General features: G+C 41.6%; 2 protein-coding genes across 3 annotated transcripts; both read right to left on the bottom strand.

Moving 5' to 3' along the window:
- Window positions 1-38,713: 38,713 nt before the first annotated feature.
- On the bottom strand, window positions 38,714-96,291 carry LOC124789986 (venom carboxylesterase-6-like). Its single transcript, XM_047257529.1, has 10 exons — window positions 95,561-96,291; window positions 88,554-88,697; window positions 79,980-80,124; window positions 77,988-78,173; window positions 75,093-75,286; window positions 62,387-62,543; window positions 56,776-56,942; window positions 52,766-52,910; window positions 49,221-49,356; window positions 38,714-38,980 (listed from the first exon to the last, which is right to left on the bottom strand). The coding sequence occupies exons 1-10, from the start codon at window positions 95,810-95,812 to the stop codon at window positions 38,794-38,796; spliced, it is 1,713 nt and encodes a 570-aa protein (XP_047113485.1). The 5' UTR covers window positions 95,813-96,291; the 3' UTR covers window positions 38,714-38,793.
- A 27,501-nt stretch (window positions 96,292-123,792) lies between these two features.
- Window positions 123,793-238,098, bottom strand: LOC124789344 (juvenile hormone esterase-like). 2 transcript variants are annotated; one of them, XM_047256668.1, is made up of 10 exons: window positions 237,846-238,097; window positions 214,712-214,855; window positions 196,387-196,531; window positions 192,974-193,159; window positions 181,514-181,707; window positions 176,103-176,259; window positions 143,307-143,473; window positions 141,436-141,580; window positions 129,878-130,013; window positions 123,793-124,271 (listed from the first exon to the last, which is right to left on the bottom strand). In XM_047256668.1, the coding sequence occupies exons 1-10, from the start codon at window positions 238,068-238,070 to the stop codon at window positions 124,085-124,087; spliced, it is 1,686 nt and encodes a 561-aa protein (XP_047112624.1). In that variant the 5' UTR covers window positions 238,071-238,097; the 3' UTR covers window positions 123,793-124,084. The 2 variants fall into 2 exon arrangements, with proteins under 2 accessions (XP_047112624.1, XP_047112625.1); XM_047256669.1 differs by having other exon boundaries at window positions 124,136-124,271; window positions 129,874-130,013; window positions 237,846-238,098.
- Between the last annotated feature and the right edge of the window lie 41,084 nt (window positions 238,099-279,182).

Raw genomic sequence — 279,182 nt, 5'->3', positions numbered from 1 at the left:
GACCAGTTTGTTGATACCGTCAGTGTACAATGTTTCACAATCTCACCTTTACTTGCACCACTTCATCACTATCAAAGTGAAGCCCCTAGTAGGCAGTCGGCTGCAAATATGTAGACATGAAGAATAAAGACGTATAATGTTAATAAAAAAGTTTTAAGAGTTTACACATAAAAAATACGGAGCCATTACTTTCCAGCATGTCTTAGCACTTCAAAGCCCAACCACACCTATGGCCTAGATCATGACGAGAGAAGTTCGTGAATAAAGGACTTAAAACCTTCTGCCACATATAGCACGACAGATTTCTACATCTACGTCCATGCGCGGCATGCGACCTTACGATGTGCGGCGGAAGGTTCTTTGTGTTCTATAGATTACGGAGCGTCGACGTAGGATCCAAAGAGTAGGTTCCGTCCGACCCGACTCACCCTGAAGCGCAGCGGCCCCACGGGCGGCTTGGCGTACGGTATGCGGTAGAAGGCGTGGAAGGGCCGGCCCTCGCTGGACACGCGGCTGGTGGCCCTCAGCGCGCCCTGCCTGGTGCGCACCACCTCGCCGGCTGCCGCTACGCCGCTCAGAGAAGCCGCCACCACCGCCAACACCAGGCATTGCTGCAGAAGAAGCGCTCCACACTCCAGCCATGATCTGCTGTGAGCCGGCGGCCGTAGCTTGCTCCGCATTTTGATGGATGCCACACTGCAAAGTCACTGTCCTTGACAATGCTTTGCTGCTTATCGCGTACTCTACCCATGACCAACCACGGCCGCAACATGCAACTTACCTAGCGTTTTGCAATGCAAAGGATTCTCCACGTAACTGGTTATCTGAAATGTGTTGTCAGCGCCGTTGGTAACCAAATATACCAGACATGAACTGGGGATCTGAATGAATGTGGTAGTGAATGGTATTGACGATCCTAAGAAATTTAGCACCCACTCTATTAAAATATAAGAAATAAATTTGTCACTAAAGTCGACATAACCGTCCTGAGGGATTCAGCAATTGTTTAGATAATTAGGATAACTCTTATTTATTGTCGCATCTAAGTTGCACATTAGACTACATGTTTCGATCACTCTCGATCATCTTCAGATGTAAAACAAAGTAAAACTAAATAAGTCTCATTTAATATATTACAATACATAGAAAAGACAAGAAGTGTACATATTCGCAACTAAGCAGAAGCAAATGCAATTATCCGTAATTTTCCCACACTGTTCTCTATAACTTCAGTTGCTGCGCATGGTTTCGCTTTTGTAATTCATTGTCTTTGATTTTTAACGTCTTTACACTTTTAGTGTTTTCAAAATTCCTAATTATGACACTTCATGCAACTCTAGGTTCTCAACATTATCCCACTTCCGTTCGTTTAGGATCTTAATGATTTCACTATTTATACGTCCATTGTACCAGGTCTATAATTTTTGCTTCCTTAAGGAAATAATTTATGCGATTTTATTTTTCTAGTTTGATAGTACTCACTTATGACTTCATTCTTTCAAAGTTTCACTCTTTGAAAAGCTGCAGATATTAATTAAGTTTTCACTACTTTATTTCCACTTTTATAATCAATTATATTACCCCCTTTTACAGTTTTACACATCCATTCTGGTATCTTAATAGAAGGGTTTTTACATTATTGACTTTTTGCAGTTCCCGTATAAGATCATAATACTATCCCTCCCTCACTCCCTCTCCCTTCCCTTCCTCGCCCGCTCTCAATCCCCCTTCGCTCTGTTTTATAATTTCATTGTTTTATGCCGTTTGCATTTAACATACCCATTGTCCTATACTATTAGTGTTTCGACGAGAATTTATACAAAGTTATACTTTCTATAATTTTAGTACGACATCGCGTGTTAAACTCATGACATCCACATCATCCCCTCCCGGCTTCCATTCACGTCTCCCAATCAGTCTCCCTCCATTCCTCTCCCCTTCCTCCACCTGCTTCCTACGTAGACTTATTTAAAACACTGATCCCAGTTGGAAAACACAGTACTCTGATATGTTGGTCTGTGTAGACAGGACTGGTTGCTCACTCAACTACTTAGGTAAACTTTACGTTTAACAACAATTCTTGTCTTTTCGAGTTTTTGTAAAATATTAGATGGTACATACAGTATTTAGCTTTACTTTGTTTTAAATCAGAAGATGATGGATAGCGATCAAAACATGTTGTCTATTTACAAATGTGCAACGCAAATGGAACAATAAATGAGAATTGTCTTAAATAATTTGTTGTCACACGCTGAAATTTTAAGACTGATGTAACGGATAATTTGTTTTCCAATTGTTGAGAAAATAATTGCCATAGAAAGATGAAAAGTTTCAGCCTCACAGAAAGAGGGCATTGATATTGTTAGAATTGTCTTTTGCGATGTTGTTGGATGTTTGATAGTAAAGCAAATCAAGTCTCAATATGATCTGTAGCATAGTTATGTTTAGCAGGCCGTTTGGAGTCAGGAGTCAATACGAGAGCCATTCGGAAAGTAAGGTCAGATCGATCGCAAAATGGAAACGACAGTGAAAATGCGATTAAGCTTTGCACAGATTTGTCGGGCAGCGTCTCTAGTAACCCGTTGATCGCCACAAGTCGCTCTTTTCAGTTTTGAGAGCACATAAACATGCCTACAAAAAATTGTCTCCCGCTAAGTGTGAGGGTCTGGTGAGAGATTTCGCCTGAAGCTATACAGCCCACATAACATGACTGTCATGCGAATCCTTCCTCATGACAATTCTCGCCCAAACTTTGCAGGGGAAACGAAGATGGTCCTGCAACGTTTTGGATGGGAAGTGTTTGATTGCCTATAATACAGCCTGAAATTGGCTTCCACTAAGTTTCTGCTCACATGAACCGTTGGCTATGAAGACAACATTTTGGTCCAGAGAAAGAGCTGTAGAGCAGCTTAGAGATTTGAGATTTGGTGGAATGCACAGGTGGCTGCCTTCTATGGTCGACTGGGTAGAGAAGTAGATGGAATGTCTAGCTAACTGTTTCAAGTAAAATATTTTTGAATTTCTTAGTGGTTTCCATTTCGCGACCGATCGGACGCTACTTTACGAATGGCCCTCGTATATCTCGGTCGAGTGCCTACACGTCCGGCCATCTGCACAACAGATCCGTAAAGCGGGTTGCGGACGGAGCAGGGGCTATCCTGTAGACCGCCGAACAGAGGCCAAGTCACACCGGCAGTGACCAAGGCCGTCAGACACGCAGATAGAGGTCGTGGTGTACACGGACTAGTTTATTGCGCATAGAAACGTGATTCAAAATAACTTGCAGAGTATTCTGCTGCGGCCAGCTCATTTAAGGCTGCTCACAGACCACAGAAGGGGTCTTCACCGCGTAAGCCGCCTGACTACTTAGTGGAGGTATTAACTGTTGTTCTATTACAATTGCACTTCTGTCAAGAGTTATTTTGTTGTCTGGGCATTTAACCAGAAGAAAGTTGATCAACTTCTGTCTATCAACTGATGTGCTGGTAAACCGCCGCATTAAAAGATCTTGAATTCTTCGTGCTCTGCAGTTCGTGGAAATTTCTTAGTGATGCGACCTGCATTCAAAATGTGTAATAGTCAATCTGGTATTTGCTAGTACAACCCAAAGTCAGTGTCACATATATGTTCAGTAACATTAATGTGGCCATCTGTCAAAAGCCTCAATATCCAATCATTGCAGACCGCTGCGGGATGTGCAGTAAGAGAGCCAGTGAGGTTCTGGAAGGTAGCAACAAGGCTGTAAATCCAAGCTCACTCCCGTGGCGTGGCCAGGTGCGATTGTTTTCTCCAATGAAGTTCCATGAAGCGAGCAACCTGATCGAGATGGTCCCACCGATTCTCGATTGGGTTTAAATCCAGGAAGTTTGGCGGCCAGGGAAGTACGATAATCTCATCCTGGTGTCTTCGAACCATGCGTGTACACTACGAGCTACGTGACACTTTGCATTATCCTGCTGGTAGATGTCATCGTGCCGAGGAAAAACAAACTGCGTCTCCTCAAGGATGCGTACTTGGATTTCTCGATTTTGGCTTCCAGAACAACGAGATCATTCAGGGAATGCTACGAAAACATTCCTCAGATCATAACCGACTTCCTGGATGCAGAGTGTTTGCTTTCAGAGGTTTCACGCCGTAAAGACCAACAGCCATCTGCCAGAAGGAGCATAAAACTTGATTCATCTGAAAAGGGCACTCAGTGGACGTCCAGTTACTATGCTGGCGTGCGGATTCCAGCCTTTGTCGCTGGTGAGCAGCATTCAGCATGGGGCATGAGCAAGGCGCCTGTTGTAGAGGCCCACAGGGAGCAACGTTCACTGAACGGTCGTTGGTATCTCCTTGGTTCACTTGTGTAATTAGTTGATCATTTGTTACACGTCTATTCGCCCTTATGCATTTACACAGCTGAGGTTTACCCTTGAATGTAGTGCACCACTGTTTCCTTGGCGTCGGTTTTGTAAAGCACCATTTTGCTATGCATGGAATACTTTAACCACAGCCGTTTCAGAGATGCTTCCACCCTTGGTCCGAAAGTCAATGATCATGCCAGTTTTGACGACAGATAAGTCGCTCCGTTTCCGCTGTACGACAACGACTGCACAGTTTCCCGCATCCCCAACACACTTCACATCCACTGCTGGCAACGTATTTAGCAGCGGGCTTATTCAATGAAGGAAATTCATCCCTTCTGATGGTCTTGAACGAGGCAGGAATTGTAGTAGACACGCAAAACTTCAGGTATGCCGAACAAATGGATAACCAGTGCGTCAGCCGGCAGAATCGACGTAGTTCGTTGGAATCTAAAGAAGGTCAGAAAGAACGGAAAGCACTACTGCAAGCGCAAAACGAAGCCTGTGTGGAAGAAGGATTACTATATGGTGCTGGAATCGCAGATTAAACGGTAAGCATTTTACATTATTGTTAACTTCCTTGAATCTCTAATTTCCGAGAATTTATTTTTCAAACGCGTTTATCTCGAAATGACTTTTTTCGTATTTGCGCGCAGTCAAACTCCAAAATTATGGAAAATTGAAAAAAATTGATAGTATGATTCTTTATAATATTAGGAATTATATGAACCAATTTGTGAGATTATATAATGATTTTAAGGGTATTTTTCTTTGCATAATCAGAGAAAAAATCATGAATATCGAAGTAAATTGTTCTAACGCCTGCAAAATTTTTGATTTTCGTTATTTTCATATGCATTGAGTTCATATTCTTAGAAAAGAAGTTACTAATGTAAAATCAAAACCTTTTTGATTTCAGATGAAAATCGAAATGGCTACACTGCACGCAAACGGAGAAGTATACTCACAACTTTAAGCGGGCATCACAGCGTAACTTTGTCATTTTTGGTTAAAGTTATTCAAAAAACTTTTAAAAAACTGTTGGAAGCATGAATGAAATGATATCAAAATTTGAAAAAATTCTAATTAATTCCTCCCCATCCCCCAAAAAGAAAATCCCAAAAAAATCAGTGTCAAACAGCCTCCTAATGTGGTTTTCCCCATTAATAAGAATAGACCGTGTATTTTCTATCTTTATCTTGCAATGTGGGCATGTCATTCTGATTTTTGTATGTTATCGACGTGCACGTCAGACAGAGAGGGGAAGTTACTTCACTGTCAAACAACCTTTGGTCTTGTCGTGCCACAGTTTTTGGCTCTGCGCAGACTGATAGGTTCTTAGTTGAAGTGTGTTAGATGATGGACTATTTTGTAGTGCTGTGTGATCTTGTGATTGCATATATTAGATAAAGAAAGGACGGCAAGGATGAGTATGATGAGTGCTTTGAAACATGAAAGAAATATAAATTTTGCATACTGCATTGTTCTTGAAGAGAAGGAGTTTGAGGTAAGACTGCAGCACTGCACAGCTGGGAATGATTATCGTCAGGTAGTTAACTTGCTCAGGGCTGAAAGAAAGACCAGCCCACTTTCCTCAGTCATGGATTTGTATGTTAATTGATTGAGCTGTTTTATTTTTATAGAAATTCTCTGTTAAGTGTGTACCCTTTCTTAAATCATTGTTCACTTGGTTAAACATAGTATTGTTCAGAACCATGTTATGCATGAAGATCACGCGAAGTTGCATTCTGTCTTTTTGAATATGTATAAGGGGCGTTCAAAAAGAAACGAGCCAGAGGCATAATCACAGAAGCCAGTACCTGTACGTTAGAAGTATTGACCCTCGCTGGTGAGACACTTGTCCCACTGTGACACAAGGCGGTGAATGGCTGTCTCATAAAATTTCCGGGGCAGCGATGTTAACCAGTTATGCACGTTCAGGAGGACGTTGTCATCCGAAGTGAATTGTTCGGCCCTAAGAGCCATTTTAAGGGGACCAAAAATGGCGTAATCACAGGGAGAGAGGTCCGGACTGTATGGAGGGTGGTCGAAAACCCCCCATTTGAATTTCTGCAAGAGTGCCGCGGTTGTGTTGGTCGTATGAGACTTTGCATTGTCGTGGAGCAGAATGACCCCACGGGTAAAATTGCCTGGTCATACTGATTTGATAGCTTGGCGAAGGTTGGTCAAGGTTTGCGAGTAACGCTGGGCATTCACTGTTGTCCCGTGCTTCAGGAAGTGAATCAGAAGGAGGCCATCTTGGTCAAAGTAGAACGTTAGCTCTGAGGGGCAAACGGTTCACCTCAGGCCACGACGTACAGCTGCAAGTGCGGAGCTAGTTAACATCGCAGCCCCGGGAATTTTATGAGGCAGCCACTTACCGCCTTGTGTCATAGTGGGACAAATGTCTCAACAGCCAGTGTCAATACTTCTAACAAACAGGTACTGGTATTTGTAATTCTGCCTCCACCTCTTTTCTTTTTGAACGCCCCTTATATTTTGTTCTAAAATCGTTGAATTGGAATAACATTTCGTAGGAATATTTACTTTTGCCCCCTCACTGTTTATCATTACGCATTACTACGTGCAACATCTTGATTATGAGGAGTAACTTTCCAAACCCCATTAGTCCATAAGTAAAAATTTTATAGGAGAAGCAAAAAACTAATATTAGGCTAAGCTGTTGAGTAAATTAGATTTCTATATGAGACTTTATTAAGCTTCAAGAAGTTAGAAGAATGGAATGAGTGAGATAAATCTCACTCTTTATTTAAAGGCAGTGTTACCAACTGAATTTCTGAAATACATGGACCTTTCTCGTTTTGCAACAGCTGAACGGACATAATGGGTTTTGAAACACATTTACATAATAAAAATACAAGAATCAAACGTTTGTCTTTTATTTACACCAATAAGACACAGTACAAATGAAACAGGAATAAGTGTCCAGTTGTTGTTGAAAGAAAACACTCAAAATTAGTCACTTATTTGAATGGTTGCTTACGGTAACTCTTTACATACTGTCTTTTGTAACAAATTTATAAATGCTGTATTCTTTATCACTCACTCAAAATTAAAATTAAGCATGCCATTTTCAAACATTGTTAAAGGATACAGCGACAATTTTTATCGAACCTACAAATTATACGCTGTTTTTCTCAAAATTATCTAAAACATTTGTAACCAGTTAAACTGAAATTATTAAAAATTCTTTTCACACCGTAGTTAATTTATTATTTCAAAATAATTTTAGAACTTATTTTAACGAAATATTGAAAAGAAAATCATATTTTGGACATCAGTATCAAAAACATCATTTCAGTTTCCCCACGTTTTAATTAGAAAGTGTTCAGAATGTACTGGGAATTATTCTTTCAAACTTTCTCCAAAGTTTTGACATCCTAGTTCCTCCTCCAAGCAATGACACTCTTTATAAAGTTGTTCTGCAAGCTACTTACGGTGTTTCTTTACATAATCTGCTGCTTCCCTCCTTGCTAGCAATGGTTAGTGTCAACAGGCTTTGTTTCACAGCAGTTTTTGGCGTTCAGAACAGGCATAAACGCTGTGGCAGTGCAGAACGAAAAACAGTTTAAGAAAGTAAATTGTAAATAGTGCAGCGTAAGTAGCTTAGAGACCAACGTTATAAAGAAGATGCTGTCTTCGCCTAAAACAATCAAAAAATGTACAAACATATGTACCCAGTTTACAGAACAACCACTAAAGATGCTTTATAAATAAAAGCGAAACGCGTCTGGTGTAATTTTTTTAAATTAGATTGCACTCAGCTCAAGACGGATATCCTGTAGTAACAGATAAAGACAAGCTATTGAGCAGTGTACCTTTCATAACTTTGTAGAACTGTTCAGCTCTCATTTTATGAGGAGCAAGCTCTGTTCGCGCCCTTTGTTTTTTTTATTAGTTTTATTTCATGTTTAATTCTAAGCAGTAACTACAAACATCTACTGCAGGATCACCAAGCCACAAATCAAATTATTTTAAGAATATGTTGCTGAAGAACCACTTTTTTGCTTTTAATGAATCAGGGAAACTTTCATTAGACATTTTAAAAAGTTTTGTGATATTTAAGTCTGTTATAGTGACTTTCTCTAGCCTTCAGATTTGCGATGAATTATATCACACTATCGTTTTTTGCAAAGTTTTGTTTTGTTCTGCGATCCCCACCTCTTTTTTCACAAGTGAAATTACCAGCATGCCATTAAGTCGAGTTTTCCATATACCAAACAGATCTCTCAAAAACTTGGAACACACAGGAACTCTCATGCTGTCTACTCTCACCTGAAACTTGTAGATCGGGTCTTCAGTTTTCCATCCTCGTCGTTTTCGACTGGAGGCAACCATAAATGAAGACAGAATCATGTCCTGCTGCAGTTTGTTTAAGTGTCTGTAGACTTTCATCCTATTTCTGATTAGATGGTTTACAGAGTTGGTGCAGCATTTGAATTTTCCTTCTCTGTATCTACAAGGATGCTCAAACTCCAGCATTTCAAGGTCCTTATCTGAAAGAGCTAAACAGTACACGTTTAAGTGGATTCCTATTCAAAAATTAAAGCGAAACACGTAGTTAGTATGTGTAGTAAAATCAATTTAGGAGACAATCTCACAAAAACATTGTCTTTTAAAACATCTTGCATCTTCATCTGCTCAATCTTTATTTTCACTTCGCCCTTCTGCCGCTTCGTAGATCCAGAGGAGTGGTCCCCTACACGTACAACTCCTTCTACATCAGTCATATTTTTCACGAATAGCAAGCTCCCACATAAACAAGATGCTGGCCAACCAATCTGGCTACAACAATGAGTGGTACGGGTTTACCACAGATACATTGTAGTGAAGTTTTAAAATGTATTCTGTAAAATTTCGTTATCAAGCGGCAGTAAATTGGCTTATCACGATTTGAACCAATTTCGCTGATGGATTTATTGTACATTGAACCGAAAGTCAAATTTACATCTGATTTAAATAGTTAAAAATATCATTATTGAATGAAAACAACACCATAGCTTGATGTTAGCACACCTTCTGGAGCAGAAATTCACTTCAGCTTAGTTTTTGACCGTGAGTGGACTTATCACGTTTTGAAACGTCACTCCTCATTGTATTCAGAAACGAAAATGTAGCTTAGCCGCTACCTTCTTGCTGTTTCTTGTTGCGCTTGCGAGAAAGCTGCAACAACATTGTCAAGACGCGAGGTATGTGCAAATTTTGATTAGGGCCAAATAATTGTTTTACTTCTGTTGCATATTCAATACAAAATTACAGTTCAGTTCAAATTTGGTTCTGTTTAGTCAGAGGTTGTCATACGAGTGTAAGTCGAATAACAGTTTGTGAATACAAATTTTTGGTAATAGGTAGACGTTCATAGAGGTACTTTTACAGAGGTAAAGTTGGACTAAATTTCGTATAGTTACAAATAAAGAGTGGCGAGGTTACATATGTCGACCTTTCTGCCTGGTAGTACATTCTTTTGGTAATACATAGTCAGATATTGTTGGATTTCTCGGAATCAAAAATAAGGCTGCGCTAATTTTTCTAATATTGTACCTCTTCTTCCGGCAAGTTATTTAAAATTCTGTGTTCAGTTTGTGAAATTTAGTGTTGTATGGCGATTATCGATTACTTTCTTGCGTAAGCAGTTGACATAACAGTACAGGTCGTGTGAACATTTCTTTCTTTGTTCAGTATTTGCGTGCGCGATAGTACAATTTTGTTTGCTTGGTCCTTGTAACAATTCTGTTTCTCCAAGAAACAATGTTTCATCATGATTGGTACAACAGAAAACAATATGAAAGTTCGTGGTAGCACAAGACAACACAGAGTGTTGCAAAATAACGAGTCGGCACAGGATGAGACAAACAAGCTTAAGCAATTAACAAATACCAGTAGTTTACATGAAATTGCGCGGATCTACAATTATTAACCAATTTAGCGAACAATAATGAAACTGAACAAACGATGGGTAACGAATACGCACATTCTGAAGTTCAGTCGATCGGCAATAAGTTGCCATAGTCAAGTGAAAGCTCACAAATGTCGCCAGAGTGGTGGGAAAGTTTGCAACGACTGGTAACAGAATCAGATTTTGTGTCAGTGCCTTTTCAACGAACGCAAGACACATATCACCTTCAGTGAACAGTCATGTAGAACCACACTTCGCGAATCTGACAAATTATCTAGAATCAGCTCATCATACGCTTAAAGAAACAATAGGTAAGAATTGACTAGCGCGCGCATAGAACAGAAAATAAAAGGAAGAAATGATATTAAAACACACAAAATTTATCAGTTTAGATTAGGGAAGAAATTAAAAATGACCTTGAACCAACAATTAACAGTTTTGCAACTACAATACATGACCTTGAAACAAAACATGGAAACTTGAAGACAAATCGGCGTAAAGAGAAGGACGAATTGTTAGCTAAAATCAACACTGAAGTTCCGAGTGCTATAGTTACACGTATAAAAGAACGGAACGAACATCTTAACACAACGGTAAAAGATATTAGCAAACTAGTGGAAACTTTGACACTAAATTCTCAAGAACACGAAGAACAATTTTGTGCGCTAACAAACAACACAACATTAGCCGACAGGAGCTGAAACAGTGACACAAATCCGTGCACTGACAAAGTAGAAAAACTATCCAAAGAAAACAATGTAATACCCTGTATCGCTGCAACTCATGGTGAAAAAGAAATCCAACGTCTGGCTGTCCCAACCTTTGAAAAACACGAACAAAGAGCATAGGCCGAAACTCAGAAAACATTTCACTAGTTTGTTCTTCACGTATAGCAAAACTTCAAGCTTTGAAACAGCATACAGACGGTCATGTAAGACTTCTGGAACAACTGCTTACAAGTAGTGAAAGAAAATGCAAGTACGATGATCTTGGTCATTCTCATTCATATTTTGGCGTTTGAGGTATCTGTATGTGTTCACGGAATTTATGTGACTTTTCAAGAGAACACAATTTCTTTCGCAGTCGAAACAGTGAACAGCCTTGGCGGCATACCAACAGAGATTTGTGGATACAGAAAGCTTACTGCTAAATTCACAAATATTTTGGTAAAGACAAAAAAAATGGTTCAAATGGCTCTGAGCACTATGGGACTCAACTGCTGAGGTCATTAGTCCCCTAGAACTTAGAACTAGTTAAACCTAACTAACCTAAGGACATCACAAACATCCATGCCCGAGGCAGGATTCGAACCTGCGACCGTAGCGGTCTTGCGGTTCCAGACTGCAGCGCCTTTAACCGCACGGCCACTTCGGCCGGCTGGTAAAGACAGTTTAGGCGATTGTTTTCTTATAAAAATGCACTTACACGCAAGACACTGAACAATTCGAGCGCAATTCTACCGAGCACTGGAACAAAATAACTACGAAAAAGTGACGATCTGAATTCCATGCATTTTATTACGTTCAAATGTCGGTATGGGGATCCATTGCACTTTTCTGGATACATCTATTGGCGATGATGCCTCCCCGAACTGGGTGTCAACTATTCTTCAAGTTCTTAGTACACTCGTCTTCTCTTACTATCCTTTTGGTCGATAAGTACAAGGAACTTTTTTCTACTACCCTAATGTAAATATGTTGAAAGTAATTTTTAGTGATTTGAGAGCTACGACCGTCCCAGGAATTCTGCTCTCAGTAAACATTTTCTAATACGAAATTTTTGGAAGTGAAACACAAGTGGGGAAACAAATACAACTTTTACAGATAGCAGTAATAGTCGTGAGTTATAAAATGAGATATTTAGCACCAGTTCTGATGAGATTTGCAGATTAATGAGATAGTAGTTTCATTCTCTAAATGGAAAGTCTGTTTTGCAAGTAATAGTCGTACTGATGAATTGCAAGTATATGAAGGATTTTCTGTCAGTTCAAGGAATAATTATAGGTTTTTACAGATAGGATTGTGTTGTCTGAATGAAATTGTCAGTGCCCGAGGTAATATGTATTTTGGTAGGGCTTTCTTTTTGTGATTAGTTGTTTGCTCGGTAGTGTTATTTATGAAGTGTGAGTGTAGACTGTTCCACGTGTAAGTATTGATTAATGAAACAGAGCAGGGAGTATTTACTATTCATTATTTACGAGATACGAGGATATTACAAGATGTGAGGTTATTGTGATGATGATACAGCAGAGATCAATAAGTTGAAGGTCTTACTGATTATTAATGATGATGATTATGAGGGTAATGACGATAACATAGCATCAAGATGCTATGGTTAAGAATTATGACGTATTATGGGGAATGTGTGGGTAATGGTTAGGGCATATGTTAGGGACTCTGTTTCTGTTGAAATTGATTTTTCTTTGCATAGATATATTTCGTTAGCTTGCATATAGTAAAGGGAGGGTGATAAACGGTAAAGTGGTTAATAGGAAAACGGAGTAAGTAACGCTTGTGTAGTTAAAGGCATCAGAATTATTTTTTCATGTGGTGGTACCCATATAATAGAACTACCTGTCACTGCAAGCTTCTGTCTTTCAATTCCAATCAAGACTTTAATAAAAATGGCAAAGGTAACGTTAATTAGAACACTGGGAGGAGCTGTGATCTAAATAACAATTGATTTATTCATTCTTAACATCATATGACAAAATATGGCTAAAGAAACAGCACATTACATTTTTTATTTGACAAACGCTTTCAGTGATATGGGGTGTATGGTGAACAAAGTGGTCAGCTGTGGATCAACACACGACACTAACCAGAACTACTAGCCTTACCTGACTTCATACATGTGAATCCGTGGTATGGACCAAAAACTAAGCTATTATCAAGCATGTATATTGTACTATTTCATAAAGAAAAATATGGTTCCAAAGAACAGGCTGCCGAGAAGCATATATTGGAGCCCTACACCTTAGCAGCGAATACGTTACCCTTCTGCTGCATAGGACGGCACACCACGATGCTCTCTGATGCTGCAGTTATGGACACTGACAATCTGTTATTAAAAGCACTTGCCTGGAAGAATGCAAATACGCGTTATAGCGGTTGGCTAATTTGGGATTCAGGTACTTCCCTGTGAGCCTATGAAACCCCAGTGGATTCCAGTGTGCAGGTGGATCCACTTGCTGGTCTGTCGAACCAGTCTGGCTCTGTGCCATGACTATGCATGATGGCGTCAAATTTCTAGACAGCTGACTCAAAGCAAATAAGTACACCCGCACATCGCTCGTTGTGTGCGTGATGCAAGGAGCAGTATCTTTTGACAGTTCAGATAGTGACTGACACAGGATATAAGTGGCACACTAGCAAAGGACACAAACCTCTCCATTTAGGTAAAGACCTGCCATTCTTTATTAGCAAAGCGACAGTACAAGTGAGAGCACTTCTCTTTCTCTCAGCTTTCTTCGTCAGCTCGGTAGCGTTTACATCTTAGACTACTCCCACTTTAGCACAAGCCAATCACGAGCTGGGTCGTGGCATTTGAAGCTGGGAGACCACCTCCTGCACGGAATACACAGATCTGACCAGCCAGTGACTTTAAAAAATAATTGGGAGGAAAGGAAAAATGATTCAGCTTTGCGGCCTCTTTCCCACGCATTTATGCCGTGTCTTTGCTAACAGCCTGACATTGATGAAACCACAGCCCTCCATAAAAAGATCGTTATCTCCCCTGTTGCGTCAATTTCAAACATTCCAAAGAAAGGCCATAAACCTGCTAAAAGCCTCGTCCCTTCACAAATATGTTTTGTAGCACAGTCTGGACGCCTGGGCACCACTGACCTGTCCCACGGAAAATCGCACGAACTCACAGTCGTCTCATCGGCTTCCCACCTAGCAAAGGCTCATCCTCTGCTTTATTGCCGGTCATAAATGTTCTGCCCATAGCTCCAACGATTCCTTGCCGCTAGTCAGCGTACCTGAGCACGGCCAGCGAGCGACCGGTGCCATCCAATGTGTCTGCACAATGAGACCGAGAGACTGGGCAGTCCACAAACGTTGTCACCTCGGCCCTCAGGCATTGCATGCTTTTACTGCAGTCAGTTAACTTGGCACCCTGTTCTTTGAACGCAGGTAAAGCTCACCACTATTCCTTCGCTAAAGCACACAAGCAAGAGCGTTAACTACTGCAAACCATTTCATCAAAGCAGCATGACACCGTATCAAAAGTGAGAGTGCCTTGCAATCTCTCAATCTGTTTCGAAAATATTCATTGCGTTACAGTGCACAGCAACTGCTATTGCACCACATGCGAGAACAACTCCAGTCGTCCGGCACATAACTGTTGACAAGAACTGGGCGAATATCGTCGCGCAACAAACTTCATTTATTGCACAACAACTCGAGCGATTTGCTGCCATGATGCGAACGCTAAACAAACTGCTCGAGAAGTGTATATTTTTGTTTCCATTTGTGCACGAAAAATGTTTTTGTGAAGATATGGTTCAGCATTGATTGCTACTCTGTACTCTGTCACAGTATTTTAGTATATGACATTTCATTGACCTTTTTGTTATTTGTCTTTGTGTTGAACTTTTTGTGATTTGTCTTTGTGGTAGTGTCTATTTTCTTCTTGATACTGATGAATGTCACTGTTTTCTCTGATTCGAATACAGCTACAAGCACTCAAGATTTATCTTCCACTGAATTCTGTAGAACTAATCTAGCTTTCCTTTGTCTAACAGATAAGCTTTACATATGTATGAAACGATGTTATAACAGAATAGGTGTGCAGAAAATTTTAAATTCTTGGGAACTGAAGATGCAACTTACGACTCACAAGGTGTGACGTGGATAGAAAGTACACTTAATAAGAGACAGGAGATACAGAAATTATGTAGGATACTAATGATGATGTTTTTATTACTTTTCAGCTTTACGTGATGGTTTCTTTTTAACTTTTAGCTTTAATTCTTTTTCCATGGCATTGTGTAAGATTATTTTATACAAGTGTGATATTGCATACTGTCTTCTTGTATTTACACATGATGTAACGTAATAACATACATTGCTTTAACTTTAGGAATCTTCAGCTTGTATTTGTCTCTTGCAGTTATGTCATTTGCTGAGTTGTGATTTCTGAAATTTTCCCGGCGTATTTCTTCTCCTAGAAATTTTCGGGTTTGCAGCCGAATCCCGTCAACATTCTGCCACGATATTTCGGCTAGGAGATGCCTGGCCATCCTCAGGTGGATAGACGAAGTATTGAAGAGACCTGATGCAGTCATAGTATTTATAGCGAATTCCGCGCATGCGAATCGTAATGGCGGCTTACGGTGCATGCATTACGAGGTGACATGCGTAAGGCAGCCAAGTTGTGTGTGCTGCCCTCAGTGATGAAGTAATAACAAATTAATCGCTAAGTATCGACTGAGCATGTCGATTCAGTTGTGACCACATCATTTTAATAATAAGATTCCAATTTTTATGGAGCTGAAAGCCGTTGTCACGATTCATTTGATTATCAGCGAGACGTATTTCCTTGGATTCTTGAAATAGATTCACAGAAGTTGGAAACCGGTGCTAAAATTTTGGTATTATTGCATTCCATTGAATGTCCCAAGGAAATGCAATCTGTCACAGCTTATTTTATAGGTGTGTTCTACGCAGCGTTCCTGAACCGCTCGTGTGGTCTGGCCTATATATGCAGAGTCCCACCCACAGGGAATTTTATAAACACCAGCCTTCCTCAATTTTAAATCGTCTTTAACGGATCCAACTAAGGCCCTGCTCTTTGCTGGTGGACTGAAGATGACATTAATGTTATTCTTTCAAAGCAATCTGCCTAATTTGCAAGACATATGGAAGGAACGCAGTTGATTTGCCTTTAATTACGTTCTGAACCCCAGTCGACTTGCCACTCATAACGTCAATTAATGTTTCAATTTCTTTCACAATACTCTCAGCTATAGTATGAGCATTTTGACTTTCCGGATTAACAAAGTTCCAAACTCCTTCAACAGATTTTCCCTCAACAACATAACGCAAAACAACTGAAATTCGCAAGACAGATCTGTGGTCTCATCCGCGATTATTGCCACATAATCGGCACTTTTTATTTCTTTATGAACTTCATCATGGTACACTTCCAACACGTATTACAGTAGTTTATTCTGGACAGTCTTAGAAATACCTTTAAACACTGATGCTTGACTGAGATGAACGTGAAGATCTTCACCCAGTTCCGCACTGAACTGAATTAGCTCATGAGAAACCCCTTTTTTGAGAGGCATTAGATTCATCATTGCCCCTGAGAGCCAGTTTCAAGGCACCACAGAATCAAATACAGTTTACAACCAACTTCAATATATATATATCTATTCTTTTCTACACATTTGTTGTGGCTGTTAATTGCTTGTCTATATTGCGAATATAATGTCTGCTGGTTTCGCCGTGAAAGACTAAACACATTGTTCATGTGTCGCTTTGACATTTCAAAACGCCCAATATCAGTTATTCTGGGCTTACACCAACGAACATCTCCCCCAAATAACACACAAGAAAATCGAAAAACAGCATTGTTTTCTTCACAGCCACAAATCTATTTGTTCTTTTGGTAAATTTCTGGATCGAAGTGATGGCATCGATCTTTTGCTTGTTGCTGCAGATTCAGATTCAGGAGTGGCCCACCCTGTGTTTTTATCCGGATTTTTTCTCTGAGAGTCCCGTCGCTAAATGGCGTTTTTAATAAGTCAGTTATTTTGTCCATGTTTGCTATTTTCACAGTCAACTGAGTTTTCCCTTGCAGATAACACTGCACACACAGCTATATACAGTCAGTTACCTGATCTCACAACAACTGCAACGTTTTTGTAAAGAATTGTATAATGCAAAAGTAATGAGTATAAACAGAAATACTTCATTGTTGTTTGGAGAGTAGATGCTCAACAGGTGGTGTATACGTTAGTTTTTTATTCTGTACTAATAGCCCTTCTGTTGTGAAATATACCAATATTGAAATAATGCCTCTTTGTTCCAAAATCTAAGGGCACAATTATATTTATAACGATATTTAAGTGTATTATTTCTATATTCGATTTTACAAGCATTAATTTGTGTTTACAAATGTATTAGCATTAACTTGCAGAAAGAGTGTAAGATTGGATTACAAGAAGTTTGTGCCTCGATGCATTGTAACATGATCGCTAGAAGGCAAAGCGTGCCTCTATAGGTTCTGCACTTTACTGCTCTCTGCCGGAATGAACGTAAAGCTCTGAGTCAGACCAGCTGTGGCTCCATCTCCGCTATAAGAAGTAGAGATGGGCAAAACTGTTCTTTTCAGAGATTGGATCAGAACTGTTCACTCCCTGAAATGAATTAGCTCTTTTTCATGACTCACCACTCATTTACAATAGAAAATAAATGGAAGGCACATTGTCCTTTAAACTTGGTTTATTCCAGTACTACACCTGTATTTTGATCTTATTTGATCCTATTTTTAAGTAACACAGATAATGAGTAAGAATTTTGTATTGTTTATTGAAATTTCCACGATATGACAAAGTTTTTGATTATTGATTTATTTTGCACTATCGTGGTTTTTTGGGTGATCGGAAAATGTTGCAACTTGAGATTTACATTAACAATATATTTGGCTATAATCTATTAACATTTCATTAACCTCGTACAAATACATCGCAAGCCATATATTTTTAAAGTGAACGTTTCCTTCCGAAGACGCCTAAAATCGCAAAATCCGTACCAGAATAGAAAAAAAATATATAAATTTGACTGTAAAACGAAAGTGCTGCATATAGCCTTACGCAGAATAAAACAAGGAAAATATTGGTGTATCACATTTTGCGATACGTTTATCGGTTCGCTCGTAATTAAAGCGTAAATTCGAGTGTCCATAATAAAAATCCTATAGTAAGAGGAGTCATCAGGAACCTAATCTAATCAGTTTAAACAAATAAAAATAAAATAAAAACAATTGATGTATACATAACATAATAATGTAATATACATAGCGGTATTACTACGAAGAACAATATCCAGTAGGGACGAACTCCGATGCAGAGGCGCTGAGTCGAGCGGGTCGAGCCGCGAGCTGTATTACTGCGTGAGCTGAGACCGCAGAGACCAGAGTGACACCTGAGTCGCTTTGCTCAACGCTCTGGCTAGAGTCGAGACGGTGGGGTGAGCGTTGAGCGGGTGAGTTCCGAGGGTGGGGGGAGCGGTGAACTCACCCGCTCCGAAACAAATCGTCCGTTCCCTTGCGAGCAGGTTGTTGCAAGTAGTTCCTATGTTATCCGCTAGGTGGCTCTCTGTCCTGTTGCTCGCATCAACTGCCCAGAGGGCAGGACGTGCGACTGAAACGATCGCCGACAGAGTGCGATGCGAAGTTAAGCTGCGCCAGACACTGCGCGCGGCAGACGACGCACATGGACGGCACGGCATATGTGAAACACACAATCCAATGGGGCACTGCACAATGCAGGCAGCCAAGGTAGAAGCAGGGCAGAGGCCGGCGGTGGCTGTGTTGTGTGGCGTGCACTGTGCTCTGACCAGCAGAGGCGCTGCTGATATGCTCCGTCTCTCTCTCTCTGCCGTGGGAAACGTTTGGAGCTACCGTTCTTTTTTTCTGAATCACTGATTGTTCACTGCTTTGAAAGATTCAACTCTATGAATTAGTTCAAGAGCGCATCCCCCATCTCTAATAAGAAGTGTGCAGGAACCGACAGCCGAGCCTTTCACACAGTGATTATGGGGGCACATGGGGCCAGTCTGCAGTTGGCTCCAAGCTTCAGAAAACTACCGCAAGAGTGCATGCGGCGAAATGCGCCTCTTCAAATCAGAAAATACTTACTCCGAAACAATGTTTTATGTGCAATTCGCATAGATTTCTCTCTCTTTCTTTTTCATACAAGTGGTGCCATGGCACAGTGGCACTTCTTTAGAAACCGCCCCTTTTGTATGCCTTAGACAAAGAAAGGACAGCAAGGATGAATATGATGAGTACATTGAAGGGTGAAAGGAGTATAAATTTTGAATAATGTCGCCATTTTTTAAGAGAAGAAGTTTGAGGTAAGACTGCAGCACAGCACAGCTACGAATGATTATTGTCAGCTTGGAGGGCTGTACCAAAAGTAAGGTTCCCAATGACGTACAGCCTCGAGGGAAGGTGCTAGGCTAAATCCGACAACAGTGCCATGTACAGTGGTTGCCCACTCTTGATTCCACCAATCCGTGATTTGCTAAGTCGCTCAGTGCACGGGAGTGCAAATGCGGCCTCCCACTCTTTTCTCCGCCATGATGAATTTTGAGCAGTGACGTCACCTGGCAGCTACTGCAGTTTGTTTACAACGGTGTCGCTCAGTGTTTCTATCGAAGGCGTTGATGTGAGTTCGTGTTACATGTTAGCTTGTGTATATTTCTTGTCCTGCCGTGTGTTCAGTTGGAAAGGAGTTTGTTTCGTGAGTCTTGTAGCTTCGTTTTTGGAATTATGTCTACAAATACGACGTACTGTGCAGTTACTGAATGCAGTAATAGCGGACGTAAGACTGAAGGCGTAATTTATCATCGTTTTCCAAAAAATGTTGAACTACAGCGTAAGTGGATCGCTCGTTGTAAAAGGGAGGACAAAATTAATGTTAATAAAAAATGGTTCAAATGGCTCTGAGCACTATGGGACTTAACTTCTGAGTCATCAGTCCCCTAGAACTTAGAGTTATTTAAACCTAACTAACTTAAGGACATCTCACACATCCATGCTCGAGGCAGGATTCGAACCTGCGACCGTAGCGGTCGCGCCATTCCAGACTGTAGCGCCTAGAACCGCTCGGCCACTACGGCCGGCCAATTAATGTTAATAGTACACGAATTTGTTCTGAACGTTTTTGTGAAAGCCATTACAAACGAGACTTGCAGAATGAATTGTTAGGTCTACCTACACGGAAATTGCTACAGGATAATGCTGTTCCGTCTCAAAAAATACCAAACTGGCACGGAAATATATTCAAAGTTCCAGGTCCTAGCACCGCGAATGTCACCGGTAGCGTTCTGACAGAGAGAGAACGTCGCTGTGATACTAGAACAGTAAAAAAAAAGAGCTCTCTCAACGTTGAAAACTTAAACTTCGAAGAAAAGTAAGCTAGACAATTCCAGCAACACAGACATTTTTACTGATCCGCTAATTTCACTTAAAGACCAGGAAATTCAAGAACAGAAGAAAGACTTGGTTAGGTTGCAGATTAAAAATGTTCGACTGGAACAAAGAATTAAGTCCATGAAAGAAATTATAAAGCAAGCTACATCTATAAAACGTAATGTGTCTCACACTAAGAAGCACAAATGTGTATGCTCGGATGTGAGAAGTCCACTTTCTCAGTGTTTCACACAAGGACAAATTCGCTGTCTGTTAAAGAAGAGGAAGCAAGTAAAGTGCTCTGAGGACACTGCAAATGCTCTCACGTTGAGAGCTTTATCTCTTAAAGCATATGCGTATCTGAGAAGGAAGAATTATCCTTTTTCCTGCACTCCAGACATGGTTGAAACAGTTCAAGTGCCAATCAGGTATTTTGAAACCAGTTTTAGAGTTAATTAAAGGTAGGTCAGAAATGTGCACATCATTAGAGGCGGCTGGTTGGTTGGTTGGTTTGGGGAAGGAGACCAGACAGCGTGGTCATCGGTCTCATCGGATTTAGGGAAGGATTGAGAAGGAAGTCGGCCGTGCCCTTTCAGAGGAACCATCCCGGCATTTGCCTGGAGTGAAGAGGCGACTGGTGTCCTAAGCTTCGATGAGATGAGCATTGACGGTCGTGTGACTGACGATTCGTCCGACGATGTAGTACTCGGACCACACAACGATGTCCAAGTTGTCATGGTTCGCAGCTTGTTTTCAAAGTGGAAGCAGCCAGTGTATTATGTTCAAAAATGTTCAAATGTGTGTGGAATCTTATAGGACTTCATTGCTAAGGTCATCAGTCCCTAAGGTTACACACTACTTAACCTAAATTATCCTAAGGACAAACACACACACCCATGCCCGAGGGAGGACACGAAACCCCGCCGGGACCAGCCGCACAGTCAATGACTGCAGCGCCTAAGACCGCTCGGCTAATCCCGCGCGGCAGTGTATTGTGACTCCGATGTTTCAGTGTCTAATGATTTGTTGCAGAATGTCATAAAAGAAATTGAAACAGCAGGAATCCTTATCGTAGCTGCTACGTGTGACATGGTGCCAAAAAATGTATGGAAGCAACTTGGTGTGTCTACATCCAAGACTTTTTTTTTCAAACCCTGTTGATCATAGCAGAAAGGTCTGGGTTATTTTTGATGTTCCATATTTGCTTAAATTATTAATAAATCCTTTTCTTGATGATGGAATCACTTTAAAAGATTGTTATAAAAGATCTTCTTCGACATCAGAAAGGCGATCTTTCTATTAATCGTCACATATCGGAGGTTCATCTTAACGTTAGTGGACTTGATCATTAGAATGTCCGAAGTGCTGCGCAGTTATTTTCACGTGGCACTGCCCAAGCTGTGAGACATGTTCTGCATAAAGATCGCGAAGGAAGCTTCATTGATCTGGTTAACGATGTTTTCGATGTGCTGAACTCGAGATATCCTCAAGATGAGAAAGCTCCCCTTAGAAATGGTTACAGGTTTAATATCAGAAGTCAGGAAAACTCTCTAAAAAGATTTCTTGAAATGTGTTCTAATATACGAATATGAAAAAGAAACAGTCTTCTCTCGTTTCAGAAGGGATTTATTATAACAATAAATTCACTTTTTGGACTTTACAATGATATGAAAAATTCCGGAGCTACTTATATATTGACAGCCAGACTTAACCAAGATTATATGGAAAATTTCTTTTCCAGAATTCGTGGCCTTGGTGTCTTCTACAACAATCCTACACCTTTCGAGGTGAAAAACAGAATTCGTTTATTGATACTGACTGGAAGCGCAAGCGAAATACCATTTTCTTCAGGTGTTTCGACTTCAGAGGACAGAAATGAGAATTCTGCTTCTGAAAACCACCCGACACTTGCTGAGGAAACTGATGAAGATTTTGCGCGTTTCCTCTCAAGTGATTTATGTATCATAATAACTGATAAATCATTTGACGTCGCTACAGACGACGAGAACTTGCTCTTAGATTTCGAGCTCAGTGATTCAGTGTGTACCAGTGAAGACGTGAATGATGATACTTTAAAATATTTAGCAGGATACATAGCATTCAAGTGAAAAACGTTGACAGTTCTCTGGGAAATACAGCAGGGCAGTGTGTTGTTGATACAGTAGTCTGAAGCAAGACTGAATTACTATTACTTCAAAAGGAGGCCTCATTTCTCCCTCTACTGACTGGTTTGCTAAAATACGCGAGTTATAAATTATATTTGCCGCTTTCATGGATCAAATATTTCTCATTGTAGTAGAGTGATGGCAACCTTAGCGGATCAAATACGTGCGAAATTTCCCGAACTTGATAGCAAAATAGTTCAAATTTTATGTCAGAACAAGAACTTTTATACGGATTAGGCATTTAAACAAAAACGCCAAATTGATGCAATGAAACGGAATTCGGCAAGGAAGAATCGGCTCTAGTCAGCGTCGCCCTCTGCATCTTCGACGTAGCTTCTGCATCAGCTTTTTAAGATAAGTTTGGAGATTATTATCTTTTTATTTACAAAAAAAGTGTACAATAGGCAGTACCCAACTGTAAAATATTTACCGTAGTCACATGCCTAAAACACAAGCACGAATGCGGATGCGAACATCGGCCACTAGTTCTGCGCGCATTTCTTTCAGAAAACCTTGTATATAATATTAACATGAAGTGTGTTCAACCCTGTGAGCGCGAAACTTTAAGTTATATGAGAAGAGAAGAGACGTGAAAACAATTATTGTGCAATCTACCATTCTCTAATAATCGGAGACTTCTGCCGTCTGGCTGCCGGGTGACGTAACAAGTCGCTGACCAATGAAAGAGCACTAATCCAATCTGGTATACCTTTTTTATTCTATGTTCCTTGGCTCAGTGTTGGCATGGCAGCCGTCAGAGGTTGAAGTGTTGATCGCTGCTCCCGCCAAGTGCGAGGTTCGAGCAGTAATCCGGTTTCTCCATACGAGGTAATTACTGCCCATGGAGATTCATCAGTTAATGCCTGAGATTTACGGTGAAGAGTGCACATCCGTTCAAATCGTCCGCAAATGGTGCAGGGCTTTTGCTGAGGGTTGCACAGAAGTTCACGATGAAGAACGTAGAGGAAGACCGCCGGTTTCCAGAAGATCAATGGTGAGCTGCTCAATGATCGGAGGGTCATTGTCTGTGAACTTGTTGAACGCATTCCTGAAGCTTCCCACAGCACAATTGAAAGAACTTTAACAGGAACATTGGGTTATCGCAAGGTGGTGCTTGCTGGGTCCCCAGACGCTGACTGACTGACTGTGCTCACAAGTTTCTTCAACAGTGTTAGGGGTGAGACAACAAGGGAAAGCTGTTGGACTCTATCGTCATAGGAGATGAAACGTGGGTGTTTCATTACACTCCTGAAAGAAAACAACAATCTCGTCAGTGGTATCACTCCGGTTCAGCGTCACAAAAAAGTACGAACACAGTTATCAGGAAAGGTTATGGCAACTGTGTTTTGGGATCGGAAGTGGTTACTCCTCATCCTGGGGCGACAATAAACTCAGACAGATATTGTGAAACATTGACCAAACTCCGGCGAGCGATCCAGAATCGCCGGAGAGCAGAGGTCACATGCTTCCTCAACAGGTTGGCGGGACACTTCTTTGACTATAAGGTGGAGCACCATCTTCAAAAGTGTGACGCAAAAATGGAGACTACGTTGGAAAATAGACAAAAGTGTGAGCTTTCTAACGATGTATAAATTAATAACACTAAACAATTTTTTCTATTTGTTAAAATATATGGGGACCTTACTTTTGGTACAACTTGCTGAGAGAAAGACCAGTCCACTTCCTTGAGCCATGGATTTGCACATTAATTGATTAATCTGTTTGACTTTTATAGAAATTCTTTGTTAACTTTGTAACCTTCTTAAATCATTTTTCACTTGTTAAGCATAGTATTTTTCAGACTCATGTTATGTCTATAGATCATGCCAAGTTACATCCTGTCTTTTTTAATATGTATTTCATTCTAAAATCGTTGTCTTGGAACATCATTTCACAGGAGTAGTTACTCACCACACCCCACAGTTTCTCATTATGAATTACGACATGCAGCAGTTTGAATATGTATGCTTGCTGTTTGCTATTGTGCTTCCGATAAATCTGCAACACGCAAGGTAAGTGGAAATTTCGCTTAGGGTTGTTTTACTTCAGTTGCACGTTTAATACAATGTCAAGCTGCATTCAGATCGGTTACAGTTCAGTTCATATTAGGCTCTATTTCGCAAAGTTTGTCATAAGAGTGTACGTTGAGTAACAGTCCGCGGATACGAAGTCTTGGTAGTGGATAGACTTTTATAGAGTGGGAGGTAAGTTGAGCTACATTTTAGACAGAAACAAATAAAGACAGAAATTTACAATACCGATGACATGCATGTTAATTATATGATTTCCTTGCTGTGTTCAAATCGATGTTCATCTCACAGTGCACATGTTATCGTCTATGGAACTGTTGTCAAGATTTAAACGGTGACGTTTCTTTTTCGCTCTGTTCCTACAAGTCACGTAATGTAAGCGAGGAACTATCAAACTAAGCGAAGGTTGCTCTTCATCGATAATAGAACTAACTTCAGAGGAGAACGCAGAAAGTATTAGGTTGAATAGCCTGTCTTACAGTTCCCTGTTTATATTACATGACAACTGTGTCCATTGTGACCAAGAAATGTCACTATCTGACAGCACCCATGCACGCCATAACTTTTATGCTGTGAGATACCCATCGACTTGACTATCACAAAGATGCACAATTAACACACATGTCTTGATGTGGAGATACGTAATACACTGCTTGGCAATTGTCAGGGAAAAGTTGTCACTTGCTAAGGAACAACTGCCATTAGCTATGGAACATTCGGAAACGGCAACGAAATACCCGAACCATGATAGTAAAAGGAGATGTCGAGTGTGGGATGTGTTAACAGCAGCAAAGCCTGCGTGTGATCGCGCTGTATGCATTCAACAGTTCAGGCAGTACGGTGTTTGACAGAGGTTGCTTTGGATCCGATCAGTGCGACATTCCACATGTTACGGCAACGTGTCCGCAAAACATCTTTTGAGTGCTTACGATGGTGGGCGAGCAGTAGAACGGCTCGAAGGCGGTCAAAGTGACGTTATTATGGCTACAGCAGTATGTGCATCAGAAAGCTGCCGGTACACGTGTCTCTGCCACAACCATTTTGCAGCAGTTAGTATCCCACTGGTTTGTACGCTTGGAAAACTGTTAAATGCACCCCACTTCAACCACGTCATCATCGGGAAAGAATTCGTTAGTGTAGGGAGCATGTTGGTTGGGGTCAGTAAGAGGAGCTCTGAGTGATATTCTCCGACGAATCCCGCTAAAGGGTGTAAGTGATTTTGGCCACCATTTAGTGTGGAGAGAGAGAGAGAGAGGAACGCATTACATGCGACAGAATGTTCATGAACGTCATCGGTGTGGCCTAGGCGTTATAGTGTGGACAGGCATTATGCACCGTGGCCGAACACCGGCGCATATCTTTGTGTGAGGTGCCGTTACAGTACAGTGGTAGATTGCGCTGGATCATGTCCGTCTCTTTAGAAGTTCTGTTGGACCTGACTTTATGGACAACACTGGTCGATCTCACAGGACACTTGAAGTGTCTTACACACTTGAAAATGAAGATATTGAGCGTACCGTATAGAATGACCTGCGTGCTGACCGGACATGAACCCTACAGGGTGCACCCAGGAGATTCTAGCTCACGAGTTTCTCAATGTTGGTCAATGAACATCCCCTCCCCATATCGTGCAAGAACCGAACACTGCCTTGAGAGGAGCGGTACAATATCCTCCAAAGATTCCTCGACAGTTTGGAAGTCAGCGTGAACAACAGGTGTAATATGTTAATGTCCAAGGAGAGTATATTCCTTATTGAAAGTCTGATATCGCATTTATGCTGGGAGTCTAGCCCGTGTCAATCACGAACGTAATTATGCCTATTCCCGTGCTTTCCCAAGTGGTGAAATCTGTATAATTTTTCGATATACCACATCACCTCGGTTACGTATGTACTGTTTTTCATGTTGTCGATCATAATCTGTGAATATTGCTATCCAACAATGTCTCTGTTCCTTAGCATTTGTCAGGCAGTGTACATGTGGCTGACAATGGGCTTTGCAACCAAATAACGGTTTGACTATTCCACTTTAAAATGTAGCTCATTTTGTTTACAATGTGTCCTTTAACAAACCGCAACAGCTCACGTATTAGTATTTATTACGAGTTCTTCTTTTTAGATGCCTACATCTTCTGATTCCGTTGCCGTGGTGGAAACACATTAAATGACTAAAGCTTTGATCGGCTCCATGATTATCACGCGTAAATTTAGAATGAATTTTCACTCTGCAGCGGAGTCTATCCTGATTTGAAACTTCATGGTCAATTAATACTGTGTACCGGACTGGTACTCGAAACTGAGACATTTGTCTTTAGTGGGCAGATACTCTACTAACTGAGCTATACAAGCACATCTCACAGTATGCATCAAAGTTCCACTTCACCCAATGCCTCATCTCCTGAGTGTTTCGACAGCTAATTCAGTACAGAAGTTGCTTTCGAAAGGCAGAAACCCTATGTTAGAGTTCCAGTCGAGAACACACTTTTAATTTACCAACAAGTTTCAAATCGTACAGATTCACTGTGTGAGACTGAGTATCTTTCTACACTGTACTAGAGAGTCACAGTTAAAATGGACATCTAGAGAGTTGATAACTAGTCTTCTTGATGGCAGTGGAATTATTGCTACTTTAGTGGTAGACTATCGTCCAGACTAAACGTTGTTCTGTAACTGTTGGAGTAGTTTCGTCTGTCTGGACTCAGTGGTCTGTCAACTCAACGTTCTGTGACTAAGATGCCTGAAGTAAGTCACATCTAAGTACAACATTGTGACTGCAGTCTGCTGAAGTGACAAATTTCAAGGGTTGTGTTCTCTCACTGGTATTTATTTTCTCAACACGTATTCTTGGTGGTACGATGTACAATCTAAGACAAAAGAAACTACAAATGACAAAGGAATTATTCTAATTTGGCAGATATTGGTATATGTGGTGTACACATAAGGAAAAACAAATGCTTAAAATTAAAAAAAAAAAAAAATTAGATGATTTATTCAGGAGATAGAGCTTCACAAATTGAGTAAGTCAATGTTGCGTTGATCCACTTATGGTCCTTGTTGGGATTGACACTGATTGATAGAGTTGTTGGATGTCCCCCTGAATTCTGTCTAATTCGCGCGCTAGGTCGCCCAGAACTGATTGTAGGGCCCAGTCCATAATGAACAATGCATCCAGTTTTTCTGAAAATATAATGATTGGTTTGTCTGTACAATCTATCGATTCCTACTCCTCCCTCCCCCCCCCCCCCCATACGGATAATTCTTTCTTGGTGCGTTTTTTAAATTATTTTCTTCTCTCTTACAGAGTATTTTGCCTCTCGCAACCTACAGAGCAATGGTCCTAGAATCTCGGAACTTCTGTCTTGGCTGTCGGTGATGCACGTACAGGAAAAGACGTCCAGAATCTGTAAGAGTCACGACAGATTGGTCATTCATGATTAAGTCGAGCGATTTCTAATATTTTCGCAATTGCATGAGATTTTTGAACTGAAGACAGACAGCATCGGCATCCTTACACGATATCTCGACTGACGATTCAGCCATATTCAGCGTGAAGGTGGTCGAATGCTTATCATCCGTTGATCACGCCACATAGCATCTTCAACGCTTCGATTCTAAACTTTCAAGTTTGCACACCGTCCATGATGTACTTCCATATAATGCAGTGTTGTAAACGTTTATTGTCAGAAATTTCGTCCTCAAACTGAGACATACGTTTGATAGACTACTAGGAGACTTCCTTTGGTGAGGAATGTTGTCTTTGCCTGTAATATTCTGTTTTTTATGTCATTTGTTTGACCAGCGTGGGCAATTTTTCTTACTAGGTAGCAAAATTCCCGCACTTCATCTACGTCGTGTTCCAAATATTGGTACTGAGTTTATCGCTAGTCTCATTTCTGTTACTCCTCATTACTTGCTACTCTATGCATTTAAAAACTGCTTCATGTCGGCAGCTTATTGGCAACAGAAGATCATTAAATATTAGTCAAGGTTTGTGAATCGGCTCCTTCACTTTCGATTTAGGACTGACTGGCTGAATTCAGACAGGGATACTTCTCATGAAAATGATCCATGTGAACAACATTCCAAAATTGCAACCATAGCTTAAATCAACGACAAAATGCGCAATATGGTACTGGATGATGTGCGAAATAGCTGATGGAGTTGGAAAATCGGAAAAAGTATTGCTACAAACAAGTTTCGTGTCGTATATACTAATGACTTAAAAGCTAATTTCTCAACAAGGTTACAATAAAGAAAAAGGTCAACTTGGTTTCATTAAGATGATAATAAGAGGGTTGGAACTAAAATAGTGGCAACTATTTATTCACAACCGATACAAAAGAGTTACATGTTTGTACCTGTTATTGGCCTTCAAGGTAGTCACCAGCGTTGTGTAGAACCCGTTGCCAGCGATGTGAAAGGCGTAGTATACCGTTAGCAGAGCCTGTTCTGATGATGGTGTGAATGGAGCGGTCTATTGCCTGTCAAATCTCTGAACAGTTCTGTAATGAATGCCACGAAGCCAAAACTGAAACGCCAATCCAACGAATGGCGTCATTATGGGTCGCCGCGAAAGTCGAAAATGCGTCAGAGCTCCTGTATGATGAAAGTGATGGTGATTCTCGTGTACGATTGTGATCGTGTTATCCTAACACATTACGTTCCTCCACAGGAGACTGTCAATGCACAGTATTACTGTTCGCTTTTAGACCATCACCTGCGACCATCTTTGCCAAAGAAGCGCCGACACTTTCTGCGCAACCTGCTCGTCATTTTGCACGAGAATGCGCGGGCGCATACAGCAAAAGCTGTGGCTGCTCTGCTCGGTCGATGGGCCTGGGAAATACTGCAACCTCCACCATGCTCCCCGGACTTAAGTCCTTGTGACTTTGATTTGATTCTGAAGATGAAAGAACCACTTCGCGCCATTCGCTTCAGAATTGTTCCAGAAATTCGACAGGCAGTAGACCGCTCCAATCGCACCATCAACAGAACAGGCTCTGCTAACGGTATACTACGCCATCCACACTGCTGGCAACGGGTTCTACACAACGCTGGTGACTACTTTGAAGGACAGTTACAGTTGCAAACATGTAACTCTTTTGTATCGGTTGTGTATAAATAATTGCTACTATTTAAGTTCCAACCCTCGTGAGCCATGCGCGGCTCATGTTCATCCCACTTATTGTTTGTCATCTTTTCTTACGGTACTGCCGCCTCGTTTTCTTATTCCTTTTACTGGAGTGATTAACTTCCTGCCTTAACTGCCTGTGAGTGGCAGCAGCAGCGCTTATCGATAAGTGCACTCTCATGCCATCTCTGGAGCGACCGATAGTATTTCCAGATCGTCGTGTGTCGGGAGTTTAGTCGGCACACAGCAGCAGTGAAGGCGGGGATGGAGCGCCGGCGACGCGCGGACAGTCAATGCTTGCCCACCGCTGGCGACACACATGAACTGTCCGAAGGAAGGAGATTGGGGCAAGACGACCGTTGGTTGGTCGTCTCATCGGGCGACGTGTATTTGGTCCTTTGACCGTTTCCAGGCCTAGGCAGTCAGTCGGTTGGGGCAGAGCAGCGAGGAAGTCTCCGTGGCGCACATTCACGCCGGCGCCTCTGGCGGCGTGCACGCTTGGTTGGAATCGTGAGACGCTTCTTGTGGGGTTACGAAGTTCGTCGGCCACCGATCCTGGACACTGAAATTGAGTGCTCACTTAACCAACTATCAAACCTCAACTGGTATCACATCTCTTCGTTTGATCCTGGTTGTCGCCTTCTGGAAAATTCCCACAAGCAACAACATGTGTGCTTTGAAGTCGGTTAGAATTGCAGCCATCTGCCGGTGTAGTGTTTAACTTAATCAAAATTATTCCTTCATTAATGAAGTATTCCAATGGTATTTTCTGCTTTATGGCCGTTGACGTTCCGGTTACCTGCCCTGGTCGTTGACATAGTTTTAGGCAGTGTAATTTCCTCGTCGTGTTTATGCTATCCAGCACGGCGTGTAGTTCGACAGCTGAGATGTTGTTGGTAGTTTTGGGCGTTTATTCTGCCTTGGCCGGATTGGGCACCAGTAACCAGAACGTTGTGCTATGGACATATTGTTGTCGTTTTGCTGGTCAGGTGGAGCTTGGTTGGTTTGTCGGGTGGCTTTTGGTTGCCTTCCGATGGAGACGTTGTCAGTCTGGTTGCCTGTCTCACCTAAACGTGCATTAGTGTTACCTTCCAAGGCCGCCCCTTGGAAACGTCTGAGCGCTGCTCCTTGTGTTTTACATAGTGATTTCTGTTTTAGTCTAAAGTACTCTTTGTGGCCTTCAGTCGAGTTTTAGCTTATTTAAATTGCAATGCTTTTCTTATTAGGCCTTAAACCATTAAAAAAAGTTTCTTGTTTAGTATGCGGCCTTTGACCGAGTTTCAGCCTTTAAAAATTAAAACTGAAAATTCCTTATGTTTAGACTTTAAGCCGTAAATTTGTTTCGAGTTGGTATGTGGCCTTCAGTCGTGTTTTCAGCATTTTCAAATCAAAAGTTGAAAAATTTGTCTAGGCCTTAAGCTGTAAGAAATATTTTCTAGTTTTTATGTCCTGCCTTCAGCCGAGATTTCCAGCTTAAATTAAAGATTTGAAATTTCTTTGTCTGGGCTTTAAGCCATGAGATTGTGTTTCTTACGTGGCCTTCAGCTGAGTTTTATGTGGAGCATTTTAGCCTATTTTAGTTGAAATTTAGAAGCTCTTTCCTTTAGGCCTTAAGCCGTAAAATTGTTTTCTGCATGGTGTGTGGCCTTCAGCCGAGTTTTAATTCCTCTTAAATTAAAAATTCAAAATCGTTGTCTTGCCCTTAACTCATAAGATTGTTATTCTTTGGGCCTTCAGCCGAGTTTTCAAATTGAAAGCTCTTCTTCCTAGGCCTTAAGCCGTTAAATCGTTTTCAACCTACTTAGATTAAATAATGAAAATGTTTGTCTCGGCCTTAAGCCATAATACTGTTCTTGATTAATATGTGGCCTTGACCCGAGTTCAATGGGAAAAATTCAAGCTAAAGCTTTCAGCCTATTTATATTGAAGATAATTTTTTTTTTTAAGAGGTGAAACCTCCAGAAGAACTCCTGTACCTCAATTCTTTGCTTAGGCCTTGTGCCTTGGATTTTCGATGTGGCGTTCAGCCGATTTACATTAAATCAAAGGATTTAAAACTTTGCGAGTGTTTGATTCTTGCTTGTGTGATTGTGTCTTTTAACAAATAAAGTTTATATGTTGAGTCCAACTGACAGTAACTTATTTTGGCCCCTTTCCACAAAAAGAACCTCATCCGCTCTTTCCTGCTAGCCCAGGGATTTCATCTCGTATTATAACCAGTTATATGAATAATTATACTTCATTTATGTAATATTTAGATATGCAATTTTTATTTTGGCGTACGCCTTAGCTTAAATGTACTCAGCAGTGTATTCAGTGAAAATATGAGCTGATGTTGAAATCCGTCGCCGACGGGGGCTGAGTTGATCGGCAGCCATGCTTCGCCGTCGCGGCCAGGGCGGCCCGCTAAGAAATTGTCCATGTCGGCCAAACCTGTCGAGAGGATTCTGTCGTGTGTTCTCAGTTCCTGCGTGGCGATCAGCAAGTGAAGACGGCAGAGAATCTATAACCGATTCTCCATCCAGGGTATGATGACGGGAAATGAGCCTGCTCTGTTTCTCTTGTCTATATGCAATGTTTGGCCTTCTGAAAAGTTGTACAGTGGCAACCTGCACTGGGTTTCTGACGCTGCTGGTTAATGATACGAGGAGAACGTGTAAATTACTCAGTGTGCCCACCTGTCGGCAGTTGACGTTAGGAGACTTGCGTTATCTTCTCTCGCCGGTTGCGCACCCGTCACAGTTCTTTAATCCAAGAAAAATCAGAAGCGGCACTTGCTCCTAAGATAGTTTTTCATGCGTATATATTTTGTGGCGCCCTTTTACTGAAGTTCTGTCACACACAAACACTTAGGTATTTAAACTATATGAGAGTGTTAGGTACTATTATTGTTTTACAGGAGTGTGGGCGTAAGGTTATTTATTTAATTATGTTATTGCCTTTACCTTATTTAATAAATTTTGATAGTATTACGCAACTTCCTAAGTAATGGTAATTTGTACTGTTTAAATTACTGTAAATTTTGAGGGTCGTCGTATATGGTCATTATAAAATTCCTAAGGGTTATCTTAAATGACTATACATTTTTGGGGTAATGTTATATACTCATTGAAAACTGTAATTCCGTGTGTTATTTTAAATGATTATACATTTTTGGGGGTAATGTTATATCCTCATTGAAAATTGTAATACCGTGTGTTGTTTTAAATGATTATACATTTTGGAGGTTATTTTATATGCTCACTGTAAAACAATGATTCTGTGGCCCACTCTTGGTTGAGTATTCACTTTAATGCTTGGCTTTTTGAGTAACAATTAGTTGTTTCTAAAATGTGGTTACGCACACCTCTAGAACCTGGCACCATACTCCATGTACTGTACATGTTAACGTTTTTGGGACGGAACGACATCTGTAAACACAGTTTTTAGATATTCCTAGGTCATATCTGAAAAGAACTTAGGAAACATAATTTATGTTTTTCACACACACACACACACACACACACACACACACACACACAAGTGGCTAATGTTACCTGGAAACAGAGGCATTCATCATATTGCGTACGTTGCGAAGGTAAACAACTGGTAAACCATACACTAGGCTTCTGAGCCAGCTTACCGTAACAATATTTGCCACACATCGTATACTGCAAAAACCAGAATGCAAGCGAAATGTATCTATCCACGAAAGAACTTGGGTGAAGGGAAAACTGATGTTCAGGAGGTGTGAGGTATGGCAATATCCCCATTATCACAAATTTCCCACTCTCATAGTCCCAAAATCCCATTATCTGAAAGAAATTAATTCCTGTAATAAATTTCAAATTTTAATGACACATAGGGTCTACTGTTTACCACCACAAACATTTCTTGCCTTTTGTTACATTGTATTATTACCGTTGTGCGTTGGAAATATGATTCCTGTTGCGATCAATGTGCTCTTTAGAATTTTTATATTTTAATTACAGAGTGCGTCGGAAATTAAAAGATTCAGCTCATGATTTTGTTGGTTCCTCACGTTTCTTCTGGTTAGTATTCTGGAATGATGGCATATGCACCATCTCTCAGCCAATCAGCGACCTGTCGCTTATGAAGTACGTACATCATCGCTAAAAACGTTTTTAACAGTGACTTAGAATTAGTTCAAAACATATTTACAGTTTCTGTGTTGGTCTAGTCTTCAGCCCGAAGACTTGTTTGACGCAGTTGATCTCGCAAGTATCCTATGGAAGCCTCTTCTCCTCTGCATCACTGCTGCAATCTTAATAAACTTTATCCTGAGTACTAGACTCAAGTCTTGTACCCTCTCTACAAGTTTTATCCCACACACTACTGTCCATTAATAAACCGAAGGTTCATTGATGTCCCAGGACGTGTAATATCAAGCAAAACTTTCTTTTCGCTTAATCGTACACAAATTTCTTTGTTCTCCAATTGATTCAGTAGCCTCTCTTCGGTTATTCGTTCTACTACCACACTTTTCAACAGTCTTCTCTAGCACCACATTGCAAAAGCCTGTATTCTCTTCTCGTTGAGCTATTTATCGTTCAAATTTCACTTCCATACAAGGTACACTCCAGACAAATGCCTTAAGTAAAGACCTCCTAACACGTAAGATTATATTAGATGTTAACAAATTTCCCTTTTTCAGTTATGTTTTTTCTTGCTGTTGCAAGTCTTTGTCTTATCATTCTCTCTACTACGGCCACCGTCAGCTACTTTGCCACCCGAAAAGCAGTTACGACGTCGGCGGCAAAATTTAGAATTTTTTTTATCGCTAGGCTCATGTATACATTTTTAATAATATAAGAACTGTGCAAGTGCAAGTGAGTACTTTATTGTCTACATTACAGTTGGGGTACAATGTAAATTAATCTCATTTAGCAAGTATCGATGGTTTATTGCACACAGTGGCCAGATGTGCCGCATGCAGCATGCTGTAGTAGCTCGCGTCGATGGTTGTCGTGCTTCGAGTCAGCAGTTCAAACACGACCAAAAGCGATTACTTATTATTTAGTATCCATCGTCTCTGGAAGTTTCTTGACGTATGTTCGTAACGTTTGTGTATTCTCTAAAATTCTATGTATGTATAAATATCTGCTCTCTCCGTCCAGGAGGTCTGTTCCGTTCTGGTTGTACTTCTGTTTCAATAACAAAAGTGCTTTCAGTACCAGTGAACTTTATCTATGGCCTTCCATTCGGATTTGGATTTGACTGTCATTTAAACGTAACATTATGACAAAGGACATTACACCTTTGTTAAATAGGCCCCACCTATTACAAAGAAATATTTGTGACATTACTAGCTGACATACCCGTCATTGCCTGGTATTCATTTTGCCAGCTCTATATTGGAAACGAAAAGAAAAAAAATGAACTCTGTTTGTAGTGCAATATCTAAAAATTTCTTTTCTATGCATTTTAGGAAACACGTTTGAAATTGTGCAGTAGACTTGATGTGAGATGATCACGGACAGTTTCTGTACTGTGCGCTGGGCGCAATTGCTCCGTTTGTCAACAGTGCGATTTTGTAAACTAACCAAGAAACGAATGACCAAAAGTACCACGTCATCTCTGGTCTGAGCGTTAGCTAAGTATTTTGCAATCCATGGTGGGTTGTGACACACCGTTTTTGCCTGCGATTTCTATTGAACTGAGCTACCAAGAGAACTTCCTTACAACGCTTCAGTCAGTAAATCAGCTTATCGCTCGCGAGAAACTATACCGTATATAGCCTTGTCTAGTCGAATTTCAGCGAGAAGTACAGTCACTCCCGCAGTTCCACCCACTGCCTCTAAATTACTCGCCGTATTTCTAGTGGTAAGAGCTGTGTAACTGTTTCTGCGCTTTCCCTTTATAGCATCCACTTCATTGCCTCCCGTCTCTAGTCTATGATGTGTAGCTGATAATTATGCCTCGAGGGAAAAAATCCAATTCCTTATTATTTAAGACAGCGTTTGCTTCGGAAAATTCAGTGTGATAGTCTGTTTACGTGCTCAGTTTTACTCCATTCGTGTATTCTTTCAGCTGATACAAGCTACAATTTTTATCTTATACTTTTTGGACATGCAGATCATTATGTTCATCCCTCTGGCCTCCTTATCATTATTTCTTAGGTGCGTGGTGTTGATCAGCGTATTTTTTTTAACAAAAATGGGAATTCCATGTGACACAATGACAGCTACGGTGAAGTCTTAGCTGCTCATGATCTTTGTTTAGACTGTGGCTGTACATTATCTGATTGCCAGCAATTCAGAACGCACAGGGCCTACTGTGAGCGATAAAATTAAGTCACACTTGTTCAAACAGGAACAGTTTCTTTGACCTAAAAAACATGTATGTAACGTACTAGCCCGTTCACAAAGTAAACATTAGTAGTACACTTACACAAAATGTTATTATGCAACGTGAATGGTAATGTTCTGCTGACAGGAAACAAGTAACTAGACGTTCTTTCCTATGCTCCTTTTGGATGACCTTCTTTTACACTTGAATCCTTTCTGATAGTAAGTACTTTGCCATTTTGTACTCACGTACTTCAGGCACTGATGTGTTTTAATAACTTGTCTCTGAACTGCCTTTTATGTGTATATAAATAAATGAAAAATGAACTTCAAGATATGTGAACCATACATCCAGATTATAAAAGCATGTTAACAATCTAGGTAATATTTTGTGAAAATGACTGGTTAACAAAAAAAATTAAATAAAATGACTTGGGCAGAGAATCTGTAAATATGAAAGCCTATTTTAAGTAAGAAACCTCACGCAAAAGTACCTAAACCAAACTAATGGTGTGTATATATGACAACACAGTGACCAACAGTAGGCAGTGGGATGAGATTAAGTTCATTGTGTGTAATCCCAGTCCCTAACGGGATGTTAAAGAGACGTTAGCACAAATAAGCAGCAATTTTGCTGGATACAAAGATATACACTTAGCTTGTGAGAAAACTGAAGCTGCTTCCTCCAAGAGGATGTGATACCGAAAGGGTGCCGGTGGATTCGACTGCAGAGGAACTCAAAACCCGTCTCCAACGCCAGTCCTCGCTGAAAGAACTTCACATGACATGAGGCTGGAGGGAAATGAACTTTTAGCTTTCTCTGAAACCGGCAATATCCAAGTCCATCCAGTTAAATGAAACCAAATAAAAAGGAATAATTTCTGTTGTACACAGTATTGACGTTCTGAGCTCATATTACTATTTGTCAAAACAAAGAAATTTAAACTTTTTATTGTATATTTATTTATCTACGTATTTCAACTATCTACGCTCGTAGTAGTGGATGTTTTTCAAGAGCCTAGTATCGTGGTAGGAATGTTTCTTGAATCCCAGACCTTCAGCACTGCTGCATGAATGTGAGCCGACACTGGCGTCAAGCAATGAGACAGCGATGTATTCGTGGACCGCAGACCGTGCTGAGGAAGATCGCATTGACTGGCGTGTCGCCGCCTGATGACGTCTTGCAGCTCACATCTAACGTCACTCCTCTAGACCTACGAGGTATATTGCGTCACGCACACAAAGCAACAAGAATCCAGAGAACAATAGTGTTGCTCACATGCCGTGCTGACACGGACATATGGACAAGCCTTTGCCAGGAACTCGATAACTAATCAAAATAAAACAAACACTGTCCAAACAGGTCTTTAATGCCTAGCGGTACCGACTGGCCGCCGTATCATCCTCAGCCCTTAGGCGACACCGGATGCGGATACGGAGGAGCATGTCAGCACGCCACTCTTCCGGCCGTTGTTTTTCGGGACCGCGATAACTTATCAATCATTCATTTATTGCACTGTTTTCGTCAAACATGTAAAAATTTGTATATTTTTTCTTTTCTTCTGTTCAGTGACTACGCTCAATATCATTTTTTCGTAGGCGTTCAGCGGGATACTGTAATATCATTTTCTTTTTAAATTTTTTTTGTGTGTAAAATTTTGTGTCACGATCCCTGATGAGTCTATATGTTAGCATTTACATTATCTGTACTAAAAACGAGGGCGCGGCCTTCAGTTTGTTTCGAAAGCAGCTAGGTAGTTCCTGAATGTGTGCTTTTGTCTTTTGCCATCGTGATTTTGCCTCCCTTTTTTGTCAGAGAAGCAATATTTCGAAGTGGCACTGATCAGCCATTGGCGTCACTTTGTTATAAATTTCCAATGTCTCTTTTTCGGTTATTGTACAACCTGAACCTGGAGTCGTTCGAAGAAGAATTCCGAGAATTTTAACTACTTACAGAGTACAGAGCGATTACCAGATTATGATATGAAATTTACATTTGAAAAATTCCATCGCTCCACAACCCAACACCAATCTGGGACAGTTACTAAAAAGCTTCGGCACTTTTATTATAAGCGGAGGCGGAAGCCAACTCACAAGGGGGGAGGGGGAGAGGACGGAGGAAGGAAACGGAGCTGCGCTTATCACGTGATGACGTCATAGGGTTTCGTTCAAATGGCTCTAAGCCCTAGGGGACTTAACATCTGAGGTCATGAGTCCCCTAGATTTAGAACTACTAAAACCTAACTAATCCAAGGACATCACATACAGTGATGCCCGAGGCAGGCTTCGAACCTGCGAGCGTAGCAGCAGTGCGGTTCTGGACTGAAGACCCTAGAACCGCTCGGCCACAACGGCCGGCTAGGGTTTCGTTACAAATGGAAATGAAGTGGGCCAGAGTCGTCATCATCAATACTAATCACACTTACTGGACATAAGCTGTTACGTCTTTCAAATGTTTTAGTAAACTTATAAACTGACAGCTTCGAAACTGTATTTGTCTTTCGGTAAAAAACCACAACAAACTTTTCATAGCTAAAAAGCAATATACACAGTACCATCTGCAGTGAGAGTTGAGCGTAATACGTAAAAACAGTGCAAAAACTGGACACACTATTCTATGAAAATTTTCGCTCAGTAGTAAACGTTTTTTAGAAAGTAATTCCATTAACGACAGCTGAAAATCATATTTCGTATTATGTGAACCGAAATGTTTTGTATTTTCTTAAATAACGAAGCATTAATACATAATTCTCATTTGAATCAACTTTAGAGTTCTTCCTTGGTAGCGCTGCATCGCTTTGTTTGCCGGAGAGGTAGCGACCTCCAGAAATCCACTCGCTCTTGGAAGAGACCTTTCTTCGTTTCCAGCTGTTTTCCTATATCCAGGTACTCCAAATCACCATCTGATGTTACCCTGGGCCAATGCACAGGGTCGTTGTCTGGTGTGGGATTTCTGAAATGTATGAAAAGCTTTATTGGCAAATAACGTTATAATAATGGATGGTTTGAAGCTATATCACGTAACTGTAGTGAAATGAATCTAAAATCAATAGGAAGAGTTGCACGCAACTACATTAGTGTCAAAACTACAATTCGTCTATGAAATTTTGGAAAATGTCTTCTTTGGTTTCCTCTGCAGTATGATACGTATTCATCGTCACAGAAATCTAGATACTAAGGGCGGACTCTTGATATTTTTAACCCTCTCTCATTAAGTCTTACTTCCATGTGCTTTGACTCAACATGGAAACTTAATGATTTCAGAAGGGTGAAGATTTTCTTGATAAATATCACGAATGCTATCAGGTTATTTAATCAAGTAACAGAGTCGTATTTAAGCAACGTCTCATCAGGCTAGAGGTCCGATTAGTGCAACAAGTGACCCTTAATCGAGTCTGAACCACGCTTCTCCGTTTCCGAAGGAGAAACGTGTGAACCATTCGTATTACTTTGGAATACAGCGTATTAATAAATAAGATATCGTTCAGTAGTGGGGGGCTCCCAGCATTGCGTCCTTCAGATACTTCAGAACATTGTCATCATTGCCTGCCTAGACCTTAGCAGGGAGCGACCTAACGAATTTCTGTTGACGTATCACACCATATAGATTTTGTTGGCAATAAATGACGTGGTTGATATTATTTTCTGTTACTTTTATTTGCACTACCTCTGATTACAGACTTCCATCATCCACTGACATGGCACAGAAGTTTTTTTCTGTTCAGAGCCATACATGTATACTGAGAGCAACAAGGTACCGAACAGAATTGTTTCTACAGCCTGCAGCCCCTACAAACGCATTTCTCTACGCGAAGTTTATTAAGACCGACACTGATAATTTGTAAAGCATCACATTATAACAGTAGGTGACGTTTCAGCCGAGGTTGACGAACAGGAAATTTCTTAAAATGATTCATCATGACGAAACTGCCATTCGGTTAAGGGGAGGTGTATGTAAAATAGGCCAAAGATGTTGAAATTTTGGTTCCCACCAGTACGTTTTTAGCGTGTTAGAAATATTGTTTCCAGTTTTCAGAGTTTAATCCGTGCTGCAAATGATTAAAATCCATCTTGTTTAAACCAATGTAAAGAGCCAACCCCCCTTTTCAACCTGACTCTGTCCTCGTCTGGCATATTATGTTTATTTATTGCCATCAGAGGAGACATCTGTAGAATATAAAAGACTGTGAACCCATTTGCGAAGCGATTCATTACGATTTATAAAGTAAATGCACAGCTGGTTGAACACAAGACACGAACGAAAGCTTTAATAACATCATTCAGAAGAGATTCCCGAGGACAACGTATTGTCCATCTACTGTTTTTAATACGAGTATTTTCTCCTATGTTGCACATGTTGTATTCAATAACGTTAACTCTGGAAGAATCAGGACCTCTTTATGACACTAGAATTTTAGGTAGTTCCATTCGCTGAAAAACTACTGAAGGAGACTGTTGATGTGCACATTGCTGGTTCGGAAATGGCACTGAAGGATACGGACAAAAAGGCACTTCAATACGATCAGACCAACCTGAATACCAAAAAGAGAAAAATGTACGGCCATGGCCAACAGTAAGGTACTTGTTTCTGGCATAAATACTAATAAAATCTTTTTTCTCCTTTCCTGCAACACCCATTTTTGAGTGTATAAGGAAAAGTACGTCTAAAGTAATGCACATAAAGATGTGTAATTTACTACAGACTTCGTATATTCTATAACACAGCTTCCTGTGGTACGGAATGTTTCAAAGTGTATTACTGAGAAGTTTATTTAAATTTTGCTGAAATACAAACTGCTATGTATCACACGACCAGTGCGAGAATTATCGCTCAGTCAGATTAACAGCTCATGCATCCAAGTTGCTGACAAGAATAATTTACAGAGGAATCAAAAAGAACGTTTAGGACGTGTTGGATGACCGTCAGTTTGGCTTCAGGAAAGGTAAAGGCACGAGAGAGGCAGTCCTGACGCTGCAGTTAATAATGGAAACAAGACTAAAGAAAAATCAACACACGTTCATAGGATTTGTCGACCTGGAAAAAACGTTAGACAATATAAAATGGTGCAAGATGTTCGAAATTCTGAGAAAAATAGGGGATAAGCTATAGGAAAAAAACGTAAGTTATGCAATATGTACAAGAACCAAGAGAGAACAATAAGAGTGGAAGACCAAGAACGAAGTGATCGGATTAAGAAGGGTGTAAGTGAGTGATGTAGGTTTCGTCCCCTAGTGATGAATCTGTACATCGAAGAAGCAATTACAGTAATGAAAGGAAAAATTCAGGGTGACAGAATACCAATATTAAGATGAGCTGATGACACTGTTATCTTCAGTGAAAGTGGATAAGATTTACAGAATTTGCTGAATAGAATGCACTGTCTAATAAGTAAAAAATATGGTTTGAGAATAAACCGAAGAAAGACGAAAGTAGTGATAAATAGCAAAAATGAGAACACCGAGAAACCTAACTCACAATTGGTTATCACCGAGAATATGAAGTTAAGAATTCTGTTATCTAGGCAAGGAGAACTTCAAAAGCAGACTATCACTGAAAAAAGGGGATTCATGACCAAGAGAAGTCCAATAGTATCAAACATAGGTCTTAATTTGAAGAAGAAATTTCTGAGACCGTACGTTTGTAGCACAGCATTGTATGGTAGTGAAACATGGACTGTGAGATAACGGAAAAGATGATAATCGGAGAATTTGAGACGTGATGCTACAGAATAACGTTGAAAGTGTGGTAAGTGGTAAGGTAAGGAATGAGGAGCTTCTCTGGAGAGTCGGCGGGTAAAAGAATTCATGGAAAACACTGATAAGAAGAAGAAACATGATAATAGGACATCTGTTAACACATCATGGAATAGCCTCCTTTCGTACTATAGGAAGCTGTAGATGGTAAAAACTGTAGAGGAAGACGGAGACTGGAATACACACAGCAAATAATTGGGCTGCAAGTGCTTCTCAGAGATGAGAAGACTGACAAGAAGAGGAATTCGTGGCAGGCAAAATCACACCAGATAGCAAAGTAATGTGTTGGAGAAGTATCCTGCAACGTCCTGATCAAATTAGTTGACAAAAACGTTGAAGAAGGTCCAGATTATAGCCAATAACATAATTACAATATGCAAAACATTTGGTTCATTTGTCATTCAAACTGTAAAATTTACATTAGCTTATACGTACCCGTGTATTTTCCCATACTTCCTCCTTCAATAATCACAGAAATATCGACAGAATAAGAACTTTTTCGAAAGCGTGAATAATAAATCAGATTGTCATATTGCAAGAATTATCCTCGCATCATCTGAAAAGATTCAGAGAACATTATAGAAAGTGTTTGATCAAGAATACAATGCTTTGCTTTCTCACTCGTTAGGAATATTTGGTCCAGCAAAACATTATCTCCCCTCCCCCCCTCTCCGACACGTCACACCACCCCTTTCTTCCCCAAGAACCACGGACTTTCCCGCTGTGCGAGTGGGATGGCTTGCATGCGTTAACAATATAGATAGCGGCCAGCTAATTTAAACGGTTTGTAAAGTAGATCAGTAGCCTTTACAGTTGTTACTTTAACAACAGTATGGATAAGTGACCTTATAACATAAGCCTTGCTATGTTCAAATTGCGGACGACTTAAAGCAGCGGAGAAATATAGTCGGTATATTTCTCGAACGCGTACAGCTCTATTGCACGGTGTAATGATGATGGCATCCGCCTGAATAATATATGCTCGGATGTCAAATAGCCTCCCTCTGCCAAACGCGGACTTTTTGAGTGTTTTAGTTAGTGAGAAACAAAGTTTACGTATTCTGAATAAGGAATGTTACAACTTTTAAACGGATATGTTGGTTAACGAGCTCGAACACGGAGAGAGAAAGGGAGATGTTGAACTTACATACCATAGTAGTCAGTAAAGTTTGGTGGCTGTAATTCCAGGATTTCTGATAAGGAAATACCCGATTATCAAAACAAAACGAAATATTTTTAATACAGAAGCAGGTCTCATTGTGAGCATTTTAATAATTGCTAACAGGCTGAGAGTCAAGAAGGAAGGTATATGTGGAAGAAACGTGGAGTCACCGGAAGATTTAAGATGGATTATTTAACGATAAGGCAGAGATTTAGAAGTAACATTATAAACTGCAGAACATTCCAAGAGCAAATGTTGACAGTGTTCATAATTTATTATTTATGAAATTTAATTAAAACTGAAGAAACTGCGAAACGATTTGAGACTAGAATAAAGTGGAAAAACGTACACGCTCTTGTCAGTTTCAGAGTGAGCAGTAGCCAACGATTGACTGAAACAGGGGAAAAGAACAGATTACAAAACGAATAGGTGAGAGATGAAATAGCCAAGGTAGCGGAGGAAAATGTAGACCACAGGGCGATGCCCAAAGAAATGCTTGGAAAACATACGAAATATGTTATTGACATAAGGAGAAAATACAAAAATTCTTCAAATGATGGAGGCATAAGGTAATACACATATCTAAATAACAAATTGACAGGAAGTACAAAATAGCCTCACCATGTCTAGAGGAAAATATAAAGGAACGTATGTGTGTATGACTGTCGGAAAGGTAGATACTGTGAGTAGGAGAACTGAAGAAACTTTCTTGCATGTACGACTATCTACAAGTTCTGCAATCAATCGTACAGTGCATGGTGGAGTGTACCACATACCACTACAAGTGATTTTCTTGTTACAATCGCAAACGGAAAAAGGGAAATAAGATTGTGTCTAAGCCTCCGTACGCGCTCTAGAACATCTCATTTCATCTTTGTGGTCCTTTAGCGGAATAAACTTTGGCAGCAGTAGAGTTGTTCTGCAACTGGCATCAAATGCCAGTATTCTAAGTTTCCCCCATGGTGTCTAGCGAAAAGAACGTAGTGTTTCTACAGGGGTTCCCAATTGAGTTCACGAAGTAGCTCTGTAATGCTTCGATACCGATCGAACCTACAGTGACAAACCAAGCAGCACGCCTCTGGACTGCTTCGTTGTCTTGATTTAGTCGGGACTGATGGGGATCTCAAATTCTCGAGCAGTATTCAGGGATGGGTTATTTATTGTTCTTTAAGTCGCTTCCTTCACAGATGAACTACACCTTCTCCAGATTCGCCCTCGCTACTACCAACCTGCCGTCCTTGTTTCATTTTATATTGCTCTGCACATTACACCTAGATATGTAATCTATGTGGCTCTCATGCAGCACACTGCTAATAATGTATACGAAGTTTGAAGGATTGTTTCTCCTGCTCATCTGGATTAACTTACATTGTTATACATTTAGAGCAACTAGGAATGCAGTTTGTCATCCTTTATCCTCCTACAATTACTGTACGACGTCACGTTCTTGTACAACACAGCATCATCAGCAAACAGACGTAAATTGCTACTCACACTGTCCGTCAGGTTATTTATGTATGCAGAGAATAATACGAGTCCTATCACACTTGCCTGGGGCACTCCTGCGATACCCACGTTTCTGATAAACAACTCCTTTTAGGACAACGTACTGTGTTATAGCCACGAGCGACTGGCGAGCGGTGCGCAGGAGAGAATAGAGACGTGAAGCTGCCAGTAGGGGGTGCCGCTGGAGTATCGCTAACAATGAACAGACAGGACAAACGAACAAGTGGAGGACGACAGGCACTACAACCGACCAGGACATAACACGGAGAGTGGCGCACTCCATGGCTAGACTCGCGGAGCAGATGGTAAAGCTGAAAAGTGTAATACATAGAGAAGGGGTGGGCAAGGAAAGGTACTTTATGAAAATATTATGCAAAAGGAAGAGGAAATAGACAAGGAAGAGAGAAAAATTAGACACTGCATGAAAGCCAACGTCAAATAAGCCATATAGAACAGACAACTTGCTGCTAAAATTACTGAAATCCTTGGAAAAAACAACGATGACAATAACATCCGTTTTGATATGAAAGGCATATAGATGTTCAAAATGCCAGCAGACTTCAAGAAGAATGTAAGAATTCACTCGCAAACAAGGCAGATCACTAAATTATCACTCTAATAAATCACAGATTCTAAATAAAAACACGAATTACAAAAAGAAAGAATGAACTACTTTTAGAAACCAACCTGGTGGAAGATCTGTTGGAACTTTAGAGAAATGAAGAAATACCCGAAACTCTTGCCAATAGAATTACAACAACGTTTGACCATTTTCAACGCTATATAGGCCTTGAAATTCAGGAAGTGTTGCGGATAGTATACACGGAAAGAAAGATTAACTACTACTTATGCACAAATCATATGGGTCGAAGAGCGTGTGAAGGAGCCAGTAACTGAGAAGCGAGTGACACGGAAAGGTAGTCTGTCGCCCTGTTACTCACTAGTAAAGGAAGCCAAGAGGTATTGAATCATGAATCGAAATTCAGGTAAAGGAAATGAAAACAATAAGACTAGCCGCTGACATTGTCTTTCTGCCAGAGTTGGAAAGAACCTGGCAGATTAGTGTAACGGAATGGCTAGCGGTTTAGAAAAGACATTATAAGGCAAAGATCTATTAAAGTGAAACAAGGGAAGTGGATTTTAGCGGAATTAAATTGAGTCACAGTACGGGAATTAGTTTGGGAAATCGGACGGTAAACGCAGAATCGAGTTTTGCTATTTGGCCAGCAAAATGAGATGTCCAAAGCAAAGTAAATATAAAATACAGACAGGCCGTAGCAAGAAAACATTCCAGGAAAAATGAATTTGTTGGGACAAAATATAAGTTTAAGTTTCAGGGCGTCTTTTCTGAAAGTTTTTGTCAACAGTGTATGCTTATTTGAAAGTGAAACGTTGATGGTAAATCGCACTTACAAAAGGAAAATAGAAGACTTAGATAGTAGATGTTATGGAAGTGTTGAATAGTAATAGGAAAACTTACTGGTTCTTACTTTCATTTCATAAACGTGTAAGGGCAGCTTACGAGTACACCAGCGAATGTAGTGGCCGCTATTGGTGTGCAATGCACAACCCAATTTGTTGGCTTGCCTCGTTGTGATAGGTGTGGGATCGGTTGGACACCCTCGCCTTAACGTCCACACATTTAACAAAGACCCAATTTTTAAACCATGTTTATTAAATGAAGAAATCAGCGAAAAAGGATTGGGTAAAACCTGAAGTATTAATGAGATACGCGGAACTAGATATTTATAGGTTAAATCACTAATCGCTGCTAAACGTATTTGAAAAGTTTCGTAAGACAGGTCTAGAGACTTGTAAGTATCCATTCGAGTTCATAGACGTAAGTTTTTCACGTACGAGAACGATGACGTCACATGAATTGCAAATTCAAACGAAAAACAGTTTTAAAAAATTAGTGAGATAGTAGTGTATGTAGGGCGTCGAATACCAAAAAATGTGAGAGCGAAGTTCATTTAACAGTACATTAATTCACGAAGTCAAAAGCAAATGTTCTAAGTCGAAACCGGCAGTTTCCACTGTCAGTGGCGAAATAAACTAAGGTTCGTTGCTTAGAGTAACCATTGCGAAAAATATGCAATTTGTCCATTATACATGAAAATAAATCTCAACTGCAGCAAATAATTACAGTTCACAGCTATCTTTAGTCCTGTGAAGCAAACGTCCTTAAAGTCTCGCAAAGTCGACCACCGAAAACACAGGAACATAGAGTAATTTTAGATTCGTAACTTTCACTGATGTAATTTTTCGAAGTCCAGAGAAATGTTAAAGGCTTTTACTTACACGTGGCCGCTTGGCTGCACAGCCTCCTGACAAAAACATTCTAACAACTACAAAAGCGAACCAACGAAAAATCTTATGCACCTACTGCTTGCCCATAAATACTTTCTGCAACGGCATGCACCACTGAATCCAAGACAGATACTTTAATAGTGGCCTCCATTCAAATATAAAGCTAATTACATGAACACAAACTACAAAAGTTTACAGACACTACTACTGTGGTCTTTGAGGATTGTCATTAAAATATCAACGCACTATTGAGCTACGAGGGTGTGCTGAATAGTAATGCGTTCGAATTTTTTACGTGAAAACTTTTGAAGCTTTTTAAATAAAACAATCTTCATTGCCATCTGCATCTTTATTACTTTTACCTACATATTTTTTTGATAACACAGTCATTCTGGTGATGAACACATCTCTCCCAACTAGAGACCAGTTTGTTAATGCTGTCGCTGAAGAATTTTTGACTTCGTTGACTGAGGCACATCACCTCTGCTTTTACCGCTTCAACAGTATCAAAATGAAGTCCTTTAAGGTGTTCTTTAAGTTCTGGAAAGAGATGAAAATCTGATGGGACCAAGTCGGGACTATGGAGGATGATCGATGACAGTGAATCCAAGGCCTCGGATTGTTGCAGGTGTCGCAGCACCCGTATGTGGTCTGGCATTGTCTTGCTCAAAGAGGGGTGTTCAGTGTGTGGACGACCTTTACGAATTCGTCCTTTCAGTTTTATGAGGGTCTCGCTGTTCTGAAAAGATGAGCTGTACACTCTCACGTAATATGCCATACTTACCTCAGAGCTGTTTCGGCCCGATGATTTTGTCTCATGAGTTCATCAACGCGATTCCCATGGATGCCATCGGCCGCCGTAAGCGGTAGCTCATTCCGAGCGTTGTCACACACGCTAAGATTAACACCATCGTTTTCATCATTACTCGCAGGCCCCTAGCGGCACAGGGTTGTACCTTGAGTCAGCGAAGCGGAAAAGTCGACCGAGTTGTATGAATGACATGTAATACTTCAACCGATAATGAGAATATTGAGAACGGAATAAAAAATTCGGATTCATTACTTTTCAGCATTTCCTCGTAGTTACTAATAAAGTTGATGCCAACATCTACTCTTGCTACGCAAGATAACTTTACTTAATTTTATACGAGTAAATAAATATCTAGTCATAAATTGCAGTTACTCATCCACTAGGAAAATTAGTGAAGGATCTGGAGAACTCATACTACCTTCATATTAGGTGTAACCGTGCAGAGCCTCTACTAATGGTATGCTCGCATATCATCTTTTAATAAACTCGTCTGCAGTTCTTCATATACATGCCTAATTGAAACTGTTTGATGTGGCGTTTATCGTGCAGGGCTTAATTTCGGTCGGAAGGTGCCAGAACGGCGTGGGGCTAGTGTGTGTGTGTGTGTGTGTGTGTGTGTGTGTGTGTGTGTGTTTGTGTGTGTGCGCGCACAATACACCAAGGTTTTTTGTGGCTGGGAAGAAGGGATTGTGTGGTTCAAGACGTCCGTTCTGGTACTTACAATTTTAGAAATTAAGCCCTGTTTACAGAAGTTATGTTACATAGTGATGTGTAATACTCGTAATATGTACTGCTATACAAAGGCATCGAGGCAAAACCTGTGCTGCGGATGTACGGCGCACTTGTCACAACTAAAAGTTTTTGAAATGTTTCATGCGACAGGTTTAGGGAGTTGTAAAATAGCTATACGAGTTCATGAACATAAGCTACCCATAGTAGACTGACGATCTCTAACCCTGAATTATTGTGTGTTGTTTACAACTCTGTAAATTTTTGAATGAGTGCAGGGATCAGTCAGGTGTTGCACACGCTGCATTTAAACCTATGAAAATAAACAATATATTATCAGACAGTAGCCATACTGTATTGAAGAATTTCTTTCCATCAACCATCTCATGCCCACCATTAAATCAATTTCCAGGAAACAGCAAATCAGCAATAAAGCAATACCACTGGTGTGTTAGGTCCCCGTGGATGATGACACAGCCAACTAGATTTAAACTCGGACACACATTTGTAATAGGCATTTTTATGTTCAGCGGTACATATTACCGAAAGCTGCATTGGGCAAATGTCAAACATTGTTTTTGCATTTGAATTCACAAAAGTTATCAGCAAACGTTCCAAGTCCAAACGAGCAGAACCTCACTGCCAGTGCCGACGTAAACTGAAATTCATTACCCTTAATAACCACTGTAAAAACTGTGCTACATGTCCATTACATACAATCAATTCTGACAGTTAATTTCTTGGTGAAGTACACTCTGCTTCACCAAAATATCTTTTTGACAAATTGGCCTATTTATTAAATACTCACCAGGTTTTAGTGAAGTCTGCACAGAGGTTGGTAATGGTTTTAACGTCTTCACAGTTTTTCTCGGACATTTCACCAAATGTTGGTCTTATTTATTAAGTCTAATACATACTCACCCAGTTTTAGCGAAGTCTGTCCAGAGCTTGGTTATGGTTTTAACGACTTCGTAGTCCTCCTCGGGCATGTCACCAGATGTTGGATAGTAAGGATTATTAGAAAATAAGTAAAACAGATCGTCCCCATGGGCCACTCCTGTAACACAGAAGGTCACTCTATCACAGAAGATCTACAATTCAATTTTTCAGCCTGAAATTGCATTCTGACTTGTCCACTAGTGTTGGAAGAACTTACGATAACACTGATGAAAATTGTGCGCACTAGACACCGATAGAGCCCTATGGATTGTAACTCTGGCAGATGTCGTTTGTGGGAGGGGGGGGGGGGTTCAGACTTGCTCAAAACTGTACAGATCATCCGATTTCCAACTAGTCTTTCTTAAATATGAAAAACGGACATCACTGATCGAAAACTGGTTGTATTTCGTTCGGAATCATTGTAATTTTGTATGTATTTTGATTTATTCACCACCTTTATCATTGTGTTGCTTTACATAACAGAACACACATGCTGTTCCATTAATCTGGTCTCTCTTCTGACGACAACTAACTCAGCTGCAGTCACCCGCTCACTACATCTTCTCTCTACAACCTTCGCTTCCCGTTCAGCCTCGATCATTGTGGACGGAGCGAAATGGCTCGGTGGTTAGCACACTTGAGTCGCATTCTGGTCAAAGTCGCGACAGGACATTCACATTCACTTACGTTTCCAGTTAGTTCCCTAAATCACTCCACGCAAAGGCCAGTATGATTCATTCGAAAGGGCACAGTCGAGTTCCTTCCCCATTCTTGGCACAATTCGAGCTTGTGCTGCGTCTCTAATGACCTCGATGTCGACGGGACATTACAGCCAATTTTCCTTCCTTCCATCCTTCAATCGTTGTGCTACGGATTATTATTGTTCATTATCACTAATCAAGGCGATGCATGGGTTACGTATCAGCAAGATATCAAACACTGCGGAAGCATTGCGACACCTTACATAGTGCTTCTGAATAGTTTAGAATGGTCGAAAGAGTAAAACTCAAAAACAAGCGATCACTTTAAATTAGCAAAAACTTAAACTACGCAACGAATGCGTGCGTAATTACACTGCTGGCCATTAAAACTGCTACACCACGAAGATGACGTGCTACAGACGCGAAATTTAACCGACAGGAAGAAGATGCTGTGATATGAAAATGATTACCTTTTCAGAACATTCACATAATGTTGGCGCCGGTGGCGACACCTACAACGTGCTGACATGAGAAAAGTTTCCAATCGATTTCTCATACACAAACAGCAGTTGACCGGCGTTGTCTGGTGAAACGTTGTTGTGGTGCCTCGCGTAAGAAGGAGAATTGCGTACCATCACGTTTCCGACTTGGATAAAGGTCGGATTGTAGCCTATCGCGATTGCGGTTTATCGTATCGCAACATTGCTCCTCGCGTTGGTCGAGATCCAATGAGTGTTAGCAGAATATGGAATCAGTGGGTTCAAGAGGGTAATATGGAACGTCGTGCTGGATCCCAAAGGCCTCGTACCACTAGCAGTCGAGATGACAGGTATCTTATCCGCATGGCTGTAACCGATCGTGCAGCCACGTCTCGATCCCTGAGTTAACAGATGGGGACGTTTGCAAGACAACAACCAGCGGCACGAACAGTTCGACGATGATTTCAGCAGCATGGACTATCAGCTCGGAGACCATGGCTGCGGTTATCCTTGACGCTGCATCACACACAGGAGCGTCTGTGATGGTGTACTCGACGACGAACTTGGGTGCGCGAATGGCAAAACGTCATTTTTTCGGATGACTCCAGGTTCTGTTTACAGAATCACAATGGTCGCATCCATGTTTGGCGACATCGCGGTGAAGGCACATTGGAAGCGTGTATTCGTCATCGCCATACTGGCGTATCCGCCGGCGTGATGGTATGGGGTGCCACTGGTTACACATCTCGGTCACCTCTTGTTCGCATTGACGGCACTTTGAACAGAAAATGTTCCACTGCTGCCATGGCCAGCACATTCTCTAGATCTCTCACCAATAGAAAACGTCTGGTCAATGGTGGCCGAGCAGCTGGCTCGTCACAATATGCCAGTCACCGTTATTATGGCCACAGGTAGTTGTTCTGCGTACTGATTTCTCAGGATTTACGCACCCAAATTGTGTGAAAATGAAATCACATGTCAGTTCTAGTACAAATATTTGTCCAATGAATACCCGTTTATCATCTGCATTTCTTCTTGGTGTAGCAATTTTAATGGCCAGTAGTGTATTATACTGAGAAGAGTGAATTGCACCCACAATGTACCAAGTTAGCCTTAATATCGGTGCATTGTTTAGCAATCACGAACTCGCGCATGTTATAATCGTTAGTTTCTAATTCTTTCTTTTCCTTTACTTCAACAACAGTTTTGTGCCAGCGTACCCATGTAGAAGTCTATCGTTGTGCTACGGGATAGTACTGATCATTATCTCTAATAACGGCGATGCATTATTTAAGTATCAGCAAGAAGTCGCACATGTGGAAAGCATTGGAACACCTTACGTAGTGCTTCTGAAGAGTTTACAATTGTCATTAAGAGGATAAAACAAAAAAAGAAAAACTTTCGCTTTATAATTAGCCAAAGCGTAAATTATGCATCAAATAAGCGCGTAATTATTATACAGAGAAGAGTGAGTTGCACACGCAATGTACCAAGTTAGCCTTAACGTCGGTGCATTGTTTAGCAATCACAAACTCTTGCCTCTTATAATGGTTAGTTTCTTATTTGTGCTAATCATTTACTTCAACAACAATTTCCAACCAGCGTACCCTATGTAGCAGATAATAACAGTACAAACATAGCAAATATTTCATGGTTCTCTATTTAATAACACTATTGAGAAGATATCTGATTATCAAAGATTGCAAATTTCGAAAATCTCACTGTCGCTGCCATACATTTCAAGATTTACGTTTTGCTTTCCATTGTAAAACTATCACTCGTATGTTGATGATGGTGGTTATGCACCTTTATTGTAGAGTTAGTTAAAATATAAATAATGAATTATGCGCCTCAGTGCACCATGAACAGGTCTATGATAACAGTTAAAATTCTGAGACAGGCTGAGCTGATTAAAAAAAAAAACGAGAGAACCGGTTTTGGCACTCCCTCACGTTTCATAAAATCATAAGTTTTCCCTTGTATTTTATTTTATCTGGCATTCGGTATGATTAATGGCCATAAACAAACAAATTGTTTTTAATAAATACATCTGTGATTTGAGGTAAATTCTGTACATTATTTTTAATTCTCAGAATATCTATTTCTACATACCTATGATACTGTTCCTCCAATCACGAATTTTGCATTAATTCTTTCTCGTGAAGAGCACAAATTCCTAGTTCTTTAGAAAAAAAATCGTTTTGCGCAAATTACGGGTCTAACCATTGAGGAAGAAATAAAAATATACTTTTAGACTCTACAAAGCACTTCAGAAAAGTAAATGAGACCTCTAACGACTATTTACTTTACTCATTTCACTTTCGAAAAATTTTCACAGAACTCTTACCCAGATCCAGATCAGCACCTCCCAAGTATTTTGTCATTCGGTATTTTCCCCTGTATGAAAGAACGTAGTAGTACACAGGCGCCGTATCCTTGTACTTCCTGACAGCCTCATCCGCGTTCCAGATAAACAATCCATCAGTGTATAACTAGAAAGAGAAAAGTGGAAACTATTTGTATGGCAGATCATTCCATAAAATTCAATAGCGAAAGAAAAAAAAATACTTTTACAGAACAATGTCGGTCACTTTTATTCACACATGCATTAGTACAAAAATTTGATAGGGCAAGCGAGTAAAATCACACAATAAAAACATGAGGCATTTAGTCTTGTAGTGACAGTAACTTATGGTAGTATTACATGTATCCATTAGTTTAGAGTTGCTTCATAAAATACAATCCATATCTATATCTACATGATCACTCTGCAATTCACAGTTAAGTGCCTGGCAGAGGGTTCATCGAACCACCTCGAAGCTATTTCTCTACCTTTCCACTCTCAGACAGCGACTGGGAAAAGTGAGCGCCAAAATTTTCCGTGCGAGCTCTGATTTCCTTTATTTTATTATGATGATCATTTCTCTCTATGCAGGTGGGCGCCAACAAAATATTTTCACACTCTCAGGAGAAAGTAGGTGATTGAAATATCAAGAGAAGATCCCCCCCGCAGCGAAAACGGCCTTCGATTTAATGACTGCCACCCAAATTCGTGTATCATATCCGTAGCACTACCCCCTCCCCCTCCTTATTTCGCGATAATACAAAACGAGCTGCCATTCTTTTAACTTTTCCAACGTTCTCCGTCAATCCTATCTAATGCGTTTCCCACACCGCACAGTAACACTCCAGAAGAGGGCGGACAAGCGTAGTGTAAGCAGTCTCTTTAGTAAACCTTCTACATTTTATAAGTTTTGTGCCAATAAATAGCAGTCTTTGGTTTCCTTACCCCGCAACATTACCTATGCAATTGTTCCATTTAAGTTATTCTGTCACTGTAATTCCTAAGTATTTAGCTCAATTTACAGCATTTAGATTTGTGTGCTTTATCGTATGAACGAATTTAGTAGACTGTTTTTAGTGGTCATGTGGATGACTTGACGCTTTTCATGATTTAGAGTCAATTGCCACTTTTTGCACCGTACAGATATCTTGTCTTTATCTGTACGCAGCTTGTTTTGATCGTCTTGACGACATTAAATGACGGTAAATGGCAACATCACCTGTAAACCATCTCAGAGAGCGTCTCTGATTGTCTCCTTAATCGTTTGTATAGATCAGAAACAACAGAGGCCCTATAACACTTCATTGACGAACGGTGGATATTACTTCTGTTTCACTCGATGACTTTCCGTCAGTTATTACGAACTGTGACCATTCTGACACGAAATCACAATCCTATCATACAAATGAGGCGACACTCTATAGACACGCAATATAATTAGAAGTTCCTTTTGAGAAACGGTGTCAAAAGTATCCTAGAAATCTATAAATATGGTATCAATCTGACGTCCACTGTCGATAGCACTCATTACTTCGTGAGAATAAAGGGCTTGTTGTGTTTCGAAAGAACGATAATTTTTGCATCCGTATTGGTTATTTGTCAGTAACTCGTTTTCCTCAAGGTGATTCATAATGTGGAGCACAGCATATGTTGCAGAATCCTACTGTAAAGCGACGTTAGTGATATGGGTCTGCAACTCACCCGATTACTACTGTTTCCTTTCTTGGGTATTGGTGTGACTTGTGCAACTTTACAGTCCTTTGGTACGGATCTTTCTACGAGCGAGCGGCTGTATATGATTGCTAAATACGAAGCTATTGTATCAACATACTCTGAAAGGAACCTGACTGGTAAACAATGACGATCGGACGCCTTGTCGTTCTTAAGTGTTTTAAGCTGCTTCGCTATACCAAAGATATTTACTTCTAAGTTACTCATGTTCGACACTTATTGTTGATTCGAATTTTGGAACATTTATTGTGTCTTCTTTTGTGAAGGAAGAGTGTTTAGTAACTCTGCTTTAGTGGCATTGCCACAAATAACATCACCATTGTTATTGCGCAGTGAAGGTATTGACTATATATTGCCACCGGCGTACTTTATATACGACCAGAATTTGTTTGTGTTTCCTGCGAGACTTCGAGATAGGGTTTCATTGTGGAAACTATTACGAGTTTTCGCTAAATATCAAGCTTGTGTAAAACTTCGCCAATCTTCGAGATCTTGCGTTCTTTTTAATTTGACATGCTTCTTTCGTTGCTTTTGCAATAGTATTCGGACCTGTTTTTTGCACCATGGTGGATCAGTACCACATCTTATTAATTTATTTGGTATATCTCTCAACTGCCATAGCTACAACTTCTTCGAATTTAAACCACATCTGTTCTACGCTTATACAGTCACACAGAAAGGGTTGGAGTCCGTCTCTCAAGAAAGGTGCCAGGCGCATTTTTGTCTCGTTTCTTAAATAGATAAATTTTGCGTATACTTGTGGTAGGATTGGATGGTAAAGTGGTCAGTCGAGCTACAACAGCCTTGTGGTCACTAATCCCTGTATGTGTCACGATGCTGCTTATTTGGTCAGGAGTATTTGTTGCTGAGAGGTCAAGTTTATTTTCTCAAGCATTTACACTCCTGAAACAGTTGTTCAAAACAATTTTCTGACAAGGCAGTTAAGATTTCAGACGACGTTTTGTGCCTACCTCCGACTTTAAACCTATATTTTCGCTAATATATCGATGACATATTGAAATCACCACCAACTTTAATTGTATATATGAGGTACCTATTTGAAATGATACTCAAGTTTTCTTCGAACTGGTGAGGAACTCTATCATTTGAGTCGGGAAGTCGGTAAAAGGGACCAGTTATTAATTTATTCCGACTTTCAAGCATACCCTCTACCCTTACTAAATCACAGGAACTAGCAATTTTAGTTTCACTGCAAGGTAAACTGCTTCTGACAGCAATAAATACTCCACCACCAACTGTATTTCATCTATCCTTACTGAACACGGGTAGGTCCTTCGTAAAAATTTCGGCTAAACTTATTCCCGTCTGAAGCCAGCTTCCCGTAAGTATATATAGAAAGAAAGAGCTTTGTGACTTAACGAACTATGAAGTGAACTAGATTGTTATTGCACCCAATTAGGAAACGATCTGTTTTCGTTCTTACTGACAACACGAAATAGTTGTTTCTTGGGATGGTATCCATTAGTACCAAACTGTACATGAGGGAAAGATTAAACCTCGAAGTTTACAGTCAAAAGGCTGTAAATATAAGTGAAACGCTGTCTATAACAGTGGCGCCTGAGTGCGATATACTTAATCCAATGTAAATGTCTCATTAAGTGAAATGTATCATTGGTCCGTATCCGTCAACGTTTTTGATTCGTGATTATGGCTGTTGTTCTAAGGGGAACATTTTAGCGTTCTTTTCTAGACACTGCATGGCTTCTTAGTGATCGTGCTATCTAAATTTCGTTCACAATCCCATACACGGAAATATTTGGGCCTGTGGATAGTAATAAGACTTAATATTCACCCACAGTCAGCTGTCGAGGTAGATGCATTGGACTCCTGTAAGTAGTGGACATTTCTGTGGTCCATTTCAGGATTCCAGGTAGGATTAACTCTTCAGTCGTGCCTTTCATTGACAGTAATATATTGACACAATCAAAAGCAAATCTCCGTGTTCCGCCCCTGATTTGCCAGTCGGGACAGCCGTGTCACACTCTGCCAGCGGTGGCTGGTGGTTGTGGTGTGGAGGGGCGGGGCATGACGTCAGCACACCACACTGCCGGCCATTATTTTATTTTTCCCTGGCAATACTCGGTATTGAACCTAGGTCTTCCACGTGGGAGTCAGATATGCTGACCAATAATCTACAGAGGCGGACTAATGTAGTGGGTAGCATGTTATACACCTAAGTGATAGAGAAAATAAGAGATTCTTAATCTTAAATTTCATTTTAGTCGGAATACAAACAGTACATTCAGTTTGAGAATATTTACTTCACTGAGTTTGCTGACAGAAACTTCACCGTTTGAGAAGTAGAAGTCCTTAATCTTCTTAGTGACGAAATCAGCCTCTGGCTCTCCGTCATACGATAAAGACAAGGGAAACAGCCTTTCTCCATCCTGTGTCAAATCTTCCAGTAGCTGTTCATTTGCTATGAAAGCTGAAATGTAGAGCAATTTTTGATGAAACGTTATTCAATGGACGTATATCATACATTCGTCAATATTTGCAGGGAATCATAAGGCTACGTCATTTCGCTAGTGACATATGAAAATTTTCTCTACTTTAACTGTGTACAGTACTGATGTACTATACTTATGACCACTTAATTTAGAGACAGATACTTAGTAGCGTGTTGCAATTAGTTTCTCCTCCATGGTACCTGCTTTCAGTCGTGCCACGGGTTCCACTATACTGCTCAAGCTTTGCTCTTACCAGCTGAGTTAACCAAGCCTAGGTAGCTCAGATGGGGAGAGCAATTTCTACGAAAATCGGGATCGAGGTTGAAATCACTGTCCGACGCATAGTTTTAATCTGCTCGGAACTTTAAATCTGCTTTTTCTTTTTCTGGTGATATTTTACCGTTTACTCTAATGATGACAGAGATCTAAATGGAAAAGAAAAACTTAAGTGTTAAAATATTGAAGTGTTAGAATTTTTAAAAAAATAATATAAAAACCAGGAAATATTACCAATGAAGTCTTAGTGCTATTTCTATTTGGTGGGTTATGTTTCCAGTACGGATGAGATCAGAAAACATGGATTCGTACAGTTGAAAAAGGCAACGAATCATGAAATAGTATTCAGAGCGGTCAAATTAGATAAAGACACACTATGTGGTTACTGAATTTATTGTCATCATATTACAGACGGAGCAAATATTTCGTAAACAGAGAGAAAACGAAATTAAAAGTCTGAAAATATTGCAGATATCAGTATATTTCCAACCAAAAACAAACATCATGAAGTACACTCGTGAGCCAAAACATTATGACGACTGTCCACCACGAGAACAAGCGCCAGCTGGTGGCGCGGTAAGTATTGTGTTCAAGCGTAGCAGAGACACTATGTGATCAAAAGTATCCGGACACCCCCAAAAACATACGTGTTCATATTAGGTGCATTGCATTGTGCTGCCACCTGCTGCCAGGTACTCCATATCAACGACGTCAGTAATCATTAGACATCGTAAGAAAGCAGAATAAGGGGTTTCGCGAAATTCACGGGCATCGAACGTGGTCAGACGATTTGGTGTTTGCGACATACGTCTGCACGCGAGATTTCCACACGCCTGAACATTCCTAGGTCCATTGTTTCCGATGTGGTAGTGAAGTGGAAACGTGAAAGGACACGTAAAGCACAGAAGCGTACAGGCCGACCTCATCTGTTGACTGACAGAGATCGGCAACAGTTGAAGAGGGTCGTAATATGTAATAGGCAGACATCTCTCCAGACCATCACACAGGAATTCCAAACTGCATCAGGATCCACTGCAAGTACTATGACAGTTCAGCGAGTGGTGAAAAAACTTGGATTACATGGTCGAGCGGCTGCTCATAAGCCACAGTTCACGTCGGTAAATGGCAAACGACATGTCGCTTGGTGTAAGTAGCGTAAACATTTTACAATTGAACAATGGGAAAACGTTGTGTGGAGTAACGAATCACGGTAAACAATGTGACGATCCGAGTGGCAGGATGTCGGAATGACGAATGCCCGGTGAATGTCATCTGCCAGCGTGTGTAGCGCCAATAGTAAAATTCGGAGGCGATGGTGTTATGGCGCGGTCGTGATTTTCAAGGAGGGAGCTTGCACCCCTTGTTTTGCGTGGCGCTATCACTGCATAGGCCTACATTAATGTTTTAAGCACCTCCTCGCTCCCCACTGTTGAAGAGCAATTTGGGGATGGCGGTTGCATCTTTCAACACGATCGAGCACCTGTTCATAGTGCACGGCCTGTGGTGGAGAGGTTACAAGACAATAACATTCCTGGAATGTACTGGCGCGCACAGAGTCCTGACCTGAATCCTATAGAACACCTTTGGGGTGTTTTGGGGCGTCAACTTTGTGCCATGCCTCACCGACCGACATCGAAATCTCTCCTCAGTGCAGCACTCCGTGAAGAATGGGCTACCATTCCCCAAGAAAGCTTCCTGCACCTGATTGCACGTATGCCTGCGAGAGCGGAAGCTGTATCAAGGCTAAGGGTGGGCCAACACCATACTGAATTCCAACATTACCAATGGAGGGCGCCACGAAATTGTAAGACATTTTCAGCCAGGTGTCTGGGTGCTTTTGATCACATAGTTTATCATTCTAGTGATGACGTGGGCCGCAAAGGGGAAAAGTATCTGCCACTTTGACAAAGGGGAGATAGTTATGGCCCGGCTCCCGGGAAACGGCGAAGTTTATCTACTGTTCGTGAACTACTGTCGTGAGCATCCTCGAGGTGTGTGATAAAAGTAATGAGAGTACAACACTGCGAGCGGTGTTACTCTACTTGTGCAGACATGTGTGTTCATTCCTTCCAGATGTTCATTCCAAGTTTTAGTTCGTACAGACATTCGTGGCTCTTTACAGCGCCGCCAGTGAAGTTGTGTTTGTGTTTGTGTGTGTGTGTGTGTGTGTGTGTGTGTGTGTGTGTGTGTATCTGTGAATGTAGCAAAAAAGAAATAGCGAGACTTAGAGCTAAGTTAAGCAATCAAGTTTTGTGTTACTCTTGGGGAATCTGCGACCTACACCTTTGAAAAGCTGGAACAGGCCTACGGGGAACATTCCTTATCAAGAGCAAAAATTTCTGGAAGGCCGAGAATACGCTAAAGACGAACGTCGCTCAGGAAGGTCTTTATCTTCAAAAACCGACGAAAACGTGATCTTGCTCTTGTGAGATCAGGCCGACGTTTAACAATAAGGATGATGGGTGACCTGTAAAACTTCAACACTTTCAGCGTACATAAAATTTTGAAAGAAGATTTGCACGTGCGAAAGGCTTATGCGAAAGTGATGCTGAAAACCCTCAAAACAGCAGAAGAACAGTGGAAGAAGTATGTGCGTTGAAATTTTTGAGAGGACTGCAAATGACCACTGGTGACGATTCCTTGAGTTTTGAGTACGATCTTGAGACAAAGTGGGAAAGTCAGGAGTGGCACATCCACACATCTCCTCGACCGAAATAGCTCGAATGAGCAAATAAAAGATGAAAATTTGCTTTTTTAACTGTAGAACGGTTTGTTCATCTAGGACAAACTGTCAACCAAGAGTTTAAAGATGTCCGTGAAAGGCTCAGGGAAAGGGTGAATCGACGCGCGCGGTAGCCTTGCTGTCTGAGGCGGCGTGTCACGGTTCGCGCGGCTCCACCCGTCGGATGTTCGAGTCCTCCCTCGGGAATGGATGTGTGTGTTGTCCTTAGCATAGGTTAGTTTAAGTTAGATTAAGTAGTGTGTAAGCCTAGGTAACGATGACCTCAGCAGTTTGATCCCATAGTACTTTCCACAATTTCCCAAAGGCTGACTCGAGTGAAACTGGACATTGCAGAAAAGTTTGTGCTGTCTCATGCCAACACCCAGTGTCCCCATGTCACAAGGCCACTTCCATCACGGAATTTTTGACCTCTAAAGGCATTCCTATTGTTCCACAGCCCCTCGTATTCAAGTGACCTGAGTCCTTGTGATTTCTTTCTATTCCCGAAACTGAAACCGAGCGAGGTGGCGCAGTGGTTAGCACACTGGACTCGCATTCGGGAGGACGACGGTTCAATCCCGTCTCCGGCCATCCTGATTTAGGTTTTCCGTGATTTCCCTAAATCGCTTCAGGCAAATGCCGGGATGGTTCCTTTGAAAGGGCACGGCCGATTTCCTTCCAAATCCTTCCCTAACCCGAGCTTGCGCTCCGTCTCTAATGACCTCGTTGTCGACGGGACGTTAAACACTAATCTCCTCCTCCCCCGAAACTGAAAAAGTCTTTTGGAAGTCTCGAGAACTTTCAAAGGAACGCGACCGACATACCAAAGGCTCTGTCAGATGAAGCGTTTCAGCGCTGCTACCAGGACTGGGAAAAACGAACGACTCCGTGTGTGAATGCGTGCCTTAGAGAATTACCTTGGAGGTAGTAATGTTGTAGAGGTCAGAGACTTGCCCAGTCCTTGAAAGCAGGATAGGCAACAATCAGTGGCAGATATAACAGCAGAGTACAATGCTGATGCAACCTAAAGCGTTTTTGAGTATACAGTTAAGTGGACATTGTTGAATATACGCCTCCGTAGTAGATGACTCCTATTTGTTTCCACGTTAACTCAACAGTCACTACAATTATGACTGCAATGACACGGTATCATCGACATTGCACCGTGGATCAATGAAAACGTGTCCCCTGGTCGGATATTACACCAGGTCAGTTGTCATCTCCGGATACACCACCATCATAACGAACGGCTGTTCGAAACATACATCGTGCCATGTATCGACAGTGACGGGTTTGACAGTGTTATGCCATGAGGACATTTATGTGCGATCCCATGGGAGTTGGTGTAATAATCGAAGGCAACATGACAGCTTTGAATGACAAGAAATTTTGTCACAGTCCAGATGGTCCAAATGGATCTGAACACTATGGGACTTAACATCTGAGATCATGAGTCCCCTAGAACTTAGAACTACTTAAACCTAAGTAACCTAAGGACATCACACACATCCATGCCCGAGGCAGGATTCGAACCTGCGACCGTACCGGTCGCGCGGTTCCAGACTATAGCGCCTACAGCCGCTCGGCCACTCCGACCGGCTGTCACAGTCCACTTGCATCCTATGATACTTGGTTTCTTTCACGATGGCGACAGCATCTTCCGGCAGGTTAACTGTCTGTGCTACAGTGGTTTGCGAAGCATGATAGTGTATCAACATTGATGTCTTAGCCATCCAGTTTGCCTGATGTCAATCTGATAGATCAAGTCAGAGACGCTGGCGGACGCTTGGTGCGTGGCACGGACCGCCAGTCCGCAGTTTACGGGAATTGGGTGATCTGTACGTAGATACCTCGTATCACACAGCTCTGGAAAACTACCAACGACGCTTTCGATTCCATGAAATTCAGAATCACTGATTCACTTTGTTGCATAAGCGTACCAACACACTATTAAACGAGTGATCATAACTGTGTGGCTCATCAGTGAATAACAAAAGGCAGTACGTTCTCACATCTTATTATGAAATGGGGTGTGCAGTTCGAGGATTTTCTTGCAAATAACACAATGTTCCACTGACCCCTTAAGTTTGAAAACATATGCTAGTTTTTGTGCTACAGGAAATGAGACATTAAACCGTCTTCTAACGTTAAGTTGCTAAATTTTCAGCTACCGAAAATATGAAAAAACAAAAAGTAACGTGCCGAAATGAGTGAGTAATAAAGGTTTCATTTTTATGCTCATCACTACTATTTCTTCTTTTCGGCAATTCATAACGTTTCCGATGTCGGTGTAAGCAAAATAGCTTGTATGGTATCTGCATTGAAGGAGCTACCAAAATATTTACCTCGACGCAACTATTAGTATTCCATACCGTAAGCCTTCGAGAATCATCAGCGAGTCAACCTGTAAAACCGAAACCTTACCCGCTGCTAACAGGTACCCTTCGTCCTGAGTGGCACCTGTCATCCATGGAATTGCTGTATGAGGCTCCAGTTCAAGTGGATGTTTGGGTAGAAACGAATCTTCTCCTTCACCTTCTATAGCTGGTCGGAAAGGTATGAGTGGGCTGAAGAACCATTCCTACAACAAAGAAACTAACGTTATTTAGGTTTGCATAATCTAGAGTTTTCTCGAAACTGTAAAAGAAATTCAGATGCAATAATAAGTGACCTGCTTTGCTATTTTGATCCTGCAGCCATTGTGACATGTAGCTGCCAGTGGGCATTGATTCACGTAATGCTGTTACGGCAATCGGTGAAACGCCACGAGTAATGAGTAGGGGCACTACATCAGTACTGTGCGGATAAGATGAGAATTTTGGTATGACGGGAGATATGCTAGGACATTCCGTGCAGTTGCGATCGCCATTTTGTCTGGATGGCTCAGTGGTCAGTCGGCTTTTGGCGGCCGTGGTGAGTGGACCTCCGGCGTGTGCTTTGCGCTGCGGTCTGCTGCGTTCCGGTCGGTAAGTCAAGCGTCTGATGCAGTAGTTAGCTGCGTTATTTCAGACTCTTGATGGATTTGTATTAGAAGGAGAGATGAATCAGCTTAATATGCTACTGGACATTAAAATTGCTACACCACGAAGACGACGTGCTACAGACGCGAAATTAACCGACAGGAAGAAAATGGTGTGATATGCAAATGATTAGCGTTTCAGAGCATTCACACAAGGTTGGCGCCGGTGGCAACACCTACAACGTGCTGACATGAGGAAAGTTTCCAACCGATTTCTCATACACAAACAACAGTTGACCGGCGTTGCCTGGTGAAACGTTTTTGTGATGCCTCGTGTAAGGAGGAGAAATGCGTACCATCACGTTTCCGACTTTGGTGAAGGTCGGATTGTAGCCTATCGCGATTGCGGTTTATCGTATCGCGACATTGCTACTCGTATCGGTCGAGATCCAATGACTCTTAGTAGAATATGGAATCGGTGGGTTCAGGTGGGTAATACGGAACGCCGTGCTGGGTCCCAGCGGCCTCGTATCACTATCAGTCGTGATGACAGGAATCCTATCTGCATGGCTGTAACGGATCGTGCAACCACGTCTCGATCCCTGAGTCAACAGACGGGGACATTTGCAAGACAACAACCATCTGCACAACAGTTCGACGACGTTTGCAGCGGCATGGACTATCAGCTCGGAGACCATGGCTTTGGTTACCCTTGACGTTGCATCACAGACAGGAGCGCCTGCGATGGTGTACTCAACAACGAACCTGGGTGCACGAATGCAAAAAGTTATTTTTTCCGATGAATCCAGGTTCTGTTTACAGCATCATGATGGTCGCATCCGTGTTTGGCGACGTCGCCGTAAACGCACATTGGGAGCGTGTATTCGTCATCGCCATACTGGCGTATCACCCAGCATGATGGTATGGGGTGCCACTGGTTACACGTCTCGGTCACCTCTTGTTCACATTGGCGGCACTTTGAACAGTGGACGTTGCATTTCGGATGTGTTACGACATGTGGCTCTACTCTTCATTCGATCCCTGCGAAACTCTACATTTCAGCACGACCGCATGTTGCAGGTCCTGTACCATCATTTCTGGATACAGAAAATGTTCGACTGCTGCCCTGGCCAGCACATTCTCCAGATCTCTCACCAACTGAAAACGTCTGGTCAATGGTGGCCGAGCAACTGGCTCGTCAAAATGCGCCAGTCACTACTCTTGATGAACTGTGGTATCGTGTTGAAGCTGCATGGACAGCTGTACCTGTACACGTCATACAATCTCTGTTCGACTCAATTCCCAGGCGTATCAAGGCCGTTATTACGGTCAGAGGTGGGTGTTCTGGGTACTGATTTCTCAGGATCTATGGACCCAAACTGCATGAAAATGTAATCACATGTCAGTTCTAGTATAATATATTAGTCAAATGAATATCCGTTCATAATCTGCATTTCCTCTTGGTGTAGCAATTTTAACGATCAGTAATGTGAAAGAGACACGTTGAAATTTGTGTCTGATCAGAAAGTTCAGAGACCGAATTCATTCGAAATTGAGACATGTCTAGAGAAAGTTGTGAAAATTTCGTTTGAGGATATCGTAGGTATTCGCCTTCCAATTGTGAGCAGGATCAAGTACGTAAAGCTTAAAAACACAGAATCGTGTGAGAAAATTGTGGAATCTAGTGGCGGAACATTTAAGTATTAACATCATGATGGCAATATTAGTGAAGTTTGTGTTACGCATGCTGGTTTGGATTAAGGACTGTCCGTTTCTTGGAACTGCCATTTGAAATCACCGCTGAGCACATTAATTCGGTGATAGCTCCTCATGGGAGAATAGTGAGTAATTCTGCAGAAATGTGGTCTGCTGCTTACTAGTTCCCCGTCTTGAATGGTATTAGGCAATTGCGAGTTGATTTACGCAGGCACATACCCTCGTATATAAATGTTTGTGTGATTATCATGCTATAGTAACATATGGTGGGCAGACAAGAACCTGCGCGTCGTTCGGCGGTACAGGCCATGTCCGCTCGCAGCCGACACAACGCCGAGTGGCCCGGCCCAGATACCTGCGGGCGAAGCTTGAGACCCCCTGCTACTGTATGTCAATGTTGCTTTTAACTTATACACGGCAGCCGCTGGACAGCTCCATACGCGACACGCTCCTGGCGCTACCCAGGATGACGCTGCTCGCGTCAATGAATTGATAACGGACGATAACGACTCGACAGCGACAGCACAAACAAAGCGTCAAGAAAGAGAACCTAATATCACTGTTGAAGTATGACAAACCCCGGAACCGACTGAAGTCTTTCAGAAGGAGCAGACTCCAGAAAACAACAAGGAAACCGAGCCACCACCAGCCAGCGAACGGGACCGAGTGCAAGAAACATACGAGGCAATGGAAAACGCTGAAATCTCCCCAAGAGGCAGTCCTACAAGAAGGCATAAAAAAGGGGGACTAGCTCACAGGGGTGCTGAAGAACTGGCACCGCCCTTACGAGAAAAAGCAAAGCAGATTAGCAACAAACTACATGAAGAACCACATAGTAATCCGGTTCTGAGTATGCATGCATCTGACCCATCACAAACCAAATCAAGTACACCATGTCACATGTCAACGGACCATTTTTCACACGAAAGATTGAAGCTGATAGCAAAATGTGATACAGAGAAGGTTCTCGCTGAGACTAGAAATGCAGAAAAGACACATCTAGAGATAATCAACACAAAAATGGGGCTGAGGAATCGGACGAAATGAACCAAGACGAAGAAATGAATGAAACTGGAGGAACGGGACAGATTCCTGCCCGGCAAGATGAACCGAACACGATGGATAAAACATTGACGGAACATAATGTGAAATAGGATATAAGTCCGACAGCACTTCTTAAGACGAACACTGACTTCGATAATGAATAAGACAATATGATCGCTGCACAAGCCTTCAAAATCGCCACGTTGAACGTTAATAAGAAACGTTCCTCCTTACATTTGCAACATCTCCAAGACTTCCTATAAGCAGCTGACGTTGATGTACTACTGTTGCAGAAAGTAACAGATATTAAATTAGAAAAGATACTTGGGTACAACGCCATAACTAACCCTGGTATCGGTGCAGAACTGGGAACCGCCATTCTTACGAAAGAAGGCATCCGTGACACACAAACAGTAAAGCTTGCAAACAGTAGAGGAACTGCAGTGACTGTTAATAAAGTCCGCATCATCAACGTTTAGGCACCATCTGGCAACAATAACAGGCATGCTAGAGCGGATTTTTTAAAAAGTTAAATCGTTCATTTATTCTGTACACATCAAGATTATGTAATCCTAGCCGACGATTTTAATTCTGCCCTTAGCCTGAAAGACCAGACACCGAATTTCAAGTCCTTAGAGTGGTTCAAATGGCTCTGAGCACAATGGGACTTAATATCTGTGGTAATCAGTCGCCTAGAACTTAGAACTATTTAAAACTAACTAACCTAAGGACATCACACACATCCATGCTCTAGGCAGGATTCGAACCTGCGACCAGAGCGGTCACGTGGTTCCAGACTAACAAGTCCTTAGAACTTGCAGTTAGCCGACACCTGGGAACATACACATGGCGCACAGCCCGGTTTTACATATTTTACCAGCCACTCAGCGAGCAGGCTGGTCAGGATTTACGTGTCGTCCAACCTAAAGAACCATGTACTCCCGTCTGAGGCCTGGCCCACTATGTTTTCTGACCATGCCGCGTATATCAGCACAATAAATTTACAAAAACGAGAGACTTACCGAGCGAGGGGCTTAAAAAAACTCAACGTTACACATCTACAAGATGAGGAATGTCATGTGGCATTTACTAATGTATGAAAGGAATGCGAAAAACTATTCCCGTTATACAGTTCTACCAAAGCTTGGTGACTATAATGTGCTAAGCCTAAAATAAGAAGAATGTTGAAGGACAACTCACGACAGAAAAGCTGCTGGATTAAATAGATGACTGAGTTTTATTTTAGCTGCCTTAGAGACCTATACACCCTGGACACATGATTAATAGAGTAGTATACACGGATTCAGAAAAAGCTAAACTCTTAGCACTGAAGCGGCGACGGTCAGAAGGTTTCAAAATCAGAGCAAGGATACGAAACACTGTAGAAGTGGAAGAAATTGCTATGTATCATGTAATGGGTAAGAATAAGAGAGGAAATAGAAAAATATTGACAGAAGTTAAGTTACCTGATGGGACTAGTCTCACAAAACAGAGTGAAATTCAAGGGGCAGTGCATAAATATATCTCAGACATCATGTCCAACAAACGTACGAACGACGGGGCGCGGCGAGACCTTGTTAGGAACGTCTTCAGGCAGAATTATCACAGAGTAAGTAGGAAACCTCACGGCTGAAATAGAGGAGGACGAACTGTAAGATGTAATAGCAGAGTCCCAAAATATAAATCGCCAGGATCTGATTTGTTCTGGCCACAAATAAAAGCAAGCTATGCATGTTCAACGCACTCATGAACGGACATTTCCAAAAAATTTCCTGAAGGGAGTATAGTTCTAAAGCCTAAAATCTCACTTAGCAAAGGAATAGGAAACCTTCGTCCAGTAACATTACTCAACAGTGATTACAAAATTATGGCCCGCTTAACAGCAAGAAGATAAAATGGTTATTAACTCTATAACTGGCCCGTACCAAACATTTTTAGGCAAAGACAGAAACACCTATCAGAATTTATGCGAATATAGGGATATAATATCAACCGCAAATGTCTGCCGAATAAAATGTGCTTTAGTGTCATTAGACTTCGAGAAGGCGTTTGACGGAGATCATAAGTATCTCCTCGGAATCATGGAACTGAAGATTATTCAGCAAATATAAAAAAAAAACTGTGTAGCACGAATACTGATGAACGGACAACTAAGCACAGAGATTGAGATGACTGGATCCGTACGACAAGGTTGCCCAAAGTCAATGGCCCTTTTCGCAATAGCAATAGAACCTCTCCTCGCGACACTCACGCATCATCTACAAGGATTGCATATCAACCGCAGAGAAAATAGTGTGTAACGTTTATGCGGATGATGTGGGCGTCCTGGTCTTAGATGAAAATGAGGTGGCAAAAGCTCTTCAGATTGTACACACATATGAACTTCCCTCTGGCGCCAAACTAAATAAGGAAGGCGGGCATCATGAACGTAGGCATAGGAATACGCATTCAGGGACAGTTGACGGAAGTACAACCTGAAATGTTTGGGTATTGAATTTAGGAGCAACATGCAACACACCATTACCATCAATTACAAAAAAATACTTGCGAGCATACGAGCATCTGTACAGGGGAACGGTATGAGGCAACTCGACGAGATACAATGCTCCCCACAAGGAAAGGAGGCTTAAATCTCGTTGATGCCAGTTACAGGTCACGAGCGTTATACGTGTGTTGAATGTACAAGCCATGGAAGCAGCTGCTGGACAGCTTAACGGCCCACTTGCTGAATGAAATTGCTCCTGCAAGCATGCAGCCGCCAACAGATGTGCAGCATTTACCAACTAGTCTTTGCAACCTAAAAGCTTTTCTCGTTGAAGACAGTCATATCTCATCGATGCTCTCAGAACAGCAATTGACGAAAGTAAAGGACATCTATACATATTTGATGAAAGCTAAGGAAGGAAATATCATTAAAAGAAAATACCCTAACAACGACTGGTCAGCAATTTGTAAAAAACATCTACGATCGGAACTTTCCCTCTAAAGTGAAACCAACTTGGTATAATGCAGTCAGCAAGGAAATATGAACTAATTCCACACTGCATGCTATACATCTCAGAAATTCGCCCATGAGCGCGTCATACAACCTTCTTGATACTGAAGAACACAGATTTGTGTGTGAAAAAGTCAGAGAAATTTGGGATATAGTTAAGCAAAAGTTAGCGACTGTCAACAGAACATCTCCAATCATCTTCACCGCAGCAGATTTTCTGACTCCAGACGCAGTGCCATATCCTATTGCGAAAAGAAACGCTGTTAACTGGCTAAAAAATAAATTAAGCACGCTTCTTAAATAGAATCACGGAATAAAATTCTACAGAGAACAATAATAGATAAAGATTGGTATGGACTTCTGACTTGATAGTGTTGCATGATTACAGATAACTGGCACAACAATGTGGTAGATCCTTTCACGAGACATTCCAGAAAAGATATAAAGTCCGTGGCAAGAAGCACAGGACTAAATACTCATGAAAAAAATTAGTCGAAACATTTCTTTTATTTTAGTTTTTAATCACCTTATGCGTTATGAAGAGAAGTTGTATGTTCTAAAAAAGCTTTAACTTCAAGGGGATACCAGATTTTTTTTTTCCTATGAAGATGAGAGAATTCACGTTCATTTTAATTTAATATACTTGTCTTTCCGTTCTCAAGAGCAAGATTAATTTCATTTAATTAATATTAAGGAGAAATATTTATCTCCTTTATGTTAGCAACAGTGGTTAAGGCTGTGAGGTAACGGGCGAGTTGTGGTGCCCTGGAAATATTGTTTGTTCGGAGTTGGGCGGCCGCTCAGACAGCCGGGGCGTTAGCCGGACGAGAGGGGTAGGTAGCCCCAGCGCATGGTCCAGCCGCGTGGCTGCGACTTCCGCTGTGACGAGGACGGTGCTTTGTGTCGATGAAAGAGACTTGTATGCCGAGAGCGCCGAAGATGGCGGACTTTGTGAAACCATCATGGTAGACATTTCACAGTTCGTATAAAAATTAATAATCGCCAGATGAATCACGGTACCTCAAAAAGAAACATAAACATTACTATTATTTGCACGACGATTCAGATGGTTGTCATCAGGTTTTCAATATCTTTATTAGTTTAAAGTTTAGTATCTGACTGTAAATTAGACAAGCAACCCCCAGCAACGAATTTCCAAAATGTAAAAGCTTCGTCCGATTTCGTCGATCGATGTGCCTTTAGAAAGCTATTAGTGTAAACCTAAATTAGTATGAATTACAGGCATGTAACTTGAATAGTTCATGAGTTATTGGAGGTCAAAGTGGCCTATTACTATTGATCGCGTGAAGCCATAAGTACTCCACAGTTACTCGAGAAAACGGTAGCAGCATGCTTCTTGTTGTTGTGGTCTTCAGTCCTGAGACTGGTTTGATGCAGATCTCCATGATACTCTATCCTGTGCAAGCTTCTTCATCTCCCAGTACCTACTGCAACCTACAGCCTTCTGAATCTGCTTAGTGTATACAGCTCTTGGTCTCCCTCTACGATTTTTACCCTCCACGCTGCCCTCCAACACTAAATTGGTGATCTCTTGATGCCTCAGAACATGTCCTACCAACCGATCCTTTCTTCTAGTCAAGTTGTGCCACAAACTCCTCTTCTCCCCAACCCTATTCAGTACTTCCTCATTAGTTATGTGATCTACCCATCTAATCTTCAGCATTCTTCTGTAGCACCACGTTTCGAAAGCTACTATTCTCTTCTTGTCTAAACTATTTAACGTCCATGGTTCACTTCCATACATGGCTACACTCCATACAAATACTTTCAGAAACGACTTCCTGACACTTATATCTATACTCGATGTTAACAAATTTCTCTTCTTCAGAAACGCTTTCCTTGCCATTGCCAGTCTACATTTTATATCCTCTCTACTTCAACCATCATCAGTTATTTTGCTCCCCAAATAGCAAAACTCCGTTACTACTTTAAGTGTCTCATTTCCTAATCTAATTCCCTCAGCATCACCCGACTTAATTCGACTATGTTCCATTATCCTCGTTTTGCTTTTGGTGATGTTCATCTTATACCCTCCTTTCAAGACACTGTCCATTACGTTCAACTGCTCTTCCAAGACCTTTGCTGTCTCTGACAGAATTACAATGTCATCGGCGAACCTCAAAGTTTTTATTTCTTCTCCATGGATTTTAATACCTACTCCGAACTTTTCTTTCGTTTCCTTTACTGCTTGCTCAATATACAGATTGAATAGCATCGGGGAGAGGCTACAAGCCTGTCTCACTCCCTTCCCAACAACTGCTTCCCTTTCATGTCCCTCGACTGTTATAACTGCCATCTGCTTTCAGTACAAATTGTAAATAGCCTTTCGCTCCCTGTATTTTACTCCTGCCACCTTCAGTATTTGAAAGAGAGTATTCCAGTCAACATTGTCAAAAGCTTTCTCTAAGTCTACAAATGCTAGAAACGTAGGTTTGCCTTTCCTTAATCTTTCTTCTAAGATAAGTCATAGGGTCAGTATTGCCTCACGTGTTCCAACATTTCTACGGAATCCAAACTGATCTTCCCCGAGGTCAGCTTCTACCAGTTTTTCCATTCGTCTGTAAAGAATTTGCGTTAGTATTTTGCAGCCTTGAGTTATTAAATTGATAGTTCGGTAATTTTCACATCTGTCAACACCTGCTTTCTTTGGGATTGGAATTATTATATTCTTCTTGAAGTCTGAGGGTATTTCGCCTGTTTCATACATCTTGCTCACCAGATGGTAGAGTTTTGTCAGGACTGGCTCTGCCACGGCCGTCAGTAGTTCCTATGGAATATTGTCTACTCCGGGGGCCTTGTTTCGACTTAGGTCTTTCAGTGCTGTGTCAAACACTTCACGCAGTATAATATCTCCCATTTCATCTTCATCTACCTCCTCTTCCATTTCCATAATATTGTCCTCAAGAACATCGCCCCTGTATAGACCCTCTATATACTCCTTCCACCTTCCTGGTTTCCCTTTTTTGCTTAGAACTGGGTTTCCATCTGAGCTCTTGATATTCATGCAAGTGGTTCTCTTTTCTCCAAAGGTCTCTAATTTTCCTGTAGGCAGTATCTCTCTTACCCCTCGTGAGACAAGCCTCTACATCCTTACATTTGTCCTCTAGCCATCCCTGCTTAGCCATTTGGCACTTCTTGTCGATCTCATTTTTGAGACGTTTGTATTCCTTTTTGCCTGCTTCATTTACTGCATTTTTATATTTTCTCCTTTCATCAATTAAATTCAGTGTCTCTTCTGTTACCCAAGGATTTCTACTAGTCCTCGTCTTTTTACCTACTTGATCCTCTGCTGCCTTCACTATTTCATTCCTCAAAGCTAGCCAATCTTCTTCTACTATATTGTGGCCGTGCGGTTCTGGCGCTGCAGTCTGGAACCGAGCGACCGCTACGGTCGCAGGTTCGAATCCTGCCTCGGGCATGGATGTGTGTGATGTCCTTAGGTTAGTTAGGTTTAATTAGTTCTAAGTTCTAGGCGACTGATGACCTCAGAAGTTGAGTCGCATAGTGCTCAGAGCCATTTGAACCATTTTTTCTACTGTATTTCTTTCCCCCATTCCTGTCAATTGTTCCTTTATGCTCTCCCTGAAACTCTGTACAACATCTAGTTCTTTCAGTTTATCCAGGTCCCATCTCCTTAAATTCCCACCTTTTTCCAGCTTCTTCAGTTTTAATCTACGGTTCATAACCAATAGATTGTGGTCAGAATCCACATCTGCCCCTGCATGCTTACAAAAAAATATATTTATTCATCTATGTCTTTGTTTGTATCAGATATATACTATTCATGAAGAAATTGTTTAAATATTACTGTGTTTTAGAAAGCACAGAGACATTAGGCTACTGTCTTACTTTTGCCTTGTATTTCTTTGATATATGTTTATTTAATTTGTTTATGTATTTAATAATGTATGTTAGAGCGTGTTTATGGTCCAGCCATAGGAACATGTATTTAATGTCAAGTTATTTAAATGTAACTCCAGTATTTCGTATGTGTTTCAATATGTTTGTGTGGATACGTTGTCTTGGAGACATGGAGGAAGCGCTGTAGCCAATCACAGCACTCATTACTAAGAGAGGCGTATTGTGGTTGGGGAGGAGCATCGTTTCTGGAGAGGACACGTGGTAGTTCGGAACAGTGCTGTGGGAGGGGGAGTATGGCACAGGGCACGGGAGTGAGTGCTGGACTCGGACAGTACAGCACGACGGAAGTTGTTAAGCAGTAGCTATTTTTAAACTTTCAGGAAATAGTCTGTGTGAAGCTGCCAGTGTGATTAGAAACCTGGCGATATATGTAATTGGGAAATATCCAGTCATTTCTCAAGAGGTCATCACAATGTGTTCTACGACCAGAACCTTCCTTCGAATAAGACACCTCAACACATCAGCAAAGGCACAGAGGACCAAATAACAGCAGAAGAAAACAGCACGCAGGTGGAGAGCTTTTGCGGTTCATTTCAGATCCGATTAAAGTATATAAATTCTTCTTCAAATGGCTAAAAATGGGGCGATTAATCGTCTACCTTCCGTATCATCATGCGTAGTAATGTGACAAGTAACTGGACTCATAGCGTTTCCTTACTATTTAACATCAGCATGAGAAAAGTTTCATACACTATTTCCGACTGTGACGCAAAAACATGTTTACTAAACTGGAGGCTGTTGTGATTGTTGCGTTTACATACGATTGAAAATTGTGTAATATTTGGAAACGGACTAAAGGATACCAGGTTTTGAGTTATCTAATAGAAAATATTAAATAACAGAATATACGTGTTAAGGGGGCACAATCAATAGTTTTTTCATTACAAGAAAGACAACAAAAGAGTTTCGTAGTCTTAGTAAGTAGTTACATTCAGTCCCTGTATAGGTAAACTTCTATCGAACCCATTACTGGTTACATTGCCATTCAGTTTTAGTAAATTAACGTTGGTATGCGAGGAATGGCATCATACGCGAACGTGAGAATACGTCTCGCGCTGCTGACGTTTCTCGACAGTGACGTCACGCGGAAGCGCACTACCGCCGCCGAACGCACTGGACGAACCCTCTATGTAGGAATCTTGGGCAGAACTGACGAACGGTGAGTCATCTCGACTCAGCTGTCATCGCGACTGCAGGAACCGCCCTAGCACGCCTCCCGTCAGACCCAAATTCTCAACTTAGCCACACACTACCAACGCGGGGCGCCTCGCCCACTATCCTCATTACTGACGGCGTTTCGAGAATTCCCGTAAAAGTTCGGGCCTGGTTGCAACCGCACTGATGAGATCTTTGGTCATCCTTGCCTTAATTGTATACCCCGGTCCAGTGCCAATTTTCAACATTCGCCATTAATTTAAAACAATCACCACACGCAGCCGATGTCTGTAGTTCCTTTGTGTCACAGTGGCTACTGGATCAAAAAGTCCGAAAGAACAGACATGACACATATTTTCAAACCATTTGGTTGGTGTTTCAAGATAGATTTTGTACTGAATTGAATTCATTTATAATTTTAAAGAGGTCTGGGTCATTACACCTCTGAAAATATGCACATGTGGGTTTAGTACCTCGTACCCGTAGTTTTGTTTGTTAACTGAAGCTACTTTGTGCTGTGGAGAGAGCGTTTCTCCATCTATTAGTCGTTCAGTTTCGAAGCTAGAGACTCCATAAAGACAATCAGTCTAAATTGCTGGGCATTGCAAAATAGCCTAATTACAGTGACCATCTGATACACATTTCATTTAAAAACTGTAATTTGTGGTTAGTTAATGTTGTCGTGCCGTTAAGGCCTTATATTGCTATTGTTGTGGACCTGAGAGACTTTGTATTGGTCTCACACAAACTTTTCCAGTGCCTAGCAATAGCACACTAAGTGCACAGGCACACAAAGTATTGGCGTTACGTGCTTTTTATATACTAGGAGTAGAGGTTCATTGCCAGTATGGGTAGTCCAACACTAATTTCTGTGGTAGGAAAATCTCGGTTGTATCTGCCTACCTTGCCTCACTTTTCCTTTTTGGGGATTCTGCTTCACTTTTGACGTTAGCACAGTAGTGAAAGCGTCCTTGCACACATGTCAGTATTGTCCCTGAACCTGCATTGAATTTTAACAGGAGTTGAAGTAGTTGAAACAAAACAATGTCATCAATTCTTTCGTGTTAAAGCCAGTAGTCACAGAAATAGCTAGTGTACAAAGATTCGCATAGTTGCGTTGACAGTTCCATTAAAGCAAAATACCATTGTTCTTAGGTTTTTCGCAATATAGGACCATCTGATTCATTGCCCTAATGGTCAATTATTTCTAGTAGTGCTATAAGAATGTGTTTAATAGCATTGCTCGTAAGAACTAAATGGAAAATGTGGCTGCGATGAGCTATTTGAAAACTATGAGGAAGAACAGTAATGGCACTAACAGTAAAGTGGTGTGTCGTGTTGACGATCTTGTAGTCGTCCACGCTCCTCAGGCAGTCGACTAGGGCGGCGCTGGGCTCTGTGGGGCATCCCACCAGGGCTGCCACCTTCTGCGCCTTCTGCAGGCCTCCAGGCAGTGGTACGCCCCAAGGCGTCACGGAAACGCCACTCTGCGAGATCGCCCGGTGGAAAAGACCTGATGGATAAACAGCACACACAAGTCATTGCAGCAGCTTCCGATGACAAATGAATATAGACTGTCTTAGCAATTCCTCTCACCCATTAGTTTATTCTGTGAAAACACCCAAAATTTAATTAACTGGTCGAGATACTGCTAACAACCGACATTGTTGTGTGCTCAATATTTACAAACTGAGACACTGAGATTGAAATTTTGCTTTGAATTTGAGTAACGATATTCGACAGTCCTCGAAAGCAGGAATGTAGTGTGAAATATGTCTTTTTAAGATTTGTAGTAACACTCTGCAATAAAAAATACTGGCAAGACGTCAGTTGCTGGAATTCCATGTCTTTCGACAATCTTTTAATTTTAAGTCTAAAGTCAGATAACAAACGACAGAATATATATTTTATTTTCGTCTGCTGTAGTTACAAATTAACAATTGTCGGATTTTTTTATTGATTTTTGCTGCGAAAACTTGCTTCTTGCCATTATTCGTGACACTAGGTCAACGGGGAGTACCCTACAAGTTTTCATGAGTGAATTTGCGAGTAATAGAATATGTGACTTAAATGGCCACATTTTTTAAGGCTTCTACGTAGAATCTTAGGTGTTAACAGAATCTTCTTTCAGTTCTTGGTAGAACAACATTATAATAAATGAAAAGCACCAGTTTGCATTTGTTCTACAATATTACTTTCATTGTTAAACGGTTTTCGGCTTACAAGGCCATCTTCAGATATTTACTGAGTATTATCACCAAATAAGTTACAATGTTTGCATTTAACATTGGAAGAGAAGTAACACGTCTAGACTGAAGTAGAAACATACAGTAAGTAATATCTTTGACAGTGTGGTGGTAATGCAACGAAAAAGTAAAATTTGAACAGTACATAAATAACAGTGGAGTAGTACTCCACTGTTAATTATGTACTATTCAACAAAGGAAATGCAAGGGCGAATTACTGTAGCCAACATTATTAAGGGGTGTGTAATAGATGACAAAAGGCAGAGATCCCACAAAAGTGATCAGGGAATAATTAGAACAGTCAATAATGAATTAGATGAAGAAAAATCACAAATTCTCAATGTAGACAAAGTCAGTTTTCCTGTTACCCTTACTAAAGACGAGTGCATAGAGAAAACAGAAAGGTTTTTAGAAGATAATCAAATATTCTATATTCCTAAGGATCCCTCCTGATAAATATCAGGACTAAACTAAAGAAGCTGTTCACAAATATTTTTCTATATTTTCCGATTTTCGAAAGAAAGAATGTATAGTCATGAAACAAGTGCTTCTAAGCTTCGAATTCAACCCAATCATTTAAGTAAAAAACTGATTCAGATCACAACAGAAATCTAATCATTTATAAACAGCCATGTGCTAAAAATACAACGGAACTAGAACTGCTTATCCGAGACACTGGAGTCTCAGTTGAGGCCAAAGTGCTGTCATTAATTGTGACTAATATATATACAAATTTACTAGTTGAGGAAAAAATTAAAATTTAAAAAAAAAACTCTAATGACATACAATAAATTGAATAGTCACCAACTTGTGAAGCTGTGTGATCTTCTTAATACAGTTTCCTCTCGAAATTATTTTTCATGCAATTGGGTACAATGGTTCAAATGGCTCTGAGGATTATGGGATTTAAGATCTGAGGTCATCCGTCCTCCAGAACATAGAACTACTTAACCCTAACTAACCTAACGACATTACGCACATCCATACCCGACACAGGATTCGAACCTGCGACCGTAGCGGTCGCGCGGTCCCAGACTGAAGCGCCTAGAACCGCTCGGCCACGCCGGCTGACATGCAATTGGGTCTTCTATAAACAACCCTTTGGCTTAATAATGCATAACTGCCTAGTGAGAACTCTAGGAAACATTTCCATTGATGATCTTAGGAAAAAAAGTGTCCACTGAGTTACAGGCACTGAGTAGTAACATCATCTATTACAAAGAAATATGTCGATGACACACTTACACTGTTCAGCAGTCAGTCAAAGTTTACATGACAAGTTTAATGAACTGCGTCCTAATATCAGTTTCACAATTGAAATATAAAAGAGAAACACTACCAGTTTTCTTTGTATGAGGATAACCAGACTTAACAGGAAGCATTAACAAAACATATTAGAAAACCTACTACTACAGATGTTGTCATATGTGAGTCTTCATGTCATACATTTTCCATGCCATGCTCCATACGTTGTTTAGATCTTCCATGTCTAAGAAGCACATAGAGAACTCAACATCTTACAGCATGTGGCTACTAGCAGTGGGTATGAATCTACAGTAATGGATAAACTACTCAAGAAAACAAGGAGACCCGATGACAGTCTGATGATACACTGAAACTGATCATCACCAATAAAAATTACTGATACAGCCGTCCATTTCATAGTGTAATTTATAAAACAATTACAGTGGAGTGTAGTCGAACTAAATCAGGTGATGTCAAGGGAATAGAGATTTGGAGAAGAGACAGTAAAAGTAGTAGATGAGATTTACTACTTGAGTAGTAAAATAAATGATGAAGGCATAAACTGTGAGGTTGTAAACTGGGGCTGTAATAGTACGAATATAATTAAAGTCAAGAAATAATTCGCTAAACTACCACACACGAGTTGAATCCCGATGGTTCTTCATGTTTACTGTGGCGATGGCATCCTGGTTCTCCATTCTGGTTCCGTGTTTGGAGACTCACCTCTGGAGAGTGGGGACAGCATGTGGTAGTGTACGCTGGCGCCACCTGCACTCTCGCCAAAGATGGTCACACTGCCGGGGTCGCCGCCAAACGCCTCGATGTTCTCTCTGACCCACCTGAGAGCCGCCACCTGGTCCTTCAGGCCAAAATTTCCTGGGGATGCAGCGTCTTCTGTACTCAGGAAACCTTCGAAATAAAACGATCCTTTTCAGTTAGAGTTACCACAACGCTATTTACCAGAATGAATTTATAGAAGAAACAATCATTTATTCTATTTAAGACACTGTTAAGTGCAATTCATTGTTTCCCAGAAAACGCAACTGTTTTTGAGTTACCACAAGAATACATGGTCATATTTCCCAGTAAATTATCTGTGTAATGCATGATGTCTTCATAAACTCGAGTCGACTGACCTAAAACCTAACTATCCAGAACTGTTATTTTTTCTGTTGTGTCGTGATTCCAACAATAAAAACCCACTTGTGTGTAATATTTATCCTTATTTTCCCTGTTACTGTTGTGTAGTGTCAAATGCAGTTGTGAAAGATCTCTGGACGTAGAGCTGCTTCACTATTCGAATAATTCAGTATTTTGATTTATATAACTTAGTCATCAATGTGCTCTTATAACCTTAAATTTTTGTGTATTGGTCTGTGCAAAGCGTTTCAGTGAGTTTTTCTATGCCGGTTGAGTACTGTACCGATCTGACTCGTCTTCGGTTTGTTTTTCTAAAGGTTACAGATGTTTTTTCCCACACACTTACGCCTTCTAAACAATGCGACATTTAGATAAAATAATAATCTCAGGAAAAGGAGCAATAATTTAGTATTATGTTACCTGTAATGTATAAATTCGATGAAAACGTATGTGATTCCATCTCTCAAACACAAAAATTTACTAGGGAGCAGTTGCAAATAAATGTGGGAAAATAATTTATGGATAGTGTCGCACATTAAAGACACACTGTTCTTCCTGAAACTAAACTTGTCCACTCTGAATCTATTATCAGTTTTCTCTTCTATTTATTTGCAATATCTTCTTGTGTAGAATGTAATCCGGGGCAAAACTGTTACTTTTAAGATAAAATCTCAGTATCTTACAAACAGAAACCATTTTTAGGTGGAAGATACATGAGAACCAGGTTTGTAAGGTGACTTCCCTATACAACATGCAGTTAAACTCGTTCGTGAAGTGTACGGATCAGGGACATGGCGAACTACTGCGCAAGACCTAGAAAAGTTTTACTTGTTTGTGATGGACGGAAGGGATAGAGCTTATTGCGTTGTCTCACTAGCTGAACGGGATGAGTGCATATTTTAAACATATTTCCAGCATTCACTTGATGTGATTTTACTCAAACAGGGGAAAGCAAAATCATAATGGCCAGAAAAGGATTGGAACGATATTGCCACTTGAGATGAATATCGTTCTTAAACCTCAGTGTTACCTTTTTCATTATGTTTAATTTAGCTGTTACAGCACCAGGGAATATGTGTGAGATTTGTTTGAGAGTGATTGGTGGACACGTTCTCACAAGAAGATTGGACCTCTGGATTGTCCGACCCGGTACAAGGAGCGGAGCCAGAATTTTTTCCAGCTGACATCAGGGGATCTATGGGTTGCGGAAATAATGAGATCAGGTTCTTATCTATCACAGACGCATAAAGTTTACGAAATCTTGACATGACGTCTTTCACCAACATTTTCCATTGCCTTCAGGCTTTGATTGTAGTGTTACCTAATGTCATGTAGCATGGAAGATTATGACTGTAGGGCTCCGAGCTCAAAGTATCTATCGTGTAAGACTAACTGAACATCGTTGTTTGTTGGGACAGTGTAACATGCAACGTCGTTCACATGCTTCCGAAGAATGGAGCAGTGATAATACTGACTTAAATATAATTAACCATGGAATATTACGTTCCATTTCTTGTAACTGCTTTTTGTCAGGTAGAAAATACTATGAATCTACTGCTCCTTGCTTTTACTTACCCAGAGCACCAAGACGGTAGTTAATAGTGACAAGAACGATGTCGTGGTTCATTAGGAAGTCTGGCTCATAACCGATTCCACTACCATCAATCCAGCCACCTCCGTGAATCCAGAACATGACTGGAAGCGGCTCCGCATGTTTCAGCTGAAAGAAAAATGATAATGCTATACTACATCTGTATACCTCGTAAACACGATACATAGACCTAATCCTTCGGAAAAATATTAGTTATGAGACCGAAACCACGTTGTTTTTTAAATGACCTAAATAGATGATTAAATAAACTATTTCATAATAAATAACTACTATGAAAACATTAAAACCTATGAAATGAAAACAGTAAAATCTAGCAAAGGTTTTATTGTGAGTGTAGATTTCTGGAAGTAATCAGTTAGTCAAATAAAGAAATAAGAGTCTTCATTATACTTTAAAAACTTCCCTTCGTTATTTGCCGCTACGCAGTTTTAATTTTTAATTAATTCTTCATAAAATTTCTCTGCTTACATTTCAGATAGCGTAGAGAATTCAAAATTCTGCAGTGAGAACTTTAAACGCATCATAATTACGTGAAAATCACTTTTTCATGAGGTGCTTTTTTTAGACATTAATGCCAAGTAAATTACGAAAGAAGGCAGATTACAGTTTAAAGTTCCGACTACGAAGAGGTTCTGAGGATTGTCCTGTTACTCATATTGACGTTTCCCATAGTTTGTTGTGTCGTGTCAAAACGCGCGGGTTACGTTCGCCCTTACTAGTGCTGAGCATCCTACACGATAACTTAATAATAACACCTGGTGGTTACTTTAAATGTACGTGTACGATGTATTAAGACAAAAAATATGTTGCAGATGAGCCGCAAACGTCGACGAAAAGCAGGTGGTGAGCGCGCGCGACTTCAGCGATGCAACAACTCGCCTTCGCTGGGTCCAGAGATGCTGCCTGAGCGACGCGCAGTAGCCGACCGCTGTCGTAGAGAACCGACAGCAGCAACGAATAATAATTAACTGTCAAAAGTTGGCGTGGCGCTGCGTGTTTGATCGTTTTAAATGGTTCCTATGTCATGACATAAAGAGCTGGTTAGTTCCCATGTAGACCTCCCACCGACTACGTGGATATATCGGTGTTCGTCTAGGTCTGGTACTAGAGCGTCCCACTGCGTGGTGTAGTGAGGAACCGCAGCTGGCGGTTAAGGCTTGGGAGAGGGAAAGGAGTTTTGATTGGTAGTACCAGTACTTTAATTTGGGTACAGTCCGAGGAGGCAGCGTGGCTATTTAGTCTGTTAGGCCCTTGCTCATATACGTGGCTGTGACGGTTGTTTCCTCCCAACGCTGAGCAACGAAATATACAGAGATTCTGTGGGATTTTCTGAATAGTCGCTGGTGATACACCGGTTTTGGAGAATTTAGGTGCACGAGCTATCAATTGATTGTTGTCTTGTGGACAGTTTCGGTCGTAAAGTTTGCTGTGGTAAATCCAGCGTGAGCCTGGTTAGAGAGAGAAGTAGATTTGTAGGTGCTGAGTTTTTGGGAATCGGTGGAACCGATATCCTGTCCGTGTTGTACGATTGGTGGTCGGGACTAGCCCAGAGGTAATTGGATTGTTAAGCGTTTTATTGAAGTGGTTTGGTAGTGGTTGATGTGTGTGTGTGTGTGTGTGTGTGTGTGTGTGTGTGTGTGTGTGTGTGTGGAGAAGGGAAAGCCTGGAACACATACATGTTTGTAGTTGTTGTTTAAATACTATCTTACATCGGACAGAGAATTGGCTCGAATAAATTCGAACTGTTTCACTATATTGTGATAGAGTGCACCAGTAGTTGAGTGGATAAGCGACGAGAAAATAAAGGAACCATTTTACAAGCAGCAGACAGCTAATCAAAAACTTGATTAGCCAAAGTGACGAGAGAGAAATTCAAGTAGGCAACTTAGCGGGTCGCGTATTGTCAACGCCTGAAGAGGTTCAGAATTGTTTTAAATTGTCACTTAAGGTTAGATTTAAAATGGCGGTGGCACTTAGGGTTTTTGTTTAATTTTTTTTATTACTAAATTTCGGTGTTGTGGGGTGTAATCTTTGATGGCACTCGCTCACTTACGTGAATGAGATTGTATTGAAATACCTAGAGAAATAAATTTAAGTTTTCTTCGATTGACATAAACCTTACGTGTATTTAATTAGTATCTGGTGTGTGTATATATATTCTGCGGGAAAAGAGAAGGGTGAATTCCAGAGATCTTAATACCGCGTTGCAGGACACAAGTATACTCTGGTATTTGTAAGTTTGCACAACTCATTGATTGAGTGGAACCACGACAAACCTACGGAGGGTAGATATTCTATACAGTTAAAACGATTTCATATATAGAAAGCGTGTCCTCAGTAAATGCAATCAGAATTGAAGTTGTCGCAATTTATTACGAAAAAAGAGGTTCAAATGGCTCCGAGTACTATGGGACTTAACATCTGTGGTCATCAGTCCCCCAGAACTTAAAACTACTTAAACCTAACTAACCTAAGGACATCACACACATCCATGCCCGGGGCAGGATTCGAACCTGCGACCGTAGCAGCAGCGCGGTTCCGGACTGAAGCGCCTAGAACCGCTCGGCCACAGCGGCCGGCTATTACAGAACAGTCAACGATTATACCTATAACAAAGATTGATAAATCGGTGGAGTACGTGACGCCGTGTTATTTACGTGGCAACGCTGTGCTAAGCGGAAAGAGATTTAGTGGAAATATAAACTATTTTAATCCATATAAATGTCGGTAAAAGCGTCTTAATACAAACTGGTCATAACACGACGATATATGGAATAGGAATTTTGTAAGTCGTTATCAAAGTTACATATCTTTTCCAGAGATAATGTACTGCGTTGTGAGAATTTCATTGTGTGGGAGAACAATTGAGAGCTAGATGTGACATTTATCTCGACATAATCTAAATAGGTACTGTATTTAAAGAGATTTGTTGCTTTGATTTGACCAGTAGTTTAGATAACGAGAGTTGCTATCTAAATTGGCCTATCACGTAATTACTGCTTGATATTGGTGATCATTGTCATTAGAATGATTGGATGTGTCTAATCGTAGTGTAATCGTGTCATTGTTCGATCTCGACGTTGCGTAAAGTAAGGGTGCTGTCTTTCATTATTCGATATTGAAGCCGGCTGCATAGTCAGTGGTTGAGGTTTCCCCATTAGTAATTATGCTAAGGGTGATCTGTCTTCAATCTGTTCCTTGAGAGTGCGATTATGATACGAGCTAGACTTCGAGTAGTCGCCAGACGCTCCACTACGACTGGTATCGTCTAAAATCAGATAGCGATCCGCAGTCATAACGTAGACTGTGAAATTAAAAACTGTACCAAATTAAAACTGTAGTTGTCGATTGGTTCGCCCAAGTATTTTGCGCGGCAGGAAGCCATACATTAACGACATAGCGACGTTGGTACAGTACGATCCATTGTCGTTGTAAGTTCGATCTAGGGTACCGCCAGGCGGCACGTTACATGGTCAGTGCTTACGTCGGTGTTGGGTCCCGTGAAAAGAAATACTGGATTTCTCCCCTGCTAGAACTTGTGCTCCGCGGCTAATGACTTCATTGTCGATGGGCTGTCAATTCAAATAGAATTAAAATGCTGTTACCAGTAGCAAAAATACGGAAAGTGATGACTACAAATGATTTCATGGACTCTTACATCTGGTCACTGGCAGTGACAGAAATCACCGACCCTGCTGACAGCCAAGGCAACGGGACGAGCTTGAAAAATATTTGACCCTAGTATTAAACAAAGTATGGAAGCACGCAGGAAGCATTCGCAAATGCGAAAAGGAACCACCGTTGACTGTATATTGGAGTAATGACAGTGAGAGTATATGCCATACCAGGACTCGAACCCAGATATCCCGCTTTACGCGAGCGGTCACCTTAGCAGCTATTTTCTTTCAAAACTTTATTTAACAATACAACGCTACACAATTACATCATAGCAATATATGAACAAAATAAACAGTTTATGGATTGTTGTGCACATTGCAGCATGTCACGCTTGAGTCTTAATTATGGATAGTTCTGGGGATACACATTTGTGTTTATTTCATTGGGGTCTGCGCGTGTAAATTGCATCAGTTTTTAATGTATGTCCATTGGCGATGACCTGTGAGATTTGTTGGGATCTGTTGAAACTTTCTAAACTAACTTTTTTCTATTCGATTTCAGTGAGTTACTTTTTTTGTAACGTAATCGTAAATTTTAATAAATTAGGAAACTTTTCCTTTTTTTAGGTTGTAATGAGAGCCAGAGATCTTTCCAGAATGAAATTTTCACACTGCAGAGAAGTGTGCACTGACATGAAACTTCCTGGTAGATTAAATCTGAGTTCCGGACCGAGACTCGAATTCGGGACCTTTGCCTTTAGCGGGCAAGTATTCTACCATCTGAGCTACCCAAGCACGACTTACGTTCCGTCCTTACAGCTTTACTTCCGTCAGTACCTCGTCACCTAACTTCAAAACTTCACAGAAGCTCTCCTGCGAACCTTGCAAGAGTAGCACTTCTGGAAGAAAGGATATTGCGGACACATGGCTTAGTCACGGCCTGGGGGATGCTTCCAGAATGAAATTTTCACTCTGCAGAGGAGTGTGCGCTTTCACGAAACTTCCGGGCAGATAAAACTGTGCGATGGACCGAGACTCGAACTCGGGACCTTTACTTTTGTTTTCCATCAGTTTAAGATGTATTTCCCTTGTCTTCGTCATATTCTATTAAGGAATGTTTATCTGTATATAACTGAATACAATTAAAAATTGTTTAAGATGATGTAATCCGTTAGGGAGATGTTGCACTTTAATTGGAGGTTCACACTGACTGGAGTAATTTCGTTGAGCAAGAGATATGTTACAGTGTTAAACGATCTTTATTGTACAAATAATGCTTTAGACTTTATGGTAATATCCACGAGGTTTATTCCGCCACTTTCTGCAGAGATAGTTACAGTCCCAAATTTAACTTTCAGTATGTTTTGACGGGTTACAAAGTGAGTTCAGGCCGACATAATTCTGGTACCTGTGTCTGGAGGAATCGGTATCCCTTAAGGAACATAGCTGATTTTGTATATCTACATCTACATTGATACTCCGCAAGCCACCCAACGGTGTGTGGCGGAGGGCACTTTACGTGCCACTGTCATTACCTCCCTTTCCTGTTCCAGTCGCGTATGGTTCGCGGGAAGAACGACTGTCTGAAAGCCTCCGTGCGCGCTCTAATCTCTCTAATTTTACATTCGTGATCTCCTCGGGAGGTATAAGTAAGGGGAAGCAATATATTCGATACCTCATTCAGAAACGCACCCTCTCGAAACCTGGCGAGCAAGCTACACCGCGATGTAGAGCGCCTCTCTTGCAGAGTCTGCCACTTGAGTTTATTAAACATCTCCGTAACGCTATCACGGTTACCAAATAACCCTGTGACGAAACGCGCCGCTCTTCTTTGGATCTTCTCTATCTCCTCCGTCAGACCGATCTGGTACGGATCCCACACTGATGAGCAATACTCAAGTATAGGTCGAACGAGTGTTTTGTAAGCCACCTCCTTTGTTGATGGACTACATTTTCTAAGCACTCTCCCAATGAATCTCAACCTGGTACCCGCCTTACCAACAATTAATTTTATATGATCATTCCACTTCAAATGGTTCCGCACGCATACTCCCAGATATTTTACAGAAGTAACTGCTACCAGTGTTTGTTCCGCTATCATATAATCATACAATAAAGGATCCTTCTTTCTATGTATTCGAAATACATTACATTTGTCTATGTTAAGGGTCAGTTGCCACTCCCTGCACCAAGTGCCTATCCGCTGCAGATCTTCCTGCATTTCGCTACAATTTTCTAATGCTGCAACTTCTCTGTATACTACAGCATCATCCGCGAAAAGCCGCATGGAACTTCCGACACTATCTACTAGGTCATTTATATATATTGTGAAAAGCAATGGTCCCATAACACTCCCCTGTGGCACGCCAGAGGTTACTTTAACGTCTGTAGACGTCTCTCCATTGATAACAACATGCTGTGTTCTGTTTGCTAAAAACTCTTCAATCCAGCCACACAGCTGGTCTGATATTCCGTAGGCTCTTACTTTTTTATCTGATTATGTATATCTTCGGGGATGACATCTGAAATTCGACGAATTTCATCACTATTGAGACCCATGTCATCAGTGTTTGCCCTACATACGTTACTTTGAGCATTATGTTTATTACTCTTAGCTGTTTTACCTGAGTGACTAGCAGAGGTTCAAATACGGTGGCAAACAGGGCCAATGTCATTGGAGATCCTTGTCTTACCGAGCAACAGAAGTTAAATGTTCTCGTTAGCTGGCTGTTTATTAGGATTCTGGATGAATCTTAGCTTGATATTCTGAGTATTAATGTGCTAAATCGTTGCGGAAAACTCATTACCTTCATCGTTTCGAATAAGTAATGTTGGTTTACTCTACCAAAGGCTTTTTGAAAGCCTTGTGACGTTACAGAAGATTTTAATTTGAGAACATCTACTATGGCTGTTGTATCTCTATAATCACCACAATCTGTACAATCGTTCTATCCTGGCCGACGCTTGTTTTAGAAGGAGCGGTAACTAACTATATACGTTACATTCTTGAGCCTCTGATGTAGTACACGTGCCATGATCTTACAATCACTGCTCAGCAAAGTTAATGATCTATGGTTTTCCATGGATACACTGTATTTTTTTTTGGAACTAAAACCGTAATTCCTTCTACACAGTCAATTGGGATTTCTGTGGCAGTGTTCACTAGTTCACTATATATACATAATAATTTAATTTTAATTTGTTGTTGGAAGATATGATAAATCTCTTCTGGTATTCAATATGGGCCCGGCGATTTATTTTAGGGACTATGTTATATAAATGCTTCCAAAACTTTTTGATCAGTCTTCATCTGAGTCAGGATTGTTGAGCTCTTTTCTGAAAATGTTTGAGAAGACTTCCTGTGCATTATTATCACTGGGCCTGCTGGAAATGATTGTAAATGCCTTCTTTTATTTCGTGCTGTGTACTTAGTGTGATCCATGTTTCCTTTTAATTTTTGTCAATATTTTCCTTTGTGGAGAGCTTTATTTCACACATACCGTGATATATTGAGGTTTCTTCAAGGTGTACATACTCAGGTATCCTCACTCAACTTTTGTATCCTTCTTAATGTTTCAGTATCTAATGTTTGGATTTTATTTTCTGTATCTTTACGCATTTCCCGACAACTGAGGCGTCTACTCTGTAAAGATCTCGAATACATTCAAGTAAAATTGACTCGTTTTCTTGTACCAGAATTTTTTTCACGTGAGTAATTCATTAACTTTATTAGTAGTTGGGGTCTGGCGCATTTGCGCCACCAGGCTATTGCTGAACTATACGATGCAAATTTTCGTTCACATTATTCCCACATCCGAATGAAACTTTCTTTCTATACGTCATCTCGTAAATGTATGACGTTCAGTTTCCACATTCATTTTGTACGAATCATGTCAGACCCAGACTTCAATACGTCCATGTGTCACATTCGGCAATGTACATTCCATTGTACTTCTTAATAATATAGGCACTGCTATTTCATAAATAATGGAAAGTTGAAAGATGGATGGAATACAGGAACATTTAAGTGTTATACAAAGGAAACGACGTGAAGCCAATATTGCGCAAGATTGAAAGATGATAACTGTAGTTGAGATGCGATGCCACGAGAGTAGATTGATGGAGCCCTGAAATACCTATGAATAGACTAGACGCCCAATAGGCGTTATTCCCTCATAATTATTTTGACCTTTGGTGGTACATACCGTGACAAAACCATTCATCACGGGATGCAAGATATCATGGGAAATACACTCCGACTTCTAGAAGAATGTAACAATAATTACAATTCCAAAGACGGTTGGTAGTGACAGTTGCCAATATTAAAGAAATGTTGGATTAATACATCACAGTTGCAAAGTACTAACATGTATTATGAAAAGGAGAATCAAAAATTGTTAGAAGTCGACCTCAGGGAACATAAATTTGAGTTTGTGAGAATTTATGAACATGCGAGGCAGTACTTACAATCTTCCGACTGAAGAAAGGTCAATATATGTTTATGCATTTGCAGATTTGGGTGACAGTTCTTGAAATGTTGACTGGAATATACTTGCAATTCCGAAGGTAATAGTGATGGAATATGAAATATTTTTCCAACTTGAACAAAAACCAGACTGCTGTTAGGAGAATCGTAGGACTTTAAAGTCAAGCAGCTGTTGACTAGGGCGTGAAAAGAGGATTGTTATTCTATGTGTACACTGGACCGGCAGTAAAACAGTCGTTGGAGGGAGAACGCTGCTGTACCTACGTAGACGCCATCTCTTTGCAGTTGTAATCAGTTTTAGCTGGTACACTGTTTAACACACCCACTGAGATCGATCTGATACGAGAGGTTCTTTCTAGGCGTTACAGTTTTAATAAACATTAGTACTGCGGTATCCTACAACGATATAGACTACATAACGAAAGAAAACGTACCTGTGGAGTGAAGACGTTAAGGTACAGGCAGTCCTCAGTGCCGGAGACAGCCGATCCCGTCATCAGCACTGCGTGCTGGGTGCATACCGGCCCAGGAGTCGTAGCATCGAGAATGTGTGTCCACGTATCCGGAGGCTGAGGACTCTGAAATAAACAGTGAAACTCATCTTGTTACACAAATCAACGATGCGAAAACATTTTCAAAGAACGGCACATATTACTGTGATTTTTACTACGTTTAGTAGTAATATGAAACGAAGACGCCCAAATATCCACCACTACTTACAGACATCATCCAAAATTTAACCAACTGCATATTAATTATTTTTGTGATACAAGTTTCATGTGCAATTTCATTTAATAATTTGAATTAAATAGATTAGTAGCGCATGTGATCAACATTCAGACAATGTACTGCCGTGCAAGAATATCTATGAAGCCAAGCGAGAAAAGATTTTGTGTAAGGACATTGTGAATTCGAAAAGAAATCTGTTACCTTCTCTTCACAATAGGCTGGGCCTACTGAATAGTCTATGAAAGCTTTAACAGAAGACAGGCAATGTTTCAAGTACATCTACGAGAAGTTTCTTCATCCATCATAGGTGAGTTTAAAAAAAGGCGCGTCTGTTAAATATCAAATTGGAAAAATGTTTTTCAGTTATAGCTCCGAACAAAAAATAAAAACTGGAGTCAGACGGAGGTTTTTACAAACTCGTCTGGCAGTAAGAGAACCCATGTTACATATTTATTGTAGGCAACATGCTATAAATACTCAGGAAGTTACGCTGTTTGATAAGCTCAAGTTTCACTTTGTGAACATTCACCTCTCTTTCTTGACTGATAATTTGAGAGATGTCTATAAAGAACAAGACGAGGCTCTTTCTTCAAGAAATCAAAGCGATGGAAAGATGGTATCAGATTCACAGGAAAGTTAATACAGTTGGTTGCTTACTGAGAACCACAACATTAAATTTATCGGAGAAAGAACTCTGTGGAGAAGAAAGAAGCGACATCTAAAGTAACGGTTACATTGTCCCAATCAAAGGAGGTGTTTTCGTGTCTAATCTTCAGTAAAGCCTTCGTTCAGCTTGAAGAAAATTAAACTGGTTTTCATTCGAATTACATATATATTGTTCGTTTCCTGGATTGAGGCAAAACTGTACGTGATCAACTGAAATCAAATAAAGGTTAAGCATCCGAAAAGACGTAAGACTAAGGTATTTCCCAACAAAAAATACCCAAGAATGTCTCTCACAAGTTATGTGAAAATGATAAATTTTATAAAAATACGAAGCAGTTAAACACATTCCTATGGAATTGCGTATCTGAACATTCTGTAGCAAGAATGTAAATTAATGTAGGAATTATTCCCTATGATTTCAGCAATCTCAGTTTAGCTGGGTTGGAATTTTAATAGTGGCAACTATTTATTTACAGCTCGTGCGAAAATAGATACGCGTTCAAAGTTGTGTTGACAGTTCGAGCGGCGCGGTCTATTGCCCTACGAATCTGTAGCACTTCTGAAGCGAATGCCGTGAAGTGTTTTTCCTTCAGTTTAGAAATCGAGTTGAACTCACGAGGGCTTAAGTCAGGGGAGTGCAGTAGGTGGTACAGCACTTAGTAGCCTCATCAGTCAAACAAATCATTAACAGCTTGCACTGTACATGCTTGAGCATTGTTCTGAAAAATGATGGTCAGGTCCTGCAGAAACTGTCATCACTTCTGTCTCTAAGATGGTCTTAGGTTATGTATCATAAATGAATAGCATAGAAACAGAAGTGATGATAATTTCAGTAAAACTTTGAAACACGTATCTACTCTGTACGAGCTGTAAATAAATAGTTGCCACTATTAAAGTTTCAACCCTCGTGTTTTACGATATGAAAGTAGCTGCAAGTTGGCAAGTTGGCGAACGCTCCCACAATTTAAGTCAATTCGAACAAAGTCGTTTTGGGCGTTTGGACTCGTCCTATACCCACTGTTGAAATCAATATTTCCTCCGTCTTCGCAATGGTCATGTTCAGGACGTCACGACGAGGATTTAGTTTCAAAGTAACCCAGCCTAATGCGTAAAAGGACTTTGTTCTGAATGACACAATGGTGCTCCTTCTGCTCTTTACCGTAGAAAACAATGCAAATAATTTCGAAAAGTTATCTAAATGACGAACGTACGCTGCTATGATGCTCCAGAGGATGATACAAAACTAGGAGCAACTACATTTTTAAGCACTGTGGCCGTCTTGGGTATGAAGATTCCATCTATCCTTGTTTAACTAGCACATGTTTCCACTAAGCACTTGACAAGAAAGTCGAGATAGGCAACCATCCACATTTCGTTCTTACTTGTTAAACTGTTTTCCTCTACCGATATGATCGAAAATGATATTTATGGGACGCTAAGGTCCCACCTAATTCCTTTTTATAGCTTTTCATTTGGTGTCACCTGGGAGAGCGTGACAGGTTCCGTGACATACCAGAATAGTGAAGAATCGTGCTTATGGAAATTCAGATAAGTTAAGGACACAGTGAAATGGATGGACAAGGATTCTCACATAGTGAATGGTCGTTGCATGGGTGAAGCTAATACTTCGTGTATAGTACAGATCATTAATGTTTCCAAAATCTGATGACTCTCTGAGAGGCGAGTATTAAGAGTGTTGATGATAGTCGTACGCAACTATTCAGTCAGCCATGGTCTTTGTAGTTGGAACGATGCGCATTTTAACTGGAACAAGCGATTTTGTTATCGAAGAGTGCAACACTTGAACAGCTAGTGGTATCTGTTGCGAAGGTTCTCGCTGAATGTCGTGGAAAATAAGAACGTTAGAATGCATGTCACTTGAAAACAAAACAGTTCGTTTTTTATCCATAACCCTGTATCTTTTGAAGTCAATAATATAGTAATTACGTTAGTTGTTCATATAAAACTCCCGACTTCTATAAGACAAAGCTATGTTTAAAACACTTACTACCAAACAAAGTTCAAGAATAATGCCCTGGACGCGAGTATCCTCTTCACTAAATATTCAGAAATATACATTTAGACGAAATATGGAGAACTGTGTGGCTCCATATCTGATCCTTAGTGTGACTGGTAAAGCAAGACAGTCAAGCCTAGAGCCTCGTCGATGCACACTCCACTCGTTAGAGAATACTAACTTTTTCTACAACTTAAGAAGTGAGCAGTGATTTCCGTCATTACGGGACATCTACATCTACTTCTACATTCTTGGAGCCCCATTACGCTGTGTAGCACAGAGTACCTCGTTTACCACTATCATGTCGCCATACTGTTTTCTACTTGCGAATGGTGCGTTGAAACTGACGATAAACCTCCGTATATGAACAATTTCTCCGAAATTCTCGTCTTGGTCATTTCGCGAGACATGTGTTGTGCGTCTCTTTTGCGAAAGTGCGTTCGCAAAGTTTCAACAGTATCTCCGGGACACAAATTTTTTAACGTGTACAACTGGAGTTTGTTGAATATTTCCAGAACGCTCTTCCCCTTATTATACCATCCAATGACGAAAATATGTGCCGCTCTGTCTCTATCTCTCGTATTAACACTGCGCGATAACGGTCTCAGAGTGATAAGCTATATCCAATAATCAGACTAACGGGCATTTGATAAGCCACTTATGTAATGTGTGGATTAGATTACCCTACTATTATTCCAATGAAACTTATCTTGGCATATGTTTTTCTTACAACCTGTTTTGTGGTTGTGATCATCCTACTTTAGGTCTTCCATAATCTCCAAAAAAATCGTCTTTGTATTTGGAAAGTAATTAACATAATTTGCATAGTACAGTTATTGACAGTTGATGTCAAAAATCTTTACTTACGAACTTCTCTGTATCACAGAAATTGCATCTACTACCTCATTCCCGCAGCTAGTATAGACCACAACAACACCAAACGCGACAGCTGTGCAAATCAGAAACTTAAATCTCCATTCTCGCGAGACTTGGTCAGTGTGGGATAGGCAACAGCTGATATCGTCTGCAACATGGGTGTCGAGACTGTAGTGCAACCGCGGCTCCAGAGCCGATCCTGCATTACGTAGCAGACAGAAAAAACGCGATCTTCAACAGGTAGCTGCCTCACGCTTGTGAATCCACGCGGACTATTGTGTACCTGTCAAGTGTGTAGTGAAATTTTTGAGGTATTGTGAAAGTGTGACAATTTTCCCCTTTGTGAATCACGAGAGTACCATTAGAAATATGATGAACCAAGAGAACAAATACACATATTCAGAGTGTGGGAGAAGTGATTATAACAAGATTCTGAGGAAGCACGTATCACAAGCACATTCAGAAAAGATATGTGATGCCGCTCCACAATTAAATGTGCAAAGTTTTTTGGTATATTTCAACCCTGAACACAGTTTAATGTGCTACGAATGGAACCACCATACATCGGAAGATAGTTGTGTGAAAATGAAATGTTCATTATGTGAAGTTTCAGTGTTTTCGATAACTCAAGTTACGTATTATACCTAACTGGCAAATCGCTTCAAACATTTGTAGATACATATTCTGAAAATTAGTTATCAGTCGCATTTCTTGTGAGTGGACTGAAACATCGATGGGTGTAGTAGACACACCTAAAAGCCACTTGCCTCCCGCGTTTCTTTCCTCACTGCAGAAGAAAGTACGAAACGAACAAGCGGGCGGCTGTTAGGTACAATCACAGTCATGGACTGGAAATGCAGTAGTAGTGAGCACGCCAAGAGAAGTAGCAGCTGGTCAGCAGGTCACACGAGGGGACAACGCGTCGCTATGGTAATAATACCAGAGTGGAAGTCACTTGGCTGAGTGTTTTACAAACGTACATTTCGTTCATGCACTAATGCGATCCTTTTGATAGTCATGTGTCTGCGACCACTTGGTGCATCGCGTCATTTCTAGGTGACGGGTATCAACGTATAGAGAAACTACTTTGGAACTATCGTGTAAGCGAATTGTTAATAGTAAATACTGATTACATTTAGAATTGTTAGCCGTGCCCAAAAGAGGAGGAGTTTGCGCACCGTGTAAGAGTTACGTCGGTTAATTCATAAAATTCCTTGTAATTAGGACATCCAGAGGAAATTGCAACATCTGGCAGTACTAATTCTTAGACAGAAGCATTTTCTCCGTTTACTGAACCAAGTTCGAGCAAAAGTAGCTCAGGGAAAGAAAAGCGCATATCAGCTATGTTTACAGGCGAAGAAAGAATCTCCGAAACAAGAATCTAAATGTCTCATACCAAAGTAAAAACCACTGCCATGAAGAACTGAGCAACCGTGGACTACGTTTGCATGCGGAACTGAACACGATTTCCACTGAACAAGATGATAAAACATTTAAATAAAACTTAAAAAGAGGCAAGGAACTTAAGCATAATACCAGAAGATAAACAGATAGTACATTATTAACAGCGAGGATAGAAGGAAGGTCTCCTTGGAATCCATATACCATATGAGGGTGATCTCCTGACAGTCCAAGAACTAAAACTCAGGTTTACTTCAATGTGATGGTGATGTCCCATACTCCTTCACAGAGCGTAGGGGAACGATGCGGAGACCCGCACCGCCGTACTAGGCATGGTCGTAGTGGAGGTGGTTAGCCATTGCCTTCCTCCGACCGTAATGGGGATGAATGATAATGACGAAGACAACACAACAACACCCAGTCATCTCGAGGCAGGTGAAAACCCCTGACCCCGCCGGGGATCGAACCCGAGACCAGGTGTTCGGGAAGCGAGAATTCTACCGCGAGACCACAAGTGACGGACACTTCAACGTGGTGGATTATTTCAATACTTCGACTTAAAATAAAGAATATATGGTGGAAAACTCGACTTTATAGGGTAATGACCGTCCCAACATTGCTGTTTCAACAATGAATGAAAAGTTAGAATATAGGAAGCGAGAGGCAGAAACTGAATTTTTAAGAGAAGTGATTGACTCCAAAAGATTAAACAGACTCAGAAAAGTGGGCATAAGAGCAGTGATCGAGATATATGCTAAGATCTAGTTTAGCGGACAAAGCTGGCTAGAACTTCTGCTACAAATACCAGACTCTAGACTACCAAAAGTAGCCTTAAATTTCAGACCTACAGGTACAAGGTCCGTGGGAAGGCTAAAACAGACACTCCTAGATACGAGGACGTGCTGAAAAGTAATGACTCCGAATTTTTTATGTGAAAATTCTTAAAATCTTTTCAAGAAAACAAGCGTTATTAATACTTTACAGACACATACTTATTTCTCAGTTTACTCATCCTAGTGACGAACTCATCGCTCCCAGCGAGAGACCAGTTTCTTTATACCGTAACTATACCATGTTTCACTTTCTTGATGGAACCACAATCTCTCATTTGCTTGCACTGCTTCATCACTGTCAAAGTGAAGTCCTTGAAAGGGTTCTTCAAGTTCTGGAAACAGATGAAAGTCGGGTAGCACCAAGTCGGGACTGTATTAATGGTGATCGATGACAGTAAATCGACGGCGTCGGATTGTTGCAGATTAGACAGTGCTTATGTGTGGTCCTGCATTGTCATGCTGAAGGAGGGGTTCGAAACTCGATTTCTTCACACTGTTTCCCACACACTGCCATAGTTACGTTTCATCCCGTCATGTTTACACTTAACAATTCGGAGCACTCTATCAGGTAGAGGGCTGCAAATACCTAAGCACGAAGAATAAAGATGTACAAGGTTAAAAATAGTTTTAATGGTTTGGACATAAAAAATTCGGAGTCATTACTTTCCAGCATGTCGTCGACTAAGAAGAGCAACCAGACCTATGGCTTAGACCCTGATGAGAGAAGTTAGGGAATAAAAAACTTCCAAAAGAACTTCCAACCTGCCGCCACACATAGTACGATAGATTTCTACATCTATGTCTATAGTAGGAAATTGACCTCACGGTGTATGGCGAAGAGTACTTTACACTCCACACTCAGAAATCACAGAACGTGAAAGTAGGATCCGAAGAGTAGGTTCTGTCCGCCTCGACTCACCCTGAAGCGCAGCGGCCCGACGGGCGGCTTGGCGTAGGGTATGCGGTAGAAGGCGTGGAAGGGCCGGCCCTCGCTGGACACGCGGCTGGTGCCCCTCAGCGCGCCCTGCCTGGTGCGCACCACCTCGCCGGCTGCCGCTGCGCCACCCAGAGACACCTCCACCACCAACACCAGCAGCAGCAGTGCTGCAGAGGGCGCGCTCCACACTCCGGCCATGGCTGCTGTGACCCGGCACCGAGGCGTGCTTCTCATATTGAAGGGAGCCGTATCGCAAAGTCACGGTACTTGACAAGATTCTGCATGTTATCGCGTACTCCGCCCGTGACTAACCACGGCCAAAAACTGCAACTCACGTACCGTTACGCAATGCAAAGGGTTCTACACGTAACTGCGTACCTGAAATGTGTTGTGAGCGTTGTAGGTAACCACGTATGTCGAACATGCACTGGAGTTTTGAATGAATGTGGTGGTGAATGATATTGGCGACGCTAACATCTTTAGTGCCCACACTATTACAATATACGAAATAAATTTGTCACTAAAGTCGAGAATTGTGTTGAGAGATTCAGCATCTGTGTAGATAATTAAAATAATTCTCGTTTATTGTCCTATCTCGGTTGCACATTTGTGATTAGATTACATGTTTCGACCACTCTGGATCATCTTCAAATCTAAAACCAAGCAATACTGAATATGTACCATCTAAAGCTTTGCAGTTAGTAAAAAAGACGTGAACTGAACAAAAATGACTCAAAGCAGAACCAAATGCAATTAACCGTAACTGTCACACACTGTTATAACCATAACAACTGTCACACCTGTTACCCATAGTTACTGTGCGTAGTTTCACTATTAAAATTTAGTGTTTTCTATATTATGCTTTCCATTTTCTTTTTATAATAGGTAATATTTAATGAAACTTCATGCACTTCTAGGTCGTCAACATAATATCTCTTCCATAACTTTAGGATCTTTAATCCTTTCACTATTTATACATCAGTGGTCATAGCCCTTTACTTATATTACTTTAACGAAAAGAAAATTTTGTACAGTTTAATTTTTGCACTTTTAGAGTAAGAATTTATTACTTCGAACTTTCCAAGTTTCGCACTTTGAATTTCTTCAGAAACTAATTCAGTATTCGCTTTTATATTTGCACTTGTATAATCTACTACTTTATCCACTTTTTACAGCTTTACGTATCCATTCTGGTGTCTTACCAGAAGGTTTTTTACATTTCTGACTTTTTGCAATTTTCGTATAAGACGCTCTCTTGTTAAATCCATAGCATACTTGCCACTATCCATCCATCTACCTCTCTTACCTTCTTTGCCCATTCTCAGTCCTCCTTCGCTTTGTTTTACGATTTCAGTTTATTATGCCGTTTATGTTTTACATGTCTGTTGTTATACATCATTAGTGTTTAAACGAGCATCTTTACATAATGCTACAATGTTAGCACGACCTCTCTTGTAAAACTCTTGACATCCTCACATCCCCTTCCCTGCTTCCTTTCCGCTTCCCTCTGCCCTACGCCCCAAACCACCAACGTATACATATTTAAAACACTAACTGCAGCTGCAAAACCCAGTACTTTCATACCTTGCTGATAGTGGGCAAGACGGGTTGTTCAGGCAACTATTTAGGTATATTTTACGTTTAGGTACAATTTATGCAGTTTTGACTTATTGTAAGATATTACGCGGTACATACTTACTTGTACTTTGTTTTCGATCTGAAGATAATCCAGAGTGATCGGAACATGTTATCACTTACAAATATCCATCTGAGACGGACCACTAAATGAGAAATATATTGAATAAATTTGTGTTTGCCCTTATGAAAGTTGTTACATATTGATACTTAAAAATTCATATCTCCGACATCGATGCGGCCGGAAAAATATCCTGCGAGAACGGGACCAACGACGACTGAAGAGAATCGTTCAACGTGACAGAAGTGCCACCCTTCCGCAAATTGCTGCAGATTTCACTGCTGGGCCATCAACAAGTGTCCGCGAGCGTACCATTCAAAGAAACATCACCGATGTTGGCTTTCGCAGCCAAAGGTCCACTCTTGTACCCTTGATGATTGCAAGACAGAAAGCATTACCCCTCTCCTGCGCCAGTCAATACCGACATTGGATTGTTGATGACTGGAAACATGTTGCCTGGTCGGACGAGTCTCTTTTTAAATTGTATCGGAGGGATAGATGTGTGCGGGTATGGAGAAAACCTCATGGATCCATGGACCCTGCATGTCAGGAGGGGCTGTTGAAGCTGGTGGAGTCACTGTAATGGTGTAATGGTGTGTGGGGGGGGGGGGTAATATGGGACCCTTGATACGTCTATATACGTCTCTGAGAGGTGACACGTACGTAAGCATCCTGTCTTATCACCTGCATCCATTCATGTCCATTGTGCATTCAGGCGGACTTGGGAAATTCCAGCAGGACGATGCGACATCTCACAGGTCCAAAATTCCTACAGAGTGGCTCCAGGAACACTCTTATGAGTTTAAAGACTTCCGCTGGCCCCCAACCTCCCCAGATATGAAAATTATTTATCATATCTGGGATGCCTTGCAACGAGAAATTCAGAAGAGATCTACATCTCCCGCCCCCCATGCAAAATTAAGGGAATGAACTCACTCCAGCTCTACTTCAGACATTAGTCGAGTCCATGCCACTCCGTACTGCGGCACTTCCGCATGGTCGCGGGGTCCTGCACGATATTAAGCAGGTGTATCAGTTTCTTTGGCTCTTCACTGTAACAGGCTGTTTGAAGTTAATACCCTGTATATCGTTAACATACGATACACCTCGGCCATCTTCACAATGTGACCGTTAGGCGGGTCCCGGATAGTGTAGCGGCCAGTCTGTCAGCCGCCAGACGTGACTACAGGTCCTACTGGCAGCCGTCCGGCGAATCAGATACGCCGCCAGATGTCGCGACGTGAATGGTCTACATGAAATGGAGTTCCAATTGCGAACATGGACAGCCATCAGCTGCAGAATAAATTGACGACAGTGAAAACTTGTGCCGGACTGGGACTCGAGCGATCGCCTTACCATTTGGCTATCCGTGCACGACTCACGTTTAGACCTAAACTTCAATCTGTCGTCAACCATGCGTCAACAAGCTGCACTCGTACTTACATTATGTATATTTTCGTACAGGAGAGATATTTTATTTGAAAGTCGCTTGCCCGGTGTCGATGGATAAATGTGATACTGCAGCGCCAGTATTAGTGGGAATTACGATGCAAAGATGTTTTGGAGATGCATGCATACATTCATGTCTAAAGGAACTTTCCATCGTGATTCTGAATAACTCTGGCACTGCAACATCACGCGAGCATAGAGTACTTCATTACTCATAGATACGTGATTAAAAATAGTGCGCAGAGTATTCTGCTGCGAGTAACCTGTTTAAGGTCCTTCACAGACTACATAAGGAGTTTCTTCCACAATCAGGGCTCCCTTCTGTGTATCCAGGACGATGCGTCGCGCTCCACCGCCGTTATGACGACGATTCGTCGTGCTTGGGCTAACTCGATGCTCCGGATCATTAGCACTCCAAGTGGGGCCTATGACGCCGCATGAACACTATGGACCTTGCTTGTTGACTTTGGTTGCACCATACTCTAAGACCTCTCACTGGCGATAGACACTGACAATCACTGACTGATGTCTAACTCCAGAAAACATAACTGGCACACTTGTTTGTATTACAGCGTTACAGCCTAACTTCAAATGGCTCTAAGCACTATGGGACTTAACATCTGAGGTTATCAGTCCCCTAGCCTTAGAACTACTTAAACCCAACTAACCTAAGGACATCACACACATCCATGCCCGAGGAAGGATTCGAACCTGCGACTGTAGTAGCAGCGCGGTTCCGGACTGAAGCGCCTAGAACCGCTCGGCCACACAGCCTCGCTCAACCAGGCTTAAGTCCTTGTCCACACCGGCTTTCCGCCAGACTAGTTAGTGGGGTATTAACTGTTAGTCTATTAGAACTGACCTTCTGACAAGAGGTATTTTTTGGTCTGGCAGATTAGCGAGAAAGTATTTGTTATTGTTGTAACTCGGCCATAAGTCAATTACTATTTCTTATTTTGGTCTTCATCCATGAACACCAGCACCAAAAGTGGATTTGCGTCTACTGACAATAAATAAACTTTCTTTCGGTAAGTCCTGAGAGTCGTTCATGTCCGATGACTGCAGATAAAGCAGTAGAAGACCTATTTCGTTCAAACTTAAGCAAAAGTTTGATTAACTTCCATCTAATAACTGGTGTGCAGATAATCTGCCACACTAAAATATCTTGAATGCTTCGGGTTCTGCAGATTGAAAAATTTGTTAAATGACATCTTTTAAACATGTCTTAAACAATAAACATCTCTTAAACAATTTGAAATGGCTAATAGTCAAACCGCTATTTTTTATAGAACCCATCCTCAGTGGCATGTAGGCTGCCCAGTCACATTAAAGTGACCACCTGTCAGAAGCCTGAAAATCCTACTTTTGTAGTCCAGACCGCTAGGAAATGTGCAGGAAGAAGGTCAATCAGGTTCTGGAAAGTGCTGTGGCGCGAACAACCCGGTAATACAGGTTCTCGACTAGTTTTTAATTCAGGAAGTTTGGTGGCCAGAGGAGTAAGGTAAAATCATTGTGTTGTTACTCGAACGATTTGCGTTCAAGGTAAAATCATTGTGTTATTCCTCGAACGATTTGCGTTCACTGCGAGCTATGTGACACGTTGCACTGTCCTGCTGATAGATGCAATCGGACAGAGGAAAAACAGTCTTCATGACCCCAAGGATAGATGCATACTTATGTTGTTGCATTGTGCCTTCCAGAATCACGAGATCACCCACAGAATGCCACAAAAACATTTTTCAGACCGTAACACTCCCCCTGTTGCAGGGTATTTTCCTTCTGTGAACTTACCCCGTAAACGCCAAGTGCCAGCTGTCCAATGAAGCAGAAAACGTGATTTATCTGAAAAGGTCACCTGACACAATTCAGTGGTCGTCCATTTTTGATACTGTTGTGCAAATTTCAGCCTTCGTTGCCGGTGAACAGCAGTCAGAATGTGTTCAGGTACCAGGCGCTACTGCGGAGGTTCATACGCAATAGCATTTGATGAATAGTCGTTGAAGAGACACTGTCGGTAGCGCATTGGTTCATTTAGGCAGTCAGCTGCTCGATAGTTGCACGTCTATTTGTCCATACACATCTCCACAGCCGAAGTTCACCCCTGACGTCTGTGATCCGTAGTGTACCACTGTTATCTCGGCGACGGTTTCGGAAAGTGCCATTTTGTTATGCAGCGAATAGTTTAACCAAGGCGGCTTGCAAACTGTTTACAAACTCACCTATTTCGGAAATGCTTCCACCCTTGGCCCAGCAGCCAACAGTCATGCCCTTTTGGTAGCCCGTTTCCGCATTACGACAACGACCGCACTGTTTTCCGCTTCCCCTGACGCGCTTTACACGAGGGTTGGAACTTTATTAGTGGCAACTATTTATTTACAGCTCGTAAAAAATAGATACGTGTTTCAAAGTTTTACTGACCTTCAAAATAGTCACCATCATTGTGTATAACCCGTTGCCAGCGATGTAGAAGTCGTAGGATACTCTTAGCAGTGGCAGCTGTGTTGACAGCTCGAGCGGCGCGGTCAATTGCCTGACGAATTTTTAGCAGTTGTGAAGCGAATGTCGTGAAGTATTTCCTTCAGTTCAGAAATCGAGTTGAACTTAAGAGGGCTTAAGTCAGGCGAGTGCAGTAGGCGGTATACACTTAGCAGTCCCATCAGTCAAACAAATCAGTAACAGCTTGAACTGTACGTGCTTGAGTATTGTCCTGCAAAATGATGGTCAGGTCCTGCAGAAAGCGTCACCACTTCTGTCTTTAAGCTGGTCGTAGGTTGTGTTCCAAAAATGAACAGCACAGAGACAGAAGTGATGACACTTTCTGCAGGACCTGACCATCATTTTGCAGGGCAATGCTCAAGCACGTACAGTCCAAGCTGTTACTGATTTGTTTGATTGATGGGGCTGCTAAGTGCTATACCAGCTACTGCGTTCCCCTGACGTAAGCCCTCGTAAGTTGAACTCGATTGCTAAACTGAAGGTAACACTTCACGCCATTCGCTTAGGAACTGCTACAAATTCGTCGGGCAATAGACCGCACCGCTCGAACTGTCAACCCAACCGGCACTGCTAAGAGTATCCTACGACTTCCACATCGCTGGCAGATGGTTATACACAATGCTGGTGACTTCTTTGAAGATCAGTAAAACTTTGAAACACGTATCTATTTTGTACGAGTTGCAAATAAATAGTTGCCACTATTGAAAGTACCAACCCTCTTATTTTCTCCATTGCCAGCGCTGCCACCTGCCTTGTGTGGGTTGCTATTGCATATTAACGTCGAACAACAACGGTGATCTCATTAATATGACTTCATCGTGTATTATATATCTTTATACCTACGATATACATGTTAATTATATAAATTCTTTGTGATGTCCAAATCGATGACCACCTTACAGTGCACAGGTTATCGCAGTGGTTCTCCTCTCAGATCTTAAACGGTGAGATGCCTTTGTCGCATTGGATACACTTGTCATGTAATGTAAACGTGGAACTATTTAACCCGGCCAAGGATACTGTTTATTGTTAACAGACGATTAAATTCAAGATACAGAAGATTGCAGGAAGGAAAACTGCAGAAAGTATCAGGTTAAGTAGCCTATCTGTCAGTTCCATGTTTACATTATAAGATAGTTGTATCCAAAGTGACCAGGAAATGTCACTGTTTAAGCTCTGGCAGCGCTAGCAAGCACGAAATCTTTTATACTGTCAGATAAATATCGACTTGAACGTCACAAAGAATGTATAATTAGCACAGATGTCATTGACGGAGAGATATTTAATGACCTGCTTGACAGTTACTAAGGAACGACTGGTACTTGCTAAAAAAAACAACTGTCAATTGCTACCGAATCCCCGACCAATGATAGTTAAAGAGAATGTAGAGGGTGGGACACGTTAATTGCAGTGAAACCTGAGCACAAACGCTTTGTAAGCGCTCGACAGTTCATGCAATATGGTATTTGACGGAGATTGTTGTGGAACCGGTTAGTAGTGGCATTCCATGTTCTGTGCTAAAAAGTCTGTAGGACATCGTTTGAGTACTTACTATCTTGAACGAGCAGCAGAACGGCTCGAAGCCTGTCAAAGTGTCACCACTGTGGTCACAATAATGGTTTTATCAAGGCCGTGGTCTGAGTGGAGTGGGACGGACAGGGTTGAACGCTGTTTCACCTGCAGCGTGCAACACGAAGTTGTCTGACGATTCGGAAGTGCCCTGGCGGAAAACCTGTCGGGTGGCGCGTGCAGCTGGCTTTATCAGCGTCCAGCAGAGCGTGCTCGTGCAACATGAACCAGTTTGTATTTCTCGAGCGTGCAGCGAGTGGCGAGCCACGTCCTTTGAAGAAGTTATCACAGCGGTACAAGAAACGGCAGAAATTTGGTAATATAGTCAGTACAAAAATAGGTCAATTGGAAGGAACTGGAAGGAAGACATGGTAAGTAAATGTTCTCATTGTATCATTCGGTTCTGACAAAAGTAATTCAAAATCATTTCTCGCACATTTGTTGCCACTAGAAATGTTAGATGCAGTTCTTGAACCTGTTTAATATAGTTTCTTGTAAAATAAAATCTAGAAAAGTAAGTAAGGAAAAAGAGTTGCATGCTCTTTTACTTACATTACGGTAACTAGCTTCTCCCCTGGCGGTGTAGTTGAATCGCAGTTTGTGCAGGGTACTCTCAAGTACGCACCAATGTATACCAGAGCATAATCAAATGTAGAAAGAGACATTCTCGCGTATTCGCGAAACTTATCAGGATCTGATCATAAAGTCCCATGCAGGGTATTATGCTCTCCAAACTAATTCTGTCTGTTTCACTAGAGTACATTGACTTTTACACTGAATAAATGGACTGAATAAATCGTATTTGCTTCCAGTGTAAAATCGGATAGCAATGCGTTCCACTTTATTGTTTGTTTCATCTCTGCAGAACGCTACTAAACACCGCTGAACAAAGAGCTGCTACTCAGGACTCAACATCGTTGGCTCGCTGGTGCCCACGAGAAATACGTGCCCCACAACGAACTTGTGGTGTCACACTAGTCGGCTTGTCCGCCAAACACTTCGCGAGCGCTCGGCTCCTTGCAGGGCCCACGGAAAAACAACATGTAATTGAAAAGGTACCATCTAAAGGTCTTAACTTTATCATGTGCAGTAGAGAACTTGCATGCGTTTAAACATTCATTGAAGAATTACTTAACACATTTGAAATATATATCTGATGTAATTAAATTTCCCTTGAGACGTTCGAGTCTCAACTTTATTTTATAGTGATGGAAAGCGAAGAAATGAACAGAAATTTGTGTCACAGTCAGGACTTGAACCCGAGTCTGCTTGCTTACTGAGCAATAGTGCTAGCCATTGCGCCACCGTACTGGTATAGGTCATACAGCTCACAGAGTACCCTAGTCCAGAGCCCTCTCTAACACAAACTTCAATTCGTAGCCCATGCAGCCGCGTTACATATACCACTGTGGCTGTGTTATGGCTAGCACGTCTGTCTAGTAAGCAAGGAGATCTGGGTTCAGTTCCAAGCCGTGGCACAAACTTTAATTCATTTCTTCAGCTTCAATCATCAACATCTGAAGTAGTTACTCCCTCCCCGCCGGAAACGGCTGCTGGCACTCGTGAGACCTGTAGTGTCATGTTCTGTGACGTAGGCGCCAAGACCCTGGCCTTTTTCCTGGCCTCGCAGCTCACGTTACGACGTCATCGAGCTTTCTGCCCGCTCTCCGCCACGCTGAACTCAGGCCATAAAGTGCCTTCTCGCAGCTAAAAAGGCCGATGAAGATAGAAATACTATGCGAAAACATGCCGGTGGTCTTAGAGGAACACCATACCATAAGAGGGTCATTACGTACACTTAGTGGCGAAAATGAATACGCAGCTCATTGCAGACCTTGCAAACTCTACCATACACGTGTGTGTGCCAGATGCATTTCGCGGCGGCTGCAGCAAGCTGGTTTGTATGCTCGGTAGCCTGTTAAATGCAGCCTACTTCAACCAAGCTATCATCGAGGTAGAATTTGTTGGCGCAAGGAGCATGGTGGCTGAAGTCAGTAACAGTGAGCGAGGGTGATGTCCTCTGACGAATGCCGTTTCACTGTGGCAAGTGACTATGCCCACTAGTTATTGTGGAGGGATAGAAGGGTAAACAAGTTGCACACAATAGAATGTTGATGAGCATCATCGATGTGATTTAGACGTTATGGTATTTGCAGCCATTAGCACAATCGCTGCAAATCTACACACGTCGTTCCGTTACAGCATAAAAGTGTTTCAGGCAGACTATTCTTGACCATGTCCGTATGTTTCGGTGTGCAACAGGTCCTGAGTTCCTGATTATGGACTAGTATACCCGTCCACACAAGACCACTGAGATACCTGACGCACTGGAAAGTGAAGATAATGAACGTGCTGTATGGAATAACTTGTGTACTGCCCGGACCTAAGCCCTACAGACTGTGCCTGCGATGTTCTGGCAGACGTGTTTCTCAACGAACACGCCCTCCCCATAGCGTGTAAGAACTGAAATCTGCTTTGAAAGAGGAGTGGGAGAATATTCCTCAAGGATTCCTCAATAATTTGGTAGCCAGCACGAATGAGCATTAGTGCTCAAGGACGGTATATTCCTTACTGAGAGCCGCATATCGAGTTTTATGTTGGGAGTCTGACCCGTGTCAAACATGAACGGTATTTACGCCTGTTAACTCGCTTTCCCATGTCGTAAAATCTGTGCCATTTTTCGTTATAAATGTAGCACTCCACATCATTTATATGTATACATATATATGTACACATTGTTCCATGTCGTCAATCCTTGCCTGTGTTTATCCTTGTTTAATAATGTATCTGCTGCTTAGCAATTTTCAAGCAATGTGTATGGGACTGGCAGTGGGTTCTACGACCAAACACCGGTTTGGTAACTACACGTTTTAAATGCAGCTTATTTTGTTGTAAGATTTCCTTTAAGAAAATTCCGCAGTTCGTGTATTAATTTATTTAATACTAGCGCTTCTCATCAAATGTGAACATCTTCAGATTTCTATTGCCCTGGTGGAGACGTGTTAAATGTGTAAAACTTCGATCGGCACCATTGTCAACACACATAGACTGAGAACGAATTTGCACTCTGCTGTGGACTCTGTGCTAACTGGAAATTTTCTAACCGATCAGAACTGTATTTGCCTTCAGTGGGCAGGCGCTTTACCTACTGAGCTAGCCAAGCACGTCGCACGATATGCATCACAGTTCCACTTCAGCTAGTGCCTCATCTCGTGAGTCGTGTTTGGATACCTCATTCAATACAGAAATTGTCTGCGAAAGGCAAATGTCCCGGGTTCGAGTCCCACACTGGCCCAAAGTTTCAGTTTACCTGGAAGTTTGAAATTGTATAGATTTATTTTGTCATACTGAGTATCTCTCTGCACAAGATTACAGACTCACAGTGAAACTGGGCAGCTCAAGTATTGACAACTCGTCCTGTTGATGAAAGTGGGATAATTTTTGCTTCAATGGCTAGACAGTCGAGCAGACTAATCGTCGTTGCGTGTAATTGTTGCAGTAGCTTCGTCTGTCTGGAGTCCGTGTTCTATGACTGTTGAGACCAAGAATGGGTGGCCCAACTTGAGGTGTCATTTATCATTCCCATAAACTATTATCTTTTGATGATAATTCGATCATGAGTCAACTTAACCGTTACCAGGATTCTTGCAAAATATATACAAGAAATTAGGATTTTTAAGTTACATTCTCAATATTCAAGGACATTTGCATTATACATAAAATTACCAGTAGTACTCAAAATGCCACCTATGCAGCACAATGATGGGCCAACTACAAACAGTTAATTAATTAATTAAACAAGCCTGTCCCCGCAACTACATCACAACTGTGAGCTAATGCCACAGCAGGACTTAAGTACAAGTTCGACAAACTTTAACTAAAAAACATTAAAATACACACATCTCCACTAATAATTTTGAACTCATTGGGTAAGATACGTCAAGCTACCCAAAGGCTACGCACATGTAAAACCGAACCCACAGAAGTACTGCACTGATTTGATACAAGCCTATTCCACCTAAATCACGTTAACTCTTTAAGTAAACTACCGGTTCCCTAAAACACAAATTAAATAATAACGACAATTAAACCCTTAATTTTTAAAGTAATCAAAAAACACAGTCTTAGTTCGCCCAAAGACTCACCTCACGCCCACAAGAGCCATACAATAACAGATATACTGAGTCAGTTACCTCCTAATTCGGCGACATCCACGCCGTGGTATGATACGAAAGGAATAAGAATAAATTGCCCAACTTGTGTCTGGAACTGGAGATCCGCAGAACTGAGTGTGACCTGCCAACACTTAGGCCTCGTGCGATGACGAGAAGGCCGCCAAAGCAGAAGGAAAACGCGTCCCTGTCCCGGACCAGCAGAACAGTAACGCGTCAACCACCGCCGATACAAGGCCGTCACATATAGCAAACAACAAACAGCAAAACAAGTTTGATAAAAATGAAGATATACAATTGTAATTAAAAGGGCAATTGAAAATTCAACTATTAAAACTTCAGTATGAAAGCGGCCTGCTCATAATATTGCAAGTTATCATTTCCAGCAGTAACAAGAGGCAATGTACAAGGTTTTCTAAAAGAACAATTACATAATAGTTCAAAAAAGATTTAAAAAATAGACACCGTAATTGGGATACCCACCAAATGGCAGATGGCCGGTTAAACTATACACCTGTAACCCGAACGGCTCCTCAACACGGAATAAGTACGCACACACGCACACATGACCCACACGTGCGTAGCTTCAGGCTGAGTGCACACAACTTTATTTACAGATCAAAAACAATAACATGCCCCAGCAAGGGTCATGAAGTCTACAACAAACAGAAATTACAATCAATAGTATTAAATCCTCAACAATAACAAACCATGATTTCTAGTACAAGATTAACATTTCAAAATACTAGCTTGGCGCATACAGAAACCTCCAGATTCAGACACACAGCCGCAAAGTGGCAACCAAAAGGCATAAAGAAGCTGGATTCCTGGCCAGCTCACACCGGGTACAATTAACAGTCTTTGAGTGCATTAGTTATTCAACAGTCTTCATAGATAATGTCAAACAAACGCCAAGGAGGGCAATAGCTTCAGGACTCCAGGTTGGCAATACATAATACTGCCCTGCTGCTCGTGGATGCTAACAAGTTGTTCAATACATCTCGGCGTATTTAGCGCAGCACAATTGACTGATGTACGTCGTGACCTGGTTGTAAGAGATGAGAGCTGCTCCTTGTCCACTAAACTCACCAGTAGCAACGAACAGCGCTGCAGGAAAAGGCGGGTGCCCATAGTCCAACGGTTAACGGTTTCAACTCGCTGCAATCGACGGGAAGTCGAGTACCCAGAGCACGCGTCCAGCTCCGTGTCCGACACATCACTCACCACCACACAGTTCCAGAGGGAACACACAACCCAACAAAGATGATACGACTAGGGCCAAAGTCGATGGAACGATCGCACAAGCGGTGCCAGTAGGATCACGCGCTTTCCCTCAGGGAAGTCGTCACGGATGAACTGTGATGGCAGATACGTCTTCGCGGTGGAACTTCATTGACTGGAACACATTTGTCTTTAGTGATGAGTCTTGCTTCGAACTGAGCTCCAGTGACCAAGATGTGTCCAGAAGTGCCCCGTACAATGGTGGAATACCAACGTGACTGACACCGAACATATGGCCTGACAACCAGGAGTTTTGATCTGGGGAGCCATTTCACATCAGAGCAACATCCCTTTAGTTGTCATCCGCGGCACCCTTACATCACAGTAGTACAGTCCGGTTTGTGGCCGCTGATGTAAATCCTTCCTTGGCTTGCGTTTCAGCAAAATAATGGCTGCCGCACACGGCAAGAGTTTCTACTACTTGTCTTCGCCCATAGCAAATGGCACCTTGGCCAGCAAGTTAGCCGGTTTTCTCCCCAATGGAGAACGTTTGGAGCATTATGGGCAGGGCCCTCCAAACAGGTTTTGATGATCTAAAGCGCGAATTGGACAGAATTCGGCACGAAATTTCTCAGGAGGACATCCAGCAACTCTATCCATCAGTGCGAAGCCGAATAACTGTTTGCATAAAGACCAGAGGTGGACCAACGCGAAATTGACTTTCTCAATTTGTGAAGATCTTTCTCCTAAAAATATCATCCAATTTTTCTGAAATTATGATAATTTGTTTATCTGTACCTATACATCACAACCCTCATTTTCCTACCACCCGTATAATTCCTTCATGGTGCATCGTTTCTTTTCTTTTATGTGCTAAATGTGCCTTCATGGCATCGGAACGTAATTTTCTTCAGCTGTCCATGATACTTGTAATGTATGACGAGAAAGGAAGCCATAGAATGAGAAAGTGTCACGACAGGTTTGTCTCGTCCTTGATGAAGTCGATGTGATTTCCTACTATTTTGGCAACTCCATGACGCTTCAGAATTAAAGCTGGACAGCGTTGACATCTTACGCCATATTTCGGCTGACAGCCAGTGAATCATATTCAACCTGAAGTTGGATGAATGCTTGCCATACTTCGAAGGCACCAAATACTATCTCAAATGCTTCGAATCCCTTCTTTCCAATTTACCCAAAGTCCATGATTCGCTTCCGTACGACGCCGTGCTCTAATCGTATATTCTCAGTAACGTCCTCCCCAAATCAAGACCTCTGTTTGATACTAGGAGGCTTCTCTTGGTCGGGAATTTTTCCTTTGCCTGTGATACTCTGTTTTTTATGTCCTTGCACCGCCATCATGGGTAATTTTGCATTCAAGGGCCGGCCGAAGTGGCCGTGCGGTTAAAGGCGCTGCAGTCTGGAACCGCAAGACCGCTACGGTCGCAAGTTCGAATCCTGCCTCGGGCATGGATGTTTGTGATGTCCTTAGGTTAGTTAGGTTTAACTAGTTCTAAGTTCTAGGGGACTAATGACCTCAGCAGTTGAGTCCCATAGTGCTCAGAGCCATTTGAACCATTTTTTGCATTCAAGGTGGCAGAACTCCACTTCACCTACGCCGTGATTACAAATTTTGATATAACGCGTATCTCTAGTCTCATTTCTGCTACCCCTCATTACTTGCCATGCAATTCATTTAATAACTGCTTCATATTGATTGATTACTGGCAACAGAAAATTATCCAGTGTTAGTCACAGTTTGTGAGTCTCGTCCTTCATTTTCGATCAAGAAATGACTGGCTGAATTAGAAAGCGATACCTCTCTTGAAAGTGATCCACGTGTATGACGTAACAAAACTACAACCACAGCCTAAATCATCAGCAGAGTGCACAACATGGTACTGGATGACGTGCGAAACAGCTGACGGCGTTGAGAGATCGGAAAAAGGATGTACGTGAAGAACTTATTGTAAACCAGTTTTCTATATAGGGGTTGCCACATTTGTCGAATGATGACGAAAAAGTTAATTTCTCAACACATTTACAATAAAAAAGGCGAAGTCGGCTTCATTACGTTGATAACATTATACGGAACAAACAAAGTCGTGAGATAGCGATATGCACATATATAGGTGGCGGTAGTCTCGCTCCCACAAGGTATAAAAGGGCAGCGCATCGGCGAAGCTATCATTTGTACTCAGCTGATTCATGTGAAACGGTTTTCGACGTGATTATGGCCGCACGACGGGAACTAAGAGACTTTGAACGCGGAATGGAAGTTGAAGCTAGAGGCAAAGGACATTCCATTTCGGAAACCATTAGGGATTGAGTATACCGCCATCCAAAGTGTCAAGAGTGCGCAAAGAATACAAAATTTCAGGCATTATCTCTCACCACGGTCAACGCAGTGGCCAAATGCCTTCACTTAACCACCTGTAGTAGTTGCGTTTGCTTAGAGACTTCAGTGCCAATAGACTAGCAACACTGCATGAAATAACCGCGGGAATTGTTATGAATGACCACGCACTGTGTCAGAGGGCCAAAGTTGTTTGCGACTGGTATGAAGAACGTTCTGGCTACCCATATCGGCCGTCGTGAATCCCATCGAACATATATGTGACACAGTCGAGAGATCAATTCGTGCAAAAAATGCTGCCCCGGCAACACTTTCGCAGTTATGGATGGTTATAGAGGTATGCTGGATCATTACTTCTGCATGGGACTTCAAACGACTTGCGTCCATGCCATGTCGAGTTGCTGCGGGTGAAAGGAGGTCCGACACGATATTAGGAGGTGTAACATGATTTCTGTCACCTTAGAGTATAACCAGTTATATCAATAATTTTCCTATTACGTCTGTGTAAAATTTAGAACTCCAATTTCTGTTTTAGCATACGCCTTAGCTTTAATGTACTAAGAAGCACCTTCAGTGGGAAAATGAGTTGATGTGGGACCACTTAGGTGCTTTGCGACGGTTGAACTCCGTCAGCGGGGCGAGCAGATTTGAACGCCCGCCCAACCTCGCGATCGCGGCCAGCGCGGGTCGCTGAAGAAGTGTCCATACCGGTTACACCTGTCGTGAGGGGGTGGGGGGGGGGGGGCGCTCTCGAGTGCCCTCAGTTCCTGCGGGGTGATCAGCATGTGAACACGGCAGAGACCATTTTGTTTGTATTGGCACGTCTTGCTGGATGTGCGAACCTGACGCGAACTGTGAATCGTTAACTGATCCTCCAACCAGGATATTATGTCGGGACCGGTTCCCTTGGCTGTATGAAATGCTTGGCCTACTGGAAAGTTGTACAGTGGCAAGTTGCACTGGGTGATCCTGGTGTTTAATCACATGATGAGAATGTGTACAATATAAACTTTGCCCATCTATAGAGTTGGGTTGCTTTGGGGGAAGAGACCAAACTGCGAGGTCATCGGTCTCATCGGATTAGGGAAGGAGGTCGGCCATGCCAGTTAAAAGGAACCATCCCGGTATTTGCTTGAAGCGATTTGGGGAAATCATGGAAAACGTAAATCAGGATGGCCGGACGCGGGATTGAACCGGTGTCCTCTCGAATGAGAGTCCAGTGTGCTAACCAGTGCGCCTCCTCGCCAATCTACCGGCAGCTGTCGTTAAGAGACTAGCGTTATGTGGCTTTAGTTCAAGAACATGAGCAGTGGCACTTGCTCCTAAGATTCATTTATATCTGTTCATATTTTATGGCGCCCTGTTACTTAAACTGAAGTTCTGTCACATTTAACGTGGCGGCCGACTGAAATAATTGGTGGAAGTCTTAACTTGATATTTAAACTGTATGAGAGTGTTAGGTACTGTTACTGTTTTAAGAGTGTGTGGCCTTCAGGTTATTTCTTTAATTATTTTCTTGCCTTGATCTTATCTAGTAAATTTTGAGAACTTCACGCAACTTGCTAATTAATGGTATTTTTTACTGTTTAAATCATTATACATTTTGTGAGTCATTACCTATGGTCAATATAAATGCGCTAAAGGAGCTATTTCTATTATCTTAAGTGATTGTGCTTTTTCGGGGTCATTGTATATGCATATTGCGAAACTATGATTCTATAGCTCACTTTGTATTGACTTTGATGCTTGGGTTTTTGAGTTATTCAGTAAAATTGGTTACTTGTGGAATGTTGTTACGCACACCTTTAGAACCTGGCACCACCGCTCCCTCTACATAAATGCTATCTTTTTATGTTGAATTAGACCGATGCGAGGCTTTTAGCACAGAACCCAACTGGAAAAACAGTTTTTACCGCGTTAGTATGTTATTGGGAAAAATATAAATTTCATTTATTAAGTTCCGTTTAGGCATAATTTAAAAATCAGTACTATAATATTACTAGTACCAAGGGTTGATTAATTTTGTGATCAATACGCTCTTTCGAATTTTTATATTTTAATTTCAGAGTTCATCGGAATTAAGGATTCAGCTCATGAACTAGCTGGTTCCTTAGGTTTTTTCAGTTAGTATTCTACCACATCTGAGTAAATCAGAGCGGGTGTCACTGATGACGTAAGTAGAGCACTGTTAAAAACGTTTTTAGCAGTGACTTAGAGTTGGTTCAAACCTTATTTACAGATGCTGTGTTGTTATGTCTCCAGTCAGGAGACTTCCGTGGTACAGCACGCTACACTAGCAACCCATGAAGCCTCCTCACCTCTGCCTAACCACTGTCAACTAAATAAACTTTATCTTGATTACTAGAGTCATGTATTGGTCTCCCTCTAAAATTTTTATTCCTCATACAAACCTCCATTAATAAACTGAAGATTCATTGATGGTTCAGAATCTATCAATCGATAATTCTTTTTTAACTGTGTCATAAATTTCTTTCTTCTCCAGTTCGATTCAGTAGCTCCTCATTGGTTGTTGGATCTACTCATATATTCTTCAGCATTCTTCCGTAGCACCATACTTCAAAAACTTTGATGTTTTATCGTCTGAACTGTTTATCTTTCGCATTTAACTTCCATACAAGATTACAGTTTTTGATAAATACTTTCAAAAAACACATCAAAGGATATATTGGATGTTAACAAATTCGTCTTTTCCAGGAATACTTTTCTTGCTATTGCCAGTCTGCGCTCTGTCATCTTCTCTACTTAGGACACCATCAGATACTTTGCCGTCCAAAAAGCAAAATTCATATCCTACTTTCAGTGCCACGTTTGCTAATCTAATTTTATAGCATCTCCTGATTTAATTTCACTGCATTACATTACCCTTTTTTTTTACTTTTCTTGATGTTAACCTGATAATCTCCTTTCAAGAAACTATACATTTCCTTCAACTACTCTTCCAAGTTCACTACCATCTCTGAAAGAATTACAACGTCATCGGCAAAGTGTAGAGTTTTTTATGTTTTACGAAATCACGGCTTGGCTCTTGTATGTCTTTCTTTTAATGATATACACGCAGTGCAACTGCAGGTGACTACGTTAATGTCTACACTATAGTTGGCGTAACAATGTGAGTTTACTGCACATGACGGCCAACTACTGAAACTGCAGGTGACTACGTTAATGTCTACACTATAGTTGGGGTAACAATGTGAGTTTATTGCACATGACGGCCAACTACTGAACAGTCAGCATGCTCAGGGGTTAGCATCGATGGATGGTGTGCTGCGGATCACCATTCCAAACCTGACAACCAACTATTACTTGTTATTTAGTATCCATCATTTCTGGAAGTTTCTTGAAATGTATTATGTGCGTAATGTTTGTAGATACATTCTACCGAAAATGAGGCCTTTTTTTTCTTTTTTTGCGTTTTTATTTTATTCATCAGTCTCCTGATGCTTTAATGAGGTCCTTCACGAATTCCTCGCCTGCTACTTCTCATTACTTTCGTCTTTCTTCGATTTAGGCTCAATCCGTATTCTGTACTCTTTAGACTGTTTATTTCAGTCAACACAACCTGCAATTCTTCCGTTTCACTGAGGATAGCAGTGTCATCAGCGAATCTTATTAGTGTTATGCTTTCACTCTAAATTTTAATCCCATTCATAAGCCTCTCTTTTGTTTCCCTCATTGCTTCTACGATGTACAGATTTAAGGGCAGGGGCGAAAGACTGCACTTCTGCCTTACATTTGCATACCGCGTGCGAAATATGTTGCGATTAGGGTTAGTAGGAAAGAAGTAATAAATTACAACGTCATGCATGAAGCCTCTGCTTTTCTCGCATGTCATTGTTAATGACTTAATTTGTTCTGAACTGTGATAGGTGGGTGGTTTTTACAACAACAGCGAATGTTGCCTGACAGTAAAGAGGGGATGAGTATCAAGTTTGGTCGAAATCGGCCCAATGGTTTAGGAAGAGATGTGGAAAATATACACACATACACATACATACATTCATTTTTATAATACGAGGGTTGAATGAAAAGTAATTCCTCCACCTTCGTTAATGGGTTTGGATGGGAATATTTTAATAAATCAAATGCAGAAATAATCCTTAGAATGTGATCTTTAATTACCAATATTCACTTTCCCATATAATTACCAGCCAACTGGATGCATTTCCGCAACGATGAACAAGTTTTCTCAAGCCGTCACGGAAGAAGTCGACACTCTGTTTCCGCAACCACAGTCTCACAGTTCTCTCAACGTTTTCGTCAAAAGCATAATGATGTCCCCACAGATCGTCTTTCATTATCGGCAACAGAGGGATGTCAGACGGTGCTAAATCTGGACCTTATGAAGGATGCCGTACGGTGGTGAGATTCAGTCTTCGAATTTCTACTATGGTGGCACGTGAAGTGTGAGGTTTGGCATTGTTATGCTGCAGGAAAACATTTCCCTTTTCCTTTCGGACCCTTGTTAGCCGTCGTTTCCAAGATCGCTACGTTGTGATGTAATGCTCTGAATTTACTGTTGTTCCACAATCAAAGAAATCGACATGGATAACACCATCCAGAACACTGTGACCATGATTTTTCCAGCTGAGGGCTGTGTCTTAAATTTCTTTTTCTGGGGCGAGTCTTTGTGTCGATATTCCATAGACTGACGTTTCGTCTCCAGGTCGTAATGGTGTACCCACGTTTCGTCTCCTATCACAATTGAATGGAGAAAGGCGTCATCTTCATTCTTGTAACGCGAGAGGAGTTCCTGGCAAATTTCATGTCTGTTCGCTTTCATTTCAGGAGTCAGCATCCGAGGTACCCAACGTCCATCTATCTCCCGATAGCCAAGCAAAGCAATAATGTGACCGACACGTTCTTGTGAAATGCATACTGTGCTTGCAGTTACTCTGTGAGTGATACGAAGATTGTCCTGAATCAGTCTGTCATTATTTTGGTTGTGAAACTCGTGATTGCTGTCACAGAACGTCCAACTCTTTGTTTGTCATGCAGGTCAGATGTTCCCGGCTCAACATCTTTAAACTTACTCCCCCAACGACGCACAGTACTCACATCAACACAATCACCATAAACTGCTTTCATTCTCTGATGAATCTCCTTTGGGGTGACACCTTCTGTTGTCAAGAATTCAATGAGTGCACGTTGCTTAAGTCGCATTGACCAACCACCTGCGCAGGGTTCCATACTTCACACTGTAACAACACAAAAGTTCAGTGCTAAGGCTTCCCGCCATTGGAGCTGTACAGAAGAGGCTAAGAAACAAGCCAGTACCTGCCGCATACCAATGCTGCCAACTGCTGAAGAGTTACGAAGGTGGAGGCATTACTTTTCAGTCAATCCTCGTATGAATGGATTACGCATCAGCTGAAGTCTTATTATTTCAAATCCAACAAAATTTCGAGCATGCACAACTACCCATACATTGCATCAACTGAGAATTTGGAAGCCATAGAAAACGCACTTCTTCGGTCATGTAGAGAGCATTGCAGAAATGTATTACGTGGTAAGCTCGTCAGTTTTGTAGATATAGACGGAAAAGTTCACTTAGGATATGAAATAATGACTTGCTACGCTGGAGTGAAGCTAAGTATAACCTTTATCGTGAAACTGAATGCATTTCACCTGTATTGACCAAAACATGAAAGGTTGCCAGAAAAGAAGAAAAATCGTCAAAGTATGATTATTAGCTACAAACCCTGTATAGACGTACCGTACAAGCCTGTTTCGGCAGTCCATTAAAAAGTCATGTGTATTGAGAAACCTCTGATTTCATGCTCAGAGATTGCGAACTAGAGGTAAAAAGCGACGCTGTCATGTACCATCTGTAAGAAAACAGACACCCATAATTGACGTATACAGAGGACCTCAAAGGCGCAATTCCAGTGAGCAGAAGACTCCAGGGAGCAAAGGAATTCCAGAGCTAGAGCTACTCTAGACCGAGGAGCCTCACACGACCGGTAGCCTGTAGTAGATACTACGTGAGTTAAACTTGTACCTATGTACCTTGCACCTATGTCAGAATGTCATTTTCATTGTGACAAGTAAGTAGAGCGTCGAAGCATTTGAGATTTGATGCTACAGAAGAACGGTGAAAATTAGGTAGACTGATAAGGTAAGTAATGAGGAGGTTCTCCGGAGAACCGTTATATATTGTGAGAAACAATGAGACGAAGAAAGAGCAGGATGGTAGGACATCAGTTAAGACATCACGGAATAATTTCCGTAGTACTAGACGGAAATGCTGAAGGTTAAACTTGTGGAGGAAGACAGACATTGGAATATATCCAGAAAATAATTGAGGACGTAGGTTGCAAGTGTGATGTAGAGTATGGCACAGGGGAGGGATGCGTGGTGGGCCGCATCAGTTTAGACAGGAGATTGACGACTAATAACAAAAACGTATCAGAATCTTAAAAATGTTATAGGCTAGAGAGCGTTTTATTTTAATAACTTTTTGGAGCATCTGATAAGCTTCATGTACGTTTTACACTTACTGAAGGTATAAATTAAAGTCTGTGATCTTCTGGCTGTTCACTGGAAACATGTGAAGAAGCACTAAAAGGCAGACCAGTAAGGCAACGCAGAGTCTCATTTCCTTATCATCACCATGTCTACCACCTTACTCTAAAGTCCGAGTCATTCTGTACTGTCTCCAAACACCCGATAAATCTCGGCTTGACCCCGTTGCCGTTTTCCTCTTTTACACAGCGGCTCGTGTACCATCAAGCGAATGACCAGAAGTCCCATGTCATCTCTGATCTGAGGGTGAGCTTCTAAGCATGTTGCAGCTCACGTCCTGTTACGAAACACCGGTTTTCCCTGAGCTTTCTTTTGAACTGAGCCATCATCATAACTCTCCTACGATAGCTGACGTTAAAGACATTTGCTTCAATCAATGAATGAACTTACCGCAGGCGATAAACGACAGACCAGTCCGTATATAGCCTTGTCTAGTTGAATTTCAACGAGAATTACGGTCACTATCGTACTGTGTCTAAATTACTGGCCGTATTTCCAGTGGGAGCAGATGTGGTGTTCTTGTGCAAATGTTTTTGTGCTTTCCCTCCATTCCCTATTTCATCCCCTGCCGTCTGGTACATTTGATGTGTAGCTCGTAACTATGTTTTGCGGATAAAATACAATTTTTTAATAATTTTTTCTGCTTAGCAGATACAGAACTATTTCCTTGTTATTAAAAAACAGCGTTTGCTTCGGAAAATTCAATTTCATAGTTTGTTTAAGTGTTCAGTTTTCTTACAACTGATACGACCTATGTTTTTTATCTTACAGTTATTAGACAGCACTGTATACTATTTTTAGCAGTGCCAAAACATCATCGCACTGGTCTCCGTATCACTGTTTCTTAGGTGTAACACAGTGACAGCTACGGTGAAGTCTTGGACACTCGTAATGTTCGTGTAGACTATGATTATACCTTAACTGATTTCCAGGAACTCAAAACACACGGGGCGTACAGTGCCTGATAAAATTAATGGTCACACTTGTTCGGACTCGATGAATCTCTTTGAGCTACATCTACTTTGATTACTCTGCTTTTCACAATAAAGTGACTGGCAGAGGGTTCAAACTGTCTCTCTACCGTTCCACTCTCAAACGGCGAGCGGGACAAACGAGAACTTAATTTTTTCTGTGCGAGCCCTGATTTCTATTATTTTATCGTGTTGATCATTTCTCCCTGTGTAGGTGGGTGACAATAGAATGTTTTCACAATCGGAGGAGGAAACTGGTGATTGAAATTTCATGAGAAGATCCCGTCGCAACGAAAAACGCCTTTGTTTTAATAATAGCCACTCCAGTTCACGTATCATGTCTGTGACACTATCTCCCCTATTACGCGGTAATGCAAAACGAGCCTCCCTTCTTTGTACTTTTTCGATGTCATCGGTCAGTCCCACCTGATGCGGATCCCCCATCGCACAGCAACACTCCAGAATAGGGCGGACAAGTGTGGTGTAAGTAGTCTCTTTAGTAGACCTGTAGCACGTTCTAAGTGTTCTGCCAATGAATCACAGTCTTTAGTTTGCTCTACCTACAACATTATCTATGTGATCGTTCCAATTTAGGTTATTTGAAATTGTAATCTCTAAGTATTTAATTGAATTTACAGCCTTCAGGTTTGTGTGACTTATTGCATAATCGAAATTTAGTGGGTTTCTTTTAGTACTCATGTGAATCACACTTTTCTTTATTCAACGTCAATTGCCACTTTTCGCGCCATGCAGATATCTTATCTAAATCATTTTCAATTCGTTTTGATCATCTGATGAGTTTACAAGACAGTAAATGACAGCATCATCTGCAAACAATCTAAGAGGGCTACTGAGATTTTCTCCTATGTCGGTAATATAGTTCAGGAACAATAAAGGATATATAACACTTCCCTGGGGAACGCCGGATATTAATTCTGTTTTGCTCGATGACTTTCCGTCTATCACTACGAACTGTGACCTTTCTGACAGGAAATCACGATTCCAGTCGCACAACTGAGACGATATTCCATAGGCATGCAGTTTGATTAGAAGAGGCTTGTGAGGAACCGTGTCGAAAGCCTTCTGGAAATCTAAACATATGGAATCTATTTCACATCCCCTGTCGATAGCACTCACTACTTCATGAGTATAAAGAGCTACTTGTGTTTCGCAAGAACGATATTTTCTGAATCCGTACTGACTATGTGTCAATAAATCGTTTTCTTCGAGGTACTTCATAATGTTCGAATACAGTATATATTCCAAAACCCTACTGCAAATCGACGTTAGTGATATGGGCCTGTAGTTCAATGGATTACCCCTACTTTCCTTTTTGGGTATTGAAGTGACTTGAGCAATTTTCCATTCTTTAGGTACGGACCTTTCTGTGAACGAGCGGTTGTATATAATTACTAAACATGGAGCTATTGTATCAGCATACTCTGAGAGGAACGTGACTGTCGTACAATCTGGACCAGAAGCCTTGCATTTATTAAGTGATTTAAGCTGCTTTGTGACACCGAGGATATCTGCTTCTATGATTCTCATCTTGGCAGTTTTTCTTGATTAGAGTTCAGCAATATTTACTTCGCCTTCTTTGGTGAAGAAGTCTCCGAAAACCGTGTTTAATGACTCTGCTTTGGTAGCACTGTCCTCAGTGACTTCACCGATTTTCTCGCTCAGTGAAGGTATTGATTGCGTCTTGCCAATGTGTGCTTTATGTATGACCAGAATTTCTTTGGGATTTCTGCCAGATTTCGAGACAGAATTTCGTTACGTAAATTATCAAAAGCGTCTAGCATTGAAGTACGCGCTATATTTGGAACTTCCGTAATACTTTGCCAGTCTTGGGGATTTTGCGTTCTTTTAAATCTGGCACGCTTTTTTACTGCTTCTGCAACAGCGATCTGACCCGTTTTGTGCACCATGGGGGATCAGTACTATCGTTTAGTAATTTATGTGGTATATGTGTCTCAATTGCTGTCGATATTATCTCTTTGAAATCATTCCACAAGTTTTCTACGCTTACATGACCAGATCGGAAGGAGTGAAGACTGTCTCTTAAAACGGCTTTAAGAGGATTTTTATCAGCTTTTTTAACAAATATACTTTGAGTTTCTTTTTGAAGGTTGTAGGCTAGCCCTTTTACTGCATGTGTACCCATTATATTTTTGTTAGTGACGATATCCACGGCTCTGTACAAGGATTATGCACGAGCAGTTCGCACTGGTACCTAGGCTACGTAATTACGTGTTATTATTCATTTTCTGCGTCTAGTGTAACTATCAGTAGTTACAAAATACATCATGAAGTTTCTCACAAAATATTGTCGACCATTATTAGTTTCATGGAGAATCACTTCCTTAAAACCTCTAACGATTAAATATAAAAGGATTTCATCAAGAACAAGTCAGTTTTCTTAGCGTGAATATGTGTAATCAGAGTAGGTGTCTTTCAGTGGGCATAGAAAGTGTAATTTTTATATTATTTTGCAAGCATTTTGTTTGTTCAACATCTACTATTTAAAATGTGTAGCAGATATAAGGTTTACCATTTGAAGAAGTTTCAACATACACAAAACCAGTAAATGAACATTATGAACTGTAAGTGCGAGAATATTCGTTGCACTGATCGCCGAATGAACTAAAACGTGTGAAACAACACGTATCCTGACTTTATTTGGAATGAGCATTATATTTGCAACAAGTGTATGTATTAGTGATAAGGATCTGAACTAGCTGGAACTGTATGTATTCGTTCGCATATGAACCCAAGTATTAATTTGATTTTCTATGTTTGTTATGATGATAAGTATTTTCACTCGTCGTTTTCTCTGTGTGCAAAGGTGTATCTGATTTACATATTGCTGAATACCAGATATGTTTCAAATGTTCAAATGTGTGTGAAATCTTATGGGACGTAAGTGATAAGGTCATCAGTCCCTAAGCTTACACACTACTTAACCTAAATTATCCTAAGGACAAATACACACACCCATGCCCGAGGGAGGACTCGAAGCTCCGCCGAGACCAGCCACACAGTCCATGACTGCACCGCCGTAGACCTCTCTGCTAATCCAGCGCAGCCAGCTGTGTTTAATGCAATATGAAATTTAGGTCGTGAAGAGAGTAAAAGATGGTCATAAACTTATAAAACTGATTGAAGAGTAAAATACCAGAGAAATGTCTCGAAATAATAAGTGGAAAATTATACAGATACTCTGCACTGTGTATCATGTATCAAATAAACACAACACGAAGACACACATATATGTAACGTACTAACCTGTTCCCAAAGTAAACGTCAGTAGTACATTCACACAAAACACTACTAAGCGACATGAATGGCAGTGTACCGCTGACACGAAACTTGCAACTAGAAGCTATTTTTCCCATCTGTTTCTTTTGTGCTTGAATCGTTTCTAATATTAGGCCCTTCCTTATTTTGCACTCATGTACCTTAGATGTAGACGTCCTGTAGTGACTGTCGTCTGACTTGACTTTTCTATGAATATAAGTAAATGAAAAATTAACTTCATGGTATATGAATTATAAACAAAGATAATAAAATCATATTTTATATAAGGCTAAGTAAAACGTGTAAAAATATGTGACAGGTAAAAAAAATGATCTGGGCAGAGACTCTGTAAATCTAAAAGCCTATCGTAAATAAGCCTCTCTATTTTAGTGAAACCAAACTAATGATGTGTATGTAATAAACTGTGAACAATCGTGTTGTGTAATCCCGGTCCCTGGCAGGATGCCACTGGGACACTAGGACAACTAAGCAGCACATATGCTGGATACGAAGGTGTGGGAAAACTAGGGAAGCGGCTTCCTTCAAGACGGCGCGTGCTACCAAAGGAGTGTTGGTGGATTCCACTGCTCAGGATCTCAAAACGCGTCTCCAACGTCATCGCTTCCTGAGAGAACTTCGCATCACATAAGCACGATGTCCAACGTGTGTCTGAACTAAGGCGCTGGTTCTCCTTCAGTAAAATGTGATTTTGGCCAAAAGATTGTGCGACGCTCGTTATCGAACATTCAAACGTACACACTAAGACATGTATACGAAAACAAAACATGAACATGATAATATTCGCGCGATGTCATCAACTTTTGATCTTTGTAGATATGCAGTGAAGTATAATGATGGAAAGAAAGGAAGGAAACGAACTTTTACCTTTGCCTAACTTGGGCAGTATTCAAGTCTATGCAGTTACCTAAAACCTAGCGAAAAGGAATAATTTCTGTTGTACACAGTGTGAACGATCTGAGCTCATGTTACTATTTGTCAGTATCAAAGAAATTTAAGCTTTATATATTACATATTTATTTATTTATATATTTTATCTATGCACGTAGTAGTGAATGTTTTTAAAGAGCCTGATAGCATGGCAGAAGTGTTTCACGAATCCAGAGCCTCAGCGTTGCTGCGTGAACGTGAGCGGACACTGGCGTGAAGCGATAAGAGAGTGAAGTGTACATCGACCGCGGAGCGTAGTAAGGAAGATCGCACTGGCTAGCTTTTCGCCACCCGGTAACGACGTGCAACCCACATTTGACGTCACTCCTCCACTTTACCTGCGACATATTTTAGGTCACGTACACGAAGTAACATGTGTCTGATCTCTACTCTCACCCAGAGAACAACAGCGTTGCTCACATGTCATGCTGGCGTGTACATAGGAAAAAGCCACTGCCAGAACTTGATAACTAATCAATCATCCATTTATTAGTCCGTTCTTGTAAAACATGTAAAAATGTATACACTAATTTTTTCTTTCCTGTGTGCTGAATGACTACTCACAGTAAAGCAACAAATTTCTTCGTATTCATTCAGGGGGCATTGTAACACGACTTTCTAAAAACTATTCTTTGTGTGTAAAATTTTGTGTAATGATTCCGGACCAAAGAAACCATATGTTAACCTTTACATAATCTGTACAAATAACCGAGGGCCGGCCGTGGTGGCCGAGCGGCTCTAGGCACTTCAGTCCGGAACCGCGCTACTGCTACGGTCACAGGTTCGAATCTTGCCTCGGGCATGGATGTGTGTGATGTCCTTAGGTTAGTTAGGTTTAAGTAAGTTCTAAGTTCTAGGGGACTGATGACCTCAGATCTTAAGTCCCATAGTGCTCACAGCCAAATAACCGAGGGCGCGGCCTTCATTTTCTTTAAGGGTAGCGAGGAGATGCCTGGCTGTTCGCTTTTGGCTTTTGCCATCCTGATATTATCATCCTTTTCTGGGATAGACACCATATTTCGACGTGGCACCGATCTGCCATCGGCATGACATTGTCATAGATTTTGGGTATCCCTTTTTAGTTTATTGTAAAACTTAAACATACAGTCATTCGAAGAACAATTCAGAGAAGTTTGACTACTTACATAGCACAGAGCGATTACTAGACTGTGAGAAGAAATTTACATTTAAAAAGTTCAATCGGTACACGTCTTTAGCTGCTCTTGTCCCAACACCAGTCTAGTACAGTTATTAAACAGCTTGAGCACTTATTTAGTGAGCGGAGGTGGAAGCCAACTCACATATGGGACGAGTGAGTGGAGGGGGAGAGGGGAAAGAGGGGAGGTTGGGAGGAAAGGGCGTTGCGCTTGTCACTTGTTTTACGTCATAGAGCTTCGTCACAAAAGTGAACAAACTAAGCCAGAGTCACCAATACAATTTACATCTACTAGATACAAGCTCCATTGTTATTCAAGCGTTCTAACAAAGTTAAAAAGTGACAGCTTCGAAACCGTTTATTTTCTTTTGGTAGATAATCACAAACTCTTCCACAACTAAAAAGCTATATACACAATAGTGCCTTTTGCACTCAGAGTGGAACTTAATACTTAAAAAGAATACAAATACTTTGAATACTCTTCCATAAACGTTTTCGTTCAATACAAATAATTTTTTAGAAAGTAGAACTCGATTAACAATCGTTGAATATCGCATTTAGTGTTATGTGAACCGAAATGTTTCGTAGTTTCTTAAATAAACATTAATACATAATGCCCGTTTGAACCAACTTTAGAGTTCTTCCTTGACAGCACTCGATCGTTTCGTCTCCCGGAGAGGCAGCGACCTCCAAAAATCTGTCCGCTGCTGGAAGAGACCTTTCTTCACCTCCAGCTGTTCTCCTATATCCAGGTACTCCAACCCATCATCTGAAGTTACCCGGGGCCAGTGCACAGGATCGCTGTCCGGTGTGGGATTTCTGAAAAGTTTGAAGAGCTTCATTGGTAAATAATGTTTTATAGTAGAGGGTGGTTCGAAGGTGTATCATATAATTATAGTGAAATGTACAGGAACAGTTTCAGGAAATTACAGTAATGTCAAAACTATAATAAGTCAATAAAATTTTGAAAAATGATTTTTTTTTGTTTTCACTGTAGTACTATACGGATTCATCGTTACAGAATCCAGTTACTGAGGGCGGATTCTTGATACTTTTATCTCCAGTTCACTGTCTTACTTCCAAGTGCTGTGAGACAATATGGAAACATAATAACGATTTCAAGAGTGTGAAGACTTTCTCGTAAAGTTACACGGATTCTATCAGGTTATTTAACCAGATAAAAGAATCCTATTTAAGCAACGTCTCATCAGGCAAGAGGTCTTATTGCTGAAAGAAGTGCTCCTTTATCGGTTATGACCCTGTTCCTCCGTTTCCGATGGAGAATCGGGCGAACGCTTCACATTACTTTGGAATACAGCATATTAATAGATAATATGGTAGCCGGTAGTGAGGTCTCCGAACATGGCGTCCTTCAGATACTTGAGTACACTGTCTTCATTGCTTGCCTAGATCTTAGCATGGAGCTACCTAACGAATTTCTTTTAATGCAGCATAACGTGTAATTCGTGTGGATTATAATTGTTGTGGTTATCCACATGTACCGTTACTTTTATTTGCCTATCTCGTTGCTCACAGAGTCCCCACTCACACGGCACAGAAATTGTTTCTAAATTTTTAAATGAGCACACTGCCGTTTGACTGTATTATTGTTTATTTAATTACGACACAGGTAGCGTCCATTTATGCCATTTTCAAGTGACTGAATTTATGTGATTAACATATATTGCAGGACATCAAGCTCAAATTTTTGCAATAAATTAAGAAAAATATTTGCTCCCCCGAAATGCCAGACGTGCAATCAGTAAATAGTAGTGGGAGCGCGTCATGTTCGGTAAAAACACGTTTACTTTGGTATATAAAAAATGAACATATGTCCTTGAGTCGAAGTTGTTTCTGCTCAGAGTCATACCTGTGTCTTGAGGCACCGAACAGAATTGTTCCTCCACCCTGCCCCCTCTCCAAATGCGTCCCCCTCCTCCACACTTATAAAGGCACGCACCTCATCAATCAGATGTAACCCATACAATCTGTTAACCATCACGTTGTCAAAATATGAGGCACTTCACCCGAAGAAGATGAACAGGATACTTATTGAAACGACTCTTCAGGGCGACACCACTGGGTAGTTAGTATCAGAGAAAAATTATCAGAATAACAATAATTTAGGAAATGTGAAAAATAAAACGAAGTGTCATATTTCATGAATTATCTTTGCCACACATGAAATGGATGGAAGCTTACATTACAGAAAGTGTTGGTCAAGAACACAAGAGTTTACTTTACCCGCTCGTCAGTAATTGTTTGTATAGCAAAAAATTCTCTACCCCCTCCCCGACAGCCCATCTACTCTCCCAAAGGGCCACAGACCATGCCACTGTGGGATAAATAACTTGCAAACGTAAACGATACTGATAGTGGACAGACCACTTATAGTCTCTAAAGGGGATCAGCAGTCTTTACTTCCTGGCACATTAAAACTGTGTGCAAGTTTCGCAGGAGAGCTTCTGTGAAGTCTGGAAGGTAGGAGACGAGATACTGGTGGAAGTGAATCTGTCAGGAGCGGTCGTGAGTCGTGCTTGGGTAGCTCAGATGGCAGAGCAAAGGTTCCGAGTTCGAGTCTCGGTCCGGCACACAGTTTTCAAAAAAATGGTTCAAATGGCTCTGAGCACTATGGGACTTAACATCTGTGGTCATCAGTCCCCTAGAACTTAGAACTACACTCCTGGAAATGGAAAAAAGAACACATTGACACCGGTGTGTCAGACCCACCATACTTGCTCCGGACACTGCGAGAGGGCTGTACAAGCAATGATCACACGCACGGCACAGCGGACACACCAGGAACCGCGGTCTTGGCCGTCGAATGGCGCTAGCTGCGCAGCATTTGTGCACCGCCGCCGTCAGTGTCAGCCAGTTTGCCGTGGCATACGGAGCTCCATCGCAGTCTTTAACACTGGTAGCATGCCGCGACAGCGTGGACGTGAACCGTATGTGAAGTTGACGGACTTTGAGCGAGGGCGTATAGTGGGCATGCGGGAGGCCGGGTGGACGTACCGCCGAATTGCTCAACACGTGGGGCGTGAGGTCTCCACAGTACATCGATGTTGTCGCCAGTGGTCGGCGGAAGGTGCACGTGCCCGTCGACCTTGGACCGGACCGCAGCGACGCACGGATGCACGCCAAGACCGTAGGATCCTACGCAGTGCCGTAGGGGACCGCACCGCCACTTCCCAGCAAATTAGGGACACTGTTGCTCCTGGGGTATCGGCGAGGACCATTCGCAACCGTCTCCATGAAGCTGGGCTACGGTCCCGCACACCGTTAGGCCGTCTTCCGCTCACGCCCCAACATCGTGCAGCCCGCCTCCAGTGGTGTCGCGACAGGCGTGAATGGAGGTACGAATGGAGACGTGTCGTCTTCAGCGATGAGAGTCGCTTCTGCCTTGGTGCCAATGATGGTCGTATGCGTGTTTGGCGCCGTGCAGGTGAGCGCCACAATCAGGACTGCATACGACTGAGGCACACAGGGCCAACACCCGGCATCATGGTGTGGGGAGCGATCGCCTACACTGGCCGTACACCACTGGTGATCGTCGAGGGGACACTGAATAGTGCACGGTACATCCAAACCGTCATCGAACCCATCGTTCTACCATTCCTAGACCGGCAAGGGAACTTGCTGTTCCAACAGGACAATGCACGTCCGCATGTATCCCGTGCCACCCAACGTGCTCTAGAAGGTGTAAGTCAACTACCCTGGCCAGCAAGATCTCCGGATCTGTCCCCCATTGAGCATGTTTGGGACTGGATGAAGCGTCGTCTCACGCGGTCTGCACGTCCAGCACGAACGCTGGTCCAACTGAGGCGCCAGGTGGAAATGGCATGGCAAGCCGCTCCACAGGACTACATCCAGCATCTCTACGATCGTCTCCATGGGAGAATAGCAGCCTGCATTGCTGCGAAAGGTGGATATACACTGTACTAGTGCCGACATTGTGCATGCTCTGTTGCCTGTGTCTATGTGCCTGTGGTTCTGTCAGTGTGATCATGTGATGTATCTGACCCCAGGAATGTGTCAATAAAGTTTCCCCTTCCTGGGACAATGAATTCACGGTGTTCTTATTTCAATTTACAGGAGTGTATTTAAACCTAACTAACCTAAGGACATCACACACATCCATGCCCGAGGCAGGATTCGAACCTGCGACCGTAGCAGTCGCGCAGGTCCGGACTGAGCGCCTAGAACCGCTAGACCACCACGGCCGGCGAGTTTTCATCTGCCAGGAAGTTTCACATCAGCGCACACTCAGTTGCAGAGTGAAAACTTCATTCTGGAGAAATAAAGAAGCTTTAGAAATGAGGTGTTACAGAAGATAGTTGAATAGTAATGGATAAAGAGAATAATTAATAAAGAAGCACTGTATGGAGTTGAGGGAAAAGAAATTAACGGGACAACTTGAGTACAAGAAGGTTAGGTCGTTAGGACAGTTTCTGTGGCATAAAGGGATCGTTAATTTGATATCCGAGGTTAGTTTGGGGAGTAAAAATGGTACAGAGGGAGAACAGTGACTGCTGTTGCCAGAAAATCACTAATATTCAGTGCAAAATTTTTAGTAGTGGAAATTATGTTTACATTCATGTGATGTCAACTACTAAAGCTATTGCTTGAGTTACTACTTGTAGTAAATGTATTCTCAACTTCGGCTTTCTCCTGCAGGTCGAATCTCATTTTAACCCATAAACTCTATGCAGTATAACTTTGTACCTGTTGGTCATCTATAGGATGTGGCTGACAAAGTTTAGGATGCAAGCTTGCAAATTCATTCTTTTATTGTGTCAACATGTAAGGATAGCTTACGAGAACACCAGCGGATTTATTGACCACTATTGGTGTGGCACTGCACAACCTAATTTGTTGACTTGACTCGTTGAGATATCTGAGGCATCGATTGTGCATCGTCGCTTTAAATCCCATACATTTAGCACAGAACTAATTCTTAAACCCATTTAAGTAAATAAACAAGTTCTCGAAAGTATGTATAAATACGAAAAACTATTGGAAAAATTCTGAAGGATTTATTAGGTAAGCGAAACAAGATAGTAGTAGTCTAAACGAAACAAAGGTATATACATCAAAATTCACATTATCAGAGGGATGGACTCAGATGAATCGCGAATTTCAAATGATAAACAATTTAAATAATATTTAATTAGGTATCAGCGCGTGTAAAACGTCGAACACGAAAACATGTGCCAGAAAAGTTTAATTAGAATGCAGTACATTACAGAGGATACTACTACGGTCTTTTTGCGAACACTCATTAAAATATCAAAATAGCATTAAATTAGTTATTAAGGAAGTTTATGCCTACATCCAGTCTTACATCCAGTCTTACAAGACAGATTTACGTGAAAAGTAAACACATATTAAGTAATAAATTGCAGTTACTCATCCACTAGGAAAAATTAGGTAAGGATCTGAGAAAGTCATACTGTCTTCATATTACGTTCAATTGTGCGGGGTCTGTACTACTCGTACATTTGGGTGTAATTTTTATAAACTCGTTTACAGTTGTAATCTTTACCGATTTCTTGTTGAGTTAAGATGTACACTTAGCAGTAATATATACAGTAAATACAGTCTGTGTGTTTTTCAACTGCAGAATGACAGCTACACGAGGACAGTGGACATTTTTCAGAGTTAGTCTACTGTATGAACCAATGGAGGCATGACCTGTGGAGATGTTCAGCTCATTAGTCGCTAAAAAACGTTTTTTGAAACATTTAGTACAACTCTGGAGATTTGCAAAATACCTATAAGAGTTCAAGAAAATACGTTTTCCACAGTAGGTTCGTGGTTGCTAGCTATGAACAGCAGTGTGATGTTGAAGGAGTCGCACTTCAGTAAGTCGTTACACTCATCGCATTTAAACATATATGAAATAAACAATTTGCTAGGAAATCTTAGCCAGTTTGGGTTGAAGAATATTTTCCATCACGCATTTCTGACCCACCAGTAAAGTTATTTCCAGGAAATAGCAGAATAATACTTTGTGAGTGCCACTGGTGTCTGGCCGCCTTACTGGGAACGACCGCAGCCAACGAGGTTCAAACTCGGACACACATTTTAATAAGCCTTATTACATTCGGCGCTACATTCTTTTATTGGATTTCATGGCCGAAGGCTGCCTTAGGCAAAGGTCATACGTCGATCTGGCATTCTGACAGCACATTGATTCACGAAAGTCAACAGCAATCGTTCAAAGTCCAAACACGCAGTTTCCCACTGTCAGTCGCGAGGTAAACCGAAGTTTGTTGTTCTGAATAACCACTGTAAGAAATATGGAGAATGTCCATTACATTATGTATAGTCGCTCTGACAGCCAATTTCAAGATGAAACACACTCTGTTGGAACGATATATCCTTTTGATAAATTTTATTTATTGCGTCTGATACGTACTCACCCGGTATTAGCGAAGTTTGTCCAGAGCTTTGTCATGGCTTTAACGACTTCATAATCTTTCTCGGGCATGTCACCAGATGTTGGATAGTAAGGGTTGTTCGAAAATAAGTAAAATAAATCGTCCGCATGGGACACACCTGAAACATAGAAGGTCACTCTGTCACAGAAGATTTATACTTCAATTTTTAAATCTGGAATTGCATTCAGACGTGCCTGCTAGTCTTTGAAGTGTTTACGATAACACTGATGAAAATGCTGCACGTTAAATAACAGTAGAGTGGAATCGATTATAATCCTCTGGGAAATGCTTTTTGTGAGTGGTGTCACACCTTGTTCAACTCTGTACAGATCATCAGTTTTCCATCTAGTCATTCTTAAATGTGAAGAACTGTTCAAAACTTCGTTATATTTCGTTATTAATTTGATACTTTGGTGGAGTCATTACCTTTATTTGTACTTAGTTATGAATTTGACACTTTGGTGATCCATCACCTTTATTACTGTGTTGCTTCACTTAACAGAATTCACGTGCTGTTCTGCCACTGACTATAATGTAATGCTAACACTTTTCATTTAATCATTAGTTAATACTTCCGTGCCGTACAAAACTGCTGCCTAACGTTTTGTCTCCTACTGCGGGAGAAGTCTTCAGAGGTAAAACAGCTACTGCCTCTACATAGGCTTCACGGGCTCTCGCATTTATAGAGCACACTTAGAGAAGCACCATAACTCACATAATGCCGACTGAATAACTAACTGTACACTCGATTATGAAGAATCAATTGTTGGTGCAAAGTCAACATACATATTTCATCTAACTTCAAAACTTCTTATTGTCTGTTAAAGTTATTATGGTATTCACGTATCTCTGTTGCACCCGTGGTCTAGGGCTAGCGTTTTTGATAAGTAATCAAAACGTCCTGGGTCCCTAGTTCCAAATCCACCACTGATTAGATTTTGATTAATAATCAGCATTGGAGGCCGAAACCTTCTGGCACAAGAAGTCACACCGTCCGGCCAACGGCCTTGTGAAATAAGGCGGAGGAGCAGACAGAGGTTCAGGTCACTAGCTTGTCCTTGGGGTGAGAAAGTGCCCCTAAAGGCAGAAGAATCAGCAATGATCAACGGCGTAAGGATGTATAAGGCAATAGAAGCCAAAAATGGCTCTGAGCATTATGGGACTTAACATCTGAGGTCATCAGTCCCCTAGAACTTAGAACTACTTAAGCCTAACTAACCTAAGGACATCACACACATCCATGCCCGAGGCAGGATTAGAACCTGCCACCGTAGCGGTCGCGCGGTTCCAGACTGAAGCGCCCAGAACCGCTCGACCACACCGGCCGGCGCAGTGGAAACCACTGTGTTAAAGATACATAATGTTTATGCACACGACATGTGGTCTGCAATTGAAAAAGTGTCATGATGATGTCTCCATTGGCAGAGGATTTCGGAATAGCCTCCCCTTCGAATCTCCGGGAGGGGACTGCCAAAGGGGAGGAGACCATGAGAAAAAGCATGACGAACCAACGAAAGGATAACGTTCTACGAGTCAGGTCATCGAACATCAGAAACTTGAACGTGCTAGGGAAGTTAGAAAATCTGAAAAAGGAAATGCAAAGGCTCAATCTAGATATAGTAGTGGTCAGTGAAATGGAATGGAAAGAAGACAAGGATTTCTGGTCGGATGAGTATAGGGTAATACCAACAGCAACAGAAAATGGTGTAACGGGAAAAGGATTCGTGACGAAATGAAAGGCAGGGCTGAGGGTGTGTTACTGCTAACAGTTCATTGAGAGGGTTCTTATCAGAATCGACAGCAAACCAGTATGGACAACGATAGTTCAGGCACACATGCTGATATCGCAAGCTGAAGATGAAGAGATGGAGAAAGTATTTGAGGATACTGAAAGCGTAATACAGTACGTAAAGGGAGATAAAAATCTAATAATCATTGGGGAATGAAATGCAATTGTAGGGGAAAGAGCATAAAAAATGGTTATAGGAGAATATGGGCTTGGGACAAGATATGAGAGAGGGGAGAGGCTAACTGAGTTCTGTAATAATTTTCAGCTAGTAGTAGAAGATACTGAGTTCAAGAAACAACAAGAGAAGGAGGTATAATTGGAAAAGACCGGATGATACGGAAGATTTCGGTTATATTATAACATGGTCAGACAGAGATTCGGACATCAGATACTGGATTGCAAGACGTATACAAGAGCAGATGTAGACTCGTATCACAATGTAATGGTGATGAGGAGTAGGCTGTAGTTTAAGAGATTCAAAAAATGTTCAAATGTGTGTGAAATCGTGTGGGACTTAACTGCTAAGGTCATCAGTCCCTAAGCTTACACACTACTTAACCTAAATTATCCTAAGGACAAATACACACACCCATGCCCGAGGGAGGACTCGAACCTCCGCAGGCACCAGCCGCACAGTCCTTTAATGCAGCGCCTTATACCGGTTTAAGAGATTAGTCGGGAAGAATCAATATGCAAAGAAGCGGGATAGGGAAGTACCAAGCAAAGACGGGATACGCTGGAGGTTCTCTCAGGATAGATACAACAATAAAAAATTGCTCAGCATGCAGTACAGTTCAAGAGGCATGGATATCTCGAAAATGGTAATCACAGAAACTGGAAAAAAAACCTATGTACAAAGAAGGTAACTGCGAAGAAACCGTGGGTAACGTAACAAATACTTCAGCTGATCGATGAGAGAAGAAGTACAAAAATATTCACGGAAATTCAAGAATACAAAAATACAAGTCACTGAAGAACGAAGTAAGAGGAAGTGCGGGGAAGCTGATATGGAATGGGTGCATGAAAAATGTGAAGAATTAGAAAAATAAATAATAGTCAGAAGGACTGATTCATCAAAAAAAAAAAACTGTTAAATGCAGAAGAGAGAGTGGATAGGTGGAAAGAGTACACAGAAGGCCTCTATGGAGGGGAAGATTTCCCTGGTGTGATGAAGAAGAAACAGGAATCGATTTAGAAGGGGGATACAGCATTAGAATCAGAATTCAACTTAACATCAATTAAAACAGAAGGGATAGATAACATTCCATAAGAATTTCTGAAATCATTGGGAGGAGTGGCAACAAAACGACTATTACGTTAGTATAGAATGTATGAATCTGAAGACATAGCATTTGACTTTCGGAAAAATATCATCCAGACAATTCCGAAGACTGCAAGGGATGAAAAGTGCTACAGTTATACCACACTCAGCCTAACAGCTCATGAATCCACGTTGCTCACAAAAATAATGTACAGAAGAATGGTAAAGAAAATTAAGGATGTGTTAAATGACGATCAGTTTGGATTTAGAAATGGCAAGGGCACCAGAGAGGCAATTCTGACGTTGCGCCAGATATGGACGTAAGACTAAAGAAAAATCAAGACACGTTCATAGGATTTGTTGATCTGGAAAAAGCCTTCGATAATGTAAAATGATGCAAGATGTTCGGAATAGTGAGAAAAATAGGGTTAAGCTATAGGGAGAGACGGTTAAAATACAATATGTACAAGTGCTAAGAGGGAATAATAAGAGTGGACGACCAAGAACCAAGTGCTCGGATTTAAAAGAGTGCAAGACATGGACGTAGCCCTTCATCCTTACTGTTCAATCAGTATATCGAAGAAGCAATGAAGGAAATAAAAGAAAGGTTCAGGAGTAGGCTTAAAATTCAAGATGAAAAGATATCAATGATACGATTCGCTGATGACATTGCTATATTGAGTGGAAGTGAAAAAGATTTACAAGGCTTGCTGAGTTGTATGAAGATTCTAATGAGTGCACAATATCGACTGAAAGAAAATCGAAGGTAAGCGAATTTAATGAGAAGTGACAGAAATGAGAAAAATTTAACATCAGGATTGATGTCACGAAATAGTTGCCTACCTAGGCAGTAAAATATCTAATGGCAGACGCAGCAAGAGGAATCAAAAGCAGGCTAGCACTGGTAAAAAGGACATTCCTGGCCAAGGTAAGTCTATTAGTATGTAACATAACCCATCATTTGAGGAAGAAGTTTCTGAAAATGTGCGGTGGTTTCCGTCTCGAAAAACATGTTCTCCTACGGCCGATCTTTCGATATGTCCCAAGCCAGCCGCGATGGCCGAGCGGTTCTAGACGCTTCAGTCCGGAACCGCCCGACTGCTACGGTCGCAGGTTCGAATCCTGCCTCGGGCATGGATGTGTGTGATGTCCTTAGGTTAGTTAGGTTTAAGTAGTTCTAAGTTTTAGGTGACTAATGACCTCCGATGTTAAGTCCCATAGTGCTCAGAGCCATTGGAATCCTTTTTCGATATGTCTTAAGCAGCTGTTCTTTTTATGTTTGCCTTTGCTGGTGACACTTCTTTTCGTACTTCCAGTATACACTTGTCGGCAACTACACGGAATTCTATATACCCCGTGTGTTGCTAGGGGATACTGTGCATCTTTTGCTGTTCTTAAATATTAATTAATCTTCTTGGTCAGCCTAAAAATCGTTTCAAGCCCATAGTCGCCCAAAAATTTACCGATGCTATCATTAATTTTATTAATGAACGGTAGAAAGACTTTTCCAGGTGCGGTCGTTGTTGCTGAGAACTTCCGGCTTCTCTTCTTTGATGGAGTGCTCGATCACTCTCCTTACTAGCGTATTCATTTTTCTTGAAGGCGGGTAATAAGTAATTCATTCATCTTGCAAATAAAATGGTTCGCAGATTTTGTTGCCTCTGTTCACCAACGTTTTAATGACGCCTCTGTTTCGTCTAGATGATGGTTTGATTCCCTGCGGAAGCGTCGATCAGTGTGTGTGTCCTTTCTGTATACCTTGTGGCCCAAAGTCCCGTCCACTCGTTTGTTACAGATACATCCAGAGAAAGCCGGAAAAAGCTGAACTAAGCCAATAGCCACCCGTCGATGTGTTCTTAAAATTCGTTATTGTACTGGAAACAAGTTCGGGTAACGCAATGTCTAAATAAAACCACTATGTCAGTCGGAAAAATATCTGCTATGTTTGAGATAGCTTCGTTTAGAGGAACCGTAGTAAACAGGGACACTACATCAAAGCTGACAAGAATATCACTAGGGCTCACGTTAATCTCCATTAGTTTGAAATAAAATGCACAGAGTTTTTAATGAAACCGTCACTTCTACCAACATACTGCTGCGATAAGGAGACATTAGGCAACTTCAAGAGTGAGAGATCCTACGGCACTCACAGTCGGTCTCAGATGAACATTTGACTTATGCACGTTTGGTAGGCCATATATTTCGGATGGATAAGTTTCTGTTCTGCAGAACTGTTTTTTATCGTCCGAGGAGAAAGAAGAGATGATAACCATGAAATAAAATTCAGCGAGAAAAAGTTTTAGCAAGGACATCGCATTATTATGTACGCATGTAATATAGAGAAGTCATAGAGACTCATAAACACCATGATAATTTTAACAGAAAAGAAGATAGTTTTGAAGTTAGATAAAATATGGGTGTCGACTTCGCGCCAACAGAATGACAATTGATTATTTTTGGTTGATAATGACGATACCATCCCGAGATAGTCATACAATGGGCATCACGTGACTTACGGTGGTGCCCTATATGCTTTCTATAAATTCGAGAGCCTCTCAAGCAGTAACCGCTTTACCTCGGAAGATGCCTCCCGCAGTTGTAGGCGAAACATTAGGACGCACTTTTATACGTTGATCACGGCCTCTCAGCTCATCAGCATTAATGAGAAAGACGCCAGCTGTGAAAGCCTACATTATATGATTAACCTTTTTTTAAAAAAAATTTCTGACTCAATTGCGCCCACACGCTCGCTACGTTTACTCCCTACGACATTCGCTACTTGCCCAACCTCAATTAATTACCTTCGATCATTATCACTATTCCTGGCGATACATCAGTTAAATGTCAACAAGAAACTGAGACACCTTACACAGTAATTCTGAAAAGTTAAGAATAATTATGAAAAGGGTAAAAGTGAATCACTTTAACCTAGCCAGAACTTGTAATTTGCCACCTGTATGAGAATAGGTGTACTACCAACCTTGAATAAAAGCGTAGGTAATAAACTCTACAAAGAACAGTAAATTGGACTCACAGTGTCTCAAGTTAGGCTTAACATCGGCACAATGTTTAACAATAATGAACTTTTGCGTGTTCTAATGGTTAGTTTCTTGTTTCTGCTCTTCGTATAGATTTCCATAACAGTTTCTTCTGATGGCGCCTATGTAAAAGTCAGTGTTTTGGATGGTACTAACGGCGCAAACATAGAAATTATTTCACGATTTTCAATTTAATAACTCTATGAAGAAGAGATACGTTTATAAAGATGCCTGATGCTGAAAATTTCACTGCCACTGTCATAAATTTTAGGATTCACCTTTAGCTTTCCTCTGTAAAGCCAGCACTAATGGACTGACGATGGTTGGTACGCAGTCTTAGTGTAGAGTTAATTAATAACAGAAATAATGAATTATGCGCATGAATGCAGCATGAATAGGACTGAACCGACAGATATTTGTGAAACTCTCCCACTTTTCACAAAGTCAGAAGTTTTCTCTTGAATTGTAATTTTTTTTCCTGGTTTCTGCCTCGAAAAACATGTTCTGCTACGGTATGACTAATGGTCTGAAACAAAATAATTGCTTTTAATACATACTGAGTCGTGGCGCTCAATGCGAGAGGATGCTTTTTTCCGGAAAGAAGATCTTTGGGAGAACTTCGAGAGTTGGTGTACACGGACTAGCTGCGACTGGTCGGGGTTGCTACGCGAACTGCGAGATGCGTGCGGACGAAGGTCGCGAGGGGGAGTTTTGAGGAGTGCTGTGAGTCCACACAGAACGCACGGACCTGCCCATAGCCGGCCTACGATTGTCTTTCGCTGAGGTGATCCGTGCATCTGTGAAGTGGTGTCCTTGTGCCTATCGATACAATCGTATACGGTGCCTGATGAGACTAATACCGGCGACTGAAAACTGTGAACCTTGCTGCGCTTCAGACGAACCTGAGCGTAACGAATGTTTGCAAACTGGCGGATTGAAATCATGAGTTGGTTCTGAATGTTTCTCATGAATCGAGCTTTATGTTTGGAACTGTGTATGCTTGTTAAAAGTGTCACAAGTGTATTCGCTTAAGCATACGTTTGCATGCGATTTTGTGGTACAGCTTGATCAGTTGAATTACATGGGCTAGTCTATCAGTATTCACAACTGAAAACGCTACCTTGCCGTGCCGTTCTTGCTGTAATAACATATACCAACCCTTATTAGTGCAGACTGGCACTAACTTCGTACATTCAGATTTCATTCTTATCAGATAACGGAGTTAAACCTTGTTTCAATGCTGATATGCGAAGCGCCCATTTAAGCAATACAAGCTTTAGGTGTGGCCAACTGTTGCTCCTTAGTAATGTTACAGACTTAATCTGTTTAGTGCACAACTCCTCGGACCCCATAATTGGTCACCTTTGCCTCCGTGTTATTGGGTAAGCAATTCAATTTGTTTATGGCGGTCCAAATGGTGTGCACCCATCAGTTGATGGAGGAAGGAAACCCCCAATGCAATAACCATATTTGCTATATTGTTGTGGCGAAGGAGAAAACCTTGGAGCTTTGGTCTTGTAGATAATAGTTGTGTTAGGATTATTCTGTTAAGGCACCTGTCTTAATCTGCTTGACACTTGGCAAATGAACTCTAAATCGAACATTTTATTTATAATACCATTGTTCTGAACGTTTGTTTGAGATTTATTAAAACCATTTATTATACAGTGTGTTTAAGAAAAATTTTACCTTCTGTAAGGAGATCATTACTTTTATCCTTGTTTAAGAGATCATTATTTTACATATATCTGAGATTATTCAAGCTGAGTGAGATCGGGTGAAAAACTTTATTTTCTCTTTCTTATGATTGCACTATCACAAATACATGCATGGCAATATTTTCTTGCATTCTGTGCGAGTGCACGAAGTTCATTTAATCACCTTTTAATCTCTGTACATTACTGCTGGGCAGTTGTAGAATTTTGGGTTTTGCGATTTTAGCTAGCTGTGTATCTTGACAAGTGATTACTTCTGAAATGAAGTGGCTAACGGTCTTATTTGTGTTGATATTCTTGATGTTATAAAATTAATGTCATTTTCTTAGCGTCAGTATTTGTTCGTCTTAAGTTCTGGCACGAATCCAGGTAGTTGGTAGTATTTCAAGACGTTAATTGCCATAATAATTTCTAGGTCTCTAAATCGAACATTTTATTTATAATACCATTGTTCTGAACGTTTGTTTGAGATTTATTAAAACCATTTATTATACAGTGTGTTTAAGAAAAATTTTACCTTCTGTAAGGAGATCATTACTTTTATCCTTGTTTAAGAGATCATTATTTTACATATATCTGAGATTATTCAAGCTGAGTGAGATCGGGTGAAAAACTTTATTTTCTCTTTCTTATGATTGCACTATCACAAATACATGCAATTAGTTACGGTTGCTAGATCAAATTTAGCTCTACAATTGTCAAATAAATTTTCTGTTAAAAAGTTTTAACTGTGAATAGTTTTGCTGTTGTGTTACCCTTGGGTTAGCCTTCCACACTAGAGCCTTTGTACTGGCCTTTACCTCGCCTCTGGTAAAATCAGATTCAATTGTAGCAGAACGTGGTTATGCTCTGGGCAGGGGGGCAGTTTTGACATCATTCACAGTTGTCTTATGATGCCAGTGTTAAGTATTTTCGTTTTTATGTTAAATGCTTGCGATTCCGTCTAGTCATTAAGTTGCAGGAAGGTTCAGGCGCTGGAATTGGTCTCATGCAATTGTTGGATGTGTGGACTTGGATTATTATTATTATTTTAGAATATGAGCAGTTAATTTATGAACTGCAAATACAAGCGCAGGCGACCGGTACGGTTGTGGAGCTTACCGCGCGATCACGGAATATTTTGGACAGACCGTTGCAGACGGAGCGAATTGACGAGATAAGTCCTGCCTTGTCTTATTGTTCTGGGGCTCTTTCGAATGTGAGTGATACGATTGATATTTTGCAAGGTAGTCGTCCGTCGTGATAGGTGAACAGTGTCCAAGCACAGATTAGTCATTTGCTAAACAGGCTCCGTGATTTGAAACAATTACAGATTAGTTAGGAGGATGGCGTTGTTTTAGAAAAGGTCTTGTATCAGGTCACGGAGTTACAACTAGATCTCAATGTTCTGCAGTGGCGGTTGAACAACGTGACCACACTTGCCTACTAGGTTCTGCTAGTTCTTCCTTTAGACACAGTGGAGGTGAATATGTATCCGAACCTTTTACTGAACTGCCTAATCCTATTATGCGCCTACTACAGTGTTTGAAGGTGCTACATACTGAAAATTTAACGTGAACCGTGGAAGTTTTGTGGCTGCTAGTTCGGTTAGAAAAACAGGCCGAACCACTGGGAACGGTCCATCTTGTGATTTTGTGATTACTATATCCTCCGGCCAGGGAGCGCTTAGCATCTTATGTTGCTGAAGTCTTACGTAGACAGGGAACCCTGCAAGAAATAAGGAAGGGCACCATTAGGAACAAAGTTTCTCCTCGGATTAAAAACTAGTTAGTTAATAGATATTTTCTTCGTGTTCAGGGAGAGAATGACGAGTGAACTCTCCAGGAATATGTTGATGCAATACGGACTGCTATTAGTGTGATATAGACAGGTCACGTCTAATATCATGTGAGAAGCCAGCCACGTTTATCGAGTTGGCTAGATGGTTCTGAGCATCGATTATGTGTGTTTTGCCGACTATCGACGGGAAGGCGTAACGGGTGTTTGCATTCAGTCCGACGTGCCCGCCCCCAGAAATGATAGGAGTGTTAAAATCAAAAGCTGTGTCTGTTGCGGGGATCCTGGTAATTTTGTGAACCGATGACCAGTGGCATGAAAGTCATGTCCAAACACCTGCACCAGATGGAAGTAGGCGTTTCGACGGTTAAATCGCCTATTAAAGCTTGTTACCCCAGCAGGGTATCCGTTAATGCCGTTTTGCCTTTTGCCTGCTCCGAACTCAACCGTGAATCGGTATGTGCCTTAATCGATTCCGGGAGCAGTCTTTCATTCACCTTCAGAATCATAATATTTGCAAACCTACCGCTTTGCAATCGTTTCGGCAAGAGTGTCGTACTAGCAATGGGCAAATGTTGGCTCTGGTTGGTCATTTCAAGGTGAGTATTTCCACATAGGGTTTTCCTTTACCTTTCCGCTTTGTGGGCACTAGACAATTATGTGAGAAAATTATTTTCGGGTGTGACTGCATTCAGCATACTGGTCTAATTTTGAATTATTTCAACAGACAGTTTTCCTTTATGTTTTGCCGTCAACGGCAATTTAAATTGTCAGTGATTCTCGGTAACAGGGGTTATAGCGACCATGAGCCGAGATTGTAAATTTCAAGTGGATCATCTTGTGGAATCTCAGACTCAGGTCTTGTTACGGGTTCCTGATAAATTCCCTGATTTATCAACCGATAGACTAGGCGTCACAGATAGGATCAAATATAGGATTCGTCTTACCGATGACATTCCGGTGCGTGATTCGCCTTATCGACTGCCACCACTTAAAATGAAGATCTTGCGGCAGTTATTGATCAGATATTCCCATATGGTGTGATTAGCAGTTCTACTACCCCCTACGCCTCGCCCATCTTTTTGGTTCCCAAGCGCCAGGGACCAGTGTATCGACCGGTCATCAATACTTGGGGATTAAATAAAAAGGTTGTTCTTGAGTCAGTCCCCTTACCTGACTTGCATCGCTGTTTTACATGGTCTTCTCGTGCTCGCTGCTTCCTGTGTGGGACGTTAATCAAGTCTACCACCAAATCCCGTTGGCCGAGCTTTTGAAACAGATTACGGAATTTTGAACAGATTGGAATTTATTTGAATTTATCCGCATTCCATTCGGCCTTCCTAAACTTTTGGTAATGTCTTTGGGGATTTAAAGTTAAATCTATCATTATTTAGATGACGTGTTCGTCTATAGTACAACCTTCGAACAGCACTTACATCATCTTGAGGTGGTTCTCTGCCGCTTTCGCGATGCCGGGTTTACCGTTAAGCCGTCAAAGATCAATTTAGCTAAAGAGCAAATTTCCTTCCTTTGATTTCCCTTCCACACCACAGCCATTGTGCTGACCTTTACCATGGCCCTGGTAAAACCCACTACAAAGACATTAGTGATTAGAGGTAAATTTTGAAAGTGTGTTAATTCTTAGAACACCAGTTTCGGCATATCTACAGGAATTGTTCCTTTACTTCCTCCATTCATGAACTTTTCATTAATTCTCTCTCGTGAAAACCATAAATTCTTTATTCTTTAGAAAAGTGAGAAGTGAAAGTAATTTCAATATGTTTTGCACAATGTTACGTTTTAAGAAGCATTTACGGCGAAATATAACTGATATGCCCATTTAGGAACAAATTTGAAACATAGTGTTACACACTACAATGACTTAAAAGGAAAAAAATGAGACCTCTACGTTTATTCACTTTACTCACTTCACTTTAGAAATTTTTTTATAGAACTCTTACCTAGGTCCAGATCTACACCTCCAAAGGCTTTTGTCATCCGGTATTTACCCCTGTATGAAAGAAGATAGAAGTAAACAGGCGCCGTATCCTTGTACTTCCTGACAGCCTCATCCGCGTTCCAGATAAATAATCCGTCAGTGTACAACTAGAAAGAGAAAAGAAGAAACTCCTTGTATGGCAGATCATGCCATCAAATACAGAAATACAGTAAAAGGAAACAACAGAACAATTATGGCCACTTTTATTCACATATGCATTAATATATGAATTAGATGACAAGTGAGTAGTATTACATAATAAAAATTATGGGACATTTAGTCTTCTAGCGACATAACTTATTGTAATATTGCATGTATCCTATAGGGTACAGTTGTTTCATAAAATATAATTTAGAAAGAAAGAGATTAGTGACTTAACAATACAAAATAAATAAACTGAAGTAGATTGCTATGGCATCTCAGTAGGAAACCAACTTCTTTCTTTCCTACCGACAACATGAAGTAGACGTTTCTTCGTATGGTATTCATTAATTCCAAATTCTTCATGAGAAAGAGATTAATCCACGAACTTAACAGTTAAAAAGCTGAAAATATGAATGAAACGCTACTTACAACGGAGGTACCTGACTACAATATATTTAATTTACTGTAAATATTTCAGCTTAAGTAAACTGAATCATTGGTTCATATCTGTCAATGGTTTTGCTTCGTGGTTAGTGCAGGTGTTTTGATACTATAAGGCTCGTTACTGGCCATGCTTTCTAAATTTATTTCACAATCTCACACACGGTGTAGTGTAAGCACCTAATTCAGCCGTAGTCAGCTGTCGTGATGCAGTGGGCGTTTCTACGGCCTACTGCAGGATTACAAATACGAGTAAAGCTTCAGTCGTGCCTTCCGTTGACAGTAATGTAGCGGAAAAAAACAAAAGTAAAAAAAATGGAAATGGCTTGCGCCTAGGGCCTCCCGTTGGATAGACCGGTCGCCTGATGCAAGTCTTTCGAGTTGACGCCACTTCGGCGACTTGCGCGTCGTTGGGGATGAGCTGATGAAGGCAACACAACACCCAGCCCACGAGCGCAGAAAATCTCCGACCCAGCCGGGAATCGAACCCGGCCCCCTTGGCATGACAGTCAGTCACGCTGATCACATTTTCTTTTCTTTTTTTTTTTTCTTTTTAAAGGATGGTAGACCGGTGGGGGCTCAGGGGGCAAAGTTGGCAAGGGGTCGAAACCCGAGGCTTGGCCACAATGTCCCCCTCACCACCACCCAGCCACTGAGCCTGTGGAGCATAGAGAAGAAGTGGAAGACACAGGAATCATACGAAATGGAAGGCGTTGTTGTTGTTTATTTATTATCATTCTGTTTTTGTAATATTCACTATTATTATGAAATTATGTGGAACATACACCACTCAGATATCGGGGCGGACAGCAAAAGTAAAGATCCGACTTCCGGCCCTGATGTTCCACTCGGGACAGGCCGTCCGCCCTGTCATACTCTGCCAACGGCGGCAGGTAGATGGTGGTGTGGGGGAGCGTGGTGTCACCACACCCGCTCTCCCGGCCGTTGTCAGTGTTGTTGACCTCGGAGCCTCCACTTTTCATCCAAGTAGCTCCTCTACTGGCCTCACAAAGGTAGGTGCTCCTCGTACCAGTCCTTCCACTAAGGAAACCTCCGTGGCAATACTGGAAACCGAACCCGGGGTTTCCCAAATGGCAGGCAGACACGCTGACCACGAAGCTATAGAGGAGGTCTAATGTAGTGGGTACCATGACGTACACCGAATTCGTACTCAGAATAAGAATTCCTTAATGTTAAATTTTAATTTATTCGGAGCACGAACAGCCTTTTCAGTTTGAGAATACTTACTTCACTGAGTTTGCTGGCAGAAAGTTCACCGTTTGAGAAATAGAAGTCCTTAATCTTCTTAGTGACTAAATCTGCCTGTGGCTCTCCGTCATACGATAAAGACAGGGGAAGCAGCCTCTCTCCGTCCTGTTTTAAATCTTCCAGTATCTGTTTATTTGCTATGGAAGCTGAAATTTAAACAATAGGTGATGACATTTATTCAGTGAATAATATGTTTGCCAGTATTTGTACACTCTTTGACATAAAACTCGACCGGCGGCCGGCCGCTTCAGAGGCTAAGTCCTCGCCGATCGCGACATGGGACAATAAAACTGGCCAACTCGCTAATTCTCTAAGTCCGGTTATCTGCACAATCTGGCAACACTGCAGACTGCGGCACTTCCTGGAGGAAAACTTGTCCCATGATAGAGATACACTAGGCTGATTACGCCTGTGGTCTACCGGTAGCGTGCGTTGTTTTTGTTCGTAATGTCAGTGGATCGAGAGCAGCTGGCATAAAAAATTTTTATAGCCTCTTCTGTCTGAATGCTGAAGACGTGAATGTAATGGTAGCGCAGATTCAATCTATTTCGCTTTCTGACACACCGATATCAAAATTTTATCCAGTAACGATTTTGCGGCAGATTTCCTGCAGACTGTCCTCCTCTGGACGCTGTATGCGGCAAAGCTCCGGGATCCATTTGCTGGCTACCGGCAGCGGCCGTGGCGACAGCAGCGGCGCTGCACTCCCCCATTCTTTATCGAAAGCGCCTGCTCCCGCTCATCGCTTTTGATGATTTAAAACGCTTTATTATTAAATGTTGCTCCACAGAAAATTTCTACGATTTCCATTCACGCTCAAAAGCAACGGAGACAGACGCCCTGATTAGTAGGCGGGTATTATACAGGGTGATTCAAAAGGAATACCACAACTTAAAAAGGGTGTATTTAATGAAAGAAACATAATATAACCTTCTGTTATACATCATTACAAAGAGTATTTAAAAAGGTTTTTTTTCACTCAAAAACAAGTTCAGAGATGTTCAATATGGCCTCCTCCAGACACACGAGCAATATCAACCCGATACTCCAACTCGTTCCACACTCTCTGTAGAATATCAGGCGTAACAGTTTGGATAGCTGCTGTTATTTCTCGTTTCAAATCATCAATGGTGGCTGGGAGAGGTGGCCGAAACACCATATCCTTAACATACCCCCCATAAGAAAAAATCGCAGGGGGTAAGATCAGGGCTTCTTGGAGGCCAGTGATGACGTGCTCTGTCACGGACTGCCTGGCGGCCGATCCGTCGCCTCGGGTACTTGACGTTCAGGTAGTTACGGACAGATAAGTGCCAATGTGGTGGCGCTCCATCCTGCTGAAATATGAATTGTTGTGCTTCTTGTTCGAGCTGAGGGAGCAGCCAATTCTCTAACATCTCCAGATGCTGTAGTCCAGTTACAGTAGCACCTTCGCAGAAAAAGGGACCAAAAACTTTATTGGCTGAAATAGCGAACATATGTACAAATAAATGAAACTTTATAGCTCCCTTAATTCGCCGACAGATAGTGCTTAGCTCTGCCTTTTGTCGTTGCAGAGTTTTAAATTCCTAAAGTTGTGGTATTCTTTTTGAATCACCCTGTATTACATTAATCGGCAAGAGCTGAGTATGGCCCGAAATTAATTTTATAGACTGGGACGAAATTAAACCACCTCGCTACATTCGATGAATTTATAAATGCTTCATACCTCGTTTCTTTTCCTTTCAAACTCAATTATTTGTGCAACTTTTGGTCAATGTTCGGGTGTTTTCGTCAAGCCGGGGTGAGCGTCTGTGGTGTAAAGTGCATTACAGTTCTTGTTTCATTCCTTATGGTAACTCTATGCGATAAACTGTGTGAATACCTTGCAATGCATGCTCTGTAGCAGTGCAGGAACACTGCACTGAGTATTCATAGTATTGTATACGTGTGTGTAAACGCCTTCCAATGACCACTCAAGGAAGACAAGGATACACAGTCTAGCTTCAATATTATAAATACGCCTCAGTTTGTGGATGAACTTAGACTTAGGTTTATAATAATTTTGAATATTTAGCAGCACTGTACCAATTGGTGTTAAACTCGTTTTCAACCAATGATTCCCATAGCTACACTACTTGTGATACCTCTTAGACAAAATACTTAAACAGTGTTATCAGACGAAAAGATCAACCTGACACAAACTGTGGGAAGTTTGTTTCACAACCTTCGTACCTGGATGATGAGCTTTTTTCCTAAAAGACGACTTAAGACGACTTAAGCAGAAACTAAATTCCCTCAGCTTCGATAGTGTTTAAAGAAATCGTCTTATCGGCACTAACTCGTGATTTGTGAATTGTTTACCGGCCGCACTCTGCCGTATTTCGCCTGTTGGAAGGCAAAAGCTTACTGACAAATTTCAGACAGAAATTACTGTTACAGTGTACTTATGGAGCCAAATGAGTGGATTGCGTATTTTCCGGTGAGAAAGAGCACTGGCAAACAGTCTTCGCTACATGAGGTTATTTAAGCTGGTGTCACTCTGAGCTAGAATTTATGGTCAGGTCAATGTTTCGGATGCGAGTTTAGCAACTGTGAAATTCTTTCCTACATTATAGAAGCGAATATTAAATTTGAACTAATATTGCGAAAATTTTGTACTTGGACAGCTTAGAATGAAAATACTTCTGTTTATTTCAAAGGGAAACAATAGATTTTCTAAAAGAATTTTCTGTCATACACAACTTGAAACATCATGTGGAAGAACTGACAGCGACGTATATCGGAAGGCAGTAAGATCTCTTGCCTTTTGGTTTGTCAGTACTCGATAGCCATTTCTAGGTGCAAGTAAATGACGAAAGGCAGCGCGTTTTTGTCATCAAGTAACGGCTTCGTCAATTACTTTAGTTTGAATGTAATCTAAGAGTAATTGCTGATGTTTGATATTAACATGAAAAGGATTCCGTAGACAGGGAAAGAACCTGTTCTTGGGAAACTACTTCTATAGTAACCAAAAGGCATTAAATGATCTTCAAGCACTTGTGTTCCAGCAGCGGTATGAATAAAATGATAGTAATAATAACAGTAATAATCGATTTATCCGGCAACTTCACACTTCACAGTGGATTTTCTCGAACTAAGAAATTTGCTGAATTTGTGAAAAATCCTATGGTCTGGGTTGGATTCCCACTTCTGTCAATGATTTTAGATAGGGAGAGACAGAGTCCATTCTCTACTGGCTACACCAAGTGAAGAAGGTGTAATGGCAGTGTGGTCTGAAAATTCACATTAAAGATGATTTTCCTTCTCTACCAAGTAGACGGTAGGTTGAACCACAATAAAGTCTGGAGTGACGACATGTAGAAACTCTATAACCAGTAACCTTTCTTATACTAGTTATTTATTTCAAGTGACGAAACAAACGCTATGTATGGTCACAGGACACTTATTCCATCTTTTATCTGAGTTTCTGTATGTCGATAAGATTGGTTCTGAACTGGGAATGCAACTCAGACCGCCCTTAACGCGGAATTTGATCCCTTCGTGACAATACAGCTCGGCTACAATTTGTTGTTTGTTCAAAACTGCAGATTCCTCAACATCTCCACATATTACGCGTGAATGGGATCGAATCCTAGCCCGGCACTAAAGATTTAATTATGTATTATGAAGCTCTAGCATGAGAACACCTATCCGCTGGTGGATAAGAATTTTGATTTTTAATGTATTTTCATTCGTTGTCAACACTAACGATATCTGACGTTTTTAACTCCCAGTGAGACACAGAACTATTTGCGAGATGACTGTAAGTTCAAGATGTTATTCTGAGCAGCTGGTGGAGAAAAATTCGGTAGCTGACGTCTCTTTGTGTGTAGTCAACAACGATATGTGTGGGACTCTATTCCCAGTGAGCGCTGAACTCTTTGTCATATTATTTCTAGTTCAAACATGCGCACATATCACTGCTGACGCCACAAACCCATATTTAACGTTCGTTTTCTCTAGAATATAACAGCGATAGGTGCCGGGTAGGAGTCCTGGGAAGGAAAAAATTAATGTTTCGTCTCGTCATTTCAGTTAAAACATCTAGCTACTGCCGCGAAAATCCGATATGTCACATTTGACTGTGCTTCGATAGCAATCCGATTAGGTTCTGGGTTCGAATCCATGTCCAACACAAAGCTTTACCTCACGGCATTTCAAGTAAGTTACTTGTGAAGAAGCAATATTTAACATCTCTCGTAGTTCGTTAACAGGGACAATAGATGATGGGTAGGAATTCGCGTCTGTTAAACATGTTTGCGTTATGCAATTTAAAGTTGATATTTGCTAACTGATACTGTCTAAAATCGAGGTATATCACTCTCTGTATGCTTAATCAGGAATGACTGTTGGTTTCCGTCAGTAACGAAATCTTTGCTTAGCCTGCATGAGCTGGGTTTGAATCCATATGCCGAACAAGAAGGTTCGTCGTGTCATTTGAAGTTCATACATATTCTCAACTAGCTGCTCGTGAATAACTTAAATTTTTAATGTCATTTTGTGTTAAATAATAAGTACGGTATGTTACTTTGAAGAGGAAATCATGAATACGACGAACTTACTACGTGCATTACCAATCTGACGTAATAATGAGAGTGCTAACATTTCAGGTATGTCATTTATTGTAATAAATGTGAGCTTACAAGCCTTAAGGACAGTCTTATCTGTGATAAGGTGTTCCCTGATATTTGTAGTACCGTGGTATTACTTTACATCTTGAGTTATTGCGGTACAGAGCAGTGTTTTCTAGTGGTGACTTGTTGGAACCATTTTCAATAGTCAAACGACTGTACCAAGGAGCGATTAGAGGACCTGCTAGACAGCTTTTTTTTGAATAGGACAATGTTTCTGTCCAATAATTTTTAGATTAGTTACAATAAGCTTACGCTGCAAGAGAACTCGATTGTATTTTTCAATATGTGGTCTGTTGTCGGTTTGAAGGCCTTACATTGCAACGGCAACTTAGTGCAACTCCACTGAGGGCTGTCTGGAGTAGGGTGGAGATAGCAATGTGAAAGTTGCGAGCTGTCGAAGACGATCTTCATATTCCTAATGCGATTAGGCCATCGTATACTCTTGACGACGTTTAGCACCTGTGCGGTCAGTCAACCAATTTCAGAATTCATGTTGAGTAATCCCGCTAAATTCCCATAATATTGTCTTTTTATATTGATGAGTAATATGGATAGTCGTCACGTTCACGTGCCGTCTACAACGCAAATTTAATGTTACTATCCTAGGAACTAACCTGCAATACGTTTTGTATTTCATAATCGGAACTATCTGCATTAACCGTCATCAGAGCAATGTCAGGGAACAGAATGCAGCAGTGCCTTGGTACCTACTTGGGGACCTGCTTGAGTCGTGTTCTAAGGAAAGGGTAGTTGCTGGTTCACATTATATTACACTAGCGAGAAGTACCGACTTTTCCTTTTCTCTGCAAACATCCCGAACTAAATTCAGTAACTAAATGCTAAGAATATATTTGTATTGTGCCAACTCAAAGTTCAATAGATATGGATATAGATATAGATTTTTATATTTAAAGCCATTCTCGTTCTGCGTTGGAATAAACATTATTCATTATTTGATTGTTCTTGTTACGATTGTTATTGTCATTCTCTCACTCGCAAGAGTTTTCACATTCCTATTTGGTATCGATGCACATGAAGAGTGGCTGTGAAAGATGGGAATACTGAATGTTACGTCATGCAGAATACACTCATTTACTTCTGCTCCTTGTGATCAACGCTACAGGAGAAGTGAGATACATAAAGATGACAGTGTGAGGACAGACATGCTGGCACAACTCTGCAACTACACAGTGTTACCAGATAAAATGGTGCTGCGGAATCGAAAGTGTATGCGACCGAACCGCCGAATCTTTCCATCAGTAAATGGGGTATGTTCTCAAGTGACTCCGTTGTTTTAACCCCTCCACTGACAGAATGACCCGCTTCCTACTTCCGTATGTACAAAGCCAATACGGACTTGTAGCTGTCACGCCTTTGCGCTTACTGCTACGTATTTTAACCGTAAATAGCTCAGCCCTAATGGTAAGAGTTAGTAGTGAATTCTGGCGTTATTAATCTTTGAAGACAGCACAGCTGCCACAAGCTCAGCTCACTTTTACTCCACTCCTACCCTCGCCATTACACCACATTAACTAGGAGCTACATGGACCTTGCTAAATTCACTTGCGTATACATTTTTGACCGTTACTCGCCAGTATTTACCTATTGGATTAGTACACTCCTAACCGGACTATTTCTCAAAGAGCTGTGATGATTGAACGGGTTCGATCCACGGCCTACAGTGCCCTACAGTTCACACGGTAACACTGCCTACCTGACCCACTTAACTTGGTAGTGAGCTTATGTATCCAATCACCACTGCTAGCAGCAGTAGATAATCCTATCAGCACGACGAGAGCAGCAGACTTACCGTCGAATCCTCCTGAAAATACTTATAACTACGGTCGCCAGCTCTGAAGGAGCAAAAGAATAAATCAATTTTTTGGCTCGTTTCAAAGTGAAACGGCTTGAGTTGTATTTTAAACTTAATACTGAATATTACTATTTCTGATCATTCTAGGTGATTCTACAAAGCAAATACTCTCTCAATTTCTGTGAGTTGGCTTGGTAATTACCACCAAGACAATTTAAGCAACTTAATTTAACAAACTTCTACCCTTCAACTTATTTAATGATTTTGGGATATTACTCTTTGGACAATTGCTATAGAATTAGTTAAGTGACTTTACTTGAAAGGTTACTCAGAAAAATTTAAGTAACTATAAATAGGCGACTCATTCTGGTGTGACCATTGCTCTTTTCTACATTCTTAAACGCTAAAGTATTCTACAACCAAAAGAATTGTAAATGAAAGAGGCGATGGTGGCCTCAGTCTGATTTCACTACACTATGTTTCAGGTTACTACACTTTACAATGAACAACATGCGTCGTAATTTTACTCATTACTATATTCTGTCTTCTGCACTTGCACAAAAGAAAACTGGTATTCTCCTTTTACATGTATACAAAGTTCGACTTCACAATTTCAAGCAGTCTTGCCTTGGGTAGACGTGTCGGTGCTGGTGGTGGGATGCATGTGGCTAACGCAGCTCTTCACGCCTCATGCCCTTAATGGCGGCTGGAACTACGAGCTGTAGCACTCGTATAAGCTACTGCACGTCCGCCATAAAATCTGGGCGCAGGAATTCTTACAATCAGCCCCAGTGGCATAGAGACGGCTTCGACAACCATTCGTCGCGTTCTACTCCACAAACGGCGACGATATTCGCCTCTTCGCTGTTGCACAATCACTTTTGCGTGAGCAGTTACGCACGTCCGATCACGTCAACACTCCCCAGGCCATTCCATTGTTCAGTCCCTGTGTCTCCAGCTACCTCTAGCTACGCTCGTATCACCAAGAGTGGGGGCGTTCCCCTACCATGTTTTCACCGAAATCATTTAGTATTTAAGAATATTTATATTTATTACCCTGGAGTTCATACCAGTCATAATAATTTACTACTAGCGCTTTATAACATTAAATCATACAGTAATAGCTTATAATTACCATCAAAAAGAATACATTTGACTCCGAGAGTTTAGCGCATTGTCTGAGACAGCGCTAATTCCCAGTTTCGCCAATAGATGGCATCAGGGTGCACTCCCGGGCAGTCTCACACCAGCGCGCCCGTTTCCGACGCGCGGGCTCCAAATTACTGTCAGCCCACCATCATTTCAGTTCCGTTACACATGCCCCACTTCTTATTGAAGTATCTAACAGTGATAATTCAATAAGAAGTCTCTCCTATAATGAATCTGAAATTTTCGTTTAGCTTTTTACCAAGGGTTTTCTCTTTCTTACTGATACACCTCGGTACTTATATTACTTATTTAAAATTAAACACCAATTCTTTCTATCTTTCCTGCTAAACATTACATAAATGATTTACATATATTCTTTACAATTTTCTTACATCTAAACACAGTACAGTTTAAACATCTTTTTTACAAAAATTTTAAATACACTTCTTTTATCTCAGGCAAGTAAAACACACGTTATGCGCCTATTACTTTATAGCCCGTCCTTTTCACTTTACCTCCTCACTTTTCTACCTCTTCCACAACACTTATTTACACATCTATTAAGGCTTTCTTAGAAGCTCAGTCTTTCCCAGTCTGTTTAGTCTCTACTTAAACTGGAAGTTTCATTAGAATACTGCAACATATTTTAGTGAACATTTACCTTTCACATAGAACAAAAGAAACAAAACTATTTACATATTGGTTTACTTTAATATTTATTTATATATTTATTTTCAATCTGGTAGAATTTGTGGCTCATACCTTTTGAGATCCACTATGTTTCTTACTCCCAGGCATTTGCCTGTTAATGGGTACTCTAAATAATAAGCATTCACATTGGGTATGGACACTATTTTAAATGGTCCATTATATATATATTTAAATTTGCTGATCTCGTTATTAATTTCACTTGACTTTTCATGTGTTTTTACAAGAACGAGATCACCTATTTTGAATTTAGGATTCCTTACTTTTTCGTCATGACGACGAATTCTCGCATCTGCTTGTTTTCTCATCTTGTCTTTTACTAAGTTCTTTTTACTATCATAATCTAATTCAACTCTATCTGGAAATTCTAGTAGGTCTTCTACTAGACTTTTACTTCTCGTCTTTTTCAGGATTTCTTCTGGAGTAAATCCAGTGCTCTCGTTTGTTAATGAATTCATGATTTCTTCGAATTCACTCACATACATGCCCCACTTCTTGTGGTTACTATGGCAGTACATCCTAAATAACCGACCTATCTCACGCATATATCTTTCTGCCGGATTGCTTGATGGGTGATAAGCTGAGATATGGACCACTTCTACCTGTTTCTCAGTTATCCCATCCTTCCACATTTTTGAGCAAAACTGAACACCATTATCTGATAGTATTCTCTTTGGTTTCCCTACTTTCACAAAATAATCACACACCATTTTATCATACACAGCTCTGGCAGTAGCTTTTCTCAAGGGATATAGCTTTATATACTTTGAGAAAAGTTCAACTGCTACAAATATGTACACAAAACCCCCCATGGTTTTTGGTAATGGTCCAAAGATATCTACTGCTACTATTTCTAATACTTCATCAGGTTTTATTGATTGCATGGGCCCTTGATTAGTTGCATTTGTTACTTTCGCCTTTTGGCATAGATCACAAGATCTTACCCTCTGTGCTACCCTTCGTGCCATGTTGTTAAAGGTAATGCATTCATCTAACTTATCGGTACACTTCCGTGCACCACAATGGCCATATGCCAAGTGAACATAATCTATTAGCACTTCAGTGTGTTGTTCCGGCCAACATACTCTCCACTTCCCTGGATTATTTAATCTTTGAAGATACAGTACACCTTTATGTATTTTATATGAAGCCCTTATGTTAGTTTCGTCCGGATTGTCAAACTTGACCTTTACCGACTTGAGTGCATCATCATCACTTTGATATCTTCGCATATTCCGATATATTTCCCTAATTTTTTCTCTTCCTTCCGCGTTTTTGAAGTAATTCACCTCAAAAACATCTTCCCTATTCTTTACACTTTCTAGTGTCTCACATCCTTCCGGTAATCTCGACAAAGCATCCGGTACTGCATGTTCTTTCCCTTTAACATACCTGATCTCTATATCAAATCGTTGTAAAAACAGCGCCCATCTGGTCAACCTGTTATGTAACAATCTGCAGTCCTTCAAAAATATTAAAGCTTTGTGGTCTGTATGGACCACAGTCTTATGTCCCCATAAGAAAAGTTGAAATTTCCTAAAACCCCATACTATAGCTAAGGCCTCCTTCTCTGAAACCGTATAGTTTTTTTCATACTTAGACATGGTTCTACTCACAAATGCAATTTGTCTATGAGTTTTTTCCCCATCTATCATTACCTCCTGAAATATGGATACTCCCAATCCATAATCTGAACTATCTGTTGCCATGTGGAATGGTTCACACAGGTCAGGGTGCCATAACTTTATGTTTTTAGCCAAATTGTCTTTTAGCCGGTTGAATGCTGCTTCACATTCCTCAGTCCACATATACACACTGTTCTTCTTAAGTAGGTTGTTCAGATGTGGGCTATTGAACACCTGATCATCCACATACTTACGATAAAAGGAACAAAGTCCTATAAACGACTTTAGTTGTTTTTTATTCTTGGGAGCCGGAAAATTTCTTATTGCTTTGACTTTATCGGGATCCTTTTCAATTCCCTCTGGTGTTACTATGTGACCTAAGAACTTTATTTCTTTCTTCACAAACTCGCATTTTTTCAGGTTCAGTGTTATTCCTCCTTTAATTATAGCTTTGAACACCCTGTCGCATAACTCCATGTGCTCTTCCCATGTCCTTGTAGCAATTAACAAATCATCTACATAAACCGTGATTAGCGAACTAAGTTCACTCCCTAAAATTTTGTCTAAAGCCCGAATGAACACTGAAACGGAAGTATTTAGGCCAAATGGTACCACTGTGAAATGGTAGCATTTGCCATTGAATAAAAATGCCGTGTACTTCCTAGACTCCTCACTTAATGGGATTTGCCAGTATCCTGCAGTTAGGTCTAAACTAGTCATGTACTTTACACCATTAAACTTCTGCAATAAATTATCTATGTTCTCTGGACGATCCAACTCCCTCTTCACTACTTTATTCAGAGTACGAGCATCTATCACTATTCGTACACTTCCATCCTTCTTACCTACTATCACCAGTGGGTTATTATATGGGCTAGAACTCCGTTCAATGACCCCACATGAAACCATTTTATCTATTTCTTTTTGAACTGCTTCTTTCTTAGACAAGGGTACATTATATGGTGGTTTAAAGAAAGGTTCATGCTCCTCTACCTCCATGCAGTACTCATAATTTATCACTCGTCCCGGTTTTTCTGAAAATACCTCCTGATTTTCTTTCAGAATTTGCCATAGATCCTCCCTTTGGGCATCAGATAGTCCTTCCGTTTTATCCACTACATTCCGAAGGAGTGTCTCCTTATTTCCATCTTCAACTATCTGCCTCAACAGAAACCAATCGAATTTTTGACCTATTCCTGAATCATGATCATCTCTAAATTCTACCCATCTCAGCTGGTTCGCTTTCATTACTCTAGATGATTCAAATGGTATTTCTAATACCGCACTATCAACTTTACAAACTATTATCCCTTTGTCACAATCTATAATTACTTTCTGTTTTATTAACCAGTCAATGCCTAAAATGATCTCGGCACTGAGCTCTGGAACTACTAAAAATGCATTCGAAAATAGCTTGTTTTTTATCTTAAATTCCATCATCACTTGATGTTTAACAGGTTTACTACATTTCCCTGTCGCCCCTATCACTTTAACACCTGTTACTGGCATCATGACTACTCCTCGTTGCTCTTTGATCATCTCAAAAAATGCGTGCGAAATAGCACTTATTTGAGCACCCGTATCCAACAATACATATAAATCGTACCCACATACATTAATGGGCAGGATTGTTTGCATCCTATTGTCCTCTTTCATACTTTCTTTATCTTCCCATAATAAATCCTTTTCCACCGCCAAGTCTTGCCATATTATTTTTCCGGTTTTTATACTGACCATTCCATCTGGAGGTTTCTTTCTCCTTTTCATCCTAAATTCTTTCACCACTTTTTCCAATAGTCCTTCGTCTAGGCTCTTTAATGTCATCTCGTTCTCATTCGAATCTGTCATGCCTGAACTCTCGGTTGCAGAATCGGAAACTTCCTCTACTTCTTTTTCTCCCTGGATGCTTTCTGATGATTCTGACGATAATTCCGCCTCCTTAGAAATATTACCTTCTTCGGATTCAAATAATTCTCGCAAATTATAATCCATTTCTCTACTTTCCCTTTGTTGGATAGTGCATTCGCCACTCTTACTTTCATTATTTTCCCCTACTAATGGAATTCCAGTCTCACTCAACTCATTTGCTTCAGTACTACAGGGATCACAACACTCTTTCTCTTGGTTAGATACACTTTCTCTAATTTCTCTAAAAGAATCTTCATCACAGTCATGTACTCTCGCTGTCACTAGGTACACATCATAATCGGTATGGCTCTCTAACACTGTCATATTCAGGTCCAAACTAATCACTTGAGTGGAAGATCTTTCTAATTGTGCTGGCTGGCTTTTGAGCTGATGTACATATTCTGCATACGAGGTAATTTCTGAATCGGCATGCGTCTCTGCACTATGCCCCTTTTTCTTATCCACCCTTTCCTCTTTAATTACTTCTCGATGCGATTCGTCGACTATTCGTACGAACCTTTTACCATAAGTCACATCACTCCTACCTTGCCCCTGCCTCTCTGCACAGTTGCCATCCCTACCGCCAAACAACGCTTTCTCTGACTCTTCCATCATCAATTCGTCACTCTGACCTCGAATTGTACTTATTTCATTCACGTGAGCCTTCACATCCGACCGATATTCTTTTCCTACTTCATTTCCCTTAATAATTCCTCCCTGCTCTCTCTCCTCTGTTTGTATCCCTGCATTATACTTCGCAAAGTTTCGTTTATATAACTGCTCTTCAGGCGAACGACGCACTATCCTACTATAGTACTGACTACTCCGATCTTCCCTATATTTGGGCCATTTCTTTCTTTCGGCGCGCGTTAGGCCCTTGACCTGCGCGGTATTTAGTTTTCCTGATTTTGATAATGCATCCCGTTTCCCTGATAGTGTCCTCTCCCTCGCTGAGAGTTACCTCCTCGACCTCTTCCTCTCATCATGTTAATTTGCGGTTCATTCCTACCACCTTTTACTATTCCATTCTGATTTCTGAAACCTCGAAACTCTCTAGTTTCACGCCACCTATCTTCATTCTCGATTTTTTCTAAAAATTCATCGAATGTTCGATGAGTGCCTCCTACATAACGCTTTGAATCGTCAGGTAGCTTTTTCCACAACTCCCACACTATCTCCGATTCTGATCTACGATCTTTAAGATACTCCAAACGCTTGAACCATCCTTCACAGTATTCTTTCATGAGCCCACGCCCATGTTCTGGCATTCTGGCGAGAACGAATTCTCTCCACAACCTATCCCTCTGTTGTGTGCCCCAGAATTCCTCAAGGAACTTTTCTTTGAAGTCTGTAAACTTCAAATTGTCGATATCCAAATTCAATCCCCAACGTTTAGCATGACCTGCTAAAGCGTCTATTACTAAATTAATTTTTTCTTTATCCGACATGTCTGTTGGTAAGACACGTTCACAATTTTTTATAAAATCCATTGGATGCCATCCACCTTGTTTCTTTTGAGGATCGTATTTTTCCTCCCTACTCAGTATTTCCGATTTTTGCATTACCAATGGGATACCACTACATTTAAGAAACGTCTGATTCTGAACTTCCTGACTTAACAATTTTATCTCATTACGCAGTGTATTTTCCTGCTCCTGCACACATGCATCAAAACTCAACATGGTATTGCGCAGTGTTTCAATATCAGCTGCCGTTTCTTTAACAATCTCTTTCTTTACAACTGGTACTATCACCTGTAATTTACTTTCAATTATCGGTTCTAATTTTTTACTAACCAAAGGTTCCACTGATTTCTCTATTTTCTGAATTTCGGTATCAAATCTTTGCTCTATTTCTGTGACTTTTCTCTGAACATTTGTTATTTCAGCCCTAATGCTATTTACTGATTTGTTTACCTCTGTGATACATTGGCTTTGCGTATTCAAAATATCTAAATTGGCTTTTATTTTACCAGATAGGTTTTCATCCAGTTGGGATATATGACTAGCCATTTCTGCTTTCAAACTAGCATTCCCTTCTCGAATTTGCGCCATCATACTATTTAACAAACTTGTTAATTCCATATCCTCTCCCTTGTGACTTGCATCCATAGATACATTGGGTTCACTTTTCACTACCTTTGGTTTCACTTCCCGTTGCTCCTGTTTTGTGGGTGTGGAATCATCTATAGGATTTTCCAACCCTACAACAGTATCTATGGTCCCTAATTCTGGGTCTGACCTTGTAATGTTTTCGTCTTGCTTGTTACTATTCGACTCCATCTTATGCTGCTGTATTTCGTGCCTAATTGAAATGTTGATTAAACCAAGTATTACTTGTTTAACTCCTACTATTGGACTTTCTTTTGCTGCTTTGCAGGTTGTCGTCCTGAACTTACCAATTGTGGTATATTTGTCTACAACAGAATTTAAAATTTTCTTGAAACTACAAGTTTATATAAATCACTTTTATTGCAGCCACTATTCTACAAACTTGGTAAGTCCTGTCACGGTCGCCACATGCGACCGAACCGCCGAGTCTTTCCATCAGTAAATGGGGTATGTTCTCAAGTGACTCCGTTGTTTTAACCCCTCCACTGACAGAATGACCCGCTTCCTACTTCCGTATGTATAAAGCCAATACGGACTTGTAGCTGTCACGTCTTTGCGCTTATTTTAACCGTAAATAGCTCAGCCCTAATGGTAAGAGTTAGTAGTGAATTCTGGCGTTATTAATCTTTGAAGACAGCACAGCTGCCACAAGCTCAGCTCACTTTTACTCCACTCCTACCCTCGCCATTACACCACATTAACTAGGAGCTACATGGACCTTGCTAAATTCACTTGCGTATACATTTTTGACCGTTACTCGCCAGTATTTACCTATTGGATTAGTACACTCCTAACCGGACTATTTCTCAAAGAGCTGTGATGATTGAACGGGTTCGATCCACGGCCTACAGTGCCCTACAGTTCACACGGTAACACTGCCTACCTGACCCACTTAACTTGGTAGTGAGCTTATGTATCCAATCACCACTGCTAGCAGCAGTAGATAATCCTATCAGCACGACGAGAGCAGCAGACTTACCGTCGAATCCTCCTGAAAATACTTATAACTACGGTCGCCAGCTCTGAAGGAGCAAAAGAATAAATCAATTTTTTGGCTCGTTTCAAAGTGAAACGGCTTGAGTTGTATTTTAAACTTAATTCTGAATATTACTATTTCTGATCATTCTAGGTGATTCTACAAAGCAAATACTCTCTCAATTTCTGTGAGTTGGCTTGGTAATTACCACCAAGACAATTTAAGCAACTTAATTTAACAAACTTCTACCCTTCAACTTATTTAATGATTTTGGGATATTACTCTTTGGACAATTGCTATAGAATTAGTTAAGTGACTTTACTTGAAAGGTTACTCAGAAAAATTTAAGTAACTATAAATAGGCGACTCATTCTGGTGTGACCATTGCTCTTTTCTACATTCTTAAACGCTAAAGTATTCTACAACCAAAAGAATTGTAAATGAAAGAGGCGATGGTGGCCTCAGTCTGATTTCACTACACTATGTTTCAGGTTACTACACTTTACAATGAACAACATGCGTCATAATTTTACTCATTACTATATTCTGTCTTCTGCACTTGCGCAAAAGAAAACTGGTATTCTCCTTTTACATGTATACAAAGTTCGACTTCACAATTTCAAGCAGTCTTGCCTTGGGTAGACGTGTCGGTGCTGGTGGTGGGATGCATGTGGTTAACGCAGCTCTTCACGCCTCATGCCCTTAATGGCGGCTGGAACTACGAGCTGTAGCACTCGTATAAGCTACTGCACGTCCGCCATAAAACCTGGGCGCAGGAACTCTTACAATCAGCCCCAGTGGCATAGAGACGGCTTCGACAACCATTCGTCGCGTTCTACTCCACAAACGGCGACGATATTCGCCTCTTCGCTGTTGCACAATCACTTTTGCGTGAGCACAGTTACGCACGTCCGATCACGTCAACACTCCCCAGGCCATTCCATTGTTCAGTCCCTGTGTCTCCAGCTACCTCTAGCTACGCTCGTATCACCAAGAGTGGGGGCGTTCCCCTACCATGTTTTCACCGAAATCATTTAGTATTTAAGAATATTTATATTTATTACCCTGGAGTTCATACCAGTCATAATAATTTACTACTAGCGCTTTATAACATTAAATCATACAGTAATAGCTTATAATTACCATCAAAAAGAATACATTTGACTCCGAGAGTTTAGCGCATTGTCTGAGACAGCGCTAATTCCCAGTTTCGCCAATAGATGGCATCAGGGTGCACTCCCGGGCAGTCTCACACCAGCGCGCCCGTTTCCGACGCGCGGGCTCCAAATTACTGTCAGCCCACCATCATTTCAGTTCCGTTACATGTAGTACGGACTTTGCCACAGTAGCAGACAGCTGCTAATTTCGGACCATGACCGTGGATTACACTTCGGTCAGTGCTGGTTAGAGTGTTGCAACTGTAAATGGAAGGCTTTGTTTGACAGTCTTTCGCTGATGCTGTCCGAATAAATTATGCCATTGGATAAAAAGCGGTTTAGTTTTGAGACCTAACCCACAAGGGGAGAAGGCACAGTGGTCTGCTTCAGGAATTCCAAGCAATAAATCACAAAAAGCAACCCAGGAAGGGTTCGAACAGCTACTTTCATGCAGAGACATGCATTTGGAATCTGTTCATCGTTACGGAGTCAAACAAGAGGGTAACATTACTGAAACAATGATCAGGCTACTTAGTATATAAGAGAGCATACAGATTTCAAGGAGGAAACGTATGAAGACGCAGACTTCCTCGTTATCAATATGTGCGGCATATCTTTCGTGTTAACGAAAGTAATATCCCGCTTTAACTCTTCTTACGTCTCAAATGAAATGACTGCCATGAGGAATCGAATATTTGTTGACTGCGTCTCTTCTTGCTTCCATCCGTACCAACATATTTCTTCATTTTCGTGGTAATCATGACATTCTTTTTGTATGCTGCAAAAGATTGCACGTGGACAAATTCGACATCGAGGTGCAAAGCGTTTGGTATCTTACATTATATTCAATTCGAATAAGCTCCAGATGTATTTTTACTTCGTTTGTATTTTTAGATGATTATGAACGTTACGGAAAATTATCTCACATGCTTTATGTTGAATGAGAAACATTGAATGATCCGTTTTGCTTTCCCTACGTTGAAATGATATAATGTCGGCGTCAACAGCCTTCTTCCACGCCGGAAGCTGAAACTTGTATCATTCTGGATTAATGATACTTGAATGTCTCAAATGTAGACATAGCCCACAAGGCGACGTCAGAAATCATCAGGGGAGAACGCCGCATAAAAACCAAACGTGCGCGCGCGTCTCCACTCTGAAGGACCGTATCGGAGAATCACGGCAAGCATTTCGCTGAAGAGCTGCCTCGTAAGAGAACCGAGAAATGGCAGCGTCGTAGCAAGTATTTGTCAACACTCTGATAGTGCATTTACTTCCGGGTGTAGGCCGGCGTTACCTCACTAAATTCACTTGACATTCGTTTTCCACATCGAAGACTCGTACGATAGAATCCACTGTAAGATGAGACACTTAGAAAGTATAATTAATTTATGGACTCCAAGAACGGCGTTTTTCACATAAGTAACACCTGTTTGTGTGTTTTAAGGTTGGGTTTTGAGGCTCAGGTAACATCGCAGTGACTATAGTCCGTCTGTGGTCGCCAGTGTGTCGTTAGCTCAGAGGTTATTCGTCATATTGTGGTTTTTCTAACGCGGGACATTCTGAATCGGAATACTCCCCTTTCATTATTAGTTCCGGGACGTGACTATTTTCCTCGGACAAAGACCAATGCTGTGAATTGGATTCGCGGACATGCCATTCATTACCTAGTTGGACAAACTGTAGACTCTGTACTCGATTTTTGGACATACCTCAACGACCGTCATTATGTCGTTGTCCGCCACCCAAAATACAGACAATTTTTCTCGAACTTCCTTGGGAGTGCTTTCCACGACCCGCCTCGCAGCTGGAATGTGTTAAGATAAGAGTGAAGAAGGTTTCCAGTTTGAACCAATGAACATTTCTGAACTACTGAACGGAACACACCAATTTCGAGAAGACGTGACTCAACATATTACCAGCGGGGCGCAGAAGGCGTCTGATCAATTACACAACGAAAATAAACAAAACAAAAATAAAAATAAAATTCAGAAAAAGGAAGATTTTGTTTTGTTTGTAATGATAGCCCTAACCTTGAATTCCCATATTTCCCCTGGTATATAGGCAGCTCTTGGGGTAGGTTTAGTCAGGAGCCAACACCTGAAGTGAACCAGATTTTTTTTTTGTTATAGGATGAAAAGTGGCGGTGGCACTTAGTTTCTTTTTTTATTGCCATTTTCCTAAGGGGCTTTAAAATAAGAGAGGAAAAAAGGGGTAATCGTCAAAAAAAGTAAAAGAAAAAAAGCAAAATTAAAAAAAAAAGAGGTTGCCTTGTGCGTTGCGGTGGTCGTACTGTATGACATAGCAGTTCCAATCTCGGTGGAAGCCGCTGACTACAACCTTCTATTTTCCATTTTAATTAATGGATTCGACTTAGTAAATTAAGTAATATCATGGATGTCTGCTTTGCAAATGCCAAGGTGCTTCACTGTAAAATAGATCCTGAAAAGATTCAAAGCGACTGTCAACGATATAAATTTGAGTTTTGTTCGTCATATAGGTCTAACATGTCAGAAGGTTGTTTATGAAGTGCACATGTTGATTAATATAGTTCCCCTCTTCTAAATTTTTGCAATAGCATTTAACTGTAGACGTTTTCTAACACCGGCGTTAGCAATTCCTTTCCGTTCTCTGAAACCTCCAAAACGACAAATTTTTCTGGTCTAAATCTGATGACCTTAACTATCACTTCCGATCAACATTAAATACTTCATGAACCCATACATGGAACTCCAAATGTGCAGTGTTCCTGCACTGCTACAGAGCATGCATTGCAAGGTATTCACACAGTTTATCGCATAGAGTTACCATAAGGAATGAAACAAGAACTGTAATACGCTTTACACCACAGACGCTCACCCCGGCTTGACGAAAACACCCGAACATTGACCAAAAGTTGCACAAATAATTGAGTTTGAAAGGAAAGGAAACGAGGTTTGAAGCATTTATAAATTCATCGAATGTAGCGAGGTGGTTTAATTTCGTCCCAGTCTATAAAATTAATTTCGGGCCATACTCAGCTCTTGCCGATTAATGTAATATAATACCCGCCTACTAATCAGGGCGTCTGTCTCCGTTGCTTTTGAGCGTGAATGGAAATCGTAGAAATTTTCTGTGGAGCAACATTTAATAATAAAGCGTTTTAAATCATCAAAAGCGATGAGCGGGAGCAGGGGCTTTCGATAAAGAACGGGGGAGTGCAGCGCCGCTGCTGTCGCCACGGCCGCTGCCGGTAGCCAGCAAATGGATCCCGGAGCTTTGCCGCATACAGCGTCCAGAGGAGGACAGTCTGCAGGAAATCTGCCGCAAAATCGTTACTGGATAAAATTTTGATATCGGTGTGTCAGAAAGCGAAATAGATTGAATCTGCGCTACCATTACATTCACGTCTTCAGCATTCAGACAGAAGAGGCTATAAAAAATTTTTATGCCAGCTGCTCTCGATCCACTGACATTACGAACAGAAACAACGCACGCTACCTGTAGACCACAGGCGTAATCAGCCTAGTGTATCTCTATCATGGGACTAGTTTTCCTTCAGGAAGTGCTGCAGTCTGCAGTGTTGCCAGATTGTGCAGATAACCGGACTTAGAGAATTAGCGAGTTGGCCAGTTTTATTGTCCCATGTCGCGATCGGCGCGGACTTAGCCTCTGAAGCGGCCGGCCGCCGGTCGAGCTTTATGTCAAAGAGTGTACATAATCGTAAGGCTACGATATTTCGCTAGTTACATATGAAATATTTTATCTTTCTACTAAGTACAGTACTGATTTTCAGATTTTCTTCTTTGATGTACTGTAATTACGACCGCTTCATTTAGAGACAGGTATTTATAATGTAATGGCCCAATCCATGTCGAATCACACCCTGAAATATTTTATGCTGAAAATAAACAAGGGAAGAAATGCGCTATAAAAAGTTTTGCTGCTAAGACGCACGGCAAGTAATTTTTTTTTTAAATTGTTGAAGTTATTTGTTTTTGTAGGTTTGTTCAGCCTCCCTAGTTAGTTCGCAGGCGATCGTGACAGGAGACCGTAGCGCAGCGTATTTGTAATATCCAGAGTCACACAGGCGAATTTGAAGCAACCACACCATACAAAAAAATGTCGTGTATCATTAATGTGTAGAATATGAGGCAGTTCCAATCGACAGCTAAACTGTTACATAAGTGACTCTTATAAAGGTGGCTAGCAGATCAATAAATTGAAGTGACATTAGAATGCTGGAAACAAATATTCGTCTTACATCAGGCACACCTGACGAAAGAAAAATTAATGCTTTCATGCAAGTCCACGTAATTACTACTTTTGTTTAGGCAAAACTGCGGTGGAATATGAAATGGCCTTGGCTGTGGCTCTTCATGTACTGCACACCGAACATGCGATGTACTTAAAGTAATTCGTAAAATATGCCAGAGCAAACTGATAAAGCACAAATGACTGAAGTTTGAGAATAATGTTCTCCTGACAAACCTAAGGTGAGATGGGTCGATGGGAAATTATACTGTCTGACCATTTCCTCAACGATACTTTCCAATGTAGAAAAATTTCTTTATTGACAGTCACACTAGTTGTTCTGGATGGAACGCATACTATATCAACAGTCTTTACGTCGTCCTCCCAGAGACAGAGATATCGTTATGTCCAGATCAAGAGCTAAACAAAAGGAATGAATGAATTTCTGCAACTGCTTAGAAATTGTTTCGACTGAAATGTTAGAAATTCTTCTTTGCTATTGTTCCAGAGTTTGATAGGTCGATTATAAGATTTTTGTCACAGAACAGTTCCTGTCTTATTTTTGGTCCTAATATGCCTTGAGATCTGTGAAGACGAACATAAAGCTCTGGAAACAGTAATCCTCTCGTCGATAAAATTGTTGTACATCAATATTTCATAGCGTATTGATTGCAGAATAGACTCTGGTTCGCCTCGAAATGAGTAAGTGTGATCCGCTCAGAGTTCTTTCACGAAACCTGAGTGATTTGCGTTAGGCAAGTGGTGATAACAGCAAGCTACATCTTCACGTCAACTTCAAATTAATGGCATCTCCTCTACACTTTTAGTAAAAGTAAACATTGTTGTTTTGCAACTTCCTACACCGTACGATTTGTTGTATCTGCTTAACCAGTTCTATCATGACTTTTCGGAAATGTTCACATCAGTTTCGATTATGAGGGCCCAGTCTCTAAGAACTCCATCAGTAAAGGTGATTTGCCTCTCAAGAGTCGTTCTGCATGGTGCATTTCTCAAGAAAACTCTTCAGAAGAACTGTTATTGATATTATTTATTCAATCTTAGGTGTATCTGTTTGTTATTAATCAGGATAATTTGTTACCACGCTGTACAGTAAATCTTTCAGTTATTCTTAATTTCACATTTTGGTGAGTTTTATTTTGACGTGTATCTATTACGTCGTATAATTCTTTCTTCCATTTATACAATTCATGGTCTAATTTTACGATGCAAAAATGAATTTTGTTACTGCTTAACGTTAAGCATTAAACAGAACGAATATTAATTCAGTTTTTTCACCATTGTTAACACTGATGCTGCCGCAAAGGCAATGCATATGATAATAAATGAAAAGCACCAGTTTGCTTTTGTTCTAGAACAAAAGCAAAGTGGTGCTTTTCATTTATTATTATAATGTTGTTCTACCAAGAACCGACGGAAGATTCTGTTAATATGACAATGGATATGAAATGACTTGTAAGTTTGAGTGAAGAGTATCTGCGGATAATTGTTTCAGAGACACTATCAATGGAAAATGAAGGTTGCCTCACAGATTACTATCACACCGAGTCGTGTTAGATATTTAGCAATGCGCTGTCAACCAAGGATACGCACCTGCCATGATTCATATACACAGTCCGCTACAGCTTCCGTAAGTGTGTACACCTCTCCATCCAGCTGGCGAGCTACGGATGTGGAATTTTTGAACACTTTTTTAGAAACACTTCGAGTATTTATTAGCCGCTAAAATTATGAAAGGATCTTTCTTTCGGCGTATTATTTCTGTATAAAAAATATTCAGGGCATATTTCTACTTGCCGGATTGTGCCATTTCCTTGTTAGTAGCGTATTTCACTCACTTTCACTCCGATGACAGCCGCTTTAAGTCGCAGCATGGATTTCACTATACAGCTGAAGCTTTGCTCTTACCGACTGAGTTAACCAAGCCAGGTTAGCTCGTGTGGTAAGATCTGTACCCTCGATTGGGAATATCTGCATTCAAATTAATGTCCAGCTCATGGTTTTAATATGCTCGGAGGTTTCAATCCGAGATTGCTGACGACAGTTCACTGTTTATTTCTTCTGCAGTCTGAGCTTGCTGACGACATCTCACTGTTTACTTCTACTGATGACAAAGATCGACATGGCATTGGAAACCCGAGTGGCTAATTTCCATAGTATTCAATAATGGCAACTACTATAAGACGAAACTAATATACAGGGTGGTCCATTGATAGTGACCGGGCCAAATATCTCACGAGACCCCCACATTTTATTACATATTCGTGTAGTACGTAAATAAATATGAATGTTTTAGTTGGACCACTTTTTTCGCTTTGTGACATACGGCGCGGTAATAGTCACAAACGTATAAGTACGTGGTATCACGTAACATTCCGCCTGTGTGGACGGTATTTGCCTCGTGATGCATTACCAGTGTTAGAATGGACCTTTTACCAATTGCGGAAAAGGTCGATATCGTGTTGATGTATGGCTATTGTGACCAAAATGTCCAACGGACGTGTGCTGTGTATGCTGCTTGGTATCCTGAACTACATCATCCAAGTGTCCGGACCGTTCGCCGGATAGTTAACGTTATTTAAGGAAACAGGAAGGGTTCAGCCACATGTGAAACGTCAACCACGACCTGCAACAAATGATGATGCCTAAGTATGTGTTTTAGCTGCTGAAGCGGCTAATCCGCACATCAGTAGCAGACAAATTGCGCGAGAATCGGGAATCTCAAAAACATCGGTGTTGAGAATGCTACATCAACATCGACTGCACCCATACCATATTTCTATGCACCAGGAACTGCATGGCGACGACTTTGAACGTCGTGTACAGTTCTGCCACTGGGCACAAGAGAAATTACGGGACGATGACAGGTTTTTTGCATGCGTTCTATTTAGCGACTAAGCGTCATTCACCAACAGCGGTAACGTAAACCGGCGTAATATGCAGTATTGGGCAACGGAAAATTCACGATGGCTGCGACAAGTGGAACATCAGCGACCTTGGCGAGTTAATGTATGGCGCGGCTTTATGGGAGGAAGGACAATTGGCCCCCATTTTATCGATGGCAATCGAAAAGGTGCAATGTATGTTGATTTCCTAAGTAATGTTCTACCGATGTTACTATAAGATGTTTCACTGCATGACAGAATGATGTACTTCCAACATGATGGATGTTCGGCATATAGTTCGCGTGCGGTGGAAGCGGTATTGAATAGCATATTTCATGACAGGTGGATTGGTCGTCGGAGCACCATACCATGGCCCGTACGTTCACCGGATCTGACGTCCCCGGATTTCTTTCTGTGGGGAAAGTTGAAGGATATTTGCTATCGTGATGCACCGACAACGCCTGACAACATGCTTAAGAGCATTGTCAATGCATGTGCGATCATTACGTAAGGCTAACTACTCGATGTTGAGAGGAATGTCGTTACACGTATTGCCAAATGCATTGAGGTTGACGGACATCCTTTTGAGCATTTATTACATTAATGTGGTTCTTACAGGCAATCACGCTGTAGCAGCATGCGTTCTCAGAAATGATAAGTTCACAAAGGTACATGTATCACAATGGAACAACCGAAATAAAATGTTCAAACGTACCTACGTTCTGTATTTTAATTTAAAAAACCTACCTGTTACCAACTGTTCGTCTAAAATTGTGAGCCATATGTTTGTGACTATTACAGCGCCATCTATCACAAAGCGAAAAATGTGGTCCAACTAAAACATTCATACTTCTTTACGTACTACACGAATATGTGATAAAAAATGGGGGTTTCTATTTTAAAAAAACGCAGTTGATATCCGTTCGACCTATGGCAGCGCCATCTAGCGGGCCAACCATAGCGCCATCAGGTTTCCCCCTTCAAGCTAGACAAGTTTCTTTTTTTTTTAGTTTTTTCGTTTGACGCTTATTTCGTGAGATATTTGGCCTGGTCGCGATCAATGGACCACCCTATATTAGTAGTGTTACATCTAAAATAATATAGTCCAAATTACCTACGTAGTCGAAATGTTATTTGGTAAGTTATGCTTGTAGGTCAGATTGTATCAGAAAATACGGATTCGTGTGACTGAGCCGTGGCGCCTTCTATTTATCTCTGACGCCAGCCGTGTGTCGGCTCTTCCCCTTAGATTGCTTTTCTGTGGCGTGACTGGCCACGAGCAGTTTAAAAAGGAGCGGGCTAAGACGGGCTGACAGGTCGGTTTCCAGCGAAATAGCAGGGAGTTAGGAGCACGTTCGGGAGAGGCTCGTGTACTGAGCGCGGTACGGCTACGGCGGTCCCAGCGGGCAGTCAGCTCTGGAGTAGTGCGGGACCGCTGTTGGTCTGTCGTGACGTGGAGGAGCAACAACACTTAGTGGGTAGGCGTGCCGAAGCCACGTTGGCGTAGCGGAACTATGGTTTGTCGGCGTCGGTAGTGGAAGCCGTTGCCGTCCGTGGGCTCTAGGCCTCGGTGTGGCTGTGTCCTGTCCTGTGGCAGTACACAGTATCTCCAACACCCATGCTGCTGCTGTTACAGATGGCGTCCCTTCTAGAGGGTGAGCCATTTTAAGTTGTTTGTGTGTGTCGTGTCCGAGGCTGCCTTAGGTGTTGCTGCCATCGGGCGCAGTCAGCGTGGCCTACGCTCTCTCTAGGGGCCGCAGTGTAACGACGCAACGTTTATGAGAAAGCACCTTCCTTAAGAAAAGTTTTTAACTGTAAATCATGGCCGGCCGGTGTGGCCGAGCGGTTCTAGGTGCTTCAGTCTGGAACCGCACGACGGCTACGGTCACAGGTTAGTATCCTGCCTGGGTCATGGACGTGTGTGATGTTCTTAAATTAATTAGGTTTAAGTAGTTCTAAGTTCTAGGGGACTGATGGCCTCAGCTGTGAAGTCCCATAGTGCTCAGAGCCATTTGAACCATTTTTTTTTTTTTTTTTTTTTTTTTTTTGTAAATTATGCTGTTTTAAGTAAGACGAAGTAGATTGGTCTGTTTCTGCTGGCCCCTCAGGCTGCAGAATAGACAAACTAAAACTGCTGTTTGAAGGGTTTTCTTTTTCGGTTTTTCTTTAAGATAAATTGGTCTAAATGCCGCGAAACTGTGTCATGCTTGAAGTCTACTTGACAAGCGACTGGTCGTATCCATGAGATGATTAAATTTTTTATGGAATTGCGATTTTTAAAGCTAAAATTGAAATTATATTTACGTATAATTTCACTAGCTGTGCTTACTTATTGAAGTTAAAAGAGTGATTTTGTTTTACATTGGAGCACTCATTACAAATATACTATTTTCTTGAGGATTTTACTTATTGTGTTTTATATTTCGCGGGATAATAGTCCTTGGCTCCGAAGTATAAATTCGGTATATTTTCAGTTTTTCACTCTGTTGTTAGATTTTATTTCAATAGTATTTTCCGGATAAGAAACGGTTACTGTAGTCAGAAAATCTATGCTGACACCAGTCTGTTGTGCTGTTATGCTATTACGTTGTGGTAAATAAAGGAAGTAAAAAGGGTATCGCTATATTTTATCGTTAAACAGGTCTGGTCATTCTTCTACCGTAGCCGTGTGCTCTGAAATCACCTACCAAAGAAGAACACTCTCATGACTCATTACGTAATTACTCAATTTATTGTCATCATATTAGATGTGGAGCAAACATTTTGTGAACAGATAACAAAATGAATTTATTAACTGAGCATGCAACAGATAGCAATATATTTCTAAGCAAGAATAAACATTACGATTTACGCTGGAGAACCAAAACGTTACGACCACTACTCACCGCGAGAGTAAACGCTGTCTGATGGCGTTGTGGGCCCGCGACTTGGTACGTATTGTGCCTAAGCGGAGCAGAGCGGAATGGGGAACCATTCTAGTGACAATTCGCACAGCAGATGGGAAAATTCTCTGTCACATTGCCAAACGGGACATTGTTACTGTCCGGCTCCTGGGAAACTGCGAAGCTGGTCTGCTGTCCGGGTACTACCGTGAGCATCTACTGAAAATGGTTGGCCGACAGGAAAACAAGGAACAGGCGACGGGGTATTGGACATTCATGCTTCATTACAGAATGTGAAGGTCGGAGGCTTGCTTTCTCTGTGAGCGCCGGATAGGCGACAATCTGTGGCAGGTCAAACTACAGAATACAATGCTGATACAGGCTAAAGAATTTCGGAGCGTGCAGTTAACACACATTCCGTAGGAGACGACCCCTATGCCTTCCCATTTTGACCCAGCGACAACGTAAACTATGATCACGTCATCGAGACTGCTCCGTGGATCAACGAAAGGGTGTCGCCGGGTAGGAAGAATCACGTTTCTTGTTACACCAAGCCGGTGCACCATCATCCAGGCGAACAGCTGTATACGCCCCACCATGCTCGCAGGGAGATGTGGCAGTATTATGCTATGGGGGCTTTGCTCTGCGATACCAAGGGAGATGTAGTGACAGTCGAAGGCACCATGACAGGTGTGAAATACGTGAACATCATCACGGACCACTTTCAACCCATCATACTGGATTTCTTTCCTGATGGGATGGCATGTTCCAACAGGATAACTATCTGAACACGATGCCTCTCGCGACGGCGCTGTTGTATAAAACATTCTAAGACTTCTTCCTGTCAGTTCAGGGTAGAACCTCAAACTTCCAACGGTTGTCTCCAGTGTCTTCGTCAGGAGCGACTGACTGTCAAATCAGCTGTTGCGCTTACTTATGTAGCCCACAGACAGCTGCTGATTGGTAGGTAATTACGTAATGCTGTCAAAGTCTGCGCTGATGCCGCCACCACACCCGTCGTAGTGTAAACATTGCGGCGAATATCTGTGCCTCTTGTCTGCACCGAAAGCTTACTTCTAGGCACCGCTAAGATTATATCCGCGACGGATGAAGCCTCTGTCACACGTTCTTATTTCTATAGCCTCCTGAATTGCGAAATCCCAGTTTGTAGGATCTTGGGACAAAAATCTAAAATTTTGTTCGTCAAACAGTATTTTGTGTTTAGAATGAGATGTTCACTCTGCAGCGGAGTGTGCGCTGATATGAAACTTCCTGGCAGATTATAACTGTGTGCCGGACCGAGACTCGAACTCGGGACCCTTGCCTTCCGCGGGCAAATGCACTTGCCCGCGAAAGGCAAAGGTCCCGAGTTCGAGTCTCGGTCCGGCACACAGTTTTAATCAGCCAGGAAGTTTCAGTATTTTGTGTTTGTTCGTGAGGGTGTGCTCAGCAACTGCGCATTTCCCCGGTTCTCCATGTTCAATATGCCGTTGATGTTCTGCACAGGGATCGGAAAAAGTGCGGATTGACTGACCGCTGTAACAGTTTCTTCACCCACAAGGAATATTCATAATGTCACACTAAAGTGGCATCGTTGTTGGAAGATAGCACGTACAAATTCCTAAAGCGAGACTCAATTCTGTCTTTCATACAGAAAGTAAATGGTGGAGCTACTAAAGAATTCTGGTCTACCAAAGACGCGAATTCTAAGACATCCCAGATTTTTTGGATTATCTAACGTGTACAAGAAAGGTATTCCATTGAGGGCAATTCTTAGTGCTATTTGGTTCTCCTATCTACCGGCTGGACAAATATTTAACTAAGCCGATGGCTCCGATAGCTGGCCGCTGCGAACATCAATCCAAAAGCTCTCAGATATTCACTGAGAAAATAAACCAGATTAGAGTTAGCCCAAAAGATATTTTACTCGGCCTGCATGTGGTCTCACTAATCACAGAAGTTCTTGTAACGGCACAGTGAAATGTTGGCAGAGCATTTTCCTCCTGAAACTATAAAGTTGTTCCTGCATATTTATGACCGCCACCCACTTCTTGTATGGTGGTAAAGTTTTTGAAATGACGGACCGAATGGCTAAGGGTTCTCCGTTGTCTTCAGCAGTGGCAAACATTTTTATGAAATATTATGAGGAACATGCATTAAATTTGGCTTCCCTTCATCGATATTCATTTTGTCCTTAGGTTGACTGCACGATTGTGGTCTGGCAATACGGCGTAAAAACTCTTGAGCACTTCCTTGAAGTTTTGAACAGTATGCACCAAACATCCAGTTCACAGAAGAGTTAGAGAAAGCAGGAAGGCTGCCGTTTTTAGATGTTCTGGTACAACGAAAGCCGGATGGACATCCCGGCCACTCAGTGCACCACAAGCCCACCCACAATGATTTGTACCTCAGCAGCCACAGTTTTCACTATCAGGTCCAGAAGGGAGAAGTTTTAAGTATACTGGTACTCAGAGCAAAAACTTTTTCTGCCAAGGACAATCTGGACTTCGAAATTAACCATCTGAAGTACGTATTCAGAAAGAACGGCTGCGAGTCACCTAATATGGAGTCAGCGCTCTTTGAGAAAAGCAAGCCGGCCGGTGTGGCCGAACGGTTCTAGGCGCTTCAGTCCGGATCCGCGCTGCTGCTACGGTCGCAGGTTCGAATCCTGCCCCGGGCATGAATGTGTGTGATGTCCTTAGGTTAGTTAGGTTTAAGCAGTTCTAAGTCTAGGGGACTAATGACCTCAGATGTTAAGTCCCATAGTGCTCAGAGCCATTTGAACCATTTTTTGAGAAAAGCAAACGTGAAATTGTGAACATCTTGCGATGAGCCAACGATTGCATTCGTTCCTTACTTCCTTATGTTGTTAGGAGGTCGCAAAATACATCCTATATTTAAGGTTGAATAACAAGTACACTTTCTATGTTCTACTGATTTTTGTTTATTTCAACTTGTTTGCGGCTTATTGAGCCCTCTTCAGATGTTAGTCAGTTGCTTCCTGAAAATGACCCAATAAGCCGAAAACTACACTCATTCTGATAAATTAAGGATAATGCTGATACATGGTGAAACACCGCTCTGGTGGGCGGTTTGGGGTTTAAATCACCTCCTGGTGTGACCATGAGGTGCATCTGACCTGCGGTCGTCGCACGGTGGCGCTGGCAACAGTCCACATACGCAGAGGTGTGTTGGTGCATATCCGAGTACGGTGCAGCGAGTAAGTGTGCAGACGTTTTCAGACATGCTAATGGTGACTGAGTGTTGAAATTGGCCCAATGAACATGTATTGACGACGTTATGAGGGGTAGAATACTAGGGCGACTGGAGGCTGGACAAACACAGCAGGTCGTAGCACGGGCTCTCCATATGCTACAAAGTGTGATCCCATTATTACGGCAACGATTCCAGCAGACAGGAAACGAGTCCAGGCGCTACAGTACGGGACATGCACAGTGTACAACACCACAAGGAGACCGATATCTCACAATGAGTGCCCGCTGATGGCCATGGAGTACTGCAGATAGCCTTGCCAGGGACCTTACCGCATCCACTGGAAATGTTGTCTCCAGACACACAGTCAACATACGACTGAACAGACATGGTTTATTCGCCCGGAGACCTACAAGGTGCATTCCACTGACCCTGGTCACAGGAGAGCCCGTAAAGCCTGGTGTCGAGAACACAGTACATGGTCACTGGAACAGTGGTCCCAGGTTATGTTCACGGACGAGTCCAGGTATAGTCTGAACAGTGATTCTCGCCGGGTTTTCATCTGGCGTGAACCAGGAACCAGACATCAACCCCTTAATGTCCTTGAAAGGGACCTGATGGAGGTCGTGGTTTGATGGTGTGGGGTGGGATTATGACTGGTGCACGTACACCCCTGCTTGTCTTTGACAGGGGAACTGTAACAGGTCAGGCGTATCGGGACGTCATTTTGCACCAGTATGTCTGCCTTTTCAGGGGTGCAGTGGGTCCCACCTCCCTCCTGATGGATGATAACGCACGGCCCCACCGAACTGCCATCGTGGAGGAGTACCTTGAAACAGAAGATATCAGGAGAATGGAGTGGCCTGTCTGTTCTCCAGACCTAAACCACATCGAGCACGACTGCCATGCTCTCGGTCGACATATCGCTGCATGTCTTCAAACCCCTACGACACTTCAGGAGCTGCGACAGGCACTGGTGCAAGAATGCTGCTATTCCCCAGCAGCTGCTCGATCACCTGATCCAGAGTACGTCAATACGTTGTGCGGCCTGTGTATGTGTGCATGGTGATCATATCCGATACTGATGTCGGGGTACATGCGCAGGAAACAGTGGCGTTTTGTAAGACTTGTGTTTCGGGACGGTTTTCTCAACTTATCACCAATACCGTGGACTTACAGACCTGTGTCGTGTGTGTTCCCTATGCGCCTATGCTACTAGCGCCAGTTCTGTGTAGTGCCACTTTGTGTGGCACCACATTCTGCAATTATCCATAATTTATGAGGATGAGTGTAGTACGAAAAAAAAGCAGTAGATCAAAAACGATGTACTTGTTATTCAATGCCGGCCGCGGTGGCCGAGTGGTTCTAGGCGCTCAGTCTGGAACCGCGTGACTGCTACGGTCGCAGGTTCGAATCCTGCCTCGGGCATGGATGTGTGTGATGTCCTTAGGTTAGTTAGTTGTAAGTAGTTCTAAGTTCTAGGAGACTGATGACCGCAGATGTTAAGTCCCATAGTGCTCAGAGTCATTTTGTTATTAAACGTTGAATATAAGATACATTTTCCGACCTCCTAAGAATACAAAGAAGATACTACGCCCTGTTAACTACATCCAATCTACATCGACACTCCGAAATCCAACTTACGGCTGGTGGCGGAGAGTACCCCGTACTATGACTAGTTAATTCCTTTCCTGTTCTCCTCGCAAACAGAACGAGGGAAAAACGACTGTCTGTATGTCTTCCTAGGGACCATAATTTCTCCTATCTTATCTTCGTGGTCCTTACGCGCAATGTGTGTTGGAGACAACAGAATCGTTCAACAGTTAGCTTCAGATGCTGGTTTTCTAAATTTTCTCAATAGTATTCCTCGAAAAGAATGTCGCCTTCTCTCCAGAGATCCCGAAGCATAGCCATGCGTGTTGTTCGAACCTACTGGTAACAAATCTAGCAGCACTCCTGTGAATTGCCACAGTTAAGCACAGTCTCGTCCTTAGGATCGCTGAAATTTACAACAACTCTTGTGACCGCGGCAGCAATTACATCGGTCAGTCCATCTGCGCCGTTGCGGACAGCTGTGGGTATTAAAAATCGATAAATGGAAAAATGTACAGTTACAGAGCGCAGCCTCACAGACAAAGACACAGGCTCCTACATACTGGAGTCTGTAACTAAAGGGACTTTCGGAACCTCAAATGTGACAGCAGACATAATAGTAACGGTGCATGGAAGCGAGAACACGATGCAGAGAAGAGGCAGAGACATTCGCCGCAGTGTTTACGCTACAACGGGAGTGGTGTCGCTCCAGCGCAGACGTTGACCCATCCGAGACAGTATTACGTCATTACCGACAGATAAGAAGCGGTCTATGGCCTATATAAACCACCAAAACAGGATTTCTGACAGTCAGTTGCTCCTAATGAAGACAATGGAGATAATCGTTGAAATTCGACGTTTTATCTTGAACTGACGTGGCAGGAAGTCCGAAAATGCTTAATCCAGGATAACTGTCTGTGTTACAAAGTCAGAATTGCGATGTATTGTTTTGACGAGAGTGATAGTGTACCCATGTCGATGTATTGACCATCACCTTTGCCTGGTCGCAGTGTGACAGATCTCGTCAGAGGCGCTGTCGGGCGCTAGTCCGTCCCAGCAAACCACCGGTCCGCCATTTATGGGAACTGCTTGATCTGTACGAAGATACATCGCACCACACGCCTCTGAAACCTAGCAATGGCTGTTCAAACCCATTAAACGCAGTACCGCTGCTTCATTTTAACACGCTATTAAGCACTTGGTTATAATGGTTCTGAGCACTATGGCACTTAACGTCTGAGGTCATCAGTCCTCAAAAACTTAGAACTACTTAAACCTAAGTAACCTAAGGACATCACACACATCCATGTCCGAGACAGGATTCGAACCTGTGACCGTAGCGGTCGCGTGGTTCCAGACTGTAGCGCCTAGAACCGCTCGGCCACCAGGGCCGGCTGGTTATAATGTTGTTGGCACAGTGATGAATAACGAAAAGCAATACATTCTCACATCTTACTATAAAGTAGGGTACTCAATCCGAGAATTTTCTTACAAATAATACAATGTTACACTGACGCTTTAAATTTATTAACATAGCATGGTTTTCGTGACACTGGAAATGATACTTTAAAGCATCTTCATATTTTCTGTTGCTAACTTTTTGGTTACTGACACTATAAAAGAACAAAAATTAAGTGATGGGCCGAACTGAGTAAGTAATACAGGATTTCCTTCAGTGCTTTCTTCGTAGCGGTAATTCGTAAAGTCTTGTAGTCGGTTTAAGTAAAATAGTTTGTATGGCGTCAGCATCGAAGAAGCTGCTTCTATAGTCATATCTACGAAATCATTAGTATCACATGCCGTAAATCTTTCAGAATCATCTCCGAATCAACGTGTAAATACGAAACCTTACCCGCTGCAAAAAGGTATCCTTCGTCATGGGTGGCACCTGTCATCCATGGAACTGCTGTGTGAGGCTTCAGATCAAGTGGATGTTTGGGCAGAAACGAATCTTCTCCTTCACCTTCCACAGCTGGTCGGAAAGGTATAAGCGGACTGAAGAACCACTCCTGCAACACAGAAACTATCGTTATTTAGGTTCTAGAATCTATGACAGAAATTCGGATGTAATAACAAATTATCTGTTTCATGGAGATATAAGTACGGCATACAACTCTTTTAAAATGATTTGGTTGGTATTCAGAGTTAAGTACAGCCTTTCTTATAGATTTTGTACTAATCGAACTCATCATCAAATTTTAAATATTTATCTGCTGACTTGAACTTTTCCGTTCCCTTACGTCTACTGGTAGTACAAGGTAGACCAAGAGTAATTTCTTCACAGCGGCCTGACTTAAATTCTGCACGAAATTTCATCGATACCAACAAGACAACTGTCTACAAAATTTACAGATGCCTCAAAAAGCGAATTTCCTCAATAAAACAAACCTACAAGAAAGATAACCTAATTTTTAGACCAAATGTTCTACAGTGCGTGCTTCGTTCACAGAAATGGAGAAGCGGGTTCGTTGATTATGAAGTTGCCAACATCAAAGGAAGTAAGTTCAGTAAGCAGTTTTTGATGTTGCTGAGCATCAGTCATACAATAATTCTTACATTAACACACCCTCATTTGACTGAACTGTTGTTTATTTAATTGCGACCCATGTTTCTACCTATTACACCATTTTCAAGTGAATGAGTTTATGTCACTAACTTATATTGCATGACATCAAGCTCATAAATGGCCATAAACTCTATCACCTGAGAATAGTATAAAAGGCCGAAACCTGGGTCGTAATGAAACAAACAACGATTCAGTCTAATTGCGTTGTGTTCATTTTTAGAAAAAAGTAGGTTCAAGGTCGATGACGATGACATCACTAAAGACGGAATCACTAATTACTTCACACTGGCATTGCCGAATTATATTCCGGTGCCATACCAGTACCTCAGGTTGCTCTGTGTTAACGTCGAGATTAGACCATGAATTAATGGAGGAATGTCCTCTTGGAGGAATTCTGCTTTCTTGCAGAGGCTACGAGCCGCATTTATAGGATCCTTGTGTTAAGAGACCACTGTAGTGGATATTAGGGTAGTGCTGTGGAATAGTGGTATGCAGAAAATTTGCAATGCTCATAGGGATATGAATTTGCCATCAGAGACTGTCCCAGACGATCACTTCGCTCTTTTCCAGCTTGAGTTCAAGCATACCAAACAAGTATGGCTGCTGGGAATGACTATGCTCACATCAGTTCCACTATCATGCGGTCGATAATATGGTTTCGTAAATTTTTTTGAGGGTGTATCACTAGTTTCAGAATTTCTTTAATTAATGTTTTGTATGTTCTTATACGCTAAATATCTTGGGTTGTATTTTGTCCAACAATGCACCCGATATACCGTTTTGGGAATGCGTTAACTTTGTGATCAGTATACAATGACGTAAAAAAAATCGCAACAACAAGAAGGAGCTGTACAACATAAGCAAACGTTGGTAGGATTGGTAGGAGTGTTTCTACATCTCAAAGATGAAGTTTATTCTAATTTCGCGTCAGTCGCATAACGAGGATGCAAACCAGGTTTGCTTGAAATACACGCTGTAATGGTCGTGAGCGTTAGTTTCCTTTGTGATTTAAGGTAACAAAGACACCACTGTTAATACCTCACTGAGTTCGTACGAGGTCGTGTACTGAGGACTACGGGAAGCTGAATGTTCCTTCTGCGATACTACAGAAAAACTTGGCAGGAATGTAGCCACATAGCCACATTACATGACTGCTGGCAGCGGTGGTCAAGAGAATATACAGTCGCAAGAAGACCGGACTTTGTAGGGCCCTGTGGCTTTATCTAGAGGGACGAAAATCGTGCTCGGCGTATGGCTCTGGCACATCGTACTGCATGTGTAGCAGAAGTTTGAGCAGTTGGCACTACGAGCCAGACGCCCTGTAGAGTGCATTCCACTGAAACCAAACCACCACCATTCGCATTCGCGTCTTCTGTGGTGTCAAACAAGAGCTCCTTGGAGGGCAGGGTGGAGTTCTGTTGTGTTTTCTGGTGAAAGCTGGGGTTTTGCCTCTGTACCGGTGATGGCTTAGTGTTGGTTAGTAGTGGGCCAGTTGAGGCCTGCATCCAACCTGTATGTGTGTTACCCACACTGGGCTGCTTGTTCACATGACAGCAGGAGCACTGTCGTGGTTATCCAAGGAACGATGACTGGAAATTTGTTCGTCAATCAGGTGATTAGACTTGTTGTGCAGCCATTCATGAACAGAATTCCAGGGAATATTTTGCAACAGGGTAATTCTCACCCACATACCACTGTTGTGACCTAACATACTCTACAGAGTGTCGACGCGTTGCCTTATCCTGCTCGATCACCAGATCTGTCTCCAATCGAGCACATGTGGGACATCATCTGATGACATCCATAGCGTCATACATAAGCAGCATTAGCTGTTCCCGTGTTGACCGACCAAGTGCAACGGGCATGGAACTCCATTCAACAAACCTCGGGCAGCTGGCCAACACAATTCATGCACGATTTTATGCTTTCATTCAACATTCTGATGGTTACACAGGTTATTAATGTACCAGCGTTTCACACTTGCACTGGCTTATCCCACACTTACATTAACCTGTGATCTCGCAATGTTAATCACTTAAATATGTTATCTAGACATTTGTATTTCCAAAATCTCATTACTCTGCAGTAATTATTTTTGATTTACGATGTTTCCCGACTGCTTATGATGACTCCTTCAATAACAGTATACGCTGTACAGTCACATTAATGAGACCACCGCCTATGTTCGACGTGGACGTGCAGTAACCACGCATACACAGCAGGTGGCAGTACTAGCAATGGAGAGTATATAAACGTGTCGGTGGGGACGCGGAAAACAGCGCAGTCGTTGTCATAACGCTGAAACGGAGCGATTTATCTGACTTCGAAAAGTGCATGATCATTGGAATGTTGGGCCAAGAGTGCAAGCATTTACGAAACGGTTAAGTTCATAAAGTGTTTACATGCCGCCATGGTTAAACGATACCTTGCATGTCAAAATAGGGCTATCCAATATCGACGAAGATGAAACTCTGGTGCAGCACGGCAATAGGTGGCAGGCGCGAAAGGCGGCTGTGTTCATGTGTACAGGAGAATAGACATGCAACTGTTGAGCAAATGACCACCCAGATGTACCAAGGGACTGCCAACAGTGTCTCCTTAACAACGGTTTAGCGATAGTTGGTGCATATGTGCCTCCACAGAAGGGGCATGGTTGATGCACGCACGCTCAAAGCTTTTAATCGTGGACGAAGGATGGAATTGCACAACAGATGGTCACTTCACATAAACAATGTTGTGTGGTTCATCGGACAGATGGTAGTTGTCGTGTACGACGTGAAACGTCTGAAAGCAAAAACCCTGCAACAATTTTCGGAAGGGTAGAGTTCGATGGAGGGGGCATTATGGCCTCTAGATTCTTTTCGAGGCATTCCCTGGCTGATATCGTCATTCCGGAACGTACAAGGGATCAACACAGGTATTCATCTAGTCTTGGGGACCATGTTCACCCCTACATGCAGTTTGTTTTTTCTCGGCACGGTAGCAGCTACCCTCAAGAGCATCAGGATGAGTTAACCGTACTCCCCTGGGCACCAAACTCCTGGATTAAAACCCAGTCTAGAACCCGTGGGACGACCTCGGTCGTGCTCTATGTGCCATGGACGCTCAGTCGAGAAACCTAGTACCTTGTGCAGCTGGTCAAGGAACTGGAGTCGGCATGGATCCATCCCTGTTGTACCTCCCAGAACTTCACTGACTCTCTATATATCTCGCAACGGAAGCAAAGAATGACTCAGGTGTTGATCAATAGATTTAGTTGTCATAAAACATGAGACATATCAGTCCACCCAAAGACTGACACGTTTCTTGAACCGTGCTATATATTAATGTAATTTCGTTCAAGTAAATTTTAGTGTCATTTATCATGTTGCAAAATGAAATGTAACTGCGTTCCGATCTAATGAATCTTAAACGTTATGTCAGAATATTACTTTACTGCACACAGATCCGATTCCTTTTACACAAGACCAACGCAAGTAGACAGAAGCAGCGACTTGCTGTGTTATATCGGGAGCAGAAAATTTAGTAGGTTATACATGTAGTTGCCAAAGACACTCTACAGAGGTTTGTATGGGGTGATCCAAGCGCACTTTGGCAGTCGATCCTAATCTTGAGGAAATGCTCTGGAGTTGTGAGTAATACTCCTAGGAGGTGGCTGACAGGCTGCAGTTCGCCTCCTTAGCATTCCTATTTGGAGATTCCGCTAGCTCATCCATATGGCGGACATCTGTGCCTGTGAGTAATCCGTCGTAGAAACTTAATGAGACGTGCATTATCATTTGTAAAGTGGTCTGGAACATTGCCCCTCCGAAAATATGCACATGTGGTTTTGGTACCTCACTCTTGTAGTTACGCGTGTGGATAGTAAGAGCGTAAATCGTCATTTGTAAAGTGAAGGTACTTTCTGCTGTGAAGACTGCGTTTAACCATTTGTTTGGCGTTCAGTTTCAAAGCTCCAGAGTCCATAAAAAGAGTCGTTAAATTGCTAGGTGTTTTTGCACATAGCCTAATTATGCTGACCACCTGAAACACAGTTCGTTGAGAAATTGCAACGTACGATTACTTAATCTAGTTGTGCCGTTAAGGCCTTATACACCTACTGATGTGCACTTGACCAGCTTTTAACCGATCCAATAGAAAAACTTCCAGTGCATTAGAACAGTAGACAAAATGCACAGACTAACGAAATATCTGTATTACGTTCGTACTCGAAACTAGAAGTAGTTCATTTATTTTCTATGCGGACAGTCCAACATTAATCTCGGTGATATCTGCCCACCTTTCCTCATTTTTCTCTTTTCCGGATTGTGCTTCACTTCTGATATCAGCATAGTAGTGACAGCGTCCTCGTACAAGTGTAAGTATTCTCGTTGATCCTGCGTTGAAATTTTAACACAAAGGAGAAAGAATACAGTTAAAGCGAAACAATGCAAGCAGCTCTTTGTTATTAGTACCTGTAGACATGGAAATAGTGCATAAATAAGCAGATATTTGTGTTGAGCTCCTTCGTTAAAGTAAAATGGCTTTCTCTTATATTTTCGCAATGTAGGGCACAGTAATTCATTCTCCTAACGTTCAACTGCTTCCAGCAGCGCTATAACAATGCGTTGGATGCTATCGCACTTAAGAACTAAATCGGAAATGTGGCTCTGAGGAGACATTTGGAAACTATAAGCATGGGCAGTAAGAGCACTCACGGTAAACTGGGGTGTCGTGTTGACGATCTTGTAGTCGTCCACACTCCTCAGGCAGTCGACGAGGGCGGCGCTGGGCTCCGTGGGGCATCCCACCAGGGCTGCCACCTTCTGCGCCTTCTGCAGACCTCCAGGCCGTGGTACTCCCCAAGGCGTTACGGAAACGCCGCTCTGCGAGATCGCCCGATGGAAAAGACCTGGTTAATAAGCAACACAGTATTAAATGCACTCGTCACTACAGCAGCTTCCGAGAGTAAAGGAAGACAGACTTTCTTAGACACTCCTCTCATCAATTTGTTCGTTGTGAGCACATCCCAATATTCCATAATGATCGAGATATTGATACCAGTTGTTCGATGCGTTTCAATGAAATCAAAGAATCGATTTTGTTTACTGTCAACGTACACGACTGTGAAGTACTGAGACGCTGAAAGTGACATTTTTGTTTTGAATTCGAATAATGGTATTTGAAAATCCTTGAAAATAGGGATGTGAAATCTCCTTCTAGTGTTTGTAGCAAACGTTCTAAAATCGTGAAATGGCTTGCATGTCGGCCATTTCTAGCTCCAATAAACAATGTTTTACAAGGCAATGAATATGAAGCTACACCATACCACCTTACTTATCCATGTCATTTATTAAATTTACCAATGAGTACATGGAAAATGCACTGAAGAGTTACTTATATCACTGAAACAACAGAAAAATGTTCCCTATGTCATTTAAAAGCATGTACAACATACGAAGTACGGAATTTGTTTGACGAACGGGCAACATGTAAAAATACAGCAGAAGGGTTTACAGATGTCTCAAATTGCAATATGGTGAAGGAATGACTAGAGGAGAAATATAAAGCTGTAGGAGAATACATCATTATGGAAAGGTAGATGTAGCGTTTAGGAAAACTAAACAGACCTTTGGAGAAAAGAGTGGCAGTCGTTTGAATATTAAAGAGCTAATGCGGGAGACGCATGCTATGCAAAGAAGCGAAGGCTGAAATGTAGACGGAATGTATAGGGAGACAAACTGGAAGAGAGTATTTTGGGAAGAGAGTAAATGGAGATGGAAGATATCATATGAGAAGAATTTGGTGGTGGTATGCTTAGAGCGCTCAACAGCGAGTTCATCAGCGCCCGTACTCAACTAACAAAAGACAAGTGTGGTTATGATTTGTTAGAAGCACGCAACAAAATGCAAAGTAGAAAATGTAATCCACAGCCTTCCTGGGAATCTCTCACTCACACTGTCACACAAAACAGCAAAAAACATTGCCTGAAGGTAGTGTGTGAGCGAAATACATAGACTGTAACCACACAACATCCAAAACAGTCGTGCAAGGAAATGAGCATACACAAATAATTGGGAAATGATAGACGAAGCAACACTCTAGAAACACATCGAAACCGTCTACATAAGACGCTATTGATAAAACCAGACATCACAGAGAGTCTTTTAAGATGAACCACATTCGATTCAACATCAGCTAAAACAGAGGACAGGTCAACTGGTACGTTGGTTGCAGCCCACGTTGTTTGGTACTAACCGCGTTCAGTTTAATGTAGCGTACAGAAACTTGCACCCCACAAGCACTGTATACCGGTGGCTCTTCCTGCTGAGTAATCCACGCGTCAGAGGACAGTGTCCTATCTAGAGGCACGCTAAAAACACTTCTTCCCGCCGCAGTGGACGTTGGTTTCACGGGCCTCAGCATGTTGTTCTCCAACTCCAACCACTCCTCCTCCCACAGAAGAATAGTGTTTTGTCCCAGTGGCAAAGTAACTGCATGGACAGTGGCAGCACATTCAGAAATTGTAACTTCCAAACAAGTATCCTTAGTTGCTGCGTCTATTGCTTCATTGCCCTGAATGTCCACGTGCCCCGGTACCCAGCAGAGTGACACATTCTTTCCCTGCCTCTGTAAGTAGAAAAGGGCGTCCGCTGGATACATGTGATCTTTATCCTGAAGGACACTTAGGAAGTCGATGTAGCTGAGGAATTTGGTAACATTAAGACACCACATCTCCTTCAGAGCCGTCAAGATTGCATATAATTCAACGCCATACACTGTGAATGTACCAGGGAAATGAATCTTGATGAGACAGTCTGGAAATAACACAGCACAGCCGATGGATTTAACCTGTTTAGACACGTCAGTGTGAATGACCACACAGTTAAAGTGCTCGGCCACAATTCTGTAAAACATCGATTTAAAAACAGAGGTCATAGTAAAAAATCTTCTTTCACACTGAGAGATCTAAAACAATCCAGGGGACTCCATATTAACCTGGGAGGCGAACGACTCCAGCATCAATGCAGAACTGGAATATCTTCTACACCAAGAGCCACTAATCCTGCGGTATAGAAATAAGGAATACCTTCCTTGCTCGTGGCAACAGTCACTCCATTAGAGGGCGAGCAGTAGTGTAGAACCCCGGTGACTGTGGCGTGGAGAGTAGGCTGCAAACATGATGCATCATGACTCGCCACCAGATCACAAATGGTGGTTCACCAACCTCACGCAAAAGCTAGGAATCACACTCATCCTATACGCTCCTGCTGCCAGTCGAACCCCCCTCCCCCATGATGAACAGCATCAGTTATCTTCAAATAAAATCGGGTGCTGACCCATAAACTGTGCAACCAAAGTCAAGGCGGGGTCGCACAAACAACTTGTAAAACTGAAGCAGACATATTCGATCTGTTCCCCAAGACTTTTGGCTGAAGCATTTTAAAATAGTCAATACATTTAAATCTTGGAACTTAATAGCCTACAGATGTGGTAACCACGTTAGATGTTCATCGAAAAGGAGACCCAAAACTGATTTTTTGAAATTAAGAACAGCGTCTATCATTTTAAGATGAGTCAGGTTAAAAGGGTGATAAGAATGATAAAAATTGACACATATTCCTCTGAGGAAAACTGATAACCTATTATATCCGTCCACTCCTCCCTTCGCTGTGTCGCAAGTGGTAGCTGACGAATGGACATCGCAAGGTTGAAGGAGGGGCACAAGATGGCAAAGTCGTCTACTAACTGTGGACATAGAAAAAGAGACCTAACTGTGGACGTGATACCATTGATGGCAATAGTGAACAGAATTATACTTAAAACAGATCCTTGAGCGACCCCATTTTCTAACTGGAATCACTTGGAAAGAGCATCATTGATCCGATATCGAAAAAATCGTCTGGAAAGAAGTACCATATGAAAATTGATAATCATCCTCCGAAGCCCCAGTGGTTTAGCTGTCCCAGGACATGACGCCTCCAGGTAGTGTCATAAGTCCCCTCCAGATAGAAGAAGACATCTATGAGGCACTGTCTACGCAGGAATGATGAGGTTGTCAAGGGTTGAACGATTCCTCCGATACACACAATGGGAGCGACTAAGTAGGCCCCACAAATCTAAATTGTATAAAAAAGGGACAAGAGTAACTCCTTTGAGTCCTGGTGAACGTACAGTAAAATGCTGTATGGGATTCGATCCTTTGTCCAGGATAGTCTCCTTGACCCAAGACAGAGCACACGTAAAGCTCCAATATGGAAAAGGGTTAACTGTAGTCCTCGTTACTTGTACAGTTAAAATACCACCCCGCCCCCACACCTACACTGATGCTCGATGGTGGCGAAAAGCTAGATCTCAGTTTGCAGGCAGTGATCAAACCAAAGTAATCTGCCATGCCATTCGCTATGCTCCCACGTATTGATTGTAGACACCCCTGCCGCAGTACAGCAGTTACAAGTCCGACGCATTTGCCATATATATCCTCCATATAGCTCTTTATATCGTCGAAGAGGTAGTGGAACGATTGATTGATTCAAGAAATACTTACCTAGATCTCTAAATGTCCTCTATACGATTTTTCGTCGTGCTCAAGGTCGCGAGGTTCGTAGCAGAAGATTGACATTTAAAATGTCGCAAGGCTAGCCATCTCCTCCTGATGGCGGAGCGACACTCATTTCACCATGGGTCATATCGTCTCCAAAGTCGTCCTGAAGACATCAGTGTCATGGTGGACAAGATCAATAATGTGATCCACCAAGTCCTTGAGACTATCTCGAGGTTCAGAAACGGCAAAAAGCTAATTGACGGTACAGTGTTCAGTTCGCTCTGTGAAGCATCCACCATGGCGGTTTCCTTTCAGGGTCAGCTCTTCCCGAGAAGTGGATCCAGACAGGGAAGTGGTCACTGGAATGCAAGTCATTGACCACTTCTAAGCGAGCAGCATCGACAAGGGCTGGAGAATAGAAAGCAAGATCTGTGGCTGAGAATGATCCCATTGCAGTCCTAAAGTGTGTACTACCACCAGCGTTAAGAAGGTATAGCTCCTCTAATACAGTAAGGATTTCGATATCCCGAACCCTGGGACATCTTGTTGGAGTTCACCATAACACAATGTGTGCATTAAAACCTCCTTAAGTAGGAAGGACGGAGGGAGTTGTGGAATCATATCAGAAAGACATGCTCTCTTCAAACTTTCTTCGGACAGTAGATACATACTACAGATGGAAACATCGGATGGAATAGGTACTCTGACAGCAGTTATCTTAATAGCTGTTCCGAGGGCGACAGAAGTGGACTGGTAAATGTCGTTCACAAAGATAGCCACTCCACCTTTAGCCCCTGTCTCCACTGAGGTCATCTTTATGATGAGGGCTGTATCCCATGAGTGCAGGGATATCACTAAATTTAAAATGCGTGTAATCTATTCATGCAATAGCTATTTACTGTAATAGTACACAATTATTATCTGGCCCAAGATCCGTCTGATGTTAAGTTGAAAACTATAATCTTTAACAAAAAATACAGGTACAACTATGTATTTCACAATTGAATTCTTAACCTTCCTTAAAGCTGAATACGCTTAAGGGGGAACTAAAAGAATAATATCGAGACGAGACCACCTTCTGTAGACACGCATACACTGCACAGCCAATTGTATGTAAGAATGTAGAGAAGTGTTTGCAGACATGATCACTAATGCTGTAGATGAGTTTATTGACAATGAGCAGCAAGTGATCAAAGATATCCATGATAAGGAAATTCATAAACTAGTAGATGATTGAAGAAACAGTTATCGAATCTTGTTCCTTACTTACTGACTATCGAAAGAAAAGGGGTATATTCTTGAACCTAAGTGCTCCTGAACCTAGAATTCAGCCAAAAATACATAAAATTGGGGTTTCCATTAGGCCATTTGTTAATCAAATTAACTCGAAGTTATTTATTTATTCACTCATTTAAGTGAAAAATTGATTCAGAATGCAACATTTAAATATTCATTTACAAACAGCCATCCATATTCTAAAAAATTCAACACAATTTGTCCAATTTTCCCAAGATATTGTAATTCCAGGTTAGGCGAAATGTCTATTATTAGATGAGTCTTATTTATACATAAACGTACCAGTTGAGGAAACAATTATCTTTATTAAAACAAGCTACTTTCACAAAAAAAGATGAATAACCATCAGATTGTGGAAATGTGTGATGGACTTGATATAGTTTTATTTCAAAATTATATCACATTCAATGGGGCCTTCTATAAACATCCAAATAGTTTGGCAGTGAGCAACTACCCATAAGAGGACACTAACAACCATTTTTGTGGATGATATTAAGAACGAATTTTTCACTGAGCAACTGGTAATGAGTAGTAAGATTATCTATTGCAAGAGGTATGTCGATGAAACGTTTACACTATTCAGTGGAAGCATAGCATACACCAAAATTGACACAACAGATTTACAGACCTACACCCTTACATCAATTTCGCAATTGAAGCAGAAGAGAATAACTCTACCAGTTTTCTTGCTATAGGGATACCTGGACTCAAAAGAAAGCATACATACAACTATTTAGAAAACCTGTGACCACATATTCAATTATGCATGAGGCTTCTTGTCATCGTGTAAGGTGAAAACATGCATTTTTCTATGCCATGATTCACAGTCCGATTAGGTTACCCATGTCTAAGGAAAACATAGACAGAAAACACAACAATGTACATCACAAGGAAATTATGAATATCCGCTATGGATAAATTATGCGAGAAGGAAGGTAGGCTAAAATAAGAGATCAGTCAACAAGAATTCACAAATAGAGAAAACCCTAAATCTATAACCTTGTCATAGATAGGAAAATCTCAGATAAAATGGAACAGATCTTCAGAAACAGTATGGTGAAAGTTTCTTTCGAAGCAATGAATAAAGTAAGGTCAATGGTGAGGCATAACGTAGACAAGGAAGCTCTATATGATCAGTGGGGTGTGTATACTAAAATGTGCGAGCAATGTGACCAAATATACAAAGGGCAAATCGAATGGAGACTTCGGACAAGATCCAGGAAACAATGTGGTCACAGTCATAAATCTTCCTTGAATGACCACCTTAAAACTCAAGAATGTACAATAGAAGACATAGAGGAATGCATATCCTTTACCACAGACAACAAAATTGGAAAGAAGCTACCCCACAACATCAGCACACGAAACCCACTTCATCACACAGGTGTGTACAAAATTGAATGTTTGGACTGTTACTGCTTCTACATAGTCTAGACAGACAAATCATTTGAGATTAGATTCAAAGAACACATGGCAGCACTAAAAAACAAAAAAATACCACACTTCAGCAATAGCCACTCACCTGCATAAAACAAAACACCACATTAACAACACAAGTATCAGCATCTTACATTATCCAACAAAAGGCAGAAATCTAGACATCCTTGAAACACTACAAATATACAAACACCAAACAAAATAACCTGAGACCATCTTAAATGACAAAAATGATAATATTTACAATAGTATCATCTCTGTTTTCAGCAACTGCCTACATCATTCAAATTGAAATGCACACACATACACACACAGATCTTAATATTTACCGCAAATATTTAGTTATGTTACCATGACAGCCGCAAAGTGTGCAAGAGATTGATCTCATTTATAAATCTATCATCACACCAACAGTTTATACCCCCTTGTCAGCTTGAAACTATATGTACATCAACTACTCACACAAACAGTAAATCCATCTAAATATTTTAGAGCATTAACCAATGTATTACCCCAACCTTTAGGCAGTTATTACATGTATCAGATACACTCTTAAGATCCCTTGCCTTGTAAAGTTTGCTCTCATACAATCACTCTTTCCATCCTCTCTCTCCCTCTCACTTTCAGTTTCTCTTCCTCTCCCTCTGCCTCAAGCCTTTCATATTTATCTATGAATTCCAACCAAAATTGTTATTTGTGTATAATTATACCACTGTAGTCAATAAAATTGTTATACTTAACGTTTGTAACATTTCATCTGATTGTGTAAACGAGAATGGAGTTCAAGCTATTTTAAATGGTCAGAATCGGATTTATATACCACCTGAAGTATTTAATCCAAGGCATGTATTCGACACCTCAGAACAAACACCACCAAATCCTTTACAATTTATTCTGTAACAACGTTGTTACGATGTACATTCTTTGTACTTTGTGATAATGTTTTCTCTTCTGCTATACGATCCTTGCACCCAAAAGTTTCCAGACGCCATATTTGGTTACAAAATATGACAGTGTACATGTGATGTGTTACGAGAGTGAAAGGAACCTTTGACTACTGGAAGTACTTTATTTTACTTATTTCATATTTAACGTTTGATATACGTTTAATTTTTTGTCAAAAGAAACTCAAAACCATGTTCTGAAATAGTGTTTTGTTTCTCCACCAGGCAGTGCCACAAGTTCCTCCAAAAAATCGTAACACAACACACACAAAAACGTCACACTAATAAATGTAAATCCACCTGATGATGGAAGTTTAAACCTTTGAAACGCGTCGTTGAGGTAAAAAAGTGACTGGTAACAGTAAACGTGTTGTTTCATTTAATGCCAATAACAGTCACGGTAAAACCTAGCCCAAAATTTTCGCATTTAAAGTTATTGTCATCATTTTTTATTTGTATAAATGTTTATTAATTACATTAGAAAGTATATATTGCTTCTTCAAGTTATGTAGGAAGGTATTACTGAAATAAATAGGCAAATAAATGTGTAAAGATTGAATAGTAATGCTATTTTCCTCATGTATCAGTTAAATATCATTAAATATACCCTGAACGTATACTGTCATATTGTATTTTGCGAAATAAATGTCAGTACATTCTTCTATAACTTGCATCACTTCATTATGAGGCACATTTTTGCTTGGCGTCAGTCACTGCAACAGGCAGAAATGAAAATTGTTTATAAAAGGGCCAAATAACCTAGCGTCATTTCTTCATAAATTCAGAGTTTCACTACATTTTGTATGATTTTAATATATGAGCATGTAAATTTAATTCAGCAGCATTATTTTACTGCTTAACATTTGCATTTGGTGTAGATGCAGAATTTATATTAATACTTTTGCGTTTTCGTTAGTATCTAGAAATCAAGTTTTGGCGCTTGGTCAGTTAGTGCAAAACACCATCTATATAACGCTCAATAAGTGAAGTAACGCACGTTTTCACACAATTTCGGTTTAAAACAATGTAGAATTTGCTGTGGGTCATCGTGGAGTAATCCCGCGTCAGCCTCTATAGTTTCATGAAGTTCTGATAAGTGGCGGAGTTATATGTAGCTTTCAAAGTGGTGCCTGAAACTGAGGTGCGTTCCATGACACAGCTGTCACTTAGTTTCTTTAGGCGGAAAATCAGAGCATCGCAGATATTCAAAGGCGCAAACCTGTCCGATCTCCTGTATGCTGGCACGCCAAAGACAGCTGTGACTCCTACGAACGTGCGGACACTTCCATTCGAGGTGATCGATGGGTCACAAACAAATACCTCGCTCAATAACTGGAATCCTCTGTTGGTAGCGCTGACATACTCAGTCACCAGTTTGGGTACTCAAAGGCGTATGCCAATTGAGTTCCTCGCCGCCTAACAGAAGACCATAACGAGCAACAAGGAACCATTACTTCGAACCGGAAACATAACAGCAATCCATGATTTTGGTGCCACACCACCTCTCCTAGTAAGAAACAGTTTCAAGCCGCACCTTCGGCTGATAAAGTAATCGCGATGGGCTTCTGTGACTCTAAAGGGGCTATTTCGTTGGAAGTCGTCCCTCATAGTGCAACGATCAACTCTGAAGCGACTTGTGCTACCTTCAGGAAACTCAAGAAACAGCTTCAGCGTCTTCGTCGTCAGAAAAATGCTATCTTCTCTTTCTCCGTGACAACACAATACCTCGTACAGGTCTGCCACACGAGAGAAGCTCACAAAACTTCATTGGACTGTTCGTCTTCTTCCACCTCACAGCTTGGATCTTTCATCTCTTTGGCCCAATAAAGGATGCACTACATTGGAATAGTATGCGGATGATGAGAAGCTTCTGATGCTGCAAGATGTTGGCTCTGGCGTCGACCACTATAATGGCCATGTGGGCCTACAGGCCTACCCGTAATGGGACAGAAGGTCGTCACATTGAATGGAGATCATGTTGAATATAGGGTGTTTATTATTTAGGAACATCTCATAACGTTCTTATCAATATGCTAAAATGGCAATTAGTCTATTATTGAACTAATAATATTGTGAAGTCTAGTGTATACATTCAGCAGTTGAATTATTTGCAGTGTTGGTATCTGTAATGCACTGACAGTCGCTATAATAAGTAATCATTATATCTTTGCAATGTATGAAGATCTTCACTGAATGGTATTCGGTCTATTTAATTCTGTACATGATAACAAGCACATAAAAGCGTCTCTGAGACCGACTTAAAATGCACGTTTCGCACAGACAGCCTGCATTAGTTATTAAACAGTCTACAACTTACAACAGCTAAATGTATACCTGTGCAAGTTCATAGCTGAGCTGTTTTTGTAAGTACTCTTTTGTATCAATGTATGTCGTGGAACATGCAAAAGCTATGTTCTGTCATGGCAAACACTCCTTAGGTGTCAGTATTTTTTGTTAATGACAATCAATTTATATCTAACGTCGGACTGATGTTAGATATAAATTGACTGTCATTAACAAAAAATACTGACACAGTTGTGTACTTCATAAAGTAGTTTTTAAAAGTAAAACAATTATGACAGAGTGTAGTCGAGTTAAATCAGGCGATGCTAAAAAAAAGTGGCTCTGAGCACTATGGGACTTAACAGCTTAGGTCATCACTCCCCTAGAACTTAGAACTACTTAAACCTAACTATCCTAAGGACATCACACACATCCATGCCCGAGGCAGGATTCGAACCTGCGACCGTAGCGGTCACGTGGTTCCAGACTGAAGCGACTAGAACAGCACGGCCACACCGGCCGGCAGGCGATGCGAAGAACATTAAATTAGGAAAAGGGAAACTAAGAGTAGTAGATGAGGTTTACAATTTGAGAAACGAAATTATGAATTATGGCATAAACTGAGAGGTTCTAAGTGGTGAATGATTATAGCAGCAAAGAAATAAATTTCTTATCATCTAATAATAAAATCACTCGTGTAAGTACCCCAAAGTTCAAGAACAGAAGATTGAAATAGTGAAAGAATTCAAATACCTCGGAGAATGGATTAGTTGGAATGCTAGGGAATGCAAAGCAATGGAATCCAGAAAAAAATAAACTTGAATTGGCCTTCCAACTAACACAAAATACATACAACAGAAAATCCCTTTCATGGGGGTCCGAAATTACACATTACAAGACAGTGATTAAGCCAGAAGCACTGTATGCAGCAGAAACACTTAACATGAATTTCAAAGGCCAAATGGAGAAACTTGATGCAAAGGAAAGAAAAATTTTAAGAAAAATCATTGGGCCAAAATTTCAAGACAATAAGATTATATACATCAAAAATGAAACTCTCCACAAGAAAATTGAAAAAACTTTCAGATTCTATGCGAAAAAGGAGAATAAATTTTTATGGTTATCTTCTCAGAATGAATTCCAGCAGATTAACTAAACAAATGTTTGACTTCTTCCGTAACGGCAAAACGAAACCCAACTGGCTTACAGAAACTGAGAAAGACCTAGTAGAATTAAAGATTTCAGAATATTCACTTACTGATCGAACAGCTAAATTAATTACTAAAGATGAAAACATAAGGTTCCAAGACAAATCTACACAAAAGTCCACGCCCTTCATCTCGGAAGAAGAGAGGAGAAGATGATCAGAAAGAATGAAGAAATACTGGGCCCTAAGAAAAGAACAACGCCCAAAGAAATTATTGATCCAGCGTACCCCAAAGAGGGTGAAACGAAAGAAGAAGAAGAAAGTTTAAGTATAGGTAGTTTTGTTCTATAAGTATAAAAATTTCTGGAAAGAACATTGTAACGGAGTGACAATACTTCCAATTGATGTCGCAGTTTAATTCGCTGACCTACCACACACGATTTGAATCTCAGTGTTTGTTCATATTTAATTTACTTTGGCGATGACGTTCCTGTTCTTGCTACTAATTTCATCTTTGGAGACTCACCTTTGGAGAGCGGGGACAGCATGTGGTAGTGCACGCTGGCGCCACCCGCACTCTCCCCAAAGATGGTCACACTGCCGGGGTCGCCGCCGAACGCCTCGATGTTCTCTCTGACCCACCTGAGTGCCGCCACCTGGTCCTTGAGGCCAAAATTTCCTGGGGATGCAGTGTCTTCTGTACTCAGGAAACCTTTAAAATAAAACGAGACTTTGCAGCTAGTGTTATCACAACACTATTTACGAGAATAAATTTACATAAGCAAAATTATGCATTCTATTGAAGACACTGTTATGTGCAATCCACTGCTTCCCTGTAAACACAGCTGTCTTGGAGCTACCGTAGTAGAGCACATGAATCCATTTCCCAATAAGTTATATGTATAATGCATGATATCTTCAAATATTGCAGTTGACTGTCTTATAATTTAATTTAGACACTATCATGAACTCTAATTATTAATGGTTCAAACAATAAAAATCAATTTGTGATTAATATTTACTTTCCCTGTTACTGTTGTTTGGTCTCAAATGCAACTGTGAAAAATATCCAGGTTTCGAGCTAGTCCACTTTTCAAGTAAGTCAGTGATTTGATTTATAAATCTTACTCATCGACGTGTTTTAATAGTTCTAAATACACTCCTGGAAATGGAAAAAAGAACACATTGACACCGGTGTGTCAGACCCACCATACTTGCTCCGGACACTGCGAGAGGGCTGTACAAGCAATGATCACACGCACGGCACAGCGGACACACCAGGAACCGCGGTGTTGGCCGTCGAATGGCGCTAGCTGCACAGCATTTGTGCACCGCCGCCGTCAGTGTCAGCCAGTTTGCCGTGGCATACGGAGCTCCATCGCAGTCTTTAACACTGGTAGCATGCCGCGACAGCGTGGACGTGAACCGTATGTGCAGTTGACGGACTTTGAGCGAGGGCGTATAGTGAGCATGCGGGAGGCCGGGTGGACGTACCGCCGAATTGCTCAACACGTGGGGCGTGAGGTCTCCACAGTACATCGATGTTGTCGCCAGTGGTCGGCGGAAGGTGCACGTGCCCGTCGACCTGGGACCGGACCGCAGCGTTGCACGGATGCACGCCAAGACCGTAGGATCCTACGCAGTGCCGTAGGGGACCGCACCGCCACTTCCCAGCAAATTAGGGACACTGTTGCTCCTGGGGTATCGGCGAGGACCATTCGCAACCGTCTCCATGAAGCTGGGCTACGGTCCCGCACACCGTTAGGCCGTCTTCCGCTCACGCCCCAACATCGTGCAGCCCGCCTCCAGTGGTGTCGCGACAGGCGTGAATGGAGGGATGAATGGAGACGTGTCGTCTTCAGCGATGAGAGTCGCTTCTGCCTTGGTGCCAATGATGGACGTATGCGTGTTTGGCGCCTTGCAGGTGAGCGCCACAATCAGGACTGCATACGACCGAGGCACACAGGGCCAACACCCGGCATCATGGTGTGGGGAGCGATCTCCTACACTGGCCGTACACCACTGGTGATCGTCGAGGGGACACTGAATAGTGCACGGTACATCCAAACCGTCATCGAACCCATCGTTCTACCATTCCTAGACCGGCAACGGAACTTGCTGTTCCAACAGGACAATGCACGTCCGCATGTATCCCGTGTCACCCAACGTGCTCTAGAAGGTGTAAGTCAACTACCCCGGCCAGCAAGATCTCCGGATCTGTCCCCCATTGAGCATGTTTGGGACTGGATGAAGCGTCGTCTCACGCGGTCTGCACGTCCAGCACGAACGCTGGTCCAACTGAGGCGCCAGGTGGAAATGGCATGGCAAGCCGTTCCACAGGACTACATCCAGCATCTCTACGATCGTCTCCATGGGAGAATAGCAGCCTGCATTGCTGCGAAAGGTGGATATACACTGTACTAGTGCCGACATTGTGCATGCTCTGTTGCCTGTGTCTATGTGCCTGTGGTTCTGTCAGTGTGATCATGTGATGTATCTGACCCCAGGAATGTGTCAATAAAGTTTCCCCTTCCTGGGACAATGAATTCACGGTGTTCTTATTTCAATTTCCAGGAGTGTATTTATTCTTTGGTCCGCAGAGAGCGTTTTAGCTAATGTTTCTGTTCCAATTGGGTACCCATCTGGCTCTTCTCAGTTGGAGATTGTAGTTCTAAAGTTTACAGCTGTTCTTTCCATACATTACTTACCAGAGAGAGCCCCCTGTTTTTGTCTACTGTGTAATGAGACATGTGGAAGAAATAATAATCTTTGAAAATTGTGCAATAATTTTGTATGATGCTATCTCTAATGTATAAAACTGACTGAAACGTATGTGATAGCATCTCTCAAACACAAAATTTAGTAGACAGCAGTTGCAAATATATCTGGCAAATATTTCGTGAATAGTGTCACACATTAAGACTTTCCTAATACTACATCTGTCCACTCTGAATTAGCTGTCAATTTTCTCTTCCATTCTTGAGTACGATATTCTCGTGAGTATCGAGTGCTATCAGTTACAAGATACAGCCTCTGCATCTGCCAGATAATAACAATTTTTAAGAATGAGGTATACTAGAATTAGGTTTGTAAAATGACTTCTAAAGTCGTTCTTGAAGTGTAAGGGAGCGGGTTTTAGGCAAGCTATTGCACCGTCTCTAGAAAAATTTTATTTGTTTGTGATGGATGGAAGGGGGTAGAGTTTATTGTGTTGTGTCAGTCACTAAAATGGTTGAGTACGGGAGGACAATTGCGATTGTGGGTTTCAAACACCTCTCCAGTGTTCCCTTGGCATGATGTAACACAAACAGGGAAAATCAAAATCAAGATGGCCAGACAAGGACTGGAACGCCACTGCCACCTGAGATGAGACCTGCTCTTAAACCTCAATGTCACCTGGTGCATTATATTCAGTTTAGCTGCCACACGACCAGGGAATACTATATGACTTAAGTGAGTTTTGTTTGATTGAAGTTGGTGGATATGTTCTCACAAAACGATCAGACCGACGAATTATCCGAGCCGATACACTACCTTCAATCCGAGTGGATCCAGAATCAGAAATTATGATACCAGGATCACCTAAACCCTCAAAGTCTTAAGACGATGCCTTTCATCACAGTTTTATCATTGCCCATAGGTATCATCTGACACTTTGATTGCAGCGTCACCTCGAGTCAGGGAAAATTATGAGTATAGGCTTGTAGCTCCTCGCTCAAAATAACTATCACGTGAGACGAACTCACATGATTGTTTGTAGGGGATGATAAGAGTCCAAGTCGTTCAAGTGCTTTCAGAGTATTACTTTCCTGACGAATGTAACCGTGATAATAATTACTTTACTTAACCATCGAATATTATGTTCCTTTGTTATGCAATTGACGTCTATTCTCCTAAGTAAGACTATATATAAATCTTCCGCAGTTTGCTTTTACTTACCCAAAGGACCAAGGCGGTAGTTAATCGTGACAAGAACGACATCGTGGTTCATTAGGAAGTCTGGCCCATAAGCAGCTCCTCCACCATCAACCCAGCCACCTCCGTGAATCCAGAACATGACTGGAAGCGGCTCTGTATGTTTCAGCTGAAAGAATAATGATAATGCATATACAACACCTGTATACCTCATCAACACCATTCATAGAACTAATACTTCGGAAAAAATATTAATAATGGAATGGAAGCAGTGCTGTTTTCCTAAATGTGACCTACTTACTTCGATGAATGAAGAAGATATTTTGAAGAATGATATCTATTACGAAAAGATTAAAACCAGTAATTGATTGAAAACAAAAAATATGTAGCAGAGTTTTTATAATGGGTATGCATCTCTGAAAGTAGTCGAATTGTCACGTAAACAAATGAGAGTATCGTCCGTATTCAAACTTCCCTTCGCTAAACTTTCCATCGTTATACACCGTGTGCAGCTTTAAGTTTATACTAATCTCTATATTTAAATGCAATGACCCGACTACCTAATTGACTGACTGACTGACTGACTCATCATGGCAAAGCCAAAACCGCTAAGGATAGAAACTTGAAACTAGCACAGGGTGTTGATCTTATATTGTAGGCGTCATTTACGAAGGAATTTTTCGAAATTCGACCCCCAAGGGGGTGAAATATGGGATGAAATGTTTTTTGATATTATGTCGCTGTTAAGACAACTTTTAAGCCAGACCTACGAAAGGTGGTGTTTGGTTACCCGGTCTTAAATCAAGAAATATGTGTTTGAGCGTTTTTGGAAATTCTTCCCCTATGTGGGTGAAATAGTGGACCAAAGTTTCTTTAAAAAAAGACATCATTATTAAAGAACTACTAAAGTATTTTTGAAGTTAAATTATGAAAACTGGTATTTGACTTGCCGGTTACAATTAAAAAAATACGTGGTTCAGTGTTTTTGGAAATTCAGCCCTTATGAGGGTGAAGTGTTTTATGAAATATTTCATTGTGAACGCAGTTTCAAAGCTAGGTGTATGAAAATTTGCGTTTGGCTTCTCGGTTAGAAATAAAAAAGACGTGTGTCACTGTTTTTGGAAGTTCAACACCTTAGGTGTGAAAATCATTAAGAAAATATTAATTTATATTAAAAAAAATTAAAAACTAAATCTATGGAAACTGGCATTTCATTTCTTGGTTGGATATACAGAAATGTGTGTTAGGGGATGAAAGTTCCTGTCGAAATATCACCACAAGAAGGCAAAAGGCGTGATTAACAAAAACCTTTGACTCCAACTACCAGAATAAATTCTCAGAAAACTCTGATTCTATGGTCTCAATTAGCATGAAAAGTTTAGAAGGTGCTGCAGTTTGTGAACAACATAAACTTTTGATTATAGAAAGACGCTGACCAGTTGCAGCTGTAGCGGCGCATCGAAAGCTAAGTACTAATTAATTGTTCGTGTATAGTGGTTTATTTAGGAACTTTAGTAGTCTTCAACCGGAGTTTTTTGTGTTTTCTGGTGAAATAATTTCAGAAGAACCTTTTGTTTTCAGCTTCGTTACTGTGCCATTAGACGTATGATTCTCTTTCTGTATTAGTCTTTTGTTTTATTCACATTTGTTGTTTATTAATACGGTTAATAATAGTAGTTACTTCCCTTGTAGAGTAAGTTTGTGTTTGTTGTAGTCAGGTTTTTAACATCTTCTTATTGTAGTAGCGGAACTTAGAAACAGTAAAATTTTACCATGAGTGAGAAGTGTGGGCTTTGCCGTAGGTTCGTGAGTAGTGGATTGCGGTGTGAGACTTGTTCGAAGTATTTTCACTGGGAGGGGGGGGGGGGATTGCAGTGGGGAAGCCAGTGGGCATTCTGGTGAGATCCTCTCCTGGAACTGCAGGTTATGTAGCAAGAGTAAGTTGATAGAGGAGCAGGAGCGAAAGATCTGTGCCCTTCAGGTGCAGTTGAAAAACGCACAGGAGGAGCTAGATAGGATGAGGAGAGAGAAGGGGGTTGGGGAATGGGAGCTGGCTGTTGGCAAGAGATCTGCTAGGAGAAGAAGATTTTCAGATAGTTTTACTATTGGTGTTTACAATAGATATGACCAACTGTCAGAGTCTAGTGGAGAGGAATCTCTAGTAGCTGTAGATGTAGGAAGTATGCAGCAGACCTCAGTAGTTACGGTGACTAGAACAGTTGCAAAGTCGAAGAGGAAGAAGAAGGTTCTGCTGTTAGGTAGTTCTCATGGCAGAGGTGTAGGCCAGCAGTTGCAGGAACTGCTGGGGAGTGAGTACCAGGTCACCAGCATTGTGAAGCCTAATGCAGGATTGGCTCAGGTGACTGTTAACATAGGGGGGTTATGTAGGGATTTTACTAAAGAGGATCAGGTAGTGATTGTGGGTTGGGCTGGTAATAGTATTGATAGGGATGGGGAGTATGACGTAGATGGTGACCTGGAAAAGATAGCCACTCAGACTGGCAACACGAATGTGCATTTCGTGGAACTGTTTCAGCGCCACGATCTGCCTCATCTTAATATAGCCGTCAGGCGTAATAACATGACCTTGGGGGTGCGCTGATGACAGAAAGCATGGGTCACATTTCAGTGGTGTCGGTGGAGTCCATCAGCAGGACGGGTTTCACTAGAAATGGCCGGCACCTCAACAGGTATGGGAAGGGGAGGTTGGCAAAGCTTATAGGTGACAGCATAGGTAGGATTGGTGGGATCACTCATGGGAAAATTCCTACAGTAGTGGGTGTTAGATCTGCACCTTTTTTAGATTGAAGTCAGCTGATAGGTATTCTTTAAGGGAAGTCTCTCTAACAAAGGAACCACTTTTGACAAAGCTTAGGTATCCGAGTAATGAGGGAATTAGTATATTTCATCAAAATATACAAGGTATTAGAGATAAAGTTAGTGAACTGCTTATAGATGTTGACTCTGAAATTATTGGTATATCTGAACACTTCTTAAATAAGGAGATAATTCAGAGGCTTCCTTTACCAGGATACGGGTTGGCTGGCAGCTTTTCGAGGAGCTCTTTGCGGTGTGGGGGAGTAGCCATGTATGTGAAAAACGGCATCCAATTTGAGTTAATTGATGTTTCAAAGTACTGCACTGAAAAGGTGTTTGAATGTTGTGCAGGTGTGGTTAAATTTAACGGAGCTAAACTTCTAACTGTTGTTATTTATAGATCCCCAGCCTCCGATTTCACAACATTTTTGCTAAAGCTAGAGGAGGTTCTTGGTTCACTTTATAGGAAATACTAAAAGTTAGTTATATGTGGTGACTTCAATATTAATTGTATAAGTGATTGTGCAAGGAAGAGGATGCTGGTAGACCTCCTTAATTCATATAATCTTTTGCAAACCGTATTGTTTCCAACGAGAGTGCAAGGGAACAGTAGAACAACCACAGACAACATTTTTGTTCATTCCTCATTACTAGAAGGACATTCTGTTAGCAAAAAGGTGAATGGCCTTTCAGATCATGACGCACAAATTTTAACTCTAAAAGATTTTTGTGCTGCAACACGTGTTAAATATAGTCATCAGCTGTTTAGGAAAGCTGATCCAGTTGCTGTAGAGACCTTTGTAAACCTTATCAAGGAACAAGAGTGGCAAGATGTTTATAGCGCTGATACAGTAGACGATAAATATAATGCTTTTCTCAAGACTTTTCTCGTGCTCTTTGAATGTTGCTTTCCGTTAGAACGTTCAAAACAGGGTACTAGCACAAACAGGCAGACTGGGTGGCCGACTAGAGGGATAAGAATATCTTGTAGAACAAAGTGGCAATTATGTCAAAACGTTAGAAACAGTCAAAATCTAAATGCAGCAGCCCATTACAAACAGTATTGTAAGGTGCTTAAAAATGTTATTAGGAAGGCAAAAAGTATGTGGTATGCAGATAGAATAGGTAAGTCCCAGGATAAAATTAAAACCATATGGTCAGTCGTAAAGGAAGTGGCTGGTCTGCAGAGACAGGTCGAGGATATAGAATCAGTGCATAGTGAGAATGTCAGTGTTACTGATAAGTCGCATATATGTACAGTATTTAATAATCACTTTCTGAATATAGCAGGTGAACTAAATAGAAACCTAGTTCCAACAGGGAATCATATGGCGCTCTTAGAAAAAAGTGTTCCGAGACTGTTACCTGAAATGCTCCTCCATGATACTGACAAGAGGGAGATTGAGTTAATAATTAAATCACTCAAGACCAAGAACTCTCACGGATATGACGGGGTATCTAGCAGAATACTGAAGTATTGTTCTATGTATGTTATCCCAGTACTTAGCCATATCTGTAACTTTTCCTTTAGGAGTAGTCGGTTTCCTGACCGATTAAAGTACTCGGTAGTGAAGCCACTTTATAAACAGGGAGACAGGGATAACGTTGACAATTATAGACCTATTTCTATGCCATCGGTGTTTGCTAAAGTTATCGAGAAGGTTGTATATACAAGGTTACTGGAGCATTTAAATCACATAATTTGCTGTCAAATGTTCAGTTTGGTTTCAGAAATGGTTTAACAACTGAAAATGCTATATTCTCTTTTCTCTGTGAGGTTTTGGAGGGATTAAATAAAAGGCTGCGAACGCTAGGTGTTTTCTTTGATTTAACGAAGGCTTGTGACTGTGTTGACCACAAAATATTACTGCAGAAGTTGCGCCATTATGGAGTAAGGGGAGTAGCTTACAATTGGTTCGCCTCTTACTTTAAGAACAGAAAGCAGAAGGTAATTCTCCGCAATATTGAGAGTGGTAGTGATGTTCAGTCCCAATGGGGCACTGTTAAGTGGGGTGTTCCCCAAGGGTCGGTGCTGGGGCCACTGCTGTTTCTTATTTATATAAATGATATGCCTTCTAGTATTACAGGTGATTCAAAAATATTTCTGTTTGCTGATGACACCTGCTTGATAGTGAGGGATCTTGTGTGTAATATTGAAACAGTATCAAATGACGTAGTTCATGAAATACGTTTGTGGCTTGTGGAAAATAATTTGACGCTAAATCACAGTAAGACTCAGTTTTTACAGTTTCTAACTCACAATTCAACAAGAACCGATATTTTGATCAGATAGAATGGGCATATTATAAGCGAGACGGAACAGTTCAAGTTCCTAGGCGTTGGGATGGATAGTAAGCTGTTGTGGGAAGCCCATGTTCAGGATCTTGTTCAGAAACTAAATGCTGCTTTATTTACCATTAGAACAGTATCTGAAATAAGTGACACTTCAACGCGAAAAGTAGTCTACTTCGCATATTTTCATACGCTTATGTCGTATGGTATTATTTTTTGGGGTAATTCTTCTGATTCAAAAAGGGTATTTTTGGCTCAGAAACGGGCTGTTCGAGCTATATGTGGTGTAAGTTCGAGAACCTCTTGTCGCCCCTATTCAATAGTCTGGGAATTCTGACATTGCCCTCACAGTATATATTTTCTTTAATGTCGTTTGTTGTTAGCAATATTAGCCTATTCCCAAGAGTTAGCAGCTTTCACTCAGTTAATACTAGGCAGAAATCCAATCTGCATGTGGAATGCACTTCCTTGACTCTTGTGCAGAAATGAGTGCAGTATTCTGCTGCATCCATTTTCAATAAGCTACCACAAGAACTCAATACTCTTAGCAGTAGCCCAAACTCTTTTAAGTCTAAACTGAAGAGTTTCCTCATGGCTCATTTCTTCTATTCTGTCGAGGAGCTCCTGGAAGAGCTAAAAAATTAAGCAAATTCCAGTGTTACATTGTTGATTTTCTTTATTTAAATTTACGACTTGTCACCTGAATATGTTTTTTTTTATATTTCATTTTATCTGTTTCTATTATCGTGTTATAATTTCATGTATTGACTCTTTCTATGACCATGGAGACTTCTCCTTAATTTGGTCCCACGGAACAATAAATAAATAAATAAATAAAAAACAAAAAATCTGTGCACACCGTTTAGACTAAGCAAACGAAGCAGTAGGCACTAAGCAAGTTCTTTACAAAATTTCTTACCTTACATTTCAGAAAGTGTACAAAATTCAAATGACTACCATTAGAACTCTAAACGCATTGCACTTACGTGGGACAATAAGGAGATGCATAATACGGAGGAACGCATATTCGACTTTAATGTCCCGACTGTGACGCAGTTCAGGTCCCCGAACAATTATCGAGATCAACCAGATATACTGGTCTATGAAGACATTTGTCTTCATCAGTTTCTGTATTTTCATTATTGGTAGCAACACGCATACCATGTGACAACTGCCAGCCGCTGTGGCCGAGCAGTTCTAGGCGCTTCAGTCTGGAACCGCGCGACCGCTACGGTCGCAGGTTCGAATCCTGCCTCGGGTATGGATGTGTGTGATGTCCTTAGGTTAGTTAGGTTTAAGTAGTTCTAAGTTCTAGGGGACTGATGACCTGAGATGCTAAGTCCCATAGTGCTCAGGGCCATGTGACAACTAAGATTAGAGTTTAACGTTCCGTCGACAACCAAGTCATTAACCGCGCAGCTCAGTTTCCGAGGAAGCTAGTTATTCTGCCAGTAACTGACTGTCATTTCGATAAAAAAGGAGTGTCGCTGACAACTGATTATCCGCTGTTTTAAACCACGCAATCACAGTCTACCGTATTTTACGGACCATAAGACGCACTTTTATGTTCTCAAAATTTCCTTCAAAACTCAGGTACGTCTTATACTTGAAATTAATATAAAAATTCCCAGTGTTTGATTTAGAAATCCCGCCAGTCTTAAAAATGTCCATAACATATTCGATGCCGCGGGAAACCTATTTCTGTCTGGGGTAACATTGGATTCAATTGGCAGCAGCAGTGCACCGATGTAACGAACGTGAGTTGCGGGGTTTCGCAAGCTTGCTAACACTGTCTCCCTCTTCCCCGGAATTACAGACCCAGAACCTTGTCTTGCCTATGACACGTCACTTCAGACTATGCTGCCAGTGAACCTGAACTGAAAGTGACTTGTCTTATCAGTAACAGTTCATTGTTTTTGTTAGTAGCTAGTTTCGTAACGGAAAAAATATTAGGTATTCATATGGTGTGGGCCGTAAATTGAAAGTAATGGAAAATGTAGAAAAACATGTAAACAGAGCAATTGAGCGGCATTTCGGTCCTGCACCAACAGAAAAAGCCATTAGCGACTGGCGCGCTAGTAAAGAAGGACTGGAAAATAAGAAGAAGACTGAATGTGCAAATAGAGGACTGAATCCAAAATGGCCAAAATTAGAAAATGACATATTGAAATGCATTCAAGGACACTGCCAATGTGGCACCGAAAGTAATACAAAAATGATTTCAAATACACGCTCGTCAGCCAGCGCTACTGTGGACCTTAACAGACTTTAAGAGTGGAGTTGGTTGGTGCTTTAGGTTTATGAAGCGTCATGGACTTAACATGCGAACCAAAACCAAAATATCTCAGAAAATGAGTATGAAGAGAAAATATTATCTTTCCATCACCTTATTAAAATATTATCTTTCTATTGAATTACTATTCAACATCGAAAAACCCAGTGCGGCGCTAAGCCAAATAGTGAATGTTGACGGAACTCCTTTGACATTTGATGTAATGAGTAATAGAGGTGTTGCCATGAAAGGTACTAATTAACTATAAAAACAAGTGGACATGAAAAAATGCACTACACTGCTGTCCTTTCATGTTGTGCTGACGGCACTAACCTTAATACAGTGACAATTCTCAAGTGTAAACCAATGCCAAAACCTTCTGAAATACCGCCTGGTGTTGTTCACGTACGTGACAAGAGTTCGATGGACAAGGCTAGTATGAAATTATGGACTAACAAAGTGTGGGAGTGAAGGAAAGGTACTTGTTGAAGAAGAGATCTCCTCCTATGCTAGATCAGTTTATTAGTCATTTGAAAAATTCTGTGAAAGAGAAATTGAGACAGGGAAATACACAGCTTGCTGTTATTACAGGGGGACTTATTTCACAATTGTAACCACTTGATGCCTCGATAAATAAACCATTTAAAGTGTATATTAGAGAGGAATGGAACAAGTGGATGATGAATGAAACCCATCATAAATTGACGTTGAAGGGAGCTTTAAAACGACCTACAATTAAATAAGTGTGTCAGTGGATGAAACAGTCGTGGTATAGAGTGAGAGAAGACATTACTGTTAAATCTTCCAAGAACTGGGGCAAACCTAACGCTCTCGATGGCAGCAAAGACCGTCTTATACACGAAGAGGACAACGATGACGACGAAGAGGAAGAAGAAGAAGAAGAAGAAGAAAAAAAAAAAGTTCAGCTGAACATTTTCAGGGATTTAAAGGCCACTTCGGTTTTATAGACTAAGAATTTTTTGTCTGGCTCTGTAATCTAATACTAAAAACGGTAAAAAGATTATTTAAAGAAATTGCTTAAAATTTGAGGTACGTATTATAGTCTGTAGCGACTTATAACCTGTAAAATACGTTAAGTACCATGCAGGTGTAATACGCGGAGGTGGCAACACAGACTTACCCTGGACGTACATTAGCTTTGAAGCCGGTGCCGCCATGTTAGATGCCCCAAAACATTAGCAGAGTACTGTTTACAATTGCTTTTCGGTTTTAATTTTTGCCGCGTACTCGCAACATTGATTTAAATAGAATGTGTTGCAGTAGTTTCGTGAGTAACACAGAATCCGGACGGCATGTTCAGACGTTTTGATTCAGTAATACGATTGTTTTTCTTTTCGTTACTGGTATCTTCTTTTTGTAATACGTCTCAAATAATCGCGGAGATAAGTTTTTTATGTGAAAAATCTGCTTCCGCAATACAGTTATGTACACAGTACAGACTGGCGAAACTGATGTTCGGTCTATGTTCTCTCCCCGAAACCGCTGAGAATTTTGACATGTTTCATCAGTTTCCAATCTCTCCTCACAGTGTTCACCAACAGAGCTATGATAGGAAACCTGAAGTCAAATGACAGAAATGAAACAACTACAATAAAAGTAAATAGCGCACCCTATAAAGTGTGTATATAAAAGAAAATATCGCTTGAATGAGTCCACTTTCGAATGAATTGTAGTTCTTTTGCACTTTGGACTACAAACTGAATGGTTAGTCGACCTGCAACTGACGCAAGCTCCCTTTTTCTTGCCGGCCAGGGTGGCCGAGCGATTCTAGGCGCTACAGTCTGGAACCGCGCGACCGCTACGGTCGCAGGTTCGAATCCTGCCTCGGGCATGGCTGTGTGTGATGTCCTTAGGTTAGTTAGGTTTAAGTAGTTCTAAGTTGTAGAAGTTAAGTCCCATAGTGCTCAGAGCCATTTTCCCTTTTTCTTATAAAAATGCTTTCACCAGAAGCTGAGGCAGTTAACATGGCGCACATTGGCTTCAAGTTCGTGACCACCTGACAATTCCCTTTATTTGTCTCTATGCCAATTACAGTTGCGACAGTCCTTGCTGCGGTAGTCGTTCCGTTTACAGATGGAGCGACACTAGCGCTCCATGCGGTGAGAAAGCAGTCACATTAATCGTGAGTATAATGTTTGTTAATTTTAATTTTAATAACCAACAGCATCAGCTACACCGTTTACTTAGAATTTACCTAGGTTTCAGTCGGGATATTTATAATGTTTGTTTTTCATCCCTTCTCTAACTGATTTGCGAAATATTTATTGAAATTTTGTGTCGAAGATTTTATTTAATATCATAAGACATGGATGATTCTCAAGTGAGCGCAAATAGGGCTAAAACTAATGAATCCAGTGGCAAGCTGCAACGTACTCGTAAAGAAATACGTGTAACGTTGGATAGCGTTGCTACCTGTAACGTTGATACCAAAAGCATATAAACACACAGATTCACACGTAAGAAGCAGAGCGACATGTACCACAAAGCGCAAAAGGAATCGACGCCACATTTCGCGCTCTGTTCAGATTTTTAATCATCGGCGAGTGTTGTCATAAATACGTCCTTTATATTATTCTACATGGTGACAATTATTAAACTGCATGAAATAAAAGCGTCACAAGTTCTGGACGATTTCCGTTAGAAAGTTCAAAGTGCACGGTTGACCGCGGGGCATGATGGGAATTAAGATGAGCTTGTGTGGTTTGGCATTCAGGAGGTCACCAACAGGATCTATGTCCCGACACTTCAACGGGTCATGCCGAATTTCGCTATTCGTCTGCCCCACATCATCGTCAATGATAGCAGGCATAGCGAACATGTCATACTATAAATAGAATATCTATAGTGACGTTTGCATATTGAATAAAGTGTGTATGCACCAGTGTCTGTAACTAATTTACGATTTTCTAGTATAGTTCGCCGGCCGCGGTGATCTCGCGGTTCTAGGCGCTCAGTTCGAATCCTGCCTCGGACATGGATGTGTGTGATGTCCTTAGGTTAGTTAGGTTTAAGTAGTTCTAAGTTCTAGGGGACTGATGACCACAGATGTTAAGTCCCATAGTGCTCAGAGCCATTTGAACCATTTTTTAGTATAGTTCAACAATTACCACCCTGTGTGTGGGACTAGCAAATTCCAGATGCCAAGGGTATAGCTATGTTGAAAACATTACGAAAATTTGACTATAATACAGTCCGTTTAAAAGCTAATATTTCAATGAATTTAGACAACGAAATAGAGTATTTCGCTTCCAGATTAAGAGAAACAAAACTTCGAATTACCATACACACATAGAAGAAGTGTTGCATCACCTCGGTTCAGAGAGTTCCGGAATCTATACAGAAAATTCGAATAGACATCAACTTAAACATCATTTCAACCCTTTTTCTTGCTAATGAAAACATCGCACTGCATGTTGTACCACCGTACAGCGTGACCTTCAGAGGTGGTGGTCCAGATTGCTCTACACACCGGTACCTCTAATACTCAGTAGCACGTCGTCTTGAATTGATGCATGCCTGTATTCGTCGTGGCATACTATCACAAGTTCATCAAGGCACTGTTGGTCCAGATTTTCCCACTCCTAAACGGCGTTTCGCCATAGATCCCTCAGAGTGATTGCCGGGTCACGTCGTCGATAAACAGCCCTTTTTAATCTATACAGGCATGTTCGATAGCGTTCATACCTGGAGAACATGCTGGTCACTCTAGTCGAGAGATGTCGTTATCCTGAAGGAAGTTATTCACAAGATGTGCACGATGGGGGCGCGAATTGTTTTCCATGAAGACGAATGGATCGCCAATATGTTGGCAATATGGTTGCACTATTGGTCGGAGGATAGCATTCACGTATCGTACAGCCATTATGGCGCCTTCAATGACTACCAGCGGCGTACTTCGGCCCCACATAATACCACCCCAAAACCTTTCTGCACTCGCTGGACAGTGTGTCTGAGGCGTTCAGCCTGACCGGGTTGCCTCCCAACACGTCTCCGACGATTATCTGGTTGAAGGCATATGCGACACTCATCGGTGAAGAGAACGTGATGCCAATCCTGAGCGGCCCATTCGGCATGTTATTAGGCCCACCTGTACCGCCCTGCATGGTGTCGTGGTTGCAAAGATGGTCATCGCCATGGACGACGGGAGTGAATTTGCACATCATGCAGCTTCTTGCGCACAGCTTGAGTTGTAAAACGACGTCCTGTGGTTGCACAAAAAGCATTTTTCAACATGGTGGCGTTGCTGGCAGGCTTCCTCCCAGCCATAATCCGTAGGTAGCGGTCATCCACTGCAGTTGTAGCCCTTGGGTGGCCTGAGCGAGGCATGTCATCGACAGTTTCTGTCTGTCTGTATCTCCTCCATGACCGAACAATATCGCTTTGGTTCACTCCGAGACGCCTGGACACTTCCCTTGCTGAGAGCCCTTCCTGGCACAAAGTAACGCTGCGGACGAGATCGAACCGCGGTATTGACCGGCTAGGCACGGTTTAACTAAAGACAACACGAGCCGTGTACCTCCTTCCTAGTGTAATGACTGGAACCGATCTGCTGTCGGACACTCCTCCCCCCCCCCCTACCCCGTCTAATAGGCGCTGCTCATACATAGTTGGATGGGTTTAGTGACATCTCTGATTAGTCAAAGGGACTGTGTGTGTGTGATACAATATCCACAGTTAACGTCTATCTTCAGGAGTTCTGCAAAACGTTTTTTGAGATATGTATAAGTAAAGAGACTCTTTCTTCGTGAGGTCTTTTCTTCTGTTATTCACGAGCCATATTCCGCTCCTAAAAGTAAACATTTGTCATTAAAACAAGTTTGTAGTTTAAAAGCTAATCTTGACGATACTCTCGGTATAATTAGGAAACCTGCAGTTTATTGGGCTACAGACGTTCTCTTTTGTAGAAACCATTTTACAAACTAATGTAATCAATTACGATTCCCTTTCGCCTTCACAAGATCTCGCCAAACTCAACAGCATCACTTGCTGGTCCCTTGGGGCGCTGTTATCGCTTTGGGTTACAAAAACCGAGACAGAGTGTCGTGGCTGTTGTGTTAGACTGTGATGTAACTGTAGAGATAACGTTAAACGTATCTGCGTTGTTGTTAAATGTGTCTATGGCATGGGCATTGGTAAGGAAACACGCTTGCAAAATTATTGGCTCGTAGCAGTGCTCATTTTCACGATGTGATCAAGGCATTGAAGAACGCTAATATGAGACAGACAGGTCTTCAAACTTTTAAAGTATTCCAAGTTAACCATTTACAGGAAAGAATTAGCAACAGATTATTTTCGGACTTTTCTACAGGTCGCCACTTCTCGTTGTCAGCACTGAATCTTGCGGTAGTAGGCGTACCGCACTCCCACAGTATTTTTATGCAAATAATGAGTCTTGTAGAAAACAAATATGGATGAAATTTGTCCAGGAGTACCTGAGTTATAGTTTTATGCCACGTCTTATCACTCAAAATTCTTAGCCAATAGGGTGCTACTATGCCTTACTGTTTCAGTAAATTTTTCCACATAGCAAGTGAAATATGTGCCACTTTAGACAGAAATTCATTCAGGCCTTACAGAGATATGTTGATTTGTCATTGTCTTTGCCATGCACACCTCCTTCCTCCCCCTCACCCCTGAGCCGGAAAATTTCAGTCACTTTACTAAACGAATGTCATCTTCAATATTTCCAAGTTCAGAGCCTTATTTACACATCAATACCTTTTCAAAAAGTATAATGAAAGTAACAATTTGTGAAATTTGCAAATTTAAATTTTTTTGGTGGTCAAAAAATATCCGTCCTCTCCTCTCGTTGATGTTGTAAAGGGTGCTGACACTACTTACGAATCAGTACCTCTTTAAGAACAATGTCAAAATAATTCAGCAAAGGTTATCGAAATTTTTTCAGTGCACAGTATGAAAAATGCAATGGTATTGCTAGGGGTTTAAAAGGCCTTTCAAATTTACAAGCTGACCCGGATAGAAATATCCTATGAGCCTTTCAGCTGTGTTCGAGCCCTTCACGTGCTTCCCTCCGGCGGCTATTCATTAATTATATATAATCTTGGTTCTTTTCGAGATCAATTTCAGAATAGGCTGTCGTAAGTTCGTTAATATTTTAAGTTATCATAATTTCTTGCGAATAGAACATCATCGGCAAATCTCAGGTAATTTAATCTCTTTCCCAGAATTTGGATTCCATTTGCTTTCTGATTCAGTTTAGATACTGCTTGTTGTAGGACTTTCGTGTAAAATATACCACAGGACAAACAGTTCCCCTGTCGGATCACCAGGTGGGGATTAAGACAACATTAGGTCTAATAAAGAACAAGAATTGAGCAATGCAAGTGAGCTTCTATGACTGTTATAATTAATCCAATTACAAAGATGGTGAAGAGATTTAAGGAACGTATGGTAAGATACTAGAATATAGTCATTTGTTGAGGGAGTTGAAAATGTACATCTAATGGGCAACTGAAAATCGATAGTAGGAAAAGATACAGAAGAAAAAAAATTAGGAGGCTAAAGTGGGTAAAAGGAATGAAAGGGGAAGCCCTATGTTACATTTTTTCACAGAGCATAAATATTGATTAAAGATTTTTGGATAAGGTTGTATTCATGGAAGAAACTTGGAAACATCATAAGATTCCAAATAGATTATATAATAGTAGGACAGGTTTAAGATTCAGATTTTAAGCTGCAAAACATCCGAAGGGGCAGTTGTGGACTCTGACCAAAATTTGTTGGTTATGAACAGAACATTGAATGCTGAAGCAGTGGTTGGTCAAAGAGGCAAAAAGTCATTTCTCATTAGAAATTCTTGGAAAACACCAATTTAATCGTCAAAAAGAGAAAATATACATATGGAGCAAATAATCCACATACATCAGTAGTAACACACAATAAAAAACGCAGCAGAAATTTTGTAAAGTAATGGGCGATCCCATGGTACTCTACGGATGTGATATGTGGGTCATTTACAAATGACAAGAAATTAATATCCAAGGTGCTTAAATTATATTTTACGGCGACGAAGGCTGTACCAGAGTAGACAGACTAAGAAACAGTAACATTAGGAAGGACCCTAACATATTTAAAGTAACAAACAAAATTTAAGACAACAGAACAAAATGGCGTGAACCATGGTAATTTACCATGGTAAGATATCAGAATCCGGTAGACCAGGGAAGTCTGGCAAGAGAAAGAAAGCGATAGATACCGAAAGAAGCAATGGTCTAACACTTGAAACGCTCTAGAAGAAGAATGAGAAAGAGAAGAGGAAACAGAGGCGTCTAAAATATGAGACTGACAGGAAGCGCAAATTGGTAAAGTAGAAATGTCTAGAGGCAGAATGCAGAGTTGTGGAGGTACACATCGCTATGGGAAAGATAGTTATTACACACACGACAGTTAAAGAAACCTTTGAAATAAAGAGAAGCAGATGTACACTGTCAAGTCACATTAATATGACAACCTGTAAAAATCCTGAATAACCACCTTCTGATGCAAGGACCGATGCGAGACTTGAGCGAAGAGAATCATTGAAGTTCTGAGAGGCCTGAGCTAGGTTTCCCAGTTGATGATCCATGGCATAAACAAGCCGATCGAGGTGGTCCCACAGATTCTCCAAAGGATTTCAATCCGGTGATCACGGTAAACTCATCCTGGTACTCATCAAACCATGCGCACACAGTGTGAGCTGTGTCACACGTTGCATTGTCCTGCTGGTAAATGCCAATGTGCCAAGGAAGAACAACCTGCATGTAGGAGTGGACGTGGCCTCCTGGGGGAGATGCATTACTGTTTTGATTAATTGTGTCTTCCAGAATGACGAGATCACCCAGGATCTGCCACGAAAACACTGACCAAACTGTTCCCGTCCACAAAGGTGTTTGCCGGTGTGGCCATGCGGTTCTAGGCGCTTCAGTCTGGTACCGCGTGACCGCTACGGTCGCAGGTTCGAATCCTGCCTCGGGTAAGGATGTGTGTGATGTCCTTAGGTTAGTTAGGTTTAAGTAGTTCTAAGTTCTATGGGACTGATGCCCACAGATGTTAAGTCCCATAGTGCTCAGAGCCACTTGAACCATAAAGGTGTTTGCTTCGAGACGTTACACGCCATACACGAATAAAACGAGATTCACATGAAAAGCTCACCTGCCATCACTCAGTTACGGTATTGGAGTGAAAATTCCAGCTTCCGTTGCCGATGAGCAACAGTCAGCATCGATGAATGAACCAGGTGCCTACTGCAGAGGCCGATAAGCAGCAATGTTCCCTGAATGATCGTTGAGGACATGTTGTTCGTAGCCACTATGTTCGTCCTGGCAGTCAGCTGCTCAACAGTTACGGGTCTATTTGCCTGGTCACATCTCCGCAGACTCTGTTCCTCCCTTGACCGAAAATCCGATGACCAAAACCTTTGTATATCAGACGAATTGCTCCATTTTCACGTTATGACAATGGCTGAACTGTTGCCTGTGTTCCCCTGACACGCTTTATATGATCTCCACTACTAATTCTGCTATTGACTATCAGTGAGTGGTTACTGCAGGTTGTCGTTTATAGGTGGTGGGCACATCAATGTGAATGGACCGTGTCTGAATATCAGGAGCTCAGATAGCAATCTAGTATTAAGAAAAGAATGGGAATACAGGAAATGTATTCACACTTGCAAATATGAACTACCACCATCTATATATTGGAAAGACGACAGTGAAAATATGTGCCAGACTGGCACTCGAACGTGGGTATTCTGTTTTACGCGAGTGGTCGCCTTAAGCGCTCGGCTATCAGTGCACGATTGACAGCCACCCCCAAAATTCCATGTGTCAGAGCCTGCATCAGTATGTTACGTATATTTCCTTCCAGCAAGGACATATTTATTGAGAATCGACGGCTTGGAGTTCAAGAATTAATACGAAATAGCTATTTCGTAAAGAATGGGAAGTTGAAAAGTGGAAGGAGTAGATGAATATTTATAAATCTTATACACAAAATCCTACTTGAAGACAATATTGTGTAAAGATGAGAGATGATAGGTGTAATGAAGATGTGTTGCTGTGAGAATAATGTGAGAGCAATGGAAGACCGAAGAAGGGACGACACACCTGTAGTAGACAATATCCCTCATAATTATTATGATTTTTGGGAGCAGATATTATGATAAAACCATTCCACACCAAATACAAGGTATTTGAGATAAGCGAAATACCCTCCAGCGTCAAGAAGAATGTAATAATTCCAATTTAAAAAAAGACTGGCAATGACAGTTGCGTATATTAACGATCGATTAGTTTAATATGTCGTGGCTGGAAGGTACTAATACCAGTTATTGGCAAAAGAATCAAGAAATAAGTAGAAGTCAGCCTCGGGGATGATATCTTTTGGTTCAGAAGAAATGTATGAACATGTGCGGCAATACTTATAGAATACTGATTGCAGAAATGCTGTTTAAAGCATTTGTAGATTTAGAGGAAGCTTCCGAAGGTGTTGACTGGAATGCACTTGCAATTCCGAAGGTAGCAGTGACAGAATATAGAGATGAGAAAGGCTATCTACAACTTGTACAGAAACCAGCCTGTAGCTATAAGAATCGTAGGACTTCAAAGACAAGCAGTTACTGGCAAGGGTGTGAGACAAAGTTTCAGTCTATTCCCTTTGTTATTCAATCCGTAAGTGAGGCGAACAGTAAAAGTGGACAGTGGAGGGATGCAGTAGCCTTGCTCAGTCGGTTAGTAGTTTCAGTTTGTTGTGCGTTTTCTGTCGGATGAGGTATTTTAATGTTAGGACTCTTGAAAACTGTGAGGTGGAACTCAAGGGACAGAATCCCAGTGTGATAGATGCGGCTTAAAGACGGTAGTATTTTACGAAGTTATTCTGCTATAAAACTGCGAGAACATGGAGGAGGTCTCCTGGGATGTCTCTGGGGTTCGACAAAAATAAGATCTCTATGGAGTATCACAGTTGAAAACAAAATCTCTAGTCTAAGATTTTATTCTATGATTTTATTCTATGATTTTAGGAAGGAACTGGTGCGGAGACCTCTGACCTTCATATTTGACCCTCGTGTTGGTTTATTTGGTACACTGAAGTGAAAATTGGAATCACTACATTGAGTATGTCCAAATGTGTGTGAATTCCTTAGGGACCAAACTGCTGAGGTTATCGGTCCCTAGATTTAAACACTACTGAAACTAACTTACGCTAACGACAACAAACACATCCATGCCCGAGGATGACTCGAAGCTCCGGCGGGAGTGGCCGCGCAATTCATGACATGGTGCCTCCAACCGCGCGGCCGCTCAGCGCGGCTACGTTGAGTATAACAACTCCTCAGAGGAAGGATTTACTGCCCAACTACACTCAGGTGCTTCTCCAGTTCCTCGACAACGGTATACGTGCCACCATTCCAGCTGGCAGCAGATGGATCGAGACACAAACTTGCGGTGTGAAGGAAACTCTGCCGGCCATTAATACCATCTGGGGAAGATGTCACTTATTCCGAGCTGTATCGTATTTTGTGATCCAACACCTGCTTTAGCTGCTACGATTCTCGTTTATCAGTTGGATCCATGCACGTATCGCTGACGCAGTTAGAAATTCACAGTAAAATAAGTCTATTTTTAGGATATCGGTTGCCGTGTCCCATCGAACTCTCATGCTGATATAGCATGCTATACAGTGGCGTTTGTTTATGTCGTTCCAACTTATACGATAACTATCCACCGAAGATGCTTGACGAGACGTTGTCCATTTTTTGGTCGCGGAAGGGGGAACGCTGCTGTACCTGCAGTCTCTCTGCAGTCGTAATCACTCTTAGCTGGTACACTGTTTAATAAACGCTCTAAGATTGATTTGCCGCGACATTCTTTCTACGCGTTATAGTTTTAATAAACTTTAATACTGCGGTATCCTGCAAAGAGATAGAGTACAAAACGAAGGGAAACTTACCTGTGGGGTGAAGACGTTAAGATATAGACAGTCCTCAGCGCCAGAGAGAGGCGGTCCCGGTACTATCAATGCGTACTGCGTGCACACTGGCCCAGGAGTCGTAGCATCGCGAATGTGTGTCCACGTATCGGGAGGCTGTGGACTCTGCAACAAAGATTGAAGAACATCGTATTACCCAGGTCACTGATGAAAAACGTTCCTAATTAACATAACATATTACTGTAATTTGTATTGGTCCGTTAGTTCGTAGCGTTTTTGTTTTGCATGTTGGTATTCTGGTCGTTCTGGTTTTTTTATCGATTGTCACTTTTTATTTGTAGTTCAGTGTTGCTAACTGAGTTTACATATTGTCATTTTGTGATAGTGAGTCGAACTGTGGACACTAGAAAATGGAGTGCCAAGTGGAGAAATCGGAACATTTCTTCTTTTTGAGTTCAATAAAGAGCTGACAGCAGTGGAGACAGCCAGCAACATTTACGCCATGCATGGGGTTAGTGCCACTGGACGAGCGCGGCAGGAAAATGGACTTCGTGTTTTAAGAATCGTTTTCACATTGTTGACTCTTCATGTTAAGGAAGACCTTCAGGGTTTAGTGAAGATCGTTTGTTTAAACACATTAACTCAAATGATGTATATCTGTGTACTTTAGAAATGGCAAATGTCGTGAACTGTGTTCATTTCACCATCGTGCGACACTTGCATGCATTGGAGAAGGTTCAAAATTTGGCTGTATGTGTACCGCATGCTCTGAACTAAAATCACAAAGATCAGTGGGTGGCCATATGAGCATCACTGCTTGCTCGTCACCAATTGGGACGTGTACAGTATCCATCATTCCTATCCTGTAGCGTTACTGGTGACGAGAAATTGTATCTTTGTGCTAACACAAGGGAAAGAAAGGAATGGTTGAGCCCAAATGAAGAAGAAACTCCCTGTACAAAGACCTGCGTACATCCAAAACAAAGATAATGTTCGCGCATGTGGTGCAACAGCAACGGTGTGGTGTACTACTAATTGCTTCTCAGAGGTGTAACCGTCGTTGCTGACGTTTGTTTCCAATAACAGAGATGTTTTGCAGACAAAATCGAAGAACAGAGACCAGAAAGACTGCCTGAAGTGATAGTCCTTCACGTTAACTCCCGCCCACTTTCTGCCAGACTGACATGAGGCAATACGCTGGAATTATTTCGCACCCACCTCATTCACCTGATATTGTGAATTCAAATTTTCATCTTTTTCTTTCTCTGTCGAACAGCCTTCAAGAAATTTCCTTTCTGGATGAAGATGAACTACGAACATGGCTCTTGGCCCTTCACCTCAAAACCACGTAATTTCTGCAGTCATTGGATCGAAAAGTTATTCCAGCATTGGCAAACTGTTTTAAATAGTGAAGGATGATATATTACTTATGACTGAAGTCTCTGTAATGCGTAAGTGTGTGGAAAAACGCTACGAACAAATGCACCAACCCAATACTATGCTAGCCGGCCGAAGTGGCCGTGCGGTTAAAGGCGCTGCAATTTGGAACCGCAAGACCGCTACGGTCGCAGGTTCGAATCCTGCCTCGGGCATGGATGTTTGTGATGTCCTTAGGTTAGTTAGGTTTAACTAGTTCTAAGTTCTAGGGGACTAATGACCTCAGCAGTTGAGTCCAATAGTGCTCAGAGCCATTTGAACCATTTGAACCAATACTACGCTTAATCCTAATACGAAGAAAACCCAATTATTCATCACCACTTACAAATAACATTCAGAATTTAACAAACAGCGTTTTAACGATTTAATGATACATCTTTCACTTTTTCAAAAGCAAGTTTCACAACACAATACACACAAAAAAACTGAAACTTTCCATAAGCTGCCTTTTCGGCTCATAAAAAACAAAAGTCGACTTCGTTTACAAAGATATACCAAATTTCATGCTAGCTAAAAATTATTAAAAAATATATAGTGCTTGGCTATTTTATCCGAGCATCAGCATTAGATGGCCAGACATGTAAGGGATTGATGGCCATCGGACAAAACACTTTAAACTCAAATATAAAATTATAAAAAAAACTTTTAGCACATTAAACATCTTTTATTGAAAAGCTTGATGTAAAAAAAATCTTGTAAAGATATTAACTGCACTTAAATTTTAACTTAAGTAGAACCTCATTTCAAAAAGGCATTTTAGAATTCTTGAATTCTGTAACGTTTTTATTAACTCATTGGAACATACTTGTTTTATGTAGGAAATAATGAGAAATCGTCTCGATAGACTTTACTTTACAGGCTTAGAATTTTTTTTAAACTGCATTACCAAATCGATGGTACTGATCAACGTATGATATGCAAGATTCACGTAACCGACGCTTACACCTGATGTGCTGAACCTCATAACAGGTTTTGTCTGTTTTTGAGTAGTCCTCCCCACGTCCAACGCAGTTGTTTCATTCTTCAAGAAGTTCGTCAGTTGACTCTTCCTTGTAGTGTTCTTCATCTGTCTGAAGTACCTTTAACGTTCCTGATCCGAGCCTTTTGAATAGTCTTTATTTTCAATAGGCCTGGGTTTTTTCTTTCATTTTGCGCGAAGTTTCAATTTTAACTTCGTAATATTTTCGTTTGAAATCCGGGTTGTAGCTTTAATTTTTCTAGGCCTACATGTTTGTTTGAGATTCTGGTCTAGCTGACAAAGGTGAAATATTGTTCGGAATTTTTGTAGGAGTGACTTGGTTAGTTTCATTTGAAATCAAAGGTCAAACAGGCCGATTGTCTCGTCCTGTAGAATGTCTTGGTACATGTGACGTTGCTCTTATTTCGGGGGATTTTTAGCCACAATAGTGTGCTGAAGTATACTTGATGTAGCTAGTGGTGGATTGCGGCTTGTGTAACACAGCTCTTTCACTGGATTTCTGGCTAGATGACTCGATGATACCTGCTCTAGCAGAGGACGAGCTGCCTTCGTGGAGTGTTTGGCCAGATACAGTGATGTTTTCATTTCCTGTAAGTCTCTCTGGATCACTTCTAAAAGCGTGATCTGAAACTGCATCGGGATTAAACCGGTAGAATCCTGTTGCTTTGAATCCAGAGATAGCGTTCCCTGGTGTTGCAGCTTTTCCCAACAGTCTTTTAGTATTTCGCCGAAGTGAAATCTTCGTAGCTTCCGATTTTGCTACTTCCTTTGCAATTTTTCAACAGCACTGTGAACATACAGCCTTAAAGATTTGAACACAGATCAGACCAGCGGTGGCAGTTAATAGGTAGTATGGCTGGAGACGCAAGTTAAAATGATACTGTTCCTGAAACTTTCTGGCAGATTAAAACTGCGTGCCGGACCGAGACTCGAACTCGGGACCTTGGCCTTTCGTGGGCAAGCGCTCTACCAACTGAGCTACCCAAGCACGACTCACGCCCGTCCTCACAGCTTTACTTATGCCAGTACCTCGTCTCCTACCTTCCAAACTTAACAGAAGCTGTCCTGCGAACCTTGCAGAACTAGCACTCCTGAAAGAAAGAATATTGCGGAGACATGGCTTAGCCACAGCCTGGAGATGTTTCCAGAATGAGATTTTCACTCTGCAGCGGAATGTGCGCTGATATGAAACTTCCTTCCAGCCCAAGGTCCCGAGTTCGAGTTCGGTCCGGCACACAGTTTTAATCAGCCAGGAAATTTCATATCAGCGCACAATCCGCTGCAGAGTGAAAATCTCATTCCGATACTGTTCCTCTCATCAAATCTCAATATCTGTACCGAGCTACAGTGTGATGTATGGCCATCCAAAATCAGCGTAACTATGCCAAGAAGTTAGCAGGGCACAAAGTGATCCCTTTGCCATTCAAAAAAGATCCGAGCATTACCGTAGGCAGATTTCTTTGACACGACAGCTTTACTTCCCGCTGGTACATTGTCCTCCCACTCCTTTCTCTTTTTTTTAACTCCCTTTATGACAACAGAAGGAGGAAGAAACATACTTTCAACATTTCAGCGTTCAATTACTGTAATAGTATCTACTGAGGAAATAATCACAGGAACTGTTTTTATCCCCTTTTCAGCTATAACAGCACCTGGACGTCTATTTAACGGAAGGCGTGTCTCATCCATGTTAAATATAGTTTCCGGGTAACTGAGCAAACCATTTTCTTCCATCAGGTTTGAAAACAAATTGAAATATTCCTTCACTTCATCACGAATTATTCCGTGGACTCTGGCCAAAGATATGTTTTCAGATATTCGCACTCTTAGGTCTGGAAGTCGAGATAAGAACTGTTGTAGCCAATCTTAACTTGCTTTTCCGTTTCATTACTAAATTTATATTTTAGGCCAAGCTGCAAAACAAAATTATAAGGTAGATTACGTACAAAGTGCCTCGTTAATGGAAAACCCTGGATCTGCCTTTTATGTTCTGTGGTGGACAAGTTGTAACTCTTTAGCTGAACCCAAACAAGAACTAGGAGCCACTGCAATTTTGGAAACACAGCTCGTCTTTAATTTTTTCTCAAGAGTTTTCCTGGGAATATTAAACTCCATGGAAGCTTTTCTCACAGAATAACCAGAGTTGTTTGCTTAATTAATAACATATTTATAGTCTTCTTCTTTGCGCGACATCTGTAAAAAAAATAACGATGCCATCAAAATTTAACTTATAACTCTATTATGGGATGGTCATCCATCCCGATGATGGTATGGCCGTAGCTCGTCATCAAACATGGTTGACGTAAACCCAAACAAAATCTACGTACCGGTGTACAGTTAGACATAAACAATCCTAAAACTAAAGTTATGATTCAGTTGAAATGTTATGGCATATTGTATAATTTCATGGTATACTTAAAACTAAAATAATGGAAATTACTTACTTTTACTTGAAATAAAGAGTCATCCGGTGCAGCAACAGTCACTCACGTTAGTAACTAACTACCAGCCGACCGGCAGCCTGAACAGCGGATCGTGGAAGCACTAAGGGCGTTGACCGTCTCTCCCGTATGGCCGTTTATCCCGGGTTTACCCCACTATTTCAATTAATAATATGAAGTAAACGGGATAATAGGTCACGTTATCTTTGAGGCTTTGAGAGAAAAAGGTTTTATGAAATAAATTTGTGGATTCAAAAATATTCTCCTACTACCTCTTGACATCAGGTTGGGCCTAATGAAATCTAGTGAAACAGTCCGTGAAAGCTTTAACAAAAGATGGACAATGTTTCAAGTATATCTGCGAGATGTTTCCTCATGTGTCATAAAAGAATTTGAAAGAAGGCATGTCTGTTAAATTTGGCAGTAGAAAAATGATTATTTATTCCAACTTGGAACAAAAAATAAAAATTGGAGTGAAATGGGATTTGTTACAAAGTTCTTAAGCAGCAGAGAAAGACAAACCACATTATATTTCTATTGTAGCCATCATGCAGTAAATTTTCAAGAAGTTCCGCTGATTGATGAGCCTCAACTTTTACTTTTTTAACTGTCAACTTGGTTTCTTCCCTGATAATCTGAGTAATGTCGGTAAAGGATATAATGAGCTCTTTCATAAAGAGATAAAAGTGATGGTATCAGGGTCACAGGAAACTCAGTCAGTTTCTTACCGAGACGTACATCAGGAAATTCATCGGAGAAAAATCTTTAAGCACGAGAGAGAAACTAAATGTAAGCCAATGGATAGATAGCCCCTATGGAACACAGAGGTGTTTCATATTTATAGTAAAACATTTGTTCAAATTGAATAATTATTTTTCGTTCGAGTTACATGTTTTTGGTTAGTGATTGGATTGGGGCAAACCTATACATGATAGAAACTAACTGAGATCAAAGATTTGTTCAGTAACTAAAAAAAACATAACACTAAGTTATTACCTAACAAAATACTTGCAAGAATATCCTTCAGCTGGCATGTGATGTTGATACAAACCGACATTTCATAAAAAAAAGGAACAGTAAACAAATTACAGCTGGAATTCCGTAGCTGAACATTCTCTAGCATGAATGTACATTGATATAGGAAATCTTCTCTATGATTTCAGTATTCTCCGTTTAGCTGTATGTCAGGAAATGAACGCTACCTGCAGGTTGACAATCTTATACGTGCCAAGACTTCTACAGTCTATGTCAATTTAAACAAAATCCTTTTTGTGCATTGGAACGCGTCTTTTGGAGACTACGTACATTATTGAAACTGAAGTTCCGACAGTCTTTTCATTTGCCTTCTTCAGGGCGCCATGGAAAGGATTTATTTTCAAAATGACCTCGTCTAAAGGGCAAAAAAGATTTTGTTGAGACTGAAACAGTGTAGTTGCTTCTAGTCTTTCTTGTGAAAATAATTGGAATGACGAACCTAAGCTGCTATGGTTCTCCAGAGTATGACAGAAAATTAGGTGGCACTGTATTTTAAAGTATCGTGCTCGTCCTTCGTATGATCATTCCGCTTGGATTATCCTTGTTTAACTGTGTCATGTTTACACCAAGCACTTTACACAAATGTCGAGATGGATGACCGTTCACATTTATTTCCTACTTGTTAAACTGATTTCCTGCCCTGATCTAATTGTTATTGAAATGTATGGGACTCTAAGGTCCCACCTACGTTCCTTTTTATAGCGTTTCATTGAGTTCATCTGGTAGAGGTGACAGCTTCTTTGACATACCACAATAGTGAAGAATAGTGCTTATGGAAACTCTGATGCCCTACTGAGAGTGAAACTGTTGGAGAAAGGTTCTCGCATAGTACACGGTCGTAGCATTGTGACAGATAATTCACAGAATATCAATAACTGATAAGCAAAGAGACAAGTATTTTACTGTGGCGGTGATAGTCGTACATAACTAATCAGGCAACCATGCTCTTCGTAGCAGAGCCGATTTGTTTCTTTATTAGACAACGATATATTTTTTCAAAGAGTACGTTTTTGAACTGTTAGTGATGTCTATAGTTGAGGTTCATGCTAAATGTTGTGGTAACATTACTAATTGTGACCACACAGACTACGTTTGGGAATCATGAGAGTGCAGAATAATTATTTATTTTAATCTTATCTTACCAGATTTATTCGTTGTACGTGTAATTTAACATAACGCAATACGTTTCGAGCACATTCTGCTTATCTTCACGCGTTTATGTACACAGATAATTTTAACTTGAAAATAAGTTATCTTAAACTATATTTAAACAGATCGTCTTGTTTACTGTGCATTATTGGAGAGGTTATTGGGGAATTTGGAGTTTGAGGAGGGGAGGGGCATTGATCGACCAGAAATTGATGTCCAGTGATGTCTTCTCTTTGTGTGGTCTGTGTCTCGTTTATAACGATTGACACCACGGCCTGTGTGGGATGCAGGCAGTTCTGCACCAGTTATTGTGCTGAAAGATTGTGTTGTACACTTTTTCATATGACACTTGTTCAATTACGATTTTGGCGTCCCAAAGCTTGGCTTTTCATCCAGAAAATTCAGGACTCGTCTTGAAGAATATGTAGACTGGTACAAACTGTATAGAGGTAACAAAATAGCATTAACAACACAAATTAAAAAAAAAAACAGGCCATCCTCTGAATATGGAAGACAACCCCGACATTTTTCACAAAATCGGGAAAAGTAAAAAAAAAAAAAAAAAATTGATATCTTGGGAGAAATTAAAATTTTCATTCATAAGACAACATATGGAAATAGTATTCTTAGTCAGGTAACCTATTTCAGAAACTCATAACTCTTCAGTAGTCTTAAGTTAGTTTCATGCGACAGGTGTAAGATATGCCAATGTACACAAACCGTTGCTAGACTTTCAGTATTGTGACTGAACTGCAAAATGAGATAATTGATACTCATCCACGCTACAAGGCCGCCATATTGTATTAAGTGTACAGTGTTGACATGTATATGGCAAAAATTCTGCAGTGAGTTAGTCGAAAAACAGTGACCAAATAAACAGCACAAACTGTAACATTACACAACACCTCTGCCTGTGTACCAAGGATGGAATACGAAGTTTTGGGACGCCAGAAAGGTAGGCGAACAACTGTCACACATAAAAGTGTATCACGAAGTTTTCGTAACGTAATCAATGATGTAAAGCTATCTGCATCCCACACATGTAACATCAGTCTTAATAAAAATCGAGACATAGCTCCACGCGGACGGAAGACATCACTGAACACTGGCCTACCACTGCTTCTGTCACCCTATCACCGAATACCCCAATAGTCTCTCCAGCAACGAACAGTTAAACCTAGTTTAAGACAATTTATTTTTAAGTAACACTTATCTTTATGCATAAATGGCTGAGGATAGGCAGAACACGCTCGTAATGTGTTGCGTTATGGTATGTTAAATGTAAAACAAATAAAACAGACCAGTAGCAGAAAATACAAATAAAAATGTTATGATAGGTGTCACTTGCGGAGAAAATGATTCGTTTTTTGTTCATAATAGATAGGTGAAACTCTATTAACCTTACTCCAATCAGTGGTGTATTAAGTGCGTTAGTCGTTCGTATAAAACTCCCGTCCTCTAAAAGGGGGAAATATGTTTAACACATTTACTACCAAAAAACGTTCAAATGTAATGGTGTGTACGCGACTATCCAAGTTTATAATCAGTTGACTGTGCTTTTACGCGTAACTTTTTCACTAGATATACAGAAATATTCATTTAGACGAAATTTGGAGAACTTCTGGCTCCCTATCTGATCCTTAGCCTGATTTATAAAGCAAGACATGCAAGGAAAGATCTTCCTCATTGCATACTTTTGTCATGCTTGAATTCGATTCACCTAAAACAACACGATTACAATGAAAATTAGCTTGGCATATGATTTTCTTCCAAATTGTTTTGTGATTTGTGACTTCAGGTCATCTATGACCTAATCCTTCAGGAAGAAACTGTCTTTTTGTTTGGGAAGTAATTAACATAACTTGCACAGTGCAATTATTGGCAATAGAAACGAGAGTTCTTTATTTAATAACTCCTCTACGACAGAGTGACTATAAGATATATAACAAAGGAGAATCAAATACTAGCTCATTACCACACCTAGAGTAGGCCACGACAACAGCAAACGCGACAGCTGTGCAAAGCTGAAATTTAATTCTCCGTCCTGGCCAGCGTAGGCAAGGAACCACACGGTACCATCTAGAGGACACCTTCTGCGACTAATGCAAGGCTCCACCACCGTCGTTGTTTCCCATGAGATGGCTGGCACTTTTTCTATTTTGTTTCAATAACTGGCTTTCAGGACGTACCCGTACAGCCATTTTAATCGTGGAACGTCAATTTCGATGATGCGATGCAGCACAACACCCAGTCCCTTAACAGAGAAAATCTCCGATTGTACAAGGGCAACTGAACTCGGGCCCTTTTGGTTAGTAATACATCGCGATGAGCGCGCAGCTACCAAGGTGGAGCAAAGCTTGACGACGAGTTATACATTTACATCTGCAAATCACTGCGAACTGCATTATACCAATGTTACGGTTTATTCCTGTTCGGTTAATCTATGGAGTGCGGGAAAAATAACTGGTTAAATAGTTTTGTGCTCGCTTTAAATAGTGTATTCTTATCTACACCGTGCCGACGGCAGCGATACGTGGGGAGCCATGGTAAATATCTAGATTTCTCACATAATACTTACTTACTTTGTAAGTAAGCTTTCGTGGAATATACGCCATCTGTTTTCAATAGTCCGCTATTTCAATATTTGCTTCAGGCTCTGCCCTGAGTCAAAGAAGACTGTGATCATTCGTACTGCAGATCCTCTCATACGTACCTTATTCCACATTAGTCCTATTTAGTATGGGTCCCACACACTTAAATAATGTTTTAGCATTGAATGCACGAGTCTTTTGTAAGCTATGTCAATTGTAGACTGATTGTATTTTCTCCATATCGTATCAATAAACAGAAGTCTGCCACATGCATTACCTGTGTCATATCCCCACAAATCGTTACATTAAGATATTTGGATGAACTGACTGAAACCAATAGTGACTTGGTTGTAGTCATACGAACACACTTTTGGGACTAGCCAGGGAAAAAGGTTATTCCAAACAGTCCAAGTCCTCATGTGCTCACCATGGCTGTGTGGCGTAAAAAATAACTCCTGACGACTCCATAATTGTGACACCTGTCTATAAATCTGACGCTCTGCACCGCCTTGAATGATGTTTCCATACATGGCTTCCCGTGTAAGACTTGATCTACTAAGCCCCCTTTACATCCTCTAAAGTGTGTAATATGAATTGTGAAACACCCTCTATAAAGAGAATCGGCCTACAAAACCATCCAGATGCCAGTCCTAACCATTTTACACAAGTGCTCATAGCTCCTTTGGTATACATTTTACAGCCCATGTTCACTATGACGTGTTTCTTCTCTTGGTCATCTGAATGTTGCATACTCTACATTCTTAGCAACAACAGTACCGGGAACTCTGTTCCACTGAGAGGTATTGGAATGTCTTTCGCTTGTGACTTGACATTCTTTCGTTTCCGAACCAGGGAAACTTACGTCAGATTGACACATTTATCCATCTTCCTTGAAGGTTTGTAACATCATCACGGAATCACCCCGTACGTACATCATTTACTGGCGCCGGCACCTATAACTTTGGCCGGCCGGTGTGGCCGTGCGGTTCTAAGCGCTTCAGTCTGGTACCGCGTGACCACTACGGTCGCAGGTTCGAATCCTGCCTCGGGCATGGATGTGTGTGATGTCCTTAGGTTAGTTAGGTTTAAGTAGTTCTAAGTTCTAGGGGACTGATGACCACAGATGTTAAGTCCCATAGTGCTCAGAGCCATTTGAACCATTTGAACCTATAACTTTGACGCTATGTAGCGTCGTTGAATGACGTTTCTGGACAAGGTCCTATGCAAAACTTAATGTTTCTACAACCTCTAGATATGTGTAACAAGAATTGTGAAACACCCTGTATAAACACCTTCAGAGAATACTGATTATTAACTTGATTCTTTCACAAAGAAAAGGAGCGAGTAATTATTGACGCTGTTGTTCTCCAATCTAGTCTACTTTGTGCAAGCCTCGTCATCTCTGTATAACTACCGCAAGCTATATCCATTTGAACCAGCTTTTTGTATGCTTAAGCCTCAGTTTGCCTCATCAGTTTTCATCCCCACGCTCCTTTCCACTACCACAGGGTGTGTCCTATCAACTGACGCTTTCTATCACTCAAATTGGGCCAGAAATTTCTTTTATCCTTAGTTAGATTCATGATTATTCAATCTCTCTATCTAATCTTCAGCATTCTTCTGTACCACTATATATATGGGATTATTTTTACAACTTCCGCTTCTAAACAACAACCGTCACCAAAATAGTTATCTTGACGAGTATGACCTCGAAATTCCTTAAAAAGGGCACATAGCCACGCGTTTCCGCAGTCTGTCCGATAAGCAGAACGTTATGTTTCGCCTGAATAATAGACCACCTGTTACATTTGATATCTTCTGTAGGTAAAGTTTATTTCGCCTTCTATTAATTTAGCGGATACGACGGCGTTATCAGATCCGTTATTTCTTTTGTTCCCTTGATATTTCTGTAACTTAAATGCGTCCTTTTTTCTTTTCAAATTTTTGGCAATATTTGAAATAATACATTCATGTTTCAGTGTCACTTAGCTAAGTAAACAATCTAGATCTATCACCCTCCTAGGAGGCAATAGGCCACATTTAGGGTATCGAATTCACAAATTTTCTCGCACACCCGTGACGTATCTCGTTTAACCTGACTGCCAATTGTAGTCCGTTTGCATCCCAGAATTAGCTTCATTTCTCATAAACTAACACGAACGTAACGCAACCACGTGGCGCGAGTAGTGTTAAATATAGCCTCTCTGGCGCCTTGCAGATTCACTGCCATGGGTGAAGGTCAGCCAGTATCGCGCATTACGTAAGTGTTACCACGCAGATGTGTGAGAAGACAAACATACAGTGTATTAGCCGAGGACAAACACTGCTCTCCAACGCGCTGATAAAATAGTACTCATAGAAGAGTGCTGAATCTGGACATTTAACTTCACTCCATCAAATGACTTGTATTTATGTGTTTGTATTCGTTCCTGTGTGTGTGTGTGTGTGTGTGTGTGTGTGTGTGTGTGTGTGAGCGAAGTAGTGCGATGCATTACATCTATCCACACAGGATGCCACACATCTCGAACTGCGACCGTATATTCTTTTGATCATTACTTGCTCGTCGCTCTCCACATCTCGCTTTATCTACTGGTTCATCACACGTATAATTAAAGTAGGAGTGTAATCTGTACGAGGCAAAATTTCCCGGTGGAACGAACAAGTTTTCTCGAGACCAATCAAATCCGTCAAACTCACTCAGATGCCAAGTGGCGACTTCTAGCGTCGATGGATTACACTGTCTTTGGCTTACAAGTTTCCACTACTTTCTACGGTCTGATGTGGGTATCAATGTTCTTTCTCGTTAAAAAGAAAAGAGTGCGCTGCTGGGCTCAATTATACAGTACTTCCTTTATTTGCAATCTTCTTGAATTTTGTTGGTGCGCCGCTTTTCACATATAATACTTCGAGTTTTTAACTCATTTGGGATATTCTCTAGTGGTGTTGCAATTTTCTCAGTCGTTAGTGTGCATTATGTAGTCCGGCCGACTTCTCGATACAGTATGATGTCTGAGAACATCACTTAAATTATTGAACGTGCCTCTGGAAACAACTGCGGCCTAGTGAGAGTTGACATAATGATTTGTACACCTTCTTTGAAGGACGTTCATGTGATGTGTGGGTCCAACTACAGGGGAAGTGGTCTGTTCAGTACTTGAGTAAAAACGCAATGTGGTGTGTACACTCTGCAGCCACATTAATGTAACCACCTGTCAAAAGCCTGAATAACCAATTTTTGCAGCGTGAGACGAGCAGGAACAGAGTCAAGGAGGGTCTGGAGAGTACCGATATAGATGTGAAGCTATTACGACTCCATTGCCGTGGTCAGCTGGGATATGTTTCTAGGATGGGGTTCCATGGCGCCAGCACCCCGATAGAGGTGGACCCGCAGGGCATTGGGTCTAATTAGGGGAGTTTGGTGGCCAGGGGAGTACGGTAAACTCAACCTGGTGCTCTTCAAACAAGGCTCGTACACTGCGAGCTGTGTGACGCGTTACATTGTCCTGCTGGAAAATACCATCGTGCAGAGGAGAAACAAAGTGAATGTAGGGGTGGACTTGGGTGCAAGGGTAGATTCATATTTGTGTTGACCCACTATGCCTTTCGGAATGACGAGACCACCCATGGAATGCCACCAGTACATTGCCCGGACTTGGGTGCAAGGGTAGATTCATACTTGTGTTGACCCATTATGCCTTTCGGAATGACGAGTCCACCCATGGAATGCCACGAGTGCATTGCCCTGCCCTTCAAACAACTGTTGCAGGGTGTATGCCTTCTACGCTTCACCCCATACATGCCAACGGCATCAGTCATCTGAGAAAGACACCTGTCACCATCCTGTGTACGTTCAGTTCCGGTACTAGTGCGCAGATTCCAGTCTGTCACCAATGAACTGCAGTCAATATGTGTGCATGAACAAGGGTCCTGCTGCAGAGGCCCATACGCAACAACGTCCGCTGAACGGTAGCTGAGGAGGAACTGTTGGTAGCTCTAGTTTCAAAAATGGCTCTGAGCACTGTGGGACTTAACATCTGAGGTCATCAGTCCCCTGGAACTTAGAACTACTTAAACCTAACTAACCTAAGGACATCACACACATCCATGCCCGAGGCAGGATTCGAACCTGCGACCGTAGTGGTCTCGCGGATCCTGACTGTAGCGCCTAGAACCGCTCGCCCACTCCGGCCGGCGCCCTAGTTTCATCTGGGCGGTCTGTTGCTCAACAAAGCCTCTATGGCACGTGCTGCATTACGATTCTCTCGGCGTCCGTTTTGGATAGTGTCATTTTGCCATGCACGGTGTACTTCAACCAACGCGGCACGCGAACAATTTATACACTCATTCGTTTCTGAATTGTTTCTATCCTCGCCCCGAAAGACAATGATCATATCGTTTTTCAAGTAAGGTAAATCTCTCAGTTTCTGCATTACGATGACGTTTGTATTGACTGCTGCGTCCCTCCGACATGCACTATATGCCCTTCACTGCTAATGCTGCCATCTGCCGTCAGAGAGTCGTTATTGCACGTTGACGTCGAACATAGGCGGTGATCATATTTAAAGTGGTTGGCTCGAGTATGAGGGCAGATGGCGGATACGAAGCGAGCGGTATATAATTTGGTGCACCGAAAGTGAAATTTAATACAGGTATGTGATCGCGAGAGTCTACGTTTTATCGTCTGGAATTGGTCGAATGATTATAGATAGACCGTTATTGATCATTACTCATGAATCTGTTTTTATAGCTGGGAGTATAACGTGATTTATCAGTCCGCCTGGAATACTCCCAGAGGACGCAATGTTTCCAGATGATGAAAGCGACAGCTAGGGAAGCTGTTTTCCTCGTATGTCACAAGACTAGTCCTTCTACATGAATGAAGACAGAAATTTTGTATGAATTTTTGGTTACGCTTAGGACTACAAAGTTTTTGTCATCAACAAATCTATCCGATTTTACAAGGATATATCTTTTACATTAATGCACATACGACCTACGGATACTTTTCCACAAATACGGTTAGAATCAAAATTTTGATATACGTTTCACAAACGCCTCGTGTGCCTCCCACTTGGCACATCACAAAGGTCCAGATGGTAATTTTGCGAGTGTGGCTGGAGTTGCTGCACTGATTGTTGTCGCTGTACGACCTCGTATTTTAGTTCCCTTTTTGGAAGTGGAAAAGCCGTCCGCGGCGGCCGAGCGGTTCTAGGCTCTTCAGTCCGGAACCGCGCGACTCCTACGCTCCCAGGTTCGAATCCTGCCTCGGGCATGGATGTGTGTGATGTCTTTAGGTTAGTTAGTTTTAGGTAGTTCTACGTTCTAGGGGACTGATGACCATAGCTGATAAGTCCCATAGTGCTCAGAGCTATTTGAACAATTTTTGAACCATTTGGATTTGGAAAACAGACGGTGTGTATAACAAACCCTTAGAGTTCCAAAAATTGCTGTCCATCAGTTCAGATGATACTAAAGGCCAAAGGGGCACTCCGCTGTCTTCGAGACGAAAAATCACGCCTCACAGTTATAGCTGAATTTCACCAATTGAGACGGAGCACGCAGAACGTCTCCTGCTTCTGTGGTGCCGCCATCTCAGCTGGGCTCACGCTAGTACAATAACTATTGGGCGAGCGAGCGAGCTTACTCCACAAACGAGACCCCACTGGCAACCACGTCTATCTGCCAACTTACAACGGGTCCTAGACTAAACCTTTAGTTCAAATACGTAGGGCACAATTCATTCAAATTTTCAATTTCCATTCATGTAGAAGATGTAGTCTTGTTAAATGAGATGCATATTCTTGAAATACCTGTATCATTGTTGTTGCGTTATTTACAGGGTAGCGGCAACAGGCGTCAGAAAATATTTGTCTACAGTGGTTTCATTATATGTCGTAAATGATTCTGCTTGTAATGTAACTCTGAAATTCTATATCTCGCTCACCCATTTCGCGATTCAAATTTCAGAATGGAAGCACTAACACAGGAACAGTGCTTGCTGACCGTAACGACATTTAACGCAAATTATGAACGTATTGTTGTGGTGAGACGCGCATTTGTCCAAGAACACCACAGCACCATCCGCAATGACAACTCCTCGGCGGGGTTACGGGAAAAACTGAACTCAAATTGTGATGACAAAATTTAAGCATCCTCTGATACAGTTTTTGTGTAATATTTTCTCCGTTTTTTAACAAGTTGAGGAGTTGCTTTGAAAAGACCAGATGCCTACGGGTTTCGAGGAAGGGCCACTCAGGACGACCGACCTGAGTAGTAACCTCGAAGGATGTGGAACGAGCGAGAACTCTTTTCAGCGAGGAGTCCACTACGTCAATAAGACATGCAGCACAACTCAGGATGTCACGATTGTTTCCCTAGAGGATAGTGAAAGAGAAACTTAACCTTTTCCCTCACAAAATTCATCGGCGCCAACCGTTGAAGGGCGGGAACGTGAAGTGGCCATATTCCTTTTGGAAATGGGATGATTCAGATTCTTTGAAAATGGAACAGTCGATACAAATCAGATCTGGTTTAGCAACGCGGAAAATTTCCATCTCCATGGGTACGTCAACAAAAAGAACGTGCATAATTGGTCTATTGAGAATCCACAGTCTCAAGCTGCTGCGCCACTTTATCAACGAAAAGTCACTGTTAGGTGCGCAATGGGTGCACAGTGCAGTATTGAGCCCATTCTTATTGAATGACCTGTAACATCAGTGAAATACAGACAGGTACTGGATCTTAATTTACATCTGCTGCATGATACGTCTGAATGCTCGGAAACTACTGGTTCATGCAACATGGAGCCCCTCTACGCCGTACAGCGAGGAACCTCGATTTCTGTCAGGAGACGTTCGAAGATCAAATGATTGTCCTGGACACCTTAACATTCACTGGTCATGGTGTGGAACGACCCCTTTATAGTCCAGGTCTGATATCTTATGATTAATTCTATTTGGATTATCTGAACGACAGAGTGTTCGAAGATGCACCTGCAACACTGCCGGGTGTTGGTACCTCAATTTCCAGAGAGATTCATGCAGTCTCAAACAGTTTCTTTGCGGAATTCAATTTAGGGGTCTACACATTCATTGCTGCAGAAGGAAATAACTCTAAAAACCTTTCTGTATTAAATTTCATGTTATTTTCTATAGCATGAATATGATAATGAGAATCTATAATCCCATGTTACGCTATAGTAGACTTAAACTTCCTAACATATGGCCGGCCGATGTGGCCGAGCGATTCTAGGCGCTTCAGTCCGGAACCGCGCTGCTGCTGCGGTCGCAGGTTCGAATGCTGCCTCGGGCATGAATGAGTGTGATGTCCTTAGGTTAGTTAGGTTTAAGTAGTTCTAAGTCTAGGGGACTGATGACCTCAGATGTTAAGATCCATAGCGCTTAGAGCCTTTTGAAACATTTGTCCTTACATATATTTTGTGCCACCATGTACATTAGAAGGTAGCTGTAATTAGAGGGTCGTGTTTAGGGTTCCGTACGTCAGACGGTAAAAATGGAACCCTTATAGGACCACTTTGTGGTCCGTTTGTCTCTCTGTCTATCCGTCCGACTGCTGAGACCCCTTTTTCTCAAGAGCGGTAGATATATCAAGCTGAAATTTATGTCCCATACTAAGTACTACGATCCTATGACGGTGTAAAATATTTAAGCTTGAAAATCAGTGCAGTCAGAAAAATACTGCTATTTACGTCACATATTATGATACTCATTCATGCAAACATATAGGCAGCTTCTCGTTCAACTAGAAGCAGGAAATTTGGCAAGCAGTAAGTTTTCACAGTAGAAGTAAGAGAAAACAATGTCCGAAAATTCTTAATTTGTAAGTATATCATACAAAAACAATTTTGTTGGTTTGTGATTTGTTATGCGATTGCCAGTCCGTCTATTTGCAATACCAAATGGGAAATTACAAAAGAAAAATTGAAAACAGAGGTTAAAACATTGACGAAAGTCTTGGAATTCCCGGTAATGACATTTTGCCAGTATGGGCAATGGCTAACATCGTCGAGCTTCTAGATTCCTGGGATGGATAAACTATCTGTATACGTAATAAAGTGTTTACGTAACCACCAGAGCGTGTTTCGTACTTATTGGCTCTTGCCCATTTTCTTACGTAAGAGCCGATTACGGATAGTGTTTACGCATGGTGCCAGGAAACGCCTATTCAAGGACAGCTATTCTTGTCCGGTCCCCCACTATACTGCAAGTAAGTTTCAACTCTGGGTCTCCGTAGGTTGTTCAGTTGTGCAGCATTGTTCGCCGTCATGTCAGTTAATAATCTCACCGAGTGTTAGATGCATTCCGTCATTCCGTTTTCGAACATTAAGAAGATCCATCTCCTGAAATGTATCGACGAAATGTTGCAGTGTACGGGGAAGGTGCGATTAATGAATGGAAAGAACCGATAGTGGTGGAGACGGTTCGAGGAAGGCAGGAATAATGTTCAGGATGACGATCGGTCTGCAAGATCGTCTGTCATCGGTGAAAAGTTGTCACAAAAGTTTATGAGAGGATTCGTGAGAACAAATATTTTCCTCAAGTTTCAAGATAAGTAACATAATCGATTGCTACTGACAAACTTCAGTACAAAAAATGTGTTCCAGATGGGTCCCAAGAATATTCATGGGCGAACATCGGACAAGGCTTTTGCCAAATTCTTTGTCCTTTTTAGAACGATAAGCTAACTATGGTGATTAGTTCTTCAGTGACATTGCGACTGGGGATGAAACATGGATTTCTTATTGTACTCCAGAGAAAAACGATAATATAGTGAGTAAAATCATTCAGATTCTTTGAGAAAACTAATAATATTCAAAGAACCGCCATAAAGATGGAACATCAAGGCGCACAGTTTTCTGCGACCGTAAAGACGGTCTTCTGGTAAAGGTCCTGCCAAGAGGTGTGACAGTAAATGCTGCGAGGTATTGCCAAAAGGTTCTAAAGCTTCGGCTTGCCTTTAAAGACCGCAACTGGATAATTTCGGTAGGAATTACGGAGCCGTCCCCCCCCCCCTCCCCCCCCCCCCACTCCTCCCCCGCCCCCTACAGTGCTCATCTATCATCCTCACACTTTCATCTTTTTCCATAACTTTCACGATGTAACAGGATTTGCGAATGTTTACATGCTATAAGCAACTGCAAATGACAGGTTAAATGGACTGCCGCTGGAGTTCTGTGAAGATGGTATCCAAAAGCTGGTGCCAAAGCTCGTACCACAGCTGAGCAATTCTTTAAATTTAATAAAATAATCTTCATCATTTCATTTCCTGAAAAGTTATGTTCATAAGTAAAATACTTCTTGTTGCTCATTTAAAAAAAACCTACCTTCATAATTCTGCTCTTACTACTTCAGCAGACGAAATATGTTACATGCAAAGATGTTCTTATTCTATCGGCACTCCTGAAGCTTGAAATTTTTTGGCCGTAGGTTTTCTGGTTTTCTTCTGTGAAGTTGGTAAGGGAACAAGAGGCGAACTTCCCATGTGGGAAACGCAGATAAATGCCTTGTATGAACAGGGAGTCACACTTTTGATGAGCCAGACAGAGAGATCAGTTCGGACGCGTTGGACGGACCGCACTGCGAGGGGTGCAGTTGGTAACGAAAACGTTCCTCATTCATTACATATATTGCGAATGGTCTTCTGTTTACCCTTCCTTCAATAGGAAGATGTAAACGCTGCATTTTGTTTTTATAAGAATGCGCAGACACTAAAGACTTATGTTAGTCGTTTCACGGCAAGGACGTGGGGTTACTTAGCAAAAGTAATATGTGTTTCGTGGGCCCAGTACCTTGCTTAGATGTCTTTATTCTTGGTGTTAATTATTGCATAAATGTAAAGCTACAAGTTGTCTTTATTATGATTGTAAGATTATGATTAAGTGGTGTATATGAATCTTAACTTGTTTACTGGCTGTCCAGTAATTATTTTCTGGTTTTGTTGAAAACGGATATCCTTGTTTTCTTGTTGTTGCTTTACAACACCTTGTACTACCGCTCGCTGTACTTTCTCAGTGCATTTTGTAGCTACGACAGAAGTATAACTTCGTGCGATTTGCATATCTGTAGCTTGTGATGACGTATTATGTGGCTCTATCATCGGATACATGATTTTGTAAATATCTGTAATTCGAACTCCCACTGACTTTGATAATATTGCTTACAAAATGGTTGCCCAGGCAAATATTTTTCTGCAATTTTCTTTGCAAGGCCCCTGAACATCGTAATTACACGCGTTTGCTAAAGTTAACGCTACGTGTCCGCAATCATAAGTACACATTTATTTTCTTTCAACACGCAGCACAAGTTCGTAGCTGTACGAGGCCAGCAGTTGGGAGACAGGTGTTCAGAAGAACCTAAAAAATTTAAAAAATGCACGTAATCAAAGCCCATCTCAAAATGTGTATGTTTCATGGAGTGATTATCTATTAGTAAATTCATATAAAGAGTACAGTTTAATTTTAATCAGTAAACACTCTCAATGGATTGAGATAACGTACAGTCAGAATAGGTGCTAACTAATGTTGTCAAATACAACTTGCAGAACAACGTGACTTAGGCAGTACTCGTTTAAAGCGTCAGTGGAACAACGACCTGAATTTCATTGATTAGATAAGTATTTCATTACAAAACATTACGAACAACGTTCGTACACCGATATAACTGTACATAAAAATATTTTACAAAAAGTAAAATTATTTTTGGTGACATGACTCATAAGCTCGAATATAAGAAATCATAAAGACAAAAAGAATCGCTCATTAACAAGTTAGATATGAATAAACAAACACACGATAAAGAATGATATGTTTTGCATTTTCTGTAAACGATTTAGATTATGGCCTTATCACTTTAGGACATGGTGTAGAAAAGATCTGAGGATGATCATTACGGACTGAAACCGGTCATCATCAAAAGAATTGATATTGTGATCAAAGACTGGAATAAAAAACATTAGACACTATTGGATCACAGTTCGTATACTCGACTATGTCGCAGCTGGTGAAACTAGATGTATTGTCTTATATTAATGAATCAAGATAGGGAAAAAGTAGCTGAGGAAAAGAAACGAGCATACCAAATATGTTTACAAGTGAAAACACTGGCTCCGAAACAAGAATCTAAAGAGATAAGGAATAAAGAAAAAAACTTTTGTCAGGAGAAAGATGAAGAATAGTGGAGTAATTCTGTAAGCAGAAGACTGTCTATAGCTTACGAAATGATAAAGGATTTAAGTAAAACTGAAAAACAGAAAGAAACCTAAAATAATACCAGACGGTAAAAGGATCGTACAATATAAACACCGAGTATGAGAGGAGGAGCTCTCTGGAACGGGTAAAACATATGACGACGATCTCGTAAAGATACAAGAACGAAATGAAGCCATGAATAAAGAAAAAATCAGGACGCGGCAAAATAAACTCAGAGTTATGTTGAAGCTTAGACTTATTCATGAAGTGGAAAAGATCCCAGATTCAAAAACCATGAGATTTTATAGATGTCTGTCTTTATAAAAGGGAAACGAATGCAATAATTGCCATTATAGAGCATTAGCGAATACAACGTGTAAGATCTATGCGAAGATAAAAAAATAACGTCTGCAAATTAAGGCTGAAAATATGTTATCGAAGAACGGAATGGTTTCAGAAAGGCGAGAGCCGTATTGATAACGTTTTTACACTTAAACAACTTATATATAAACAAAGCGAGCTCAATAGCGAAAAAGATCGCATTTACAGTCCTAGAGAAAGCCTTCGGGAATGTAGATATAAAAATCTTACGGAACATATTAAACAAGAAATAATAACCTCAACAGATTATAAGAACAAAAATAATCAAGCTACATCAGAACACATACCTATAAATCAAAGGCTCAACGCTTATAAATGTACATTGATGACCTGGTTCATCCATAGAAACAAGAAATTGGATTAGGCTTGACATTATCGTATGACATATTTTAATAGATTCTTTTGCAGATGACCTTCCAGTAGTACAGGATAGCGAAATTTCACTAAAAAGATCCATCAACACTCTCAATAGAATTTCTAAAGAATATTATATGAAAATATCCATTCAGAAAAACAAAAATGATACCTGACAAATGGACTAAGGTCATAAAAGGAAACAAAACACGAAATCAAGGTAGTCACTCAAATTAAGTGTGAAGTATTTTAAGCTATCACAATGATCTTGACGTTCATAACAAACAGTGCAAATATAAAATGATATGCAGAACGATCAATAGAAAATACGAATAAAGTTGGGGAAGACACAAAAACCAAGTTTTATGAGGTAATGACCACCCTGGATTTACTATTTGGAATTACAATTTGACAAACAACTAAAACGCGAGAATGTAAACTGCAAGAGGAAGAAACGAACTTTCTCAGAGGAGTGAAAGGCTCTACAAGATTAAACCGACTCACCGGAGAAAGGCATAAGAGCAGAGCTTGGGATGTCTGCTATAAATGATATCAAATCTAATAGACAAAGTTCACTAGGGCATCGGCAAACAATGGCAGATTCGAGACCACAAAAAAGTCTTAAATTTTAATACTTCGTGTGTAAGATTCGTGGGAAGACTAAGAAAGAGATGGCTGGGTATGAGCGTGTGCTAGAAAGTGGATCCTCCGAATTTTGTATGTGAAAACTCATAGAGCCTTTTAAACAAACCTTATCAACCATTTACATCTTTACTCTTCGTGTATAGACATTTATTTCTCAACATAGTCACCCTGGCGACGAACACAGGAGAAACCAGTTTGTTGATATCGTCACTGTCGAAAGTTTGATGCTGTTAACTGAACCATCACGCCACCTCTGCTTGTAACACTTCGTCACTATCAAAGTGAAGTCCTCGATGGTGTTCTTCAAGTTTTGGAAATGAATGATAATAGGATGGAGCAAAGTTAGGACTGTAGGGAGGAGGATCGATGACAGTGAAACCAAAGCGTCGGACTGTTGAGGATGCCGCAGCGTTCATGTGTGGTCTGGAACTATCATGCTGAAGGAGAAGGTGCTCCACGTGTGGACGAACTCTTAGAAATCGAAACTTGGTTACAGTACACTATTTCTCACGCGCCTACATGATTACATCCCGCAGTGCTAAATTCAAGAATTCGAAGCACTGTTGCAGCAGAGGGCTGCAAACAACTAGACATGAAGCATAACGATGTACGAGTAGAATGTTTACGCTGTTTGTTCTACTTATGAAACGTTAAGAATTTTCACATGAGACATTTGGTGGCACTAATTTTCAGCACATTCTCGTACTTAGAATATGGAACAGGTCTATGGCCTAAGTCAAGACGATAGAAAGAGAAGTTCGAGAAGAACGAACTACCAACCTTCCGCAACACGTAGTACGATTGATTTCTACATCTATGTCTATAGTAGGAAATTGACCTCACGGTGTATGGCGAAGAGTACTTTATACTCCACACTCAGAGATCACAGAACGTGGACGTAGGATCCGAAGACTAGGTTCTGTCCGCCGCGACTCACCCTGAATCGCAGTGGCCCCACGGGCGGCTTGGCGTACGGTATGCGGTAGAAGGCGTGGAAGGGCCGGCCCTCGCTGGACACGCGGCTGGTGCCCCTCAGCGCGCCCTGCCTGGTGCGCACCACCTCGCCGGCTGCCGCTGAGCTGCACAGGAGCGCCACTACCACCGCCAACACCAGCAGCAGCTGCAGCAGCGCTGCAGAGGGCGCGCTCCACACTCCGGCCATGGCTGCTGTGAGCCGGCACCGAGGCGTGCTTCTCATATTGAAGGGAGCCGTACCGCAAAGTCACGGTCCTTGACAAGATTCTGCATGTTATCGCGCACTCGACTCGCGCCTCACCAGGAATTCAAACTGCAACTGACTAGCGTTACGCAACGTAAAGGATTATACACGTGGCGGCGCATCACAAGTGGGTTGCCACCGCTTCTCGTAACACGGACACCTAACCTGCGTTGGCGATCTGAATGAATGTGGTAATGAATGGTTATTACTATGCTAAGCTCATTAGCATCCTAACTATTAAAATAAATCTGTGTTCGTTGATGTGAAAGTTGAAATTCGAAAAATGGTATAAAGGATAATTTGTTTGCTAATTCTCTTCGTCTCTGTACACGCGATTGCTCTACATTTCACAATCAGGTGCCTGGCAGAGGGCTCATGGAATCACCTTCAAGCTATTTCTCTACCCTTCCACCCTTCGCATGGCAAAAACGAACACTTACATCTTTCTGTGCGAGCTCTCGTTTCCGTTACTTCATTATGATAATCATTTATCCCTATGCGGATGGGAGCCAACAAATTGTTTTCCCAATCGGAGGAGAAAGTTGATCAAAATTTCGTAAGGAGATTCACCACAGCGAAAAATACTTTTATTTTCATGATTGCCACCTCAATTCCCGTATCATACCTGTAGCACACTCTCCCCTATTTCGAGATAACACAAGACTGTCTGCTTTTCTTTGAACTTTCGATTCCTCTGTCCATCCTATCAGATACGGATCTCTTAAGAGGATGGAAACTGTAGAGGGAGCTACCTCCTTAGTAGACCTGTGCATTTTCTAAGTGTCCGGCCAATAAATCGCAGTTTTTGGTTCCCTTCCCCAGTAACATTACCTGTGTGATCGATCCAATTTAAGTTATTCGTAATTGTAATACTAGGATTAATAGCCTCTGGATTATTACCGAAAATTAGCGGATCCCTTTTACTACTGGTGTGGATTACTTCATACTTTTCATTATCTAGAATCAATTGCTGCTTTTCGCGCCATATACATCTCTTGTCTAAACCAGTTTGCAATCGGTTTTGATCATCTGACGATTTTATAAGACGGTAAACGATAATATTACACGCAAGCAGTCTAAAATGGCTGCTCAGATTGTTTATGTAGATTAGGAACACCAAGAGCCTGTAACACTTTCTCGGGGAACTCCAGATATTTTACTATTAACTGTGACATCTCTTACAGGATATCATGAATTGTGTAGCACAATTGAGACGACACTTTGTGGCCACGCAATTTGATTAGAAGTCGCTCATGTTGGAAGTTGTCAAAACCCTTCTGGATGTTGTGTAAATTACTGTGTTAAGAATATGAAAGGTTTTCAGTTTCACAGAGAGCACTATGACCTGCATTTAAAATGTCTAATACAAAAACCGGTATTTGTTTGTATAACGTATCATCACTATTTTTATATTGATGATATGAGTGTTAACTGTCTGAATCCTTTGAAATGTTTGAATCGATATTGTCAGTGTGTGGGTGTTATGTTGACGAGTTGCGCAATGGATTGATTTGCCAAGTACCCTTTGGCTCCTAGAAGAAGGAATTGCCACCCCACACTACTACAGAAGTCAGACAGATGCTCCTAACGTACTGAAGTAGAGACCTTGGTCCTTGCTCTCTACATACACGCACGAGCACACTCGCTCCCGCTATGTGTTCTCGCTAGAAGAGAGTCACCAGAACGACTTCCCTCCACGCAAAAAGCGAAAGGGTATATCATCCTTTGTCTTTCACTCACTCCTCTGGCTCATTGCGTCAGAAATAGTCCACCAATCAGCGTTACTCTTGCGAATGGGAGAATGGCTAAGCCGACCAATCCCGAAATACATAGCATCTGCGATAGGCGTTTACTGTCAACTTGTGAGAACTCTGAAACTGTGCACTAGGTCCGTCAAAAAATGCATATGTTGGGGCTCTCCCAAACAAAACAGCGAGTTTTGCTTTTAAGGTGAACATGCAGGCCATTATCCCTTTTCTCTGGCAAAAACTGTTTTGGTCCATGGGCATTCGGCCGGCCGGCGCAGCTGCGTGCTAACCCACCCTCCCCTCCTATGGACTTTCCAGTGGGCTGGTTGCCTCCACCAAACAAAAACTCCTGTGTCCATTGGGTCTTGAATGTTTGTGTATGCCAGCCTCGACTTTTTAATCTCGGTGCGCACATGCGATTTATTTATTAGATTTGCATATAGATTAAATGGAAATATGTAAAACTGACTCTACCCTATCGAGTTTGGGCTCGAATGAAACGTCTTGATACGCAGAATACGATGGTGAGGTCGGAATATATAAGAAATGAAGATCGGGAGATCACGCCACCTTACAAATTCATCACACAATACACAGATTATCCTGTATTTCACTGCTGTCAACTCTTAAACGGTATCATTTATACATTCCATTGGGCGCAGCTGTCATATAATGTAAACACAGAAAGATATAACCAGGCGAGGGGTGCCGTTCATCGATATCACAGGAATAAATTCAGGACAGAGAAGAGAGCAGAAAGTATTAGGTTCAAGGGCCATCTGTCACTTCCATGTTTACATCATATGAAAGTTGTCTCCATTGCGACCAATCAATATCACTATAAGAACTGACAGCAGTAGCACACAAGAAAACTTGTGAATTGTGAGATAAATATCGATTTGAACATCACAAAGGCTTTAATGATAATGAACAGTCATGTAACTGATGTATACATACATACTTAACATATGCCACTGACAATGCGTGCTACAACCAAATAATTGACACAATATCTAAATCTATTCCCATATGTTCAGAGCAACTTTTTGCAGGTGAGCGCTTTCTGGCCATGTCAAGATTGGATCGTGACATCGTAGATCTCCTTGCGAATCCTGTTCATAGAAATAATATTCTTAAAGGAAGCAGTTCGATATCTCTTATGGCACTTCTTCAGACGCGCTCTGTAGCTTTTTTTCCTGTGTTTTACCTCTGCTACCTTCTGATTTTCAGAGAGTATATTCAAATCAACATCGTCAAAAACTTCTACTATTTTCTTGTCTGAACTGCTTATTATCCACGTTTCACTTCCATGAAAGGCAACACTCCAAACAAATACCTTCACAAAAGACTTCATCACACTGAAATGTACAATATATTCGATGTTAACAAATTTCTCTTCTTCAGAAAAGCTTTTGTTGTTATTGCCAATCTACTTTTTATTTCATCTCCACGTCAGCCATCATCAGTTATTATTATTTTACTGCCCATAGCAAAACTCACCAACTACATTTTTTGCCTCATTTCCTATATAATTCCCTCAGCATTGCCTGATGTAATTCGACTACATTTAGTTGCCATTGGTTTACTGTTTAATGTTAATCTCATATCCTCTTATAAGACACTGTCCATTCCACTGCACTGTACTTCCAAATGCTTTGCAGCCAAGTAAAGTCTTCCCGTGCTCTGTAAAATTCTTCTTGCGGTATCGGATCCCCCATCTCACCTTCATATATGTCCTCTTTCCTTTCTGTAATGTTTCTTTCACACTAATTTCCCTTGTGTAGCCTATCTATTTACTGCTTCCACCTTTCATTTCAACTTTCCCTTCTTTGCTTAGTATTTATTTTCCATCTCAGCTCTTGATATTCATAAAGCTGTTTTCCTTTCCTCTAAAGGCGAATGTAATTTTCCTGTAAGCTGTATCTATCTTTCCTTTAGTTGTTTGTGCTTCTATACCTTTACATTTGACCTCTAGGCATACATCTTTTGCCTGCTTCACTTGATGCATTTTTATATTTTTTTCCCTTCATCAATCAAATTCATGATCTCCTGTGATTTGTCAACATTTCTAATAGACCCTGTAATTTTACCTATTCGATCGTCTATTCTGTCTCTCATAGCTACCCACTCGTCTTCTACTACATTCCTGTCGATGTTTTAGTCAATCGTTGCCTAATGCTCCGCCCTCAGGGTCACGGCATTCATTTTCTGGGTACGGACTTGGCGACCCAGGGGTTCCTGAGCTGCGAACTGGTTAGCGCCGCCAGTCCTCCTGCACCTTAAGATCTGGGCAGCTTTAGTGACCACCGTGTGGCCGACGGTGGAACATTGTGTGTCTCAGGGAATGGCTATCTTGGCTTGACTGTCCGGATCACGAAGATGGAATAAACCTCCATAAAAAAAGGAAACCCTCGCTCTCAAGGTGTGCTTCGCGCTGATGAGAAGCAAGGCTGTTGAGGTGGAATAGTCGTTAGCGCGCGACCTCTGGGGAACCTGCCGCACCTCAATTGTATAAGGCTTAGTCGGGCACGCGGGGCTCTGTCTGAGCGACCCTTATTACCCTTCCTGCTCGTGGGATCGTAATGGATCCTCCGAAACCTTCCTTTCCTCCTCCCAGTGGAACGGGTGGGCCACTGGAAGGTACTAACACCCTAACTAATAAGAGGGCTCGGGTAACCAGCCCTCCAGACGCGAGAGTAAGGCAGCACGCAGCAGTAAAGAGTAACGCAGCATAACAGAGCACAGGATGGTAATCAGAATGCGGTTTGAGTAATAGAAAGGAAAGAAAGTAGTTTCGAGAAGTTCTCGCCTTTTTACATCCAGAAGGGCTTAGAAGGAATTGCTGGGACTTTTAAAATCTGTAAAGCGGTTGCATAATGGGACGCTGTTGGTTGAAACATCCAGTTCCCAACAAACTGTTAACCTACAGAGTGCTAAGTGCTTGGGCGAATATGTCGTCGATACAGAGCTCCACGGCACTTTGAACTTCAGCAAAGGTGTTGTATCATGTAGGGACTTCGTTGATGTACCACTCGAAGAACTGAAGAGCGAGTGAGCTCCGGAGGGAATTGTGGATATTCAGAAAGTTATGAAAAGGGTGGATGGAAATCTGGTGAAATGTGACTCCTTCATTCTTACCTTCAACACCCCCAAACTCGCAGAACATATCAAGGCACTTTGAACTTCAGCAAAGGTGTTGTATCATGTAGGGACTTCGTTGATGTACCACTCGAAGAACTGAAGAGCGAGTGAGCTTCGGAGGGAATTGTGGATATTCTGAAAGTTATGAAAAGGGTGGATGGAAATCTGGTGAAATCTGACTCCTTCATTCTTACCTTCAACACCCCCAAACTCGCAGAACATATCAAGGCAGGCTTTCTACATCTAAAGAACGGGCTTATGTCCCAAACCCAATGCGCTGTTTCAAATGCCAGCGTTTTGGGCTTACAACATTCGGATGTAAAGGAGAAGCGACAAGTGGAAACTGTGGTAAGGCCGCTCATGAAGGAGTTGGTTGCTCGTCTCCAGCAAAATGTATCAACTGCTCTGGACAATATCCAGTTGGGGGTAGGGACTGCAGAATCTTTCTAGAGGAACGCAAAGTACAGGAAATAAAAACAACTACGTGTCTTTTGCGTCCATTCCTCAGAAGACTACTCCGAAATTTGATGCCTCTACACCAACGAAGGTGGCGAGTGTTGGCACAAACACCTGCTCATGTCAGTGCAATTGCAAGGCAGCAAGTGTTCCAACACCTGTAGCCCCACACCCCTCGCCCCCACAGCAGACAAAGGTACAGTGGCCAACTTGAGCGAGCCCCAGGCACCGCCTGAGCCTGTTCAGGAGCCACTAACATTCCTCCTCCGGTTCAATTAAAGCCCACAAAACCGCGAAAAGCTACTGTAAACCGGAAACAGCAGGTGAAGTCAAATGGTAAACCATTCGACCATGTCGATCTGATTCTACATGATGCTTCATCTGACTCTTCCCCAGAGCTGATGGAGTATGAGGCATGTGTGGGGCAGTCATCTCGACCCACGACTGCCCCTCCACCTGCTCCAGACTCCCAGCACCGGCGGAGAGACAGGAGGAAGGTGCTACCCCCGTGATACATGGTTCCCATACTTCAGTGGAATTTGCAGGGGTTCAGGATGCATGTGGAGGAACTTCGTCTACTATCTCAGGGTAGACCACTGTGTCTGTATCTCCAGGAAAGGAGAAATCTGGCGGCTGCACACCCGAAACTTAATGGAACAGTCTTTGCGCCGCTAAAACCTGAAGTTTCACATCAAGTACCTCTGCGGGGAGGAGATGGTTTTATGTGTTCGACGATTGGATAAATTTCGACACTTGAGAGCAAGATTACTGAGCTCTTTAAATTTTTTACTAACATGGCGTGACCAGGGCATAATTTCGAAGTTTGCCAGATTAGTACATTTAATAAAATCGACGTCTTTGAATAAGATATTAGCAAAAGCTGGTTCTGCTATTGTTAAGGAGAGGATCCACTTTACTCGCCGAAAATTAGACCTTGTTTCTGATGAACTTTATCGCTTGCACCTGAAGATGTCTGTGGTGATACCCTGTGATTCCTGGAATTGGATTGATGGTACAACTTGGGCCAAATCAGACTGGATTCGTGAGGTGGCCACATCCACACAGACTAAAATTTAGTTGACTGAAGACGACATCGCAGCGATAAACTGTTATTTTCTATGCACTGTCATTAATATGACAGGTAGAGATCTGGACGATGCTATGATGATGGTTTTGAGTAACAGATTGAATTTTGCACCCACGTCACGGGTTCTGCCATTACCTTCGTTTATCAGCGCCTATGAAGGATCGGTAAGACCACTTCCCTCGGATTCTGCAGAGGAAATAAGACGTGAAACATGCCGTGCAACTATGAAGGCTCGCCCAAAAAGGAGCAATTTATCTGTGGCAGAGAGGGCTGCACTACGTAAGCTTCCCCGGGCTACTCAGACGGTGGTGCTCCCAGCGGATAAAGATAATCTCACTGTTTTATTGTCTCGAGACGAATACCATGATAAAATGTACAATTTTATGAGTGACAGCATGTACTGGAAGATCAGCAGGGATTCCACTAATCGAATGGCGAAGAAAACTTCATCGCTTCTCAGTGATTCTCCCTTCCCACCAGAAGTTGTTCGGAGATTGAAACTAAGTGGTGCGGTGCCTCCTAGATTTTATGGACTACCAAAGGTCCACAAGAAAGATGTTCCTCTCCGCCCCATAGTGAGTAACATGGGATCTCCGACCTATGACGTTGCCAAACACCTACCATCGTTGTTGAGACCTCTTGTGGGAAAATGTACTCACCACATAAAAAAATCTGCTGATTTCATTAGTAAACTGAAATCAAAGAAAATGATCCCTTCTGATATATTAGTTAGCTTCGATGTGATGTATTTATTCACAAAGGTACCCCTTCCAGAATCTCTACAACTTATTGAAAGAAGTTTTGATAAAGAGATTTCAGCTTTATTCAAACATGTTCTGACCTCTACATACTTCTTATTTAACAACGAATATTTTGAACAGATGGACGGAGTGGCCATGGGTAGTCCTTATCCCCTCTGGTGGCCAATTTATTTATGGATGACTTCGAGGACAAGGAGCTTGAATCTGCTGACTTATAACCCACTGTATTCTGGAGGTATTTTGATGATACCTTTGTAGTTTGGCCCCATGGTGAAGATAACTTGCCAGACTTCTTAATACATCTGAACTCCCTCCTCGATCAAATAAAATTCACAATGGAAATTGAAAAGGAGGGATGCCTTTCACTCTTGGATGTTTTTGTTCTGCGCAGAGAGGATGGCACTTTGGACACGAAGTGTATCGAAAGTCAACACACACGGATTTGTATTTACGTGCAAATAGCTGCCACCACCCTGCCCAGACGATGAGTGTTGTCCGAACTTTGACCCACAGAGCGCATATTATTTCTGGCGAAAGCAGTCTGCAAGATGAATTTTCCCACTTACAAAGAGTGTTTGAATTTGCCTACAGCAAATACAGAAGGCACTGAAAATGAAACCGAAAGAGGCCACAAAGAAAGCAGCAGAGGACGAAGAAACCTTTAAATCGATGGCCTTCCTGCCATATGTGGGTAGTCTCTCATCAAAAATAGGACGGATTCTGAGCAGACACAAAGTAAAAGTGATTTTTCGTCCTCCATCCAAGACAGCTGCAGTCGTGGGCTCTGTCAAAGATGATTTGCTGCTCCGAAAATCTGGAGTTTACAAAATTCCAATGTGAATGTGGCCCTTCTTATATTGGACAAACAACTCGCACTGTCCAAGAAAGATGTACAGAACACCGGAGGTATTGACACTGGACACGGTACGTTGTATGACAACGTCGAAATTTTGGCAACTACATCATCTTTTTGGGACTCGAAAGTGAAAGAGGCAATTGAAATTCGCTTGACGACGAATTTAGTTACTAGAGATAGTGGCTCCAACCTTGATAAACATGGAATCTGGCACTTGCTGTAATAAACTCACAAAGACGTCGTCAGAGTGCAGCTCACATGATAGACTGACATGCCAACACAGATCGACTGCGGAGTCATAGATGTAACTCGCGCATTGTGCACGTCTCTGGCACCGATCAACGTCTCTGGCGCATTTGCATCTGTGGTCACATGCGCAGTGGCGCGCTGCACGAGTATAAACGGACAAAGCGAGCACTGGAATTGCTCACCTCACCTGGATCCCTCATCTCCGCTCCATCCAATCCAAAGCCCACAACCGCCTCCGACTCCTCAAACTCCTCTCTGGCCGGACATGGGGATTGCACCCCTCTACCTTCCTCCACACCTACAAATCCATAATCCGTCCCATCCTCTGTTATGCCAGTCCTGCTTGGATATCTGCCCCCCCCCCCCCCAAATTCTATAAGTCCCTCCAGATCCTTGAGCGTCATGCACTCTGCCTTGCCTTCTGTATACGCCTCCCGTTCCCCACGCGGATCCTCTATGATCTCATTCCTTTCCCCCATCTGCTCCTCTTCCTCGAACATATCTGCATCCTCTACACCTCCCGCCGCCTTGAACCCCCTCACCCCCTGGTTGCTCCTCTCCTCTCCCATCCCTGCTCCCTGCCACGTCTTCACTGTTGTATCCCCCCTACCCTCCATCTCTACACCCTACATCTCCTTTCCCAAGGTGGCTTCCATCAACTTCCCCTCCTGGATGGTGCCCTCTCTCCCTCCATTTATCCCTCCTATCAACTCTGATCCTCACCCCCCTCCTTTCCTCCGTCCTTTCCCTGGGCTCCCTCTTCCTCCCCCCTTCCATCCTGTGCTTTCTCGCCGACTACCCTCTCCCTATCTCCTTTCCCCCCCACCGAGTTCTTTTGTACTCCCCTCCTCTGCCTTCCCCACTCCCTGGCACGTCTGCTCCGCACCCCCACCCCTCTTATGGATCCTCATCTTCCATTGGCTCCTTTCCCCCCTCCCCCTTCACTTTTCCTCTCCTTCCCCCCTTTTTCTCCCGTCATCTGACCAGTTTCCCCCCACCTGCTCTCGGGTGTGGTATGTCATATTTGTGCCAACTTTTTAGTGCAGTGTTTAAGTGAGTGTTCAGTGTTGTGCGTCTTTCCACAGTGTTGCGAACAGACATCATTCTGTCGCTGGGTGTGCATTTTATACCTCTTGCGAACAGAGCCGCCGTGTTTTTTAATTGTCTGTCTATTATTTTTCTGCTTCCTGTGTATTTTATTAGCATCATTAACGCTGTGTTTTATGTTTTAAGCTCCAGAATTTTCTGCCATTTTACCTTTAAGTCGCCGATTTTATCGCCAACTGTTATTATTTTTTATTATCTTCATCTTTTTAAAACAAATTCTGTAGGCTGAAGAGCGGCGTAATAAGCTGCTGCCAGCCCGCCCCCTTTAGGGGGAATTGAAACTCAGTAAAGGAAAAAAAAACTGGAGCTGCACTCTTGCGGCTCACTCTGAAGATGGCTGAACGTTGTACAGCCGAAATATGAGAAGAAAAAGGAGAATTCTTGTGGCTGCACACCCTAAACTTAATGGAACTACCTTGTTGATTTTTTAAGTTTTCTTGTTTGGAGGTCTTCAGCCGTGAAAGATTTGGAGTTTGTTGTGTTATTAAATTACAATAAATTTCAATTTTAAGATGAAACTGACCCCAACAGTATTTGGCCCTTTCCACAATCCTAATCACCTGTTCTTCCCAGCTGGTTTAGCGCGCGTTTCAGAGAGTATGCGAAGTTATCAAAATGACAATATAGAATCAAAATGGCAAGGAACTTGACAGGATTAACCCACGTAGTATGACCTTCCTTTCCGTCTGGTCTGGATATATGCAACGATTCGGATGGAAAGGGTGCTATAAAGACGTTTATCGTCTCCTGAGACAAGTTGGCCCACAACTCTTGTAACTAGTCCTCGATGTCCTGGATACAGGCAATCCGATGGAGCTGACGTCTCAGCCGGACTCACACGTCCTACTGGGAAGAGATGAAGGGACCTTTGTGGTCGCGGGAGTGCCTCGACATTACCACATCGTTCATAGAGACAATACAATATGTGAACGACAGGTCTTCTGTTGATAAAAATGGCACCACGATACTGTAATATGATAGACAGCACCTAAAGATCCAGGTTACCCAAGACGTACAGCTGCGTCGTCACAGTCCCCTCAGCTGTGACTGAGGTCATATCCGATGGCTCCTCACACCATGAAGACAGAAACAGGACCACTGTGCCTCTCCACAACATGGTAAGAATGGAACCACTCAATAGGTCGCCACTGTACTTGTCGGCGGTGGTCACTGAGGTGTCGATAACCGTATTCTTAGGAACACCAGCGGGAGGTTAACAGAAGGTGATGACCTCAAGGATAGGAAGGCTCACTATTTATAATTCGTACAATCTCTTTTATTTATATGCACCTCAACAACAATATATTTCACGACAATAAGAATTTCTAAATACACAGGCAATTTCTCTGTCATATATAAACTGACGGCATAACTAAGGCCAGAGCACAACGGCCTCAAGAAGATTCAATTTTAACCAGTGGTTAAGTGACCATAATAAGTAATATGAAATACTTTAAATTTATACCCACACTTGATATCTACTGTACGTAAAATTTAAGATAAAGCCCGAGCGCTGCGGCTCCAAGGAAAATACAGATAAATAGCATTTAAATAATTAGAATAAATAATCCTGTAGTCCCTTACATTTACAGCAGGGCTTAACATCCACTGTAAGTGCATTAGCCACAAACACCGAGTACGGCGGCTCCAGCAGGAATCACTTTCAAACTGCAGATAAAAGGTCAGGGCAAATAATCTCAAGGTCCTTAAATTTCTTGCAAAACTCGACATCTACTGTACATAAATTTTGCATAAGGCCGACCACAATGGCTTCAAGAAAAACATAATTCCCTATAGAAAGCAGTAACGGAACATAGGTTACTTTTGCTGACTCAACAAAAATGAGTGAGAACTGATAAGTAGCGAGAAGGACTGCAAGAAATCCAAATGAACTTATCTCAAATAGCTAACACGGCAAGTACCCCCGACGGAGCGAGAGGAGTGGGAAAAGAGGGGGGGGGGGGGGAGGGTTGAGAGACTGTGTAGCCCAGTTAGCCCCGTTTGTTTGGAACGCCGCACACACGAGGCTTCAAAACAGACGAACCGGAAACAGCGAACCGCGACGACAGAGGAGGCAAGTTCCACCCAGCTCTAACTCCAACCGATGGGATCTACTACATTCTAACACTGATGAGCCACCTACCAGACAGTCGGTATGGATAACAACGATGATGCGTCATGGCACGGTATCAACGCGGTCTTGGTAGGTCGCTGGAGGAAACTGGCACTAAATCTGAACACAGAAGTTCCTAATTCTAGTAATTTCCGGAGAGTGGGGCGATAAACTCCGACTCCAAGTGCAATGACCTGCCAGCTATGTCTGAACGGTGCAGATCAGGCCACTTGGGGGGACAGCACATCAATGGAAATGAGCGTTTGGCGTCCTTGGCCGGGAGGCCTCTTACGGGGCAGGTCCGATCGACTTGGTGCAGGTCTTTTTACATTCGACGCCACATTGGGCGACCTGCGCGCAGAACGGGGATGAAATGATGAAGACAACACAACACCCAGTCCCTGAGCGGAGAAAAGCCCCGACCCAGCCGGGAAGCGAACCCGGGCCCCTTAGGACGGCAGTCCGTCACGCTGACCATTCCGCTATCAGGTCGGACAGCACAACTGGAAACAGCCACTGTGTTCCTCGAACACTCCTGGGCTTGTGACAACGCGCATTATCTTTTTGAGAAACGCCACTGCCGTCGGGAAACAAGGTAGTCATGAAGGGGTTTACGTGGCCTACAACTAGTGCACGATACTCCTTGCACAAACTACACTGGATCCACGGATTCACACCGTCCCATCTGCATTATGAAGAAGCTATCGCGATTCATCAGACCACGCAACGCTCTTCCACTGCCCCAACGTCCAGTGCCGATTGTCACCTGCCCACTTCAGCTGTAGCTGCCAACGTTGTGGTGTTAACAATCGCACATGCATGGATCGTCGGCTATGGAGGTCCATCGTTAGGAGATCTCTGTGCACTCCGTGTACTGACACACTTATACTCCACACAGCATTAAAGTCTGATGTTAGTTCCGCCACAATTCGACACCTGTCCTCTTTTACCAGTCTGCTCAGCCGACGACGTCCGGCATCTGTAATGAGGGGTAGTCACCCAATCTCACGTCGTCTGGACGTGCTGTCACACTGGATTCGCTACTTTTTGAAGTCACTCACTACAGCAGCCCTCAAATACCCGACAAGTCTTGTAGATTCCGAAATGTTCGTGCCGAACATCCAGTCCATCACAATCTGCCCTCGATCAAACTCATACAGATCATGCGGCACCCCCATTCTACACACGGACAGCACGCTCACTAATACTATATGCACCGTGCGTGTGTCTGACAAGCAGTCATGCCTCGCCAGGTGACGCTACTATCGACTCGAAGGGTTCACATCGACAGTAAGTCGGCGATCATAATCTTCTGTCAGATCAGTGTATATTTACATTCAGTTTTCAGCTTTCTTTTTGGGATTCTGTCCTGACTTCAAGAACTCTTTTGTGAAGGTAACATACTTACATATAAAAGGACAATATTTTCGATTACTGGATGAAGTACAACTTTCGAATAGAGTTTCAGTACGAATAAAAAGCGAAATACACACATCAAAAGAAATTTTGCATCACCTCGTTTCCGAGAAATCCAGAACCTGGACAGAAAATTGGAATAGAGATCAACGAAAACATCATTTCCGCCCTTTTTATTGGTCATGAAAACCACACATTGCATGTTGTACCACTATCCAGGGAGACCTTCAGAGGTGGTGGTCCAGATAGCTGTACACACCGGTACCTCTAATACCCAGTAGCACGTCCTCTTGCATTGATGCATGCCTGTATTCGTCGTGGACTACTATCGACAAGTTCATCAAGGCACTGTTGGTCCAGATTGTCCTACTCCTCAACGGCGATTCGGCATAGATCCCTCAGAGTGGCTGGCGGGTCATATCGTTGATAAACAGCCCTTTTCAATGTATCCAGGCATGTTCGATTGCATCCATGTCTGGATAACATGCTGGCCACTCTAGTCGAGCGATGTCGTTATCCTGAAGGAAGTCATTCACAAAATGTGCACGATGGGGACGCTTACTGTCGTCCATGAAGACGAATGCCTTAATCCAATATGCTGGCGATATAGTTGCACTATCAGTCGGAGAACGGCATTCACGTATCGTACAGCCGTTAAGGCGCCTTCCATGACCACCAGCGGCGTACATCGGCCCCACATCATGCCACCCCAAAACAGCAGGAAACCTCCACCTTGCTGCACTCGCTGGACAACGTGTCTAAGGAGTTCAGCCTGAACGGGTTGCCCCCAAACACGTCTCCGACGATTATCTGAAGGCATATACGACACTCATTGGTGAAGAAAACGTGATGCCAATCCTGAGCAGCCCATTCGGCATGTTGTTAGGCCCATCTGTACTGCGCTGCATGGTGTCGTGGTTGCAAAGATGGACATCGCCATGGACGTCGGGAGTGAAGTTGCGCATCATGCAGCCTATTGCACATAGTTTGAGTCGTAACACGACGTCCTGTGGATGCACGAAAAGCATTGTTCAACATGGTGGCGTTGCTGTCAGGTTTCCTCCGAGCCATAATCCGTAGGTAGCGGTCATCCACTGCAGTAGTAGTCCTTGGGCGGCCTGAGCGAAGCATGTCATCGACAGTTCCTGTCTCTCTGTATCTCCTCCATGTCCGAACAACATCGCTTTGGTTCACTCCGAGACGCCTGGACACTTCCCTTGTTGAGAGCCCTTCCTGGCACAAAGTAACAATGCGGACGAGTTCGAATCGCGGTATTGACCGTCGAGGCACGGTTGAACTACAGACAATACGAGCCATGTACCTCCTTCCTGGTGGAATGACTGGAACTGATCGGCTGTCGGACTCGGACCCCTCCCCCCCCCCCCCCCCGTCTAATAGGCGCTGCTCATGCATGGTTGTTTACATTTTTGGGCGGGTTTAGTGACTTCTCTGAACAAAATGGTTCAAATGGCTCTGAGCACTACGCGACTTAACTTCTAAGGTCATCAGTCGCCTAGAACTTAGAACTAATTAAACCTAACTAACCTAAGGACATCACACACATCCATGCCCGAGGCAGGATTCGAACCTGTGACCGTAGTGGTCGCTCGGCTCCGGACTGCAGCGCCTAGAACCGCACGGCCACTCCGGTCGGCTTTTCTGAACAATCGAAGGGACTGTGTCTGTGATACAATATCCACAGTCAACGTCTATCTTCAAGAGTTCTGGAAACCAGGGTGATGCAAAACTTTTTTTGATGTGTGTACAAGAAATGGATTAAAGCAAACGCTTAAAGCTGAACAGAATGTACGTGTACTCACAATTCGCAGAAATCTCAAATCATAGTACTCTTTAAAAGTATGCTTATTCTCTAATTCTAATATCTACATTGAGTAACAATAATAATATTCCATCATATATAAGTTTGAGTAGATTAGACACCTCCCTTTTTTGTTGTGAGCCTTGGATTAGTTATCTCAGAAGTACTGGAAAAATATTTGCCGAAGTGTCAACTATATAGCTAATTACTCAGCATTTCAAGTTTTACTATAGACTGCTCGCACTGCCGAACGTAAGATCTGGTACACACCTGTTCATAGATATGCCATTTGAGATGGAGGACACAGGCTCAATAATACTTCATCTCAATAAAGACAAGGCAATAATTACCAATGACACACAAACTCTGGCTTGTAATTCCCAATAGATTTTATGTAACAACTGCATGACAACAGCAAAATGCTGTTACCCCAGAATAATATACATAATTGCTCTAGAATTAGCCGGCCGTTGTGGTCGAGCGGTTCTAGGCGCTTCAGTCTGGAACCGCGCGATCGCTACGGTCGCAGGTTCGCATCCTGCCTCGGGCATGGATGTATGTGATATCCTTAGATTAGTTAGGTTTAAGTAGTTTTCAGTTGTAGGGGACTGATGACCCAAAATGTTAAGTCCCATAGTGCTGAGAGCCATTTGAACCATAGTACTTGAAACATTACTAAACAGACAATATGTCTATGAGCGTCAAAGCGCACTCCAAACAATAAATAATTTTAAAACCCTCTTTACGTATATATTAAAAATCATACAAAACAATAAATGCTTTAGTGAGAAAAATTCTCACGGAAGCAGGACACTTTTTAAGACATAACAGCAGAAACAACTCACAGTTCTTTTTCTGAACAAGATGTTAAAAACCCAGTACAATGAAAGTCATATTTCAGGAATTTAAAAAAATCGGTGACTAGTAATAGCACATTAGAGGTGCGCAGAAACTGCAACTCAGATCGAGATTGAATGAAAGCTGCAAGGAATGCTGAAGAAGGAAAGACGGACGCCTCTTCGTCACCAGGAACAAATAATAATACTCAACTTAAATCCGCCGGAAAATGGGAGTCTACTGATAAAGACATCGACCACGCTATCGGTTACAGTTCACACTGGCCGCCGTCAAAGCGTCGTCCCCCAGTCAAACGGCCAGCTACAACGAACGACGCGCACCGCTGATTATACCACTGAAACAATAACATAAAACCACACAGCAACTGGGCAGTATCCAGAGTAACACAATCCCTGAAACATCAGAAAAATTTTAAAACAGGAATACAGCCACAAGGGATCCACAAGCCACTCACATACAGCACTTCCTGCTAACATGAAATAGTGATGTACACAAATTAATTCCACGAAATTTTTCGAAAACACGTCGCTATTCGCTTTTGTAAATTAATAATTAGAAGATCCACAATACTATCCCGTTGCAAATAGTTAAGTTTATAATTATGCCACCGGTTTTGTCCTTCCTCTATTGACAACTTCTGCCGAGAGAAAATAAGCATTATTCCTGAAAGAAATTCCAAAAGCGGTTATTTAACAATCCGACGAAACAGACACACCATACCATCACTGACGGACCAGAACTTAATCAGGTGAAAGAGTCGCTAATTGAGACACATTACAAATACACGATTATCTTCTTCTGGTAACAGTAACACATTAATGACAAACTTCTCACATTCTCTCGCGTCGTTTAGCAACAAAGATGAGACCATGGCCCTCGCACTAGACGCAGTACGCACTAGCGGACAGCACGCACGCCTGCGTCAGTAGCCACACTGGCCACCTGACAGAAAGAGGCAGAACATGAGGAAAGAGCGACCGCCGACAGTCAGATTGTACACCGGAGCGCCAACCAACCGACCAAAACCAGCCCTCTCTCCCCACAGCGACGTGAGATTAAATAGCTGAAAAGCGACCAAAGAGGAAACCCGCGGCCAACTGATACAGATTCGTTCGCAGAGATATTAGCTGAGTATAGAGAAGCAACGGCGCAAGCGCCAGCGCCACCACGTATCACCATGAGTTTATGGGATACCATCATCTATTTTTCTTTTTCTTTTTTTTTTTTAATTTGCATCGAGAAGTCTGAAATTGTGAAAGTTCTCATTTGCAAAAAAGTGGTTCAAATAGCTCTGAGCACTATGAGACTTAACATCTGAGGTCATCAGTCCCCTAAAACTTAGATCTACTTAAACCTAACTTACCTAAGAACATCACACACATCCATGCCCGAGGCAGGATTCGAACCTGCGACAGTAGCGGTCGCGCGGTCCCAGAGAGAAGCGCCTAGAAGCGCTCCGCCACACCGGCCGGCTTCTCATTTGCATTTAACTCAGCGTTTCACCCTCCAGACCATCACAACCAGTGGGTCTAGCCTTATAATAGGTCATTGGCCGATACCGAAGCACAGAATTTTCCTCCGTGAGTCACTGCAGTAATAGGATACGATTACGAAAGTAGTTTTGGAGTATAATACCACGATGACAGAGAGAGAGAGAGAGAGAGAGAGAGAGAGAGAGAGAAGCCCCCAGTGACGGTGAACCTGATTCAAAATGTTAGATAAAGGAAATCAACAATTGCTGATAAAATCAGGTAGCCACATTTTAGCGTAAAACCTCACAGTCTGTTTCTTTTTGTGAGGCTGGAGACATGAAGCCAATGAAGCGATTGTCGACGCCATTGTTTGATGGCAACCGACCGTTAAACCTAAGAAAATTCTTACGTAAAAAGATACACAAGGAACTGAAAGAAATGATCGAGTAATCGATCTCAGGCATGTTCCGCTTAGCGACAGTGCACAAATAACGAAAGAACACGTAGTATGTTCGGTCGTTAAGCCACCGAAAAATTTATTGCCGTCCCTGTTTTTAAGGTCTCTGAAAAAAATACAGAATTATACACAAAATTAAAGATATCACCATATACATAGTTATTAGAATATGCTCTAATTAGGCCCAAACAACCGGCCGCTGTGGACGAGCGGTTCTAGGCGCTTCAGTCCGGAACGGCGATGTTGCTTCGGTCGCAGGATCGGATCCTGCCTCTGGCAAGAATGTGTGTGATGTCCTTATGTTGTTTAGGTTTAAGTAGTTCTAAGTCTAGGGGACTGATGATCTCAGATGTTAAGTCCTATAGTGCTTAGAGCAAAGGCCCAAACGAGATTACATTCGAAGATAGGTGCTTACGTTAGAAGAGTAGTACAAGAAAAGGCACTTAAGATTGGCGAGAAGGAGTGAAGTATGGTGTTTCACTTGTTTTTTAAATAAAATGCTACTCGCAGTTCATTTCAGAAAAATTCTTTGGCTTCAAAGCTTTAATTTGCTTTTTATACTGTAAATCGTTCCTGAAATGAAACAGAACGGAAATTTACGTAGTATTACGTTAGTTATATAGTTTCCTTACCAAGCATTTAGTTTGCTTTTTATATTATTATTTCATGTGTGATGCGTAAGTATATTTCATGACTAACACATACAAAGCTATAATACGAAGCTCACATTAATACTACAGTGTCTCTGAATTGATAATCCTTATAACTGCTATTTACATACATGTATATATACATACTGACAGCTATAATAATGTTTAAGCATCAGCGGGCCTAGCAGCTAATACTTTCTCCACATAGTGAGAACTGTGTCCACTTAAGCATTTACCATTAGATCTCCTCTTCTTGTGAGAATCTAATTATTAGCTTCCTTACCTTACTAGTATGTTTACTTAACACCGCTAAGACAGCTATCTTTCCTGCTAAGCGTCTTAGCTTCTGTAGACATTATTGGTTAACCAGTTGTGGATCACCTTCAATAAGCACAGTTAAAAAAAATTACACATACTAAATTAAGATCAGTTACTTGTGAAAACACTGCTTCAAATCCAAACTGGAATATAATTCCTTGATTTACCTCTCCTAGAATGAGCCAGATAATAACTTCCATTAGGGAGTATCCATACAATGTTGTAAGGACCAGTATATAAAAGTTGCCACTCACACTTTTTCTTGCACAGAAGTATGACTCTGAGTGAGTTCTTAAAGGAATATAATCACCTTCCCTAAATTTTTGCACTAGTTGCAGCTTCCTATCATAGTACAATTTACGTACGTTTGTCTGTTGTGTGAGCATAACTAATACTTTCCATATTTTCTCCTCCCATGAACAACCTTCTCTGCTTAATCATGGAATGGATTTATTCATTCATTCATAACTTTTGATCTACTAATGATCTCGGTATGAGTGAATTGTACGTTATACAAAGGAAGATTCTTTACCATCTGTTCAAAAAATTCCAAATACTCGACCCATTTTGTTTCATGGCTGTGTGAATAATTCCTGATTAATATGATTCACATGGATTTACTTGTAGATAAAAACGTGAAATTAATATATGTTTAATGTCGTGTTCACCTAAAAATGTTTTTGAGATTTAACGAGCAAAGTTAGAAACTTTGTCGGACAGCAGTGCAAGAGGTTTGGCAACTGTTGGGATATAGTAATTAACTATTCTCTTGATAACGGGAGTTGCTGACATAGACTTTGTAGCATATAACTTTGACTACTTCGTGAATATAATTCAAAGGCTATGACATATTTCAATCCACCTCTTGCAGAGGGGAGGGGACACGCAGTTTACACGCAAACAATTTGAAATGAATGTGTCGGTATGATGGACGTAACGCTGTGTGAAGGGATTTATTGGTGGGTTTAGATTTTTAACAAATAGGGTATGTTTTTAGCAGTTGTGTTTGTTTTCACATCTTTGGAAAACTTCAGTTTAAACTACTCTTTTGTATACATTTAGGTATGCTATAATGCACACAAGCGTTGTATATATGCCAGATCAGTGCACCTTCATATGCGCTAGGAATGCGACTACACTAAGTATCGTCTACAGGCTTGCACATAGTTCTGCTTGCTGATGCTTTAGTTTGACTAATGGATTTCGTGAAAGCTATGCTTTTACCTACTGCCAACAGTTGTCTGCAATCTAAAAATCAGCCATTTTCCTGCACATGTCCAAGTAATACTGGCCATAATTACAGTCTTGCGTTAACATCACTTGATAGTCAGTTGTTTGTTCAATTATTTCTGAGTATTCTGAGAAGCCTTGTGGTAATTGTGACATTGCATCTCTTAGATCATTACGTCTACCAGATATGAAAACGACCTCAAAATTATTAACTCTGAGGGTTCTTCCCTCACGTGAGTAGCTATTATTTTATCATCAACATACACAATAACTTGATCATGCAACTGAGTTCCTAGGACAGTATGTAAGGCGATTATAAATACTCGTGACCTCACATTTAAGTCAAATGGCAGTAAACAGAACTAGCAGCTTCTTACAATAAAGACACCGTACTTCCAAGCTTCCTGCCAGTACAAATTTAGTAAATCAGTGCTAGTAGATATTTAAACCTCTAGAAATTTCTGTAATTGTTTATTCATATATCCTTGACGTGTTCAGAAGGGAATGATAATCTTATTACATGCCCTCGCATCCGAATCCAAGCAAACATGGTAGCCATGTTTTCCTGCAGCTAACAGTAGTCTACAGTATTGCGACAAAGTAGGCTATAAACCACTCAAGCATTGTCTTATTTCACTAATCAGTGCAGCTGTTATAGACCACTGTATAAAAAAACATATCGTAGCAATAATCCTCACTGGGGCAGACTTCTATATGATACTGATAATTGTTTATGATAACAGGTTTTTTACTAAACACATGCATATATTTTCATAATAAATATCTTAACTCAAGTCTTTATGATGAGTCAGTAGTGGTAGACTCAGTTACTTTGACTATTAGCTGGTTATCTGTATCATCAAGCTAACTGCTTTGTATAGATGTGTTACAGGTGGGAGCTGAATTGATTTTAATTAACTTTACTTTTAACTTGTGGCAGTATCTACCATGCTTTACTTTTCTCTTTACCAGGTACGTAATAATTCTTTCGTTACGGATGTTCAAGAAGCATTTATCTGAAAATAAGTGAATTTTTGTTCCCTTCTCTAATTTAGCGTTTAGATTGTTAATCTATTCTGTAATGAGAGCATGTTCCTAAGATAACAGCTTTATTTTGCTATCCAGGTCCTTATTTGGATCTCTTAATCCAGCTACGTCAATATTTATTGCTTCATTTTGTAACGACAAGTTTGTCACATCAGTTGTAAGAGTATTACATAGTGACGATAACTTTGATACTTCTGTACACTGACTCGCTGTCTTAGCAGAAATTTTGCTAAAGAGGTCATTCACAGATGATAATGTTGCCCACATTTCATCGCTTTTAATTTACCACGGATCTGACGATACACCATGTTTAATAGACTTTCATTTAGAAGGTTGAACGTATTATTATGGAGAGGTAATGTTTCATTTTTATGCTTTGACATTTCATTTCACATTTTAGCTGTCAATTCGCTTTTCATTGACTTCAACATCTCAGATAAACCCGGAACCTTTATGGTTCTTTGGTCTTGTAGATTTATGGAGGTTCATTTAAGCATATTCTCAATTACAGTAACAATTATGGGAGTCACGCTAGTGTTAGTGGCTTCACTATTAGCTAGTGATTCATCTTAGTTCGCTGAAGCTTTCGTATCATCTACAGTTACGTCAGCTTACTCATTTTCATCAACAACCGATTCAGTATTATGTTGCATTTCCAGCTCCGTGATAGTTAATTTTCCTGTCTTTAACTAAGAGTACAATATGACTGAACGCAAATGTTTTATATGTGTGTAACGAAATTCAGGTACACTCAGTAACCAAGTAATTAATATTTTAAGCAAGAATGTTCTTACAACACAACATAGCTAAGCTGAAACAGTGAAACAGTTCTGCACCATTACATACGCCCATAACATGAAGTCAGCTGTCTTGTATGACTAATTACACTCTCTTGTTACAACTGGTTGCTATGGAAACTGTCACTTCTACAGTTGAGTGAAACCACTCTACATGCAGGCAAGAGTGATAGACAATACCATCTTCAACTATTTTTTACTTTGAGAACAATCAGTTAAAGTTTATTTTCAAAATAATTTTTGTTTTGGTTTATCATCATAGCTTTTAACATCCTCACTCTCAATCCTCATCTAGTTTTCGTCATAGATGTTTCTCCAACATATAATACATTGCTTGGTACTCCTTGAAGGAAAGACAAGAAAATTACAACAATGTAATATAAACTATATACATATAATACTCAAAAAAATTATACAGTAGTCCTGCTTTATGGAGCCATCGGTTAAAAGAGATGATGATGATGAAGAAGGAATGTTACATTGCATTTTACCTCAGAATATTAAAGGTTTGGAGTTAGGATAAGTCGCAAGGGGTATAGCAGAACTAAAAATTATCATGTTTACTTTGCAGTTCATTTCAGATAAAAGTCCACACTGAACCTGAATCTGCACTTTGTTATCTGTTAAATTTCCTGTCATGATAACCAGACACAGATATCGCTGCAGGAGAGCGATAAGTTGGGTGATGGTGGACCGTGTTTATATACAGTACAATATGATAAAATACTAATGTGTTGCAGTGCACAGCAAGAACAATCGTACTTCCTATATGAAGTAACTGAGACTGCAGGTTCTAATAGAAAGGATGGAAATATACATATTCTAGAATGCTGAGGGTGTGTAACTGATGCATCATCTAACTTTCCCTACCCAGCGGGTGCAAATATATGTATGCTAGCATGCTGAGGGTGCATAATTGCTGCATCACCAAACTTTACCTACCCAGCAGAATTAAGCTGCTGAAACATGGAATAAATCTGTACAGGTAATCAGTGACAGTTAAAGCACATGTTCAAAACGATAACTCATTTTAACCCAACATCAGCATTATTATCCACAATTAACTCAGAGGTGCAAAAGTGATTTTATAGAGACAGAAGATGGAGAGGGTCGCGAGAAGTACTCTAAGAGAGCCTCCTTCGTGTTCATATAAAAAAGAAACTATGTAATAGACCCATCGGCTCTTACATGTTGAGGCCTATGGTATACGTATTTGTCAGGATGCTGCTTAATTATATGACAAAATTTAATTTGTTACAACTCGTCAGTAGTGTGGCAAAACCGATTCTGGGCTACTTTTAATTTAATCAAGATGCGTGGACCCTGCCCCACCATTGCACACTGTGCCCTAGTGTACATATGGCAACATTGCAATGATGACATCACCTGATGGTGTCATGGAATTACCCCTTCCCTTACTCTTCCACCCTCCTGTTCCCTCCATGACTCTCTCTTCCCATCCCCCATCTGGAAAAATGGTGGAAAACAGTCTGTGCTGACCTGTTGGTGTGCAAGGATGTAGGGCGTTCTCTTCATTATTTCACCAGTTTTCAGTTTTGGTGCATTATCCTGTTGGAAGATTTTCTTGTGTCTGTGCTCCTCGACATACAAAGCCAGACTGGCTTAGTTGACACTACTGCCCCAAGACAGCACTTAAAATTTTGACATCATGGTTTTTGCCCCACCCTCCACTTGGAAATGTTAATCATTGTGTGCGAGATCAACAACCTCATGCTGTAACATAATTCAAAACAATTCCGAACCTCACCTACAGCACAATGATTGATAATAAAAGACAATAATCATAAATCATGTAAGAGACCCATAAAAAATGCACCACCTTCTCAAACACATTGATAGAACAAACGAGGGTCACTCCAGAAGAAATGCACACTATTTTTGTAAAAATACGGTTTTCATTGTGCATGCGTGAAAGTTTTACAATGTGGAAACACATCCTTCCCACTTGTTTTCAAACTTAGTTCAATCTGTTCCCGTGAGTGGCGCTGTCACAGCATTTCTTCAAGATGGCTGCTACACTTGACATTCGTCAGAAGCAACGTGCTGTCATAGAATTCCTGTGCTGTGAAAACGAGACAGTGGGAAACATCCACAAGAGGTTGAAAACGGTGTATGGAGATGCTGCTGTCGATCGCAGTACAGTTAGTCAGTGGGCAAGCAGGTTACATGATGAAAGCGGGCACAGTAGTATTGAGAATTGTCCTTGCAGCGGCAGGTCCTTTACTGCACACACTCCAGACAATATGCAGAGAGTTGATGAATTGGTGACTGCTGACAGACACATCACAGTCAACTAATTGTCACGCTACATTGGGATAGGGGAAGGAAGTGTTTGCAGAATACTGAAAGTGTTGGCGTTGAAAAAGGTTTGTGCCAGGTGGGTTCCCAGGATGTTGACAGTGGCTCACAAAGAAACAAGAAAAACGGTATGCAGCGAACTTTTGGAACAGTATGAGAATGGTGGAGATAAATTTCTTGGAAGAATTGTGACAGGTTATGAAACATGGCTCCATTATTTTTCACCAGAGACAAAGACGCAATCAGTGGAGTGGCATCATGCAACTTCACCCAAGAAAAAAAACTTCAAAACCACACCTTCTGCTGGAAAAGTTATGGCAACGGTTTTTTCGATTCCGAAAGACTCTTGTTTGTGGACATCATGCCAAATGGAACCACCACAAATTCTGGTGCATATTTGACGACACTGAAGAAACTTCAAGCTAGACTGAGTCGTGTTCGACCACATCAGCAAAAGCAGGATGTTTTGCTGTTGCACGACAACGCACGGCCACATGTCAGTCAAAAAACCGTGGAAGCGATCACAAAACTCGGATGGACAACACTGAAACACACGCCTGACAGTCCTGACCTGGCTCCATGTGACTATCATCTATGTGGGAAAGTGAAGGACTCTCTTCGTGGAACAAGGTTTGAAGATGATGACTCTCTTGTGCACGCTACCAAACAGTGGCTCCAACAGGTTGGTCCAGAATTTTATCATGCGGGTATACAGGCACTGGTTCCAAGATGGCGTAAGGCAGTTGGAGGGGTGGGAATTATGTGGATACATGAAAATATTGTTCCTAAAGGATGTATCTACACACTGTAAAACTTTCAAACATGTAGAATAAAAGATGGATTTAAAAGAAATAGTGTGCATTTCTTTTGGAGTGACCCTCATATAAAGACTCCAAAAAGATCGTGCCCAGTTTTGATCGTAAAAACGTATCATACATCTCATCATGAAAAAAAAACACTCTCATTCACATCGATCGAAAACATAAAGATCACAAAACAACACGACCTGCAAGTTGTGTACAGACCCAGTAAAACATACGTCACCCTCCCAAACATGGCGAAAAATTACGTCATCCTCTCAAAGATCATGTAAAATACACTAGCTGTTGATTGTCTACACTCCTACTAACTATCAAGGTAGAAATATGAGCAACAGCATCTGCAGGGGTAAATAGCATACAGTCCTTCTCAGTGCATCTGCACCCACTTCCTTGACACTACTGAGCCTGCACATCTGACTTGTGTGGCAGTCGGTGACGGACTGCATACACAGACACCATACAGCATTATGTGGTTGCCCAGAGGTGCAGCAGCTGGTGTCTATTAATGAGTGCATGTAAACAACTGCTAGATACTTTGTCTCTGTTGTAGCATTGGTCATGGTCGCTACCTACTGCTCTTATTGTCTTCGTCCACTGCCTACCACCACATTCATAAACAACTCACTGCAGAACCATTTCATCAACCTAACTATTCTTAAACATTATTGACAAAACAGAAACGTCTGTGCTCTCTCAAACACCCGATATCACATTTTCTGGGGAGGACTGTTCAATGCTGAAAAAGATTTCCTAACGTATTCCACCTGGGTCCTGTACGTTGATGGCCTTGAAGGATGTGAACAGCACCTATCCCAGGGTATCTGAACCTGTTTTGATGTTGCGAACATCCGGTTTTCTGGGAAGGATTGGTGTATGCTGACAAAGGCTGACCCTGGTTTCTCACCTACATTCTTGTTTGTCGGAGGTCCAGAAGGACGTGAACAATACCAAATGTGTCTGAGCTTGCAGTCCTGGATTTACACACACTTGAAAATCAGTGAGAGAGTAGTTCGCAATACTGCGACCAGAGGGCGCTCGAAATTGTTACATCATTGGTTTTCCCTAAATTGGTGGGGAACCAGTTCCCAATACAATCCCCAGAGAGCGTCCTCCATCTGGGGAAAATACCCACTCCTTCTCTCTTGAAAATCCTCAGCTCTAAAAGGCCTCCCTATCTCGTTCGTCCCCTCCCCTCCCCGCTCTATCCCAGCCAAATGCAAGCCTGAGTTTTCCCCCTGTATAAGTGTTGCTACTCGTTCCCGCCAAATTAATGGGCTGAAATTGAGTCTTTATAAACACTGCCTCCACCCTCCAACCATAGACCTCCTCATTCAGTTCTAGTCGCTCGCTGAGTTTTCACTATTGTTAGTGATCTCATCCAGTGCAGTGAAGCTAGCAGCCAGCAGCAACAGCAGCAGCTGCTGCTGCACCACAAGTGGCAATGACAATTGTCCGAGGCAGTTCGACTACCATGTAATAACGTTTTTTCATACCAGGTGTCTCTGTCTGTGTGTCTGTGGCTCTGTCTGTGTGTCTGTGTGTCTGTGTCTCTGTCTCTCTGTCTTGGTGTCTGTGTGTCTGTGTCTGTGTCTCTGTGTGTCTCTATCTGTGTCTGTCTGTCTGTGTCTGTCTGTCTGTGTCTGTCTATCTTTTTGTGTCTGTATCTGTCTGTCTGTCTGTCTATCTCTGTGTGTGTCTGTCTGTCTCTGTGTGTGCCTGTCTGTCTCTCTGTGTGTCTGTCTGTCTCTGTGTGTGTCTGTCTGTCTCTGTGTGAGTCTGTCAGTCTCTGTGTGTGTCTGTCTTCTCTGTGTCTGTCTGTCTGTCTGTGTGTGTCTGTCTGCGTGTGTGTCTGTCTGTCTGCGTGTGTGTCTGTCTGTGTGTGTGTGCGTGTGTGTGTGTGTGTGTGTGTGTGTGTCTGGCTGTGTGTGTGTGTGTGTGTGTGTGTGTGTGTGGTGTGTGTGTGTGTGTGTGTGTGTGTCTGTTTGTGAGTGTCTATGTCTGTCTGTCTGTGTCTATGTCTGTCTGTGTCTGTGTCTGTCTGTCTGTGTGTGTCTGTCTGTCTGTGTGTGTGTGTGTGTGTGTGTGTGTGTGTCTCTCTCTCTCTCTCTCTCTCTCTCTCTCTCTCTCTCTCTCTGTGTGTGTGTGTGTGTGTGTGTGTGTGCGTGCCTGTGTGTCTCTGTGTGTGTGTGTGTGTGTGTGTGTGTGTGTGTGTCTGTGAGTGTGCGTGTGTGTCTATGTGTGTGTGTGTGTGTGTGTGTGTGTGTGTGTGTGTGTGTGTGTGTGTCTGTCTGTGTCACTGTGTGTGTGTGTGTGTGTGTGTGTTGTGTGTGAGTGTCTGTGTGTGTGTGTGTGGCTCTGTGTGTGAGTGAGTGTGTATGTGTGTGTGTCACTGTGTGTGTGTGTGTGTGTGTGTGTGTGTGTGTGTGTGTGTGTGTGTGTCTGTCTGTGTATGTGTGTCTGGCTCTGTGTGTGTGTGTGTGTGTGTGTGTGTGTGTGTGTGTGTGTGTGTGTGTGTGTGTGTGTGTGTGCGAGGCTCTGTGTGTGTGTGTGTGTGTGTGTGTGTGTGTGTGTGTGTGGCTGTGTGTGTGTGTGTGTGTGTGTGTGTGTGTGTGTGTGTGTGTGTCTGTGTGTGTCAGCGTGTGTGTGTGTGTGTGTGTGTGTGTCTGTCTGTCTGTGTCACTGTGTGTGTGTGTGTGTGTGTGTGTGTCTGTCTGTCTGTGTCACTGTGTGTGTGTGTTGTGTGTGTGTGTCTGTGTGTGTGTGTGTGGCTCTGTGTGTGAGTGAGTGTGTGTGTGTGTGTGTGTCTGTCTGTGTGTGTCACTGCGTGTGTGTGTGTGTGTGTGTGTGTGTGTGTGTGTGTGTGTGTGTGTGTGTGTGTCTGTCTGTGTATGTGTGTCTGGCTCTGTGTGTGTGTGTGTGTGTGTGTGTGTGTGTGTGTGTGTGTGTGGCTCTGTGTGTGTGTGTGTGTGTGTGTGTGTGTGTGTGTGTGTGTGTGTGTGTGTGTGTGTGTCTGTGTGTGTGTGTGTCTGTCTGTGTGTGTGTGTGTGTGTGTGTGTTGTGTGTCTGTGTGTGTGTACAAGTTCCACATCTAATATGTTCATTTGCAAATCGCATAGGAGGCAACTGCTCCTATATTTCAGTGATGGTGTGCATGTGTGTGAGCAAGTTCTTCAGCTACTATTTCACTTCTAAACTGGTAGGAGGCAACTCTTCCTACATTTCCGTGGTGGTTTGGTGCCCTATACTTTCATAACTTTTATGCAGGCGTGTGCACAAATTCCTCAGCAACTATTTTACTTGTGGATAGGTAGATGGTGACTCTTGATACACTTCAGTTATAGTTTGCTGCCATATGCTTTCGTACCATGTATGTATATGTGTATGATCAGATTTAGTGGTATTTTTCATAGTTTCTATTCATACTTCATAGCCACCACCTTCATATCTATAAGTGCAATAATTCCAGAGGAACTTGCACGCACTCAGACACACACAAGCACGCGCACCCACGCACGCACGGACGCACGCACGCGCACACACACACACACACACACACACATAAAGTTCAAGACATATGACATATTCTTACATGGCAATCTCTCTAACTACTGCCTCGGATATTTGTGCTGTTGTTGTCATTTTTTCCTTGCTTCAATGTACTGAATCACTAACGATAATGAGTACACAACCACAGACTGAAGCAGCATATGACTATAAATGGGGTACAGTCTATATAGACTCAAGCCCTGGTCATTAATATTACAGGAACCTGTAGGAATGCTTATACAGCGGGAACCAAAGCTTACATTTGGTGTGGGTGTTGAGGGGTGGGTAGGGGTGTAGGTAGGAGGGGGGTGGGAATTAGTGGAAAGATTGGGTACTTACCAGAGGGGAAGAGTGGAGATCCTCCCAGAGGAGATATGCCCTCTGGTGCTTGTGTTGGGAAATATTTGCACACCAATTTGTCGGTAGGGAAAAAAATTCGAGTACTTCTTGTTGCAGGATTATGCACTAGTCTTCCACCAATTTCCAGGTAGTGGAAAACTAAGGCCTGCAGTTTGAGACATGATCAGGTACTGTCCACATCCTCCAAGACGAACCACATACAGAATGCAATTGAGCCAACAGTCCTTCCCAGAAAACTGGATGATGGCTACATGAAAACAGGAGCAAAAATGAAATGAGTGTATGGCATTGTTGGCTGGGAGGCCCCATTTGGGGAAATTCGGCCGCCGAGTGGAAGTCTAATGTCAGTCGACGCCACAGTGGGATATTTGTGTGCCGGTGACAAGGGTGAAATGATGATGAGGACAACACAACACCCAGTCCACGAGCGGAGAAAATCCCCAACCCAGCCAGGAATCGAACCCAGTCCTGCTGCATAGGAGACAAGCACATAACTACCTAGCTAATCAGGCGAACAAAACAGGACCAAATTTCCTGGTATTTTTCACTTTCATCAGGTCCACACATGTATAGAGTGCAAGTTGGAAGACAAGGAGCACCTTTGTCAGTGTTCATCACCTGCTGGAGAACTAGGCGTCAAGTGTTTGAGAGAGAGCAAACATTCCTGCTTTGTCCATGCCATTTAAGAATAGACAGGCTGTTGAAGTAGTTCTGCAGTGATTTGTTTTGGCAGGTAACGGCTGCTGGGGGGAGGGGGGGGGAGGCAATTAGAGAGCTAGGTAGCAGCTGCAATTACTTCTAACACAAAGGTGAAACCACCCACAAGTGTTCAAACATTCTGTATCATGTAGCATTAGTTGACACCCTCTGCTACTGCTGTGGGTGACCACACAATGCCTTAAAGCGCTACCTGGTATGCGCATGCAATCCTCCGCCAATCACCATACAACTCAGAAGCAGTAACTCAGTAGTCTTGCGGAAGTGGGCTTGGATGCATTGAGGGGGAAGTGCACGCCACCACTGGCCATGGGTGCAGTTACTCGTCTGCAGTGATCAGATCATTAGACCACATTCATAGTATATAGGAGTGTGCAGACTATCGATAGATAGTGCATTTAAGTGATCTTTGAGAAGGTGACATTTTTATTTTGAGTCATTGTATGACATGCAGGCAATGTTTTTTTGGTATCTTTAAATTTTCGTTCGATATTTCTGAGAGTATTATTCTTTCACTGTGACTTGAGAGCTACGCTCTTATGATCAATAATGGCATTGGGCACGATATTTGCAGAATCTATTTATGTACCATCGATATGTTGGGGAGGGTGATATATTTTTTATTGGACCATTATACAGCTTGTAGGCTAGGTTCTTCTAATGATCAAGTACTGGAGATGTAGTTCTGAAATACGAGGGCTGGAACTTAAATAGTGGCAACTGTTTATTCACAACCGATACAAAAGAGTTACAAGTTTGCACTTGTTACTGTCCTTAAAAGTAGTCACCAGCGTTGTGTAGAACCTGTTGTCAGCGATGTGGAAGGCGTAGTATACCGTTAGCACAGCCTGTTCTGTTGATGGTGCGAACGGAGTGGCCTCTACTGCCTGTCGAATCTCTGGAAAAGTTCTGAAGCGAATGCCACGAAATGGTTCCTTAATCTTCGGAATCAAATCAAAGTCATAAGGACTTAAGTCCGGGGAGTATGATGGATGGTACGGTACTTCCCAGTCCCATCGACTGAATAGAGCAGCCACAACTTGCGCTGTACGCGCCCGCGCTTTGTCGTGCTAAATGATGGGTGGGTTGCGCAGAAAATGTCGCCGCTTCTTTCGCAAAGCTGGTTGCAGGTGATGCTCCGAAAACGAACAGTAATACAATTTAAGTGCTTGTGACTTTTATTTGATTCCGAAGATGAGGAGCCACTTCGTGGCATTCGCTTCAGAACTGCTCCAGAGATTCGACAGGCAGTAGACCACTCCATTCGCACCATCAACAGAACAGGCTATGCTTACGGTATACTACGCCTTCCACATCGCTGGTAACGGGTTCTACACAACGCTGGTGACTACTTTCAAGGACAGTAACAGGTGCAAACGTGTAACACTTTTGTATCGGTTGTGAATAAATAGTTGCCACTGTTTAAGTTACAACATATTATTTCGTAGTCGAGCAGGGAGTGGAAAGCATAATGTCACAGTTTCGAGTGATATCTGATGTTGGCTGTGTTAACTAAGTCAATCTGGGGCAAATTGAGGAGAGCACACACAAGAAAATTTTCCCAAAGGATAACGCACCAAAGCCCTAAAAACGATGAAATAATAAAGAGAACGCCCCACGTCCTTTAGTACCAACAGCACAGCGTAAACTGAGCGTTCCCCGCCATTTTTCGAGGAGGGGAGGGGGAGGGAAATATGGCAAGAGGAGGGGGAGAAGGGGGTTTGTGGGAGTGGGGAAAACACACGTTGTCATCAGGTGATGTCATCATTGTGATGTTGCCACATCTACACCATACGGAATGGGCATTGTTGGGAGAGGGTCCAACTCTTTGGATATATTAAAAGTAGCCCACAAATGGCTTTACGCCAGAGTTTCTTTGTCTATTAACCACGATTCCCTTGGTCCCAGGATCGAAAACCGCTGCTGCTTAAATTTTGAATAAAAATCATCAGCAATGATGTCCAAAAACTTCTAGCATAAGAAGTAGTGGTCATTCTGCCAGCAATCTTGTCAAAGATGGCAGAGGAGCGGACAGATTCTCATGGCACTCTCTTGCCCTTTGGCAGGCAAACTCCCCCAAAAAGTCGGAAGAATCAACAATGATCAATAGCATGAAGATTCGGAAGGCAATGGAAACCACTGCAGTAAAACACATAATATTTATCGACAGCATATGTAGTCCATAACTGAAAAAAAGATATCATGATAATCTCTCCATCGGTAAAAACATCCTGATTAGTCTTCCATTCGGGTGCTTGGATCTCTGGATGGGGACTGCCCAGGAGAAGGTAACCATCAGAACAAGATTTAATAACCAACGAAAGGATAATGTTCTATGAATCAGGGCTTGGAATGTCAGATGTCTGAACTTGGTAGGAAAGGTAGAAAATGTGAAATAGGAAATGCTAAGGGTTGGATGTTAGTGGTAGGAAACGGGAAGAAGACCAGGATTTCTGCTCGGACTACAGTATGGTACTATTAACAGCTGCAAAAAATGCCATTACAGAGTAGGATTCATTACGAATAGCATGGTAGGGCAGAGAGTGAGTTAATGTGAACAGTTCAGTAATAAGGTAGATCTCATCAGAACACAGAGCATACCAACTCCTATGAATGCCGTGGTCACAAAGAGATAGTATATGAGGATATTGAATGGGAAATGTAAACTGTAACTAATAAGAGCTATTTGGGATTTGCTGTCAGGTTACCGTACATACACTGTCAGTTTCTGTTATTAGAATAGTAGGAGTATATGAGATCCAGTGGCTGATGCCCACTGTCAGATTATGGCATATACTCTGTCATAATGTGTTTGAATAATGGTGGTCATCATAATCAGGGTAGTGCCAATCATCATGTCAACTAACCCTCACAAACGCAAATAGCCGCGCAGGATTAGCCAAGCGGTCTAAGGCGCTGCAGTCATGGACTGTGCGGCTGGTCCCACCGGAGGTTCGAGTCCTCCCTCGGGCATGGGTGTTTGTGTGTTCCTTAGGATAATTTAGGTTAAGTAGTGTGTAAGCTTAGGGACTGATGACCTTAGCAGTTAAGTCCCATAAGATTTCACACACATTTGAACATTTTGAACAAACGCAAATAGCATCTCTCATATGTTTAGAGTAATGGTAGTCACCATAACTGGAGGCAATGGCAGTCACCATCTTCTGTACAGTATGTTATTTCATCAAAGTGTCACGTGTTACCACTATGTCACAGCGTTATTTTTTACGGCAATATAAAGTTTATACCCTAACATGGAGTTGCTATAACGTTTGGGTGACTTTGACAGCAATTAAACTCTCGTTTCTTACCTACACGAATGTATGTAATTACTATTCAGTATTCCATTTGATTGAAGTGTCGTTTCAGCTTTCTAAGAGGAGAAGGTGATAATGCTTTGAGCTCCCATCAAAATGGCGGCAAATTCGTTTTTTATGCGTATTTTGAAAGGTATATGTGTTTAGAAAGTTGGGAGAAAAGGCTTTTCAGTTCATGCATTAAAAAAGTTGCTACATCCAATTGTTCGAAGCCGTGTCACGGCCCCCAAGGAATGCTCTCAGTTGGAGATGCTCAGCTCAAATAGAAAACTTGTTGTGCCGTGACACACGTTCATAAAATGATTTATATTATAGTATGCATGCAAACATGTTCCACAAAAATCTGAAGAAAAATGTGTGCACACTGCTGAATGCAGCATATAAAGCTCAGCGATATCGGATTTTCTCGCCAAGAGGAAGGGGGGAATTGCTCTCTAGGAATAATTCAAGTTAGAGGAAAGGTTGATATACAGTGCTGGAACAGTAGACTGAACGTAAGTAACGAAAACACTGTTTTGTCATATTTTTTTTCAAAATTGGTCGAAACGTAATTTTTGGTCTTCCATACTGGATTAGACATTTTGAATTTTGAAAATATAACTTCAGATACATGTTCAGCGACATCAAAAATGTTTATATTAACATGTAGTTTTTACGCAAATCGAACTGATAATTCATTTAAAAGTTTTCGCTAAACTTTAAACAGGTTTTACTCAAGAAACGATTTTTCAAAACTGCGTGCAGCACAAAATAAAAACGGTTCAACCTATTACCTTCTATCTTTGACCCCCTAAAAGTAAATACTTTTCTTGGGAGCTTATACCTATAATATACTCAATTTATTAATACTGACTACTTTTTGTAAAGCCATAAGGAGTGAGACAAATCCCGAAAAATAGAGATAAAGTTCGAGTTAGCACCATTTCGTTAAATTAAATTTAAGTTATTTCATTATGGTTAGCTGTAAGCTCCCATAAATTTAATATAGTACTGGTTGATATTATCCGATTTTGATTTCAGATAACTCCTGCGGGGCTACACTGCATGTAGTCTGCGTACTTCATACTCGCAGGCCCCTGATCAAGCATAATTACAGGTGCCATTTAGTTTTTCTTTGTACTGAAAATCGAAAATAAGATTCAAAGAATGATCAGTCATAATCCCCATACAGATCCTTTTTATGTCTTTTTATTGTCTCAAAACATTTTGCAAACTTTGGCTATTTTTCGTTCATTTGAATGACAACCTGGCCTTAACCTTTAAATGGGTCGCGATAATGTTTGCCTTAGATATCAGCTTTAGAGACAATATTTGACGGTCTCCCGTGTGGCCGAGCGGTTCTAGGCGCTTCAGTCCGGAACCGCGCTGCTGCTACGATCTCAGGTTCGAATCCTGCCTCGGGCATCGATGTGTGTGATGTCCTTAGGTTGTTAGGTTTAACTAGTTCTAAGTCTACGGGACTGATTACCTCTGATGTTAAGTCCCATAGTTCTTAGAGCCATTTGAACCACTTGAATATTTGACGATTTTAGACATAAGAATAACTTAGTTTATTGTGGTAAACTAAGTGCACTTTAAGCTACAAATTACATCAGCAATAGTGCTTTTGAATACTTTGCTACGTTACAGTACCACTTTTTTATACACTCCTGGAAATGGAAAAAAGAACACATTGACACCGGTGTGTCAGACCCACCATACTTGCTCCGGACACTGCGAGAGGGCTGTACAAGCAATGATCACACGCACGGCACAGCGGACACACCAGGAACCGCGGTGTTGGCCGTCAAATGGCGCTAGCTGCGCAGCATTTGTGCACCGCCGCCGTCAGTGTCAGCCAGTTTGCCGTGGCATACGGAGCTCCATCGCAGTCTTTAACACTGGTAGCATGCCGCGACAGCGTGGACGTGAACCGTATGTGCAGTTGACGGACTTTGAGCGAGGGCGTATAGTGGGCATGCGGGAGGCCGGGTGGACGTACCGCCGAATTGCTCAACACGTGGGGCGTGAGGTCTCCACAGTACATCGATGTTGTCGCCAGTGGTCGGCGGAAGGTGCACGTGCCCGTCGACCTGGGACCGGACCGCAGCGACGCACGGATGCACGCCAAGACCGTAGGATCCTACGCAGTGCCGTAGGGGACCGCACCGCCACTTCCCAGCAAATTAGGGACACTGTTGCTCCTGGGGTATCGGCGAGGACCATTCGCAACCGTCTCCATGAAGCTGGGCTACGGTCCCGCACACCGTTAGGCCGTCTTCCGCTCACGCCCCAACATCGTGCAGCCCGCCTCCAGTGGTGTCGCGACAGGCGTGAATGGAGGGACGAATGGAGATGTGTCGTCTTCAGCGATGAGAGTCGCTTCTGCCTTGGTGCCAATGATGGTCGTATGCGTGTTTGGCGCCGTGCAGGTGAGCGCCACAATCAGGACTGCATACGACCGAGGCACACAGGGCCAACACCCGGCATCATGGTGTGGGGAGCGATCTCCTACACTGGCCGTACACCATTGGTGATCGTCGAGGGGACACTGAATAGTGCACGGTACATCCAAACCGTCATCGAACCCATCGTTCTACCATTCCTAGACCGGCAAGGGAACTTGCTGTTCCAACAGGACAATGCACGTCCGCATGTATCCCGTGCCACCCAACGTGCTCTAGAAGGTGTACGTCAACTACCCTGGCCAGCAAGATCTCCGAATCTGTCCCCCATTGAGCATGTTTGGGACTGGATGAAGCGTCGTCTCACGCGGTCTGCATGTCCAGCACGAACGCTGGTCCAACTGAGGCGCCAGGTGGAAATGGCATGGCAAGCCGTTCCACAGGACTACATCCAGCATCTCTACGATCGTCTCCATGGGAGAATAGCAGCCTGCATTGCTGCGAAAGGTGGATGTACACTGTACTAGTGCCGACATTGTGCATGCTCTGTTGCCTGTGTCTATGTGCCTGTGGTTCTGTCAGTGTGATCATGTGATGTATCTGACCCCAGGAATGTGTCAATAAAGTTTCCCCTTCCTGGGACAATGAATTCACGGTGTTCTTATTTCAATTTCCAGGAGTGTATCTTTCCTGCCTTATTTGGTCATAAATCCTCCAAAGCTCTCTTAAAATCTAATTCTAATACTGGAACCCCCATCTCTCCTAAATCGAATCCTGTTTCTTCTTCTATCACATCAGACAGATCTCCCCCTTTATAGAGGGCTTCAATGAACTATTTCAACCTATGCGTTCTCTCCTCTGCATTTAACAATGTAATTCCCGTTGCACTCTTAATGTTACCACCCTTGCTTTTAAGGTTGTTTTGACTTCCCTGTATACTAAGTCTGTCCTTCCGACAATCATTTCTTTTTCGATGTCTGCACATTTTTCCTGCGGTCATTGCGTCTTAGCTTCCCTGCACTTACTTTTTATTTCATTCCTCAGCGACTTTTATTTCTGTATTCCTGAGTTTCCTGAACATTTTTGTACATCCTCCTTTCATCGATCAACTGAAGTATTTCTTCTGTTACCTATGGTTTCTTCGCAGTTACCTTCTTTTTACCTATGTATTCTTTCCTAACTTCTGTGATGGCACTTTTTAGAGATGTCCATTCTTCAGCTGTACTGACTTAGCTATTCCCTATTGCCTTAGAGAACTACAACTGTATCTCGTCATTCATTAGTACTTCCATACCCCAGTTCTTTGCGTATTGATTCTTCCTGACTAATGTCTTAAACTTCAGCCTACTCTTCATCACTACTATATTGTGATCTGACTCTATGTCTGTTCCTAGGTAAGCCTTACAATCCAGTGTCTGATTTCGGAATCTCTGTCTCACCATGAAATAATCTAATTGAAATGTTCCCGTTTCACCCGGCCTTTTCCAAGTATATCTCATCCTCTTGTGATTCTTGAACAGACTATTCGCTATTACTTGGTAAAACTTGTCACGGAACTCAATTAGTCTTTCTCCTCTCCATTCCTTGTCCAAGCCCATATTCTCCTGTAACCTTTTTTTTTACTCCTTCCCCTATAACTCCATTCCAGCCTCCCATGACTCTTAGATTTTCATATCCATTTAGACACAATATTGTCCTTTCAATATCCTCATACACTTTCTCTATCTCTTCATCTTCAGCTTGCGACGTCGGCATGTATATCTGAACTATCGTTGTTGGTGTTGGTTTGCTGTCGATTCTGATAAGAACAACCCCATCGCTGAACTGTTCACAGTAACACCCACTCTGCCCTACATTCTTATTCATAATGAATCCTACTCCCGTTATAACATTTTCTGCTGCTGTTGATGTTACCCTATGCTCATCTGACCAGGAATCCTCGTCTTCTTTCCACTTCACTTCACTGACCTCTACTGTATCTAGATTGAGCCTTTTTCATTTCCCTTTTCAGATTTAGTAGTTTCCCCACCACGTTCAAGAGCTTCTGACATTCCACGCCCCGACTCGTAGAACGTTATCCTTAAGTTGATTATTCAATCTTTTTCTCATGGTAACCTCCCCCTTGACAGTCCCCTCCCGGAGATCCAGATGGGGGACTACTCCGGAATCTTTTGCCAATGGAGAGATCATCATGGCACTTCTTGAACTACAGGCCACATGTACACGTTACGTGTCTTTAATGCAATGGTTTCCATTGCCTTCTGCACCCTCATGCCGTTGATCATTGCCGATTCTTCCGTTTTTAGGGGCAGTTTTCCCATAACTAAGGACAAGAGAGTGCCCTGAACTTCTGTCCTTTCCTCCGCCCTCTTTGACAAGGCCGTTGGCAGAATTAACGGTGACTTCATATGCCGGAAGTCTTCGACCGCCAATGCTGATTATCAATCAAAATTTGAGCAGCGACGGGTTTCTAACCCGGAACCGAAGACGTTGTGATTATGAGTAAAAGATGCTACCCCTAGACCACGGGTGCAATAGACATATGGAGAAGAAAGTGAGCCATGTGGTTCCTACAAAATAAAGCAATGATTTCAGGACCAAGCAAAAAATAATCTAATATAGACTCTCCAAAAAAGTCGCATTATGAAGGAATTATCCGAATTGGATGGAAATCGGTAGATGTGATGTACACGTACAGACAAATAATAAATGATTACACTCCATAAAAAGTGGATGATATATTCAAGAGAAAAAGCTCCGCTAATTGAGCGCGTCAGTATCGTATTGGTCAACCTCTAGCACTTATGCAAGAAGTTATTCAGCCTGGCACTGACAGTGGTGTCGGATGTCCTCATGAGGGATTTCGTACCAAATTCTGTCCAATTGGTGCATTAGATCGTGGAAATGCCGAGCTGGTTTGAGGGCCCTGCCCATGAGGCTCCAAACGTTTTCAATTGGCAGAAAGGTTCAGAGATCTTACTAGCCAAGGTAGGCTTTGGTAAGCACGATGACAATGAGTAGAAACTCTCGCCGTGTAAGTCCGGGCATCACCTAGCTTAAATGTAAGCCCATTGTTACTTCCACGATGGACAACATGACGGGATGTAAGGATATCGCTGAGGTCCGCTGTGGTGTAAGGATGTCGCGGATGACAGCCAAAGGAGTTCAGCTATGAAATTAAATAGCATAACAGATCATCACTTCTGGTTATCGGGTCACATAGCGGGCGACTATCAGGCTGGTATTCCAACACTGTCCGGATCCACAACAGACACGTCTTCGCTGGTCTTGGGGCTCATTTAGAAGCGAGAATTTTCACTGAAGACGATACTACTCAAGGCAATGAGATTCCACGCCGAATGTGCCCGACACCATAGCAAACGGGCTTGTTGGTGTACATACATCTATGGTAGTCCTCGCAAGGGTAGCCATCAGCTCAGATCCCTTTCTGTGAGTCACCTATGGATGGTCCTTACGGTCACTGAGCACCAGTTACGCGACGCATTCATGATAATGATGAGTTTGGGCTCTGGGTGCCTCTCCGATGACTGCTCGGTCCTCAAGTTCTGTCGTCTCTCTAGGTCAACAGATTCCTTCTTGACGCTGTGTTCGTCCACAGCTCATCCACTCCAACGAACCTCACCGAATAGTGGCATCGCTCCTATTCAAAATCTTGAGCGATTCGCCTCTTATTCTGTACGGCTTCTTCGAGCGCAGCGTCACGTCCTCCCTCAAATGCTGGCATTTGTGTATGTTTTCACGTGCCTGTCTGAACGCATAGTTACGGTCCAACTGGGTACATGGAATGAAATTCACAATGACTTTATGCCCTGTATTGGCGTGTACCCTGTTTAGTATCCTGGCCGTCTAAGCGATGAAATTCCACTGCAGCGTCACCCATTCTTCCATCGGTCACCAAAGTTTACAGTTTTACATTTTCATTCGATACCTGTATGATTATCAGTTTGTGACCAATTTTCATAAATTATCCGTGGTGCATCCTCTTTTTAGGGTGTTGTAACTGACTGAATAGTCGTACATTCAGAAAAAAGGACTCTCGCTGCTGAGCAAAGCATTTGGCAGTTAGGACTATTTCAAGTTTTAAGTGGTCACAGTTGAGCAAAGACGCCATAACTAGAACACAAATCCAAAATACTTTAACGTTGGTGTTTGCCTGTATTATTTCTCTTCTGATCCGATTCCACAGCAGAAATATTCCTCAGCGTCGTGCCTCTCCTGAGCCTCACTACCGTAGTGAAAAAGCCCTCATTGTTTCATATGTCCTGCCATTTTAACATTGGCATGTGAAGCAGACTGGCAGTGTGGATGTAGTTAATAGCATCTACTGGAGGTCATGTACAACATGTATAATAACCGGCCAGTGTGGCCGAGCGGTTCTAGGCGCTGCAGTCTGGAACCGCGCGACCGCTACGGTCGCAGGTTCGAATCCTGCCTTGCACATGGATGTGTGTGCTGTCCTTAGCTTGGTTAGGTTTAAGTAGTTCTAAGTTCTAGGGGACTGATGACCTCAGATGTTAAGTCCCATAGTGCTCAGAGCCATTTTTGAACATGTTCAATAACAACTCTCGATGAGGTTTGCAGCCAGAACACGAGTCTCAAGGCTCTCTAGAAGCTTTATAGACCGAATTCATGTAAACAACAATTAAATAACAAACACCATACAAGGAAAGTCTGCAGAACGAAGGGTTTTTGCCTAAATACACTCATGAGATGCCCAAAGGAGCTGACAGAGAGAGAGAGAGAGATCTCCGAAGACAATGACAGGCGTCACCTCGTTGCACGATTTGCTCATCTCACCTCGCAAGCTCGAGCCGTGACCTTCATGCGGAACTTACACGTGTCAGCGACCCACTGTCAAGTTAAGTAATGTACTCTGCGGGTGGGGGGTGCGGTGGTGGGAAGGGGAGGGAGGGGGACGTGAGGGGACGATGTCAGTGTAATTCCTCAAACAATGTACTGTCGTATTTACACAGTACGTCTCTTAGTGAATACAGCGAAGATGTCGTACACAGAAAACTTATTCGATGATCCATATAAACAATATATAATCAAAAAGTATTCGAACGCGCTCTCAGGAGCACCCGAAAACTTACAGATCTCGGCTATACGGCTAACAATATCCTATCGGAGCTCTATAATAGTACCGATTATTACAACAGCAAACCTATATGTATGTTTTTGCGGAGTTTCTCTGCTGGTAATTTTTTAGGGAACAGGTGGTCGTGGTAAGCAGTGCCTACCGACATCGTTGAGGTGGCAGAATGCTGCGTATAGGCCGGAAAAACAGTCGCTAAAAACAATCTCTATCATGGTCAGCTTTCTGCGGTGCGAAAAAGTGCTGAAATATACATCGACTAACAATATTACACACTTATAACAAAGAGAAATGTGGGTGGGCTGTACATATATATCTGCTGTGGGGAGTTGTGAGGTTGCAGAATATTGTCTTCTCGTTAACAGTTTATCTACAGTCAGAAATCTGTCCTCTGCCACAGCCAACAGGCCATGAAAGCCCATAGCTACTCTCCTAGGTATTGTAATTATTGCTCCTGCTTTGTTTGTCTGTCCATTCAGGAGAAACTTATTCAGTCAACAGTTCCTCGTCTCACCATCTCACCAGGCAGACATACAGACAATTTACTCATGCAAATAAAACACTTTGACACCCGTATTTCTAACAGTTTTCAGTTTGTGGGGATGTCTGCAGCATATTTTATCGTGACGTTGTGACGCTTTCAGAAATTCATCGTATGAGTCATTGGGGCGACGTATGTGTCATTCGGCGACGAAAAAAATAGCTAAACAGATAAACACCGAACAACAGGAATTGCCACACGTCTGTATCACGTCACTGACGCGCTGTACGCATATCGCGAAGTACAGGGTACTAGGACCACCCTGCCGCAATAGCACCCACTCCAACCAACGCAAGCACTGTCAGCCATTTCTAAGTCTTTAACACTAAAATTATAACTATTTGATATGAAC

The sequence above is a fragment of the Schistocerca piceifrons genome, chromosome 3 (assembly GCF_021461385.2).
Source record: "Schistocerca piceifrons isolate TAMUIC-IGC-003096 chromosome 3, iqSchPice1.1, whole genome shotgun sequence".
NCBI classification, from domain to species: domain Eukaryota; kingdom Metazoa; phylum Arthropoda; class Insecta; order Orthoptera; family Acrididae; genus Schistocerca; species Schistocerca piceifrons.
Note: the sequence above shows the minus strand (reverse complement) of the source record. Positions and strands in the feature narration are given on the sequence as shown.

What these genes read in the sequence shown, in the direction of transcription:
- LOC124789986 (XM_047257529.1), bottom strand. Translation starts at nt 95,812, where the DNA reads ATGAGAAGCACGCCTCGGTGCCGGGTCACAGCAGCCATGGCCGGAGTG. An exon ending in ACACGACACACCACTTTACT is followed by an intron (nt 62,544 to 75,092) that starts GTTAGTGCCATT and finishes TCTTTGTTGTAG; the next exon opens with GAATGGTTCTTCAGCCCACT. An exon ending in AGGGTACCTGTTAGCAGCGG is followed by an intron (nt 56,943 to 62,386) that starts GTAAGGTTTCGG and finishes TCTACATTTCAG; the next exon opens with CTTTCATAGCAAATGAACAG.
- LOC124789344 (XM_047256668.1), bottom strand. Translation starts at nt 238,070, where the DNA reads ATGGCCGGAGTGTGGAGCGCGCCCTCTGCAGCGCTGCTGCAGCTGCTG. An exon ending in TGGGGCCACTGCGATTCAGG is followed by an intron (nt 214,856 to 237,845) that starts GTGAGTCGCGGC and finishes TCTTTGTTGCAG; the next exon opens with AGTCCACAGCCTCCCGATAC. An exon ending in CTACCGCCTTGGTCCTTTGG is followed by an intron (nt 193,160 to 196,386) that starts GTAAGTAAAAGC and finishes TTTATTTTAAAG; the next exon opens with GTTTCCTGAGTACAGAAGAC.